The 288,358-nt window shown below is 41.4% G+C and overlaps 6 protein-coding genes across 23 annotated transcripts; 3 read left to right on the top strand and 3 right to left on the bottom strand.

Moving 5' to 3' along the window:
• Positions 1-37,368: 37,368 nt before the first annotated feature.
• Positions 37,369-45,105, top strand: LOC116988343 (CCN family member 2-like). Its single transcript, XM_033044962.1, has 5 exons — positions 37,369-37,527; positions 38,773-38,995; positions 41,294-41,545; positions 42,496-42,707; positions 43,504-45,105. Exons 1-5 carry the CDS (start codon positions 37,465-37,467, stop codon positions 43,801-43,803), a joined length of 1,050 nt encoding a protein of 349 aa, XP_032900853.1. The 5' UTR covers positions 37,369-37,464; the 3' UTR covers positions 43,804-45,105.
• Positions 45,106-79,003: 33,898 nt separating this feature from the next.
• LOC116988342 (protein 4.1-like) lies at positions 79,004-181,539 on the top strand. 15 transcript variants are annotated; one of them, XM_033044947.1, is made up of 24 exons: positions 79,004-79,114; positions 83,986-84,067; positions 123,645-124,137; positions 125,378-125,590; positions 127,094-127,198; positions 130,706-130,748; positions 131,459-131,534; positions 133,499-133,717; positions 135,088-135,175; positions 136,899-137,051; positions 140,404-140,498; positions 141,197-141,372; positions 144,950-145,164; positions 147,347-147,406; positions 147,522-147,560; positions 147,850-147,912; positions 151,799-151,978; positions 170,179-170,340; positions 171,518-171,931; positions 173,399-173,524; positions 175,126-175,227; positions 175,506-175,586; positions 178,779-178,887; positions 179,880-181,539. In XM_033044947.1, the coding sequence occupies exons 3-23, from the start codon at positions 123,652-123,654 to the stop codon at positions 178,878-178,880; spliced, it is 3,198 nt and encodes a 1,065-aa protein (XP_032900838.1). In that variant the 5' UTR covers positions 79,004-79,114; positions 83,986-84,067; positions 123,645-123,651; the 3' UTR covers positions 178,881-178,887; positions 179,880-181,539. The 15 variants fall into 15 exon arrangements, with proteins under 15 accessions (XP_032900838.1, XP_032900851.1, XP_032900839.1 ...); XM_033044948.1 differs by lacking the exons at positions 79,004-79,114; positions 83,986-84,067 and adding an exon at positions 96,882-97,160; XM_033044949.1 differs by lacking the exons at positions 79,004-79,114; positions 83,986-84,067 and adding an exon at positions 97,211-97,358 and having other exon boundaries at positions 141,200-141,372.
• A 13,788-nt stretch (positions 181,540-195,327) lies between these two features.
• Positions 195,328-213,631, bottom strand: LOC116988341 (transmembrane protein 200A-like). The gene is made up of 2 exons (XM_033044944.1): positions 211,996-213,631; positions 195,328-196,947 (listed from the first exon to the last, which is right to left on the bottom strand). Exon 2 carries the CDS (start codon positions 196,927-196,929, stop codon positions 195,631-195,633), a length of 1,299 nt encoding a protein of 432 aa, XP_032900835.1. The 5' UTR covers positions 196,930-196,947; positions 211,996-213,631; the 3' UTR covers positions 195,328-195,630.
• Positions 213,632-236,473: 22,842 nt separating this feature from the next.
• Positions 236,474-253,079, bottom strand: srsf4 (serine and arginine rich splicing factor 4). 4 transcript variants are annotated; one of them, XM_033044939.1, is made up of 6 exons: positions 252,891-253,079; positions 245,163-245,305; positions 244,120-244,232; positions 240,562-240,776; positions 238,925-238,999; positions 236,474-237,796 (listed from the first exon to the last, which is right to left on the bottom strand). In XM_033044939.1, exons 1-6 carry the CDS (start codon positions 252,995-252,997, stop codon positions 236,959-236,961), a joined length of 1,491 nt encoding a protein of 496 aa, XP_032900830.1. In that variant the 5' UTR covers positions 252,998-253,079; the 3' UTR covers positions 236,474-236,958. The 4 variants fall into 4 exon arrangements, with proteins under 4 accessions (XP_032900830.1, XP_032900831.1, XP_032900829.1 ...); XM_033044940.1 differs by having other exon boundaries at positions 238,925-238,996; XM_033044938.1 differs by having other exon boundaries at positions 238,925-239,014; positions 252,891-253,078.
• A 6,702-nt stretch (positions 253,080-259,781) lies between these two features.
• Positions 259,782-268,910, top strand: tmem244 (transmembrane protein 244). The gene is made up of 6 exons (XM_033044943.1): positions 259,782-259,960; positions 261,031-261,116; positions 262,676-262,749; positions 264,900-265,025; positions 266,449-266,493; positions 268,060-268,910. Exons 1-6 carry the CDS (start codon positions 259,928-259,930, stop codon positions 268,146-268,148), a joined length of 453 nt encoding a protein of 150 aa, XP_032900834.1. The 5' UTR covers positions 259,782-259,927; the 3' UTR covers positions 268,149-268,910.
• Positions 268,911-269,617: 707 nt separating this feature from the next.
• On the bottom strand, positions 269,618-284,861 carry mecr (mitochondrial trans-2-enoyl-CoA reductase). The gene is made up of 10 exons (XM_033044942.1): positions 284,671-284,861; positions 282,963-283,060; positions 282,017-282,148; positions 277,316-277,459; positions 276,800-276,902; positions 275,985-276,087; positions 274,141-274,214; positions 273,688-273,748; positions 272,915-272,987; positions 269,618-270,239 (listed from the first exon to the last, which is right to left on the bottom strand). Exons 1-10 carry the CDS (start codon positions 284,838-284,840, stop codon positions 270,082-270,084), a joined length of 1,116 nt encoding a protein of 371 aa, XP_032900833.1. The 5' UTR covers positions 284,841-284,861; the 3' UTR covers positions 269,618-270,081.
• Positions 284,862-288,358: the final 3,497 nt, after the last annotated feature.

Below are 288,358 nucleotides of genomic sequence, written 5' to 3'. Positions count from 1 at the left end.
CACTATCCTACGCACACCAGGGGAATTTTTTACATTTACACCAAGCCAATTAATGTACAAGCCTGTACGTCATAGGAGTGTGGGAGGAAACCGAGGATCTCGGAGAAAACGCACGTGGGCCATGGGGAGAACGTACAAACCAAAGTTCCTATAGCGGAGCAAGATAGACCACTCCTGCTAAATGCAATGGGCTGATGTGTAGTACGCAACGGAGCGGAACGGAACGTGGGCCTTTTTTTCATCCATTTCAGTAACCCGACCCGACTCGCAGTGTAATCAACGTTGCGGGGGAACAGTTTGTGTTAATAAATTATAATTCTGAAAATGAGGAGAAGATTTGTACCTAAGAACTTTTATTTTTACGAGGATGTTTCCGTAACCGACTTCCGTCTCCGCACTAGTATCTTTGCTCCGCTATGGAAGCCGGTTACGGAAATGGGGCCGAAAATTACCCATGAATCTGCCCATGACCGTACTACGTCTTTTTCGTCGAGTGATCTATCTTGCTCGCTATAGGATCTTTGGTACAAACTCCATACAGACAAGCGCCCGTAGTCAGGATCCAACCTGGGTCTCTGGCGCTGTAATGCAGAATATAGTGTTGCAGCAACAGGGAAAGTGCAGATAAAAAATAACAAGGAAGTGCCGCAACGAGGTAGATTGGAAGACCAATAATTTGTCTGTTCAAGATTCTGATGACAGAGAGAAAGAATTAATTCTTGAATCTAATGGTACCTGCTTTGTACTTTCTTCCCGACAAAAGAGGGGAGAATGGAGAATGGATGGGGTGTGAAAAATTGCAGAAATAAGGAAGTGCAGATGCTGGTTTATATCAAAGATGGACACAAAACGCTGGAGTATCTCAGCGGGTCAGGCAGCATCTCTGGAGATCGGGTTGGGTAGAGTCACGTATCCATGTTCTCCATAGATGCCGCTAAGTTACTCCAGCACTTTGTGTCTTTTCTTTAAGCTCTCTATGAAACATAAGCATGCATTGTCAGTCACTTGGAGGCGGTTCCTCTCCTAATGTGGCAGCATCTCTGGATAGAAGAAACGGGCGACGTTTCAGGCCGAGACCCTTCCGCAGACTGAAGAAGGGTCTCAACCAGAAGCACCACCCGCTCCTTCTATCCAGAGATGCTGCCTGTCCCGCTGAGTTACTCGAGCATTTTGTATCTATATTTAGTTTAAACCAGCATCAGCAGTTCCTCCCGACAGCATGTGGCAGCTTTGTATACAAAGGTTGGCCTCATGCAGAGAACGGTTCAGTTCCACGTGAAGCCTTGCAAAACAAACGCCAACCATCTGCTCTGCGGAAAGCCCTGTTTTTAGCAACTGTTTGTTTATTTGGACTGTCTGGTTGCTTGCCAGGAGATTGTAAATTAGGCTCTAGCAGAAAGGAATTTGCATCCTCACCTATTGCTTTCTCCACGGTCAGCAAGTATTGCGGTAACTCTGACTTCCTGTGCAGCTGCAAGCACGAGGATTCAGAACTTACGCTGCTCACACGACAACTCAAGTTTTGATAGGCACCTTCAGGCTTAAGCATTAAAACAGACCAAGGGGGGACTTGATAGAGGTCTTTAAAATGATGAGAGGGATAGACAGAGTTGACGTGGATAAGCTTTTCCCATTGAGAGTAGGGAAGATTCAAACAAGAGGACATGACTTCAGAATTAAGGGACAGAAGTTTAGGGGTAACATGAGGGGGAACTTCTTTACTCAGAGAGTGGTAGCTGTGTGGAATGAGCTTCCAGTGGAAGTGGTGGAGGCAGGTTCGATTTTATCATTTACAAATAAATTGGATAGGTATATGGACGGGAAAGGAACGGAGGGTTAGGGTCTGAGTGCGGGTAGATGGGACTAGGGGAAAATAAGTGTTCGTCACGGACTTGAAGGGCCGAGATGGCCTGTTTTCCGTGCTGTAATTGTTATATATTATATGGTTATATGGTCTCATTTGGGGTGGCACGGTGGCGCAGTGGTAGAGTTGCTGCCTCTCAGCCCCAGAGACCTCAGATTCAATCCTGACCTCGGGGGCTGATTGTGTGGAGTTTGTACGTTCTCCCTGTGACCGCGTGGGTTTTGTCCGGGCGCTCTGGCTTTCCGCCCACATTCCAATACGTGCAGGTATGTAGGTTAATTGGCTTCCGTCACTCTATGTCATGTTGTCACTTGCGGTCGGAGCACCGAGACAAATTCCTTGTATGTGAATACTTGGCCAATAAACTTATTAATTATTCATTCATTCATTCATTCATTCATTCTGCAAATTGTTCCCAGTGTGGTTAGGATAGTTTTTGTGTAGGAGTGATGGCTGGTCGGCGTGGACTCGGTGTGCTGAAGGTGTTTAAGAAGGAACTGCAGATGCTGGATAAATCGAAGGTAGACAAAAGTGCTGGAGAAACTCAGCGGTTGCAGCAGCATCTATGGAGCGAAGGAAATAGGCAACGTTTCCTTAATAGGCAACGTTTCGGCCCGAAACCCTTAAGGGTTTCGGCCCGAAACGTTGCCTATCACCCATACGCTGATCAGCTGCTCCTGGAGGTACCGAGGTCTAAGCGGAAGCTCAGAGGGGATAGAGCCTTCTCTGTTGCTGCTCCGGCACTCTGGAACACTCTGCCGTTGCACATCAGACAGGCCCCCTCACTGTCCATCTTCAAAACCAGTATTAAAACACATTTATATTCCTTGGCTTTTGACACTGCTTGAGACTTTGCTCCTGTTTTTAGTGCTTTTAATGTTTTTAATTTTATTGATTTTACTCTTTCGTTTAATGTTTTTATTGTTATGTAATAATTTCTTGTCCATGATTAGTCATGTACAGCACTTTGTTGCAACTGTGGTTGTTTTTAAAGTGCTCTATAAATAAAGTTATTATAAAGTTATTAAGGGTTTCGGCCCGAAACGTTGTCTATTTCCTTCGCTCCATAGATGCTGCTGCACCCGCTGAGTTTCTCCAGCACTTTTGTCTACCAGTGTGCTGAAGGGCCTGTTTCCATGCCGTATCTCCACAGTCTAAAGCCTTTTACTCTATTACCATCAAATGACGGGATTAGTATAACGTCAGGGCAACATTACCACTTTCAAGAGATTAATAGAAAAGTAAGCTTGAAGTCTGATTAGCGACGGAGAGCTTCCAAGGCCTAAAAATGCAGCAGAGTTGGGACACGTATATTAAATTGTCAGTAATAGTTTCCTGACCTACAATATGTGCCTCTGGCAACACACCATGCTATGGTATAATCCTGGTCATTGCATGCCAACAGTTTTTTTTTTGTGATGTTCACTAAACAACATGCCGTGCCAATATTTTTAAATATATATTCCAAAAATATAAAACTATATATTTTGTAGGTTACTTGATCTTTTCCCGGCATGAAATATTTGTTTTTAATAACGAACGATTCCTAAGTCAGACAAAGTGGAATTTTGAGAACAGGAAGTTTGGCTGAAGGAAGCCTGACTCATTTTGGATGAAAGAATGAGATGTCTTTTCAGACAATTAGACCGCAGCACAGTGAGTTGTTCAAGGCACGTAACACATGTCTAAATTGCCAGGAACATGCTCTTCCTAGGCAGAAGTAGAGTAGTAAATTGTTACGAAGGAGACGCAAGGATCTGCGGATGCTGGAATCACGAGCAAAAAACAAAATGCCGGTGGAACTCGGCAGGTCAGGCAGCCACAGCCAGACATAAAAACATCTTTTTTTCCACGAGTAGTAGCTCTACTCAATAACCAAAAATATGTGGCCTCCTTTTGCTGTGGTATTTAATTTAATTCACATGTTTAATCAATAATGTTTTATTATTGATGTTTAATGTTGTATGTGTATCATTCCTAACTGTCACTGTATGTCATGTTGTCACTTGCCGGGGGATCTTATAGAAACATATAAAATTATAAAAGGACTGGACAAGCTAGTTGCAGGAAAAATGGTCCCAATGTTGGGCGAGTCCAGAACCAGGGGCCACAGTCTTAGAATAAAGGGGAGGTCATTTAAGACTGAGGTGAGAAAAAACTTTTTCGCTCAGAGAGTTGTGAATTTGTGGAATTCCCTGCCACAGAGGGCAGTGGAGGCCAAGTCACTGGATGGATTTAAGAGAGAGTTAGATAGAACTCTAGGGGCTAGTGTAGTCTAGGGATATGGGGAGAAGGCAGGCACGGGTTATTGATAGGGAACGATCAGCCATGATCACAATGAATGGCGGTGCTGGCTCGAAGGGCCGAATGGCCTCCTCCTGCACCTATTTTCTATGTTTCTATGAGCACCAAGGCAAATTCCTTGTATGTGAATACTTGGCCAATAAACATTCATTCATTCATCTGCCAAGGGAAATGGATAAAATACACTTTGGGTTGGGAACCTACTTCACATTGTGTTGTTCATTCTGAAGAAGGGCCCCAACCTGAAACATCGTCTGCCTATTTCCCTCCACAGATGTTGCCTGACATGCTGAATTCCTCCAGCATTTCAAAGGTTCAAAGGTTCAAAGGTTGTATTTATTGTCACATACACCTAGGTGTAGTGAAATTCTTTTTGCCAATGCAGCACATAAAAAAGAATACAAACATAGCAATAATAAATAGCTTCAACATAAAAACATAAAAACATCCCCCCACAATGGTTCCCATTATGGGGGAAGGCACAAAGTCCAGTCCCATCCCCAATGTTCACCCATAGTCGGGCCTATTGAGGCCTCCACAGTTGCCTTCACGGAGGCCCGATGTTCCAGGCCGTCCTCGCCGGGTGATGATGTTCCGGCGTCGGGAGAGTCCTCTCAGCGGCTTGGGAACCCTGGAACGGCCGCCTCCCTACTCGAGACCGTGGCTTCCGGAGCCGACAAGGCCGCGCCGAATGGAGCTCAACTGGCGATCTCGTCGCGAGATCCCAGGCTCCCGATGTAAGTTCAGCGCCGCCGCCCGCAGCTCCGCGATGTTTTTAACGCCGGTCCCAGCTCACCGGAGTTCCAGCGCGGCGACTCAGGCAAGGCACCGCCCGCCCTGCAATGGCGCTCCAGCGCTGCACCGCCGTCCTCACACCCGCAGCTCCGCCGCCGCCGATGCTGGTGCCACCGAGGCTCAGGGCGGTCCCCTCGCTCCTCGGACCCGCTGCTCCGCAGCCGCCGCCGATGCTGCTGATGCCCCTGGGCGATCCCCTCAGGAAACGCCGCTCCAGGCCCGCTGGTAGGCCGCGAGGACGGGTCGAAAGTGCAGCCCGGAGAAAAGCTGCATCTCCGACCAGGTAGGGACCCTGAAAATTAGTTTCCCCCTTTTTTATGGTTGTGAATTGCAGTACCAATAAGTTGTCAAAGTTCAGGATAGTCTATGTTTTCCCCATTGTAACCCCCTGCCACTCAGTCGTATTAAGTTCAGTCAAATATTAATCCATATGTTTACCTGCAGCTGCACCAACTTGTTTTTCACAAAACACGGATATGAAATTATTTATCTAATTCTGGAGACAACAGAAGGGGAAATTCTTACCCCATTTCGTCCAGTCGAGCTTCTAGCCCAAATTTCTTCTAATTGGCACCGAAATAGAATTTTATTTGGCGCAGGTCTAAGCAAAACAATCAGAATTACATTCAGTTGATCCCGGTTAAGAAAGCAGTGATTTAGGATGATCTTGCTGTTTATTCTGGTGCATCCAAGAAAAAGAAGTCATAAGTCAAGGATTTTTTTGGCACGGGTGCAAAGCTTTCTGTCAATTCTATATATATGAGTAAAGAAAGAAATTCATGGAAATGCAGGAAAGGCCAAATCAGGTAGTCTTTTTGTCATTAGACAATAGACAATAGGTGCAGGAGTAGGCCATTCGGCCCTTCGAGCCAGCACCGCCATTCAATATGATCATGGCTGATCATCCCCAATCAGTACCCCGTTGCTGCCTTCTCCCCATATCCCCTTCTCCCCATATCTAACTCTCTCTTGAAAGCATCCAGAGAACCTTCCTCCACCACCCTCTGAGGCAGAGAATTCCACAGACTCACCACTTTCTGTGAGAAAAAGTCTTTCCTCGTCTCCGTTCTAAATGGCTTACTCCTTATTCTTAAACTGTGGCCCCTGGTTCTGGACTCCCCCGACATCGGGAACATGATTCCTGCCTCTAGCGTTTCCAAGCCCTTAACAATCTTATATGTTTCAATGAGATATCCTCTCATCCTTCTAAACTCCAGAGTGTACAAGCCCAGCTGCTCCATTCTCTCAGCATATGACAGTCCCGTCATCCCGGGAATTAACCTTGTAAACCTACGCTGCACTCCCTCAATAGCAAGAATGTCCTTCCTCCAAATAGGGGACCAAATTGCACACAATACTCCAGGTGTGGTCTCACTAGGGCTCTGTACAACTGCAGAAGGACCTCTTTGCTCCTATATTCGATTCCTCTTGTTATAAAGGCCAACATACAAGGAATTTGCTTTCTTCACTGCCTGCTGTACCTGCATGCTTACTTTCATAGACTGATGAACAAGGACCCCCAGATCCCGTTGTACTTCCCCTTTTCCCAACCTGACGCCATTTAGATAGCAACCTGCCTTCCTGTTTTTGCTACCAAAGTGGACAACCTCACATTTATCCGCATTAAACTTCATCTGCCATGCATCTGCCCACTCCCCCAACCTGTCCAAATCACCCTGCATTCTCATAGCATCCTCCTCACAGTTCACACTGCCACCCAGCTTTGTGTCATCTGCAGATTTGCTCATGTTACTTTGAAACTGTATTCCACCAAAGTTACCATTGGATTGTTAAATGATCTATCCGTCACTTCACCCGTCACTTAAATTCCATAAATGAATCATCTTTTCTAGGCAGCATGATGTTCATGGATTCAAGATGGTGCTTAACCCAGGATCTGCAATCACACCTTACAATTGCTCCATTCTTTTAAATCTCTACTCCGACAGCAATATTCATCTGTGGATGGCTCGATTGTTGTCATGTATTGTCTTTCCTCTGACTGGTTAGCGCGCAACACAAGAGCTTTTCACTGTACCTCGGTACACGCAGAGGCGGAATACCCAGGGGGGCCAGAGGGGACACGTCCCCCCCATGTTTTGGGAGGTGGGGGACATCCCCCCAAGTTTTTGTCATCCCGATTTTAAAATCGCCGTTTTTAGCACTGGATTGAGCCTCCGAAGCCTCGCGCGCGTGTGTGAGTGTGCGCAAGCGCGCGTGGCCGCCAAAAAATTGTGTCCCCCGTCCTCTCCATGTTTTGATAGTGAGTTCCGTTCTTGGGTACACGTCGCAATAAACTAAACTCAAACTCAGACTCCTGCATCCTACATAAAGGTTTAAGAAGGAACTGCAGGTGCTGGAAAATCGAAGGTAGACAACAGTGTCGGAGAAACTCAGCGGGTGCAGCATCATCTATGGAGCGAAGGAAATAGGCAACGTTTCGGGCCGAAACCCTTAAGGGTTTCGGCCCGAAACGTTGCCTATTTCCTTAAGGGTTTCGGGCCGAAATGTTGCCTATTTCCTTCGCTCCATAGATGCTGCTGCACCCGCTGAGTTTCTCCAGCACTTTTCTCTTCCTACGCAAAGGTGTTCTTATAGTTTGCACCTTTATCCTGTTGCCCGACCCTTGCATTTTGTTAAGAAGTGCTTCTCCAGATATCCACCTGGTTTAGTCCAGGCCACCAAGTCCACTCTGACCAACGATCAGCCGCACATTAGTTCCCCCCCACACACAAGGCTACTAAGAATATTGATGATGGCAATGGGGTAGTCATGGTAAACATAGACTTCAGCAGGGCTATTGCAAGTAGACTGGTCCAGAAAGTTGGGACAAATTGGATCCAAGATTGACTTGACGATAAATGTCAGAGGGTTGTAGTGGTTGTGGGTTGTTTCTCCGACTGGAAGTGTTAACCTAGTTTAATTTATTATCATTGCCATGTGCACTGAGGTACAATTAAAGGCTTTTTTAATGCCTGCTATTCAGGAAGACTATACAGGATTACAATCAAGCCATCCACAGTGTACAGACACAGGATAAAGGGAATCATTCCATTGGATTGAAATTGGTAAAAACTTAGAAAGGAAAATGAAGATTTAAACCCCTGTCCCACGGTACGAGTTCATTCCAAGAGTTCTCCCGAGTTTGCCCTGATTCGAACTCGGTGATTTACGGTAATGGCCACTTGTCGGTACTCGGGGCTCTCGTGGACATTTTTCAACGTGTTGAAAAATCTTCACGACTCTTCCCCTGCTTACCTGCCGTCAGCGAGTCTTCCCGAGTACCTGCCGTTAGCGCTAAGAGACGTCCCCGAGCTCCGACGTACCCGCTACGTTCATTCTCCGTGATTACCCCGAGTTTGATTTTTTTTTAAACTCGGGAGAGCTCTGGAATGAACTCGTACCGTGGGACAGGGCTATTAGAATGAGGTTCTTTGTACTTAATGAACCAGAAAAACGTCCACAACAGTGTCCTGAGAAGTTTGGTTGTTAATTCTGCATCAGCAATACAGTTTGTTGGGTATTTCCAAGGATCTGGTACACAGATGTTATTCGTTGTACAAGGGTTGGAAATACCACAGAGGGAGGTTTTTTTTTTAAACGGAAAAACACCAATGTGTAGCTTTCTTGATCTTTCTGAGTTATTTTGTGTCCTTAAGGTTAGAAAACAAGTATGCATTCCAAACCTTAACGTTTCCCGTCCAGCCTCGAAACCAAACTCCATCTTCTGGAAGTTACTTGACTAACTTTCCAGCAGGAATGTTTTGAAGGTGTATTTTTTTGATGTTACAAAGGAACTCCGTTGCTGAAACCACACTAATATTCCAAAGGAAAATGTATCCTTTAGCATGCGGAATTGGGGGGGGGATTAATGGACGACTGGACGGATCTGGTGCCAAGGAGTGGGATGATGAAATGTTGGGACCAACAGGCTGCCGTGGTTGAATCATCGGCCGTGAAGCTAGCCAGCAGACAATTAAAGTTTCAAATAAAACTCTGGGATTTATTTTTCAGTGGCTGGGGTCATTATAGACCATGTTTTTTTTTTGTGATACAATGTAGCTATTGTCCACCAATTTAGGCTACGGTCATTCCTATGAGATGTGCCTTAGGAATCTCGTGGCACATCTCCGAGGAATGATCACATCCGAAGAACCAGAAATCCTTGGCCCGATGTCCTCATAAATAATATCAATTCAATCAAAGAGGGAAAAAGCAGAGACACTGAAAAATCTGTAGTGAAGAGAGAAAATGGTGAATGCCATCAGCAGCTCAGGCAGCTTCTGGGGCAGAGTGAATCGTGCTGGCGACATTTAGCAGCTCCGTCTGAGAGAAGAAAATAGTCAAAAGGAGGGTCCCAACCCAAAATGTCACCTACCCATGATCTCCAGAGATGCTGCCTGACCCGCTGACTTACTCCAGCACTTTGTGCCTTTTTTTTAGTAAACCAGCATCTGCAGTTACTTGCGTCCACATAAAACTCCATTGAGTTTCGGTTTATTATTGTCATATGTACCAAGGCACAGCGAAAAACTTTATTTTACATGCTATCCAAACAGTTCAGATAATACTATGAATACTATACATAGGGGGCGGCACAGTAGTGCAGTGATAAAGTTGCTGCCTTACAGCGCCAGAGACATGGGTTCGATCCTGACGTGGGTTTTCTCCGGGTGCTCCGGTTTCCTCCCACTTTCCAAAGACGTGCAGCTTTGTAGTTTAATTGGCTTCTGTAAATTGTCCCTACTGTCTAGGATAGAACTGGTGTACAATGATTACTGGTCGGTGAGAATTCGGTAAGCCAAAGGGCCTATTTCCATGCTGTGTCTCTAAAACTAAAGGGCCTGTCCCACTGCGGAGACCTAATTTGCAAGTTTAGAAGAGTTTAGGAGAGTTTAAAAAGGTGTCATGGTCTTGTTGTATCACCGAAGTAGAACACCTCCTATGGCCTCCTTCGACTATGTAGAGAACCTCCTACGAATATGTAGAAGACCTCCTTCAACTATGTTGAAGACTAGCTTCGACTATACTAACACTATCTACGACTACCTTTGACCACCTTCGACTACCTTTGATTACCTTCGATTGCCCTCGATTACCTACGAATAACATGCCGACCTACTACGACAAAACCTACGAGTAAAAAAATATCGATTTTTTTCATTGCCGACCAATTTTTACTCGCCGACAATTTTCAGCTTGCTAAAATATATTCCTTGACCAAACTGAAGCCTCGAGTATGCGGGACCTTCTCTCGAGCATGAAGGAGATTTACAGTGACCTCCTAGGACCACGTGTCGACCATGCTATGAGTTTGAGTCGAGAGCAAACTCTTCTAAACTCGCAAATTAGGTCCCTGCAGCGGGACAGGCCCTTTAAACTAAATACAATCAAGTCGAACTCGAGTACAATAGATGGAGCAAAGGGGAAGTTGCTATGTAAAAGCAAGTTTCTTCAAAAACAATGTTGTCACCAACCTCTTCCCAAAGCCCATCCCCACACATTCACACAATCTCTCCCTTCCACTGCACCTCGAGGGCATGAGTTTTGTGGCAGTTCCCCAGCTCAATGTGTGCATTGTCTGTTGATCTTCTCAAGGGTATCCCATCCAAGGGTCTCACTCATCTGGCACTAGCTGTGGTCCGGTTTAGAGATACAGTGCGGAAGCAGGCCCATTCGGCCCACCGAGTCCTTACTGACCAGCGATCACCCATACGCTGGCACTATCCCACACAGTAGGGACAATTTGCAAATTTACCAAAGCCAATTAACCCACAAGCCTGTACGTCGTTGGAGTGTGGGAAGAAACCGAAGCTCCTGGAGAAAACCCACGCAGGTCACGGGGAGAACGTACAAACTCCGTACCGACCTTTGGATGTTTGCAAGGACTGGAGAAAAGATCTTAAGATCCAAGACAGGAATGTTTCCAAAAGGGAAAATAAAAGGGTGGCACGGTTGCTGCCTTACAGCACATGAGACCCGGATTCCATCCCGACTACAGGTGCTGTCTGTACAGAGTTTGCACGTTCTCCCAGTGACCTGTGTGGGTTTTCGCTGAGATCTTCGGTTTCCTCCCACACTCCGAAGATGTGCAGGTTTGTGGATTAATTGGCTTGGTATAAATGTAAATTGTCCTGAGTGTTGTAGGATCGTGTCAGTGTGCGGGGATCGCTGGTCGGCGTGGACTCGGTGGGCCACAGGGCCTGTTTCCGCGCTGTATCTATAAACTAAACTAAAGGAAACTAAAACAAATAGAGTTATATTTAGGAACGCACATGTGGGATTCTGTGAATGGGAAGCAACTTCACTGCATCCCCTTTCTTTGCGCCTCTCATTTCACTCTCATTACAGCTTGTCACTGACACGTTACTGACAAGGGTCAAAGGTATGCAACCAACATGGGTATTTTTAGCAGCAGCTCAGACGGTGATGGCTCAGGTCAGACTAACATTCCCAAATGGAACGGTCATTTTCACCAGGGAATACGAGCTGCTGGAACACAGAGCCATTCTTGGTCCCATGTCTTTCCAAGGGAGATGACAGCAGGTGTGTCATGGACCACCACCGGTGATCACATCTGCTCCGCAAGCGCTGTCCCAGAGGGAAATAAACACAATCTTCACTCAGCCCGAGAAAGCATCTGTGCTGGTGTGAGTTTTTACAGATATTGTTTAACCAAAAAAAAAAGAAAAATAAGTTAACAAAGTGAGTCTTTATTTAAGGAAGACTGCAAGAACGTTTGCAGCAGATGAGAAAAGATTTACCAGATTGATGCCTGGAAGGAGTGGGTTTTCTAAAGAGGAAAGATCAGTCAGGCTGGGATATAACCCCTGGGGTTTAGGAGACCGAGAAGGAGCTATATTTAAAATAGTCCAATTCTGAAGAGTCCGAACTGGGTGGATGTGGAAAGAATGTTTCATAGAACAAGGAACATAGAACAGTACAGCACTGGAACAGATCCATCCCCCCACAATATCTATGCCGAACATGATGCAAAGATAAACCAAATCTTACATGATCCATATCCCTCCATTCCCTGCATATCCATGTGTGTGTCTTAAACGCCACTATTGTATGCCTCTGATAACTGGCTTGTATGATTTGTCCCGAGTGTGTCGGATAGAGATAGTGTACAGTGACCGTTGGTCGGCACGGACTCTGTGGGTCGAATGGCCTGTTTCCAAGCTGAATCTCGAAACTAAACTAAGATCTGTAAATGTATCTTTCTAATCAGTAATTCTGCCCCAAAGACCTACAAAGGAAGGAGTGACTGGCAACAAATTTTGGAGTCATTTCACTTCCAACCTCGTGATTCAAAAGAAGTTCCACTCTAAACTATACTGCAAAATGAAGTCAACTTGATTTGCAATAATATAAAGAAATATTAACAGACTAATCTGGAAGGAAATTTGGTTGATCTATAGATGAACCTTTCACGAAGGGTCTCGACCCGAAACGTCACCTATTCCTTCGCTCCATAGATGCTGTCTCACCCGCTGAGTTTCTCCAGCATTTTTATCTATCATCAATAATGTATGATTGGTAAAGCAAAGGTAAAGCCCGTTAACTTCAGCAGAGATCTAACAATTAAATGGTACAAAACATACCTTTTTATAACTAGAATGTCCGGCCAACTTCCCTACTGAGTAATACAAGAAATATTTTTGGAGTACTTATTAAATGACTCATTTTGAACCATCAATGCTATCTTCTCAATGTCGGTTCCAGCCGAGACACTTGGACTCAATGCCAATTCTTTGAGCAGAGTTAAGCCAGCGTGAAACCACAATGGGCTGAACAGCCAGGACTTCAGTCTTTGCCTGATTGACTGGGCTATGTCTCAATACGTGATTCAAGTATTCATACATTAAACACCTGGCCACAATGTGATATTTCATCCTGCTAGGTATCCAGGGCCAATTCACTATGGTGAAATATGGAGATAAAAACAATCTCACTTAGAAAATAGAACAGTGCAGCGCAGGGGACAGGCCCTTTGGCCCACAATGTCTGTGACAACTAATCTTCTCCGCCTGCATGTAACTCATGTCCCACCAGACCCCTGCATATCTATGTAATCTACAAGCCTCTTAAATGCCAGTGTCGTATCCGTTTTCATCACCACTACTCACAATGTCTTCCAGTTCCCCGCCATCCCTCACACCTTAAAGCTGTGTCCTCTAGTATAGAAACATAGAAACATAGAAATTAGGTGCAGGAGTAGGCCATTCGGCCCTTCGAGCCTGCACCGCCATTCAATATGATCATGGCTGATCATCCAACTCAGTATCCCGTACCTGCCTTCTCTCCATACCCTCTGATCCCCTTAGCCACAAGGGCCACTTGTATAGTATATTTCCACCATGGGAGAAAGATTCTGATTGTCTACCATTTCTTATACTTCTATCAGGTCTCCTCTCAGCCTCCGACGCTCCAGAGAAAACAACCCAAGCTTGTCCGATCTCTCTTTACAGTTAATACCCTCTAATACCCTCTAAGTGAAAGCCCTGGATAAAGTGAATGTGGAGAGGATGTTTCCACTAGTGGGAGAGTCGAGGACCAGAGGGCACACCCTCAAAATAATAGGATATCCCTTTAGAAAGGAGATGAGGAGGAATTTCTTTATTCAGAGGGCAGTGAATCTGTGGAATTCATTGCCACAGGCTCTAGATTAGTACGGGTGTCAGGGGTTATGGGGCGAAGGCAGTAGAATGGGGTTGAGAGGGAAAGATAGATCAGCCATGATTGAATGGCAGAGTAGACTTGATGGGCCGAATGGCCTAATTCTGCTCCTAGGACTTATGAACATAATCAAGACAACATTCTGGTAGATCTCTTCACTTGCCCCAATTAAACTCTATCTTTCATTTCTCTGCCCATATACTGTCATCAGGCCATACACGCAGCACGGAAACTGGCCCTTCGGCCCAACCTGTCCATACCATCCCAGATGTCCCATCTTAACTAGTCCTATTTGCCCATGTTAGCCCGGCTCCACGGACTGCTGTAACTACACTCTCAATACACAGTGGAAGTCTTGGGGAGTTGCCGAAAAGGTTAATCAGAATGATGGTACACAAAAAAGCTGGAGAAACTCAGCGGGTGCAGCAGCATCTATGGAGCGAAGGAAATAGGCAACGTTTCGGGTCGAAACCCTGAAGAAGGTTTTCGGCCCGAAACGTTGCCTATTTCCTTCGCTCCATAGATGCTGCTGCACCCGCTGAGTTTCTCCAGCTTTTTTGTCTACCTTCGATTTTCCAGCGTCTGCAGTTCCTTCTTAGTCAGAATGATGCCTGGATTAGCATTATTGGCTCCAGGGAGACATTGGACAAACTTGGATTGTTTTCTCTGGAGCGTCGGAGGTTGAGGAGAGACCCGATAGAAGTATATAAAATTATGAGAGGCACAGATAGGGTAGAACCTTATCCCCAGGGTGGAAATGTCAAAGACTAGAGGGCATAGCTTCAAGGTCAGAGAAGGAAAGTTTACAGGAGATGTGCGCGGCAGTGTCTTTACACAGAGGGTGGTGGTACACAGAGAATGTGCTGCCAGGGGTGGTGGTGGGAGCAGGCATAGTGGCATTTCAGAGGCTTGTAGATAGGTACATGGATAGGCAGGGAATGGAGGAATATGGATTAGAGGCTGGCAGAGGAGACTTGTTTAACTTGGCATCATGTTCAATACAATGTGGGGCCCTAGGGTGTATTTCTGTGCTGTTCTGTGTTCCTTGTTTATGCTGACTCTATGCAAGACCGATCATTGAGGTCTCATACCTCCACCCTCTCTGAACAGCTCTGCAGTTTTATTTTCCTTTCGAACAAACTGATTGAATCTGCCTTCACCAGCCTGCAGGGAGGACATTCCAGGCCTATACCACTTGCTGCCTTCCCTCCAGTCTCTCTTGGATGTTATGCCAACTACCGTCACTCCATGGCCACTAAATCATGGCCTTTTGCCCATTGGAACAATTGCATTCAATGCCTAGACCGTTCAGAGCTCTAAACACCTCCACTGGATTCCCCCCCCCCCCCCCCCCCCCCCCCCCCCCCGACTACCTTGTGCCAAGGAGAACAATCCCATCTTCTCCTGTCTGCCCGTTTGACAAAATTCTCTCATCGCTGAGATCATTCAAGTAAAACCTATCACCAGGGTCCATTAGGTCCAATTTTCACATGCACGTCACTCATTGACAAGATTGTTAAGGCCTCGGACACGTGAATGGCATGTTGGCCTTCATAACAAGAGGATCATCCCCAATCAGTACCCCGAGCAAAGAGGTCCTTCTGCAGTTGTTCAGAGCCCTAGTGAGACCACACCTGGGGTATTGTGTGCAGTTTGGTCCCCTAATTGGAGGAAGGACATTCTTGCTATTGAGGGAGTGCAGCGTAGGTTTACAAGGTTGATTCCCGGGATGGCGGGACTGTCATATGCTGAAGAGAATGGAGCAGCTGGGCTTGTACACTCTGGAGTTTAGAAGGATGAGAGGACATCTCATTGAAACATATAAGATTGTTAAGGGCTTGGACACGCTAGAGGCAGGAAACATGTTCCCGACGTTGAGGGAGTCCAGAACCAGGGGCCACAGTTTAAGAATAAGGAGTAAGCCATTTAGAACGGAGACGAGGAAACACTTTTTCTCACAGAGAGTGGCGAGTCTGTGGAATTCTCTGCCTCAGAGGGCGGTGGAGGCAGGTTCTCTGGATGCTTTCAAGAGAGAGCTGGATAGGGCTCTTAAAAATAGCAGATTTTTAAGAGCCCTATCTAGCTCTCTCTTGAAATATGGGGAGAAGGGGATATGGGGAGAAGGCAGTAACGAGGTACTGATTTGGGGATGATCAGCCATGATCACATTGAATGGCGGTGCTGGCTCGAAGGGCCGAATGGCCTACAGCTACACCTATTGTCTATTGTCTATTGACATGGGTTTGATTAAGTCATGCTGACCGTCATTTCTGGCGAATCCTACTCATTGGGGAATTAACCTGAGCCCTGATGTTCACATATCACACGTCACCAATGTTTCCACAATGTTACAGAGAGGGTGGAGGTATGAGACCCAGTGGTCAGGCTTGTACAGAGTCAGCATGAACATAGGTGCAATGCACTCTCTGCCTTGCTGACATAACTAGCAATTCTTGGGTGCAGCCTACAAAAACCTTTGTTGAAAAGATTTCCCGGGTGAATATAGCACTGAAATCCCCAATTGAGATTCCAGTTCAAGACTTGAGACTTTAGAGAGATACAATGCAGAAACAGGCTACCGAGTTCGAGTCAACCAGTGATTACCTTGTACACTACACATTAGGGACAATTTACAATTTTTACTGAAGCCAATGAATCTACAAACCAGTACCTCTTTGGAGTGTGGGAGGAAACTGGAGCACCCGGAGAAAACCCAAGTGGTCACAGGGAGAACATACACATACAAACCCCGTACTGACAGCACCTGTGGTCAGGATCGAACCCGGGTTTCTGGCAGTGCAAGACAACAACTCTACCGCTGCGCCACTGTGCTGCCCATTGCGCCACTGTACTGCGTGAAGGGCCTCCATTTTGGCTCCACTCTTGCGCCCAGCAAAAGCCAGCCTCCATTTCTAATGGGGAGGATATCTGAAGCCTCGTCACTGCTTATACTCTCACTTTTTGGATTTAGCACATCAAACCTTTGCTGTTGTCAGGCCACTGAATGGTTCTCCCGAAAGTTAGGATGTAATCAGATCTTCCAGCCTACCTTATTGCAGACCTTGAACTTTTTTTTACCTGCACTTTCTTTGCATTGCTATAATCCTGTACCACTATATTCTGCACTTTGGTTCTTGACACTACCTGTTATACTTGCGTACAGATTGGTTGCAATCATGCATGGTATGATTTGACTGGATAGTGCGTAATCAATGGTCTTCACTCCATCTTGGTACAAGGGACAATAGTATCCCCATAGCGAGTGTTTTCTCCACTCCCCACCCCCAACTCGCAGCATTGTGGACCCATTCACAGCACATGGTTCAATCATCGTGGGGGGTGAGCTAGGCAAAGGGAAGTTTGCGGTGATTGCCAAGCCTGTTTAATCCTCAATACCCAAGGCAGCCTTTTACACAGTTGCTCTCACAGTGCTGTGGGACAGAGCTATAATATTGGACGCTTCTCATGCAGCTATTTTTGCATCTGACATAAATAAGTATCCCATTTAGATTATTTCTCCCCCTTTCCTGGGTCCATCAGATGAATATATCATTATATATATCATTGGGACGACAGATGGCACAATAATAATAATAATAATAAATTTTATTTAATGGGCGCCTTTCATACATCTCAAGGACACCTTACATAGTAATCGGAATAAAAACATATAATCGGAGTAAAACAAGTAATTAAAGACATCACAATGACACAAATTAAAAACAGAATTCAATCCAAAAACAGAAAATCAAAAACACAGTGTGAAGAGAGAGCAGCGGCAACCAACAATGGGCTAAGTGTTCGGCTGGCAACCGGAAGGTAGCCGGTTCGAATCCCGCTTGGAGTGCATACTGTCGTTGTGTGCTTGAGCAAGACACTTCACCCACCTTTGCCTGTGTGTGAATGTGTGTGAGTGATTGGTGGTGGTCGGAGGGGCCGTAGGCGCAGATTGGCAGCCACGCTTCCGTCAGTCTGCCCCAGGGCAGCTGTGGCTACAGAAGTAGCTTACCACCACCGAGTGTGACTGAGGAGTGAATGAATAATGCGATGTAAAGCGTCTTGAGTATTAGAAAGGCGCTATATAAATCCCATCCATTATTATACATAGGGAAGGATGGACATTGCTAGCGGTAGACAGTCAGAACTTTGACCCTGGGTGGAAATGTCAAAGATGATCGGGTATGGCTTTAAGGTCAAAGGGGGAAAGCTTAAAGGAGATGTGCAGAGCAACTTTTTCCATCAATACCCATGGCAGCCTTTTATAGAGCTGCTTTATTAGTGCCATTGGAAGAGTTTCTTGAATAAATGATGTCCTTCCCAGTAATCAGTAAATGAGCGGAAGAAAGACATCTCTGAGTCCAAGAGATCACCAAAGAAGATTAAGAATATTTTAAAAAATCAATGCAAATAATTTATGCACCTGAAGACCAAGCTTAATTTTAATCTGCTTATTTAATTACATGGGGATATATATACAGTGCAGTATAATATGTACAAATATACAAATGCATTTGTGTGCATGGATAATCTTGCAGGACATCTGATACGGAACATTCGTACCCAATGAGATAGATACTCATACTTTCCAGCATTACTTCTACCTATCTGTACATGGCCAACCAGAGCAGCACGGTGGAGCTGCAGTAGAGTTGCTGCCTTACAGCGCCAGAGACCCTTGTTCAATCCTGACTACGGGTGCTGCCTGTATGGAGTTTGCACGTTCTCCCTGCGACAGTGTGGGTTTTCTCTGGGTGCTCCGCGTTCCCCCCACACTCCAAAGACGTGCAAGTCTATAGGTTGACTGGCTTCAGTAACTTGTCCCTCTCGTGTGTGACCTAAAACTAGTGTACGGGTGGTCCTTGTTCAGCACGGACTCGGTGGGCCGAAGGGCCTATTTCCACGCTGTATCTCTAAACTAAACTAAAAAGTGCAGTCATGAACTCTCTGGTGGATGACACCAGAATATTTAACGAGGAATTATCCTCCCTGGTGTGAGTTTGTGCCCAGTTAGCATGTGTTAAATCTGATCCAGGTTGGCACTTGAGTGCAAGCCAGCATTACTGGAGATGGTACCCTTCAAATGATACTCCAGAACAAAGTCTATCCCCTGCCTCTCCCCTCCACACACCACAAACAAATTCCTGCACTTGCAATGCACTGATCCTTGCCAAATTCCAGTGACTACCCCATATTTCTATCTCTGGGTTATTAATCTCCCTGCAGCCTCAACACCACAGCTCCAGCCCACAAAATTAATCTCTGACCCTGTCGGCCAATTTTAGTCAGTGGATATTACAGACAAACCACAGGTATTTTTCCTAGCTGAGCCACGCTTGAAACACACGCTCTCATCTGTTGGAAACCACCTAGCAAACAGTCAATACCATGGAGAAACATTGTGGAAACAGGGAGCTGCAGATGCTCATTTATATCAAGGATAGACACAAAATGCTGGAGTAACTCAGCAGGTCAGGCAGCATCTCTGGAGAAAAAGGATGGGTGACGTTTCAGGTCGAGACCCTTCTTCAGTCTGAACCAAAACATCACCCATTCCTTCTCTCCGGAGATGCTGCCTGTCCCGCTGAGTTACTGCAGCATTTTGTGTCTAACCCGGTCTAACTTTTCTGTTTTTTTTAAACTTTGTATCCCTTTTCAGACGTGTCTTTAAAACTATGTCTATTTCCACAACAATCAATAAAGGGAGTGAGAAACTCAGAACTTTCAAAATCTACTCGGACATTCTTGTCATTTTATGAAAAGAATAATTTTGCTAAAACATTAACTTTCATATAAATATTCTGCAAATTTTGTGTTCAGACGCCCAACACGAACACCTATTATTTATTGTTTAAGAAGGAACTGCAGATGCTGGAAAATCGAAGGTACACAAAAATGCTGGAGAAACTCAGCGGGTGCAGCAGCATCTATGGAGCGAAGGAAATAGGCAACGTTTCGGGCCGAAACCCTTCCGGGTTTCGGCCCGAAACGTTACCTATTTCCTTCCTGAAGGGTTTCGGCCCGAAACGTTGCCTATTTCCTTCGCTCCATAGATGCTGCTCTACCCGCTGAGTTTCTCCAGCATTTTTGTGTACCTATTATTTATTGACTAGTTTAGTTTAGAGATATAGCATGGAAACAGGCCCTTTGGCCCATTGAGTCCATACCAGTGATCATCCGTTCACACTACAGTAGTTGTATGTTACCGCACTGCAAACACATTAAAGGGAATTTTTTTTGCAGAGACCCAAGTAACCGACAAACCCGTACATTTTTGGGATGTGGGAGAAAACTGGAGCACCCCATACGGTCACAGGGAGAACGTGCAAACTCCACACTGACAGCACCCGAGGTCAGGATCGTATCTGGGTCTCTGTGGCTGTGATTATCTGTGAATCTGAATCAGATGTGCCAGCTGTAAGTCAAGTGCAGATAATTATGTTTCAGATTCACAGATAACAATTGCAGAATATTTATATGAAAGTTAATCTTTTAGCAAAATTGTTCTTTTCATGAAATGATAAGAATGTACAAGTGGATTTTGATCATTCTGAGTTTCCCACTGCCTTTATTGATGTTGTGCAAATAGACGTACTTTTAAAGACACATCTGAAAAAGGAACAAATGGTGGACAAATAGTCCGAACATCATTGGACAAGTGGGCTCTGGGTGGGTTAGACGTTCGAATCTGAGCCTACTTGTCCATTGATGGTGAATCTTTCTGCCTCCATTACTGACCATTACTGTCCATTCTTCCAGCCATGGTATAGATGGTTTCAGAATCCCTTTCCTAAATTGCCTTAACTTGGCTGCTTCGAAGACGGATTCAACAATTTTTTTTCTTCAACTGCACTCTTGACCCTAGACCCAAACTTTTCTAGATCTCTTTCTCCTGCTCTGCCAGTTTCCAGCAATGTTTCTGCATTGCCTTCCTGGTGGAACACGAGCACCCATTCATGTCGGAGAAATGAATGTGACCTCGCTTATATCCATCAATCACTCTTCTTGTAATGACAAACCCTGCCGGATGTGATACTTGCCAGCTGATAAGCCTGTTCCCTGACAATATCATCGGACATAAAGTAGCCCTTTTATGAATGGTGACTATTTTCTCCACAGAATGAAAATGTCAAGGGCGAGGCTTGAACTTGGAGCAAATATCATATACGGACCAACGCGACACTATGGAAATTTTAACATTTGCTTCATTGACCAACACTGAATCACAGGACGTTGGAGGATTAAATGAATGGAATCTATTTGTTACTGTGGGCTCTGCTAGTCAGCCCAGTTATTAATGCCCTTTGATGACCCATTGTGACTCAGAGTTAAATATGCTCTTCATCTTTTATTAACATTTCACCCCATAATTTTCTGTAAAATTTCCACTTACAAATCCCCAACCTATACACTTTAACAACCTGTAAAGTATTTACAGTTTATAAGACTGCAATTCGGATAAATAAATGAGGGGTAAGCCATTTAGAACGGAGACGAGGAAACACATTTTCTCACAGAGAGTTGTGAGTCTGTGGAATTCTCTGACTCAGAGGGCAGTGGAGGCCGGTTCTCTGGATACTTTCAAGAGAGAGCTAGATAGGGCTCTTAAAGATAGTGGGGTCAGGGGATATGGGGAGAAGGCAGGAACGGGGTACTGATTGGGGATGATCAGCCATGATCACATTGAATGGCAGTGCTGGCTCGAAGGGCTGAATGGCCTCTACTCCTGCACATTGTCTATTGACTATAAATCACTTCACATGAGGGATTATTTATGACTATTTGACATTAGACCTGTATGACTATTTTCTATGTTCAAGATTAATAGGAAGAGGGGTGGGCCATTCAGCCTTCATCACTGATGCTGTTCCATTCAAACTGCGCATCAGCTTTGACATCCTGTATCTGATCCTTGTCCCTTAATGTACCTACACCACAGAAAAACAACGATCTTAGTCCCAAAAGACCCATTCAATCCAACTTCTGCAGGTTTTGTACAAGACGTTGGTGGGGCCGAATTTGGAATATTGTTCAGTTTTGGTTACCCTGCCATGAGGAAGGATGTTGTTAAGCTGGACAGAGTTTGAGAAGATTTACAAGGTTGCCAGGACTTGAGTGCCTGAGCTGCAGGGAATAGTTGGGCAAGTTAGGACTATTCCTTGGAGCACAGAAGGATGAGGGATGATCTTATGGTTGTGTATAAAATCATTAGGGGAATAGATAGGGTAAATACACAGAGTCTTTTTTTCTCCCTTTCATTCTTTGAGACCTGTTCTCTGGCCAACTTTATGGCTCAATAGCTGAGAATTATTCCTGAATAACCCTTTGTAGTGTTAAAAATAGACAAAAATACTGGAGAAACTCAGCAGGTGAGGCAGCATCCATGGAGCAAAGGAATAGGTGACGTTTCAGGTCGAGACCCTTCTTCAGACTGAAGTGTTAAAGTTGTTGTGTGAATGCAAGCTCCTATAGATGTGTGTGATATGGCTCATAAGGTTAATAATAGCCAGTTTGATACTGAAGGGTTAATAATGAGACTGATAATTACATATATTTATCAAGTAAAATTATCCGGCTGTGAATCACAGTGTGCAAACAGGCCCTTCGCCTAATGTGCCCAGACCGACCATCTACACGATCCCACCTGCCTGCAGTTGGCCCATATCATTCTAAACCTAATTTAGTTTAGTTTTTTTTTAGTTTAGAGATACAGCACGGAAACAGGCCCTTCGGCCCACCGGGTCCGCGCCGTCCAGTGATCCCCGCACATAGATAGATAGATAGATAAATACTTTATTAATCCCCTTATTCAGGGGAAATTCTGATGTCCATGCAGCACACTAATAAAAAATACAACACAGTATTCATAAAAGAATTCAACACCAAAACATCCCCCCACAGTGATTCCCACTGTGGGGGAAGGCACAAAGTCCAGTCCCCATCCTCTTGTCCACCTTGGGCCTATTGAGGCCTCCACAGTCGCCGCCACGGCGCCCGATGTTCTCGCCGGGTGATGGTACGCCGGCATCGGGAGAACCCCCAGCAGCTTGGGGTGCCAGGAACGACCGCCTTCCCACCGGAGCCTGCGGCTTCCAAGCCAACAGACCACGCCAGACGGAGCTCCGCACACTGGTGATCTCGGCGAGATGTAAGTTCAAAAAAGTTCAAACGTCGCAGCCGGCCGCTCCGCAGCTGGCGGCTCCACGATGTTTTTTTCCTCGGTGGTCCCAGCATACTGGAGTCCCAGCGCGGCGACCCAGGAAAGGCATCGCCCGCTCCGCAATAGCGCTCCAGCGCTGCACTGCCGCCAAAGCCGATGTTCTGCGCCGCCAACGCCGATGTTCTGCGCCGCCGCCAAAGCCGATGTTCTGGCCAGGTCCCCTCAGGGAAACGTCGCTCCAGGACCCGCTGGTAGGCCGTGAGGACAGGTCGAAGACGCTGCTCGGAGGAAGGCAACCCCTCCGACCAGGTAGGGACTTAGAAAAGCAGTTTCCCCCTTCCCCCCCACCACCCCCCACACATAAAAGATTTAGACCCCCTGACTGTACATTTAACGTACTAAAAATAATAAAAAATAAGGGGAAAATACGGACAGCTGCAGGACAGGCAGCCGTTCAGGACAGCGCCTCCTCCGGAACACTAACACTATCCTACACCCGCAAGGGGCAATTTTTACATTTACAAAGCCAATTAACCTACAAACTTGTACGTCTTTGGAGTGTGGGGGGGAAACCGAAAATCTCAGAGAAAACCCACGCAGATCACGGGGAGAACGTACAAACTGCGTACAGACAGCACCCGTAGTCGGGATCGAACCCGGGTCTCCGGCGCTGCATTCGCTGTAAGGCAGCAGCAACTCTACCGTTGCGCCACCATATACCTGTCCAAATGTTTTTTAAACAGTGCGAAAATACCTGCCTCAACAACCTCCTCTGGCAGCTCGTTCCATATACCAACCACCCTTTGTGTAAAAATGGCTTCAAAGTTCTAGCAGTTTACAGGCTGAGATAAACTTTGAAGTTGGTTTTCAATCAATGAAAATATTTTTTTTAGAAATTACTTTTCAACTTTACTAATTGTTGGTGGAACTCACGAGAAACCTTATTGAGATTCAGCAGATTTAAAGTTCTGGCAGCTTTCTGGCACACATGCAAAAACAAGAGGAAGATCAAAGGATCCATAAGATTGTACTTAACCTGTGGCCCCTTAATTCTGTACCTATCACCTCTGACCTTATGAAACCCAAGCGGTCACAGGGAGAACGTGCAAACTCCAATCAGACAGCACCCAGGGGTTAGGATCGAACACGGGTCTCTGTGCCGGTGATGAATGAGTCCTAGAGCCCTTAAAAAAGGACCCCCTATAAATATCTCATCTAAATGCAAGCTCTGCGAATATCATGCACTTTAAAAAGAGGAAAAGTCAAGCCCATTGAAAGAATGTTTCTTTTATTTCCTGGAATGCCTCCTGACATGTGGAAAACCATAGAAGTGGTTTCTATGTTCTAACAGTCGATGAAATATTTTGTTCGTGGTTCATTTCCTTTTTGGGCTGGGAGGGCCACGGAGTCACTTTGAACGCTGCTCGTGAATGTCAAACGGGAAACACAGGATTTGGTTGTTCAAACTAAACTTAAGCAATGCAACTGTTTAGATGGTGGCTGATGAAAGGAAGAAATGTGCATGTGTGCTGGGCAGGTTTCCTGGACTTCTGCAGGTGTGCATACAAGAGGTCCACTAGATGAATGGATGAAATCTTTCACAAGCCACTTATTGCCAGAAAGGGTGTTAAGACATTGGCAAAAATTCTTCAGCTATAAGATTAAAGGTTTCACACTCAAGTGGTGGAGTAAGACAGGATTGAGTTTGAGTTTGAGTTTTGAGTTTAGTTTATGGTCACATGTTTAGTTTAGTTTGGAGATACATCGCGGAGACAAGTCCTTCGGCCCACCGAGTCCGTGCCGACCATCCATCCCCACACACTCTGACTAGCCTACACACACACTAGGGACAATTTACAATTTTACCAGTAAACGTGTAAGCCAACTAACCTGTAAACCTAAACGTCTTTGGAGTGTGGGAGGATGTGCTGAGAGAATGGAGTAGCTGGGCTTGTATACTGTGGAGTTTAGAAGGATGAGAGAGAATCTTATTGAAACATATAAGATTATTAAGGGTTTGGACACGCTGGAGGCAGGAAACATGTTCCCAATGTTGGGGGAGTCCAGAACCAGGAGCCACAGTTTAAGAATAAGGAGTAAGCCATTTAGAACGGAGACGAGGTAACACTTTTTCTCACAGAGTGTGGTGAGTCTGTGGAATTCTCTGCCTCAGAGAGCGGTGGAGGCAGGTTCTCTGGATGCTTTCAAGAGAGAGCTAGATAGGGCTCTTATAAATAGCAGAGTCAGGGGATAAGGGGAGAAGGCAGGAACGGGGTACTGATTGGGGATGATCAGCCATGATCACATTGAATGGCGGTGCTGGCTCGAAGGGCTTAATGGCCTACTCCTGCATCTGTTGTTTATTATTATTATTATTATTATTGAAACCGCAGCACCCGGAGAAAACCCACGCAGTCACAGGGAGAACGTACAAACTCCGCACAGACAGCACCCGCAGTCAAGATCCAACCCGGGTCACTGGCGCTGTGAGGCAGAAGCTCAGAGTGTGGCTGAAGACAACAATCAAATACACCAGGTGCTGGTTCACCAAGTAAAGGCACAAAAGGCTGGAGTAACTCAGCGGGTCAGGCAGCATCCATGGAGAACATGGATAGGTGACATTTTGTGTTGGGATCCTTCTTCAGACTCAAAGCCTTAAGGTGAGAAGGTCAAAATTGAATAGGAACCTGAGGAGCAACATTTTCACACAGAATGTAGTGGGTATATGGAATGAGCCGCCAGAGGAGGTAGTTGGGACAGGTACTATAATAACACGGTGGCACACAACTAAGGGTGGTCATGGTGGCGCAGCGGTAGAGTTGCTGCCTGACAGCGAATACAGCGCCGGAGACCTGGGTTCGATCCCGACTACGGGTGCTGTCTGTACGGAGTTTGTATAATTCTCCCCGTGACCTGCGTGGGTTTTCTCTGAGATCGTCGGTTTCCTCCCACATTCCAAAGACCCTATGGTTTGTAGGTTAAGTGGCTTGGTAAATGTAAAAATTGTCCCTAGTGGGGTGTAGGGTGGTGTTAATGTGCGGGGATCGCTGGTCGGCGCGGACCCGGTGGGCCAAAGGGCCTGTTCCCGCGGTGTATCACTAAACTAAACATTTCAGACATTGGGACGTAGAAACATAGAAAACAGGTGCAGGAGTAGGCCATTCGGCCCTTCGAGCCTGCACCGCCATTCAATATGATCATGGCTGATCATCCAACTCAGTATCCTGTACCTGCTTTCTCTCCATACCCCCTGACCAGGGCCACATCTAACTCCCTCTTAAATATAGCCAATGAACTGGCCTCATCTACCTTCTGTGGCAGAGAATTCCAGAGATTCACCACTCTCATGGGTTAGAGGGATATGGGCCAAATATTGACACATAATAGCTTACATGGATAATCTTGGTCAGCATGGACGAGATGGACCGAAAGGCCTGTTTCTGTACCATATGAGCCTATGTCTTGACTGGATCCTTAATTCACTGGATCCTTAACGAAATGTTCATTAAAATGCCCCACAATAAAGCATGTTATTTCGTTTTCCACCACTGCCCCCAGCTCTCTGCCCCCAAACTCTCTCCACATTCCATCCCTTTGTTAGGTTCCACCCATGACTATTAGTAGATCTGTGTAGATCAGTCTCCAACGGACGGCAAACGGAACAATATTACCATTCAGGAACTGGGTCAAAATAACAAATGGAGTCGCAACAAAGATATGGAACAAAAGGTCCCAAACAAATCTAATTTCTTTTCAGTGTAAAGGAGAGCAGTGTTATTTTCAGCAGGCGAAGGTTGTTCTTGTAAAGCATCTCATGATTCCCATCAGCAGAGGGAATCATCACAATGAACAAAGTCTGTGAAGAGGAATGCGTGTCACACAATAGGTGCAGCTGGTTCAGGCTTCCTGAGTGTGAAAGTGGGTACTAACTCTTTCATACGGTTGAGTTGCGGACATTCCATGGCAGAAATCGCTTCATTTGACAAGTCTCACATGGATCAAGGAGGCTTTTGTGAGGTTGGCAGAATGTGGGAAACAAAGATAAATCAGTAGCTTTGTTCCCGGAGCTTAGAAAGGAAAAGAAAGGAAATGTTAAAAAAAAAAAAATTTAAAATTGGCAGTGTAGATTCTTTTTCAAGCAGTTGCGGGAATCATCGGTGTAAGGGGGTAAGGGTGGGAAGGCCGACGTTCTTCATCCACAATCGTTACTTAATGCCCACAGTGACAATTGCTTGCTTTCCATGTCAGCGTAAATCATCGTTAAAAGAGCTCTTCCAAGAGATCCTGCAGAAGAGTTCTTGTACTCGGCTTGTACTCGCTAGAATTTAGAAGATTGAGGGGGGATCTTATAGAAACTTACAAAATTCTTAAGGGGTTGGACAGGCTAGATGCAGGAAGATTGTTCCCGATGTTGGGGAAGTCCAGAACAAGGGGTTACAGTTTAAGGATAAGGAGGAAATCTTTTGGGACCGAGATGAGAAAAACATTTTTCACACAGAGAGTAGTGAATCTCTGGAATTCTCTGCCACAGAAGGTAGTTCCCGATGCTGATGCTGTGGCGGGCCGTCTCGGAGCGGAGACGGTGTTCCGGCTTTCGGCAGTGGCGGCATCACCACGGAGGTCCGCTGGACTGGAGGGCGGCATCTTCGGCCTGGATCGATCGCCTCAGCGCAGAGGGAGAACAAGGAGGGAAGAGACGGAGACTAAGACTTTGCCTCCATCACAGTGAGGATGTGCTTGGTGAACTCACTGTGGTGGATGTTTAATTTGTGTTTATTGTATGTTTTGTTTTTATTGGTTCTGTGTATGACTGCAGGCAACATAATTTCGTTCAGACCGAAAGGTCTGAATGACAATAAAGGAATCTAATCTAATCTAATCTAATCTAGTTGATGCCAGTTCATTGGCTATATTTAAGAGGGAGTTAGATGTGGCCCTTGTGGTTAAAGGGATCAGGGGGTATGGAGAGAAGGCAGGTACAGGATACTGAGTTGGATGATCAGCCATGATCATATTGAATGGCGGTGCAGGCTCGAAGGGCTGAATGGCCTACTCCTGCTCCTATTTTCTATGTTTCTATGTCAAAAGGATTTTTTCCAGGGAGTTCTCTCTCAAGTTCTATCCACCCCCACAGTTCAGAAAATCTGTACAGTATGAAGGAAGTGCAGATGCTGGTTTTGCACTTAAGGTCGACACAAAATGGTGGAGTAATTCAGCGGGTCAAGCAGGTCTCTGGAGAAAAAGGATGGGTGGCGTTTTGAGTCGGAACCCATTCCTCAGACTTCTACAGAGATACAGTGCAGAAACAGGCCCTTCACACAAACTCAGTACAGGCAGCACACCCTTAGTCAGGATTGAACCCGGGACTCTGGCACTGTAATAGCCCTGTGCCACGGTGCGAGTTCATTCCAAGAGCTCTCCCGAGTTTAAAAAAAATCAAACTCGTGGCAAGCACGGAGAATGAACGTAGCGGGTACGTTGGAACTCGGGGACGTCTCTTAGCGCTAACGGCAGGTACTCGGGACGCCTCGCTAACGACAGGTAAGCTCGGGAAGACTTGTGAAGATTTTTCAACATGATGAAAAATGTCCACGAGAGCCCCGAGTACCGACATTACTGTAAATCTCCGAGTTCGAATCAGGGCAAACTCAGGAGAACTCTTGGAATTAACTCGTACCGTGGGACAGGGGTTTAACTCTACAGCTGCGCCACTCTGCGGCCCTGAAATGTTGGGAGAGAAGGAGGGGAAATGTTGAAAGACAGAAGGAATTGCAGATGCTGGTTTACAAAAAAAAGACACAAAGTGCTGGAGTAACTCCACGGGTCGGGCAGCAACTCTGCAGAACGCAAATAGATAACATTCCTAGTCCAACTGGTTTGGATAGAAAATAGTGAAGAATCATTTCTCAACACTGCGCTGTAAAATGTGCCCTCTTTTGCCTAAATTAGAACTCCATCTCGTATCTTGGTGGATGTACATGATTTAACAGTGCCATTACCAAAGCATTGTAGGGAGTTTTCCCAGTCTCCTAAACACCCTTTTACCCTGTGTTTAAGAAGGAACTGCAGATGCTGGAAAATCGAAGGTACACAAAAATGCTGGAGAAACTCAGCGGGTGCAGCAGCATCTATGGAGCGAAGGAAATAGGCAACGTTTCGGGCCGAAACCCTTCAGGAAGGAAATAGGTAACGTTTCGGGCCGAAACCCAGAAGGGTTTCGGCCCGAAACGTTGCCTATTTCCTTCGCTCCATAGATGCTGCTGCACCCGCTGAGTTTCTCCAGCATTTTTGTGTACCTAACATTTTACCCTGGTTAGCTGCACTAAAAAATAACTCTCTGGCATTCTATTTTTATCACGGAGGGAGTTTACTGAGTTGAAATTACCCCACTTGACACAGCAGATAAACTTGGGAAAGTATTTAATTAGCGTGCGATACTTTGGTCCATTCTGGGGTCATAAGAGGCACTACATTTAGAGATTATGGAGAAATCAAATACTAGAGGGCGCAGCTTTAAGGTAATAGGGGAAAGATTTAAAGGGGATGTGCAGCACATCATTTTTACACAGAGGATTAGTGAGTTCCAGCTACAGGGGTGGTGTTGAGGCAGATACATTAGTGGTATCTAAGAGGCTTTTAGGGCCTGTCTCACTGTACGAGGTAATTCAAGAGTTCTCCCTAGTTTCCCCTGATTCGAACCCGGAGAATTACGGTAATAGCCGTTCGTAGGTACCTGGGGCTCTCGTGGACATTTTTCACAGTGCTGAAAAAACTTCACGAGTTTACTGCGTTTCCCGAGTACCTGCCGTTAGCATTACGAGCCGCTAAGGGACGTCCCCGAGCTCCGACGTACCAGCTACGTACATTCTACGTACTTACCACGAGTTTGATTTTTTTTTAAATTCGGGAGAGCTCTTGAATGAACTCGTATAGTGGGACAGGCCCTTTAGGATTGGTACATGCATACAGGTTTTTGGGGGAATATGGGTTATGTGCAGGTAGATAAAGATGGTCTTGGCATCATGGACGGCATGGACATTGTGGGCCAAAGGGCCTGTGATGCTGTACTGTTCTATACTAAATGTTTTGTTTAGTTTAGTTTGTTTTAGTTTCATTTCATCAAGGAAACAGGCCCTTCAGCCCAGCAGGTCGACACCGACCATCGATCACCTATTCACACCAGTCCAAGTTATCCCACTTTCTTATCCACTTCCTACACATTAGGGGCAATTTTACAGAGGGCCAATTAACCTACAACCTCACGTCTTTGGGATGTGGGAGGAAACCAGAGCACCTGGAGGAAGCCCACGCTGTCACAGGGAGAACGTGAAAACACCACACAAACAGCACCCAAGATCAGGATCGAACCGGGGTCTCTGGCGACGTTAGGCGGCAGCCCTACCAGCTGCACCACAGTGCAACCCGATATGAATGTAAGTCAAAAATCACAAACATCATTTATTCATATATTTAGACAGAATCTTATGAATGATGTTTGACCCAAATTACCAGGGGAAGTTTATAGACAGAAGATAGACACAAAAAGCTGGAGTTACTCAGTGGGACAGGCAGCATCTCTGGAGAGAAGGAACGGGTGATGTTTTGGGTTGAGACCCTTCTTCAGACATATCTGCTGCCAGCATTATTTGCATGAACAACAGCATTGTGAATTCCAGGAATTAAACTTCCAGGTTCAATAACTCAGGACTATGCTAACTGTCTCAGAAGTAAGGGCAGCACAGTGACGCAGTGGTTGAGTTGCTACCTGGGTTTCGATCCTAACCACGGGTGCTGTCTGTGTGGAGTTTGTACGTTCTCCCCGTGACCTGCGTGCGTTTTCTCAGGGATCTCCAGTTTCCTCCCACACTCCAAAGACGTAGACGTTTGTAGGTTAATTAGCTTGGTAAAATTGTAAATTGTCCCTAGTGTGTGTGAGATAGTGTTAGTGTGCAGGGATCGCTGGTTGGAGCAGACTCGGTGGGCCGAAAGAACCTGTTTCCGCATTGCATCTCTAAACAAAAGTAAACTTATATTTAAATTAAACTAATTAAAAATAGTTTTTTTTATTTTAATGAATCACGTTTAATCTAAAGTTATCCTTATATCATTATTTTGAGAGTACGCGCGTGTTTTTCACGCTGCTGAAATGTATCACTTTAGTCAGACCTGTTCTTGAAGTGGAGTTTGGAATTTCACTGTAGCTGTTTGTCTTGTTAAAAAAAACCTATGTTTCATTTAAATAAACATCAGCCCATTCAGTAAAGGATTTGTTCCACCTAGCTACCTAACAGTGCATGATGCCAAATTGTGACATTTTCTAAAGGGTATGTGTGGTTGCCTTGTCAACAAGTCAACCCAGCACATATTCAGTTACTGAGAAAGTGGCTTTACTTTCTGAAGTGAAGTGTCGCTGTCTAAGTGATCGCTATGACCTTGTGCTTTAAGGAGAAACTAGATGAGATGACAATTTTTTTTTTGTGTCAACCGTTCCTTTATGGACTGGATTCTTCGAGAGGGTCACAGTGCAGAAACGTACCCAGTTATCACCGAGAAAATAGCCCAGTTCACTGATGGACTCACTGTATATCAATCAGTTGTTGTCATTATCCGTGAACAGAGACACATCTCACAAACCACTCAAAGAGATGGATGGGTCAAGCTGTACCATTCAATATTTTATATTTTATTCATTCACGGCCTTCAAGCATCAATAAAAGAAAAAGCTTATCCTCCTTGTAACCAATTCATCGTATCATGGAACTAATCTTTCAAATCCTTTCATAATTTTGGCTGCATTCATTAAATCTCCTCTGAGCTCCCTTTACTCCAGTAATCTCAGCTCATCTTTTATATTTCCGAGTATTATGAATTCCCTTTCCCCCGGTATTATCAACATATTTGTGCCGTGAACATTCTTCATTTAGTATAGTATAGAGATTAGAGATGCAGCATTGAAACAGGCCCTTGCGACCCGTTCACACCAGTTTTATGTCATCCCACATTCGCATCTACTATCTGCACACTCGGGGCAATTTACCTACGGAGGCCAATTAACCTACAAACCTGCATGTCTTTAGGATTGGCAAGAAACCGGAGCACCAAGAGGAAACCCACATGGTCACAGGGAGAACGTACTAACTCCACACAGACAGCACCCTTTGTTTCAGAAGTGGAGGGAGGCAGAAAGCAAGAAAATATGGGCAGGTTAACGAAACTTAATAGCTGCCATGGAGAAAATGTTAGACCGAGAGTCTGAAGAAGGGTGTCGAACCGAAATGTCACCTATCCATGTTTTCCAGAGATGCTGCCTGACCAGCTGAGTTACTCCAGCACTTTGTGTCCCTTTGCGTATCAACCAGCAACTGGAGTTGTTTGTTTCTACTATTTATACAATGATAATATCTTACTCGGTAATAGCGAACAATCGGTAATAACGACACCCCCCCCACCCCCCCCCTCCCCACTCCTCATGGACCTCTGACACCCTTACTAATCAAGATTCTATCAATCACCTCCATAGTCATCTGTGGCAACGAATTCACCACCCTCTGATTAAAGAAATTCCTCCTCCTTTCTGAAGGTACATCCTTTTATTCTGAGGCTATGCCCTCTAGCCCTGGTCTCTCCCACGCTTGGAAACATCCCCTCTACCCAGTTCGGTGCTGTGGAAGAGTGTTCCCACACTAACCAAGTCTAGGGCAACATATGGTGAGAAGGGAGGCTCTAACTGTGGTTGGGGGGGGGGGGGGGGTTGCTCCCTGTTTTGAAGCTGATGGCCATCTGATGATGTTATTTTAGGCACGGGCTCTGCATCTCGTCTCCCCCACACAGGATAGTGTGGGCCAGGGTTTACTCCAAGCTCATCCGAGGTTGGCGCGGTGAGACTGGCGATACTCCAACCGGTACTTGGGTTTTATTTCATTTGCATCGCAGACGAAAAGGGGCCGATGCGAGTTGTTTGGTCTTGGTGAGCACACAGAGAGTGCTCACCAATGAATTCTTGTGGGCTGCAAGCGAGAGCGGGAACACAGTCAGGAGCTTTAGGCAAGAGGCGCAGAAGTGTGGAAACGCACACCTCCAGACTCAGGGAGTTTCTTCCCAGCTTTTATCAGGCAACTGAACTATTCCTCCACCAACTACAGAGCAGTCCAGACCTCCCACCCACCACGTTGGAGACCCTCGGACTATCTTTAATCAGACTTTACTGGGCTTTATCTTCCACAAAATGTTATTCCCTGTAACCTGTATCTGTACACTGTGGACGGCGTGATTGTAACCATGTCTTACTGATGACTGAATAGCTCACAACTAAAAATGTTCTCACCGTACCTCAGTACGCGTGACAATAAACTAAATTAAGCCAAACTTAGCTAAACTATCATCAGAACCTTTCCCATTCAACACACAGACTTGTCTAACACTCTCGCTTCCCACTTCTCTGACTTCCAGAGATGCTGCCCATCCTGCTGAGTTACTCCAGCATTTTTTTTTTTGTCTATCCCCAGCATCAAGGACTGGTTGGGGATAAGGTATGTCAACTCTCACCCATGATTTGTCTGGATCTACACTTGATTTTTGGGGGGGGAAAATCAATAAAAATAGGTTGTTTGGTCTTAAGTAGCAATTTCATCTGTTTAACGTGAGCTGTTGCTCAGAGAATTGAGTGCGCCCTCTATGGGTGACTCGTAAATTCACACATTGAAAGGAAAAAAACAGTCTTCATGTTTTTCACAATGTAAAATATACACTCTCTAGTAAATATTATTGAGCATTTACAGAAAATGGCCGATTTGTAAATATTAGGATTTCCCGTTTAATGTGTACACTACTGTGTCCAGGGAATCGCGATCTGCCTTATGTTTGTTAGGAAGCAACTCCTGGCAAATATTCAAAACCACAGCGCTGTGTGGAATGTTCAGAATGTGGTTAGAAAGCTGAAACCCAGCACAACTCCGTAGGCACTGCCCCTGGCTTATCCCTGATTAAAAAGAAGCACATCCATAGAATTGGAGCCTCGTCAATTAGAAGATGCTCAACAATAAATACAATGGAGTTCCTCCAAACCCACACAAGTGGTGAATTCATCCCGAATATTGTCTCTCTCCGTCTTACCTGCGTTTTCCAGAATAACGAGAAGCTTAAATATAGAGTCAACAGCAACATAGAGAATAGAAACAGACCCTTTGGCCCAACTTGTCCATGCCAACCAATATGGCATTCTGGGCTAGTCCCATTTGACTACATTTGGCCCATATTCTACTAAATATATCTTTTCCACATATCTATGTCCAAATGTCTTTAGGTTAAGGTTTAAGTTTATTATTGTCATGTCTACCGAGGTACAGTGAAAGGCTCAGAATCTTTAGGAAGATGAGGAAGAATTTCTTTAGTCAGAGGTTGGTGAATCTGTGGAATTCATTGCCACAGACGGCTGTGAAGGCCAAGTCAATGGGTATCTTTAAAGCTGAGATTGACAGATTCTTGATTAGTAAGGTCGTCAAGGTTTAAGGGAAGAAGGTAGGAGAATGGGATTGAGAGGGAAAGATAGACCAGCCATGACTGAATAGTGGAGTAGACTTGTGTAGGAAGGAACTGCAGATGCTAGTTTCTACTGAAAAGGCAGATACAAAATGCTGGAGTAACTCAGCGGGACAGGCAGTATCTCTGATTAGAAGGAATTGGTGACGTCATCCATTTTGTGTCTATTGGCGGAGTAGACTTGATGAGCTGAATGGCCCAATTCTGCTCCTGAGATTTTTGAACATGGAAGGTGTTATTTTGCGTGCGATCCAGTCATATTAGATAATATCATACATGAATACAATGAAACCAACTCAAGAACAAAGGAAAGAATGAAGGAAAGCTCCAGGGTGCAGAAAATAGTTAGAACAACTAGAAATGTTGCAAGATTTACAGACAATAAGAGATTTAAACGAGTAATAGTGCTTGAATCAGATGATTGGAGATCCTCCTCTGGGACCAGTTCATCGCCAAGCTCCAGTGTCATCTGTAGTGAAGACTGAAGACTAACTGGCACTGGTTTACCAGCATCTCTTGCGTTCTGTCAAACATTCTATTGTTTTTGAAGCCAATGTTCTACTTTAGAACAAATATGGTCACTTCCTTTCCTTTCATTAAACAAGACCTCGTTTTATTTGTGGTCTAGTGTGCGTCGATGAGCTAACCCAAACCCAACCCTGCGTTCCTCCAATTATTTTCTCTCTTGCTTTTCAGGAAGAAAAAAAAGTGAAAAATAGATAGAGTCACAGAGTTATAGTCATACAGCAGGGAAACAGGCCCTCCAGCCCAACTTGCCCACACTCACCAACATGTGCCATCTACTCTAGTCCCATCTGCCTGCGTTTGGCTCATATCCCTCCAAACCTGTCCTAACCATGCACCTGTCCAACTTTCTTAAACGTTGCGAATGTCCCAGCCTCAACTACCTCCTCTGGCAGCTCGTTACATACACCCACCACCCTTTTTGTGAAAAGGTTACCTCTTGGATTCCTATTAAATCTTTCCCCTTTCACCTTAAACAAGATCAGCAAAGGTTCAGGGTGAGGTCGCTGACATCCGAGTAGAGCCCGTCCTCTCCTTGTGATGTTGTTACCAGATGTTGTTGGTACGCATTCCCCCTCTGAAACCTGAGAGACAAGAAGAACCGCAGATGCTGGAATCCTGAGGAAAAGACAAAGTGCTGGAGGGACGCAGGGGGCCAGGCAGCATCTGTGGAGGGAATGGACAAGTGATGTTTCAGGTTGAGAAACGTCTTCAGACCCGCTGCCTCTCAACCTTGCTAGACAATTCCATACAGTCCATACGATAAATGTGGAAATCCTCAGGTTGTCCAGCAGGGTCAGATAAGAGGGGGTGAGCCCTGTTTCAGTGAATTAAAGAACCCATTTGAATTTTGGAGGTGGCTGGGCCCAAAGTGACTGCTTGGTTCCTACATAAAACCTGGCAACACTACACAATGCACTCCACTGACTGTAATGCAGAGTGATATTCAGAGGTTATGAAAGGATGATGAGGATTAGAAGGATGAGAGGGTATCTTATAGAAATATATAAATGTCTTAAGGAATTGGACAGGTTTGATGCAGGATAAATGTTCCCCATGTCCAGAACCAGGGCTCACAGTTTAAGTTTACGGGGTTGGCCATTTAGGACTGAGATGGGGGAAAAATTTTCCCCCCAGAGAGTTGTGAATCTGTGGAATTCTCTGCCACAGAAGGCAGTGGAGGTCAATGTTTTCAAGAGAGAGTTAGATATAGCTCTATGGGCTAACAGAATTCAGGGATATAGGTAGAAAGCAGGAACAGGGTACTGATTTTGGATGATCACCTATAAACATATTGAATGGCGGTGCTGGCTCGAAGGGCTGAATGGCCTACTCCTGCACCTATTTTCTATGTTTCTATGAAAGACACCAAATAAATACAAGTCCTTCAAATTAATGTTAGTTATCCCCCCCCCCCCCCCCCCCAGCCCTACAGTGTATAGTGTTATACAGCATAGAAACAGGTTCCAAAGATAGACACAAGATGCTGGGGCAACTGAGTGGGTCAGGCATAATGCAACATATTATTGGAATACAGTATGTAGGAAGGAACTGCAGAAGCTGGTTCAAACTGAAGAAAGACACAAAAGGATGTAATAACTCAGCGGGTCAGGCAGCATCTCTGGAGAGAAGGAATGGGTGACTTTTGGGTCGAGACCCTTCTTCTGAATTCTTATTGGAATGATTGTTTCTTCAGACTCCATTCTGAAGAAGGAAGCCATTCGGCCCATCATGGCAGTGTGTCCCATTTGTGTCCATCTTTGGTACAAACCAGCATCTGCAGTTCTTTGTTTCTGGAACCTTCGGCTCAACTGGCCCTCCTGTCTGAAGAAGGGTCTTGGCCTGAAACGTCGCCAGTCCATTCCTATCCACTGATACTGCTTGGCCCTCTGAGTTCCTCCAGCACTTTTGTGCTTTTTCCCCCCCTCTGAAACATCTTGCCTCTTCAGCCCACACTTCATCACCGGCCTTTTAGAACCGAGACGAGGAAACATTTTTTCTCACAGAGAGTGGTGAGTCTGTGGAATTCTCTGCGCAGGTTCTCTGGATACTTTTCAAGAGAGAGTTGGATAGGGTTCTTAAAAATAGTGGAGTCAGGGGATATGGGGAGAAGGCAGGAACGGGGTACTGATTGGGGATGATCAGCCATGATCACATTGAATGGCGGTGCTGGCTCGAAGGGCCGAATGGCCTACTCCTGCACCTATTGTCTATTGTCTATTGATCCAGCATCCCATTTGGCTTTGAAGGCTAATTTGATGTTTTTGTTATATATATATATATATATATATGAAGTTCCTGGTCTTTTAAGTGGGATCATTTTTTTTATTGAATAAAAATAACACCATTTCGAGTAATCATTCGTGGTTCTGCTCTGAAACCGCTTTGGGATTCAGGAATTGAAAGCATGCGGGAGGAATCTTGGCTACATCTGACCGCTGAGGAATGCCATTCTGCGGTGTGACCCGCCCTCTCTCTGGCTTATTTAAACAGCCGCCGAACGCCGGAGATCTCAGCAGAATTCGGCTCTGGAAGAGTTTCGGACACGTTTTTGTTTTGGTCTTTGAGATTTTAAGAGGCAGAGAACTTCAGAATTAAAATGCCCGGTGGATTGGAATCGCGGCTCGCCTGGTGCCTTGCACTGACCCTCGCCTTGAGTTGGGTAGGTTTTTGTACAGTGAAGGCTCTCCCACTAGGTGCTGGGTGCAAGAGGCATCCTCTGTGTGGAGCAGCACCCACCTCCCGCTAAACTCTGACAACAGATTGCTAATTGAACCAAGTTTTGCAAATGTATTGCTAGATATTATATTCATATTTTTAGACGTGCATACGTTATGTAGAAGCGGGGCGGGTTTACTTGTGTTTTAAGAAGGAACTGCAGATGCTGGAAAATCGAAGGTAGACAAAAGTGCTGGAAGAAACTCAGCGGGTGCAGCAGCATCTATGGAGCGAAGGAAATAGGCAACGTTTCGTCCCGAAACGTTGCCTATTTCCTTCGCTCCATAGATGCTGCTGCACCCGCTGAGTTTCTCCAGCACCTTTGTGTCTACCTACGGGTTTATACTTGCACAAGTTTTGTTTTTTAAACCTAGCCTTGCTACCCACTGACCGACTCTGGGATACCTCTCCAATTGGTGGAGTTGCTTCCTTACCGCCAGAGTCCTGGGTTCGGGTGCTGTCTGTGTGGAGTTTGCACGTTTTCCCCGTGACCGTGTGGGTTTCCTCCGAGTGCTCCGGTTTCCATCCCCCACATCCTAAAGACGAGCATGTTTTTCGGTTAACTGGCCCCTCTGTATTTTGCCCCCCTAGTTGTGTGTATGGGGAGTGGATGCGAAAATGGAAATGACATAGAACTAGTGTGAACGAGTGAAGGGTGGTTAGCACGGACTGGGTGGGCCGAAGGGCCTGTTCCCATGCTGTGTCTGAAGGAGGGTTTCGGCCCGAAACGTCACCCATTCCTTCGCTCCATAGATGCTGCTGCACCCGCTGAGTTTCTACAGCATTTTTGTCTATCTTCGATTTTCCAGCATCTGCAGTTTCCTTCTTAAAACCCCATGCCGTGTCTATCTCTAAACTCCAACCTGTTCACGCGTGGTATGAACCCGGTGTAACTCTAGGAAGGAACTGCAGATGAGATGCTGCTTTACACCGAAGATAGACACAAAATGCTGGAGTAACTCAGCGGGACAGGACAGGACAGGACAGGACAGGCAGCATCTCTGGAGAGAAGGGATGGGTGATGTTTCCAGTCCTTCTAAAGACTGAACCGAAACGTCACCCATTCCTTCTCTCCAGAGATGCTGCCAGCCAGCCCGTCCCGCTGAGTTACTCCAGCATTTTGTGTCTAACCCGATCTAACTGTTCTTGTTTTTTTCTTTTTTTTTTTAACGTTGTGATTCTTTTCCAGGCCGGAGCCGGTGCCGAGGAGTGTGTGTACCCTTGTCGCTGTGACCCGAGACCCCTGCACTGCCCGGCCGGGGTGAGTGTTCTGACTGACGGCTGCGGTTGCTGCAAGGTCTGCGCTCGGCAACTGGGGGACGATTGCAGCTCCCTGCTCCCCTGTGACCGGCATCGGGGCTTGTACTGCGAGCTGCCCACACGCAACACCCGGCAGGGCGGCATCTGTCTGGGTAAGTAAGGCAAGCCCCCCTCCTCAAACAACACCGCCTTTGTTCATTGCTAAATAAACTCAATTTGTTAGTAAAACAAATATATATATATATACACACACAAAACTGAAACCGTGCAAAAAAAACAAACTTCTCCGAACCACAGCCGGTCGAGTTGATGCCTCACAGAGCCAGAGATCCCGGTTCGATCCCGACCTCAAGTGCTGCCTGTGTGAAGTTTGCACGTTCTTCCCGTGACCGAGTGGGTTTCCTCCGGCTGCTCCGGTTTCCTACCACGTCCCAAAGACGTGCGGGTTTGCAGGCTAATTGGCCTGCTGTTATCCCCCCCCCCCCCCCATCCCCTAGTGTGTAGGGAGTGGATGTGAAAATGAGATAGCATAGAATTAGTGTGAATGGTCAGTGCTGACTCAATGGGCTGAAGGGCCTGTTTCTATACTGTATCTCTAAACTAAACATTTTAGTGTCTATACATTCAATAGTGTCACACTCCAATATACAAGAAACTGCAGATGCTGGGAGTGAAATACAAAGTACTGGTGGAACTCAGTGGGTCAGGCAGTATCTGTGGAGGGAAAGGATATGTAATGTTTCAGGTTGGGAGAGTCCCATCCTGAAATGTTGCATGTCCATTTCCTCCACAGATGCTGCCAGGCCCCTGTTGAGTTCCTCCAGCACTTTATGTCAGTGTCAAACTCATACAAACATAGAAACATAGAAAATAGTTGCAGGAGTAGGCCATTCGGCCCTTCGAGCCTGCACCGCCATTCAATATGATCATGGCTGATCATCCAACTCAGTATCCTGTACCTGCCTTCTCTCCATACCCCTTGATCCCTTTAGCCACAAGGGCCACATCTAACTCCCTCTTAAATATAGCCAATGAACTGGCCTTAACTACCTTCTGTAGCAGAGAATTCCAGATTCACCACTCTCTGTGTGAATTTTTTTTTTATCATCTCGGTCCTAAAAGACTCCCCCTTATCCTTAAACTGTGACCCCTTGTTCTGGACTTCTCCAACATCGGGAACAATCTTCTTGCACCTAGCCTGTCCAACCCCTTAAGAATTTTGTACGTTTCTATAAGATCCCCCCTCAAGTCAAGACTCAAGTCACGTTAACAACTGTATGTATACAAAGCACTCTTGCAGCTCCCACTCCTCCTTCAGCCTGGGAGTTGTCAGTGTAGCAGCAACTGTACACGTGATGATAATAATAAACCCATACCCCTAATGCAGGAACAAGAGTAGCCGATCTGACCTCTGCAGTCCCTCCAAACAGCAATGCAACAAGGACGATTTACTCTTTTAATGAGTGGAAGCAAAGTTATACCAAAGATAGGCACAAAGTGCTGCAGTAACTCAACAGTAATGGAGTTCTCCAGTTAATCTCCCTTTTAAGGGACCGGGACATTAACCATGTCATATCACTCAGTACTCCAGCATCAAGTTTCAAATTATGGGCTTGTGTCAATAGTATGGAATTTGAATGCACAATCCTCGGGCGGTGAGGTCAAGCTGTTTGCCCTAAGCCATTATCACAACCACTTAAGAACAGAAGAGAACAGGCTTTGACAGGTTCTCTGGGGAGAGGGAGAAGATGGGTTAACACTTCACCTCTGGCACTACTTGAGCTTTGGCCAAACGTTGCAGGAAGATTATTGAACTGTGAGTGAGTTGAACCTAATATTTTCTGCATTCTATGCTTTGTATCAAAGGCAATATTAGACAGAGAAAGTCACCTTTCACCTTCCATCACAGTGAGGAATGTGGAGGGGTCACTGTGGTGGATGTTTATGTTAAAATGTATTTTGTGTGTTCCGTTGCTTTTTATTTGTATGACTGACTTGGCAAATGAAATTCCTCGTATGTTGCGAAACATACTTGGCTAATAAAGTATTATTGTGATTGTAGTTATACAGCACGGTAACAGGCCCTTCGGCCGTCTTGCCCATGCCGACCAAGATGCCCCATCTAAGCTAGTCCCATTACAGTCCCATTGGCCCATATCCCTCTAAGTCTTGCCTATCCATGTACCCTGCATAAATGTCTTTTGAAGTTTTACTTGAAAGTGACTTGAATATCATTGGCCCCTGTCCCTCAGAACCTTTCCTACACACGTACGTCCAAATGTTGCAATGTAGACAATGCCACATAATTTTTGCAAGCCACGATGTCTCTCAAACAAGAATGGGATCGCCACTTAATGTGCTTTTTGGTGATGAACGCTCGCGTGGATGAGCGGTCACCAGATGTATGTTTGAGATTCTGTTTCTAATTCCTGCCTGTGATTGTCTCTCAGCCAGGGAGGGTGCAACGTGTGACATGGGAGGAATGGTCTACAGGAGCGGGGAGACCTTCCAACCAAGCTGCAAGTATCAGTGTACTTGCATGGATGGAGCTATCGGCTGTGTTCCTTTCTGTTCCGACGATGTGCGTCTGCCCAGCCCGGATTGTCCCTCTCCCAGACGGATTAAGATCCCTGGAAAGTGTTGCGAGGAGTGGGTTTGTGACACGCGGCGTGATCGACCTGTCTTCAATGCTGCCATGGCAGGTTAGGACTAACCCTTTATTGTTCATGAACTGGGCCTCTTCACTAAACTGTAGCTGCTAAACATCTTCACAAAAATGTAGCTGTTAAACAGTGTCCCTGTGCATAAATATTCAGATATGATAGAAACATAGAAAATAGGTGCAGGAGTAGGCCATTCGGCCCTTCGAGCCTGCACCGCCATTCAATATGATCATGGCTGATCATCCTGATATTCAGATATTGAGTATGTTCAGCAGATTTAGACAGCAGCATTGGAGTAAAATGTAACATCAGTAACCAGGCATCTACCTAATTACTGTTGAGGTACAAGGAACTGCAGATGCTGGTTTACAAACAAAGACACAAAGTGCTGGAGTAACTGAAGAAGGGTCCCAACGCAAAATGTAATCTATCCACATGCTCCAGAGATGCTGACTGACCTGCTGAATTGCTCCAGCACTCTGTGTCTTTTTTTCATCCAATTATGGTAATGTAATGGAAGAGACAAGAGTGTTTTAATTGTCATAAGTACCGATAATGGGACAATGAAATTCTTACCTGAAGCAGCATATCAGTCCTGTCGATAATATACAGTTTAAGAACCAAAAACGTAACACCTTATTAACCCCGATACTAATGTCCTCAATGCCACCACATTCAGGAAATTTAGCACATATCAAGCCTTGAGCTATTTCTAGATTAGTACGTGTGTCGGAGGTTATGGGGAGATTGCAGGAGAATGGGGTTAGGAGAGAGAGATAGATCAGCCATGATTGAATGGCAGAGTAGACTTGATGGGCCAAATGGCCTAATTCTACTCCTATCACTTATCATCTTATGATTTAGTTTTCTCCAATGTAAGTAAAAATCTTTGCACTTTCAGCAGTCATTGTATTCCCAGTACTCAATGTAATGATTTGCAGAGGGAATTTTATTGCCTATTTAACGTGTTTTTTTTTTCAATGTTTCAGTTTATAGACAAGAAGCTATTTATGGACCTGATTCAAGCCAAGTGCGTGACAACTGTATTGTCCAGACCACTGACTGGAGTGCGTGCTCAAGGACGTGCGGAATGGACATTTCCACCAGAGTGACCAACGACAACAAGAAATGCCGCCTGGAGAAGCAGAGCCGGCTGTGTATGGTCCGTCCCTGCAACACCCAGCTCGAGCGCAGCATCAAGGTATTGGATGATGTAGACATTAACCCCAGTCAAACACTCGCTTCCATGAGAGAAGGGGGGGGGGGGGGCTCTGCCCTCAGGACTGTTGTCCAGTGATCATGGAAACTCATCCATTTATATTGTATTAAAGTTTTACAAATTACTGCTCCTACACAAGAAATACCTATGGAATAGATTGTGTGTGGATGTATGTGTGTGTGTGTATAATATAGAAACACACACAGATATAAATATATCATAGGTACACAAAAAAGCTGGAGAAACTCAGCGGGTGCAGCAGCATCTATGGAGCGAAGGAAATGGGCAACGTTTCGGGCTGAAACCCTTCTTCAGACGGGTTATATATCATATTAGATGACATATAGAAACATAGAAATTAGGTGCAGGAGTAGGCCATTCGGCCCTTCGAGTCTGCACCGCCATTCAATATGATCATGGCTGATCATCCAACTCAGTATCCCGTACCTGCCTTCTCTCCATACCCTCTGATCCCCTTAGCCACAAGGGCCACATCTAACTCCCTCTTAAATATAGCCAATGAACTGGCCTCGACTACCCTCTGTGGCAGATATATGTGTAATATTACGACATTATTAGAAGATATATATATAAATATTTGGATATATAAAATATTAGATATATCTAATATTTTATATATCGTGTGTGTGTGTATATATATAATATCCAAAGAGTAATTCAGCTTTGAATTTTCCTCTATTGAATGGCTCTTAAGTAGGTGATGTAGAATTTCCCAGTAAATCACTAACGGACTATCTTCTTCTCCTTCCCTTCGCAGAAAGGCAAGAAGTGTGTCCGTACCCCGAGGTTGTCCAAGTCGATGAAGTTTGAATTTTCCGGCTGCACCAGCACGAGGTCCTACCGGCCCAAGTTCTGCGGAGTGTGCACGGACGGCAGGTGCTGCACCCCTCACTCCACCACCACCCTGCACGTGGAGTTTAAATGTCCTGACGGAGAACTGATGAAGAAGAAGATGATGTTCATCAAGACTTGCTCCTGCCACCGCGACTGCCCGTCCGCCAACGACATCTTTCTGTCCATCTATTACAGGAGAATGATTGGTGACTATGCTGCATAAAGGGCATTGGCATCTCATCATTGACTGGCTCGAGCAGCCCCTGTGAACATCACCCCAAGACAAATAAATGCTTGCGGATATTAGAGTGCGTTTCCTCAGATTACAGGGATAGTTGATTATGTACAAACTCTTGTTTTCATCATATGTGGTGATCATTGTCCTTGTGTGAAGTGCTGTAAAATGCAGTCAAATATTTCAACGTCACTAATGGAGATGTGAAATTTGAAACTCAAGCATGTTTAAATGAGTCCAATCGCCCGTACTTTAATTTCTCACCGCGCAGTCTAGGCTTGTGTCCTAATAAGTGAACAGCTCTGCTTTCAACCAGCGTTGAAAGATCAGAGGACAGTGGCGGTGAGCTACTGTGGAACAAAGTGGGGAAATTGTATCTGTTGCTCTTTAATGATTGTAGGGCTTGTGTGGCCTGTGAACAAGGTGGCCACCAACCCACCCTCCCTACCCCTTTGTGTTCATATACACACTGGAAGTATCCCTTTCCCATTCCCACACTGACCTTTCTGTCCTGGGTCTCCTCCATTGTCAGAGTGGGGCTAAACGCAAACTGGAGGAACAGCATCTCAATTTTCGCTTGGGGCAGCTTATAACCCAGCGATATGAATATGATTTCCCTAACTTCAAGTAACCCTTGCATCTCCTCTCTCTCCATCCCTCCCCCGCCCAAGTCACGCCAACTTTTCGTTCCCACCTAGCTACTGTTAATAATGAGCTTTCCTTTATCAATGTTACACTTTTGCTTATCATCCATTCAATTGTTCCATATCTCTCTCTACACTATCGTCCACGTCTCTTCTTTCCCTTTCCCGTGACTTTCGGTCTGAAGAAGGGTCTCGACCCGAAACGTCACCCATTCCTTCTCTCCAGAGATGCTGCCTGTCCCGCCAAGTTACTCCAACATTTTGTCTCTACGGTGGTATCAAGGATCACTGATATCGGGTCCCTGACGTGAACACCATGAATGGGTTTCGGAGCGGTGTTATTGAGCATACTGCAGCATTGCTGATGACACTTGGTTAAATCTCCTTCAGTTTTTGATCCTTTTGACTTGTGACCAGGTTGTGTCCCATGCAATCAGTTATTTCTTGAATGAAACCCAAACGTATATCACAAGAGACCATTGTTTTAAGATTGACTTGTGATTAGTGTAAATATGTGTACAGTTTTATACTCTAATATATATTATCACAGTGTGTTTTGAATCGTAGGCTGGTTGTTATAGACAATGTTTGGAAAAGAAGTAAATATTTGCTGTGTTTTTAGAATAAAATTCTATTTTTCTACAAATGCTTTATACTTTTTTTTTCTTAACATAAAGCTGACTTAATGTTTTATGAATGGACCTTGAAGGTGTGGGGATTCCATAGCACATATCATCACATTGTCATGGAGAGAGCCTTCTGCTAAACACTGAATATAAACCTGGATAATGTGGAGTTGTAAGTGTGTACATGAGAATATTAATTATCAATGGAATTCAGGAAATAAGTTCATTCTTATCTTTGTAAGAGCAGCTTCACCGAAGGCTGTGGAGGCCAAGTCAATTGATATTTTTAAGGTAGAGCTAGATAGATTCTTGATTAGTACGGGCATCAGGGGTTTTGGGGAGAAGGCTGAAGAATGGGGTTAGGAAGGAGAGATAGATCACCATGATTGAATGGTGGAGTAGACTTGATGGGCCGAATGGCCTAATTCTGCTCCTATCGCTTATGAATTCTGGCTTCATCTGTATTGTTAATGGAGTACCATTATAATGGGGTTTTGCTCAAAATGTATAAAGAATAACTTTGTATTTAACTCGAACTTAATGGAGGGAAAGTAGCAGTTCCCGAGTCTGGTGATGTGTGCTTTCAAACTTCTGTATCTTCTGGGAGCAGGGGGAAAAAGAATGACTGGGGTGGGACAAGTCTTATGATTATGTTGCAGAAAGAAACAACTGCAGATGTTAGTTTATACCAAAGATAGACACAAATTGCTGTAGTAACTCAGCGGGTGAAGCAGCATCTCTGGAGAGAGGGAAGGGGTGACGTTTCGGGTCGAGACCCCTCTACCTTTGATTACGTTGGCTGCTTTTCCATGGCAGCATGAAGTGTAGATGGAGTCCGTGGTGGGAAGTCTGGTCAGTGTGATATGTTTGTGCATCTGCTATAGTAACACACGGAAATACGATAGCTAACCTGAAGTCAACAGGGTTCCGTAAGCAGCCTAAAGGTAGATTACTCGAGACCGTTACCAGCTTTGGGTATCTAATGGCTGCAAGCCAAGCACAGATCCTTGTCCCCTGGCAGGGCAATAGTCTGTGCCTTGAACATGGGTAGGACGCGGAACACCTCCGATAGCTCGTCGGGCGTGGAATGGATTCGCTGGTGACATCGGGGGCAGAGAGCAAGGGCTGGAAGGGGGCATGAACTGGGGTAATGCCTCTAATGCCTTTAGGTGGGCTGCAGGAGGTTGCCCCCGGGACACAAGATGGCCGGCGAGGAGATGGGAGGAACAATGGGCTATGCCGGTCGTGGACGACTGAGGGGATTGGGCGCCGCTCCCTTAGAACGAACGGCTTTAAACTCAATGAAATAGTGGCACACATTATTACATGCAAAATAAATGTTACTGCCTAATAGTTCATTGCATTTGTGATAATAAATATCCATTGAACCATTTTAGAATGCATTTTTCCATTCTCCGAGGCAGTAATTAAGCAAAAATAAAATGCTGCAGATGTTGGAAACCTAAAACAAAAGCAAAGTGTTGGGAAATCTCAATTGACAGGCAGCCTGTGGAGAAAGAGATATCATGATTGATGTCAACAAGCTTGCTTCATTCAGTTTAATTGAGCTGCCTCTGCTGTATTAAGGAGGTCCCATTGCCTGCTGTTAGTTTAATTTCCTCTTGAGATGCTGAATATGCTCCATGCTCCATGCCCCATGCCCCATGCCCCATGCACCGTGTCCCATGCACCAGGCCCCATGCACCAGGCCCCATGCACCAGGCCCCATGCACCAGGCCCCATGCACCAGGCCCCATGCACCAGGCCCCATGCCCCATGCCCCATGCCCCAGGCCCCATGCACCAGGCCCCATGCACCAGGCCCCAGGCCCCATGCCCCAGGCCCCATGCACCAGGCCCCATGCACCAGGCCCCATGCACCAGGCCCCATGCCCCAGGCCCCATGCACCAGGCCCCAGGCCCCATGCACCAGGCCCCATGCACCAGGCCCCATGCCCCATGCCCCATGCCCCAGGCCCCATGCACCAGGCCCCATGCACCAGGCCCCAGGCCCCATGCACCAGGCCCCATGCACCAGGCCCCAGGCCCCATGCACCAGGCCCCATGCACCAGGCCCCATGCCCCATGCACCAGGCCCCATGCCCCATGCCCCAGGCCCCATGCCCTGCGCCCGGAGCAGAGCTGTGAATTCCCTGGTGACTGGAGTCTGACACACAGCAGTTGGGTACTGCACTGAGTCATTCATGTCCTCAAGAGGTCCTCCAGCCAGCCAGACCCACCAGCAACAGAACCATTCTGATCAGCAGAATTAGTGGTAATTATGCCTTTGATTTAAAGATAATTAAGATAAATTGGGAATTTATGGGCTGAGTAGCTGGATTAGCACCAGAAAGCGGGGGCATTCATTGAAGGACATGGATTCAAATCCCAGCACAGCCTCTGGGCAAAGTGAATTCAGACTATTAGATAATCACAATTTTTTTGAAAAGTTTTTATTCCATGGTACTTCATGGAGTTCATGGATTTTTGTTTCTTTAAAAAATTCTAGTTCTCTAGTATCCTTTTTAGGAAGACAATCTGCCTGCAAATCTACTTGCATGCGTGGGAAAGAACTGCATATGTTGGTTTAAACCAAAGATAGACACTAAATGCTGGAGTAACTCAGCGGGACGGGCAGCATCTTTGGAGAGAAGGAATGGGTGACGTTTCGGGTCAAGACTCGTCTTCAGACAAAGGGTCTTGCCCCAGGAACAGCTGGAGAAGGGGTGTTCAGACAGATATGTCTGAGAGTGGGCTCAACTGGGGAGATCTCAAAAGAACTGCCAACAACCGAGTGAGGTGGAGGACATTTGTCAATGGCCTGTCCTTCTTCGAGGAGCAAAGGGCTTAAGAAGAAGAAGAAGAATATACTGGGTTAAAAGGTTAAATTATATGGATAAATGGATTATGGCCTTCCCTTGAGTACAAAAGATTGGTGAGTAAACTAATTGAGATGTCCAAGACAAATAAAGGACTTAACAAGGTAGTGAAGGAGAAACTGTTTTATTATGTATATGTACACTCACTGTGAGGGGCTTGATTGTAATCTAGTCTTTCCGCTGACTGGTTAGCATGCAAAAACCCTCGGTACACGTGACTGTCAATTAAACTAAATAAAACTATCACTCACTCTGCACTGTGAACAAATTTGACATTACTTCTGTCTACTGATTTTTGATGTAAGGTTGACTTGATCAGATTTAATTCTCGCTCGTGCTGTGTTAATCTACTTATTTTAACGATTGCATTGTTGTGCCGTAAGCAGGATAATGCGACCTTGTAACCTATGTGTAGTCAAGTCAAGAGAGTTTATTGTCATGTGTCCCAGATAGGACAATGAAATTCTTGCTTGCTGCAGCCCAACAGAATATTGTAAACATAAATACAGAACAGTTGGATTCAGGATGGATGGATTTCACTGGATGGATTTAAGAGAGAGTTAGATAGAGCTCAAGGGGCTGGTGAAGTCAAGGGATATGGGGAGAAGGCAGGCACGGGTTATTGATAGGGGACGATCAGCCATGATCACAATGAATGGTGGTGCTGGCTCGTAGGGCCGAATGGCATCCTCCTGCACCTGCACCTTTTCTATGTTTCTAGTTCAGTGTGTCTATATAGCATTGACCATATATATACACATAAATAAACAGACAAAGTGCAATAGGCTGTTATGGTTCAGAGTTCGTTTGATGGTGAGTTTAATAGCCTGATGGCTGTGGGGAAGCAGCTGTTCCTGAACCTGGATGTACCAGATCATAAAGATGTCCAATTAATCGAGGTCTGTCCTTGCTGTAACCACTTTATTACCTCCACCACATGAGGGCGCTCTTGCCAATGGTTTCATCCAGCTTTGTGGCTATAATTCATCTGGATGTAGCACTGAGGCATATACCATAACCAATGAAGCCTGGTGCATACACCCTAGACCCAAGGCAGGCAGTACAAGAACTGGCACAGCTTGGAAAAAAAGCCCTTTAGCCCACCGAGTCAGCGCCGACCATCGGTCACTCGTTCACAGTAGTTCTATGCTATCCCACTTCCTCATCCACTCTCCACACACCAGGGACAATTAGACAATAGGTGCAGGAGTAGGTCATTTGGCCCTTCGAGCCAGCACTGCCATTCAATGTGATCGTGGCTGATCATCCCCAATCAGTACCCCGTTCCCAAACTCCCCAACTCTCAGTTTTAGAAAAACAAAAACTTGTCTATTCAACTTTCCCCTCTCACCTTATATCTGTTCCCTCTACTGTTGGGCATTTCCACCCTGATGAAAAAGGTTCTGACTGTCTTCCCTATCTATGCCTCATCATTTTTTATACTGCTATGAAGTCTCAGAGAAAACAATCTAAGTGTATCCAACCTCCTCCTGTAGCTGAAATCCTGTAATCCAGGCATCGTTCGGGTAAACATCCTCTCTGGTGCCTTCACATCTGTCTTGTAATGGAGTGACCAGAACTATTTCCAAGGGCTCCAGACAATAAATGCCTGCCTTGTCAGTGATGCCTGTATCATGTAAAATGGACAAATAAATAAAAATGTTGCCGCTCTAGGCCTGGCACATGAAGAATGTGGAGGCAGATTCATTGGGTATTATTAAAGTGGAGATTAACAGGTTTAGTTTAGAGATACAGTGCGGAAACAGGCCCTTCGGCCCATTGGGACCGTGCCGACCAACGATCCCCACACACTAACACCATCCTACACCCACTAGGGACAATTTTTACATTTACCAAGCCAATTAACCTACAAACCTGTACGTCTTTGGAGTGTGGGAATGAACCGAAGATGTTGGAGAAAACCCACGCACATCATGGGGAGAACATACAAACTCCGTACAGACGGAGCCCCTAGTCAGGATCGAACCCGGGTCTCCGGCGCTGCATTTGCTGTAAGGCAGCACCTCTACTGCTGCGCCACTGTGTTCTTGATTGGTACGGGTGTCAGGGGTTATGGGGAGAAGACAGGAGAATGGAGTTGAGAGGGAAAGGTAGATGGCCCATGATTGAATGGCGGAGTAGACTCAATGGGCCAAATGGTCTAATTCTGCTCGGTGCCACGTTCTGTGGGGCGGCACAGTGGCGCAGCAGTAGTAGTTGCTGCCTTACAGTGCCAGAGACCCGGGTTCGATACCGACTACAGGTGCTGTCTGTACAGAGTTTGTAGTTATTGAGTGGGGATCGCTGGTTGGTGTGGATTCAGTGGGCCGAAGGGCCTGTTTTCGCTCTGTATCTCTAAACTAAACGAAATGGGCCAAATGACTTCATTCTGCTCTTCTTCTTCTTGCGTATGGCGTGCACAGCCTAAAGCTGTAGGACAACTTGTTCTATTTGATATTATTTGATTGTGCACGCCGGGTTGATTGCATTCGTCGAAACAGGGCGGACCACGTGAAGGTTGCAATCTCCCACCCCATTCTGCTCTTAAGACGTGAACTTGCCGATCGATGGAAACGAGGTGTTGCTGAAGTGGCTGAGGCTCCAAGCCAAGTGTTCTTTGGGAATTCAATTGGGCGTTGCCCTCTCCACTGTCATTGCTTAGCGGAGGGGCGATACACTGGAAGAGGGAGCAAGATAATCGGAGGCAATGGGAGAATATAAAATGCAGGGAAGGGTGTGATGCCAAATTTACAGAAGGGTCCAGTGCCAAACAACTAAGCACGTCATAAGAAAGATAATATTTGTTGTCAACAAACCTATGTTGGAAATGGATGCACTTTTTTTAATAGGCAAATATTTTTATGTTTAATTATTTTAATGTTACATTGATAGCCACTTAATTTACCACTATTAAGTTAAAATTATCAGCAAGATGTGTCTCTTGAGATTTTTTATATTAACAGAGAACAGTAATGTGTGAGTCACACCCTCTTGATCATTGCTTGTGTTAGCCTTTTATCAGCCTTTGCGCATTTTTTTTTTTACCCCGATGCATGATCCTGATTAAAACCACTGCTTGTTTATCAACTCTACCATGCTGCACATCGCAAGCCGCCAGAACGTGCAACTTACTAGATCGGCATTCTCTTGCAAGTTCAGGGAAAGACGTGCACAAATCGAGGAAAGCACGCAACATTTAAAATTCCTCTCTCTTGTTCGGATCTCGCCACCCTATCAGTCTGGGGCACTCCCGCACCTCTTCGCTGTTAATTCTTCCAACAGCTGCTGTTTGCTTCTCTGTTTCCAAGCTGTGCTAATTTGCCCGTGTGCTCTGCACATCAGCCATCTGCTCCAGTTTCTCTGGTCCCCTTGGTGATGAATATTCTCATTTCTCGATTCTTGATTAATGATGAAACCTCGACTTCATAACTTTATCAACAGAAAACTCAAGACGATTACATCTGTGGCTATTTACACTGATTCCATTGTTCTGATGTAACAATCATACTGAAGCCAACACATATCCTAACTCCTGTGTTATTTGGTTTGGTTACAACATTTTCATTAGTTTAGGCCTGTTCTCTTTATTCCATCCTCCTCGCCTTCTTAGACAGTCCCTTGGGATTAAGGATGACTCCATTTATCTGCGTCAGCGATGACTGATGAGGCCAATTTGGGAATCGCAGACATCCACAGATGGGGCAAGGGGTTTGTGTGCGTGTCTTCTCCGTGCAGTGTTTATGTTGGCCTTTGTCTCCCCATAACTCATGAACTCGAGATTCTCCATACGAACCAGAATGCTCCTTCTCCATGGTCCAGTTATAAGGCCCAGAATTTCCAGGGGTCGGCTTCTAATGACCTGACCCCTGGTAAGGAGGTTCAGAGAACGCCCTAAAACAATGCTGTCTGCCTGGTCATGTATTTTCATGATGGGTTAAATGGTTCAATTGGACTTAATTGTCACGTGTACCGAGGTACAGTGAAAGTCCTTTTCTTGCATACAATTCAGTAAAAGTACTACCATACACAATCTTAGTTAAGTACTTCTTCTTGCGTATGGCGTGCACAGCCTAAAGTTGTCGGACAACTTGTTCTATTTGATCTTATTTGATTGTGCACGCCGTGCCAGGTTGATTGCATTCGTTGAACAGGGCGGACCACGTGAAGGTTTCAATCTCCCACCCCAGTTAAGGACAAATGTATAGGACTAGTACATTGAGACAGTATGCAAGAGTCACCAAGTTTTGGTGCTGTTTTTCCTAATTCAAGTCTAAGTTGTTACAAATGTAGAGTTCTTAACTTGGCAATAAAGGCCCGTTGTCCTGGCAACTTTGCAGGGTCGGCCTGGCCAAGCTAAGTTGCTGGTGTCCTCCGCCTCTCCGTGCCACCGCAGGTCGTGTCTGATCCACGCGCTGGGCCGCTTGGAGCGGCGCCCGGTCCAATCCTGAAGTATCGAGTCGGTTTCAGATCGGTTCCTGCTCCATTGACAGGCTTTCAACCCAATATATCGACCGTATGTTTCCACCCTCAGATGCTGCTCAACCCATCGAGTACCTGCAAAAAGATTTCTTGTTTCTCCAGATTCCAGCATCTGCAGTCTCTTGAGTGTCCATGTGACCAGTGTGGTCTGACTAACACAGCAATCTCCGAGTGATTAGGGCCCCATTGGTGGGGACGTACCCCCTAGAAGAGGAAAATGACAAGTCTGTTTACTCTGTTTGGAAACACTTTTTCACACAGAGAGTTGTGAGTCTGTGGAATTCTCTGCCTCAGAGGGCGGTGGAGGCAGGTTCTTTGGATATTTTCAAGAGAGAGCTAGATAGGGCTCTTAAAGATAGCCGAGACTTTTTTCGAATGAAAGGAACTGTAAATGTTATATTTGTGCTAACCATGTGTGCATTTAAAATGGTAAAATGTATTGTTAGTGAGTTTGGAGCATGTTTCAGCATCAGTGCCATCTCCCCAGGGACCTGAGGTGTTGGCTATAGCCAGGCCAAGTTTCAAAAGCATTTGGGAGATACAGATCATGGCTGGCCGGTGTGGATCATGAGTTGTACGATACTAACCTCTGACACTGGAAGGTTCCTGGTGTGACCCTGCAAACGCGGACAGCTTCCCAAGGCAAGAAAACAAACTACTGGAGGAATAGCAGGCCAGGCAGCACCTGTGGAGATAAATGAACAGTCAACGTTTTGGGTCAAGACCCTGTATGTGGATTGACGAAGGGGTCTCGACTTGAAACAACGACTCTCCATTTACCTCCCACAGATGCTGCCTGACCCGCTGAGTTCCTCCAATAATTTGCAGGGCGGCACAGAGGCGGAGACCTGGGTTTGATCCTGACTACATAGAAACAGAAAATAGGTGCAGGAGTAGGCCATTCGGCCCTTCGAGCCTGCACCGCCATTCAATATGATCATGGCTGATCATCCAACTCAGTATCCTGTACCTGCCTTCTCTCCATACCCCCTGATCCCTTTAGCCACAAGGGCCACATCTAACTCCCTCTTAAATATAGCCAATGAACTGGCCTCAACTACCTTCTGTGGCAGAGAATTCCAGAGATTCACCACTCTCTGTGTGAAAAATGTTTTTCTCATCTCGGTCCTAAATGATTTCCCCCTTATCCTTAAAATCCTTAAAGACTACGAGTGCTGTCTGTACAGGGTTTACATGTTCTCCCCATGACCACATAGGTTTTCTCCAGTTTCCTCCCACACCCTAAATACGTGCAGGTTAGTAGGTTAATTGGCTTCTGTAAATTGCCCCTAGCATGTAGGATGCGCTAGTGTACGGAGAGATCGCTGGTCAGGGTGGGACACGCTGGGGCAAATGGCCTGTTTCCATGTCTAGAGTCTTCCACATTTCAACATCTGCAGTTCCTAGCAACAACTGCCCACGATTTGGGAGCCACTGCTCGGAGCTCGGTAGAAATGCACGATGAATTTCACCACCACCTTCAATGGTCCAGCTCAGCCAACAGCCAGCTGAGTGCTTGTATTGCCTTTTACACCAGACTTTCCATTTTACTATATCCTCTTTGTTTTATTGAACTAAATAATTGATTCACTCTGCTGGCACCAAAAACAACTCTGCTCTCTCACTGTTCTTTAGTTTATAAAACAACGCCCTGCAGATGCTTCCTTCTAAAACCTCGCCTTAATTCCATTTAGTTGGATGGTAGCCTTATGGGCCTGTCCCACTTACGCAATTTCTTTCGGCGACTTTCCGGCACCCCTCATAGTCGCAGCAGGTCTCCAAAAATTTTCAACACGTTGAAAATCCAGCGGCGACCAGAAAAAGGTACAATTCTATGGGCGACTACTCACGACCATACAGGTGTCACGTGTCGACATGTCGTTGCCTATTTCCTTCGCTCCATAGATGCTGCTGCACCCGCTGAGTTTCTCCAGCATTTTTGTGTACCTTCGATTTTCCAGCATCTGCAGTTCCTTCTTAAACAAAATTCATTGTGATGACCTCCTGTTTTAAATATCCTTACAAGACTATCCATATACCTAATCAGATGGTCAGTTGGGTGAGGTGGGCTGTCATTGTTCATGACCAATATGTTTCTCCTGCAAGTAAAGGAAGTACAAGAAACTGGTAGAATCTTTCTGGAAGGCAAGAGAGAAAAAAAATGCTTATTGCAGTTTTACAATCCATGTGGTCAATTAAATAAGTTTCCATCGTCCCCTATAACGGGGTGGGAGATTGCAACCTTCACGTGGTCCACCCTGTTTCAACGAATACAATCAACCTGTCGTGCACAATCATATAGGATCAAATAGAACAAGTTGTCCTACAACTTTAGGCTGTGCACGCCATACACAAGAAGAAGAAGAAGGAGATCCCCTATAACCAAAGCAAAAGACTTCTCTGTGAGACCCCTGCAACAAGGACTTGTATTTGGCAATAAATTAGATAAGTGTATTTTATGATAATTCCCTTTGACTGCATATAAGTTAATAAGTGATAGGAGCAGAATTAGGTTATTCTGCCCATCAAGTCTACTCTGCCATTCAATCACGTCTGATCTATCTCTCACTCCTAACCCCATTCTCCTGCCTTCTCCCCATAACCCCTGACATCCTGAACCCCTGCCAAGCATATTCAATGTGCTTTTCACTGTGCTACCAAGGAGAAGCAGCAGCTTTCTAATAGCTTTCTACTTCCAAATTGCGACTGAAAGCCTTCAAAAAGAAAACTTTCTGTCAGTAAGTGGATAAAGCCTGCCAGACAGACCGATAAAAACAGCAGGTGAAAGTAGCTATCCATCTTGGTGAATGTTCTTCACACTCTGGCCAACTGCCTGCAAGAGGGAAAGAGAGATGATCTCAGCCTGCATGTCCCTCTGGCCCTTCCAAGAGCCTGCAGTGAAAGAAAAAACATGTTTATCCTGAAATCTTACCAAATCACTAAATGTAAAACTGTTACACCAATGATTGTATCGGACCCACTAAATAACATTCCATCCCTGGCCCTATAAACAAGGCGACATCAATCACAAAATGCATGTGTGTTAATACAAAATTTGCAGTGTAATATTCATGGTTCACTTAAAAGCAGACTGAAAACTCTAATCTTACGTGATTATTTGGATTTAACTCAAATGAACCTCCAGAATAATGAATTATTTAAATAAAGCAGCCAATTTGTCATCCAATGAAAGAACAGTTCTAATTTAAAACTCGAGATTCCATTTTAAATGAGTGCTATTTATACCAGCCTTAATTTTGTGGTTTTAAAATAAGCTTTCCTAATTTCAAGATTTTTAAAAGTTCAAGAGTTTTACCTTCAATTAACATAGAAACATAGAAAATAGGTGCAGGTGTAGGCCATTTGGCCCTTCGAGCCTGCACCGCCATTCAATATGATCATGGCTGATCATCCAACTCAGTATCCTGTACCTGCCTTCTCTCCATACCCCCTGATCCCTTTAGCCACAAGGGCCACATCTAACTCCCTCTTAAATATAGCCAATGAACTGGCCTCAACTACCTTCTGTGGCAGAGAATTCCAGAGATTCACCACTCTCTGTGTGAAAATGTTTTTCTCATCTCGGTCCTAAAAGATTTCCCCCTTATCCTTAAACTGTGACCCCTTGTTCTGGACTTCCCCAACATCGGGAACAATCTTCCTGCATCTAGCCTGTCCAACCCCTTAAGAATTTTGTAAGTTTCTATAAGATCCCCCCCGCCTCAATCTTCTAAATTCTAGCGAGTACAAACCGAGTCTATCCAGTCTTTCTTCATATGAAAGTCCTGACATCCCAGGAATCAGTCTGGTGAACCTTCTCTGTACTCCCTCTATGGCAAGAATGTCAAGAATTAATGTGCTAAAGCTGGCAGTGTAGCTCAGCTATGGACATGCCTTCTGGAAGATAAACACAAGGTGCTGGAGTAACTCGGCAGGTCGGGCAGCATCTCTGGGGAAAAAAAGAACGGGATTGGGACTCTTCTTCAGACCTTCTGGAATGCCTTAGAGAATTTAGACATTAGACAATAAACAATAGGTGCAGGAGTAGGCCATTCGACCCTTCGAGCCAGCACCGCCATTCAATGTGCTCATGCCTGATTATCCCCAATCAGTACCCCGTTCCTGCCTTCTCCCCATATCCCCTGACTCTGCTATCTTTGATTTCAACTGGTGGTTTAAATAACCACCCGATGCATTAAAATGTTTGATGCATTTTTCCAGACAAAAAGCCGCTAAACTTATTTGAGAGCAGAAATCGGTGGCTGTGGCCAATTTCTGGTTGTAACATGATTACAAGGAACACAAGCCCAAACTGTACAGAAACTAGGTTGTTATGTTCTAAATGCATGGGTGCATTTATAGACATCCCAGTAATTGTCTGAAAATTGAACTTTGTCCCTGGCATATTTACAAATTATAGATCTCTTGATGAAATCGTTTAGTTTTTGTAATACAGACACTGGACGCCAGTGACATCATGAAGATTAGAAAGTCCCAGAAATGAAGGCATGAAGATTAGAAGGAAGATAGGCACAAAATGCTGGAGTCCACGTCTTCTTCTTGCGTATGGCGTGCACAGCATAAACTTGTTGGTCAACTTGTTCTATTTGATCTTGTTTGTGCCCGTCGGGTTGATTGCATTAGTCGAAACACGACTATGTGGACCACGTGAAGGTTGCAATCTCCCACCCCAATGCTGTAGTAACTCAGCAGGACAGGCAGCATCTTTGGTAGAAGGAATGGGTGACGTTTCAGGTCGAGACCCTTCTTCAGACTAAGAGTCAGGGAACAGAAGGTCCAGGTATGAAGATTAGAAAGTGCTAGTCTGTGCTGAGGTTAACTAAACTCAGTTAACAATTGTGATCCATAGTGACTCTATACTGGTAACTCCAATGTGTCTGATGAGATCCTAGCCAGATAATAATACAGATACATCTTTTTTTTTCACAACACAGTGCACGTTTGCTTGTGAAGTTTCATGGATTGCATGTGTATGGACCAATGTACTACCATCTAAAGTGCCTTGGAAAATGATCAACCAAATTGCATATACTTCCATGTTTGCACCTAAAACAGCGGGCACATTGTATACAGCAGGTGTATAAATGTAACTTATAATATCCAAATAATAATTGGTTCAAAGTTTATTTTAACCAGCCTCCTGGCCATTTGGCTTCCGTAATGAAAGTGGGAAAAGCAGCTGTACAGCTATTGAATACATTTGGAATATTTATGATTTCTTTAATGTAATTTATGTCCGTAATCCATTTTTGATCTTTCTCCTCCTTTGCTTCAGGTCTTTCTGCCCCAATCTTGCCTTCACACCTGTCTACACTCCTGATTGATGGGAAGAATGAAGGAAAGTAAATGACTGGAGCATTGCATTCAGATCAAGGTCACCGCATTCTTGGGTGGATGTAACATTTGGAGAAAAGGTGCAGGCAGGTTTCACTAAAGTGATTCCAGGGCCGAGGGATTTCAGCTGTAAGGTCAGTGCAAAGAAGACTGAGAACAAACTTGATTTAAAAACACTCATGATTGATTTTAGATGGGATAAATTGAGAGAAATTGTTCCAGGACCAGATGGTTAGAAACATAGAAAAATGGGTGCAGGAGTATGCCATTCGGCCCTTCGAGCTCAAACACAAAGTAAAGTAGATTAGAAGTGACGAGAATAAGATGAGAGGAACGTGGCGAGATGTGTGGGAAGTATGAGATGATCATAGAGTCAGAGAGAGTCATAGAGTGATACAGTGTGGAAACAGGCTCTTCGGCCCAGCTTGCCCACACTGGCCAACACTTCTCAGCTACACTAGTCCCACCTGCCAGCATTTGCTCCATATTCCTCCAAACCTGTCCTATCAATGATCATCTTAAATGGCCAGGTAGACAAAATTGCTGGAGAAACTCAGCGGGTGAGGCAGCATCTATGGAGCGAAGGAAATAGGCAATGTTTCGGGCCGAAACCCTTCTTCAGACTGATGCACGGTCATCTTAAATGGCCACATGGGGTTGAAGGTAATTTGCTTCTGTGTTCTGAGAGGATTGGTGAGACAACATGGGTGGGGTTGGAGATGCTGATGAGACGGGTGGTGTGTTGTCTGGGAAATGCTCTGCTCTTTCAGCTGCATCCAAGGATGGTGGAAACGGGGTTTTGCGAGACTTTTATATTATATTAGATTAGATTAGATTAAACTTTATTAATCTCCTTATTCAGGGGAAATTCTGATGTCCTTGCAGCACACTAATAAAAATACAACATAGCATTCAAAAAGAAGTTCAACACAAAAACATCCCCCCACAGTGATTCCCACTGTGGGGGAAGGCACAAAGTCCAGTCCCCATCCTCTTGTCCACCCAAAGTCGGGCCTATTGAGGCCTCCACAGTCGCCGCCACGGCGCCCGATGTTCTCGCCGGGTGATGGTGCTCCGGCGTCGGGAGAACCCCCAGCGGCTTGGGGTGCCAGGAACGGCCGCCTTCCTACCGGAGACCGCGGCTTCCAAGCCAACAGACCGCGCCGGACGGAGCTCCGCACACATATGAAGATTGGATATGCATCTGAGGAAAATATATTTTTCTGGGTCATGGGGAAATGGGATAAAATAGCTTGGTCCACCAGGTGCCAACATGCATCCCATGGGCAGAATCACACCTCCAGCATCATTGTGATTCCATGATCCTAAACAAAATTGTGATCAAGATGGCGCCCGACCCTTGAACCGAGACGAGGAAACACTTTTTCTCACAGAGTGGTGAGTCTGTGGAATTCTCTGCCTCAGAGGGCAGTGGAGGCAGGTTCTCTGGATGCTTTCAAGAGAGAGCTAGATAAGGCTCTTAAAAATAGCGGAGTCGGGGGATATGGGGAGAAGGCAGGAACGTGGTACTGATTGTGGATGATCTACCATGATCACATTGAATGGCGGTGCTGGCTCGAAGGGCCAAATGGCCTACTCCTGCACCTATTGCCTATTGTCTATTGACCCAGATGATTCTTTGTGTGCTAGTCACAGAAGTGGGTCTGCAATCACACATTACAATCGCTCCACTCTTTTAAACCTTTATTCATGTTAATCAGGTATCTGTACACTGTGAATGCCTCAAATGTAGTCATGTATGTTTTTTTGCTGACTGTATGCACGCAACAAAAGCTTTTCACTGTACCTCGGTACACGTGACAAATAACATGGTGGGTTTCCTCAAACTGGGCAATGTGAGGATGTCTGGTTTATGGGGAGCCATACACATTTACTTTATAGAATATAAATGCTTAACAATGTCATATTTTAATGTATTTAAGAAGGAACTGCAGATGCTGGAAAATCGAAGGTAGACAAAAGTGCTGGAGAAACTCAGCGGGTGCAGCAGCATCTATAGAGCGAAGGAAATAGGCAACGTTTCGTCCCGAAACGTTGCCTATTTCCTTCGCTCCATAGATGCTGCTGCACCCGCTGAGTTTCTCCAGCACTTTTGTCCACCTTCATATTTTAATGTAGATTGATATAAGGGAGGCAATACAATTACATCTTCAAATCATAACTTTTATATTTATTACTTTTTGTTCCATGTCATGTTGCCTCCACTTTGTGCATATATTAAATATATTTGATATATTCTTCCATGCATGTGAAAATTATAGTTTTTCTTATTTATAATGGCCACATTTAGTGCTCTTGGCATTCGGACTGCCACTGTTTCCCAGTAATAAATTGGCTGCAGAGAAAGAATAGCGGGGGGGAAAAAAATGATGTAAAACATGAGATGATCTTCCCAAGTGGACACTTAGGGTTGAAGATGACTTGCTTCTGGGTTCTGAGATGGCAGGCAGGACAATGCACATGGGTGGGGTGGGAGATGCCTGTGGGACTGGTGGTGAGTTGTTTGGGAAATAGCCCTTTGACAATTGAGATGCAATGATTGAGGACCCTCCAATGACACCAGGGTTATGTCGAGCAGGTGGCATTGAAAGGTTATGAGACTAAATGAGGTTCTTGCCTTGGAGAGAAATGCCCCGAGTGTGTAGTATCCCAATGAGTAATTGGGATAACATAGAAACATAGACAATAGGTGCAGGAGTAGGCCATTCGGCCCTTCGAGCCTGCACCGCCATTCAATATGATCATGGCTGATCATCCAACTCAGTATCCTGTACCTGCCTTCTCTCCATACCCCCTGATACCTTTAGCCACAAGGGCCGCATCTAACTACCTCTTAAATATAGCCAATGAACTGGCCTCAACTACCTTCTGTGGCAGAGAATTCCACAGATTCACCACTCTCTGTGTGAAAAATGTTTTTCTCATCTTTGTCCTAAAAGATTTCCCCCTTATCCTTAAACTGTGACCCCTTGTTCTAGACTTCCCCAACATCGGGAACAATCTTCCTGCATCTAGCCTGTCCAACCCCTTAAGAATTTTGTACGTTTCTATAAGATCCGCCCTCAATCTTCTAAATTCTAGCTAGTACAAGCCGAGTCTATCCAGTCTTTCTTCATATGAAAGTCCTGACATCCCAGGAATCAGTCTGGTGAACCTTCTCTGTACTCCCTCTTTGGCAAGAATGTCTTTCCTCAGATTCCTCAGAACTTGTGTGAACGGGTGATCGATGGTTCAGTGTGGACTCGGTGGGCCGAAGGGTTTGCTTCCTTAAAAAAAAAAGGGTGGGGTAAAAAGGGTGGCACAGTGGCGCAGTGGTAGAGTTGCTGCCTTACAGCGCCAGAGATCCGGGTTCGATCCCAACCTCAGAAGCTGTCCGTGTGTGGAGTTTGTACGTTCTCCCCGTGGCCTGCGTGGGTTTGCTCTGGGCGCTCCGGTTTCCTCCCACACTTCAAAGACATGCAGGTTTGTAGGTTAATTGGCTTCAGTAAAATTGTCCCTAGTGTGTAGGATAGAACTAGTGTACAGGTGACCGCTGGCCGCAGTGGTCTCAGTGGGCCGATGGGGCAGTTTCCATGCTGTAAGTCTAAATTCAAAGAATACATTGCCGAATAGCTAACAATGGCATCCATAATATTATCAGCTACATTGAACTCCCCAAGGCACTTTGCAACAGTATAAGGACAGATACAGAGAGTGAGGTAGGAAGCTGCCCTTCCATCTGAAGAAAGGTCTCGACCCAAAACGTCACCCATTCCTTTTCTCCAGTGATGCTGTCTGACCTGCTGAGTTACCCCAGCTTTTTGTGTCTATCTTCCTATTGCAAGTATATGTCCTTGAAATGTATTTAAGGACACAAGAAGCCTTGAAGAACTACCCCATGCCTGGTTTTATTCTTTATAGAGATGGTGTAAATTTTTCAACACCTTTGCCGTTTATTCTCAAATGGGAATCGTGCTTTTCAGTCGCATTTCTGCATTTGTTGGGTTTGTCAACTTGTTTTATGTCAGAGGTGAAACGGTGCTGTTGGACAACAAATTGATGCTTGGGTGGGTTTGACACACGTTGGTACTTCTGCTGCAAAACAGCAGGAATCTGAGTAGCCGTGCAGTTGTGACTCTGTTTACAATCAGAGTGATGTGTGGGACTGATTTCCGTCTCTCTGTTTCCCTTCTACTGAAAGTGGCTCTGGCTGGGGTGCTTGGGCAATGCAGATAAATATGTCGTAGATGAATGGAAAATGCTGAACCATACTGTGCGCTTGCGGGCCTCGAGAACATTGTTGTTTCATTAACACGAGCAGCTGTGCTAATTACTATTCAGCACATTATGATAAAACGTTCACACACTCCCTCCCTCGCGCTCTCTCGCTCTTTTCAATTGTAGTGACTCTAAAATAGACCATCCATCCAACCAGCAAAATCCATCCCAAAAAACAAAGATAACCTCATAATCCCTAAACAAAGCATCCTGTCATGACAAAATTGATGATTGCTGATAAGTCTATAATGTTGAATCATAGCTGACTGACAGGGTTTGTTATTGAAGGCAGAAGCATTTACTTCCAAATTAAATTTGAATGATCTAGATGGTGTAGTGCAGTGCTGGAACATAAACAGCAGATTTTGTAAAAAATATAAAATGTATTAATTAATTTGTAGGCTCTCAATAGAGTTGAGAGATAGAGAGAGGGGAATAATGATGCTGCATCAAGCTTGTTTGGATTCAGTCTTGGCTTAGCGGTAAACTATTTGATGCTACTAAATGAATTTTTGAACATCTTATTCATCTTAATGGTGAATATGGATCCTGTTTTGGTCCAAGAACCAATTCAACACTTCAGGGCTCACTAGACTCAATGACTCCTTCAAAGACCATGGCCAACTACTTACTCCCTGATCAGAAAGAGTCCTCCCTACAAATCTGTAAATTCATAAAGCCTGCTCTGACAATCTTCAAACTTATCAATAAGCCTAACCAAACCTTGTGAAACTGCACACCTCCAGATCCAGGGACAGTTATCAGGCAACAGAACTTTATCCTGCACAAAACATAATTCCCTTTATCCTGTATCTGTATTCTGTGGACGGCTCGATTGTAATTGTGTATTGTCTTTCTGCCGACTGATTCGCATTCAACAAAAGATTTTCGCTGTACCTCGGTACACATGACAATAAACCAAACTAATTATCTAATGCCCCTGTCCCACTTAGGAAACCTGAACGGAAACCTCTGGAGACTTTGCGCCCCACCCAAGGTTTCCGTGCGGTTCCCGGAGGTTGCAGGTGGTTGCCGGAGGTTGCAGGTAGTGGAAGCAGGTAGGGAGACTGACAAAAACCTCCGGGAACCGCACGGAAACCTTGGGTGGGGCGCAAAGTCTCCAGAGGGTTCTGTTCAGGTTTCCTAAGTGGGACAGGGGCATAACTAACCAACTTTCCCAGTGTTGCCACCAACCCATTTGTTCTGTGGTGCTTTGGTACCTCAGCAGCAAAGCATGTTTGGTTATTCTGTTTCACAGATTCCAAAGTACTTCCTGCCATACAAGCCCAAAGCAAATTCCTTACACAAATAAATGAGTACGCAAGAGCCTTTCCCATGAGTTTCTGTAAATAAATATCTTGGCATATGAATGGCTTTTGTTGAAATCTGATCTAACGAACCTAACCTTTGCCCATTAAGGAAATGATCTTAAATATAGCTTTGCTGAACATCTGGAAAGGTATTTATTTTAAATATAACTGACAGGGTCAATTGGAAACTGAAGAAACAATTATTACGATTAGATCCTTGGCAAACAGAAATTTCCTGCAAATTTTTATTTCCCAAAGTAATATATTAAAGTTGCGGTTCAGGATGTGATGGAGTGATTTGACAGCCCTGCTATTCTTGAAATACAGGAATTATTGGAAAGACCTAAATCATTTGGCTTACAATCTACCATGCCGTTAAGGTGTAGGAAGGAACTGCAGATGCTGGTTTATGCCGAAGATAAACACAAAGTGCTGGAGTAACTCGGCAGGGCAGGCAGCATCACTGGACACAAAGTGCTGGAGTAACCCAGTGTCGGACCTGTTGAATTCCTCCAGCATTTTGTGTTTCATTTTGTGAACCAGCATCTGTAGTTCCTCCCTACACATTAACAGCATGGTAGGTTGTGAATCAAACGATGTTGGTCTTTCAAATAGTTCCTGTATCGCTAGAATAACAGAGCCTCGTGTCTTATGCTGTTGGTTGTATTTTCTGATTCATTGAAACAATCAATATTGATCAGATGGAGAAATGGCTCGAGGAGAACTCCAGTGTTGGAGAAATTTTGGAAGCACCGTTTTTTAAATTGATTTACAGATGTACCCCCCCCCCCCCCCCCCCCCCCCCCCCAATAAGTCTGAAGAAGGGTCCCAACCTGAACATGAATATGTCCCAACATATTCATGTTCTCTGGAGAGGCTGCCTGACTGGTTGAGTTGCTCCAGCACTTTGTGTCCTTTTAACGGAGTTACCTGAGCCCATATTATTTTGGCAAATGGTCCTCCAATCTGTTGTCTCTCTCTCACACATGGGTCTGATAAGTTCATAGATATGACATGATATGATACGATAGAACTTTAATTATCCCAGGAGAGAAATTGGTCTGCCAACAGTCATCAAAAACACAACAGTGGACATGAAATATGAAATTAAAGTGACATGGAAAATCCAGGAATGGGGATGTGCAAAGATTGGGGAGGGGGAGAGGGGTGGGGGAGGTGGAAAGGGAAAGGGAAAGAGAAAGGGATAGAGAAATAGAAAGGGAGCCAGGCCCTTCAGCCCAACTTGCCCATGCTGACCAACATGGCCCATCTGCACTAGTCCCACCTGCCTACATTTGGCCCATATCCCTCTAAACCTGTCGTATCCATGGAGCGGTTTAAATTATTTTTAAATGTTGCGATAGTTCCTGCCTCAAATAGCTCCTCTGGCAGCTTGTTACATCAACCCATCACTATTTTGTGTGGGGAAAATAATTACCCCTTGGGTTCCTATTAAATCTTCCCTCCCTCCTCCCCCTCACCTTAAACCTATGTTCTCGATTCCCCTACTTTGGGCAAACGACTGTGCGTTTATCCTAACTATTCCTCTCATAATTTTATGCGCCACTATAAGATCACCCCTCATCCTCTGCACTGCAAAGAATAAAGCCCCAGCCTGCTCAACCTCTCCCTATGACTCAGGCCCTCGAGTTCTGGCAACATCCTTGTACATCTTCTCTGTACCCTTTCCAGCTTGACAACATTTTTTTTTATAACATGGTGACCAAAACTGAACACAATAAATGTGGATTCACCATGTTACTAACTGCAATATGACCTCACAACCTATACTCAATGCTCTGACTGATGAAAGCTAAAGAGCCAAAAGCCTTTTTGACCTCCCTATGTACCTGTGATGCTAGGGATTCAGGTTGGGAGGATTAGGGCTTGCATCAAAAATCAGATGGAGCGTTTACAAGAGGAAAAACAGGAATTGGGATTATGGCAGCGACACTCCCTCTTGACCGTGGGAAAGAACATAACCATCAGATGGGAGTGTTCTCAGCATTGCCTCTGTGTTTCAGTGCATGTGGCCTTTACCCTAGTGTCGTCTCTGAACAGTCACCACATAACAGTCTGTCTATGGTTTATCTGGACATTGAAAATGCACCGTATCCATAGAAGGACAAGGAGAAAAGTTGGTGAGGGTTTGTTGAGTGAAGACATCACTCGAATGGCTACCTTTGTACATGGCTACATCAAGTGAAGTGTAGACCGAGGTATGCAAGCACCAAGTATCACTTCATGCTGAGGTTCTGTCTGCAATGACGGGTGTGGCAGGAACAATGTTCAACAATGCAGTACTGTATGTCCATGTTAGGACAGTTATGCAGAAGAACATCTATGACCAGAATGCCATTCAGACCAAGTTCTGCACAGAATGTCTTCAAAACCCTGGAGGAGAATACATGGTGGATAGTGCCAGATGGTTCCACAAGCAGACTCAATGTGTCTTCTTTCGTGTCCGTCGTCCATGTTTCAAATGTTGACCTCGCTGTCATTGTCCGTCCTGAAAAGGACACAAGCTTCCGGTGACAATCAGTGGGAGCCATCACGTTACAATAGAGGATGGTTGTAGCAGAATTAGCTCGGGATACCTCCAGTTCCCAGCCCCGCGACGTGGACGCTTCTGCTATGGGGCCGACTAAATGTGTAGGAAGTAACTGCAGATGCTGCCTGAAGAAGGGTTCCAACCCGAAACATCACCTACTCTTTTTCTCCAGAGATGCTACCTGACCCATTACTGAGTGGAGTTACTCCAGCACTGTGTGTCTATCCCCAAGTGGACTGCTAGGGCCTTTGGGCAGAATACATCGGGAACCTCACACCCAACAACCTTGGGTAGCTGATCAGGAGGGGAGGCCCTCAGCATCAGATCCTTCATGCATGTCAGGAGGCACAAAGGCTCCGTACAGATAGGTCACAGTTTAAGGTCCCTCTTATCATTGCAACCTTAGGCACTGGATTCTGTTCAAGTTCAAGTTCAAGTGAGTTTATTGTCATGTGTCCCTGTATAGGACAATGAAATTCTTGCTTTGCTTAAGCACACAGAAAATAGTAGGCATTTACTACAAAACAGATAAATGTGTCCATATACCATGATATAAATATATACACACATGAATAAATAAACTGGTAAAGTGCAAATAACAGAAAGTGGTTGCTAATAATCAGAGTTTTGTCCGAGCCAGGTTTAATAGCCTGATGGCTGTGGGGAAGTAGCTATTCCTGAACCTGGTTGTTGCAGTCTTCAGGCTCCTGTACCTTCTACCTGAAGGTAGCAGGGAGATGAGTGTGTGGCCAGGATGGTGTGGGTCTTTGATGATATTGCCAGCCTTTTTGAGGCAGCGACTGCGATAAATCTCCTCGATGGAAGGAAGGTCAGAGCCGATGATGGACTGGGCAGTGTTTACTACTTTTTGTAGTCTTTTCCTCTCCAGGGCGCTCAAATTGCCGAACCAAGCCACGATGCAACCGGTCAGTATGCTCTGACAGTATGCACAAAACCCTAGGACTCGAGGAATATATACAACGATAAACTGATCTTGGAATAATACAGCTTGTACTACCAATGACAACGTATGACGTATTGAATTGTAAGTATTTGTATATTTTATGCATAAAGTATATTTTGAGGAAATAAGATCCATTGACAACATTTGAAGGGCATCAATTTCTGCCAATATCCGAGCCAACATTATTCCCACAAACATCAGTCAGCAAAAATATAATAATAACTATAAAACTAATGCAAAAAAAAAAGTGTAAAGAGGGCAGTTACACTAAGAGGTAGTGGTATTGGTAGTGGTAGTGCAATTAGAAGAACGAGGCAACAGGTTAGGGGAACAGATGACTTTATTATAGAATCAAGAAATAATTTGGGGAACATTCTTGTGGCATTTGGCGATGCCTGAGCAAAGGCAGTCCCTAAATTGTTAAATACAAATACAAATTTAGACAGAATGGTAGGGGGACAGATGAATATAGAGCAGTACAGCACAGGAACAGGCCCTTCGGCCCACAATTGTGACCGTGCTGTACACAAACCAACGTAGACTCCTCTGCCTGCATATGATTCATATCCCTCCATTCCCTGCATATCTAAGAGTGTTTTATAGTCATGTTCACTGACAACACCACAATGAAATTCTTAATTGCATCAGCAGCAGCAACATATGTCTGTAAACACAGTGCCCAATAGATGACATAAAGGAATGAAAAAAAGGTCAATAATTTTTTTTTTTTAAACAATATAGTGCAAAAAACACAACAAGCCCGAAGTCCCTAGTGCAATCCAGGCAGTTCGGAGTTTAGTTGGAGTTCACCGTGTTCAATAGCCTGTGTAAGAAGGAACATCCGATGCTAGTTTAAACCGAAGATAGACCCAAAAAGCTGGTCTGAAGAAGGGTCTCAACCTTTCACCCATTCCATCTCTCCAGAGATGCTGCCTGTCCCCCAGCTTTTTGTGCCTATCATTGTGTTCAATAGTTTGATAGTTGTTGGGAAGAAGCTGCTCCTGAACCTGGATGTTACAGCTTTCAGACTCCTGTACTTTCTTCCTGATGGCAGGAGTGATATGAAGGTGTTGCCTGGGGGAGGTGTGGGTCTCTGATTATCCACGTCCCTACCTAAAAACCTCAGGTGGCTTTATAACAGAATCCAGAAATAATTGGGACCATTCTTGTGACATTTGGCAGTGTCTGATCAATGATGGTCCTTAAATCGTTATACTTGAATTTATCTCCAAAGAGGTAAAAGTAACAATGCTAAGATATGTGTAGTGCCAGTTAGGTGTAATTTCCTTTTAGCTGCATCAATACTATTTCCCTCTGATCCAAGGATATAATTACTAACAGAATGCAAGCATAATAAGACAAAATATTATGAATAGACTAACCCACACACAATGTGTGTGCATAATCATAGCCTCGTTCAGTGTGTGTGTGCGTGTCAGCTGGATGAATGATGCATAATTACCATGTGGTGACTATGAAGTATTTTATTTACATCATTTGCATCTCACACTCTATCCTCAGGTTCTTTGCTGGATTTTCTCCTGCTGTCTGTGTGTGGGTGGTCACAATGGTATAATGGCAACTATATTTTTATCTGTTCATTTAGAAACATCGAAACATGGAAAAAAGGTGCAGGAGTAGGCCATTTGGTCCTTCGAGCCAGCACTGCCATTCAATATGATCATGGCTGATCATCCAGAATCAGTACCCTGTTCCAGCTTTCTCCCCATACCCCTTGATTCCATTAGCCCTAAGAGCTATTTCTAACTCTCTCTTGCATACATCCAGTGAATTGGCCTCCACTGCCTTCTGTGGCAGAGAATTCCACAGATTCACAACTCTATGGCTGAAAAAGTTTTTCCTCATCTCAGTCCTAAATGGCCTACCCCTTATTCTTAAACTGTGTACCCTGGTTCTGGACTCCCCCAACATGGGGAACATTTTTCCTGCATCGAGCCTGTCCAATCCCTTAAGAATTTTATACGTTTCTATAAGATCGCCTCTCATCCTAAATTCCAGTGAATATAAGCCTAGCCGATCCATTCTTTCATCCTATATCAGTCCCGCCGTCCAAAGAATTAACCTGGTGAACCCACGCTGCACTTCCTCAAGAGCAAGAATTTATCTGTTTGTTTTCATGGAACATGTTGTGTTTTACCAAATATTAAAAGTGTCCTTGCTAGCTTGTACCTCCTTATATGTAAATAAATGACAAAGCCTTGAGGTGAAAAGGAGACAAAAGGGTGTTGAATAATGAGAGTAGAGTATGAAATGTTTATAGTCACAAGGAATTGCAGATGCTGGTATACATATATATAAAATACATCTCCCGTTGCGGTCTGTCCTATGCTCCCAACTCCCCCTTCCTATAACATCTGTGGGTGCAGGCCCAATTGCGTCCCTCTCGCTCAAGATATGGAGTCAATTCAGGAAAAACTTCGGTTTGCAAGGCCCTTCCATCTTGACCCCACTGCTTAAAAACCACATCTTTAAACCTTCAAGTACAGACCACGCATTCAAAACCTGGCATAGCAACGGTATCAGTAGTATCAAAAACCTATACAAGGATGGCATCTTTTCGTCTTTTGCGGAGCTCTCGTCCAACTATAGCCTCCCAAACTCCCACCATTTTCGTTTTTTCCAGATTTGGGATTTTGTGAAGAAGACATTCCCCCATTTCCCAAATCGCCCCCCTGAAACCCTGACCGATACCATCTTAGCTCTAGATCCCAACCGGAAGAAATGCATCTCTGTTTTGTATAACTTGTTAGGGTCGGTTATATTGAAACCTCATACCTCAATAAAAGCTGCGTGGGAGGGTGAGCTGAATACGAAACTAACAGACCAGCAATGGGACTCTGCCTTGGACTTGACCCATTCTTCCTCCATATGTGCCCGTCATGGCCTAATCCAATGCAAAGTCCTTCACAAAGTCCACTACACAAATGCAAGATTATCTAGAATTTACCCCGCTGTTAGGGACACCTGCAACAGATGTAATCAATCTCCTGCCAACCATAGCCATATGTTTTGGTCTTGCCCTAAGTCGGAGTGCTTTCGACTTGATAAGCAGAGCCTACGGCCAGACTATTCCTCCAAACCCACTGTCAGCCATTTTCGGTACCCCTCCCAACACCAACCTCTCTGTTGCGGTGAAACGGGTTCTAGCTTTTACAACCTTGTTAGCCCGGAGACTGATCTTGCTTAACTGGAGGCTCACCTGTCCCCCGCCACACGCCCGCTGGATTAAGGAGGTGCTTTACAATTTAAAGCTTGAAAAACTTAGGTTCTCTCTCAAAGGCTCTACCAAGACATTCCTAGATACATGGAACCCTTTCTTGGAACTTGTTAACTCTCTCAACTTGTCCCCGGACTCGGAAGAGGACTGAATGCTCTCCACCATTGTTCTGCTCTACTGCAGCTGCTCTCCCCTTAACACCCCCCCCCCCCCCTCCCCACACTTATTTATTTAATTACTTACTTATTTACTGTTATTAGTGACCTCCTTATTTTTATTTATTTATTTTTTTTTTTTTTTTAGTACTTTTTGTTTCGTTTATCTTACCATATTTGTGTGGATGTGTATGTATGTGAGTGTTGTTTGTCCCCGTTTGGTTCCGACCTGATTCGGGTGGGTTGAAGGTGGGTAAGGGTAAGGGCTTTGAGGGTCGCTTACATACTGTTGCACAATTATGCCTTGACTGTCACTGTCTGTTATCATTGTATGTATGCAAATTGCTGTGAAATTCAAATAAAAAGATTTAAATCAAAAATACATAAATAAATAATACACACACGCTCACACACATGTGTGTATGTATATATATATATATGTGTGTGTACGTGTATATATATATTATATATATATGTGTGTGTGTGTGTGTGTGTGTTATTTATTTATATAGATATATATTATACTATATATATATATACATATATATATATATATTATATATATATATATATATACATATATACATATATATATATATATATGATATATTATATATACACATATATAGATATATATATATATATATATAGTATATACATATATATATATATATATATATATATATACATATATATATGTATATATATATATATATATACACATATATATACATATATATATATATATATATATATATATACACATATATATACATATATATATACATATATATATCTTGTCCATATTCTCCAGTGATGCTCCCTGACCAGCTGAGTTACTCCAGCATTTTATGGGGGGTTTTTGTCAACCACCATCTGCAGTTCCTTGTGTCTATAAACATTTCACACTCTACTCCACTATATATATGTGTGTGTGTGTATGTATGACTCTTGACTCTTGAGTATTAATAAGGGTCCTGATCCAAAACATCACCTATAAATGCTCTCCTGAGAAGCTGCAGGCAACATCTCCGGAGGAAATGGACAGACGACAATTAGAGTTGGGACCCTTCTTCACCCTACTCAGACTGAATAAAGTTCCCGACCCAAAACACTGTCTGTCCATTGTCTCCATTGATGCTGCCTGATCCGTTGAATTCCTCCAGCAATTTGCTTTTTGTTGAGAAATAAAAATAGAATTGCATTTCAGATCAGTGATCTTTCATCCAAAGTCTAATGCTGTTCAGATATAATTCCTAACGCCACCAATGCTGCACTCGGCATGATTTTTTAATGAACTCTGAAAAGCTTTACTGTCCATGATCTTGCATTTTATGGCCACTGGTCAATTGTTACTCAGCAAAAAAGCAAACATTTCAATTCGACCAAAACAAAGAGGAAAATGTAAGCAATAAACTCCAAGAATAATAGTGACATTAGCACAAGTATGATATAAAATATAGCATGTAAATATGAATCATGAATCTTGGGCTTTCTCTATGATTATAAGCCAAATCACGTGCAAAAGTAGAAGCATGAACTTTGAAACATGGTGTGTGTGGTTCTTCATTCAATGATTCCCGTTTCTTGTGACATATTTGCCCTTTATGCCAGGAGAATCATTTGGGCACTTTGCATTGCCAAAGGCTGATTGGAAATCATACTATTGAGGAAGAACCCAGGATGAGGGAGTGTCATCATTGTCATAGGGGCCTACAAAAGGTAAGGTCATCAAATCCATCCACCAACATTCTGGGTCTCGACCAGAAACGTCACCTATCCATGTTCTCCAGCTGACTGGCTGAGTTACTCAAGCACTTTGTGTTCTTTTGAGCAGTCTGTGCCTTTGCTTCACTGTCATGCTATTGACACCATCTCTTCAACTAAAGCCATATACACATATATACATATATATATATATACACATATATACATATATGTATATATATAGCTTGTCCATATTCTCCAGTGATGCTCCCTGACCAGCTGAGTTACTCCAGCATTTTATGGGGGGTTTTTGTCAACCACCATCTGACTTAACAAGCAGTAAATCCAAGAAATTCGTCCAGTAAAATCAAGCAAAGTGGATAGAATGTCCAAAAACTGCTGTGGAATTTTAATCCGGGCACTGTGAAAGATCCAGCCTTTAGGAATTTCTCTAATTCTCTAATGTTTAGGTGCCACCATCAGGAAGCCCCAATTAAAGAACAAAAGGAAATGTTTACAATACATAACATATTTTTCAATATTCCAAAGCGCATGAAAGGAAACAAAAATCTTTGTAGCCACCACTTTCTCGGTAGCAAGTTTCACAAATAAATGTTTTCCTATCAAGTGTGATGGGAAGATTGAAGAATTAAATATTGGATGGTGAATTGTCCCAGCACTTCTGCTGATTGCATATCATCCTTGCATAGAGGGAGCAGATGGCTGATCTAAAAGACAGCACTCCAATCTATTAGTAAATTAAATCACAATATTTCATTCTCCTCCTGGTTTACATTCAAAAGCTTCTGGGTGGGGAAAAAAAAAACAGGTGTAAGATCTCTCCTGTTGGTCTAGAGTCCTTGGAAAGATATAAAATGCTGGAGTAACTCAGTGGGACAGGCAGCATCTCTGGAGAGAAGGAATGGGTGACGTTTTGGGTCGAGACCCTTCTTCAGACAGAGTTCTTTACTCCTTTGAGGCAATGATATCACAAAAAGAAAGTCTAGTAATAGAGGCAGAAAATGTTGGGGAAATTCAGCAGGCTATGCAGCTTCTGTGGAAAGAGAAACAAAGTGAATATTTTAGGACATAAAAAGGCACAAAGAGCATCTCTGGAGAAAATGGATAGGGAACATTTCAGGTCAGGACCCTTCTTCAGCCTCTGTAACGCCTGAACAAATATCTCTGAATAATTTAAGACAAATAATCAGTGCTCAAGGTAGGAATTTAGAATTATTTTACTTTATTATCACATGTGACATGAAACAGTGAAATTCATTGTTTTGCATTCCATACACAAACAAGATGGATTGAAAGGCCTTCTTCATCTGATCCGCAGCATGCAATCTGCAGTGGGGTGGAAAATTATATTGATCTGGAGAATAGTTTGGATTTTAAATCTTTCAAATTGTATGAGCAGAAAATAGGAAAAATAAACCTGGGAGATTACCAGTTTTTAACCTTTCTGAAACTTTCTGTGTAGAAGAAATGGCAGCCAATCTAGATTTTTATACACAGTGATGGGTTAGTCAGTGTATATTGACCCTAAGGACTTTGAGGGGAAAGTCCTACATATACGACCATATCTCAAAACCAATGCAGTGGGCATTGTCGTTAAATGACTAAAAATTCCTACTGCAAATGAGATATGAGCCACAAAAACTAGCAGCCGCAGGAACACTTAGTTCTGAGCAGTTTAGTGTGGGATATTTTATATCTATTGCTATTTGTTCTTTGTTATTTTATTACTTATATTTGAGTTCGACCATTGCCTATACTGAATAAAGAAATTAAATATATCTTGAGGGCAACTATTTGTTTTAGTCATTCATGATTTAGTCATTCAGTAGCAGATGGTTCCGCTTTAAGCTGTTTCATGTGTTGATTTCAAGATTATGAGGGTTTCCTATAAAGGAGTCAGAAAGTCCCTTGAGCTCGCTACGTATTTACGACTGCAGTGTGCAGATAAGGCAAGATGCAAAAAAACATTTCCTCCCAGTTTTTTCTCTCCAAAGTCTGCTATTGTTTCAAGCCCAGAAGTTGTATGCATGTACTGTATGGCTTTGGAGACAGTATAGTAGCAATGGTCATTATTGAAATATTTTTAAAAAATATTCAAATAATATCCTTAAGATGCCAATAACAGTTAATATTTCAAGGTAAACAATATATTGGCAATAGATAGATGCAAAGTGCTGGAGTAACTCAGCAGGTCAGGTAGCATCTTTGGAGAAAAGGGATGGGACAAGTTTCAGGTTGGAACACTTCTTCAGACTTCTCCATACTGAAGGGTTCCAACCTGAGATCATTTTTCCCCCAGAGATTCTGCCTGACCCACTGAGTTACTCCAGCAGTTTGTGTCTATCTTCGGTATAATCCGCCATCTGCAGTTCCTTGCTGCACAATATATTGGCATTACCTGGATGAATTCTGAATACATATTGATGGGCCAATTGTTATTCTTTTTTTTTAATGCTTTGTATCTCATTGATCTTTTATTAACGCGTTTCTCAATGCAGTGGAATATATCTTATGTTTCTTCGTTGTGCTGTTTGCTGAGCATAATGTCTTTCTGGGCAGTGAGTCACCAGTAAAAGTACGAGTCCCAACCCAATGACTCAGCTACTTTAAATATTCTGTGTGCAGTGCAGATTAATCCATTTATTTAGTAGAAGCGAGGCCACCATTGGTTTATGGCTGGCAATCCTAAATTTAATTTAAGTATTTATTTCAATAAAATAGTTTGGCCACCAAATTAAGTTGCCCCATGCTTTATTTTGATGATACAATGCCTATTTCTTCAGAATTTCATTACTGGATCCAAAACACACAATTGGAATTCGTTTAGAGATAGTTTAGTAAAACTGAGTAAGTCAAAAAGTGCAGATCCTGTTTTGTGTGGCAGTGTGTGAAGTCAGTCTTCATGCAATGCAAATTTAATGCCTCTCCTGTCAAACTGAGTCATGCTCTTCCACTCGTTTCTATCTCACCACTTTGCCTCTCTGTACCAGCTAATCTCCCTCTCCACTCTCAGTCCTGACGCAGGGTTTCGACCCAAAACGTTGGCTCACAGACCAACTGATTTCCTGCAGCATCTGCAGTCCCTTGGGTCTACTTGTGTACAATGTCAGAAGGGATTATGAAGTAAGGAACTGGGAAGCAAGAAGGCAGACGTGAAATGTGTGAATGTCTCTCCCTGGGGCCACTGACAATATCTTTTGCAATGTGTTGTTGATGACAGTTGTGTACCATCTTGTGCTGCCAGAGAGAGAGCATAATCTGCCACTTGCATATATCATGGTTGAATGGTGATCAGTGCCTGAGGATTTAGTGAACATTAGATAGAGGGATAAGTAGAGATCGAGATAAGTCACAGAGATCATGGAGTAATATAGGGCATGACCAATCCCATGACTACTCATCCATGTCGATCAAGATACCTCTCTGAAGCTAGTAGTCCCTTTAAAAGTTATTATAAACTGAGAGGATGTATTGCTAATTCATTGCTTACTAAAATTACATTATTTCAATGTTGAAAACTTTATAATTGCGAAATATTTCCAAATATCTGACATCCACCACCATTGACTGTGTTTCAGTATGTCTACATCGTGAACTATGCCATTAAAAAGATGTTAGGGTGTTTCAAGCATAAAGCAAAACCACAAATCACTGGGTGGATGTCATATTCTCGATCTGCAGAGCTATTTTGGCCACAATTATATTAACTTTTGCAAGTGCAGCTTCCCACTGTTGCGTATTGAGACAGTCATTAGTGGAGTCCAGTGTAGGAAGGAACTGAAGATGCTGGTTTACACTGAGGGTAGGCACAAAATGCAGGAGTAACTCAGGGGGACAGGCAGCATCTCTAAAAAGAAGGAATGGGTGACGTTTCGGGTTGGGACCTTTCTTCAGATTGAAAGCCGGGGGAGAGAGAAACTGGAGATATGGAACGGTCCCTGACTCTTTCTGAAGAAGGGTCTCGGCCCGAAACATCACTAATTCCTTTTCTCCAGAGATGCTGCCTGTCCCACTGAGTTACTCCACCATTTTGTGTCTATAAGTAAAGTCTTTCCTTCTTAGACATTCTCTTGAGCTCAGTGATTATTTGTTTCCCTTTCCCGAGTGGCAGTAAAGTACTGTCTGTGATCAGTGGACTCTGTCACAGGTACAACAAATGGTACTTCATGGGGTAGGTCGATGGGTTTTTAGGAAACAGTGCGCTCCTTTTGCTCTTTGCACATTGACTAATATCATAGTGGTTCTGGCTCTTAATAAAGTTGCAGTGACAATATGTGTGGAAGTTTTTATATATAAATAAAAATGCAGGTTAGAGTCTTTCGATGAAAAGTTCATTGAATAACAAAATCTTGATATTTTCAGTTGTGAATAATTATTATATCCCTTTACTTTGATACCAAATTTGATATTGTCCCATAATATATTCATGGCTAGGAAAAAAGGACATTGAAAATAGAACAATACAGCCCATTACAGGAACAGGCAATTGTCCATTATGTCTATGTGACCAGGATACCAATCTAAACTAATCCCATCTGCCCAAACATGGTCTGTATCTCCCTAGTCTCAGTCTGTTTGCGTGTCTGTCTAAATGCCTCTTAAACTCTGCTTTTATATCTGCTTCTATCTCCTCCCCCAACAGAACATTTCAGGCACCTATCATTCTCAGTGTGAAAAGAATTGCCTTGCAAATCTCCAAATTTCCATCTTGAGAAAAAAGATTCTGATTGTCTCCCCTATCTTTGGCTCTTATGTTTTGTTATGGTTTCCCTCAGCCTCCGACACTCCAAAGCCTCGTCCCCAAGTAATGCCGTATCATCACCTCAACATTTCTCTCAATCTGTTTTGCAACAACATTGCACCACCAGCATTTTAGAACTAATGGAGAGATGGTCAAACTGCAGTGATTACACCAGAAACACAAAAACATTCATTATGAAGATGCATCACAGCTCTGCCCAAGACCACAAGAAATCACAGAGAGTAAAGACCATCACACAGATCAGACTTCCCCCTAATTCTCTCCCCCCCCCCCCCCCCCCCCGCCCCCGCCCCCACACCCACTCCATCTATACTTCATGCTGTCTCAGGAAAGCAGCTAACATTATCAAACACCATTTTCACCCCATTCAATCCCTCTTCTCCGCTCACCTGTCGGGAAAAGAATACAAAAGTTTGAAAGCATGTACCATCAGATTCAGGAACAGTTTCTTCTCTGTTGTAATCAGCCTACTAAACGGTCCTCCCAACGGTCCTCCCATTAGCTAGCGTGTAGTTCCGATCTTCCAGCCTACCTCATTGTCCTTTTTTTAAATTAATTTGCACTTTCTATGTAGCTCTAATGCTGTTACATTATATTTTGCAATCTGGCATTCCTCTCTTTGCACGACCTGTTATACTTGCGTAATGGATTGATTGTACTCGTGTATTCTATGATTTGACTGGATAGCATGCAAACAAGGGTTTTCAGTGTACAGGTATTGTGGCATACATGACAATAATAAACCAATAGCATTTGCAGACAACAATGTTCAGAAGCCAACCTCTGCCCATTGATAAAGTTTCACTGAAATTTATGAGAGGATAGGTGTTACTCTCAACGTTGGCAAAATAGTAGTCCCCTACTAACCTGCCCCTGTTGCATGCACACTGACCTCCGATAATAAAGGTTTACAGCTGGAGCCTGGAAACTGCAGTCCACTTCCCATATTTTGGAATCCAGCTCTCAGAAAGGCAGATATTGATAATGAAAGTCACCAGTACATTCATTGTGGCTGGTAAAAGCATAAAGTGCTGGAATAACTCAGTGGGCCAGACAGCATCTCTGGAGAACATAGATAGGCGACATTTCAGGTCGGGACCCTTCTTCAGATTGAAGAAAGATCCCGACTCGAAATGTTACCTATACATATTATCCAGAGATGTTGCCTAGCCTGCTGAGTTCCTCCAGTACTTTGTACCATTTTTTGTAAACCAGCATCTGCAGAACATTCAATATGCTGGCACTACCTTTGGTCAAGTAAAGAGAAAGGCATTATTGAATACAACAAATCAGGCATATAGAATGAGAATAATGTAACCACCAACTGAATATCAAAAATGCAGATGCTAGAATAGAAACAGAAAACGCAGGAAATATTCAGTAGCTCATGTTGGAAAGGCCTCGTCCTCAAAACTTAAACTTTTATATTTCCAGTGATGCTGAGTGTTTCCAGCCCTTTTCTGTTTTGATTAATATGTTAAACACTTTAAAGTAGTGCATCTCCTCATGTATAGGGCTAAAAAATTGTTTGTGATTCAAATAGTAAAACAATTAAAACATAAATACACTTTTTGCTTAATCTTTCACTTTTTATGTCTATTTTTAAGTCACCTAGCTTTTCGTTTTAATGCGTTTTTATTCATACTTTGTTACTTTAACTTCCTGAAATCGCAAAACAGTGGATTGTTAATGAATTACAGAGTGGTTATATATTTTACTAATATTCAGAGGCTATTGGGATTTAAAACGTGTGAACGCAATATAGCTGGAAGAAGCTGGGATGAGGTCATGGAGCACAAGACGGAGTCTGTACGGTTTGTCAATGTCATCTCAACCCTCAGGTACTTTATTGCCTTAGAGCACAGAACAACCTGTGCCACTGTCCACAGAGTAGTCCTGCGTGGCTTTGTTATTGTTGGAGAGGTGCAGGTGTCATGTTGCAAAAGCACCCTCACTGCTCAGATGTCTGACCTGAAGCTGCATTGCACCGTGTTTTTTTTTAAAGAAATGCACAGATGAGGTTTTTTTTTTCCTCTCTCCCGGCTCCCCTTCCTCTCTCCAAAAGAAACGATTGCACCCAAGACAAGATTCCCACTGTCTGTCACTCAACGCAACTTCGGACCTTGGATTTGAGTGACGTTCGGGGCGGCCAATGGGATGCGGGGAGTTCCGCGTCAAGCGTCTGCGGCCGCCAATCAGCCGCGGATGGGGGCGGGACTTGCGCAGCCAGCAGGGTAGGTTGCGCGGAGGGTTTGTCAGACCGGGAGAGCACTAACGGTTGAAGGGGAAAGAGAGCGGCAATAAATGAGCATAAACTGCCAGCGACTTCAGGTAAGGTTTCCCCTCGCACACGAACTATCCCCGAGGGGTGTTTGGCGGTGTTGTCACGGTGATTCTACCTGGCAATACCGGGTTTAGAAGTGCGTAACCAAGGGGGAGAGGGGGTGTCGGCGCTGGTTGTCAAGGCTTCTTTTTCAACGCTCACCTGCGGCCCAGGTAAAGGGGAGGGGGGCTGCCAGGGCAGCGCTGCGCAGTTGCCGCGGGTCGCGGTGAGATTTCCGCCGCCGACTTTTAATGGACCCTTTAGATGGTGTGCGTGATGGATGGGGAGGCGAGGAAGACACCGACAGCAGCACTGCGGAATTTGCACCTCGGTCACTCCCCCAGGCACAGGCTGTGGCAGTGGGTGCGGGCAACAACAGGCACGCTTCCAGCCCACGCCAGCGTCCTGCTCTGACATTCCACCTTTGCATTTGTCTTTTTTGCCCACTATTTTTAAATTTTTTTTAATAAGAGAAACTTTTAAACCAGGAAACCGCTGCATCTTTCCTGCTCATCTTTCAAATAATAACTGGGTGGGATGGACTGTCAGGATTGGAGAGAATTATCTTTATTGAATATTTCCCTTTCTCTGTATCAGTATAAATGAAATATCGCTTGGATTTTTAAAAAAGCTGCACTGCTGCCACAGTTTTAAATAGTAATTAAATAGTAATGCTTAAGTTCCAAGAATAAACTTATAGACCTTTTTTTTTTCCAAGTTGCCTGCTTCTTATTGCAGAAACTGAATTCTGACTATTTGTTCAAATGTTCAGGAATGTTTCGAGCTTTTTTTCCCCGAAAGCATCTATTAAACTGCTATTGAAACTTTCTATTAACTTTTAAAATGCACGACTTTTTGTTGTTGTGTTGGCATTTATTCAATGTTTGTACGGCGTTTACAGAAACCTGGTACATTAATGTCTGTCATTCATAGATAACTGACATTACTGATTGCTGTTGCATATTGATTCTGCTAATATGTTTGGTATTTATTTGAGGGATGAGATATTGTATTCAGCTTTGAAAATACAAAAGTTAATGCACCAATAACTAAAGGGTTTGGGTTTAAATGATCAGATAAAATTATATTCAGACCTTTGCATTAAAAAAAGAATTTTGAGAAGTTTTCAATTCTTTTCTCAACCAAATGATGCAACAACCAAGCTACGATCACAACATTCATGTGTGACACGCTGTAAAGTTTATTGATTCTCCTTCCCCATGCACTGTAGAAGCAGAAGTGACTAGCCACACTTTCTAATAAATCAACCTTCACAGAATCAATTCAAGATAACTATTCAAACAGTGACTTTTTACTTTTTACATTCAACCTTAGTTTATCAAAGATAGACACAAAGTGCTGGAGTAACTCAATTTGTCAGGCAGCATCTCTGGAGAAAAAGGATAGGCGATGTTCAGGGTAGGGACCTGTACTTCAGAGTTTTCCAATATTGGCATACTTGCCATTTCAAGATTGTGTGAATTTGATGGGATATCATGTAAAATGCTGTAAAATACGTTTCTTGTTTTGGAAAATGCATAAAAGTCAAATTAAGTTCTAAATGCTCTGCAGTTTAATTAAAAATAACTAAAAAACACCCGATTAATCTCTTCTGAACATGTTTATGCCTCCAACATATGCCATTGATATAACAGAGAAAATAAAGATTTATTGAACAATAACAGAATAACCCAAACCAAATTGTAAATGTTAAAATCATAAAGTGCATTCAAAATAGAACTATACAGGGGATTCACATTCATGTGTAGTTTAATTTATTTGAAGTCTCAATTGATGGGGTTTCCAGTCTTCTAAATTATTCTTTGAATTCCAATAACATTTAAATATCTATCAAATTGGTAATACATTTCCAATACATTCCTCTCTCCTAGATACAGGATGTATTTTAATTTAAAGCAGTAATGGAATTAAACACTTTCATTGCAGCTGTTGGCAGAGCATAGATTGGCTATTATCATATTTCCTTTTTTTTTTAAAGTCAGATTTACCATGTAAAAGCATTTCAGGTTACAATGGTTAACTATAATATTACAAATATGCAAATTAAACACATCAAAACATATTAATATGCTAAAATTGTGTTATAAACCAATTCTGGTGAAAAGTCAATGACTTGAAATGTTAACTTTTCTTCACAAATGTTGCCTGACCTACTAAGTCTTTGTAGAGTTAAGGTTCACTGATTCTTACTTGGGATAACTTAAAACCTTTGAAAAGCAACAGGTCATTTGGCACTAAGTCACTACTTGAGTTTGTTCTCAATTATCATTTTGCATTAGCACAGTTGCCACAATTGTTTGTATGTACATGAGTATCATGCACAATCCCATGACTGCATTGTTAGCGCATGAATAATGTTTTCCAGAACGTTCTGAGGTAAATTAGAAAAATGTACAGCCGAACAGGATACTGGAGATCAATTGATCTGGCAAGTGTTGATTTTCACCCGTAACTGTCAACAGAATGAGGAATGTGGTGAAGTTCAAAACTGGTCTTATACAGTGACACATGAACAACTTCAGTCTACTGGCAGATATACACTGACACTCCATCTTCATAGTAGTTCTGTTGAGCACAGAACAATGTTATTTTCATTGTTTCCAATAGGTTTGAGAACTGAACCAATTTGTTTTCTGAGGCCAATCAGATAGATTGCAATCATCTTTTACCCCGACTGAATCCGTTTTTAAAACTATTTTAGTTTTGGTAATTTTAGCTATTGTTCTATTCTTTTATTAGATTTTAAGGCCATAATTTCAAGTGCAAAATATAATGAGACATTAATTGACTATACCTCTGACATTTTCGCCACCTCCAACGGAATCCCACCACTGGCCACATCTTCCCATCTCCTCCCCTTTCTGCAGAGACCATTCCCTCCGTAACTCCCTGGTTAATTCGTCCCTTCCCACCCAAACTACCCCCTCCCCTGGTACTTTCCCTTGCAACCCCAGGAAATACTGCACTTGTTGCTTTACCTCCCCCCTCAACTCCATCCAAGAACCCAAGCAGCCTTTCCAGGTGAGGCAGAGGTTCACCTGAACCTTCTCCAACCTCATCTATTGCATCCACTATTCCGGGTGTCAACTGCTCTACATCTGTCAGACCAAGCACAGGCTTGGCGATCGCTTTGCCCAACACCTCCGCTCAGTCCGCAATAACTAACCTGATCTCCCGGTGGCTCAGGTTAGTTATTCTCCCTCTCCCATTTCGAATCCGACCTTTCTGTCCTGAGCCTCCTCCATGGCCAGAGTGAGTCCCACTGCAAATTGGAGGAACAGCACCTCATATTTTGCTTGGGTAGTTTACACCCCAGTGGTATGAACATTGACCTCCAATTTCAGGTAGTCCTTGCTTTCTCCTTCCTTCCCCTCCCCTTCCCAGCTCTCCCACAGCCTACTGTCTCTGCCTCTTCCTTTCTTTTTCCTGCCCTCCCCCCCTGACATCAATCTGAAGAAGGGTCTCGACCCGAAACGTTGCCTATTCCTTCGCTCCATAGATGCTGCCTCACCTGCTGAGTTTCTCCAGTTTTTTTTGTCTACATTCCTAATATATGTCGGCACCAGCAACTGATCAAGATAATTTGCTCTGTTCATTGAATCTGAATAAAGATCCGGTTTTATTTCTGCATGTGTAGCCTGGTTCTAGGCATGAGCAATGGTCTTATGTTCAATACACACATTGTGGGCCTAAGGGCCTTCTGTGTTGTACTATAGCCAAATAATTGATCTGGGTGTGCGTTTTTTATACTTGCATATTCTGGCAGTGATGATGGCTATTCAGCCCATCAGCTCTGTGTTGCCTCTTAGTAGAGCAACTATGTCAGTCATTAGCTTCCCTTTTGTTACTCGGTTAACCTACTAACTCATGTTTGGGATGTGGGAGGAAACTAGAGCAACCAGTGGAAACCCATGCAGAGAACATGCAAACTCCACACAGGAAGCATCTAATGATTGAATCTTTGTCCCTGGGGCACTGAGCCAGCAACACTAACTTCTTCGCCACTGTGCACTTTGATTGTCTTTTTAAACAGTTTGTAGAAATAACTCATTTTGCTTTCCCAGGATGTCACAAGACTTGTACAAACTATGGGACAGGTTAAATTATTAGAAACATAGAAAATGGTGCAGGGTTAGGCCATTTGGCACTTTGAGCCAGCACCGCCAATCAATATGATCATTCTGTAGACTTACAACACCAAATCCTTGCCTGGGTACCACAAGAAAAGTTGGTATTAATAATACTTCACTGTATTATTGGTATATTAAAACAAGGTGATAAAATTAATAATGTGAAGGTCATTGCGGACACATTTGCTACTAATGCCGTTATTGGCAAAGTTGTTTTTTTTAAAATATTGTTAACCAGATCATTGAAAAAATATTTTATTAAAATTTTTAGAACATTTTTTGGTTGTGGAATGATTCCCATGTACAAATTTAACCCAGCATCAGATTGGCATTTATCAATGGCAACTGCTAATTGTGGATATAAGATCTGGAGCTGTTCTACAAAGCAAACTGATTGTGATTATCACTGCCAGTGTCATTGTTCAATTATTAATGTACCTGTATTACTATAACTCGTTAGTTTTATCAGAAAAACTAACATGTACAGTTTGAATGATCAGGAGCATGTTGTTTGATTATTGATCTGAACTACAATAGCATGTAAAATAGTTTTTTCTATATACAACTGTTTCACCAATATTACTATGCAACTGGATAGCTATGAGATTCAATCTAGGGTCAATGCATTTGCTAAAAACAAATGTTGATTGTATGACAAAGTAATCTCTTTCTATGCACATACAATCTTCATTTGATAGTCATTATTTTAAACCACTTTTATTTTGAAGGTGAAACCTGCAAAAGATTAGGCGGCCAATGAATTACTCTGGAACATTGGCAGACCTTAAATATTGTTCAACATTGTGACGTGTAAGTAATGTATTCATTTCCACTATCTAATGCTGGAAATATTTTGATCTACTAAGTTTTCTCCAATTTGTTTTCTGATTTTTTTATTTTTATTTTTTTGTATGGCTTGGTACAATTATTTGATATTTTAGAAACATAGAAAATAGGTGCAGGAGTAGGCCATTCGGCCCTTCGAGCCTGCACCGCCATTCAATATGATCATGGCTGATCATCCAACTCAGTATCCTGTACCTGCCTTCTCTCCATACCCCCTGATCCCTTTAGCAACAAGGGCCAGATCTAACTCCCTCTTAAATATAGCCAACGAACTGGCCTCAACTACCTTCTGTGGCAGAGAATTCCAGAGATTCACCACTCTCTGTGTGAAAAATGTTTTCCTCATCTCGGTCCTAAAAGATTTCCCCCTTATCCTTAAACTGTGACCCCTTGTTCTGGACTTCCCCAACATCGGAAACAATCTTCCTGCATCTAGCCTGTCCAACCCCTTAAGAATTTTGTACGTTTCTATAAGATCCCCCCTCAATCTTCTAAATTCTAGCGAGTACAAACCGGTCTTTCTTCATATGAAAGTCCTGACATCCCAGGAATCAGTCTGGTGAACCTTCTCTGTACTCCCTCTATGGCAAGAATGTCTTTCCTCAGATTAGGAGACCAAAACTGTACGCAATACTCCAGGTGTGGTCTCACCAAGACCCTGTACATCTGCAGTAGAACCTCCCTGCTCCTATACTCAAATCCTTTAGCTATGAATGCTAACATACCATTCGCCTTCTTCACTGCCTGCTGCACCTGCATGCCTACTTTTAATGACTGGTGTACCATGACACCCAGGTCTCGTTGCATCTCCCCCTTTCCTAATCGGCCACCATTCAGATAATAGTCTACTTTCCTGTTTTTGCCACCAAAGTGGATAACCTCACATTTATCCACATTATACTGCATCTGCCATGCATTTGCCCACTCACCCAGCCTATCCAAGTCACCTTGCAGCCTCCTAGCATCCTCCTCACAGCTAACACTGCCCCCCAGCTTCGTGTCATCCGCAAACTTGGAGATGTTGCATTCAATTAATATTCAAATCAAACTATATTATGTCAGAATCATAAAGCTCAGAAAAATGTTACGGTCAAATTTGGAACATATTCCATTTGCAACAAATAAGTGATAATAGAAACAAATCATTTTCTTTATCGTATCAATTATTCATTACGTTTTTCTCACTGGGAGTGGTGCAGTGCCATAAAAATATGGAAATTGCTTACTTGTATTCCAATTATTTCTATTTAAAGGAACATTGACCGGGAATTGTACCTTTTCTGAGTAGAATATAAAGGAGGTTGATTATTTGATATCCATTCCAATATGTCGATGCTATTTAAATGTGTATAATTTCTGGAACGGGACAATTGAAGACTCGATGATCAAATAGCACACTTGCAGTCCATTGTGAATTTGTTGATTTCCACATATCTGAAGTGAGGATTCATGACTATTAAATGTAAATTTTGATACTGGTTGATTGTTGGATTGCGCAGCTGAAATATTTTTTCCCCTTCATTTTCCATGCAACATTTTGGATGAAAATGGCTGTTCCACAAATGGTGTGATTCAATGCTCGTCATTTGGTGAGTACGGAGTCTCTTATTTTAAGAAAGATATGGTTTTTTTAATTACTAAAGTTATAGCCAAATTCTTTTTTTAATATGTTCCAGAGTCAAACTGATGCAGTTCAGACTGATTGTAAAATGTGAATCATTTAACCATGATAGTATATTGGATAGTATGTAGAATGTTGGTCTTAGTGGTGTATTCTATTAAATTCCAATATTCTTTACCCAGTGTTTAACAATCCTTCATTTCTAAACAGACTCCTTCCTGTTCATTGATTCTCAACTTTTTGGGGCTTTTGATTACTCCAATTAAATTTATTTTACCTCACTGTGACTTTAATTTCAATATTGTGATCTCAGTTCAACCACAATCCTAAAAATGTTTGATTCTAGGGCTAAGTCACGTAAGTTTCTTTGAGCTGCTGTTACCTATTATCTGTAGGGGAAACTATGTACTTTTGGATTTATAATACCTGTTACTTAGCTTACACAATTGTCATATTTTACATTTCAATGAGTTCTTGTCAATTCAAATGGACTAAAACTGGTGTCTAAAATTGTAGCATAAAAATCTACTTTAATATTTTCTTTGCAGCAGTCCAATGAGTAAAGGTCTGGTAAAAGTCTGCTAACTACATTAAAACTTGATTTAAATCTTGCTGGAGACGTTAATAAGTGACCATCATTAGTCTATATGTTGATTTAATTCCCTTCAAACCAGCCTTGTAATCAAGCTATAGATAAGCAGTCATGAGTTTGTAATTAGTCTCCTAGAGTTTAACAATGCATACAATGAGAACAGTTACTTTGTTTTCTTCAAACCTGAGCTGTTCTTGATGTTCTGTTGGAAAATCCCCGTTTTTAATAGTGACGATGAAAAAAAAAATGTCTGCGTGACAGTCAATCATGAAGATGTTGGTATTTTGATCATCTCATTGCTTTTGTCCTTCTTTGTTTAGAGGGCACAATGCTGTAAAAATAACATTATTGAGTTTATGTCACACCACATATAGATGGTATGGACAGTAATTGTATAGGTTAAAAATATATTGAATTCACTGTTTAGGGCACTTTTGGTTTGGTTGATTGCAGCACTTTGAATTGTTAGGCTTTATAATTATTCATGCCGTTACACCCAGCCGGGCAAATCATTGATGTTGAACTGCTGTGTTGGTGTGGAACCTTGTAAATAGATAGCGATCAGGTATTCAGGATCAATGGTTTGAGCCAAGTATTCCAAAGAACCCAGAATATACCATGCTTTTATAACAAGCGTAGATGTAGTAAAGCTTCTCATCTATAAGAACCCTTAAGGTGGGGATTAATTGGAGATGGTATTGGTTGGATAGGTGTGAGGTGGTTGCCACTGAAAGAGAGAAGGGATATTTAAAGGTTTTTAAAGTTATGACAAGTACAGTAGAAGGAAGAGCTGTGCTCTCTACTTTAATCTCATTTACCTGATCTTTATGATTTTTGTTCCTTCAAATTGCCACTTCCTTATTGGTCTTGGCAACAGTAACCAGTTGCAATGAAATCATTCAAATTTGTTACCACAGGTTAAAATTATTTTACTCTGATGATTTTAGTGTAAAGGTTATTTGGTTAATTCCACATTTCATGCTGCGTTGAAGCTGGTTCCCATAAACTTGTGTTCTTCTGGGTCTCCTTCATGCCGTACTATGCTAAATCCTGCCTAAAATGTCCTTTCTTGCTCTTGTCTCACCTGGGCTTTTGGATAGATTTTGAAAAGGAATGAGTTAATTGGCTGGAAAGCCTTTTCTCACTCCAGTCAACGGGAACTTGATCCAGTGAACCTCAGTAGATCTGGTATGTCTCGTGAAATTAATTTTACTGTGCCTAACTATTCTATATTAATTCTGAATAATTTGTCATCCTCTAGGAGAAAAGAGAAAACAATGCATTGTATTCATTGGAAACCTTAACTGACAACCACCTGTTTGTCTAAGTTCTAAGATGCTGACTTGATTTCCTTTGTATAAAACTACCAACTTGTCCCCCTTGACCATTTTCTTCCTAATTTGTCAGTGCTATTTCTAAGCAACAATTAGATGTTAGTACCATTGTTCAAGTTATGATGCACAAGTTCTCCATTTACTAATCCCGTGAACACAGTAGTTTCAGAAGAATTTGACAAGAAAAGTTAACTGCAGATTGGAATTTGAATTTGATTTGTATGATATTTAGCAGTATCAGAACCAGGTGGTTCAACAACACGTTTTAACACTTTGCATGTTACACTTGTGCTCTTTGTCATTCGGCTGACATCAATAGGGGAGTTTGAAGTAGAAGCAATGTTTATTTAAAACATAACAGAATCAAGTGGCCCTTTATTTTTCTCAAGGAAGATGAAAAATGTTTCAGAATTAATGATAAAATTAATTTTATGTGACATGCCAGATCTACGGAGTTTCATTGGATCAAGTCAAGTAGGCAACAGAAAAGTGTCTACTGCTGCATTGCAATTGAATTTATAGTATATATTCTGTTGTACAGTAATTATTTACTGCATGCCAATGCTACTAAGCAACTTTATTCTTTTTAGCTTCCCGAACCATGAAGTGGAATCATATTTATGATTCCCTTATTGAGGTACCATTGATGTAACTTGCTTCAGTGTAGTATTTAGTCCTGGTTTAAATTTTTGTTTGGTATTTGGGATTTCCATTAAATATGTAGTGAATAAATTGCATAGGCAATTATACCTCATTTTGCTAACAACTTTCCATTACATAACTGAATTTGGCATATGGGAGAAGGGATTTAGAATTTGCGATAAGATTCTCTTATGATGGAGTGGTTTTGCTGCTGAATTATCTGTAACTTGCAACTTTTACACCATCATATTATTTTCAAGCTCTGCATTCATTATCTTTTTATTATTGTAAGAGATTTCAAATATTCAGATATTCCGATGCATTTAGAATAATATACTCTCTTGAGATTTGCAATTATTTGGTATACCTCCGTTACTGAAGACCCCATGACCTTGCCTTCAGTGAGCTTCTGTTCCCAAGCAAGCAACAAACTGAGCAATTGTCATCAGCCAGTGGAAAACCTCATCATTATCCATCCATGCGAAATGCTGCTTGCTACCAAAGAGTATTTTATTGTTGTGGTACAATCTATGAATCTGACAGTGATCTGCACAATGACATTCTTGATCTTGTACTATTTCCACCCCCTCGCCCAAGTTGATTACTTTGCCATAACTCCTGAGTCAAGGAACTGTTGTTAAATTACTTCCATGGAAATAGTATTATTAAAATAGTGCAAAATGGGGTGGAGTTAACTTTATAATCCAGTTAATTAGGTGTTAAAATATAATTATTGTATTGCCATCTCCAAAAGTAGTAACCATAATGAATATTGTGATTGCAATCATTCTTTAACTACACCCATTTTCTTTCCAATGGGGAGGAATAGTTGCTGAATGAGGTAACTTGTGTTAATTTTATGCACGATCCACAGCCAATTTGAGCGTGGAACCAGATGCTTGAGTGTATTCATGCTTGGAAAGTTGTACAAAGGAACTGTTTTGACTATTTGCACCAAACCTCCTGTTTTAAGCTGTGATACTTTGAAACAATCTGTGTAGAAATAGAGGGCCATGGGTGGTATTTAATAGTGGTAGAAATTGTATGTCGGGGTGAGGAGGAATGGTGGGATTGGAGCAGTTATCTCTTCCATCAGATTTTTGAGGGGATGGAGAGGTATCATTATTTTCTTACTTTGGGGTTTTAAATTTTTTCCCCCTCATTCTTCCTTCTCCCTTATACAACATATGGAGACACATACATTTAATCCTGTGGAATTTCTGTTTTTAAATGGACAGTTGTGTGCAATACCTGTAAATTTTGGGCAGTCTGGTCTTGGACAGAGTGTGTTATACATGTTAACTTTGACTTAATTTATTAAGGTCTAGAACCTACTTGGAAGGACAACCCCTGCAAATTAACTCAAACTCCTAACACACCTTGCATGAGCTTCTACTTTTAAAAACCTAACCCCTCTAAAGCAAATTATTAATTTTTAAATGGACTGATTTAATATGATTGCAAACTGGAGTTATACAGTTTTCAGTCTGAAGAAGGATCCCAACCCGAAATGTCATCTATTCATATTTACCACGGATGTCGCCCGACCTGCTATGTTATTCCAGCACTTTGTCTTTTCTTATAAACCAGCATCTGCAATTCCTTGTTTCTATATGGAGTCATACAAAACTTGATCCTTTGAAATCCACAAAACGTAAGTCCACACCAACCACAAGTCACCCATTTACACGAATCCCATTTGATTCTATATTTCCTAACAACTGCCCCTCCTACCCCCCCCCCCCCCCCCCCCCCCGCCACCCCAGATTCTATCACTTGCCGACACCCTTGGGGTAATTTGCACTTTCCAATTAATTCATCAATGAACACATCTTTGAGTGCATGCAGACCTGGAGATCCCAAGGGATACCCACATGATCACATAGAGAATGAGCAAACTCCAAAAACGCAGCACTGGAGCTGTGAGGCCCGAACATTAAATTTAAAATTTTGGAGTTTGAGAATCCCAATGTAGCCCAAAAGATGAACAAATCCAATAAATGCTGGAAGTTTGAGCTCTTTAAAAAAAAAAAAATTGTTTTTTACTGCCTCCAGTCATTGCAGCTGTGGAATTTGTATCCCTGGAGCAGTGTTATATCGGTAGGATATCATTGTCATTCATGCCAGTGAATTGAGAATGTCAAAAATACAGGACTGTAAGATTATAACAATGGGATAATTTTTATATATTATCACAACTACGCATATCCTGTCAATTTCAAAAATACTTCTGATATGCAGAACTTTTTACAACATCCCAACTCTTGACAACTACGAGTATTTTTTGTTGTTCTGTATTGACGATGGTTTACAATTGTGGAGAAGGACTTTCCACTGATATATTTGGAAAGAGGTCCAGTTTCTTGCAAGCCTGTTGCTTTTTGAATTGTTTCCAAGATTCATCCTTAAAGAAAAAGTATTTACATACTTTCCCATATCGCAAAGGCTTGCTTGTTGGTTGGTTCATTGGTACTGTAAATTACCATGAGATTAGATGGGTGACTGGAAAATTAGTGGTATTAAAGGATTGTGTGAAAGAATAGATTGCCAGGGAAGTAGGTGGGGGAATTGGGATTACTGAGAGCTGGGAATTGGCTCACTGGACCAAAAGACTGATGCTTATGTTCCGAGGAAATAAGAGGCGAATTTGGTTGAAGCATATAAAATTGTGAGGAGTCTTAATTTAGATGGGATGTTTCTTCCTGGGAGAACCTGGAACTTGAGGGCCACAGTTTAATAATAAGAATCACACATTTACGATGGAGATACGGTAAAAATGTCTCTGCCTGTCTTTCACTCTTCCAAAAAAGGTTGTGGAAATATGAGATGGCCTTATTAGAGGCGGCTATTCGTTTTAAAGTAATTGTGGAAAATATATGGGACTGGTATACAAGTTTAAGTGAGGCTGATGTTGATGACATTGGACAGAAATGTGCATAAGGGGCTGTTTGCAGGTAAAGGAACATCTGGGAGGTTTTTCTTTTTAAAGTGAGATGGGAGAATTGGGGGCTGGCATGTTCCTGTTAGAGTGAATGGCAAAGCTCGTTGTATTAGGTTACCCTGGTTCACGAAGGAGGACATTGAAGGTTTAGTCAGGGAAATGGTGGGTTTAGGTCGCTGGGATCAAGCTAATTCCTTGAGGACTATAGGAATGTAGGAGTACATGTAAGAGGGAGACAAGGAGGGCAAAAAGAGGATTTGAGATTGCTTTGGCAGATCAGATAAAGGATCATTAAGAGTACAGGTATATTAGGAGCAAAAGGGTAACTCGTGGGGAAAAAATAGGTCCTCTGAAAGATCAAGTGGTCATCTCTGTTGGAGCTACAGGAGATGGGTGAGGTCTTAAATGAACATTTCTGATCTGTGTTTACCAAGCAGAAGGTTGTGAGAGCTAGGGAATTCAGAGAAGAGTCTTGTCTGGAAACATCCACATTACAAAAGAGGTGGATCTGGTGGTCTTAAAACATACAAGGGTGGATAAAAATCCAGGACCTGACCAAGTGTATCCCAGGACCTTGTTGGAAACTATGGAATAAATTGCTGGGACCTGACAGAGGCGTTTTCATTGTTACATAGAAACATAGAAACATAGAAATTAGGTGCAGGAGTAGGCCATTCGGCCCTTCGAGCCTGCACCGCCATTCAATATGATCATGGCTGATCATCCAACTCAGTATCCCGTACCTGCCTTCTCTCCATACCCTCTGATCCCCTTAGCCACAAGGGCCACATCTAACTCCCTCTTAAATATAGCCAATGAACTGGCCTCGACTACCCTCTGTGGCAGGGAGTTCCAGAGATTCACCACTCTCTGTGTGAAAAAAGTTCTTCTCATCTCGGTTTTAAAGGATTTCCCCCTTATCCTTAAGCTGTGACCCCTTGTCCTGGACTTCCCCAACATCGGGAGCAATCTTCCTGCATCTAGCCTGTCCAACCCCTTAAGAATTTTGTAAGTTTCTATAAGATCCCCTCTCAATGTCCTAAATTCTAGAGAGTATAAACCAAGTCTATCCAGTCTTTCTTCATAAGACAGTCCTGACATCCCAGGAATCAGTCTGGTGAACCTTCTCTGCACTCCCTCTATGGCAATAATGTCCTTCCTCAGATTTGGAGACCAAAACTGTGCGCAATACTCCAGGTGTGGTCTCACCAAGACCATGTACAACTGCAGTAGAACCTCCCTGCTCCTATACTCAAATCCTTTTGCTATGAAAGCTAACATACCATTCGCTTTCTTCACTGCCTGCTGCACCTGCATGCCCACTTTCAATGACTGGTGTACCATGACACCCAGGTCTCGCTGCATCTCCCCTTTTCCTAGCCGGCCACCATTTAGATAATAGTCTGCTTTCCTGTTTTTGCCACCAAAATGGATAACCTCACATTTATCCACATTATACTGCATCTGCCAAACATTTGCCCACTCACCCAGCCTATCCAAGTCACCTTGCAGTCTCCTAGCATCCTCCTCACAGCTAACACTGCCCCCCAGCTTAGTGTCATCCGCAAACTTGGAGATATTGCCTTCAATTCCCTCATCCAGATCATTAATATATATTGTAAATAGCTGGGGTCCCAGCACTGAGCCTTGCGGTACCCCACTAGTCACTGCCTGCCATTGTGAAAAGGACCCGTTTACTCCTACTCTTTGCTTCCTGTTTGCCAGCCAGTTCTCTATCCACATCAATACTGAACCCCCAATGCCGTGTGCTTTAAGTTTGTAAACTAATCTCTTATGTGGGACCTTGTCGAAAGCCTTCTGGAAGTCCAGATACACCACATCCACTGGTTCTCCCCTATCCACGCTACTAGTTACATCCTCGAAGAATTCTATAAGATTCGTCAGACATGATTTACCTTTTGTAAATCCATGCTGACTTTGTCCAATGATTTCACCACTTTCCAAATGTGCTGCTATCCCATCTTTAATAACTGACTCTAGCAGTTTCCCCACTACCGATGTTAGACTAACTGGTCTGTAATTCCCCATTTTCTCTCTCCCTCCCTCCTTAAAAAGTGGGGTTACGTTTGCTACCCGCCAATCCTCAGGAACTACTCCAGAATCTAAAGAGTTTTGAAAGATTATTACTAATGCATCCACTATTTCTGGAGCTACTTCCTTAAGTACTCTGGGATGCAGCCTATCTGGCCCTGGGGATTTATCGGCCTTTAATCCATTTAATTTACCCAACACCACTTCCCGGCTAACCTGGATTTCACTCAATTCCTCCAACTCCTTTGACCCGCGGTCCCCTGCTATTTCCGGCAGATTATTTATGTCTTCCTTAGTGAAGACGGAACCAAAGTAGTTATTCAATTGGTCCGCCATATCCTTGTTCCCCATGATCAACTCACCTGTTTCTGACTGCAAGGGACCTACATTTGTTTTAACTAATCTCTTTCTTTTCACATATCTATAAAAACTTTTGCAGTCAGTTTTTATGTTCCCTGCCAGTTTTCTTTCATAATCTATTTTTCCTTTCCTAATTAAACCCTTTGTCCTCCTCTGCTGGTCTCTGAATTTCTCCCAGTCCTCCGGTATGCTGCTTTTTCTGGCTAATTTGTATGCATCATCCTTCGCTTTGATACTATCCCTGATTTCCCTTGTTATCCACGGATGCACTACCTTCCCTGATTTATTCTTTTGCCAAACTGGGATGAACAATTTTTGTAGTTCATCCATGCAGTCTTTAAATGTCTTCCATTGCATATCCACCGTCAACCCTTTTAGAATTAATTGCCAGTCAATCTTGGCCAATTCACGTCTCATACCCTCAAAGTTACCTTTCTTTAAGTTCAGAACCATTGTTTCTGAATTAACAATGTCACTCTCCATCCTAATGAAGAACTCAACCATATTATGGTCACTCTTGCCCAAGGGGGCACGTACAACAAGACTGCTAACTAACCCTTCCTCATTACTCAATACCCAGTCTAAAATAGCCGGCTCTCTCGTTGGTTCCTCTACATGTTGATTTAGATAACTATCCCGCATACATTCCAAAAAATCCTCTTCCTCAGCACCCCTGCCAATTTGATTCACCCAATCTATATGTAGATTGAAGTCGCCCATTATAACGGTTTTGCCTTTGTCGCACGCATTTCTAATTTCCTGTTTGATACCATCTCCAACTTCACTACTACTGTTAGGTGGCCTGTACACAACACCCACCAGCGTTTTCTGCCCCTTAGTGTTTCGCAGCTCTACCCATACCGATTCCACATCCTGCAAACGAATGTCCTTCCTTTCCATTGCGTTAATCTCCTCTCTAATCAGCAACGCTACCCCAGCTCCTTATCCTTTCTCTCTATCCCTCCTGAATATTGAATATCCCTGGATGTTCAGCTCCCAGCCTTGGTCACCCTGGAGCCATGTCTCTGTGATCCCAACTATAGGTGAGGTTCTGGAGGGTGGCTAATATTGTACTTTTATTTAAGAAGGGCTGGAAGGACAAGCTAGACAATATCAGTGAGCCTGTAGCTCAATTGTGAAAAAGTCACTGGAAGGAATACCAAGAGACAGGATGTGTCTACATTTAGAAAGATAAAGACCAATTTAAGGATGTCAACACGGCACTGTGTGTGGGAAATCATGTTTCACAAATTTACTTGAGTTTTGAAGAAGTGACCAAGAGGATTGACATTGTCTACACGGACTTCTCTACCGCATTTGACAAAGATTTAGATGGGAGTAGGCCCATCTGGAAAGTTAGATCACATGGGAACCAGAGCAAGCAAGCCAATTGGATACAAAATTGGATTGGTAGTAGGAGTCAGCAGGTGGCAGTGGAAGATTTTAATTGAAGCCCTGTGACCAGTGGTATGCCATGTTGTCCGACATCAATATTAACAATTTGGATGAAAATGTAGTTTGCATGATTAAGATGACACTAAAATTGCAATATAGTGAAGAAGACTATTTAAGATTATAACAGAATCTAAAACAATTGGGGAAAGTGGGCCAAGAAATTCAAATTTCATTAACCATCTGGATTTTAAAAAAATATGAATTGGCAGTATTTTTAATTGCACTGCTACTGGAAAATGCTGAACAAATTCAAATAGTTCTCAGCTCTTTGCTTCCTCTCCTGAATACAATAACTCGTGTGGAACATCTCCAAAGATATAGTAACTCTCTGACTGGTAGTTTTGCTATCATCGATAGTTGCATTCCTAAGAAACGTTACGTTAAAGAAAATCTGTTATAAAATCAATTATGTTAATTGGGGAAATGGGGTTAGGGGCAGGAGAGGATCAGACTGACAATAACAAAGTTTCCCCACTCCAGCGGGATTTTCAAAAACAAGGGTCTTTTCAAAGCTTTAAGTTTATTTTTGTTGCAAGCTACAATACGAGAGGCTGTATGTTACATTGTTAATGGAGCAGCAGTGCACAAGTATCAATAGAAGAGATCGCTTGTTAATTTCAATGGCCTCGCACAATGAAAGTAACCTCTGTGTCCCTAGTATCTGATTACTGGCGGAGGCTACAATGTAAACATTTTCCCCCAAGACAGTTTTTTCTGTTTGCCAATTTCCAAAATAACTTAAGTGGTTCTCTAGTCCTCGACGGAAATCGCTGTATAACCAATTAGACCTACGTAATGTAAATAGTATTCCCCTATTCATTGATCGCGTTATATGCAATTCCTGTTGTTGAAACACGCGTGATAGCCGAAGTACTTGCATGCATTTTGTAGCGTTTGAATATTTGACTGAGAGGGAAAAATACGTTTCGACTTATCCAACCCCAAGTTCAAGGCTTTTAAAGCAATCGTGATATCCCCATTTAATATCCTTTCCCCCCCCCCCCCCCCCCCCCCGTCAGATATCAGTTGACTGCATGAAATAGGAGCAAAATACTATTATGTAACCGTATAGTCTTTCCAGAGTCAAATAGATGGTAATTAAAGAGTATTAACACTACTTCTGTGCTTATTATTAATGTGTTACTACGAGTACAATCTTTACATCATTTGTAAGGATTAAACAGATCGCCATCTTTGCACTGTTCCGATCCTTATTGCTATGGTAACTACTGGGTTTTCTGAAAGCAGATGCTAGGTTAGCGTTTTCTCTCTCTAGGCCTTTCTGCATTACAATACAGCTGTTCATTTTATGCTTTATTGTCCTGCCGTTTCTTGCCCCTCCCCATCTGTGAGCTTCATTGGTCAACAACACACACTCAATAGCTGTACAATGTTCCTTGGCTCAGAACCACCGTACCTGAATGTGCTCCTTTAACGTCACAATTTTTCATTAGCTTCAATGCAGTAGCATTATGTGAAACCAGCGATTCATTAAAAACTGATATTCTAATTCCAGTAATATGCATGTTTGCCTTCACCACGATGCCTATTCACGCCACAAGATTCAAGTCGCAATTAATTGTTCATAGCTACCTCGGTGAATTTGAATTGAAAACCTGTTTGAGGATATCAATGGACACTCCCGTGGTTCTTCCAATGTTCACGCCCCAAGCATAGAGAACAGGCATTTTTGTGAGGTATCAAAAGCTTTAGTTGAAATCAGTTGCTGCCTTAAGGACCCGGAAAGCGAGGACGAATACAGAACGGCACTCGAGGAAAACATAGTAAATAGTATTGCAGTAACCTCAAATGCCTCAATAGACATGTCAGATGTATTAAGGCATGTACTCCCTACACACAGTGATTAAAATATCTAAGGTAACTGGAAAGAGGAGTGGACCCGAACAGTGACACCTGGCGTGAGAGGTGCTGGAATATTTCCTTGCTACGTTTCCGAGTTGTTGACATGCCTTGATTCAGGGTGTTCACTGTTGCGCTGTTTGCTATTGCTTTGGCACGCTCCATGCCATTCTGTCTTTTACTCGGCGATTGGATACAAGGTGAGTTAGGTTATTGTGATTGGTGCGTTTGAGTCGATAGTTGCTTTTTTTTTGCATGCACTGATCCACCCACAACAGAACTGATACTTGCCATGAGTTTGGGGCTTTCGTACAATATATAGTATTGTGTGAGTGAGGCTTCCTTTAGATCCTTGGGTGTTTTTCTTCTTTTGATGGGGTTGCTTTCTGCAAATCAAGGTGAGCAGCTCCGAGTTTAGCTCTGTATTGTGGGCATTTTCCTTATTCATTTTGATACTTTGTTGTGATGTTTTTTAAACAGACGCCATTTTGCACCGATGTATTAATTGTATAGCGTTATCCTTCAGTGAAGCATCTTTCGTACAAGTTTTCCAGCGCATGCGATTTAACGAAATGAAATAATTTTAGTTTTCGTTCAAAATACATTTTATTTCTGTTTTGGGGACGTGCTTCCTTATAGAAATATCCCTCTACCTTGTTCTGGCGGTTAACCTTTTTCTATTAACTTCCACGTAGTTTCTGTAAATGTAAGATTTTAAACTATCATGCCTTATCACGCATGCAGAAAGACAGCACAGTGAGCTTCTTGCTGTTCCATTACATCTGTTACCCTTTGCTCTGACTGTGAGACCGCTTGTTTGTTTAGAACAATTGCAGTATCCTTCCAGAAACAATGAACTTTAGCTGTCGTTACCGGTCAGGGCAAGTCACTCCTCCTTTATAAGTGAACATAATTAAAAAATATATATCTGTGCATTGTTTTCGAGTGTGTTGTTTTGGAGCTATTTGTAAATAGACTGGTCAGTGGGGTGGGTGGGGGGGTCTCCTTTGTTTCGTCTTTTGTGTTGCCAGCCTCCTGCTGTCTGGAAAGGAGGATGGGGGTGGGGTGGCTTCATTCTAACGTGTTTGTTGTCATTGGACTACCGATTTAACTACAAGTTCCTTGTGGATTTGAACGTGTTTCCAAAATGCAGTGTGCAAAATGATGTGAAAAAAATCCCCACGTTATAAAAGGCCAATTTTGAAACCCACTGTATGGTAGCGTAAGCGAATACATATTCTAAATTAGAACATACAGTTCAGAAATCTTGGTGATTTTAGAATAAGACAAGGCTATGAATCAGTTTCCAACTAGTCTTTAGACATACAGGAGTAGTATTGTAAGATTCAAATTGCGCTCCCCCCCCCCCCATTCAACAGAATGCTGTTTCAAAATAATTAAAAAAAAATAATCGCGGGATTTAGTTTCCGTCCATAGTATCAGTGGAGTTTGAGTAAAATGCACCTGTATAAATGACTGAGGAACTGAGAACGTGAGTTGCACCAAAACCACACGTTTTCGACAACATTCTGTACTACCGGTTCATGATTCAATATACCTATTTAGGCCTCGCCCACAATGCTGTACACGCCCCAATGTTGGACCGACTGAATGATCAATTTCTATGGCTCTGAACACGTTGCCTTTTACAGACCACATGCCAATTTCTAGAGCTATTTTGTCAATCATTAAGTTAGGTAACTTAATGATGGGCAAAATATAAGAACATAAGGATAGTTTACTTAGATAACTATCTTTATGTTCTTATATTTTATATTGAATTTTTAAATTTACATTAAATAATTGAATATTTGTTTAACTAGTTTACTTTAATTAGAAGCAAAGTAAAATGGATGATCTCGTGATCTGAAATTTAAAACCAGATAAATAAAACTCTTCACAGACGTGGAAAAGCTTTTCCCACTGAGAGTAGGGAAGATTCAAACAAGGGGACATGACTTGAGAATTAAGGGACTGAAGTTTAGGGGTAACATGAGGGGGAACTTCTTTACTCAGAGAGTGGTAGCTGTGTGGAATGAGCTTCCAGTGAAGGTGGTGGAGGCAGGTTCGTTTTTATCATTTAAAAATAAATTGGATAGTTATATGGATGGGAAAGGAATGGAGGGTTATGGTCTGAGCGCAGGTATATGGGACTAGGGGAGATTATGTGTTCGGCACGGACTAGAAGGGTCGAGATGGCCTGTTTCCGTGCTGTAATTGTTATATGGTTATATGGTTATTATATGGTTATGCTGCCAAGTCAAGTTTTTTCAGCATGTTCTAGTCTTATATGTATTCATCCAGGTTTGTCTCTGATGATATTCTGGAAAATCATTAAAAAATCTTGCTTTTGTAGACTTGAACCCATTTCAACCCACAATAATAAAATTGTATAATTGCTGCCCTTACAATCACTAAGGGATATTTTTAATGGTTTTTAAATTGTTTTCTATTTCACGAAAGTTTTTTGTGAAAATGAAGATGACTTTTTGTGAAAACAAACTGTCTTCTTAACCGTGCAATTTCTTGATTTGCACCTGTTGAAAGGTCCAGTTTCTCTAATATTTTGCATTAGGCTGCTTTATATCCCATTGGCAACCTGTAAAGCACCACGTTTTAAGGTGTGATTCATAATGAGCAATGTTTGAATAAGTAGGATGCACTCAAGTATTTGGGTTGCACTCCATACACCATTTGTACATGAACGCTAAAATGTACATTTGTTGTGAGTTTGCTTAAAAAATCACAAATGTTTCAATATTTGTACTTTTACATTCCTTGTCATTCCATCAGTTTGTCACATTAAATTGCTCTAAAAATAAAGAATTGAGGGGAACCATATTTTCATCCGGGCATTGTGGAAGTCTGCACTCATTGCCAGAAAGGCGAGTGGAAAGACAAACCTTCACCATTTTATTTTTAAATTTTTTTTTAAATTGTGACATGTAGGGTTCTGGGTCTAATGCTTGAATGTGGGATGACATTGGTTAGCTCAGACAGCCTCTGAATAATCAGCTCCTTGTAAATTTTTATAAAATTCTGTGGTTCAATGTAATATAGATGAAGCTTTTATGTTTCAAACATCACTTTGAACATTTCTGAAATCTAATGTTCCATTTTTATTTACATAAATTTAATGCTCCATGTGAACATGCGAGTTAAACAGTCAAAATTATTTTTTTATCCATTGTTTAGAGTCCATGGATGTAAAATATTTAAAGAGGTACACCGGTGGGACAAGACTCTCATTCAGTTGTGGGATTATTTACCGTTTTGGACATTCTATTATAGGACAGTTTCTAACAACAGTGGAATCATTATATTGACAAAATTCCAATATTTTATGGGGATGAGAAGGTGTATTTGCAATGAAAGAAGTTATGGGAATTGAAGGTAGTTTTGATGGAGGTTTTCTTAACGAGAGATTATCAAGGACAGAAATTTTAACTTGTTTGCAAAAAGTATAACTCGACGAGATCAATAAGAAAAAGTGTATATTGTGTATAATCTGGCAGAACTTGGTTGGAACTTTCTATATTAGTTCTCGCTGAAGCAGACATTTTTGTGTTAACAAGGAATTTATTTGCTTTGACGGGAAAAATTATTGATATATTCAAGAAGCAAGTATTCAAATTGGCTTAGTCTATGACCTACAAGGGAAAATTTGACCCTTTAAAGGTGATGGATTAAATGGCCTGTCTTGGTTATAGTGAGGTATAGTAGAGAAACAGCCCTTCAGCACATCGAGTATGTGCTAATCATCAAATGCCCATTTACGCAAATCTTATGTTAATCCCATTTTTTGTTCTCCCCACATTTTCACCAACCTTCTCTGAATTCTACCACTTGGCTACACACTAGTGAACATTTACAGTGGTCAATTAATTTGCTAATGCACATGTCTTTGGAATGTGGGAGGAAACTAGATCACCCAAAAGAAACCCAAACAGTCATAGGCAGAACATGCAACTCCCACTGAGACAGCACATGAGATCAGATTGAACTTGCCTCTGGCACTGTCAGGCAGCAGTTCTGCTGGCTGTGCCATTGTGTAGCACTAGATGAGTTGCACTGTTGTGTGATGCATGGTAAATCGATATTGTAATTTTGTTTACCTTGTTTGTTCGTTACATTAAAATTAAATTGTAATTATGTAGAATAACAAAGTGATGCAACTAAACTAAGATACCATTACATTGCAACATAATTTCCGGTGTAAACGTCTGGTGTGAGGTTGCTCAATAGAACTCCCCAACACTTAAGGTTTGCAATAGTAAGTGCAGAAACATAGTATCCCTGGCTTGATGGGGAATTGTTCAAGAATATTGCAAATGATTGTGGGTGAAATCAATGGACAAATTCTTCAGACTAACCTATTTTCTTAAATGGGAATCTTTTAATTTGGGTCATAGTACGAAATGGGCCCTTCGGTCCAATTTGCCCATGCCGACCAAGATGCCCCATCTACACTGGTGCCAGCCACCTGCTCACGTTTGGCTCATATCCTTCTTGAATTTTTTTTTCAGTTTTAGCATTTTCATTTACAACCATGGATGTATTGCCAAAATGTAATTCTTATTCATCTAATAAATCGCTGAATGACTACATTATGTACTTACTCGCGGGAACTGACAGGTATCCTTTACGATCTAGATTTCATATATTGATCTCTTCATAAAACAAATTTAAACACTTGCTGTGGGCCTGTAGGCATCTTCTGCCGTTTTGGAACTTGGTTTGTAGCTGCATTTCTGACTTGCAAATTGTTTGGGTTATAAACAGTTCATAGGGATGGAACTTTGCTGTAACCTGAAGATGACCTGTAATGATAATATTTCTATTGAGATGCATGGTAGACTATCATGGATTAATTTCTCTGCTTGGAATTTCATCTTTCTGTCATTGTTTTAACTGTCAGCCTTCGGCATTCATATCCTGCCCTCATATCCTGCGAATGTTATCAACAACCTTAAGAGTATCAGTGCTGTCTATATTATGATTATTTTAAAATGAAAATGAATAATTTCATCATTGAATTTAACATGAAAAGGTCAATTTTGTTGGCTAAAATCAGTTTAATCTTGCAATAACATTTATGGCCTGGTTCTGGAATTTGTAATAATATGAAAATTGTAGGAATCATTTTTGTTTCTATACCTGCAGGTAACAAAGGAGATGATATTACAGCATGTCTCTTCCACTGCATGAATGCCTGGAAAGATGATGCTGGTGGCTGTGATTAATTGTAAATTTCCAAAGCAATTGTAAACTGCAGATTGCTAATTTTCAAGTTATTTTTAAGTACCCTTTATTAGTAAATTTGTTTCATGAAGATATCAATAAATAAAATCAGATGTTAATGGATATCTGTCAGTTCATGTTATTAAGTACATAATGTATGCTATAAATAGTCATTCAACAATTTATTAGATTCTGTGTCTTGATATGAATGTCATTTATCTGGCTATTGATCAATTGAAATGTACTTGATGATCACAACCATCCATTGACAATTAATATTTGAAGGACAATTTGACAGGCAACCTTAGAGGTTTAAAAATAAAACTTGAGATGCTTGAATAGCATGGTTTGTCAGAATCCTTTTCCCAGGGAACTAGAGAGAACAGGTTTAAAGCGAGGAGAGAAATTTAAAGGAGATCTGAAGGGCAAGGGTGGTGAACATCTAGACCGCGCTGTCAGGGGGAGGTGATGGAGACGGATACAATTACAATGTTTAAAAGTAATTTGGACAGATGCACAGTGAGGAAAAAAGTAGATGCGTTCGGGCCTAATGCAGACAATGGTATTAGTGTAGAAAGGCATCACGATTGGCATATGTGAGGTGGGCCTGTTTTTGTGCTGTACACTTACATAATTCTATATTTAGTGAGCACCTGTGTTTACTGCTTTCTGTTGTGCTGTTTAGAAAATATCCTAAACTACAACATCTGTAAATAACTATAAGTGTTTTTACTGCTGATTTGGTGAAATCGAGATTTTTAAAATTTGATGCTTCCTTTGATGCTCATGCAAAAGAGTTCATTTCACTTTCTCAGTCTGGGCCTCTGAACTAATTTACACTAAGTTTAACGTAAGTGAGAAGTTGCTTTCACATTACACCAATACTGTACTGAAGTATGAGTCTGAATGCATAGTAATACACAAGAGTGAGAGAAAATGTGTGAATGTGAAAATAAATCTAAGCCACAAGTCCTTGTAATTTTGAAAATATATTTTATCACCTACCACTGGGTACAGTTATTGTGTTCAAATGTCTCTATCTGTGCTTGTTGACTGGAGACCGTTGCTTTTTTGGTATGTAATTCAATAGGGGAAAGGGTTGCATTTCTATGTGCATCAGAAGAATTCCTTTGTGCTCGCAGGTTAATATTGCTCATATCCCCTATCTTTCTGTTATATTTGATAAAGACGTAGAAAATGGAACGGTACAGTGCAGGAACAACCCACAATGTCTGTGTCGAACATGATGGCAAGATCAACCCTTATCTGCCTGCACATAATCCATATCCCCCATTCCGTGCATATCCATGTGCTAATCCAAAAGATTAACTACTGGCTGGCACTTGCACTTAATTTATTTAGAAAATGCAATGCTTTACACCTAAATGAAAGTATAACATGGTAAATAATTTCACAAATTTGCTACACAATAGCTAAGCATGCATTTGCCTCCATCGCCACCCTGACAGCATGTCTCGGGTTGTTCAGAGCACGTTCCAAATATTTGTGCTTTAGATGTCACTGAGGGGAGAGCAGGTTGAGAAGGAAAAGCTTTTGTTTTGGTTCCACTCCAACCTTGACTGAATTCTAATAGGTTAGACATTTAGACAAGACATCACTGTATTCCTTCCATTGCTCTTAATTTTGCCAGTGTGCTTTCTGTGCTGCCTGAATTCTGACCCTCAGAAATTCGTCATCAAACTGAATCCCATGTTCAAATCATAGCCATGCTCTCCAGTCTCAAGAATGACTAAGAGAAAAATAAAGTGTATGTTTAAAACACATATTTTTCACCTCTCAAGCATTCCTGTAAATAAAACCCAAAACCACAGGATATCCTGAAATAGACTTAATTTTATCTTTTTATGAAAAGCATTTGTCTGCGCTAGTAAAGGCTACTAATTCAGTTTACATTATTTGGCGTAGCAATCCTGGCAACAAAATAGCTCATTTTTTTGAAAATTTGTGGAGATATACAAACCTTGTTCAGGCGATGTTTATGCTATCTTTTTTTACATTTTACCTACTAGCCTTTTAAAAAAAAATCTTTTGCAATTAATCTCCAGTATCATGAAGGTTAAGCAGATGTGCTGAAGTCTATCTGCCATCAGCAGATTATTTCTGCAGCTTCTTGTTTTTGATCCACAACAGTTCAGTAAGATCCTCATGCCACAGGCTCTGTTCCTCTTTGACAGCTATTATTTGGTTCATGCAGAGGAAAAAATATAACTGAGCCATCAGCCATTTATTAAAATAACTACTGGCTGACACTTGCACTTAGCTTTTTGAAAAAGTGGCATGTTTTACACCTAAGTGAAAGTTCTTAGGACCCCTTCGGTCGTGGCTGACCATGGGTGTCTCCAGGGTGCTATTCCCTATATGGACGAAGCCTGTGCGTGACTTTGTTTAACGTGGGGTGACTGGTGCACAGGCAGATCTGGGTCAGGAACCAGTGGCATGGAGTCCAAAATGACCAGAGACCCTTTTATGCTGCAGCCTTCATCCGCCTTCCCAGCTGTTGTGGCGCTCCACTGAGTTCAGCCATCATCCTCCGCCTGTTCCACTGTTGAGGTCTTGTTTGGATTCCTCCCCCTCGACCTTACCGCCATGGGTGGCCTCAACAGAAGCATATCTCCAGACGCCATCACTCTCAGGATCTTGGGTTCACCCAAGTTTCTCCACCACGACAAGGTGACAATTCACGGAATCGTATAATGTGCTAAATAATTTCACAAGATTTGATGCACAAGGTTTGATGCACAATAGCTAAGCATGTTTTTGATGTCACAGATCTTTTCATCTTTATCGATAGTTGGAGGCCATGCCACATGTTTTCACAATTTTTGATGTGAATAACGTTATGCAGTTCTTTACAATAATGATTGTACAAATCTCCAAAACATTTAAAATTGGGTCTCAGTATCACATTTGTAAACAAAATAATAGTATGGTGTAATAAAAAGAGATACTTGGAGCAGTTTGGGCAGCATCAGCAGAGAGAGAAAAAGGAGTTAACTTTTCAAATCAGTGATCACGAGGTCTTCAAAAGTGAGAGAACAACTTTTACAGAGCATATAGATTTGTGGAGAAAACAGTGGATAAGGTTGGAGACTGAGATAATTTGGAAAACGGCTGTTTGTGCGGTCTAAAGGTTGTTGATATATGTTAATCATGGTTGCTGCTCCTCTTCCTCCTCCCTATCCCCCTCCCTCTTCCCCTTCCCCTTCCCCTTTGAATTAAAATAAGCCAGTTTTCCCACTTTTCCAGTTGATGCCATGATCTGAAATGTTATCTTGCAGCATTAATGATGCCAGATGACCACCTCTTAAATAGTTCCTGTTTCTAACATAAGTAGTCTCTGATACTTTGAGCATTGCACTTGTTTTTGCTATCTAACTGTGCCTTCACGGTTTGAGAGGCACTTGTGCATTTGCCTTTATGTTGGTCCCACTGGGGCATCTAATGATTTTACTGAAAATAAGCAAAGGGGGAAATTATCATAACTGTCTTTGATGTTTTGGGTACATTGATCTTTGATGGAAAAATGCCGATATCTCAAACTCTGAAATTAATGAGGGTAAATAATAGTTGGTGTGTATTTTTATTAGGTTTTACAATTTATTTGCAGATGTGTTTTTCTTTAAATATAAAGATCTGAATATAGGTGCATATCATCAAGCAGGTGTTCATTTCCCTTCCCTGCATTGACATCAGGAATAGGATACTATCAATAGAAATATTCTATTTTATAACACAATATTTGACACTTCCCATTGACGAGTGTGCATTTTTTCTTAACATTTTAAGTATCAGCACAGACTTTCTACCCTAAATTCTAAAATTTATTGACAACTCTTCAAAAGAAAAACTGTAGCATTGATAGTTTAAAAAAATTGCTACAGAACAGTAAGCATAATATGTTAGTATGTCCATAAGTATAGAGAACCCGTGCCTGTTGACAGACAGAAATATGAAAGGGCAATGCAAAGGTCATAATATTGTAAATAATTCTGGTTACTAAGGTGAAAGGGAGGCATTGAAATGCTGACAGAGTGCTGTGCAGACCCAAGAGTTTGATCTCCACAATTGGAGGTAAAAAGACTGAACAACTTGAGCATATTAACTTGGAGAGGCACAAAATGTGGAGTATTTCAGGGTCAGGCAGCATCTCTGGAGAAAAGGAATAGGTAATGTATTGGGTCAGGACCCTTCTTCAGACTGAAAGGCAGAAGACCAGAACAAAACAGGGCTGGCAACAGATAACCTCAGGAAGCGTGGAGTCCATAATGGCCCATTGTTGGCTAGGGAAGATCTGCTAATGACACGGATACAAGGATGCGAACAGTGGAACTAGTAGTTCAGTTTAGTTTATTGTCAGTGAAAAGCCTTTGTTGTGTGCTGTCCAGTTAGCAGAAAGACAATACATGATTACAATCGAGCCATTTACAGTGCAGTTCAGCAGTGCTCTCTGGTTGTGGTATGATGATTCAGGAAGGGGAAGGAAAGCAGGAGTTACTTGAAATTTGTGAAAAAATTCATACCGCTTGATTGCTGGTGGAACTTGGAAAGGAATTATTTAAATAGTGACCTTCATGTACAAAGTAATTGATTGTATGCACACTTGACTGTCCATATAAAGTGCAAGTGAGCAGGCAGTAGGCAAGTGAAAGAACAGGTTGAAACCACCAAATGGCAATTTTAGGGCAAGCATGAGAAGATTATTCTTAACACAAAGGGAGATCACATGACAAAAGTTCCCAGAATAAAATAATGCTGGCAAAATTTCAGGAATCAGTTTCATACAGCACTAAAGATGGACTGAGTTTGGAAGAGAGGGAAGTAGTGGGAGCAAGTTGCATTCATGTCTTTGGTTGATGCATGACAACATAATTGACAGATACAAAATGCTGGAGTAACTCGGCAGGTAGGCAGTATCTCTGGAGAAAAGGAATTAGCGCCATTTTGTGTTGGAACCCTTCTTTGGACTGAAAGATAGTGGTTGGCGGGGGTGAGGGGGGGGGGGGTGACTGGAGACGAGAAAAGTCCAGACTGAACATGGGCAGGTGATGTTTCAGGTTGGGACCCTTCCTTAGACTCTGAATATTCCACTCAATCCAATTTGGTCTGAAGAATGGTCCTGGCCCAAAACATCTCCTATGCATGTTCACCAGGTATGCTGCCTGATCTGCCAAGTTACTCCAGCAACTTGGGTCTTTTTTGTAAAGCAGTATCTGCAGTTCCTTGTGCCTCCATTAATCTTCATAACCTCTCTCTCCTTCACTCTCATTTGTCATATAAATTGGCCTTAATGATTTTGTTTCCAGAAGAAACATGCTTAAGCTTTGGAAGAAAATGCTTAAGCTTAATAGATTTGTGCTGGATGAGATGGGATGGGCATGTGTTGGTACTATCATCTTGAAATCAGTATTTCTGTTTCATTTTCCATTTTCTAGGAATTTTGGATTTTCTCAGAATCTAGGGTGGTTCTTTTAATGTAACTAGATTCTGATTTGGTCAAGAAACACGCCACAGATGTCTTCTAGTATTTGTAAGTTGGACCAGTTTCAGGTGGTCAACTATTAGTTGGCTTTGTTGATTATAAGGGAGCCTGATGTGTTTATAAATATTTTATTTTCAACCTTAGGCTTTTCAGTTGACATTCATTGTCTTTCTTGGAGCTTGTTGGAGGTTGGTTCAGTGCTCTGCTTGCAAAGGAACGTATTTTATATCGGTGTGATTGGCAAGTGGAGGAAAAGGCATCAATTAAAAGGTCACTCGGGAAACTAGTAAATTTGGGGAATATACAGAATTTTAAGAGCATATATCAGGGGCAGCCATTGAATAAGACTGAATTTGAATAGCAAGAGTAGTAACTGAAAGTCTGGAGAACTGCTGAAGCTTCTATTGGTGTGGACTTTTCAGCTTGAGTCTCTTTTTTACTTTTCTATTTGAAGCAGTGAGGAACAAGAAGAAAAACCATAAGGTAAAAGATTTGTAATAGGCAAACTAAAAACTAAAAATAGCAACGGTCTTTTTAGTAGGCGTTATCTTATTTGGATCCCCTGTTTATCCATTACTTTGTGTCAGAAGGAGAAGAACCCTTGCATTGATGAAGGAATGTTATTTCAAGAGATGAAGTGTGAAGACGGAAACACTTAAGGAGTAACCTTGAAATCAGTTGAAGTTTCACTTGTGAACCATACTAGTTCGACTTTGCTATAGTTAACTGTGAACAATGCTTGTACGCAATACAACTCTTATTAGTCACGCCAGCTACCATTGCCTGCTCACTTATTGAGAAGCGCTTCAGTTGTGCATCTCATTAATTGTGATATCTGGTTCTTGTAATCCCAGTGTGGGTTTTGATGAATTAGTATTCAACTCTTGTATTTCTAGTGTCATTTATAACGAGGTTTTTCTTGTATTCTTGAATCCTATAGTTTTATGTATTCAAATTAATTACTTTTGATACTGAACAATTGTGGGCAATATAATTAATGAAAGGCTGGAAACTGAAGTCTTTTTCTTCAAAGTTAGGTTTGAAGAATAAAATCTCTACATCTATTTGTTCATTTGATCAGTCTGAAGAAGATTCTGACTGAAACATCATCTGCCCATTTCCCCCCCCCCCCCCCCCCCATCGATGTTATCTGGTCCACTAAGTTACTCCAGCAATTTGTTTTTTATTAGGTGAGTCACGGGATGTGCAGGAAACTTGATCTGAAAGATTAAAGTAGAATTAACTCCTTTTATTATGTATCATTGAGTTGCTGAAGCATATTGTTATATTGTAGAAACCGGGAAGTGCAGATGCTGGTTTACAGAAAAAAAAGACAACACAAAGTGCTGGACTAACTCAGCGGGTCAGCAGTGGGTCTCTGTAGATGCTGCCTGACCTGTTGAGTTAATCTAGCACTTTGTGTCATATTGTTGCTCCAGTTTGGGACAGATAACTCGACAAGAATCTGAAGGGCCTGTCCCACTTAGGCGATTTTTTTCGGTGACTGTCACAGTCATAGCAGATCGCCGAAAAAGCGGCGACTGGACCCCCCCTCCCCCCCCTCCCCCCCCTAGTGTCAACCTGCGTCATCCTGGCGACAACCTACGACAGCACCCACGACAGGAGAAGACAAGCTACGTCAAGCCCACAGTCGCCAAAAAGTTTTCAACATTTTAAAATCCACGGGGGCCAAAAAACGTTACGACTCTTTAGGCGACTTGAGGAGACTACTCACGACCATATAGGCGACCACGTGAAAACAGCCTAGTTGCCTGTAGTCACCGGAAAAATCGCCTGTGGGACAGGGGCATGCGACTTGTATTGTGATTTTGTTGTGTTGCAATAGAAAATTATGCTTCAACACCTTTGGTTTTGGTTAGGTGATGAATTTTACAACTGTTCATTTTTTTTAAAGTTCTGCCTGAAACGGCCTGAAATGCTCAGACCAGTTCTGCCCCCTATACAAGGTAAACAAAAGTGCTGGAGAAACTCAGCGGGTGCAGAAGCATCTTTGGAGTGAAGGAAATAGGCAACGTTTTGGGCCGAAACCCTTCTTCAGACTGCCCCCTATACAGATGGATCGCAATTTGTGTTTGCATGTAGGCAGTCACAGAATCAAGATATTGCTGAGCTATCAGAAATAAACACACTTCCAAGGGTTTGTAGCTGTAGATATGAATTTATACAAAGAAAAATAATATTGAGGTTACTGTATTTTAGCTATGTGCTCTTTTGCCAAATATATGGGTGGGTTCATTCTTGCTTTATGGTATATCCATAAAGTAATAACACTAATAGAGGTAAAATTTGTAAGAAAAGTGAGCAAAGTAAAATTGAGACATCGTAGTTGGAAAGTACTGTCTATGCAGTTTAATTGATATCTAATTTTTATTAAGGTTGCAGGACTGTTTAGTGGGCAATGTCCTGCTCCTACTCCATGCTTCTCTTTACTCTTCCTACGTCAAAAAAATAATTTTGCATGTCAATATTTTCATATTTCGTGAAGCAATTGATTAGTTTAGCTGATAAACCGAGATAAAATTCTTGCCACATGCAGTTATCAAATTGGGCCAGATCCAGCCTCGATCCAATGATCGTAACTGTAGTAGCTACAGAGATGACGAGGTGCAGTAGAAAAGGTTATTGCATAAGATAAGAGCACACAGGGTTGGGGTAATATACTGAATTGGCATGGATGAGGGTATTGGCTAATGAACTGAAATGGGTTTTAGTAATGAGTGGGTTAATGCTGCAACAGTAGAATTGTTCTGTAAATTGAGTAATGGGGAAATAGGTCGAAAAGGCGATACGGTTAAGATTTCCTAACAAATTAACTTGTGACTAATGTGGCATTACTGTGTCACCTTAGGAAAGGCATATTGAGATTACCAATGTTTTCAGTTAAACTGTGGAGAGATTTTAGTTCTCTTAATTGACGTTTGTGAGTTTTTGCTTCCTTTTTACCTTGGGGGAGGGGGGAGGAAGGAATCTTCCCAATATGCCAATTTGAAACACAATTTTAAAAAAATTAAAAATCCATCGTCTCGATAGAGAAACTTCAGTAAATATGGACGAAATTTAATATTGAGTCAACATTTGGAAGCTTATGTAAATGACTTACAAAATATCAATGACTTGTGTAAATGACTTACAAATGACTTACAAAATATCGCAAAGGATTTATTTATATTTTGTACTGGAAATCATAATATTTTTTGCAGAAGTGTAAAATGATCCTGCTCTACAGGCAGTTCCCAGGTTACATTACATTTCTGAGACCTCTCCATAATTTCCCTGCATGTAAAATGTCCACTTTCTTTAGTAACCCATATTGCATCACTCTGCATACACTTGCTTTAATCCAGTTGTTTATCATTTTATTATTGTTTAGGTTAAAATGCTTTAAAAACATATCGGAGAACTTGTGTAAAGTCAAATTTCCGTAATTAGCGTCATTTGTAACCAGGGGAGCATCTGATGATGTGCACTGGTCAAGTAAAATAATTGTTAATCAAATGGCTAATGCATATGAGAGAAATCTCAGTTCCATTCCTTTATGTGCTGTTGCTCTTCCTCGGGTTCTTGCATTTCCCTAATGTCTTACTGCACTTCCTTGTGATCTGTGTCTGGAAATGCATGGCAGCCAGTAGAAGCTCCCTTGAATAAATTGCATATGACTGCCTGTTTGGTGTTTTTTTCCTATTCTGAATAGCAAGGTTGTATTTCAAGTGCAGATTTGAAGACTGTATAGAATGCAGAAGCAGCACTAGTCAAAGTCGTTTTATTCTCTTCGAAGATCACATTCAGATTTTTTTTTTAAATCATTTCCTTTCATCTTCCATGGATTTGGTACATTTACTATAATTTCAAACACTTAAAATGTGTATAACCTCAACTATATCTATGTCAATTCATACATTTATGCGCAATTGTAAGTTAAAGATTCCTGCTGTGGTTGTTTATTCTGGTTGAAATCTTTGAAAATATTCATATTCATCATCAAAAGATCCTTCAACAAACATCCCTATGGGTCACAATTTTCTTAAATCTTTATAAGATCTTGCTTCTGAGTCCTGGGCACCAACAATATATATTGTCTTTAACGCTGCAAAGTGACTGGAAATTTCAAAAAGTGCCATCATGCTTTAAAAACAGCATGTTTTGAATTATACTAAGAGTCCATGGGATGTATCAGATATATTCGATGACAGAAGATGATAAATATATGCACCAGAATGAAACTCCAAGTGGTATGGATGTATGTAAGAGCAGGTACAAATATTATCTGAAACGAAATTATCTTGTCCATCTTTGCATTGCCTCAACTTCTGTATTCCACTGGCAAATGCTTCACTCCTTTGGAACTTCAGGTGGTTAGTATTTTGTTATCACTGAAAGTTTCCCTGAGTTTCTATCAGCTCTTGATAGACATGTTGTTCAATTCTTCAGCATCAGGAAGCGTAGGAGGTGAACACCACCAGTGTAGCTTTGTTTTATCCACCTTAAATACGCGATTTGAAAATTAAATGTATTCAGTCACTAATTTTTTGAAGAGTCCTTAATATTTCTCTGCTGGTTCATGATCAGTTAAGTTCTTCTTGTCCAATACTCGCTGTCATCTTATTCCACGGCGTTCCATGTGGCACGAAAATCAATTGGAAATGCATGTTTAGACCATTTGCTGATTTAAAACAAAATTTTGGGCCTTTTCAGTGAGCCTTTGTCCAAAGATTGGGGTTTCTTCAACATGTTTGAATGCAAACCTTTCATTCTTGCCTCTCCTATTTGTTAAGACAAAATATGCTTTATGCCTACTGAATTACCCATATCTGAGCCTGTATTAAATTGAAATTTTTTTTTTCCTATGACTTGATATCACAGATGATAAGCCCATTTTGTTTTCTTTCAGCAGTTCTTATTTTCTCTCATTTTGTATATGTTATTTGTCTTAGTGTTTGACAACACCACTCTCTTGTATTTTGTAGATTGTTTATTCACCTCTATCATGCGTAGATATAGTTGCTAACCATTTAACTCCCCTTCCGATTCCCACACTGACCTTTCTGTACTGGTCTGCCTCCATGCCAGCGTCAGTCCATGCACAAACTGGAGGAATAACACCTTGTATTTCGCTTACAATCTAACGGTATGAACGTTGAATTCTCCAATTTTAATAACATCTAACTAATGCTCACCCCCGTGCCCAACCTGAACTCCCTCCCATTTCTCTCTTACCACCCCCCCCCCCCCCTCCCCCCCCCAAAAACCTCCTGCTACTTTCCTCCTCCTGACTTCGCAGTCTGGAACTCTTCAAACCTGTCTCGCATCTATTCTCATCTCTGGCCTTTGTTCCAAGCATCTGCCTGACAAAATACCCCCCTTGCCTATGCCAATCTATCACCCGCCGACCCGAACCTTTGTCCTGCCTCTCCCCCATTTCCAGCTTTCTACTCCTCCCACCCCCCCTTCCCTCTACAATTGTTCTGAAGAACAGTCTCGACCTGAAATGTCACCTATCCATATTCGTCACCTCTGCATGTTCTCCAGAGATGTTGCTTGACCTGCTGAGTTACTCCAGGACTTTGTCCTTTTCAGATTCTGATACACAGGATATAAGATGCACTTAACCTCCCTCAGGTCACGCTTATGGATCTTATTGTTGTAAATAAACTTCTGGTTGTCTTTCTTATATGCAGGAAGAAAGATTTTGTATGTATCTTAAAGCCCACCAGTTTATTTAAAGGTTCTTCAGCTCCTGTGTTGTATGAATTGCAATATGTATTGTCTCTTCGAGGAACAATTGAGCAGTTTTCAAATCCAGCATTGAAGTTCACAAATCATGTCATTTCTTTAACTTGAAACGCTGTTTATCTCGCAATTTCAATTTTTATTATTGCATTATTAGTCCCAACTCATTTGTACCTGGCATTCAAGAAGGCACTGGAAACATATGAAAAACAGAAGACAGCAAACTTATTCTCTCGCATTCAGCCACACAACTTAGAATTTGATTCTGGTTATACTTTACTGTTGGCATTTCTGACACATTTTTCTCATTATAAAATCCCACATCAGCTATTAAGATGTTCTTTGTAAACTATGAAAGGTTACATGTGACAGATGTAAAAGGGCGGAGATGCTGGTTAGCAGTCCAAAACTACAACACTTATTCTTTACTGATAAATCCCAAGGAACAATTCAGAGTATGCTTAGATGTTGAAAATATCAAATTTGCTTCCACATTGAGTGGTTTAAGAGGACTAGCATTTATGCATGGAAGGGGAATCTGGATAAGTGTCATTATGGACAAAGAAATTCATATAAAAGCATAGAACTGCTCCAGTGTGGCTGGAGGTTCTTCTGGACATCATGTCCGTGCTAGATCTTGGCTGTGTAACTCAGTCTGTGCTATTCACTTGCAATTGTTTCATAACCCTGCAATTTTTCATATACTCTCAAATATTTATTCATACTTTCAGGCAAGTGCATTCCAGGACATAATTAGTTGTGGCCTAGACTGGGAATTTTATGTTGTATGTTTTATCTAAACCTGCTCAGACTTTGCATACCTATCAGAACTCCTTTTGATTGTTTCTGCTGCAAGGATGCAAAACTACGACTCGCAACTCTTTTTCTGTCATGTGTTACCTCGTCCCTGGAACTATTCTGGTTGATCGTTCTTGCTCGCTGTCCCTCTGGGACTAATTCCTGCAGTGTGGTGACCATAACTAGATGCAACCGTCTAGTTGTGGCCAAACCACTTTTTATCAAAATTCCAACATAACGTGTAGGAATTGACCGCAGATGCTGGTTTAAACCGAAGATAGACAAAAAATGCTGGAGTAACTCAATGGAGCCCGCAGCATCTTTGGAGAGAAGGAATGGGTGAAGTTTCGGGTCAAGACCCTCCTTCAGACTGGAGTTTTCCTTGTCACCGGATGTCTATCTCCAACATAACATATTTGTTCTTGTATTCTATATCCATATATGGCCCAGAGACCCATATGCTTTATTAACTGTTCTCTGTTCTCAACGCCTCCAAAGATGTGTTGAGATGAGGCCCAGCGCAAATTGGCGGAACAGCACCTCATATTTCACTTGGGGAGCTTACCCCCCAGCGGTATGAATGTTGACTTCTCTAACTTCAAGTAGCCCTTGCTTTCCCTCTCTCCATCCCCTCCCCCTTCCCAGTTCCCCCACCAGATTTACTGTCTCCGACTACATTCTATCTCAATCTGGCCCACTCCCTTGACATCAGTCCGAACAAGGGTCTTGACCCAAAACGTCACCCATTCCTTTTTTAGTTTAGTTTTGAGATACAGCGTGGAAAAGAGCCCTTTGGCCCAACGAGTCTGCACCAAACAGCGATCCCCACACATTAACACAATCCTACACACACTAGGGACAATTTACAATTAAACCAATCCAATTAAGCTACATACCTGTATGTCTTTGGAATGTGGGAGGAAATCAAAGATCTCGGAGAAAACCCACTCGGCCACGGGGAGAATGTACAAACTTCATACAGACAGCACCCATAGTCGGGATCGAACGCGAGTCTCTGGTGCTGTGCCACCGTGCTGCCCCTTTTCTCTGGAGATGCTGCCTGTCCTGCTGAGTTACTCCAGCATTTTGTGTCTACCTTGAGATGTTCAGCCAACTTCAAAGACCTTTGCATATATGCATTCAGCTCTGTCAGTTCCTTGATTTCTAGTATAGTGGTACAATTTATGGTTTATCATTTTGCTGTAAAATTTGTCAAAAATAGTTTGCACGTTTGCCTTGACTAAATTTCTGCACATTATTGTAGAAAAACTAGTTACATAACTGTTACGGGAGTGCTTTAGGGGATTGGCCTCAAATTTGGCCAGATTGTAGAGCAATCTAGAGAGATTATCAGATTTGTTTAATCCTCTGAGAACTGCAGAGATTTTGTTTGTTTTTACAGTTTTTTCCTCCCGTCTCGAACAGAATCTCTGTTAGGATGATTTCCACAGGAAACAATTCTTCCTATTTATCCCTTTTATAAAAATGTAAGAACGCAAAATAAAATCGGTAGATGGCCACTGGACCCCCTCAGTTCTGCCTCACCATCTCATGAAATCATTGCTAATCTCTCCCAGATCTCCCCTTCTGCACTAGTTCCCAATCGCCCTCAATTCTCTGATCTTTATTTTAAAAATGTATTTTTCGCTACTCTCAATAATCCAGCCTCCACGGGCGTATGGGAGAAAGAATTCTAGAGACTCAACACCCTATGTAATGTCATTTTTAAATGACTGCCTCCTTATCTTGTGGTCATATTCCCACATTCGGGATTCTCCCACTAGTGGAAACATCTTAATGTGTAGCTATTTTATGTTTCAGTAAAACAATAGAACTTCCACATTTATTCTAATTTATTTAGCTGCTCATAATTTCATCCCAAGAATTAGCCTAGGGTGTTCTTGTGCAAACCAAGGCACCGAGTGTTATAATGCAGGTTAAAGACTGAATTCACTTCTCAGGTGCCGTCTGGAGTCTGATGGTCTGCTAATGATCACTTTTCTGGCTTCTGATGATTCTGACATTAATGATTATGTTCCAACAAGGAGTCAATATCTTTCCTAGATGTTGAAGGAAGCATTTATTGGATTATTATGTTTTTAGTGTTATGTTCAATTAAATATATATATATAAAGCAGGTAGTTTGCCCAATATGTACTTTCCTCTTTAAAGATTAGTTGCAGAGTTGTGCATGGGATTCATTTGGCAGAAAATATTGAACATTTTAACTTTTATAATGCATGCATTTATAACCAATGCACAAGAGTTTGCAGAATGTTTGCTGCTTGTTGTCTCGTGTGTATCCGTTGATAACAGTTCCGAAGCAATTACAGTATTTGTAGTTGACCATTTTGAATATGCAAAACCCATAATCCATTTTCTACATCAGTAAAAGATTATCAGTAGTAACCCAAGTGCCAAGAATGTTTTCTGTAAATTAATTCTGGAATATGAATGAATGTCTTTGCATAGTGAATATTTGTTGTGTCATTTTCATCCTAAATGAGCAATAAAATATCTACTATTTATAGAAAAGTGTATCGTGGAAAATAATTGTAACTTGAGTTCATTTCTTTTCACCTCTATTGCTTCTGAAAAGTGTATAATGTGCTGGAAAGAGATACACATAACTTGTGGTCAGGTCCTCGTGGTTTAGGAGATATCTCTTCAAAATAATTCTTGGAATATGGGTGTTTCTGGAAAGGACAAAGTTTAGTTAAGATGGAAGAACCTCAAAATTGTGAACACTGCCCAGTCCATCATCGCCTCTGACCTCCACACCATCGAAGGGATTTATCGGAGTTGATGCCTCAAAGGCAGACAGCATCATCAGAGACCCACAGCACCCTAGCCACAAACTCATTTCACCCCTGCCATCGGGAAGAAGGTACATGAAAACTCTAACGTCCAGGTTCAGGAACAGCTTCTTCCCTACAGCCATCAGGCTATTAAACACTACAGTAGGCGGTAGGGGGGGGGGGTGGTTTGGTTACCTAAAATTGAAGAATTAATTGTTCATATCGTTGAGTTGTAAGCCACATAGGTGAAATGTGAGGTGCTGTTCCTCCAGTTTGCGTGTGGCCTCACTCTGTCAATGGCATATTAATGTATCTGTGAAGAAACACACTTCTGACTTTGTATTGGAGGTTGTTGCTCATTTAGCTGAAGGTAAACTAGTGTGGTTTTGTTGTCTCCAGGAGCCGTCCTGATAGGTTTCCAACCAACATGATTCTCTGGATACTTTCAAGAGACAGCTAGATAGGGCTCTTAAAGATAGTGGAGTCAGGGGATATGGGGAGAAGGCAGGAACGGAGTACAGATTGGGGATGATCAGCCATGATCACATTGAATGGGGGTGCTGGCTCGAATGGCCTACTCCTGTGCCTATTGTCTTCCAGGTGTGTCCTCCACCAATATGATGATTTTTTTTCTGATCCAGTTTGGTAGGCTCATGGTGTTACTTGATCTGGGTCTTCTTCTTATCGAATCCACATACAAGATTAGAAGTTGTTCAGCCAGAGCTGAATACACTTCGCGGCACCTACATACAACAGTGTCTGTCTTGCACCTCTTGTGCTCTTATACGTGGTGGTGGAAACAGGGCCGCGGCGTGAACGCTCTTGACCCCATTTGATCTGGGTGCATTAACAGGCGTACTGACATGACAGGTTGTTCACTCATTGGGGTACACATTAGAGTAAGTTCAGCTGCATGCACTGAAGGGAATTTAATTTGAAATCCTCGGTTAGTTTAGTTTATTGTCACCGAGGAACAGTGAAAAGCTTTTGTTGTGTGCTAACCAGTCAGCGTAAAGACTACAAATGATTACAATCGAGCCATTCACAGCGTACAGATACATGATAAAAGGAATAATGTGAATAACATTTAGTGCAAGATAAAGGCAAGTAACAGGTGGATGGATACAGGTGAGGGCGGGGGGGGGGGTTGATGGACAGGTGATTGGATAAAGGCCAGAGATGAAAAGCCAGAAGATGTGAGAGAAAAGGATTGAATACTGCATATTGTGAAACTGGAGGAAGAAATGTAGGTAGAAGAGGAGAAATAGATGTGTGCCCAGGTGGGGCATGGGGGGGGGTTGGTAGTTACCTAAATTTGGAGAATTCAGTGTTCATACTTTGTTGAAATATTGTGAATATTTGTGAAATATGAGGTGCTATTCCTCCAGTTTGTGCATGGGTTCCCTGGTAGTCCAGGCCAGAGAGGTCAGCATGGAATTAGGAAGAAGAGATAAAATGGTTAGAAACAGGGAGATCTGGTCGACCTTGATGGATCGAACGCAGGTGTTTGGCGAAATAGTCGCCAAACCTACGTTTAGTCTCACCGATGTACAGGAAGCCAAACCGGGAACAATAGATACGGTTGAGAGGTTAGATCAGGTGCACATCAACGTCTATCATGCCTGGAAGATTACTGGGGATAATGTGATGTGCTGGAAGTTGAAGTATAATCAGGATCTTAGTGATGGGAATGTTGGCCTGGGAGAGATGTGGATCTTCTTTGTGGATTTGGATCTTTGTTGCAGGCAATATTGTTTCCTTCCTGTATTTTGAGATGACTACCTGAATTGTCATTGTCTCAGAAGGTGCAGAAAAGATGCACAAGGATGTTGTCTGGACAGGAGGGCTAGTGTTGAATAGACCGTTTTCCCTGGAGCCGATAGGGCTAATGGATATCTGTGTAGAGGTTGTCAAAATTATGAGGGGCATAGATAGGGTAGATGGTTACGTCTGTTTGCCCAGAGGAGGGCGGTCTAAACCTAGACGATATAGTTTTCAGGTAAGAAGGGAGAGATTTAAGGGAGAACAGAACGACAGGCTTTTTAACCAGAATGGTGGATATATGGAATGAGTTCCCAGGAGAAGTTAGTGCCAGGTTTTGCATGTACATAAAAATAGGACTCTAACATCGCCAGGTTATGGAGTTCTCAGAATATACTGCCAATGAAAAACATACCACCGCACTTTCCTGATCCAAATTTGTAAAGGCATTTGGGGAAACACACAATACTATGAAACCATTACTAAATTGTAGTGCTTTGAAAAGATGACAATCTTATTCTGTTTTATTTTCCTAATAAAAATTAAATTCTATGAAAAATTTTTTATATGCAAACAAAATGATTAAAAATAATAGCATTTCAATGTTCCTTGTGTTATTGCATTGTGATGATGCAGTTGAAACAAAAATAGTTTGTTTAAGGCATTCGATGAGATCATGGTTAATCTTTGACCCAACTCACAAACCTACCAATGCTTGGCATATGTTTTGGTTAAAGGAATTTGTCAATTGTAGATTTAAAATTAACAAATGTTTCAACATAGATTTCAATTTGCAGAAGAGTTTCAAATTTCTGGCAGCCTTTATCTATAGAAGTACTTATTAAGATTGAAGTTGGATGTAGTGGTTCATTATGCATCCGACAACAGTAAAGTTCAGCGAGCAGCTTAACATTATTGTATAAATTGATTCAGAGTTTTGACAGTTAACCTTGATTGGTTTGCGAAATTTATGATAACTGTCGACTTTGAAACAAACTATTGATTGCTCATAATTTTCTTGTGGACCCAGACGTATTTACTCGTGTAGATTAACAGTTGCAAACATTCTGAATACTCAAGCGTACAAGAGGGTTGTTGAACCTTTACCAACCAAAAGTGTGTGTTGTCAGATCAGAATAATAAACCTCCCCTTTGTATTTCTAGCAGGAGAGTCCTATGCTATAAAATGTTGACTTTGAATTGCTTGGAGCTAATGTTGAAGGAATACAGCCCCCCAATAGCATTCTAACTTTGCACATTCCATTACTAAAAAAATACATCCCTGCACTTTCCTGATCCCACTTTGTAAAGGTGCTGGGGAAGCACATAAAACCACGAAACAGGTTTGCTGATCAATCAACCACACACATTTATAAATCATTCATTATGAGAATTATTAAGAAAATGCTACTGGTAAAATCACAAACTTACCAATTTGACAAAGTTAAATTTGGTTCTTGGAATACCAACTTTAAAAGTAGTGACTTTTCTTAAAGTTGATTTACTCTGGGACAGTTGCCACAAAATATTATTTCAACTTCTTTTTGGCAGAATCCAAATTAGATTAAATTAAAGGCATATAGCCATGTTTTCTTCTCTCAGGCAAAATGCGAAATGCTAGCGGAACTCAGCGGATCAGGCAGCATCTGGGGTGGGAATGTACGGAAATTTAAGTAATTACTTGTTAACCATTTTAACTTCTCTTCCCATTCCCATACCAATCTTTCAGTGCTTGGCCGCACGTAAACTGGAGGAATAGTCTTTCATATCCCTGCTGAACTCTCCAAAACTTTGCCTGTCCATTTTCTCCCCAGATGCTGCCTGACACGCCAAGTTCCTCCTGTACTTTGTTTTCAAGATTCCAACATCTGTAATCTCTTGTGCCTCATTCTCTCCTCTTGGGCTTAGATTTTGGGCAGTTGCATTTGCCACAGTATATTGATTTAGTCAAGTACTATTCAACCTCTTCAACCTTGAAAGAAAATTATTTTAGATGTTCAATCGTATTTCTGCATTATGTAAATACATTTTTATGTGAATATTACTGTTTTGTTTCTCAATCCATTTCATTCATCTAATTTCTCTTTTTGTACCTGATTTGATTGGTTTCTGTTGTTACGACTTAATTCTCAACTTGCATTGGTTAGTCCATAGTCATATTACTCTGTATAATCTCAGATGCACTGTTGTGCTTGCATTCCCTTCTCAACTTGTACTTTTTTATGACACCGAATCTTGTAATTGGAGAAAATGCAGGAAAGCTGATGGGGTGTGCCATGTGATACTTCAGCGAAATTTGGCTCAAATATATCAATCATCTAAATGAACATTGGTGCCCCAAGTGGCGTATATTGTGGCTTTAATAAGGCAGTCAAAATTAGTTTCCAGCAGTGCACAGTGACTGTTCCAGATGTACTGACATGAGTGTTACATAAAATATTTTGGTATTTATTGGAGTGCAGTGTCCAAGTATGTGTCGGATACAATTATGTTTGATAATTTGGGGAGTTCTCTTAAGGGTGTTAAATTGATGTGCAAGGAGGTAATGAATGACCAAGTGATGGGTCTCCTTGGACATACTGTGGACTTGTTTTGTTACTGGTTTCCATAGAACTGGGGTGTAACTGCATTTCTGCAAATGTGCGTATTTTGAAATGTTTTTTTCTCTTGATAACACCACCCTCTTTGCTGCAAAAACAGCTTTGTTATATAATTATTAAAGCATTCCTTTAGGTTTAGTTTTATGTGCTATACAATTTCACACACTCACAGATGCAAGAGGCTATCGCGTGCTTGCTGGGTCCATGCAAGAGCAATCTACTGCTCTCTTCCTGCTCTCTCTCTCTCCATACCCCTGCAAATGTTCTCTTTTAAAATACTTTTGCAGTTCCCTTTTGAATGCCATGGTTGAACTTGCCTCCCTTGCTCAACACCAGCAGACTCCAGATTTTCACCATAACCTTTTAAAGAAAAGCTATTGATCCTTGCATCAATTTGGGTTCTTTTAAAAGATCACCTTCATACTGTGACTTCTAGCTCTTGATTCTTCTACTGGTCAGAGCGGCTTCTCTCCATCTACGCTACATTTAATAAACAGATAGTTCTGCTTTAATGTGATAGTTGTGTTCTTAAGAAACCTTGTTATAGAAAATTGCTTAATAAAGACCATTGTGTCTATGGGAGAGGGGGGGGGGGGTCCTGCAGTTATTTTTCCTACAGGATTATCAAAAGTAAAGGGCTTTTTAATACCTAAATTTATATTTATTACTGCAAGCTAAAAATACTTAAGGCTGCATGTTACATTGATTAATGTAACATTGTTCATTGCACAAGTGTCAATAGAAGCGATTAGCATGTCACTTTCAATAACATGCCGTGGTTACATTAGTAGCTGTCTTAAGAGACAATGGTGCCTTGATTACTGCAGGAAGGTTACATGAAAACAAGTTTTGGGTCAGGTTATTTTCTTTCCGCCTGTTAATTCACAAAATAGCTTTTAAGTGGTTCTCTAGTTCTCAATCAAAATTGCGGTATAACCAACTCTGCTTGCATAATGCATATAGTGTTTCCTAAATCATCACTCACTTTGTATCCAGTTAATGTTACTGAAAATAGACACAAAAAGCTGGAGTAACTCAGCGGGACAGGCCGCATCTCTGGAGAGAAAGAATGGGTGACGTTTCCAGTCAAGACCCTTTTTCACACCCTTCAATATTCTGGAAATGTGCATTATAGCAGAATTTATTTTACTTCTATCAGGGTTCCATCTCATTCTTTCCCATTGGAAGTAGAACAGCTCAAGCTTCTCTTGTCCCTACCTGTAATTAGAGTCTCTATCATCCTAGCATAATTTTAATAAATTTCTCTTACAACCTCTCAAAGGCCATTGCATCTTTCTTACGGTAGTGTCTAAACTAATGTTTTACAAATATTCATCATAACTTTCTTTTGCATTATGTGCCTTTGGTGTTAGATGCCTAAGGTCCAAACTTTTTTAAACTGTTCTCTCAGCTTATACTATTTGCTTTCCAACTACATTGCACATAAGGAAAACATTAGTCTGACATTGGGAAATCAGATGATCCTGAAATATTGCGGTTTGTTTCGTTCATTTAAAAATAGTGCTTAAAAGTTGTTCCTGGGAGCTATTGTGTTTTCATATTTCTTTGTGATATTTGGCCCATCGGTCTCTTCGGGCTCAGTGGGAAATCCCTTTTTCCAGTTAATTGCAGGGAGAATCTGTTACATAGAAACATAGAAACATAGAAATTAGGTGCAGGAGTAGGCCATTTGGCCCTTCGAGCCTGCACCGCCATTCAATATGATCATGGCTGATCATCCAACTCAGTATCCCGTACCTGCCTTCTCTCCATACCCTCTGATCCCCTTAGCCACAAAGGTCACATCTAACTCCCTCTTAAATATAGCCAATGAACTGGCCTCGACTACCCTCTGTGGCAGGGAGTTCCAGAGATTCACCACTCTCTGTGTGAAAAAAGTTCTTCTCATCTCATTAATTCTATGCAGACGGCACTGGAGATCAGGATCTTTCATTTCACTGCACATCTCATATGTGTACGTGACAAATAAACATGACTTGACTTGACTTGGATTCTGAACCTGAGTCACCGGAGGAAGACAGCACTCATTCTAGTTACACCATTGTACAGTCTGATTTGAATGTCTCGTTTATTGAACACCATTTCTTCTTCAATTCACAAATTTATTTTCACATAATTCTATTGGAACTGCTGTACTGACGCTGAAAAATATAATGTGTTGCAGTGCAACTTTTGGAAAAGATATGTATCTAAGTGTTTATTTTGTTTCATTTTAAGGCTCATCATGACAACAGAAATTAGCTTGAGTGCTGCCACAGGAAATCCACAGCAGCCAAGTTCTGAACAAGAGCCTCCCAAGTTTGACAAACCGGAAAGTCAGCCAAAGGAGAATCAGCAGTTGGAAGAGGTGGTGGACAAGCAAGCGGGTGGAGACCAGAACACGCCAACAACACCAGTCAATGGTATTCCAACCAACAAAGAGGAGGCAGCGAAGGAGCAGTCATCCGGTAGTAAAGGCTTGTCTCGTTTCTTGCCTGGCTGGTTTAAAAGACCCAAGTCTCAGATTTCAGAAGAGGAAAGTGGAAAGGAGGTTGGTGTCGCTTCTGAACCCAGCAACGCAATACCAGAGCAACCACTAGATTCGATAAAGCAAACAGAAGAAGGCGAATTAGTTGAGCAAGGAGCACCTATCGCAGATCAGGAGCTGGATGATAACATTGACGAAGAAGCAACATTAGATTTGCATTCTGTTAGCAGTGCTGAAACTCAGGTAATTGGTACTTTTATTAGAATACATTTGTGCTTAATAGCCACATGATGTAAAAATGTATTTGATTGTTTTAAGTCTGGTCGTGCATGCAGTGGGAACTTTTTGTTGCCACAAAGCAATGCTCCATCCACAATTGCACTAACTACTCTGCAATAGCAATATCGTGCAAAAGAAATCTAAATCGGTGGAATGTTCCTCCGTGTGGAGCAATTGCTTTCTTTGAATTGAATGAAACTTTGGCTCAAGCTCTATAATGTTGAAATAAATACCATATGCATTGTAGCCAAGCTACTGGGGGAATAGCTTTCATTACATATCAAAAATTTAACTCGTTATCAATGTTAGTTAAAATTATAATTTAAAAGTATTCTTGAATTTTCTCACCTGCTGCCATTTTTGTTTACCATTTTACCCTTGAATAGATGTAATGTATGTTAACATTGCAAGTCACTTTTAGACAGTTGCTTCTGTTTTGCAAGTTTGCAAGACTAATATTTGTCCTCTATGCAATCAGAAGTTTGATTGAAAAGAAACCTCATAAAATGGTGCAAAATCAATAAGACTTGAGAGAAGAATGAACCTTTTCGTACATCTTTTAAAAATTGCTACTCATTTTAAATAACTACACCCATAGGTGGGCTATAGGTCCTTGATAAATGATGATTAAACCAAGATCATCCGCATAGCTACAGGGCTTAATGATTGGGATAAGGAGGGTTTTTTTCCATTTCAAGAATGGTTTTGGATGGATACTAGTTTCTCCATCCATTTATCAGAATAATTGTGTTTATTTTAGTGCACAGCTTGTAAAGTTTTACCTGTGGATGAGAGCTTTACTGATGATTTACTGATAAATGTGGAAAATAAATATTTAAAAATAGAATACCTTTTTATTTTGTCATTATTGAACTAGAGTTCACCTGATCAAAACAATGCAGTGAAAATTATAGCCTATGGACAATGGCAACGCTTGCTAATGATGGTTAGCTCAAAAATCTACCTGTGAATCTCAAGAAATAGATTCCTTTTTGTCTTGGATCATATTTGTTTTTTCCCCATCAGAGTTGCGATTGATTTTAGTGGTGTTGTCTTATTTAAATCTGAAGGTCATTTGTCAATTATCGCTCTTTAAAGTATATTAATTTAACTGTAAAAAGAAATGTGATCCTCAGGGCTGAAGACTCCTGAAATTCACGTGATAATTTGTAACAGTTGCTTAACAATTTTGTTTATGTTACAGCCAGCCCAAGAGGAAAAAGAAGATATTGGCCCAGAAAAGGATTCTGAAGTTAAGGATGAAGTAAAGCTAGATGTTACTGAGGAAAAAACTGAAAGTACAGAGTTAAAAACCAGTAAGGATTTAAAACCACCACTCAAGGTTGCCAAAAAATCAAAAACCATGCATTGTAAGGTGACTCTTTTGGATGAAACTGAATTTCAGTGTGATGTTGAGGTAAGAATAATGCACTCTTTCTTGCATTTAATATTTTCTCTGTGGCTTTCAACTGATGACTAAGATTTTAGGTGTCAACTTGGCCAGGGAGGTTCATAGATACTTCTAAAACCTTGTAACCAAAAGGGGGTCTGCCCAGTAATAGTCTGCATTGAAGATAAACTTCAAAGCAATATGTGTGAAACAAATTTTCATTTGTTTTCCCGCCTACTCTTTGGTCGTACTGCACTGTTCTCCAACTGAGAGGATGGGAGGATAACCTGCCTCCAGGTATTTGCACCATTTAACTAGCCACTAGGTGTGCAAGAATGCTCTGGGGTGTTCCACTCTTTTTCTAATCCTCTCTTCACAAAATCTTCTGCACCTTTGGTTTGCAATTTCTCTGTTGTAAACTTAAATGCTTAATCACTATTTGATGAGTTATATGAGAGAGGTTCTGCAGTGTGGTGGGACACCAGCTCACTATCATGAGTCTAGCCACCTTATTTTAGCAGAGAACCACAAATGAACTGCCAAGACCTACACTGTAATAAACTGGCGGGTTTGAAAAAGGTTTGAGAGCAGAATAGCTTAACCTGCCATGGATGAACTAACTATAAGGCTGGGATTGAAAGCAGGAGAAAAATACTGATTTTGTTTATGGCAATTTTGTCTTATCTTTATGTTTCTGGGAAAGAATCTGTAGGCTTTCAGTGGTAAAGTCACTTGTCTCAAAAAATAATTTTGCAGTGTTGTTACACACAAGTTGGTTATTTTGCATCAAATGCAGGTAAGCAATTTTCAAAAATAGCAAGAATGAATTTCTATCCAATATAGATAGTTTGGTTTTTCTAGAGCATGTTAGTTTTTCGTGAACTAGACGTCTGAGCCTAACCTTCCTTTGATTGTCAGTGGATGCAAAACCCCAGAGCTGAACTGCCCACACAGTGCATTATAGCTGCTTGAAGTGCTCTTAGCATGGCCGAACAGTGGGTCCTATCTAATCGTAATATCCAGGGAGATGCATTAATGTTGCCAGTTGACGGGAGTCTGTTTAAATACAAAAGCTAAATGTCATTCTAAAAAATAAAAAATCTGACTTGACAAAGGGATGATAGTAATCATTGACAAAGTCACCCCAATCATTGTTGTCACCAGGCTTAATTGTATATTGGCAAGTTGCAGATTACTTAAGTGCTGTATTCTCAGATGCTACAACAAACAATGCTTTATTTCAGTATTGTATTACTCAAGGTACTGTTGCTGGAACAAAATCTTTACTTGCACCGCCAATTGTTGTTCACAGTTTAAATGGGCGCTGTAATAGAAATTGCACTATAAATTATGCTTCTCCAAAACCTAGTGACAACATGTGTAATTACACAGCAATAATGCATGTGCAATACTTGATGATGTTGTATGAATTGGCTTTAATATTGAGCATTAAAAGTATTCCGCCTCTTAAATCGTGGTACCGCAAACTGATACATATTAAAATACTGTAATATATCCTTGTTGATACAGAGACATTCCAAGGGGCATGAGCTGTTCACTAAAGTGTGTCAACATCTTAATCTTCTGGAGAAGGACTATTTTGGACTGGCCTTTTGGGATTCAACAAATCAGAGAGTAAGAAACTTTATTTTATTTTCAAAATCAGGCAATGTTCATGTCAAAATCTAGCTATCCTTTTTCTTTCTTATTGAGGCATTCAAAATTTGATTTGATAATTCAGCTTAATAACCTGTCAGATGTAAGCAAGCAATGTTCATCTTTGAATTATAAATGCAGGAAGTTCTGCTATGATGTGTATTTTCATACCACAAATTGAATATTGATAAATCAGGCAGCACTATTTGTATTATGCAGGCCAAATTGGCTATGAAGCAATTTCTATTGCGACCAAGGGAAACGCTTAAGTTATTTCAAAAATTGAAAAGTAGAAAGAAAAACTGAATTGGAGGAGAAAAAACCCTTAGGGGGGGAAAAAACTGTTTCCATGTAATCTCCCTGTAATTGGACATTGTCCCTTAAAAACAGTCTGTCAGTTTCACTACAGGTGGCCCTTGTAACTGACAACTAATCACTTATTTTGACATGGGTGCAATGATACTCTATGAAACAATGTAATGTACACCCATTAATATTTTTAACCTGCAGTAACAAAAAAAGTTATAGCTATTAAAAGGATATTTATTTTTGAAACCCTATGAGAGAAATAACTTCTGTTACTGCTAATCTCCTTTCCCCACTAACACAATAGTTTTTACAGTGGGATTTTTCTATAACATAACATTTCTTATGAATGCAACTATCGTATTATAGTAGAACTTCTTGAATATAAAGAAAACCATGACATAATGGAATAATGGATTATTTGTATCACTTTTCTGGATGTGAATGGTATAGTAGGAAAGTGCCAGAATGTATATATTCTTGCAAGCTGTTCCTTTCCTACATTTCACGGAATCAAACCACACATAAGGAAGCCAAGTCTTGTGAAGACCCAACCAATTAGTATTCACTAACTCTTCTCCCCATAGTCTAGCATTTTTTTCCTTCAAGAATGTATCCAATTTCCTTTTGAAAATAATTATTAAATCTGTTCTCACTGCACTTACATTACAGTTAACTCATTACAGATCAGAGTAACTCACTACATAAAAACAAAAGTTATCTTATCTCTGGTCCTTCTACCAGTCATCTTCCAAAATTGTACCTATGACCCTTGTGACGCTTACATCTATCTGTTTACCTCATCAAAACACTCTCTTATTCTGAACATCTGTCTCTATTAAATCTCCCTGTAATCTTTTATGTGCCAGCAAAGGACAACATTGTTTTTAAGATGTTCTGTGTAAAGAAAGTCCTTTGCCTCTTGTATTAAACAAATCTGCTCTGAAAATTTGTGTTGGTATTAAATGATGAAGATGTTAAGAAAGATGAGCAAATATTTAATAAGTTTTGGCAGGAAAGGTGTATCTGGAAAATGTTCCTGAAGGTGAATAAATGGATAGATTGGTAGTTTAAATTATTTATCAACTAACATTAATGGCGCAAGTATTCTGTTACTTTAGTGCTTTTATATTCAGGATTTATATTGGCTTTCAACTAAATGAGGCACAGTTTACCATTTAAAGTACTGTTGCCGGTTTTATAGAATGGGGCTCAGTATATTCCCATGATGAAGGAAATTGCATGGCAATATCAAGTTGGTAGATACCTGTGAGATGCTATCAGACTTGTAAAAGCAGAACAGAGCATTGTGAAAGATAAAGTGCTGGCGAACTAGTATTTAGACTATTTTTCATATTTGCTCCTCCAGTAGTCGGTGATGTATGTGACTGAGCCTGCTGTGTATTTCAAAGAAGTCGTGATTGGTCTGCATTTGGATTATACACATAACATAAATACTGAGCACTTTATGCATGTTGTGTCATTTGAAACATCGCATTAATTTTGCTTCCTATTGAGATGTGATTGCTGTGCAATTTGAGAAATTATACTTTTTATCCAAAGTATTTTGTTCACTGGTTAAATGGTCTGCACGGTGATTTTGATTATATAAGGAGTTCAGTTATCACTTTCCATCACAGTTGGGAAAGAATAATGGATGAATGAACCCTCAGAGATAATTTAATTTCTATTTAGAACCATTTGAATGGCTTTGGTTTATTTGATGAGTAAGGTTAAATAGTGCTATCAAACACTTGTCATTATCCCTGGCTTTTGAGAGCTGAATGTGATCTGAATAACTGAACATGGAGTCAATTGTGAGCCAGAGTTGTAGTGCACATTATTTGTCATTAATGAGAATCTCATAGCATCAGAACACCAGGTATACCTGATCTTTATTTATTAGTTACATATATTGAACATGTTTATGGAAAATAAACCATATTGATTTTGGGCACCAAAACTGAATATCTTGTGCATTTGAAATTAATTTTATAATCCATTTGATAATCTGGCATTTTTAGCACTCTGAACTCCATGTGGGCAATTCACCTCATAATATTTCATGATGGTAAATTGGGGACTCTGGGTTTACAAATAAAGTTTTATGTCAGAGTTGCCCTAAAGAGGTATTGGTTTAAAGGTTGATTGATATGTAAAATTATCAGGAGGTTATAAAAATATTGTATGAAAAGTTGTGAACTGCAGATTATCAGTAACTTGGTCCTATGGATTCTGAACTGGCCTATTGATAGAATACAGAGGGTTGTGGTGGAAGGACAATATTCAGGCTGTATATCTGTGACCAGTGAGGCTCCGCAAGGATCCATGCTAGGACCTCTGATCTTTGTGATACATATAAATGACCTGGACACAAGTGTAGACGGCTTGATTAGTAAATTTGCAGATTACGCCAAAATGCTGGGATTGTGGATAGTAAGGAAGGCTATCGAAGTATACAGCAGGATATAGATCAGCTACAGAAATGGGCAGAGAAATGGCAGATGGAGTTTAATCCGACCAAATGTGAGGTGTTGAACTTTGGATGGTCAAATGTAAGTGGAAAATATACAATTAATGGAATGACCCTTAACAGCATTGATGTACAAAGGGATTTTGGGTCCCAAGTCCATAACTCCTTGAAAGTGGCAACGCTAGTAGATAGTGGTAAAGAAAGCAAATGGTACGCTTGTGTATATAGGTTGGGGCATTGAGTATAAGAGTCAGGAAGTCATGATGCAGCTTTATAGGACTTTGGTTAGGCTGCATTTGGAGTATTTGGGGGTATGGAGAGAAGGCAGGTACAGGATACTGAGTTGGATGATCAGCCATGATCATATTGAATGGCGGTGCAGGCTCGAAGGGCCGAATGGCCTACTCCTGCACCTATTTTCTATGTTTCTATGTATTGCGTGTAGATCAGGTCGCCCCGATACAGGAATGATGTGGAGGCTTTGGAAAGCCTGCAGAGGATGTTTACCAGAATGATGCCTGGATTAGGACGTATCGGCTACAGGTTTTTTTTTTCCTTTCTTTTGAATATGCTAAAGGAGCTTTCTTTTATGATTATAGTTGTGGCGACTACACTAATATGTTGAACCTATTGTTCAGGATTTGGTCCACAATGTGATTTATATTTGTCAAACAAGCAGTTCATGTAACATTTTTTTATGATTTCAGAGTTGGCTGGATCTTACCAAAGAGATTAAGAAGCAAATGCAGGGTAAGATATTTTCTCATCCAATCCATCTAAAATCACTTATCTGGTTTACGCAATAGCAGGATTCTATTGTCTGATGTATTCCAAAGCTTCTAAGAGTTTGTCTGTGCAACATAGATCTTAAATGATCCTTGAAGGATTCCCCACAGCTACTTGTTTATAAATTCCTCACCAAATAAATCTGAACATGTTGGTAATGTAACATTGGCATAAGCAGCACTTTTATTTTGTACACATTAGGGATTTCATGATGGCTTGGATTTTTTTGAAATTCTGTTTTGCACTTGGACGCATTCTCTCAATGGTCTCTCTGACTTTAATGCCTTGAATATTTGCAAAATAAATTATCATTGAAGGCCAGGTCTAGATCCTGAACTTGCGACTGATGGGGGATGATGGGGATCACAGCCAGAGTTGGAAGTAAGCAATGACTCGGAGAAGGGAATCTAGGTAATGCAGGGCCAAAGCTGCAGTAGAGCAATTGGGAACTTGGTGATCAGAGCTAAAATATGGAGCAGGGAGGGTGGAGTCAATGGGAAGTGTAGTGGTGCTGTGATCCATGGGCCAGGGTCACAATTGTGTGTGGGGGGGGGGGGGGGGGGGGGGGGGGGGGGGGCTGGAGGTTGTGGACTTAAGTTAGAAAGTGAGTTGAGGTTTGGTGGATCGTAGACGGTCAGGGTTTAATGACAACACATTGTTTCTTTCTGCTTCAGGTGGTCCATGGGATTTTACTTTCAATGTGAAGTTTTACCCTCCAGACCCTGCACAGCTGACTGAAGATATAACAAGGTGTACAGCTGTGTTCTCTTAATTTTTTTTAATCGATCATATATTTGATCATAATGTTTTTGAAAATGTTAAGTGCTTTGCTTGGGTATGCATGGGTACTAAATATAATTACCATGTAATTACAAATGTGTGTAAAATAATAATGTAAATTTTGAAATCTTGTGCAAGTACACTCATTTCACGGCAGTAGAAAATAGAATAATTTTAAGATGGTTAAATATAAAAAACGTGCTGGGCTGGATTATAATTTGGTTAGGATTTTAACAGCTATTTATAGGTATTCAAAATATTATTTAGAAGACTATTGTTTACAATATTCCATAGCATACTGAAAGCGGATTATTTAAAACTAATGAAACGGGCATTTGTAGTTGATTCGACTATTTCCAGAACTGTTTCATGAAAGATCTGGATTTTGTGGTAATAACACCAGCAAAACTGTTGGTATTCACAGTCATTACAGAGTGAAATTGACTGCAGTTACCAGGATACATATTTAGATAGTTGAGAAAATCCCAGAAATATTTTGGTGGTTCATTGTTCCTGACAGAGAGCACTGTTTTGCAACTCACCCCCATGATATTCTCCAACAATCAGTTGATGCAGACCTCATGTATTTATCAAATATTGGTGCTCCAAAGTACCCTGAAAATATTAGACTTTACTCCTGTAATGTAAGGGTTAAACACTGCATATATTTCATTACAGCTGCATGAGGCTAAGCGTTTAAGCATCATAGAATCCTAGAAAGACACAACACAATAAGCGAAACATCTTCAGCACACCAAGTGAGGACTGAAAATTACCCATGCATTTTCACACCCATCCTAACCTAACCTATGTTATTCTCCCCCCCCCCCCATACAAAAAACAAAAGTACTGTAAGAATTCAGAGGGTCAGGCAGCATCTGTAGAGGGGATGAACAACAAGGAGTCTGAAAATAGGTGGATGGGAAATATGTTTTGTTGATGAAGGGTAAACAATAGGAGTCCTTTATCCATGCTGAAGGAAGTGATAGGCATGGGAAAATTAGAACACATAAAAGACACAGAAAGGTGTATATATAGGAAAATGTGGAGGGAAGTGGTCCAGGCACAGGCTAGTCAGACTAGCTTGATTTGGCAACTTGGTCAGCATGGATGAGTTGGGCCAAAGGGCTTGTTTCCATGTTGTACAACTTTGTGATTAATTCTTCCAAGGACACAGCTGCAACTTTATTATAATTTGTGATATTTTGTCAGACTTTTTTACATTTGTTTATTGATTATTCTGTACTGTTTTGTATTTATATGTCATTTTCCTTTTCTATTCCCTACAATTATTGCAAACGATGTTCTACCCTCATTGGATAACTGCTTTTCTTTCATCTGTTACCAGTCACCCTGTGCATGCACTGTACTGGCAGCATGCTTTTGTTATAATGCCACTCACTTGCTGCTTTGAACACGATCAAGCTCTGTACCTTAACCTGTGAATTTCCAAACACCTGTTACTTCCTTATTTTTCATTGTTCTTTTTCATTCATTTATGTTATGTAGAGAAGCCCACATATATTGTCCTTGAGAAAGTACTAATGAGCTACTTGACTGCTGCGGTTCTCCCACAGTATGTGACTGATCAAGTAGCGCACATCTACTCACGGTAGTTAGACCCAGTGAGGATGATAGAATAGTTATGTATTTCTAAATTGGGATTTATTGTGGCTTGGAGTGCAACATGCAGTTAGTGGTATTCCACTGGAAGTGGGATGTATTCTTTATAATACATTATCAAACCATTGCCAATACTATTGGCTACACAGTTAAGCTGCAACACATGTCATTACCCAAGTTATCTATTATATGTTTATTTAACCTTTATTCAAAATTATTTAGGGTTGTTTATGTGGAATTTACTTGTGCTTTAAATTTACTCTTTCCAATAGCTTATTAAAATACAATTGATTACAAATGTGTTCTTTCAGATATTACTTATGTCTTCAGCTGCGTCAGGACATAATTACTGGATGTTTGCCTTGTTCATTTGTTACTCTTGCCCTTTTGGGATCGTATACAGTTCAGTCAGAGCTGGGCGAATATGATCCAGAGCTACATGGAACAGATTATCTCACAGAGTTAAGGTTGGCTCCAAATCAAACAAAAGAACTGGAAGAAAAAATAAAGGAGCTTCATAAAACCCACAGGTATTCATTCTTAAATTAAAAACCTTTTAACTTGGAAGTTTGCTGGTTGAAATGCTCATGTGATCATAATTCTATTTTCCTCGATAAATATCTCTGGTGCCATCTTGGAAATTGGTCCGTCGTTTTTTAAATATGGTTATACCTATTGTTCATGGTGCACTTTGGAAATTAACAGTATCTTAGTTACACTATAGATATTAGCATACTAATGGTTAAGGGGAAGCTTTTCAAAGTGGTAAACAAAAAGCAAACAAAAACAGGCACATGGACAAGGTTGAGTTGATAAAAGATTTGTAAAAACATATATTTAAAGACAAATTGTGTTTCGTTAACCTGATTTGAATTCTTCTGCTGAAATACTAGAGAATGTTGATAAACTGAGCATGGAAGATGTTGACCTCATGGATTTTCAGAGGCATTCAATAAAGCCCTACACCAAATGTTTGTTTACAAAATTGATACCTCAAGATTTGAAGGGTCTGTCATTGAATATACAGGAACTTGAAAGCAGACTGGAGGATGAAAGACAATGGCTTTCTGTGTGGGTAGACAGTAGGAAACTGCTCTGTATTTAATTATTGATCAATTCATCTAAGTTTAGTTTTAGTTTACAGAGGCAGGGACTAATCAAAGATAATTAGCATGGCCTTGTTAGGAGGAAATGCTGTCTGACCAACACAAATGATTTTTCGAAGAGATAACAATATTTGTTGACAAGGCCAGTGCAATTGATGTTGCCTTTGTGGCCTTCAGTGAGGCCTTTGACCAGGTCCCAATAACAAGCTGGGTCAAAGGTTGGAGCCAGTGAGCTCCACAGCAGGTCTTACTGAATGGTGAGGTCTATGTAACCCACTAGACCCTTCACCTCTGAAAAGTGAAATAATGAAAGTGGCCATATTATGCAGAAACTTTTCCTTCCAATTTCCAAAATTTGCTTGTTCTCATTGCTGTATATATTCTGTGGATTGGCGACATCTGTAATTTTTGATGACGAGGTAAAGCCAGACTGCATTGATGTGTATCTGTGTTGAAGGACATTGAAAATTGTGATTAGTTTGCTCGTATCTAATCCAAGCATCAATTGAAGCATTTGAAATGAGCTAACAGCATAGACCATGGGTATAATCGTATTTTCTTTGTCAGGAGAACTGATCATACAGACATAATACCATTAAGATAGCTACTGGATATTTGTCAGTGGTGACTGTTATGGACTGGGTCTCCATTACACTGGTTGGGTAACTTGTCACATTGTTTATATTTAAAAAAGCAGACGCTCTCCTTCAAAGACAAAGGAAATATTAATCTTTTAAGATATTGAGACATTTGATTATCAAAGTGCTTAAGTATTTTAAACTATTTCTTCCTAGGGCCATGACACCTGCACAAGCAGATCTGCAATTCTTGGAGAATGCTAAGAAGCTTTCAATGTATGGTGTAGATTTTCATCCTGCAAAGGTACACTATCTGTTCATTAATTCTTCTACAAAACACTAAATATTCAGTTTTCCTCATCAAAAACATTGCAGGACAAATTGAAAACATTTGCTTCTCTCTTTTATCTGTAGGAACTGATGCAAGAAACTAGTGCAGAATGTCTAATTTCATAATGTCTGTCTATCTATCTATGCCTTTTGTGTATGCTTAACGTAAATATTTGGAGCTAGCAGTATAATTCAATCTTGTTAATGACTGTGGTTTAAATGTTCCAATTTCTAAACCATTGTTAGCAAAGCAGTGATTTAGCTATTAGGAGAAATGCACAATTAAACATTGGTGGATGTCACAGGAGTGTAAACATACTAAGATCCAGAAACCAGTATTGCAATGGTTGAGGGCGATGTAGCCCAACCTTGCTTATGAAAAGTGAAATACAGAAACCAATAGTGCATGTGTGCAAAAGATAGTCCAATGATTGAAATGTAATTTTATATGCAGCTTATAACACTTCCCAATGTTTAAACTTCTGTGGGATATGATTCATAATGTTAGGCACCGTTGAATAGTTTGAAGACCAGTGTGTATTAATGTATCATTTGGTTTTTCAATTAGAATAGATAGTTGAATGCAATAGTTAAAAATGCAAATATTTTAACCATTTTGGTTACGGGTAACATTTGCAAATAGTAGGAATGCAGAATCTCAATATTATTGTCTGGCTACAAAGAAATGAGATGGGGGGGGGGGGAAGTGATGGGATTACTCTTCCAGGAGCTTGCCCAAATGGTGGCCTCCTGTGCTGTAATAATTATCTCAAAATTAGTAGAGCTGAATGACTGCTTGTATCAATGCTAATTGGAACAATTAAAATAGCATCCCAGTTCAACATGTCTAATTCTGCAGAAAGCATTTCAGTGCTATAGTTGTTGCATTTTTAGTCGCATTATCTTTTTTTTTGTCTGTTTACCACAGTTGAACTCTTATTTATAATTGTTCAATTCTGGTAATGTCACTCGTGGATCTTTGTCTATTTCTGCATTTTCAAATATTACCAAAATAAGGAAAAATACAAGTTTTGATTTTTTTTGCTTGCATTGCAGCATGTTGTTTCAAGTGATTTATTAATCCTTCTTACACACAAAAAGCTTTTATCCTTTGACCCCCATGACATTAATTTATAAATGCACTATATACTGTACGTAACTTGTATAATTTTATTAACCACTTAAATTAATTGAAACCAGATAAATACGGTGAAGGCATGGTGGAAGACCATTTATGTTATGAATTACCAAGCTTTGGTGAAATTTATAGGTTACCCTGGCAATGTCAGAAACTGTCAATTTGTGTAGAGATGAAGCAGTTTGTCCCCTTTACGAACTACCCATTTTTCATCCCATAGCAGATGAAATGCCTTCGACACATAAAATATGCAAGACCTATTCAGAGTGCCTTGGGTCTAGAGTTTTGTAATTGGGGAGATGTATAATTTAAAAATGATAGTTATAAGCAAAGTTTGAATGAAGAAATGACTCTCATTCTTGCATCTGTTGAACAGATTTTACCAATCATTGTTAAGTGCACAATGAGATGAGACCTCGAAGATTTAAAACTTTTTTTGACCTTTTTAATCCCACAAATACATAATCTTTTAGCATAAGAGGATAAACAAAAAAAGATATTTCCTTGGTGCAAACTCCAGCTCTTTGTATTCACTACCCTTAATTACTTTGGCTTTTAGGACTTGGAAGGAGTGGACATCATGCTTGGGGTATCTTCTGGTGGCCTCCTTGTGTACAAAGACCGACTCCGAATAAATCGCTTTGCCTGGCCTAAGGTTCTGAAAATTTCATATAAACGCAGCAGTTTCTTTGTTAAAATTCGTCCGGGAGAGGTATGTCTCCAGTTTAATACAAGTTTACAATGTGAAATTATTCATATTTTGGTTTAAAATATTAATTAACTCTTGCATCTACATACTTTAAGCAAGTGCTTTCCATCATGATGTTATGATCTGCCAGGTGTATTAAGAGTTTTCTGAAAATATTTTTTTTCTAAGCATATTTTGTTGTGCTTAAATATCCATTTGTGAGTTTTGCTAATGCTCACATTTGGGTACTTAAGCACAACAAAAGCATTAATTGCCCGAGCCTTGCTGTCCTGAGGAGGTGTGGGTGAATCTTTGTATTTGAACTGCTGTTCTATAGTTTCATACAGCTGAAATTGGTAGACCATTTGAAAAGGCATTTACGCATGAACAACATAGCCTCTTAGAGTTGCACGTAAACCAGATCAGATGGAAGACGAATGCTTGGACATGGCAGTGAATCAGTTCTACAAGCAAACACTGTCTTGATCCATTTCTATAGGTGGCTTCATATCCCTTGATTTATTTTACAGAGAATTGAAGTTCTAATGCTACAGTGTTGAACGTGGAATTCACATACGCTAGTTCAGTAGCATAATCATGACACTGCCATAGCTATATTCAAAATGTATCACACTCCTGCACTGTTTATGAATTCTATATTCTGTGATGTTAGCTGTATATCACACATTCATTTATTGAATTCCTAGAAAATAACTACCCATTAGCTAGTTTGAAATAGGAAAACAAGGATTATAGATATTCTTTATTTGACAATGTTAAACATTAGTTTAACATAGAAAATAGAATCAGGGTTAGGTCATTTGCACCCTTGTGCCTGGTCTGCATTTAAAGAAGATTGTAGCTAATTGTTTGTCATTATGGCTGCCAGTTTCCTGCTTGTTTCCTATGATATCCAAAATTTTAACAATCCCTATCTTGAATATATTCAGTCACCAAGTCTCCATCGCTCTTATAAAGAGATACATACTTGTTGTTAGTTGTATTTGTTTAAATGTTAGTCATTCTGTTCTTTTTAATCTGCGTAAGATCACTCCTACTCACCTGTGTAGTAATGGCAAGGGAAAGTTGGACATTGGAAAAGAGAGAAATTGCCATTGCACAATATTTTGATTTGTTTTAATGGGAAGAGACTGGAAAACAGAGTAGAATTGGGAAAACATTTCAGAGAAATGCCAAAACTGTTATTCATTGTAATTGTGTTTCTTATCCAAGCAAACTAATTATATTTAATTTGGTGTTTGAAATAATGAAGTTTCAATTCGTATCATGTTTTATTTTTATAACATCTGGGCTTTCTGATGTTACCGACAGTCAATTGAATGCTTTTGAGATATCATTGTTCTGATGCAAGTAAAATCAACAAGAATTCTACAGCTAGCAAAGTGGAAATAATAATTGTGATAAATAGCCAAAAAAGCTGTTTTACCTCATGGTCTTCATGTACAACGTTGTGTTTGATGCACAAGGTTTTCTTGTGTCTTTCTCAATTCCTCAGGACATAATGGGTGTTTGGAAGTATTGTTGTTTATAGAACTTATATGGACAATTTATTGTTGTCCATATAAGTGCCCATTGTTGTGTAGTTGTGTGATGTGAAACTAAATGGCCTGATCCACTACACGAGTTTACCCAAGAGCTCTCCCGAGTTTAAAAAAAATCAAACTCGTGGTAAGTCCGTAGCGGGTACGTCGGAGCTCGGGACGTCTCTTAGTGGCTCGTAACGCAAACGGTAGGTACCCGGGGAAACGCGGTAAGCTTGTGAAGTTTTTTCATGTCGAAAAATGTCCACGAGAGCCCCGAGTACCTACGAGTGGCTATTACCGTAATTCTCCGAGTTCGTATCAGGGGAAACCCGGAAAAACTCTTGAATTACCTCGTACAGTCGGACAGGGCCCTGAGAGAATAATCCCAGTAAACATGAACCAGACTATAAGCTTTTGAGTTTAAAAAAATAGATGTAGCGCCATCTGTGGGCAGAATAAATTGTTGTTAGATCTCATGAAGATTTTTTTCTTTTCTGATCTGCCCTATACTATGTTCTCGTGAAAGCAGTAATATCTCTGGTATTGTGTTTAACCCAGTGCCACCTACTTTTTAATCCTTCCTGTTTTAGGATATTATTCTTGGGTAAAATAAAAGTAAAAAATGCAGGTCAGACCTCCTTGGTGGAAAGACTTAATGTTTCAGATTGAAGACTTGTTTAGAAATAGAAAAATAAGAAAACTAGTTGGTTAGTTAGAATAAAACAAATATCTCCTGTAGAGGATGGCACAGTGGTGCAGATGGTAAAGCAGATGTCTCAGTGTCCGAGACCTGGGTTCGGTCCTGACCTCCGATGTTTGTTTGGAGGTGGACTGTTCTTCCCAAGAACGCGTGGATTTCCTCTGGGTGCTCCGGCTTCCTCCCACATCCCAAAGTAGTGCAGGTTTGTAGGTTAGAATTGGCCCTGGTGTATATTTCCCTTATTGTGTGGGATAAAATAGAACTAGTGTGAACAGGTGATCACTGGTCAGAGCAGACTCATTGGGCCAAAGGGCCTGTTTCCATACTGTATCTTTTAATCAATCAATTATGGGCGAGGCCAAATTTGGAGTATGGCTTCTGTAGAAAGGAGATAGATTTTTTTAATTGCACAAAAGTATGAAGCAGAACTGCAAGCCACAATGCTGCTGAGCATGAGGTTTGAGGATTTATGGAGATATATTCCCAAATCCGAATAGTTTGTAACTTAAAGGGTATTCGTCAGGTGTCATTGACAAGTAGGGTATCTTTGTCATTGACTATGGAATGTGATCCATTATATTTCTGTAGTACTAATTAAGCACATGCTTACACAGCAAATGTCAAAATACAAAAGATGGGTCATATTCTCAGTGCTTTAGCAACCGTGTGACGTCAATTTCCAGTATTTCAAGCTGTGGCGATTCTTGTAACGCTTTAAAAAAAATAGCTGCAAGTTTGTGTTGAAACCAGGAACTGCAGATGCTTGTTTACAAAAAAAGGCAGTGCTGGAGTCTGGAGTAATCAGCGTGTTGGGCAGCATCCCTAGTGAACTCATTCTGGATGATCAGCCATTATCATGTTGATTGGTGGTGCTGGCTCGAAGGACCGAATAGCCTACTCCTACACCTATATTCTATGTTTCTAACGTAGCTAGGCGATGCTTCGGTTCAGAACTCTTTTTCAGACCACGTTTGGTGTCGGGAACCTTCCTCAGACCTGAAGTAGGGTCCCAACCCGAAATGTCTCCTATCCATGTTCTCCAGGGATGCTGCCTGACCTGCTGAGTTACTCCAACTCTTTGTGCAAGTTAGTGTTGATGGAATTATTTATCTGTTCTGCATTCATTTATCAGGATCAGTGTGAAAGTACTATTGGGTTTAAGCTGGCCAATTACCGTGCTGCCAAAAAATTGTGGAAAGTATGCGTGGAAAATCATGCATTTTTCAGGTATGTATCTACAACACACAGCTGGAGGAGTAAAGAATAATTTGCAGAGAATGTAAATGTTTATTGATTCAAATATTTAACATTAATATTATGATCTTCCCATTTGCAATCGCCTATAAGTTCAGCCTGTCGGTAATTCAAGTTGAAAAACCTAAAAGCTATCCCATAAAAGACTTTAATTGAATAATTAATATAGTTTAGTTTAGAGATACAGCGTGGAATCAGGCCCTTTGGCCCACCAAGTCCGCATCGGCCGGCGATCCCCGCACAGTAACACCACCCAACACACTAGGTACAATTAACACATACACCAAGCCAATTAACCTACATACTTGTATGTCTTTGGAGTGTGGGAGGAAACTGAAGATCTCAGAGAAAACCCACGCGGTCACGGGGAGAACGTACAAACTCCGTACAGACAGCACCCATAGTCGGGATCGAACCCGGGTCTCCAGCGCTGCAAGTGCTGTAAGACAGCAACTCAAACGCCGTACTACCATGAACGAAAGTTCTTTAGTTGTGCGCATGAATTCTTTGCATGGCCAGGAAAACAAAAACAAACTTTAAGCCTAAAGTACCCATAAAGATTTATTTGACAACATTTCGATTTTTTTTTGCCTTCGCAGTAAAGAGAAAAATATTAGAATATTCTTGTATGCTTTGCCTCCCTACGCTATTTAACTTGATTTTTTCCCCAGTAGGCTAACAACTCCAGAATCCTCGGCAAAAAGCAAGTTCTTGTCCCTGGGTTCCAAATTTCGTTACAGCGGTCGAACACAAGCGCAGACCAGGGAAGCAAGTGCCCTAATTGACAGACCAGCTCCCCGTTTTGAACGTACTGCAAGCAAGCGGGCATCCAGAAGCCTTGATGGAGGTAACTTTATCTGGGATTATAAATAAAACATCCTTACTTGCACAGTATCATTGAAACTATAGGGTAACAACACCTATTACCAATGTAATGTTCAGTGGTTTTTTTAATTCAAACTACCGAAGATAGCCAGAGCAAGTTGATGGCTATTTTGTTTTATCAAATTATATTGCTTTCAATAGAGATCGAACATTCAAATCATTTCTGCAGTTACTAAGTTTCCCAGAAAGCTACAGTATCTATTAGATAAGGATAGCAATTGACTTTTTAACATATGTAATAAGTACTATGTGTGAAAATGTAGTTGTTCAACAACTTCTTGAAACCTAGGACGTGGCTGGTGCTAAAATCCTGTTTTATTTGCTGGTTATTACATTCTTTTTTTTCTTTAATTGGGAAAATTCCACTCATGATGTTCTTACCAGCCTTTTTGCATTCTAAAAGGAAACTACCTCTTTGGGATATTAAATACATATAGTTGATTTGATTCAGTTTCCGTTGACATTAAAAATTGCAAGTGGTTCTGGCAGTTAGAGCTATTCGGCACCAAAACAGGCTCTTTGGCACAACTTGTTCGTGCCGAGCAAGATGTCGATCTAAGGTAGTCCCACTTGTCTGCATCTGCCCCACATGCTCCCAAACCTGTTCTGTCCATGTACCTGTTAGTGACTTTTAAATGTCATCATTATGACTGCGGGTACCACTTCCTCTGGCAGATTGTATGGAAAAAGTTGCCCCACGGATCCCTTTTTAAATCTTTTCCTTCTCACCTTAAACCTATGCTTTGAAGTATTAGTCTCTTTCTATCCTGCAGAAGTGACAATGAATATTCACCTGATCAACATCCTTCAAGATTTTGTATCTCTATAGGGTTACCCTTATAGCAAGTGACTAAGATAGTAAATGTTATGGTAGCCATTATCACACAATGGTTTAATTATGGAAGTTATTACAATTGTCTTGGGCCTTCATGAACCCACTCTTGAAGTATAGCCTTGAGGTCACCCAAGGGAGATTTTACTTGTCATTAAAGAGGCACAGCACCAACCTACCTGTTTGCAGGGTTGGCAGGTTTGCTGTATGATTGAGTAGATTGGAATTCATTCTATCGAATGCAGCGGAATTGGAGGAAATTGGAGTAAATGCTTAAAGGCTTTGACTGGCTTAATGGAGGAAGAATGTTTCTCGTGCTGAGGAGTGGAAGTTCAGGGGGTGCCGTATCAGAATAAGAATTGGCAGTTTAAGACAGATGAGAAGACATTTCTACTTCCAGAATGGTGAATCTTTGGAATTCTCTGACTGGAACAGCGGTGGAGCTCACTAATAGTGTTCATTGAAAACAGATCACTGGGCATGAAGGGAATAAGGGGCTATGGACAAAAGCACTGGAAAATGGTGCCGAGGTAGAAGATCAAACATGATCTTGATGAATGGCAGAGCAAGCTCAAGCTGTGTGATAGTTTGCTGCATCCTTTCATATTCACCTGAAACGTATCGCATTCCCTCGCCCTCAGATGCTGCCTGATCTGCTGAGAAGTTTCTGTTTTTTAGCATTTGCAATATATTTTGTGTTTTTGGACATTTGCAATTGCAATCCGAAAGCAGCATTTCCTTTCCAGAAATTAATGATTTCTCTTGGAACTTTTCAAATCCACGATATGCTAATAAAGTTTAAATTATTTTAAAACTTTTTCTTCTCATTGAAACATATAAGATTGTTAAGGGTTTGGACATGCTAGAGGCAGGAAACATGTTCCCGATTTTGGGAGAGTCCAGAACCAGGGGCCACAGTTTAAGAATAAGCAGTAAGCCATTTAGAATGGAGACGAGAAAACACTTTTTCTCACAGAGAGTGGTGAGCCTGGAATTCTCTGCCTCAGAGGGCAGTGGAGGTGGATTCTCTGGATGCTTTCAAGAGAGAGCTAGATAGGGCTCTTAAAAATAGCGGAGTCTGGGGATATGGGGAGAAGGCAGGAACGCGGTACTGATTGGGGATGATCAGCCATAATCACTTTGAATGGAAGTGCTGGCTCGAAGGGCCGAATGGCCTACTCCTGCACCTATTGTCTATTGTCTTCATTAAGACAAAACATGATTTTCGAATGAAAGGAACTGTAAATGTTATATTTGTGCTAACCATGTGTGCATGTAAAATGTACACATTCTCTCCAGCTAAACGTAAGCTTCCAAAAACTTGCATTGAATTACCAGTGGACGAGGATCCTGAGCACAGATGCATTGAAGCACCCAAAGAGCAGCCAGGTACTGGTTTGTTGGCTTGAAGCTCTGTGGTGCTCCTGTTTCTTCATCCTATCCTTCTCAACAAGAAATTGGTTGCACTCGCCATCTGAAGTTCTTCTGTTGATGTAGTGATTTTTTGATTTTTCTAAACATGATGATTAGAACTTAAACTGGAGATAAATTATTATTTTTAACCACTCGCTTTTGGTGCTGTGAACGTTTTTGCAATCAAGTAAACACAAAGTGTGGATTAAATAGTCATCCAAATCAAATGCTCTTATAAGAATGATTTATCAATAAGCAGCTGTTTTCTTCAATACAAGGTAATGAGTACTTTTGTGGTTGTTTTGAATGATTAACAAAGCCTTTGACATAATAAATGTGCATGCTTAAATTTGTGCTGGTTTTTAAAATGCAGAGTAATTACTTTTGTAGTTTTGAATGAGTGGCAAAGCTTTTTTTTTTTTAATTTTTTTTAAATTAGAAGTACAATAAGTTACAGTAGTACAAGCCACATATATCTTATTACATTTGTTGTACCCCTTCATTTTTTGAGCTTTAAGAAAGATAGAAATAAAGGAAGTAAAGAAAGTGAGAAAGTCGTGATAGTGCAAGAAAGTGTTGAAAGAAAAAAGCCCATTAGAGAAAGAGTTAGAGAAGAAAGTGAAGAAATAGACCCTAGGAAAGAAAGAAAGAAAGAAAGAAAGAAAGAAAGAGAAACAATTGCTCTATTATTTAAAAAAACACGCAAAAAGGGATATACCAACTTCATATTTTTCATCCCCCATTACCAGATCCTGGCACCATTTATTTTTTAAATTACTGTTGCACCTTATACTTGTAGTAAATCAATAAATGCAGACCACGTCTTTTGGAAGTGGTCTGCTTTGCCTGCAAGGAGGAGTCTCGTATCTTTTGGCAAAGCTCTTGACATGAAGATAAATGTACACAGCCACAGTTTCAGCATATCTGTATGAGAGTCCACTCAGGGGTTTAGTCACTACATGTTTAGTGCAAGATGCTGCCACATATCATTGCCCTCCTTAAGGAATTGTAGAGTCTGGCCCATCGTTTCCAAAGAAGGCATTGATCAGTTAGCTGCGGTGGAACCTCACTATGTTTACTCAGATGTTGTCTCTATATTTTTAAATATTCAAATATTTTAAAAATGTACACGAGTCAAGTCACCAAAACGGGAAGTGCTGGAAGCATTCAGCAGGTCAGGCAGCATCAGTGGAGCAGGAAACAAAGCAATTAGCGAATGGAAATAAGTACCAAATACTTTATTAAAATAATGTTTCATATTACCAGTGAGTGACTTTGATGCATTTCATTACAGCTGCAGTAGTTGTGACTCCGGACAGAAGTCCAAGACCAGTTACCACTTCTGTGCCAACAATATCTCAGAGTCATTCGGTGGAAGTCAGTAGCCCCCCCACAATTGATACAACAAGAGTGACTGAATCGAATGCAGTTGAACAGGAAGCAAAGGGTAAAATAAAACAAGAAGAACGTCTGGTCGACAGAAGATCTGAACCAGCCCAAGAAGTCAAGGTATGCCCTGAACTGATTTTATGTTTTTAGTCTAGTTTAGTTTAGATACAGCGTGGAAACAGGCCCACTGAATCCACACCATCCAGCGATCCCCACACATTGAAACTATCCTACACACACAAACATTAGGGACAAAATTTGCACTTGTACCAAGCCAATTAGCCTACAAATCTATACGTCAAACCTTTTTAGTAATTAAATCACCCAGAATCTAGTCCGAGCACAGGTTTTATTATCTGGTACGGTTTAGCAGCCTTCTGTGGTATTTTAAGCAATTTGCATTCTAGATGTGTGTTTTTACTTAAGAAAGAATAATTCATGTTTTCTTTGCCAAATGAAAGGACTAAAAATGTGAGCTGAATGATTACTGTTAACAGATCAACTTTATTATTCACTTTGCGATATAAACCTGTCAAGGAAGAATTGAAAGTGCATCCTAAAAATAAACCTAGCAATCTGTTTGAAAATTCCAGGGTTGATTGGGTTAACATTTGAGGAGCATTTGATAACTCTGGGCCTGAACTCACTGCAGTTTGGTAGGATGGGGGGGGATTTTGTTGAGACCTATGGAATAATGAAAGGCCTAGGTAGAATGGGTGTGGAGCGGATGTTTCCTGTAGTGGGAGGGTCTGAGACCAGAGGGCATGGCCTCAGAACACCCAAAGAAAACCCACGAGGTCATAGGGAGAATGTGCAAACTCTGTACAGGCAGCACCCGCAGTCAGGATCGAACCCGGTTCTCCGCTGTTGTATGGCCGCAGCTCTATCGCTGCGCCAATGCGCCACCCAGAATGATGAGGAGGAATTTCTTTAGCCAGAGGGTGGTGAATCTGTGGAATTCATTGCCACAGACTACTGTGGAGGCCGTCATTGGGTATTTTTAAAGTGAAGCCCAATTAATTGTTCTCAATTAGCAAGAGTATAAAAGGTTACGAGGAGAATGGGTTTGAGAGGGAAAAATAAATCCGCCATGATCAAATGGCGGGGCAGACTCAATGGGCCAAATAGCCTAATTCTGTTCCTTTCTTTTATGATCAAAATGGTACACAAGCCTCCACCAGATTTTTAATGGTTATGTGCAAATATTTTTTCTAATTATTTATTCATTATTGGTAGTTGAGTGTCAAACTGATAACGTGCTTTACCTGTTTGAACATGTACTGCCTTTGAAATGGAGCAGCAACTGATGTGCGGGAAGAGCCACATTTGCTCAATGTATTGCTTAATTTTTTTGCCTTTATTAAAGAAACAGCAGATGCTACCTTTTTACTGCAGTGTATTCACAGTAATACATGAGGGTTTTTGTTTTGATTTGTTGAAGTTTATTGATATCGGATGCAGTTGTGTACATCAAGGTTTACCGATATTTATGAAGGATAAACAGAAGGAACCAATCTGCTGGAGGAACTCGGTTTGGAGTGGAGGCGTTGAGTAGCATCCGTGGAAGGAAATGAACAGTCGACATTTCAGGTTGGAAACCTTCATCTGGATTGTCCAGATAAAGGGTCCCAATCTGAAAAGTTAACCATCCACTTCTCTCCATGAATCCTGCTCTACATGCTGAGTTTTTCCAGTAGATGGTTTGTAAAGGGCCTGTCCCACTATACGAGTTTACCCAAGAGCTCTCCCAAGTTTAAAAAAAAATCTAACTCGTGGTAAGTATGTAGAATGTACATAGCGGGTACGTCGGAGCTCGGGACATCTCTTAGCGGCTCGTAACGCTAACGGCAGGTACTCGGGAAACGCGGTAAGCTCGTGAAGTTTTTTCAACATGTTGAAAAATGTCCACGAGAGCCCCGAGTACCTAGGAGCAGCTATTACCATAATTCTCCGAGTTCGAATCAGGGGAAACTCGGGAGATCTCTTGAATTACCTTGTACAGTGGGACAGGCCCTTTAACTCTGATTCCCGCAGTCTCTTGTATGTGCAGAAGTTAATTCCTTTCTATTGAAAACTGTCAGTTTAATTTGAAAAGTTAGTTAGAACATATCTATTGTCAACAGATCAAATTAGATCAATTGAAAATGGAACACTTAACCTGCTAATGAATGAAAGTTACAATGAAAGTTTCAAAATGTAAAATTTTACTCAACCCAGATTTGAAACATTTTAATATGTAAAATTAGATTCCTGAAAATAAAATTAATTTTGAGTAATTCCTTTTTTATTTCTGATGACCTAGGCCCCTGCGCAGCAAACTGAAACCACTCCAATTCCTACCACAGCAAATGATAAATTACAGGTTTGTTTCAGAATTGGAATGAAAACCAGTTCAAGTATTAGATCATTTTAAAGTTTTTGGAAGTCATGAGGACATGGCTCACTAAATTTCATCTCTTTCCACAACATTTATACAGCAAAAGCCTGAAGGAGAAGAAGTCGTTAAAATGCGCAAGGTTAGCATTATTGGCGTTTTTGTAGCTCGGTCTTTGTCCTTGTTTCCACAATTGTTTCCTTTGGTCTATAGCATTATGTTTGTTCATCAATAATGAATTGCCACATTCTGCTTTTTTTTCTTTTTTGATCAAATCTGAGAGTGTTCTTGTGGTTCCATGATCATCCCGTATAGATTCTGCTGCGCTAATGGAAGTTTTTTTGGACACTTTTTATTTGCTACTTTGCAATGCCACAAGAACAACATTTTAATTTTTGTGCTTTTCTTTTTTCCCTTCTTTCATTTCGCAGAAGAGATCAAAGAAAATTGAGGGTGAAAACATTTATGTCAGGCATAGCAATTTAATGTTGGAGGTTTGTATGAACTGAAAGCTTGTTATCATCAAGTTGTCTTTAGCCTACAGTTCTGCATTCATTCTTTGGCTCATTAACACAATTTTGCATGTGCTGCATGTGAAACAAGACACATACATTATTATGTTTTTGTTAATAAAAGCCCTGCTTCTTTCTTTATAAGCAAGCATGGGCATGTTTGTGCTTTTTTTTTTCTTTAAGCTGCTTGAAATTATGGATGGGAAGGAAAGTGGTCTATTAAGATGATCCATTTTGTAAGTGTGTAGTTAGATCAATTGAACAAAATGAGAACTATTTTGGAACCTGTGCAACGCTGTTCTGGTGATGTTGCACGCAATGTATTTCCGTGAATATAGAAATTAAAGTAAGATTGACTGCTCACATTTTGGTGATTCTTGAAACCACAATGATGCATTTTGGCTTAAAGAGACAGTGTTCCATTTGGGTAATTTACATCCGTTACTGAATGAGCTGTCATAGTTCTGGACTCCTGATCAAGTGACACAAATTTGAATCCTACCATTGCAGCTGAGAAATTTATATTCAGGAAATTAATCTAGAATTATTTTTAAAGAAATGAATCTACTGGAATATCATAATGTCCTTCAGGAAAGGAAACCTGGCATCATTACCCTATTTGGCCTCTATGTGACTCCCAGATCCAGCGGTGCAGTTGACTCAACTACTTCCTCCATACAGGAGCAATTAAGGAAGGATAATAATTGCCAGCATTGTCAGTGGTGTATTTGTACCCTGAACAAATAAATGAGGAGAAAACATCAGAAACATAATATTACCTTGTCTCCTTTTGAGTTAAAACTATTTTTTTGCTAACTACATAAAATGTATGGTATCTACAGAAGACTATCACTTATGTTTGACCTGTGCATTTTATTCCATGGTTGTTGTTCTCCTCTCTTGCCATGTAGAGAACATATAACAGTACAGTTGAACATGAGGCCAAGTTAAATTAATCTTCTCCGCCTGCATGTGATCTATATCTTTTAATTCCCTATATATCCATGTACCTATCCAAAAGCCTCTTAAATGCCACTATGGTATCTGCCTCCATCGCCACCCCCGACAGCTCATTCCAGACACCCATCACTCTCTGTGTATAAAAACTAGCCCCCACGCATCTTTAAACTTTGTCCCTTCTTTAAACTTTATCCATCTCATCTTAAAGCTATGCCATCTAGCCTTTCACATCTCCACCTTGGGAAAAGGCTTCTGAAGATGAGAATGAAGATATCTTGAATTTATATTTAAAGAAGATGAATTTGAAATTCAACATCTCTCAAGTTATTTCCTAGAAATAGTAAATGCTAATGAGACTTTGAGCTTCATATTTCACATCTCATTATATCACAGAAGATGCCATTTGGCTCATAGAGTCTACTTTATCCCTCAGAGAAACCAATCAATTCCTCCACATGCAAGTATTTTCACATGGGGCCATTGACACCCCCTCAATTTTCCACTAGCCACATACACCAGACAATTAACCCCCAATCAGCACATCTTTGTGATATGGGAGGAAACCAAAGTACTGGAGGAAACGCATGTGGTCACAGACAGAGCCACGCAAACTCCACACAGACCACATCAGAGCTCAGATTCAGTCTTGGGTTACTGGAGCTGTGAGGAAGCTGTAAGACAGCTGTATCGTGTAGGTAGACTGATTATTTTAGAAAATAGATGAATAGACGTTACCTGTTCTGAAGTTTCACAGAAAAGTACTTTAGTGAGGCAACTAAGATACAGAAAAAATGTGTAATCATTGTACAATGGCAATGTAGTGTGAGAAAGCTGAAAGAAAATATGCTCTTTTGTGCACCAAGGTAAATTCATCAATTATGTGTATTCTTAACTGGTGTATTTTTCCATCAACAGTATAACAAGGTTTTTATAAATACCTTTTATATACCTCCTTATAAACATTAATTCTCCTGATTACATTCACTTACATTCAGTAACAATAACAATATTTTTCATTATATCTCGACACGTGACAATAATACCCTGATAATCATTTCCTTGAGCCATTCTCCCGCAGATTGTGCTTTTTAAATGTGTGGGGTTAGCTACTCTATATTCCACATCAGGGCAGCTATACCTAGATCTTTTTATTTAGTGTTCAGATGGGCTCTTTGCAGGAGGTATTATGAAAAGTGATTAAAATATTGGAGACCTTTTGATTTTTTTTTTTAAACTGCAAATTGTGCTGAATTCTGTCAATTCACTACAAACTGGGAATAGGAACTGGAATCGTGGTGTTTTATTACCTCATCATTTTTTCCCTGTATATTTCAGACTTAATCATGAAAGCTGGACTTTCTAAATCTAATCACCTGATTTGCATCTAAGTTCCCATAAGACAGGACTTCTTGATGCAGTCTGATAAAGATCAGTCGATTCATCATGGATCATTACATTGAAAAATGACACAATAAATAATCTACTCTCACGTCAGTTTCAGCATCAACCATAGAATCAACCATAGATCAGCCATGATCACATTGAATGGCAGTGCTGGCTCGAAGGGCCGAATGGCCTACTCCTGCACCTATTGTCTAATTGGAATTGATTCTGGATCTTGGTATTTAGCAATGTTCCCATTACCTTTGTTTTACTTTTAAATGTTAAAATATTAAATAATATTTTAAATGTTAAAATATTACTTTCAGATCGGGCTTCCTTTTAAACATTCAGCAGCTTATTTTGGGTTCTCCTCTACATAAAGGGAATCGAGTGATGAAAAGTGCAGAAAAGTCACCGTGAGATGAAAAAATTTGGCCATGATCGACTTAAAAGTTGTAGTAGGCCTGAAAGGTTCAACGGTCTCCTCCCACTTTTGTTTCTTGTGTTCTCGCACAAATAGCAGCAAAAATTACATATGGACCAGCAGAATGCTGCTTATTGCACAAAAACAGGAGAGTGAAGTGCAAAGAATCAATGATTTATAATTTTTGGACATATCAAACACAAATGTAATGCTCCTTCTTCACTGTCTCTTTATGCTGCAATGTACTATTTTGCCAACTTCCTATCCATAAGCTTATAAAGAAAACAGAACGTTTTTTTGTTGCTTCTGGCATTGTGTGTGTTCCATTTCATCTGTGCCTGTGTTCAAACATTGTGGTAAGTTAGTAGGGCAGCTGAAAGAGAAGTAGGATTTGTGGTACAGCTGCTTAATGACCCCACCATACATCTTGGAAGATTTGTTGCTTTCTCCTTTCCATATTGATTCATTGATTTTCAGAGTGTTCACTAGTGAGCAGTATACTTGAAGACTTTGACGTTGTGCAGAGGTATACACTAAAATGGTCAGTCAAATTTTTATTTGCTTTTTTTGGCAGTGGTGGAGGGAGGGAGGAGGGAGGAAAGAATTTAAATTCCTTAATACCTCCCTGAGCCAGGAAAATATTCAACCCATGACCCTGACTAGAAAGTGGGTGGATTGGCTGAGAATAGATTTGGGATCAGTTTAGAATACCTGAGCAAAGTCTTGTCAACAGCCATTTTTCAACTTCATGCATGAAGATTGACCAGTTGGGTAAGATACTAGAGGGTCACCACAAGGCTCAACCTCATTAAGGGGACTATCCTCCTTGGGAAGAAGGAAAAAAGTGGTTAAAAATAGAATGCATCTACCATGCTCCAATAAAATTCTGCACTAAATTTGAATAACAAAGCTAATGATACAGAAATGTATCTTTAAGTTTATTTGTAAAATATCTAGTATTAGCTTGCTTTCTCTAAAACATGGCAATTAACAAATTAATTTTATGATGGTCCTTTTAGAATGGTGCAGGCCTTTCAACTTTTAATAAAAATTAGTGAAATTTAAAATACCTTTCTCCTTTGCTTAATTGTTTTGTAATAGGATCTCGACAAAACCCAGGATGAAATAATGAAACATCATGCTAGTATCAGTGAACTAAAGCGGAACTTTATGGAGTCTGTACCTGAACCTCGCCCCAGTGAATGGGATAAACGCCTCTCGGCACACTCGCCTTTTAGGACCATGAATGTCAACGGACCAATTCAAGCCGGCACAGAAGAAGTAAGTTTGTAATTGTAATTATTAGCCAAGTATGTATGATATTTTGTTCCTTCATTAAAATATAGTTTTCTTGCAATAATACATCACAGAACCAGATGCAGAAAACAACTCTTTTGACTTTCTTTCAATTCCAAATGCCTTGGAAATGTATGACTCTTTCTGCCAAAAGATCTGGGTGCAGGGTCAATTAAGACGGACTATTGAAGTATACAGGTAGTTCTGCTATATCATAGTTGTATTACGAATAAATCTTGTGTTGTAGAAAATTGCATTAGCGTACCAGTTGTATCAATGGGGGAAAGTGGGGTTAGGGGGCTAGAGAGTTTCAGATTCACTAACAACATTTTTTCCTGCAGCATTTTCAAAAGCAGGGGGTTTTTTTAAGTAGTTAAGTTTATTTTTGTTGCTATAAAATAAAAATACTAAAGGCTGTGTATTTTACTGTAAAAATACTAAAGGCTGTGTATTACATTGTTAAATGGAGTATCATTGCATAAGTATCAATAGAAGTGATCGTTGTCAATTTAAATGGCTTCCCCATGGTGAATCTAGTAGCTGTGTTTTTATGAAATGGTGGCGTCTGAATGCTGTGGTGAGATTATATGTAAAGGTCTTGCTTGCAACTCTTTTTTCTCATTATGTCCAAAGTAACTTTTAAGTGGTTGTCTAGTTCCCAATCAAAATTGCATTATAATCATTTCAGCCCTTGTAATACAAACAGTATTCCCTAATTCATCAATTGCTTTATGTAAACTCACATTATAGCAGAACTGGATAGTTGAGAATTGACTAGAGGCAGGAATATGTTGAAACACCAACCAGTCATGATCTCAGTAAATGGTACAGTAGGCCAGTGGCTGTAGAGTTCCTGATCATACAACAAACTTTTTGCAGAGATTTGGAAAACAAATGGCCTGCGTTCTCATAGTTCAGGAGCAAAACAAGAGACAGGCTGAACTTGAGGTGAAAACTGCCGGAGTTAGAAATTGAAATAATTTCCACAGCTGGCTCTAGAAGCTCTTATCTAAAGTGCCTGCCACCATAGCTATATTACATTTAATCCGGCCAAAAAATGTATCCACCTTTCTTACTTGACCAGTTTTAATGTATTTATAATGAAAACACATACAGGCAACACCAGCGTTACAGCTGTTGATCTAATGGAAGTTTGCTTCCCTCAATTCATAAATCACTATCCAAATATTCGCTCTCTTTGAATTTATGTGGGGGGGAAAAACGTAGGTAAATGTAAATTTTTTTTTTTCAATTCTGGTTTCTTGATGCATGTGCAGATAACAAGAATTTGATTTTATAGAGAATCACGATATTGATTGTTTTCTAGGAGTGCAACCCTCTCCCCTCTCCCAATATAACGCAGTGGCCACCTGTATTCTCGCAGGTCCTTTAATGGCATGTATATTTTTATATAAATTCTTAAGATAAACAAAAAATGCTGGTGTGATACAAATTCCTGTTTGATGTATTTCCAAGTTATTTTAAATCGAACTTTGAATTCCAAGAAATGTTCAAATCTCAGTGCTTGTAAGTCAGCTTACATTGCATATCTTGTTTTTTAACCTCTCGAGTGAGGGGCCTGCAGTAACAAATGATCTTGTTAAATTGATTCAGATGGGATTAAGATATTACATCAGTGATTAATTAGAACTGAGTGGTGCTTGAAAGAATGGATGGTAATAAAAATCGAGGTCCTTATACAATCTTGTTGAACGTTTAACCTTTTAAGATATTCTTTTGTGTAGCTTGTTCCACATTTACACCCGTAATATTTACAATGTTTGAAATCTTATCCTTTACGAGTTTGAAATATACTTTTAATTCGTATGCATCTGCTCAGATATTGGATTGGTTATTGTTTTATTTTGGCACAGTGCGATCCAAAGCAAGAGTAAATCATATTAATGATCGTTTTCAGGTTAAAATTCTGTCAATTGCTAAATCGATGTGGGCACTTCCAGTAGCACAATCAATGTTTTCCATTATCAGACGTGCACCAATGATGTGCAGCATATGTTTTAACTGCTTGGAAGTCCCAGGTCCAGAAAACAACCTTCATTGAATTATCACTGGGGAAAAAAAAATGCAGAGCACAATGTGTTGCGTTCTTCATTTATTTGCCATTTAAAGAGTCACTCTGCTGACATCAGGACAATTTGCAAGGCAACTCCAATATTTGCTGGAGGCATTCCAACATTCTCCTCTGTGTTCGCATAAAGAGATTGTTGGAAAAGGTAACTCGTGAGAAAATTTACGTCTATGATCATGCTATTTGCAGACAACATAGGATCAGACTAGCTGTGGCAGGCAATGCAGGAACCCAGCTGACTCTCAGTGAGGGGGTATGAAAATGCACAATGGTTAAGACGTGTCTTCTGTGCAGCCTCCCTCTTTCCCCTCGGTATCTTGTATGCCAGTCATGCTTGGTTGTCTGGGGATAGTGCCTTTACTGCTGCTGATATTTTCTGAGAGTTTGCAAGGCAAAGTGTTAACTAACGTTACTCCTTTTTGGACCCACTAGTCACAATTGAATGTATTCCGAATCAGAAACCAGGCCCACACAGTTACATGCTTGTTCTTAACACATTTTCCATTCTCTTTGTGGGAGGACCTAATTTGGAACTAGAACTTCATGCAGTGATCTTTCACCAAGAGTGCATTTGTAAAATTGTTTTCCGTTAATCATTTGGAAGCCTAATCCGATAAAATGTTTTGAAAAGGCTTGCCTGCTTAGAAACCAACCCAAAAAAGATCCTGTAACTTTTGCTGCCTTCATCATTATTCAGGAAATCCCATAGTAACTAATCTCTTATTTCCTGAGTATGGCTTCTTTCACTTTGGCTGCAGTTGAAAATTAACTAGATTTGTTCATCTCAGGAATTGCTTTTTGAGTGAAAATTGCCGCAAGATAAAAAGGAGCAATAACAGAGCATTATTAATTAGGTTGAATTTATTTTGTAATTTATTCAATTAATACGTTGTTTAAAATATCTACAACCATTGTAAGCTGTGAGGTAGACATTTCGTAACTATCTAAATTCCAAAATTCATGCCAAAATAACAATTGGTGTGATGTAATTATTTTCTGATTTAAGATCATTGACCACATAATACATAGACATAGAAACATAGAAAATAGGTGCAGGAGTAGGCCATTCGGCCCTTCGAGCCTGCACCGCCATTCAATATGATCATGGCTGATCATCCAACTCAGTATCCTGTACCTGCCTTCTCTCCATATCCCCTGATTCCTTTAGCCACAAGGGCCACATCTAACTCCCTCTTAAATATAACCAATGAACTGGCCTCAACTACATTCTGTGGCAGAGAATTCCAGAGATTCACCACTCTCTGTGTGAAAAATGTTTTTCTCATCTCAGTCCTAAAAGATTTCCCCTTTATCCTTAAACTGTGACCCCCTTGTTCTGGACTTCCCCAACATCGGGAACAATCTTCCTGCATCTAGCCTGTCCAACCCCTTAAGAATTTTGTAAGAATTTAAGAACATGCGAAACAGTGGTGCAGGTAATAGAGTTGCTACTTCGCAGCCCCACCTCTGGTGCCTCTACCATTTGCATTTTCCCTCCTTGATTTCCTTAGTGTGTTATACTTTCTTAGCGCATTCCAAAGACGTGCAGGTTGTTCGGTCACTATAAATTGTACTTTAGTAAATTAATCTGGGGTGGGTGAGGGCAGTTAATGGGAACGTGGATGTTTCCATGCTGTATAACTGACATTTGATGTAGATAAGGACATAAATATTAGGAGCTTTCAGCCATTTGATCCTGCTCTACAGTTCATTAAGATCATGGCTGCATTGTGCCCATGTCCTTTGATTACTTAATATCCATAAATAACACTTTTAAATGAAAGTAATGGCTGAATCTCTGCAACCATCCCAAATGGACAATTCAAAAAAATTCACCATCCTCTGGATGAGGGAATTGAAGGCAATATCTCCAAGTTTGCGGATGACACTAAGCTGGGGGGCAGTGTTAGCTGTGAGGAGGATGCTAGGAGACTGCAAGGTGACTTGGATAGGCTGGGTGAGTGGGCAAATGTTTGGCAGATGCAGTATAATGTGGATAAATGTGATGTTATCCATTTTGGTGGCAAAAACAGGAAAGCAGACTATTATCTAAATGGTGGCCGACTAGGAAAAGGGGAGATGCAGCGAGACCTGGGTGTCATGGTACACCAGTCATTGAAAGTAGGCATGCAGGTGCAGCAGGCAGTGAAGAAAGCGAATGGTATGTTAGCTTTCATAGCAAAAGGATTTGAGTATAGCAGCAGGGAGGTTCTACTGCAGTTGTACAGGGTCTTGGTGAGACCACACCTGGAGTATTGCGTACAGTTTTGGTCTCCAAATCTGAGGAAGGACATTATTGCCATAGAGGGAGTGCAGAGAAGGTTCACCAGACTGATTCCTGGGATGTCAGGACTGTCTTATGAAGAAAGACTGGGTAGACTTAGTTTATACTCTCTAGAATTTAGGAGATTGAGAGGGAATCTTATAGAAATTTACAAAATTCTTAAGGGGTTGGACAGGCTAGATGCAGGAAGATTGCTCCCGATGTTGGGGAAGTCCAGGACAAGGGGTCACAGCTTAAGGATAAGGGGGAAATCCTTTAAAACCGAGATGAGAAGAACTTTTTTCACACAGAGTGTGGTGAATCTCTGGAACTCTCTGCCACAGAGGGTAGTCGAGGCCAGTTCATTGGCTATATTTAAGAGGGAGTTAGATGTGGCCCTTGTGGCTAAGGGGATCAGAGGGTATGGAGAGAAGGCAGGTACGGGATACTGAGTTGGATGATCAGCCATGATCATATTGAATGGCGGTGCAGGCTCGAAGGGCCGAATGGCCTACTCCTGCACCTAATTTCTATGTTTCTATGAATAAATTCCTTCTCATCTCAGTCCTGGTTAGCCCACCCATAATTGTGAGATTGTGACCCTTGGTTCTAGATTCCACTACCATGGGGAAAGATCTAGCCTGTTGTGCCCTATAAGAATTCCAATTTTAAAAGGTCACATCTTAATAGACTGGGCATCATGGGCCAACTCATCATTGCTAGAACTGGAGTAGTGTACCTAATAATCCAGGTTTAGTTTTACTCGTTTTCTATATGTTTGCAGTGATACCACTGTAATCCTATACTCAAAGCCATTTAGTAAAAAAGGGTCATATGCCATTTGCTTTCCTAATTGTATGCCTCATCTACATGTTGGCTTTTCGTGACTTGTTCTCAACTCTTTTCTGAACATCAACATCTGTCATTCAGTCACCATTTTTGGTTTTGTATAGTAACGTGAATGACCTAAAAATAAATTCTACGTTGTTTTTAATCAGCTATGCTCTCATTCAACCCATCTATAATCCTGCACCTATATTTGTACCATCATCTAGTTTGGAATGATGATGTTTGGTTCCCTGCAGAAAGCCACTGATCACACCCTGCCAACCTGTTAAAGGCCAATTGATTCCCATTCTTTGCTTCCTGTGCGTTAACCAATTTCATTCATTAATGTTACATTACTCCCAATTCCATCTGCTTGCAGTCCAACTTTCTGTGGGACCATCTTAAAAGCCAACCGAAAATCTTAAGTATATCATTCCCATATTATTCGACATCATCCCCCTTAGATTAACCAGTAGATTAGCCACAAATGATTTTCCTATCATAAATCAATTTTGACTCTTCTCAATCTTGCTCTTCTTTCTCAGTGTCCTATTATTACTGGCTTCATTTTGATTCCAGTTTTCCAACAACTGACATTTAGGCTAACTGGTCATTAGTTGCCAGTTTTTCTCTCCTTCCTCAACTAGTGTAGTCGCATTTGCTGCTCTCCAATCCATGGGGGCCCTTCCAGAGCCTGTAGAATTTTGAATGATGATAGCCAATGCATCGGAAAACTCTATAGTTATGGTTTTCAAAACCATGGAATATAGATCATCCTTGTGGCTTCTCGGCTTTCATTTACCACCAACTTCTCTAGTACTTTTGTTTTAACTAATGGCAATTTTAATCAGTCCCTTGATTCTTTCTAACAGTTATGTTTGCATATGCTGTGAAGGCAGAAACTGTTTGTTTCACATTATAAGTTCTCTCTGTTAGGTACACACATTTTTACTTTCTAGCCTTTTCAGTTTTACATAGCTACTGAAGTTCTTGCTGTCAGTTTAGATGCTTCTCAGTAGTTTACACTATCTACCTTATCAGTTTACTGGCCAACCTTTGAGTTCTAAAATGCTTCCAATCTCTAGGCCTACTGCTATTCCTGGCAAATGTACAAGCCCTTTCCTGTGACAATACTATCTTTAATTTCTCCTGTTGGCCACAGACATTTCCTGTTGGAGTTTTGTGCATTGAAAGAATATCTGGATTTGACAAAAAAAAATTAAATGCTCTCAATTATCTGTCTCCTGCTTTTTTTTAAAGGAACTTTCCAAACAACCACAGTCACAATGCTGCTTATAACTTGGTAGTTATCTCTGTTAGATTTAAGAAACTAATCTTGGATTTGTCTTTTAATTAGGTGTATGATAAGTAACCCATCTCTTTGTTGTTGCTAAAGCAAAAGTACATGTGGTAATTGTATCTTATAGTATCTAAAACTAATAACTTTATCCACGTACAGGCCATGGTAATTTCAGGATTGCATCCTGAAAAGAAGCTTGGTGGGCCAGAGGTAAAGTGGTTACAATTGTCCTGTGAATGCTGATATTTTATTTGCTCAAGCAGATCCCATCAGCGCTGAGTTCTATTTTAGTTGCTAGACAAGAGACATCAGTTTTTCTATTCTTGCAGTTCCAAAAACTAACTCTGAAGATTTCCCAATGCTACAGCTTTATGAATGCCTATTAAACAGTGCATGGCTGGTTAAAGGTTGCATGAAGTAATGACCATACTTTTTCCAAAATAAAAGCTACCAAAATGCAAGTGAATGCAAGTGTTTATAATATTTTACATTTTATTCTTGTTTTTCCTTTCCTCCTTTTTTTTTCTAAAATGTCACTGTGGCTATCATTTTTTTTTTCAATTTTGAAGATCAAATTTAAATATCCACCTAGGAAAATCCCCGAAACCCAAGTCCTCACCACATTCTTTTGATATTTTTCCCTCATTTGCCACCTTTGTTCTATTTTCTCTTTGCACACCTTTTCTTTAAATTTCATACTTACTTTCCCATCTTGCATTTGTTCAATTATTTTCTTCTCTTGGTCTTCTGTCATAAAAGCAGACAAAGAAAATGCCTCTGTTAGTACAGGAAGAAGATGAGGTAAAAGAAAAGCAGGAAACCACAGGGACTGCGCTTGCACAAGAAAGCAATGAAGACAATTCTCAAAAGGTTTCCATTCAGATGCCTGATGACAAAAGTAAAACAAAACCTTGTCACCCCTATTCGATTGCACTTCACCGCCCTCGTGTTTCCTTCATAATGTCACTACTAATAGTATTTGTGATGGCAGTTTGGTGGCTTATCTTTATATGACCAAGAAATGGTGCTGTAGCTGAAACCTTTCAAAGCTTGTTCTTTTTTGAGCTGTACTTTTTTAAAATTCTACATTGTTCTGAAATTCCTCTCTTTTTAACAAAATCCTTGTCCAAATTGTTTTTCTTGTTTGTCATTTACTAAACTGTACTGACATGTTTATTTCTGTTACGCTGAATTGAATGAAATCATCAATGTTCTCCTCTCTTTCCTGTGAAGATATCTATTTGTGTTTGTGCTATGGTATGCCATGTCATTTGTAACCAGTTTCATTACAACATTAATGAAGATTTTGCCATTTACATTTCACACTTTAAATCCCTTTCAAAGGTGGATTTAACCAAACTCTTGTTACTGAAGTAAAATAATTTGAAAGGTGGCACTCACATTTTCTGTAAAAATTGATGGTCTTTAAGAAATACAGCCAATTTTGAATGTATTTCTTTGATCTGGTTTTAAAATTGACACTTATTTACTGGTGCTATGCTGTGAACCAATGATTGTATATTAAAAATGTTAATAGCAAAGTATAATATTTAGCATTAATGGCAGAAAGATACTACTTTCAGCTTCAGTTAATTAAGGACAGGTGAACTGCAAAAATATTCTAACATCTCTATCTAGAATGTTGTATTTAAGGACAGAATAGTTGATAAATTACTATATTAGTATTTGCAGCACATCAATATTTCAAAAATACTACAGTTTCCATTAGGAATAAAGATAGTATTAAGACATATTCAAATTAAAAAAAAAATTTAATTGCAAGAGTTTACATTTAATTGTGAGTGGATAGCCAAGTGCACTAAGACAGATACAGTAAGAGTATTATTCAGTCGGGTGTAAATTTTCTTTATACTTTTAAGTAAAGGAGTTCACGATAAGCAGTTTAATTTTGTTATGAAGTTTGCTGTGCATTTTGTGGTAAACCCAAGAAAATGTAATGAGACCTCAGTTGCCATTTTAGATTGATGAATCGCCAGGGCCTATTTTTTTTTCTTTTTCTGGCATACCTCAAGTTTGTACTCTAGTCAGAAGAATTCAGTCTAAAACTCTTTGTGTATGTCATGTGTGGCAAGTTTGTTTCAGGTATATAATATGTACACAGAGACCAGTAGTCGCGTGCAATGATTAAACAGCGTGCAAGACCCATGGTGTATATCTAATATAGCCATTGCCTTGATCTTCATATGATCATTATTATTAGGCATAAGTATTATTGTGAGAGGAGCTTTGTGTGTATGGACGAGACTACCTGCATACGGCCTGTGTAAGTTGCCTCTTGAGATGCAGAAAATTTCTAAGCTAGGATGTTGTTTCTGCCTGCAAGTATAAAGCTATGATACATGCACCATGATATCAGCAATTTGATGCTTTTGTGAATTAGCATAACATGGGTAATGGCATGCCTGAGGAATTCAAGGCTTTATTTATGTTCATTTATCCAAATGATTTAGCCTTGGTATGAAAGAAGTGAGATCAGTGTTTGCTACTATCAAGGTCAAGTGCATAATAAGTCCTGAATAAAATGAAAAGGAGACTGATCTTTTACCACAGTTATCAGAGTTTTTTGGACAAAATTTGAATGAATATGTAGGCTTATATAATGTTGGAATTATTACAAATGAAAGAATAGAACTATCGGGAATCTAGATAGATTTTAAAAAGCAAGAAGGGCCAGAAAAAATGGTGAATAGAATTTTGTTTAATATATGGGCAATTAAGTTTCTATTAATAGAAAAAATGTGCCTCAGTTGCATTCATCAGCACTTCTAGGAATTTCAAAATATATTAGAACCATGTTCTGTAAGAGTTCAGGAAAACGATGCCAGAAATGAGAAATCATAGTTTTGAGGGAAAAGGTTAAATTGATTTGTTTTTTCATCTGAAAAAATTAAGTTAAAATTAAATCTTAAGTTATACAAAGTTATTATTTCTATTTTGTTGGAAAATTGGTAAGGGGTGAATATAGAATCAAGATTAATGTTGGGAGGTTGTTAAAAGAATATATGTCCAACTGGAATCTTGTTTCAGCAAAAGATTTTTCCTTTGTAAAATGTAGAAGGATTTTGTGCAAAGTAGGCAATGGATTAAAGGTATGTAATTGAGGAACTTGGAGCTGTACAACTTAGAAAAATACCTGCTGAATCTCCTAAACTCAGTTCAGTTTCATTTATTGTCACATGTACCGAGGTACAGTGAAAAGCTTTTGTGTGTGAACTAGTCAGCGGAAAGACAATGCATGATTACAATCGAGCCATTCACAGTGTGCAGATACATGATAAGGCATAACGTTTTGTGCAAGATAAAGTCAGCAAAGTCCAATCAAAGATAGTCCGAGCGGCAGATAGTAGTTTAGGATTGTTCTCTAGTTTTGGTAGGATGGTTCAGTTTCCTGATAACAGCTGGAAAGAAACTGTCCCTGAACCTGGAGGTGTGCATTTTCACACTTCTATATATTTTTCCCCATGGGAGAAGAGGGAGTGACCAGGGTGCGACTCATCTTTGCCAAGGCAGCATGAGGTGTAAATGGAGTCAAATGGAAGGGAGGTTAGTTTGTGTGAAGGTCTGGGCAGCATCCACAATTTGCTGATATTTCTTGTGGTCTTGGATGGAGTTGTTCCCAAACCAAGCTGCGATGTTCCCCGATAAATTGTAAATTCTACCAGTCAATCAATAGCTTGCATTTTCCTCCTCTAAGTAATACAAAGTGAAATTCCAGGAAAAGGGCTGCAAATTTGTAATAGGATTATTCCAAAAGTATTTAGTGATAATGTAAATGCCTAATGGTTCATATGAAATCTGTTTGGCTCTTATAGAATGTCAAGTGTATTGTCGTCTTGTTTATTCACTTTTTAGGGTCTGTGCACGTTAACCACATTTGATTTTTTTTTTTTTCTATTGCAAATCTCAAATTGTGGAGTTCAGAGGCAAATAAATAAACGATGGGTCTTTGTCCCAAACATTATGGAGGGCACTGTCCCTCATCATATTTTCTCCTTAACTTTGTCTGCATCAGTCAAAAAGATATATACAGTTAAATAAGTGTTGCAGAACACAACCAGATCACAAATTGAACATAATAATCAAACTAAAAGATAAGACGTAACAAATTAAACAAAAGACCTGTCAGTTAAAAATCCAACATGCTCGAGTTCCTTTATTCCTTTGCAATGATAAACTGTCCATATTATTTCAGCAGCATCACAGAATTCTTAGAAATGGAGAGAAAACAACACACCCTCCCCTTCCAATACACAGTTCAATTACATCCTGCCATGATAATTTTTCACTTGGATCCATGCTTAAACTTTTTCTTGGATGAGATGGGAGAGAAACCTAAACAGAGGGGTTAATTATTTATAAAACCCACAACCGTCAACAAAACATACGAGTGCAGTAAGTCAGTATAACATTTCTTCTAATAAGTAAAATGAAGCTAAGAAAGGAAATAATCTATAATTGTGGCAATATTCCTACAGCAATATTGTAGTGAAGTAGCACTAGTTTATGTACTTCAGCCTTTTAATTGAAGTCACAGAAGTTGCTCTTCCTGCTAAGCACCTACAAGTCGATCAAAAGTGAAGATACCATTTTACTCCGTAGCAGCAGTAACTGCAAATATTATGGTACTTGATTTTGGAAATATCTTGTGCAAGATGATGGATTAGAATTTGTTACTTGAAACTAAAAGGTTGATATTAATATAGCTTACATAAATAGCATCTGTAAGAAGAGGCACAAATTTGGGATAGCTTTGTCTTCAAATGGCGAACTGATGTGCCAAAGGTAAATGTATGTAGCATCTAAACAAATAGCATGTAAATAATATGTAAGACTGAGTAAGTTATCTTAAAATAACCCAGCTGATAAATTCACATCAGCAGTCATTGAAGTTTGGTCAGATTATTGGAAGTCCTAAATCAGTAGAATTACGTGTGCAATGTTCAGGATGGAAACTGGAAGCTCTCTGATGATACTCGTCTGCAGAAAAGTTATTCAAATAAAGGTGTTCCTTTGGACTTTCACATTGATGAGCAGGTGCTTCACAGTTGCATCTCAGGTGGCTGTGAAATACAGATTGCAAATAGAATTGTTGTGAGTGTGGTGGTGTAAAACAGGCAGCTGTGTATAAATATTTTTAGCTGTTGTAACGTACAGGGCAAGGTTTTTGCACTGGGGTGGGGGAGAGCAATTGGTTTGTGGGGGAAATTATATTAGGAGGCAATCGTGAACTGTAAAAGCAACTTTTGGAAACAAATTGTAACCTTAAACCAGATATTTCAATTGTCAATCTGAAAGAAAATCAAAAGTTCAATCTAAAGTTTAGTTTAATAATTTATTTTTATACACATAGTTTGAACTTTAACTGAGTAGCGTCAGATAGTGTAGATAGCATGTGTTCCTTTAATGAGTTGTAGTGCTTCCTCAAAGTTTGAGCGAGGTCTGAGTCTAGCTGACAGCATTGTAAAATGATAGGACATTACAAATTTCCAATTTTTTTTAATGAAGTTATCTTCATTGTAAATTAGTTTGATTTAAAAATTCCATTTTGTATAACTTGTTGTTTTTGCTTACCTGATGAAATCAAATGATAAATACAGAGTAACTGTAAATTGTACTGAGGCGATGATCTAGATGTGAATAATTGAGGTTACCACAGTGGAATTCTTCCCTCAAGTAGTTCCTGTAAACAACTTTCCAGAATCTATCAAATTGATTTAAATCATTGGCAGTACATATTATCTCTCAGAACAAGAACTAAATATAATTAACCCTTGCAGTAGAACTTTGTATATTCCTGAATCTCTCTTGTACATGTGTAAGGAAAATAAACACTTTGTTAAAACTAGATCTGCCGACTTATTGTTTTATTTTAAACTGTGCTAATAGATCAGCACTTTGCTTTCTAATTGGCTTTGTTGCATGTTAACCATAAGCATTACAGAAATTTATTAAAATTGGCAAACCAATATATTGAGAGAATAATGTAAATACTTTAACGAATTGTGTGATTCAAATTACCTCAACCGTCAGAAAATCTACAGATTTCCTAGGATTATGTGTTGTGTAACCACTATAATTTAGAAGGACATGATGAGATTAGAGGGTATTTTATTTTGAAAATGGAAGTTTAGTCAATTTAATGCTTTTATTTTAAGACTAATCCAAAAATTGGTTGCAAGGAAATTGAATATAAAGTATAGTGTAATATTAGATGTGTTAATGATATTGGACTTTGATTATTAAAAATTCAACAAGGGATTTAATATAAACTACCAGTGAATTGTGAAGTTTGAATACGTCAAATATTTTCTAATTTTAATGAATATTCTATTTATTGTGTTCATTTGCCTTATTATGTTCGGGTGTTTTGTGGTTAGTTGAGGATTGTACAGTCGGCAAGCATCTGCACATTAGTTAAGATGATTGCAATTTGATATTGAGTTACTCAAACCTTGTTCTTTAAACTGAAGGGTGCGATGATATGGATGCTTTAATGAAAAGAGATGCAGAGTATGTGTATATAGCCCTGTATCCGAAGATGGCCTACACTTAAAATAAATAATTATGTTGGATTAAAGAAATTTGAGGTGCACAGAAAATATGGTAGTAAGCCTTCCTGATTACAATTTTATTAATTTTAACTTGTACACAACCAGATTGACAAAGCAACGAAAAGTTGGTAATAGCTGCAGTGTAGGCAATGGAGGGCAGTACATGCAACGGAGGACACAGAAGGCTGCAGTTCACATTTTGAATGTGAAAGAGCTTTGTCTTTGTGTTGTTGGCCAATGAATTATTATTTTAAAGACACTGTAAACTGCAGATGCCGGAATCTTGAGCAAACAAAAAAAATGTGCTGGAGGAACACAGTGGGTCAGGCAGCATATGTGGAGGGAAATGGACAGACATTTTGTGTCGGTACCCTCCTTCAGTCTGAAACATCGTCTGTCTATTGTCGTCCATAGATGCTGCCTGTGCAGCATCTGTGTTCGTTAAGCACTTTTTTTTCAAACCATTACTTTGTTTAGCAGTTCCTATTGTAAAATGAATGCTTATTCATGATATAAAAATCAACAAAGTGACTTTGGAGATTGAAAGCTAGGTTTTAGAAAAAGGGGATTAGTGTAGTGAAAGTCTGAAGAAGGGTCTCGACCCGAAAAGTCACCCATTCTTTCTCTCCAGAGATGCTGCCTGGCCTGCTGAGTTACTCCAGCATTTTGTGTCTATCTTTAATATAGTGAAAGACCTATATTAAATGAGATTTAATCATTTAATTAAAAATGGCACACTAAACAAATTGTGTTTTTGTTTACATGTGTATGCTTGTTCATTCCTGATTACGATTTTGCGTTTTACTGTACTTGTTCCCCTGGAATGGTGCGCATACAGTAGTTAACTTGAATCTTTAAGCTCCGAATAATGTGATCACATTCTCTAATGAAGAATTTGTTAATGCCAATTATCAAAGCCAAATTAGTTTTGAGAATATTTATTTTGAATATTCTTTGTGTTGCTAATAATGTCAAGCCAACTTTTGCAATAGCCAGTTTAGTTCCATAGAAATTGGTTGCCATGGATATGAACCTTAGATCTGCCAAAGTCCGCTGCAGCATTAAAATCTAAACTATGGATTGTTGCTTTGATTATTTTAACTTTTAATTTTGGTCAAGTTTGCCAACATTAAATGCATTAAATATTGATGTTGCTCTTATAATAATACTTTGGAAGACTTTACATTAAACTTTGGCCCATTTACAACGAGACATACTGTCAAGTTTCAGAGCATTTGTGTATAATGTAAAACAAGTTCTATAATGTGTGTGCATGATTAAAAGCTTTTCTCATACAATCCTTATTTACTTTGCATTAGGATGCATTGAATACAACTTTTTTGCACTCAGCTGCAACGTGTTAAATTATTTACTATCTTTCTTGCAATAAAATGTTGCTGATATTTTGATCCTTGTTGTGCTAAAAAGGCTCTGCTGCCAAACATCATTCTGGTTCAAAACTAATGCAAAATCTGCTATCTTATGTTAGCCATATTTGCTTGTACTTCAAATTCGCTTGTTACTGTAAAGGATAAGCTCAAAATAGTTTATCTTAAAAATTGTTCATGAAGTAGGATTTATCCCTGCTCCTAATTAAAACCTTATTTAAACTTAGGAACATTTCATGAATAAAATTAACAGTTTCATTCTGAAATTTCCCTAGTGTCTAAAAGTATTTTACAATATAACAGTACCTGGACCATCTACAATGATCTTTTTGGAAGTGAAATTGAATTTGGTTCCCTGGACCCCTGATTTCACATGATCAATGTTGACCATTTCAGATGATCTCTCCTCTCCTGGAATTATACCCACTATTACGAAAAATACCCTCTGTGTGTTATATAAAATGATTGACATAGTCGCAAAGTGATTTGTTTATGTATGGGGTTGGAGACTGCTTTAGTCTACAAATCAGGTCTGTAATTCATATTGCGTATTGTTCAGTATATAACATTTATTACTAACATTTATTAAAATCACATGATTATGGAATTGACGAGGTAGAAATCTGCTGTCTCCCCTTGCTCCTGTGATATAGTAATGTGTGCATTGTTCTGCACATTAGAAATTGATGGTCAGTGAGTTTTGGAACCCCAGTGCATGAGAGCTTCTGTAGCTTCTGCAAATGGCGCTCATATTTTGTGGCACTAATGGTGATCAGACTGAAGAGGTGCAACATTCTTGCCGTGACTTTTAATAATTAAAACATTGAAGAGAAAGAAGGAGGTTGTTTGTGTTGTATAAGGAATGTCCAGATTGCATTGCTAATGTGAATGGCGTCTTGTTGATTAAGTTAATTGTCTTTGTGGTTGGTCTTCCTTTTTTGGACAAAAGGTGAGTTTCATCACCATTCTACTTAATGATATCTAATTAAGCACTTCAGTCATTCCTACTCTGTACATTCACTGTGTTGCACAACCAACAGGTGAAACTACAATAGTTACTGGTGAGTGAATCGTAATACTATGCGCAACGCAGTTTACTTTTTATTTTGATGGCATTCCCTGACACATTGCTTATTTGTATCTGTTATAGCCAATGATTTGTGTTTGCTTGGAATGGAGTTGATGAACAATATCCTTGTCTTGACCTACTTAGGCAGCTCTTCTACATTGTTTAAATTTTACTTATTCATTAACTTGTGGAAAACTATATGGCAAAGTTTTCGTTGGCAGCGTGAACTTCTATGCAAATGCATTTTACTGAATTTTTAATGGTAGATTAGATTGCGGTTCACTATCATTTTAAATTTAGTTTGGGATTTGGCAATATTATGTTAGCAGTACAATTTAAAGTAACTGTGGTCTGGAGCAGTTACTCTAGGGCATCAGATAACCTCTGTTTCCTTTCACCATCAGATTTTAGTGGGGCAAGAAATGGCACTTGTAGTTACTTTAGCAAAACTGCAGTCTACGTAGGTCAAGGAAGAGCCTCTAATTTGCTTTGGTACAATTTATTTTCCTTTCCCACTGAATTTAAACAAAATGACAAAGTAATGTCATGCGGCATCACCTTTTGCTTGTTTTCTGCTGACCAAATAGCTGGTGCACATGCTAATCTTATTTTGAGGCCTTTACTTTGGTTGAAGCATTTATAATTATTTACAAGATCGACGAAGAACTTATTCCAAGAGGGGTTAAAATACTTGTGAAAAATGGAGGGTGTCCATCTGAATGATGAATTCATGGAACATTGTGGCTCTTTGGTAATACTTTGGAAGACTTTTACATTAAACTTTGGCCCAAAACCCACTGTCCAGGTTCTGAGCATCTGTGTATAATGTAAAACAAGTTTATTTTCCAGGCCAAAATAATGTCACCGTCATAATCACTTTTCTTGACCTGTTGGATGAGAGATTTTGTACAGCTGGTCTGAGCAGATGCAATCCTTTTAAATTATATCTAAGACACTGCACTATATTGGGAACAAGAAAGGCCTAGGTGAACGTGAGGCAAAAAAATAATTGCTGTAAGCTGTTATACACACATTTTTAAAAGTAGGAAATTAATCATTTTTAAAATTCACAAACTATCTTTTACCCTCTGTTAATAGTATAATATTGTGAAATCTACAATTTAAGGTATTTTATTCATCAAATATTAGCTTTACAGTTATTTATATTTTAAAAAAACTAACTCAAACAAGTTAAAGGTTTCTGTGAGATGTGAGAAGCTTTTACTCTGGAACAGTGAATTTGAAACAGATGGAAATGCCCATCTGCTACTTGTTTTATTTAATTGGTCATTTTCCATATTACTGTCGACTTAAACACATGAATCTATTATAACAGTATTGGAGAACCAATTAATCTCAGGTCATTGCAGGATAATATTTTTGATAAACCATTAAGGCTAATAATGCATTTTTGTCTTTTGGATGCCAAATATTCCACTTTTATTCATGGATGGTTCATAACTTTGTAATTGGTTCCTATCTTTTCATTTGAGATTAATTTGATGTCAAAACACACTCTGTTTTCTTAAAGAAAACTTCACTTAACATTGATTACAATCAGGGTCCGATATCCTGAAATGAATAATCATGATACCTAAAATTCATCTTATTTTATAGGTTAAGAACATCTATTATCTCTCGACTTTGTTTTTGTTCTCGTCCCTCATGATCATTCAAGATCTCATTTGAATAAGCCGCACACAATCTACCTCATAATATTTGAAACTAACAGTAGCTATGTTAGGTTGCTACTTGTTATTTTGCAATTGCTTTCTTTATTGCCGTAAAGACGTACAGACCTACCTCATGGGTTTGAAAATTGACGATGAATATATGTGTTTGATATTTTGTTGCCTACAGTGTGATCAATGGAGTCATGACATATTCATCTTCCTGGTCTTTCAAAAATAGATTTGATGGGCACCCAAGTATTTTAAACCCTGTTAAGGTGTCTCTTTGCCCAGTTGATTACTTAATTATGCAGTTTATTTTATTTTCTGCAACAGGTTTGTAATTGGTTCATATTTCAGAGCATGCTGCTTGTCACATGGATGTACATAACAAGGCTGCAATATCCCTCTATCAGTAAATATCACTTCTGTATCTCTGATGTTTAAGATCGACAAAATTGTAACCACTTCAGACAAACTGATTTAAGAATAGGACCTTGGTAAATGGGTTAGTTCAGCAAATTAAATACTTAACATTCACATACCTTGTTAAGTCTGGAAATCTTGGGGGGGAAAAAGGGATAATGAAGCTTTAAATATTTTGACAGGTTTATCCATCTGTTTTTGAATCTTATTTTTATAGAATAGAGCTTTGGAGAAGGGTTGGATTAAAGGACTTCTAGGTAGCATGTTCTTAAATATCTATTAATTTGTTTAACGTTTCACAATTTGCGACTATAAATCAAGTATTGGTTTAAGCTAAAGAAAATGCTCTGTTATATTAACAAAGTAGCATTCTGATTCCATTATCTGTTTTAAAACATTCCCTTATTGCATGAAGCAACTATGTCTTGCAAATGAAGGAAAGCAATTCGAACGCACGCCTTGTTTATGTTTTACTATCATTTTAATCCTTAAATTCAATCTTTTTCTGATGTCTAACTTACCTTATTACTCTTTCTTCTCTTTCTTTCCTTTTCTCTATTCTTTCCTATTAACTGTCTAGAAATTAATAGAAGGCCTATATGGACATTTGCGTGCCAATGAAAAGCCAGCAGTATTCCAGGCAACCTGCTTCTTTTATGCAACACCAGAAAAGACTGCCAGGGAAGGACAAGTGCAGACTCCAAATAAAACTGCTTTGCCTTCCTCTATTTTACATGCTCAGGTGCTATATATATATGTTTTATTCTCAACTTACTTGTTCTACTTGTATTCATAAACACAATTTATTTTATAAGGGCATATGCTTTCACACTTTTTTTAAAAGCTGGTCAATCTTTAAGCTAAAAAATGTAAATGAGATCTTCTCCCCTCTGCAAAATGTTCAAATCTAGGCTAGACTCCACTTTCCGCACCAACACAATGTGAAATAATATACAAGATTTATTTTCCTAAAGACCAAAATTAGTTCATGTTTATCAAATACAACTACCATTTAACCCAGAGATATGTTTTTAGCACGTGGACATCAAATTGCAGCATTCATGTTCTTGTTGCTTGCATTGGATTTTTGCCAGCAATGTAGCTGAGGGTATGTTTCCTCTTTGGCCATGTGCCCACTAAGTTCTACCCACATAGCATAAATTTTCAAAAATGCAGTGACTTTTACAGTGCAAAACTGAGCAACTTTTTACTCCAGCAATCCTTTATAAAATAGAGACATTTTAATGTGTTAATTCTTTTGATATTAACTTCGAGGTCTTGCCCTTAATGCTACTTTCAATTTACTTTTATTAGATTGAATTTTCACTCATGATTAGCACCAGAATCTGGACACAACGTGAAGATAAAATTGGGATGGAGGACGGGTCTATCCAAACACTTTGATTGATAGCTTGATTTTTATGCCAATTGATATTAATTAGGTTTTATAAGTTGATGAAAGAAAATGTGCTATTATTTGTTGGATGTATTTTTCCAATGAATGTTTCATCTGTGAAGGGTACTATTGATATTGGAACAAATTATGCCAAGACTGAAACCTCGTATAAGATATCACTGAGCCTTGCTATAATATTACTTACCCATAAAAATGCTATTATAGAACGGCATGGAGTGTATTTTCCCCTTTATAAATTAGATAAAATTGCTAATGTTTTTACGTTAATTATTCCTTAAATTTCATTAAATTAAAGGTTTTAGTGTTGCCTCATTATTGCAAAAGCACGGGCAATATTTGAATCCAAATTGTAATCAGTCCTTCATTTACACAACATGAGTCTCCTCAGTGTAGCCAGAACATTTTTTTAAATGCAATGTTGCCAACTTGATATTTAATTTCAACTACAACTCTGCTTAATAATAATTTTCTTTAGGCCTTACATTTGCCCGTTTTCTTATAGAATATGGATGACGACCTGAAATCAGAATTTGAAGAGCTGTCAGAGTGTGTAAAGATTGATCACAAGGCAGAAATAGAGGGACTGAAGCTTGAGAATGGCTTCAGCATGAGACAAGTGACTGGCCCGTTGGAGTCTCCACTGAGACATGACTCTGACCCTTCCTTTCTGAGTAACAGCAAGGAGGAGGAAGAATTCTGCCTCCTTCAGAACAAGGAGCTGAAGTGGCAGAGCAGGGCAGATATAGGCCTGGACATGCAGCCTGAGGTTTCAGAGGAGATTGAAGCAAAGGCCCTCATGAGCTCTGCTTCTCCTCAACTAAACCACCATCTGAAGGAAGGTGAACAGAAAGAACGACCTTTAAAGATAAATGCCTTTCATTACAATGAACCTCCTCGGCTAATCCGCTGCTTTCAGGTAAAACTGAAATCAGGAAACCACTGGGTCTTTTCAACTTCCATCAAACGGATTTGCTTTCCACCATGAAAGCAAGACACTGCAGCATGTTGATTTAACATTAACCTCCAAGTGAATCTGACTAATTTTAGCTACCTTCAAAATGCGATTTGCGTTCTATATCTATTTTACGGAAAGCAAAGGGTTTCTTGGTGTCTACTTGCTTCAGTGTTGATGGTTTCTGGACATGGGAAATGTCGGTAAAGTACTTGTCAATCCAATTTGGAAACTGCAACAAATATTGCCTTTTGCCTGATCGCTATCCTCTCTAAACTCTGACCAGTTCTGATACTAATGTTGGCTTTTGCACGGTGATTTATTAATGGTGGTTATAAATGGTGGCAGTTATGATGATTAACACTTCATTTATCCAAGTAAAAGAGCTATCAAAGATTGATCCTCATCTCATGATTGTCAGTGGGCAGCAGTATCTGACACAACTGATTTGTAGGCCATGCATTTTTTTTTAAATTTGTTCAAGTTTAACTGTACAGTATCATTGGCTTTGGCCAGAGTTGAACTATAAGAAGATTGTTCCCACAGGTTGTGCAATGTGGTGATTACACTGCATTGCCAGCAGTTAATGAATGAAAAACAAATTTGTGTTTTCATGTTTACCTTCAGTTTTATTTCCTCACGAACCTTGCTTGGACAACTTAATACAACAGCTACTATTAAATTCCTCCTAAAAAAACCCCCCATAAATATTGAATGTCAAAAATATGCAGATGCTGGAAATCTGAAATGAAAACGAAGTGCTGGAAACACTCACCAATTCGGCCAGCATACTGTGGAAACAGGCGGGGTTATTGGCCTGAGATGCTGGCTCTGTTTCTCTCTCCACAGAATGCTGCCTCACCTGCTGAGTGATCCCAGCAATTCCTGGTTTTATTAATATTGAACAATATAATTGATGCACCCTTTGGAATCTTGTCACTTGGGTTTGTTAAATGTACTTATTCATGAAATGTCCCTATGATAATAGCACATATCACTAGCATCTGATTTTTTTTTAAATTTACATTTGGAGAGATAAGCGCTGACAGTTATTGATACCAATGGTGAAATTAAAGGCCTGTGTCAGAAATGCTCCTTTGACATGAATATTGCAGTTTGTGTTGGGGGATTGCTGTGTAAAGCCTGAACTGACTTCAATGGCAAAATAAAATGCAGGCTGCATTAATGTCAATTTGGATTCAATCACAGCATTAATTACTGCTGTTTTGTGTTACTGCTGGACAATCCCTAAGTTATTTTAGGTATGCAGTGAAAGAAGATTTGGAAGAGCTCTCACTGTTGTGCTCTACAATACTGATGCAGCACTGATATTTGTTATGTCATTGGTAAAAGTTGCTTACTGTGGCCAGTTATATAATCTCCTTTGGGGAAAACTCAGCAAATCTGACTTTCTTTTTCCATTTGGAACAGCCGCCACTTGTGAAGACTCAAACTGTGACCATCCCTGACGTGCCACCCTCTGAAAATGAAATTGCAACCAATGAAGTTCCTGTTGTTCACACAGAAACAAAGACCATCACCTATGAAGCAGCACAGGTTTGTAATTATTCTGAGATAAATTTGTTTCATCGCAGCTTGAGCATTCGATTAGAATTTTGTGGCACCTCTTCGGGAAGGCGTCAGCACACAAAGCTTATTCAGTGAACGGGTTGAGCCTTACAACTTGGGGAAGCTCTCAGGTCTGATCTTGCCGTGTTTGCTATTTATTAATGTCAAGCAGCTGGTTTTAATGCCTCTGGGTTAAAGTGTTAAAATTTAGTCACAGTTATGTTTGTATTCACCAGTAAATTATCTGTATTGGATTGTGATTCTGTGGTCTTAAATTGAGGACTTTGTATTTTGGGGACATTGTGACAAATCAAATACCTGCTACCAAGATGCAGGACAGAATGCCACAGGAGATCCTTCTTCCCTGTGGCTATCAAACTGTGCAACTCCTCCCCCTTCTGTCGTGGGATAGACTGAGACTTCCTTCCCTCCCCTTCCTTCCTTCCCTCCCCCCCCCTTCCTTCCCTCCCCTTCCTCCTCCTCCCCTCCCTCCCCCCCCCCCAATCTTTACACATCCCCAATCCTTTCTACTCCACATTTTAATTTCCTGTCTCATGTATGTTGTGTTTTCACGACTGTTGGCAGATCAATTTCCCTCCTGGGATAAATAAAGTTCTATCGTATCGTACCTGCTTGCATTACTCTTACCGATATGGCATATAATAAGGGTGTGGGTAACTAGCAAATACCACGGATTGCAGGAGAGCAAGGGACATTTATTTTAATTTACCTCTGAATGTGCCTTTCTGTAGGATTCAACTCCATGAAAGCCCCACATAGAATATTAAGGACTGTGACATGTTGCATCATGTACACCAACTTTTCAGTTCAACAGCCCGACATTTTATTGTGTGTTAATGGGCCTGTAAAGCTGCAGCAAGAAATAATTTCATTGTTCCGTTGCTTGTACATATGACAATTAAACTGTCTTGACTTGATTCCCTTGACATTTTGAGGAGTAAAAGCTTTCCTCCCACAAAACTAATTAATTTGACATAGTATTGGAGACTTGTCACTGTTTAACTTTTAGTTATGTCACCTGTTCAATTTCTGTAATCTTAAATTGTTTTTTTGAGTGTTTTAGATGGGGTCTGTTGGCTCTAGAATAACATTGTCTGCAAAGTCAGCTAATATAATGCACAATTGGCCAGCCTCCCATCTTTCACAATCCATAAACTTGAGTTTGTTCTTAATTCTGTTGCCAGTATCCTAACAAATGCCAAATCCTGTTTATTCTTCACTGCTATGCTTTTTGGCCTTCATATCCACCAGCCCCTCAGTATTACAATCCCCATCCTGGTTTTCAGATCCTTTTTATAGACAGCCCTCCCTCCACAGCTCTGCAATCCTTTCCAGTATTAAAACTTTGAGAACTTGGGGTTCTTCCAGTTGTGGCCTATTTGCCCGCTGTCTCCTATCGAGCAGAGGCAGCTAGGCGTTAAACATCTGGGCCCAAAGCTCTGAAATGTATTTCTTAAATCCCACTGCCTGCCTTCTTCTTGTGCTGGTTATTACTACTGAACACCCATTAAACTACTGAACACCCATTTTAATAAATCTCCATTCTGGCTTGTTGTAATTTGGTGCAGACAGGTGATTGTAATAGTGATGGTGAGCCTGGGGTATTGATGACTGCTCAAACTATCACAGCTGAGACTGTGTCCACCACCACAACCACACAGATCACAAAGGTAAGGATAACGTATTCAAATTCCGAAAGATTTCCATTGAATATTTTGCTGATTCAAAAATGGTGCATGTAACTTTTCTAATATAATACATTTATAAGATGAATGAATTTACAATGTGTAAAAAGATGCGCAATGGTATTTGTCAATGCTGTTTCCCAGTCAGTTATAGGAAGTATTCGGTAATGACACCAGTGAGTGTACACATCCCAGTTAGTTTTACATCACTATAATCAATGCAGTAAAATTTATAATGTGCTTTCATTTTTTTTTTGTTCCAGATTATTAAAGGAGGAATTTCAGAAACCAGAATTGAGAAACGAATTGTAATCACAGGAGATGCAAATGTTGACCATGATCAGGTGAAAGCCCTTTTTTTTTTTTTTTTCTGTGCCGTGAGTTGATAGATTATATTTATAAAACTATGTTTTGGATAAAGATATCAATCCTCATATGAATGCAAATAGTATTTATCTCTCAAGTAATAGTGCTAGTATTTCTCAATACACCTGGTACTGTCCGTGAGTGACTAGTTTCATAAATAACAAGGTACTTGGATAAACACCGAAGATAGACACAAAATGCTGGAGTAACTCAGAGGGACAGGCAGCATCTCTGGAGAGAAGGAATGGTTGGCGTTTCGGGTCGAGACCCTTTTTCAGACTGACTTAGATAATGTTATTAATTAGTTCCAGAGAATTTTATCACACTGAAATAATAAATTATTATCATATTTCTGGACAACATATGCTTTAGCCTGGTCTCTAGTTTTCCGATCGCAAGATTCTTATTGCAACCAGGTGTATGAAATTGTTTTTCCCCCCAGCTTTAAGGAGGTCATCCAAGTAAACACTCAGCTTCCTAGGTCCCAGAATTAGTCTCAATCACGAGATTTCCTAGTATAGAATCATGATCCTTGTATCCTGTGGTGCAGGAGGCTGGAGCACAGTATGGGCGCTGCACTGGCAGCAGCCTCTACCTACAGCCTGTCTGTTATTTCTATCTTTTTTTTAATTTTTAGTTAGTCTAAAGTCTTGTGTTGGGGGAAACTTTAACGTTTCTATGTGGGGGAGGGGGGCAGGGTAAGGGGGAAACCGTTTCCCAGTCTCTTCCTGGCGGGGACGCGACTATTTCTCCGAGTCGCGTCCTCGCCCCCCCACCTCGCGGCCGACCAGCTGGATCGAAGCGGCCTTTCCTGCCGGGGACCGGGAACCGGACCGGGGCTGCTACAGCGGCGGCGCAGCGCTGGAGTCACCGCGGAGCGGGCGATGCCTACCTGGGTCGCCATTTGGAGCTCCGAAGCGTTGAGCCGCTGCTCCAACATCATGGAGCTCTGGTGCGGAGAGCTTCCAACGCGGGCGGCGCTGACCGTCATCGTGGAGTCCTGGGGCGCCTTGCAGAGGGTCTCCAGCAGCAGTCTCCACCCGGCGCGGCCTACGGACTTTGGAAGCCGCCGACTCCGGTAGGAGGGGGCCGACTCTGGTGTCCACGCCGCTGAGGACGTCCCGCAGCCCCGACGTCGGACTTACAACACCCCGGCGAGCGGTCCTGAACATCGGGCCACCCGTAGCGGCAACTGCGGAGGGCACGGGGAACAATGGAGGAAGAGACTGACTTTGGTGCCTTCCCACACAGTGGGAAACTTTGATTCTGCTGTGTGGGGATGTTTTATGTCAAACCCTATAGTAGCAATGTTACAAAATTTTGAGATTTTTAAAATCAAGTCTGTAATTTATCCCATCAGATAAAGCATAAAAATAAGTTTAATTTGACACCTAATTCACTTTCATATCTCAAGTATTTAATAAGTTATGGCCATTTTCATACTGGGAAATGAGCATCTTGTTCCCTATTGATTTTCTATGGACATAACAAAAAAGCTGTGATCTTGAACAGTCAAAAGCCCATAACTTTCTTAAAAATTAAGAGAACTGAATGAAATTTTCAGTTATCATAGATTGAAGCATTCTGAAACAAATATAAAATAATCTTACTTGGATTACCTGAAATTAAAGCATATAATTAGTTAGTTACCTAATTGTAGCTAATTTCAGACTTCAATTACTAGATCTAAACATCTATCCATTTCTTAATAAATGATTAACATTTTTAAATAGCCTAAATGTCCAAATAATATTCACAAATAATTCACAATAAAACATGATTTTTAAATCTCATTTACATTAATTTATAGGCCAAATGGAAGGAATTTAGTGTTCAATTGCTGTAAATAAATGCCCATTTAAATCAGCTTTCTAGTGGGTCCCTGTGGAACGCGCTGGTTTAGAACGTTCACATTGCGGTAGATTTGTGCCCCAAATGCCCAGAAAAATACTGCGCGATATAATGGGCCCAAATTGAGCTACTCGCAATATTAAACTTTGTATAAAGGGATCTTTAGAAGCCCTTTTTAATGTAAATATATACAGCCTAACTTCAGCTGTTTGCTTTATGAGACTCTGCGGTTGCTGGCGGTCACGGGTTTAGAGATTGATTTTTAAACTACTATAACTATTTTACGAGGCCTTTAAAACTAATAATAGCTTTTGCGACGGGGTCTTCCAGCGATTTTTCGTTAATAATTAACTAGGCTGAACATCTTCGATTTGAACAGCCTAGAGAAAATCGCGTTTTAAACCCGCCCCCTCTAAACGGCGCCAAAATCGCGCACACCCTCAGCGGCAGATTTTCAAAGACGCTTCAGGTAGGCTTTGCAACATACCTACCTATAGTGTGTTGTGTCCCTTTGTTTATTGTTTGGCTGTATGGGAATTTCATTTCACTGTGCCAACTGCCACATGTGGTGAATAAATCTATCTTGTATCTTGTATCTTGCTGCACCTGCGACAACCATCCTACCACTGAAGCCTGATTAGGATGCAATATATTGTCAGTGTATACCAAGATTGCTCCTTAGTACTTCATTTTTGTTATTCGACAAATATTTTGGTGGGTTAGCAATCTGCTCTTTTTAGGGAAATATTCCGTTGACACTCTGAAGAAATAGAAAATGACTGGACCAGAAAAAACTGATAGACTCGACTTGTACACGCTAGAATTTAGAAGATTGAGGGGGGATCTTATAGAAACTCACAAAATTCTTAAGGGGTTGGACAGGCTAGATGCAGGAAGATTGTACCCAATGTTGGGGAAGTCGAGAACAAGGGGTCACAGTTTAAGGATAAGGGGGAAGTCTTTTAGGACGGAGATGAGAAAAACATTTTTTACACAGAGTGGTGAATCTCTGGAATTCTCTGCCACAGAAGGTAGTTGAGGCCAGTTCATTGGCTATATTTAAGAGGGAGTTAGATGTGGCCCTTGTGGCTAAGGGGATCAGGGGGTATGGAGAGAAGGCAGGTATGGGATACTGAGTTGGATGATCAGCCAAGTTGGATGAGTGGTGGTGCAGGCTCGAAGGGCCGAATGGTCTACTCCACCTATTTTCTATGTTTCTAAAATATAAACCACGTGTAATTAACATACTGAAGTATTCCAAGGAACATGTTTGATTAAATATTTGGAGATGTTTTTTTCACATTTGTGTACTTTGGCAGGCTTTGGCACAAGCCATCAAAGAAGCCAAAGAGCAACATCCGGATATGTCTGTGACCAAGGTGGTGGTGCATCAGGAAACAGAGATAGCTGAGAAGGAATAAAACCCAGGTAAAGCATTTAATCAGAGATTCCACTGCCTTTGGCATTGGGATTGTGAAAAAATGGCAACTGTATTTGCAAACATTATTAAATTAATGGATTTGCTGGCAAGATTACACGTTATGTGATGAATTGAAATCAATATCCCTCTAATTTTATGTGGGTGTAGTTTTGAGCTGATAATACAGTGTACTGCACTGTAGCAAAGATTATAAACTGCAGGTAGGTTTTGTTACAGATCAATCAATAATATTGAATAGCAAGCAGAAAATTGCCAGTCCGGATCCAATCAATTACACAATACTGCCTCATTGCAGCGTCAAAAATTGTCCAATGGCACATCCTCATGTTAAGATAATTGTGTGCTCCGGTTTCCTCCCTTGCAACATTCCAAAGACGTATAGGTTTGTAGATTAATTGGCTTCAGTAAAATTGTAAATTGTCCCTAGTGCGTAGGATAGTGTTGTGGATCGCTGGTTGGCACGCACTCGGTAGAGCTGAGGAGCCTGTTTCCGCGCTGTATCTCTAAACTGAACTAAACCTATAGATAATTAACACAGTGCAATAATGCCTTGGATGTCTAGAATGGGAAGGTGCCATTTTGGATGTTGGCTATTATAATGCCACCTTTTCTGGCAGCTCGTTCCATACTCCCACCACGCTCCGAGTGGAAAAAGTTGCTGTTCAGGTTCCTATTAAATCTTTCCCCTCTCAGCTTAAACCTATATTCTCTATTTCTTGATTCCCCTCCTTTGGGTAAAAGATTCTGTGTGTTCACCCTGTTTCCCTCATGATCTTGTACACCTCTGGAAGATCACCCCACATTTAACTGTCTGTCACTTTTTGTGGGGAGGGGGGGAATTAAACTAAGATGATTTGGAGACAAACTGAATTGTAGTCATGGCATATTGAAATCTTAGATTGCATTGGCAATAAAATGCCTATATTTAGTGTTCCCTTTGGCATCAGGGTGATAATAACTTCCCCTTTTTGTTTTACAGCGGTAAAGAAAATACTGCGGGGAGCATCTTTCCAAGTACTGCTACTTGGCCATTCATTAGAAGATTTTTATACCTCTTTTTAGGATCTGCTCACTGCCATTTGTGTTTGCTTTGCAGCCCTTCAATAATTACCAACTAGACAAAGAACCTATGACTAGAAGGGATATCTAAGCCAAGGAATAATCCTGGACTTTTTTTGTTTTTTATTATTACATGGAAACATCCTATTTGATACAGTTTTAGATCCATAGATTTTTACATATTTCAGAACCTAAAAACACAGATTGGGGGGGGGGGGGGTGCTTTGTATTTGGGGGGGTTGTGGGATCCCACAGCCTGTTTTAGTGCAGAAGATATCAGAATGAATTTTCAATACATAGAAAGGGAAATGAAGTAATTTGGATAGGGTGGAGAAATAAAATCCCAGCACAGTTTTAATCATGAACCATTTTATACTGTGAAATAAAGGAGCTGTGAATAGTTGTGAACTTGGCATTTAATTTTTCAAACGTTTTAGCAAAGGGAGTCTTAATTGTTACTTATCAGGAGCCTTCCACATTTTCCTTCTGAAAGCAGTGGTATCCTTTTTCAAATGGTCTGTTGAACTCTCACAACCAGCTGGCATTTCTTAAAATTTGGTCGATTCTGGTGGGGTTTTTGATTATAAGCGGCGATTGAATCGCTGAAGTTAAAATGAAACTCCAATGTTTAAGGCTAATGTTCAGGAAATCTTTTAATTTTTCATTCTACTTTTAAAGAAAATCTTTTTAACAACTTTGGAAAAGGGATATAACAGCTTTGATATTATCCGGAAGTTGTATCGGGCTTAAATGAACAGCCAAAAAAAAGGTATGGCCTTTGTAGGATTGTGATCATCAAGTTCTAAATTAAGTAATATGGAGTAAATTATTGAGAATTGCTATCTTATTTATGTTCCAGATTTTGTTTACTATATGGGGAAAATTCTCAATATGCATTGCATGGTCTTGGCTGGATAATATAATCTTTAATACCTTCTCGCACTGTTGATCATCTGTGTTTTAATGTGTCATGTAAAGTGAAGTATATCCAGCCTGGACTTTTGCTGGTAAATTTCATGTGCCTCGCCAAAACTGTGCTTGTAGATTTAGATATCGAAACAATATTGAGGCACTGGAATACCTTTTAGTAGTTTTATAATCCGAAGGGGAAGAAAACCTTAATTTATCATGCACATAGATTTGTATTGTCAAATGTTGATCTGTGAGCCACATGAAGTATTGTGGGGAAAAGAAGTCATTTAAATTTATGATCCCAATCCTACTATGAAAATCAGCTCAGTACTTTAAATTCCATTTTTTAGATGTGGGCTCTACTGATTTGAAGGATTTTTGTACAGTTCTTTATATTGTATAGAATTAGCAACTCAAACTTTTACTCCATTAGGTTTTACTTTTAGAACATGTAATCATGAAAATGAATTGAGGAGTCTTTGTAGATATGAATTAGTGGGAATAATCACACTACTGTGGGACTTCAGTTAAACCATGATCATATTGATGATGTGATAGGAAACTTCAGTTGTAGCATTTGGTAGCTGAAAGTGTTGAAATGAAATCATCCTTCTATGGCTTTTGAATACAAATTTTAAAGAAATAAAACTTTTTGATCATAAATTGAACTGCCGAACTTTTGTATTATTTGTGACTGTTTGCCTTAATTGCTTCCCTTTCAAAGGAAGAATTGTGTTAATATGGCACCTTTAATGATCCCAAAGGAATTCAGAGAAATGTTCAATACCTTTTCCATGTAATCATTGTTAATTTGCAGAAACTTTGTTGCAATTTATAATTCATTGCATGTACAGTGCCCTCCATAATGTTTGGGACAAAGACCCATCATTTATTTATTTCCCTCTGTACTCCATAATTTGAGATTTGTAATAGAAAAAAATCACATGTGGTTAAAGTGCACATTGTCAGATTTCATTAAAGGGCATTTTTATGCATTTTGGCTTCATCATGTAGAAATTACAGTTGTGTTTATACATAGTCCCCTCATTTCAGGGCACCATAATGTTTGGGACACATGGCCTCACAGGCGCTTGTAATTGCTCAGGTGTGTTTAATTGCCTCCTTAATGCAGGTATAAGAGTGCTCTCAGCACCTAGTCTTTCCTCCAGTCTTTCCATCACCTTTGGAAACTTTTATTGCTGTTTATCAACATGAGGACCAAAGTTGTGCCAATGAAAGTCAAAAAATCCATTATGAGACTGAGAAACAAAAGTAAGACTGTTAGAGACATCAGCCAAACATTAAGCTTACCAAAATCAACTGTTTGGAACATCATTAAGAAGATAGCACTGGTGAGCTTACTAATCGCAAAGGGACTGGCAGGCCAAGGAAGACCACCGTAGCTGATGACAGAAGAATTCTCTCTATAATAAAGAAAAATCCCCAAACACCTGTCCGACAGATCAGAAACACTCTTCAGGAGTCAGTTGTGGATTTGTCAATGACCACTGTCATTTTGACAATTTGACAATGACCAATGATTTGTACGATGATAGTTTCTTATAGTTTAGTTTAGAGCCACAGCATGGAAACAGGCCCTTCGGCCCATTGTGTCCAGGCCGACCATCAATCACCCATTCACACCAGTTGTCTTTGTACATCTAAAGGAAATATCTAGCAGGGCAGGCAGCAAATGCAGAGAGCAAAATTGAGTTACATTACACGTTGCAGATTTGTCATCAAATACTAGCCAGTTATGATGCACATTGAATTTTTTTTTTTTAATGGAAATGCTAGAAATCTGAAATAAAAAGTAAAAATACTGGAGACATTGCAGGTCAGGCAGCATCTGTTGAAAGACAACGTGTTATGCTTCATCCTCTCCTTGTGCACCTATTTTGTGGAAATTTCTTGGAGCTCCATAAAGTGTGCAGGTAAATTTCTGTAGTGATGTGAAAGGATTTAGTAGTCATCAACATCTTTCATTCCAGTGAAGAGCAGTCTTCAGTTGCATAATGGTGGGTGAAAAATGAATTACCAAACGACCGTGTCGCGGCTGTTATCAAAATAACTACTTACCAGCTAATAATGAGCAGCTACACACACATTGATATAACACAAGTCAAGTAACACTCAACCGCATTGTGGCTGGATGGAGTGTATGACAAGACCGTCAGTTTGTGCCAGAGATCGTACTGTAGTCAGTGATTCATTGAGGAATGCCTTGCAAAATCTTAGAAGCTGCATTAATATATCTTGCACCGAAATTCTAACTTGGGTGAATAGAGAAACAAATATAGATATCCGTTAAGTAAATGTGCGAAATGTTGACGTATTGTGTGCAAGGTATTTATAGATTTTGAGTGTGTTTGAAATTACTAAGCAGCAATTTCAATTAGACAACGGGCATATACAAATATTATATAAATCATTGCCAGAGGTTAACTTTGAACATTTTCATTGCTTATTCTGCACCGTCTGTACCAAGTGGTTAAGACAATTTCCAGGTGAGTCGTACAGGTTTGTAGGTTAATTGGCTTCGGTGAAATTGTAAATTGTCCCTAGTGTGCAGGGTAGTGCTAGAGTATGGGGTGATCGTTGGTTGGCGCAGACTCAGTGGTCCGAAGAGCTGTTTCCACGCTGATCCTTTAAAGTCTAAAGTGAGTCATCTCCTGTGCATCATCTGCTATGACTCTCTGAAAACTGCAATTCCCACAGTGGATCTATTTAGAACAGTAAATCTAATTATTACAGTAAATAGATTCCCTTACTCACATACTGTACACTTTATTTTCGTTTTTCTGCACTAGCTTTAGTCTATATTATAGCTGTCAAATGTACATTTATTCTTGCAGAACAGGTGGACAACACGGTGAGTACTCAAACCCCCTCACAATAACAGACTGACGACGTGTACAAGTGCAATGGGGTTCCTATAACCATCAATATTTCCCAATCTGTCAACATTAAGAAGAAATTCTGATTTTGCTCTTATGTGCCACAACAGATGACCTCTCACTTACTCTTCATCTGCCATGATGTAGTTGCCACTCATTCAGTTTATCTAGAATCCGTTCAAGCACCTCTGCATCCTTCTCAATTACTCAAATTATAAAATATTATACATTTCCCCTCTCTCCTAAAGCATAATATCCTGTTGTTTTTGAATAACCTACCCCAGGGGGGGAAATACTGTGACTGTTCACCTTATATTGCCCTCATGATTTTGTACACCTCCTATAAGGTCCATGATTAGAATGGGTGTCAAGGGTTGTGGGGAGAAGGAAAGAAAATGGGATTAGGAGGCAGAGATCAGCCATGATTGAATAGCGGAGAAGACTCGTTATGGCCGAACAGCCTAATTATAGACAATAGGTGCAGGAGAAGGCCATTCGGCCCTTCGAGCCAGCACCGCCATTCAATGTGATCATGGCTGACCATCCCCAATCAGTGCCCCGTTCCTGCCTTCTCCCCATATCCCCTGACTCCGCTATTTTTAAGAGCCCTCTAATTCCACTGCTATAATCTGTGAACCCCTTAACCACTTTTTTTTCATAGAAAAAAAAGACCCAACCTATCCTTATAACTCATACCGTCCAAACCTAGTAACATCCTCGTGAATCGTTTTTGGACCCTTTCTGGAAATGAAGGAGAATTAAGAACAGAAAATCGGTCTTTAAAGGTTAAGGGAAAAACGAGTGTGGAAAGAAATTTCTGCAGAGTGCAGACTACGGGACCAAAAGGTCTGTTTAGATGTATTCTCTTCGTTCTTTGCCAGTCAGTGACTGATTTGTACAAGAGACAACATGGTGTGTACAGAGCATTGTACATCTTGCCAATATCTGCATGGTGCAAGGAGGGAAGTAGTTACTGTTACATTTGAGAAAATGTAACTCTCCAATACAAGTATATATGCTTTATTTCCTCGTGGAACCCCTCTCGTAAAGTCCCAGCTCTGGAACTCTTTATCCAGAACTGCCGCCGCGACGTCAACCGCCTCAACTTCTCCACTCCCCTGTCTCACTCCAATCTCTCCCCCCCTGAACGCACTGCCATTGGATCACTCCGCAAAAACCCAGATTGGGTTATCAAACCAGCCGACAAGGGAGGTGCCGTGGTAGTCTGGCGCGTCAATCTCTACAAAGCTGTGGCCACGCGCCAACTCTCGGACACCTCCTCCTACTTACCCTTGGACCATGACCCCACTGACGAGCACCAGGCCACCATATCTAGCACCATCACCGACTTCATCAATTCCCACGCCCTGCCCGACCAAGCTTCCAACCTCATCGTTCCCCAGCCCCGCACGGCCCATTTTTACCTTCTCCCCAAAATCCACAAACCCGGCTCTCCCGGCAGACCCATTGTCTCTGCTTGTTCGTGCCCCACCGAACTCATCTCCACATACCTTGACTCCATATTATCCCCCTTGGTCAAATCCCTTCCCATCTATGTTCTAGACACCTCAGACAGTCTCCGCCGCCTCCGCGCATTCCACTCTCTAGGCCCTCACCCCCTCATCTTCATCATGGATGTCCAGTCACTCTACACCTCCATCCCCCACCAGGATGGCCTCAAAGCCCTCCGGTTCTTCCTCGACCAGAGGAGCAACCTATACCCAGCCACTGACACTCTCCTCCGCCTAGCGGAGTTGGTCCTCACCCTCAACAACTTTACGTTTGACTCCTCCCATTTCCTCCAAACACAAGGCGTAGCTATGGGCACACGCATGGGCCCCAGCTACGCCTGCCTTTTTGTCAGGTACGTTGAACAATCCTTGTTCAATACGTACCAGGGCCCCATCCCCGACCTCTACCTCCGTTACATTGACGACTGCTTTGGGGCCACCTCCTGCACCCACACACAACTGACTGACTTCATCCACTTCACCACCAACTTCCATCCAGCACTCCAATACACCTGGACCATTTCCGACACTTCCCTACCATTCCTTGACCTCACCATCTCCATCGCAGGGGACAGACTTCTGACCGACATACACTACAAACCAACTGACTCACATGGCTATCTGGACTACACGTCTTCCCACCCTGCCCCCTGTAAAGACTCCATCCCCTACTCCCAATTTCTCCGCATACGCTGCATCTGCTCCCAGGATGAGGCGTTCCACACCAGGGCAGCGGAAATGTCCTCGTTCTTCAGGGAACGGGGATTCCCCTCTGCCACCACAGATGAGGCTCGCACCAGGGTCTCATCCATACCCCGCAACACTGCTCTCTCTCCCCATCCCCGCACTCGCAACAAGGGCAGAGTCCCCCTAGTCCTCACCTTTCACCCCACCAGCCGGCAAATACAACAAATAATCCTCCGCCATTTCCGCCACCTCCAACGTGACCCCACCACTCGCCACATCTTCCCATCTCCCCCTATGTCTGCCTTCCGCAAAGACCGCTCCCTCCGCAACTCCCTTGTCAATTCTTCCCTTCCCTCCCGTACCACCCCCTCCCCGGGCACTTTCCGTTGCAACCGCAAGAAATGCAACACCTGTCCCTTCACCTCCCCCCTCGACTCCATTCAAGGACCCAAGCAGTCGTTCCAGGTGCGACAAAGGTTCACCTGTATCTCCTCCAACCTCATCTACTGCATCCGCTGCTCTAGATGTCAGCTGATTTACATCGGGGAGATTAAGCGGAGGTTGGGCGATCGTTTCGCCGAACACCTCCGCTCAGTCCGCAGTAACCTACCTGAACTCCCGGTGGCTCAGCACTTCAACTCCCCCTCCCATTCCCAATCCGACCTCTCTGTCTTGGGTCTCCTCCATTGCCAGAGTGAGCAACACCGGAAATTGGAGGAACAGCACCTCATATTCTGCCTGGGTTGCTTGCGTCCGGATGGCATGAACGTTGAATTCTCCCAGTTTTGCTAGCCCTTGCTGTCTCCTCCCCTTCCTTAACCCTCGAGCTGTCTCCTCCCATCCCCCCGCCCTCGGGCTCCTCCTCCTCCCTTTTTCCTTCCTTCTCCCCCCCACCCCCCATCAGTCTGAAGAAGGGTTTCGGCCCGAAACGTCGCCTATTTCCTTCGCTCCATAGATGCTGCTGCACCCGCTGAGTTTCTCCAGCATTTTTGTGTACCTTATATGCTTTATTCATTTGGTCTCGTCTATGGGTGACAAGTAGTGTCTATCACCTCTGCCAAGGAGATCTATGGATATTAATCGATTAACATGTGGGTCAGGGTCAGCTGGAAGATTCCCTCCCCCGATGGACATTAATGAAGCAGTTTTTCTTTAGAGTAAACACTCCTCTTTCATGCATCTGGAAACATCATCCTATTGCACCAGCCTGCTATGGAGAGTATTGTATTTCACATCCATGACACGGCAGTAAACTCCTGACTTTTGTTTCTTTAACTTCCACTGTTTTTAATTTGCGATTTAAACTAATTGCCACAGCGAGGCCAAAGAGTTGATATAAAGCAACATGCAGTCTAGCTCAGCAATATGCAGTCTAGCTCAGCAACATGCAGTCTAGCTCAGCAACATGCAGTCTAGCTCAGCAACATGCAGTCTAGCTCAGCAACATGCAGTCTAGCTCAGCAACATGCAGTCTAGCTCAGCAACATGCAGTCTAGCTCAGCAACATGCAGTCTAGCTCAGCAACATGCAGTCTAGCTCAGCAACATGCAGTCTAGCTCAGCAACATGCAGTCTAGCTCAGCAACATGCAGTCTAGCTCAGCAACATGCAGTCTAGCTCAGCAACATGCAGTCTAGCTCAGCAACATGCAGTCTAGCTCAGCAACATGCAGTCTAGCTCAGCAACATGCAGTCTAGCTCAGCAACATGCAGCCTAGCTCAGCAACATGCAGTCTAGCTCAGCAACATGCAGTCTAGCTCAGCAACATGCAGTCTAGCTCAGCAACATGCAGTCTAGCTCAGCAACATGCAGTCTAACTCAGCAACATGCAGTCTAGCTCAGCAACATGCAGCCTAGCTCAGCAACATGCAGTCTAGCTCAGCAACATGCAGTCTAGCTCAGCAACATGCAGCCTAGCTCAGCAACATGCAGTCTAGCTCAGCAACATGCAGCCTAGCTCAGCAACATGCAGTCTAGCTCAGCAACATGCAGCCTAGCTCAGCAACATGCAGTCTAGCTCAGCAACATGCAGTCTAGCTCAGCAACATGCAGTCTAGCTCAGCAACATGCAGCCTAGCTCAGCAACATGCAGCCTAGCTCAGCAACATGCAGTCTAGCTCAGCAACATGCAGTCTAGCTCAGCAACATGCAGTCTAGCTCAGCAACATGCAGCCTAGCTCTGCCGCACAGCCCCTGATATGATTAAAAGGGACAGTCGAGACAGGGTTCTCACTGCTCCAGCTGAGGTGCATAATTACTTGTTGGGAATTTTATGGTCTAATGCGCCCTCCTTAAAAACGCAATAATGGCCGATTACTAATGAACACGGTGATGGCTCCTTTGGATGGGAGCGGTTCCATTCCTGATCTAACCTGCTTCAGGTGCCTTGCTGTGGATTTCTCCCAATTGTAACAAGCCATCTGATTCACTTCAACACCATGTACCTCCCTTGCCCGGGCTGCAAACGAAGACTGGTGTAAGTCTGCTGTTCAAGGAATAAAATTGTTGGCAGAGGTTTTCAGTCCTTGGATAGTTTGTGGATCTCCTGCGACAGTTCAGGGGATATAGTTATGGTACAAACAATGGATGTCATCTATATCTGTTGTGTATTTGCTCTATACTTGTAATTCAAGGCTGTAACCAAATTGTCATGTGTAGGAAGGAACTGCAGATGCTGGTTTAAATCAAAGATAGACACAAAATGCTGGAGTAACTCAGCGGGACAGGAGAGAAGTCATGTTCTGTACACCTAATAAGATGTAATAATCCTTCACCTGTATCCACCTATCACTTACCGGGTTTTTTCCCCTACCCCTAATTCTCTTTTCCAACTTTCTCTACACCTCCCTGCTCCATCTCAATCCACCCCAACCCCAATCTGTCCAGTTCCCTCCACATTTGTTGCCTGGCCCACTGAGTCCCTCCAGTAGTTTATTTGCTTTAGATTCCAGCATCTGCAGTTTCTCGTGTCTTTCTCACGCTTCAAGAATGAACTCTTGCATGAGAACAGGGCACACAAAGTGCTGGAGTTATTCAGTGGGTCAAGCAACACATCTGGAGAACGTGGATAGGTGACGTGTTGCGCCGGGACCCTTCAAATTTAAGAATTGTCTCAATTCAAAACATCAGCAATCTATATTGTCCAGTGATGCTGCCTCACCCACTGAGATCCTCCAGCAGTTTGTGTCCTTTTGTGTAAACCCACATCTGCAGTTTCTTATTTCGACATGTGTTTACAAAACAGCTGACTGCTGTGCGTCATCTTGTATATGGGGTAGATAAACATGTTTTGGCCGTGAGTAACTATATTCTGATTTAAGACGCGTTTTATTTTCTGGTGGGAAAACTCAGAATTCAAGTTCCCAAATGAATTTTTTAAATTAAAAGTTCTCTCCTCTCTTGAACCGATTCCCAGATGTAACCGTCTGTGCGATGCCAACTCTGCCATTCCTTTGCCCCAGTGGATGTTTATTTACAGAAAGCAATTGTCCCAGACTATTTGTCTGACACTGGGTGGGGATGAGATCGGGCCCAGCCGCACTGTGCAACCCACTCACTCACTCGCACTGTAGGGTCTTTCTCTTAAGTCACAAATTATTCCAAAACAATTTGTAAAACCCCAGGTGTGGCCGTGACCAAGCAAGTAATTCAAGAGTTAGGAACGTTATGTTCACCTACATTTCCAACTGAGTAGCAAAGAAACATCCAGGAAAAATTCTAATGCAAACCCCACATGAATGAGCAGGTCATGTTGGTATTGATTCAGTCTTATTGTTGAAACCAGTTGTAAGAGCAACAGTGGTTTGCTTTGGAACACACTTTTGTTTTCTGAGCGGCAGCACACTGGTGCAGTGGTAGAGCCACTGCCTTACAGTGCCAGAGACCCGGGTTCGATCCTGACTACAGGTGCTTCCTTGTATGGAGTTTGTACCTTCTCCCCATGGCCTGCGAGGATTTTCTCAGAGATCTTCGGCTTCCTCCCACACTCCAAAGATGTACCAGTTGGTAGGTTAATTGGCTTGGTATAAATGTAAATTGTCGCTAGTGTGTGTAGGATAGTGTCAGTGTGCGGGGATCGCCAGTCGGTGCAGCCTCGGTTGCCCGAAGAGCCTGTTTCCGCGCTGTATCTCTAAACTAAACTTTGGAAAACATTCTTGAAAAATTAGATAATTATTTAAAAAGGGAGTGGAAAACTCACACCCATGGAGAGAGGAGAGGATTAATCCCAATTGCAAAGCAGTTTCAAAAAGCAACCAAAGGCAAACAGAAGCAAATGGGCCTCCTCCAGTACAGTGTTACTTCAAGTTCGAAGTGGATCTGGTCATTTTTAATTGCAGCCAGCTTGCCTCTCTGAAATCTTTTGAAGTTCTATGCAAAATAACATTACTGTTGTTATACTGCTTCTAAACATAATCAAAGACCTCCAGCTGATTTCTTCAAAAGTGCCCTCAGCCCATCTCTTTCATTAAAAGCCCGTGGAATGTAAATGTAAAGATATTTTGTTCAACCTTTAATGTAAATTGAATCTTCACCACATGAGGCACTGAACAAGAATCGAATGGAACTGTGGAGTTGAGGGAGAGTGTAATGGCATTTGTTGTTGCAATTCTATTGTATTCCCAAGGAAAGGAGAAATACAAAGTGCAATGGTACAAATTTGAAATGATAAAATAAAATGCTCAGCAGGCCTGCCTGCATCTGTATAGGCAGAAGGTAGGTAAACCCTTGTGAAAATTTAAAAAGGGAAATCTTGTTTGTTCTACTTGTTAGTTGGCAACGAACCGACTGAGTGCCTATTTAGGCACTGTTCTGAGAAAATAGCCAAAGCCATTTTGGCATCAAATTTAAGTTACGGTATTTTTATCTTTTTTTAGAATAGTGCATGTTATCCTTGGAATGGTTCATAGGACAGGAATTTGAGGAAACCTGAACAAACAGTTCTGCTATAATATGGTGATATAACATACCACGAGTTGGTTATAAACTCGATGGATGAATAGACGGGGGACACCATTTTTTAATCTAGTCTTAATTGGATATGTTGTGATTTACTGCAGACACTAGAGAGCCAATTAAAGGATACTTTGATAATTGACTAGCAGAAGAAAGCTATCTTGCAAGAAAATAGTCCGTGTGGTGGTGGGGTTGAATGTAACCTCCCTACAGTAATCAGACACCATCGTCGCTAGAGAACAGTTTTTATCAGTTTCACTGACGATGGGATTATAATTGACAAGCAATTGCTTCTCTTGACACTTGTCAAGTGATTATGAAACAATGTAATGCACAGCCATTAGTAGCTTTAGCTTGCAGTAACAAAAATTAATTTAGAGCTATGAAAATTACTCATGAAATCCTGCAGATGGAAAAAAATCTTTGCTATTACAAGTATGAAGCTCTGTATGAAGTATGAAGCCCCTAACAACCTTTATTCCTCATTGACAAGATTAGTTTTCCAATGTGATTTTATGACAAGATTTCTTAGGAACATAACTTTTATTATAGCAGACTGATATTTGCAAATGATTGAAATCTTGTGAACAATGTGGTGCCAATCGAAACAATATAACACTGTGAATTGATCAATTCTTCAAGAAAGAGAATTACTTACTTTCTTCCAGCATATTTTTACAAAGAAAACTCCCACATTTCCGACATGAATGTAAATGATCCGTAAGCAGGGGGTTAGAGACTCTTGCAGCCTGCGTAGATGAAAGAGGGGACTGTATGGTGGATCATCATAATGTCTACAGTGCTGTGATATTAGAGGTCATTCATTCGGGAGAGGAACGTGGTGAAGATACTGAGTTGTCCCATCACAGAGATAGATGCAGCTGTCTGCAATTGCAAATACATCCCAAACGCCGTAGAATCTTAATACTGCAGCCAGCTAGGTAGTCTCTTAAGATCTTGTGTGGAAACAAAAGATCCAATTGTCAAGTGGGGTACCAACAAAAGAGGGTACCAACAAAATTGATAGAAAGCTAGAAACTAAATGAAAAGTACTGCAGATAGCTAACCATCTCTGAATTGTCACCTCCTGCATGTGTAAAGGGGGATGGGTACAGGTCAATAACATCAGGGAATTGAACGAATAGCTCAAGGATTGACAAGGGAGGTAGACAAAAGTGCTAGAGAAACTCAGCGGGTGCAGCAGCATCTATGGAGCGAAGGAAATAGGCAACGTTTTGGTCCGAAACCCTTCTTCAGACAAGGGAGCATTGGGTTTCAATGAGACTCTCTCTTTGGGATTGGTTCTGGGATTGCTCTCTGGGATAATTAATGGTGAATCAAATTATTAGGGCTATGGATAGGGCCTAAATAAGAGAAGTGGGAAGAGAACAAAATTTACATAACTAATTATTTTGGAAAGAATAATTGACACGCGTGAAATAAATTTATGAAATTTGTACAGAATGTGAAATTTGATTTGAACTAATTTTTTTAAAAGGTTCACATTTATTCACTGAATCAGACAAATTGTAGAAACAAAGCTATTTGTCGACAGTTAAACAAATTGTTGAAAACACTGGACGCAAGCCTTTGGAGGGAAGCTCTTCCCATTCACAGATGGTTTGAGGACCAGGCTGCACATTTAAACTATAAAAATACAAGGAAAATATATTGACTTGTCTTGATTTGTAATTCATTAACTGTAGGGATGGTGGAAACAGCATTAATCAGTACTTTTGAAAGGCAGCTAATTAGAGGCAATAATATATGGGAGAAAGAAGAGGAATGGAACTGATTCACTCAGCCTTCCAGGAGCCACGATGGAATTGATGGGCCAAATGGCATCATGTCAGAACAATTATTTGATTCAATTATGAGAAATTAAACATTTCTTACATTTATTAGTGATAATTCTTATTTTATTACTTGCGGTCTTTGCTTATACTCCGACTACCCCACTATTTTCCAGCCAGAAATATGATGAAGTATCTTGCTTTTGGGCATCCCGCACTTCTAGTTTAGTGCAGCTTGCAGCTGCCTGGTTTAATACAACACTTGAGGAGGTTGCTCACCGAGATAGTTGGCTCATGAGAATCTGGTTGGATAGACCATGTCAAGTTTCCTGTTGCTTAAGTTAGCATTAGCATTGCTACTTTGACACTGCTGAGCCCATCTCCAATCAATCTACTAAAATCAACGAGGAAAATAGAGGTGTGACTGTTTTCACCAGCATAAAATGAAAATGAGCCCCATGTCTAAAGCTACAAGGGACCTTCCTTTTAACCTTAGGTGGTGCAGCGGTAGAGTTTCTGCCTGACAATGCCAGAGACCCATGTTCAATCCTGATTACAGGTGCTATCTGTACGTTGTACCTGTGAACGTGTGGATTTTTTTCTGGTGCTCCAATTTCCTTCCACATTTCAAAGACTTACAAGAAAAAGGTACGACTCTTTGGGCGACTACTCACCACCAAAGTGTCACCCCGCGAGCCGCAACATGTCGACACATGACGCCTGTTTGGTCGTGAGTAGTCGCCCAAAGAGTCGAACCTTTTTCTGGTCACCGCTGGATTTTCAACATGTTGGAAATTATCGGAGACCTGCTGCGACTATGACGTGGGCCAGGCCCTTAAACAGTGTTGTCTGGCAATAATTTGAAGCAGATAGGATTGCTTCAAATTTTAACAAATGTCGAAAACAGTGAGGTTCTTTCACTGAAGTGATTTTTTTTAAATACCAAGAGAGTGAGTGGAGGTGGTTCATAGGATTTGATATATAATCGATTTAATTTCCCCCTGTATTCTAGATGAATTTGGTATTACTCCGAATGGTTGACTTTGGTGGGCTGAACTAAATGACTGAATATGTCATCATGTAAATAGCTATGTATAATAATAATAATAATAATAATAATAATATGTTATCTGATAGAAAATGAAAGGCATAGAAAAAGACAATTTAATGAGGATTCACAAGTCTTTAACATGGTCTCAAATAACAACACCAGACTTGGCATTCAACCAGTTGCCAGTTCAGCCAATGGGTCGATAAATGTAACCATATGCATACACCCAAAGTTACAGTTAAAGTGTTTTTCTGGAAAAAAATACATTGTAAGTTGATGTTGGAATGTGTATTCTACAGCCAGACTTCCTCAGCCAAGTTATGGACATTGCTGTCACATTATTCAATGGAGCCTTTATGTCAAACATTCCAGAGGCGCCTGCCATATCTTTATATCAAACTTTAGAAGAAACACAAAACCATTGTCTCAAAATTCTGAGAAGCTTCAATTAGCATTGATGCTTAAGACAGTGAAAGATGCTTAAGACAGTGAAATCCGATCATCTCTTGTTGATGCATCCATTTATACCAAATAACATTCAACAATGAAAAACACTAATGCATGTGTCTGAAGAAGATCTCGATCCAAAACAACCCTATTCCTTTTTCTTCAGGGATGCTGCCTGACCCGCTGAGTTACTCCAGCATTTTGTGTCTATCTTCTTGCATTTGTTCATTAATCTTGTAGCAATAACAAGACATTCTTGTTCCTACATTAACCACAAGCATTTATCCAGTACCCTCAACATAGTTGTACGTGGGTTTTGAGGAGGCTTTTGAATGTGGGCAAATTGGCAAGGGAGGACTATCTAATTAAGTGGTTTCCAGGATGAGGTGCCAAGACAAAGGAAAGAGCTGACTGAAGAAATGGAACGAAAGAAGGTTGCTGCTGAAGAAGTGAGTGTTAGAAGAACAGAGGATGCATGTTGCAACGCAGCACTGCTGGGGATTACGGAGGCTGGGAGGGGAGAGACCACATGATCAGGTAAATGAAGACGAGTCTATGCGTTGGAAATGAGTCGTCGATGAATTCTGACTTGCATTGACGCCATGTTAACAAGAGGTAGCATAGAGATAAAAAGAGGAGCCAACCATGTGGGATGTGAAGAATTCACTGCAAGAGAACCGGGGACTAGTTAGGGACAAATTGAGTATTTGAAAACTTTTATAGAACACTAGACCAAGGGGGACCCGTTGGGTCCCATCCCCTCAACGCGCGGTTGCGGGGGGGGGGGGGGGAGAATACAGGCTCTTCAGCCCACAAGGTCAATGCAGAACATGATGGCAAAAATCAACTCATATCAGCCTACACATAATCTATTTCCCTGCGTATCCTTGTACCTATCCAAAAGTCTCTTAAACGCTACGATCGTATCTGCTTCCACCACCATCCCCAGCAGTGCGTCCCAGTCAAACCACCCTATGTATGTAAATAAAACTTGCCCCGCACATCTCCTTGAAACGTTGCCCCTCACCTTAAGGCTAAGCCTTCTAGTATGTGATATGTCCATCCTGGGGAAAAGGTCTGAGTGTCTAGCCTATCTATGCCTCCCATCATTTTTATACACTTCTGTTGGGTTTCCCCTCAATTTCCAACATTCCAGTGAAAACGATCCAATTCTGTCCTCCCCAGCTGATTGTCCACCATATTAGGAGAGTTAGACTTGGGTGGAAAGACTAACACTGTTTGGCACAGTTCAGTCAAAAAGGAGCGAATTATTACAACAACCACAGAATGAGGAGCAATGTTTTTGCGAGTCGCTTCCAATCCGCAACCCATATTTTCAGTTGACCACATCGGAAGGTTTTTCTTTTCAGAAATTGCGGCCTGGATAAATATTTTAACCCATCTGCAAATGCGTTTAATGTTCAGAGTCTTTCATTCCTTAGCTCCTTAACATTCTGCTCCTCGCCTGCATACTCGCGTTCAGCCTGTTCTAGTAACTTGTCCACGCTGTCCTCTCGGTTTTCCAGCTTCAGATACTTCTTTATGTAGCTGCAATCCAAACGTGGCCAACTCCTGTGCTGCTGCCTTTCCGTCTGTTGCTGCTGTTGGCTGAGCTCGCTGGCGTTAATCCCGAGGTCACGGGCCCCGGAGTGGCCGCACGAAGTGTGGAGTTGCAGGTCGGAGCAGTACGTCTTCCTGGTGGCCCCTGAGAAGAACAACCTCCCAATAAACCTGTTGGGGAAGGACTGGCGAGGCGAGGGCTGGTCGGTGTCCACGATGCGAGGAGCATCATCGGCGCTACGGATGCTGCCGGAGCGGATGTATCCATGGTTCTGTAACCTGCTCAGTTCCTCGGTGGACAATAACATGGTCACAGACTGTCCAAGCTCAGTATCTTCCACCACATCAGCGACCACTGGAGTATCAATCACACAGTTGTTGAGTTTAATGACCGGCAGCACCACCGCGGTGGAGACCGACTCACTGCCGTAGTTCAAAGGGACGTTGAGGTTCCCTTCGCTGGAGTTGCCAGACTCGGAGGCCACGCTACAAAGGGAGACGGACGGGGAGGGTCTTTTGTGATGCAGCAACTGGGCCGTCATTTTATGATTTGCAGAGTTGGCACAGGAGCGTTCGTGGTCGTAGATGGCGCTGCTGGTCTCTTCAATGGCGCTGGTCTCAGTGGAAGACGGAATGGGATCCTGCAGAGACCTCTCCGCTTCACTGTCATCCCCATTGACAGCCTGGCCCGCGATGGAATAAATCTTTCCCTGGGCCAGGAGTTTGGTTTCCCTGTCCCGATTTTCATACAAGACCGTGTTCGCGCAGATGAACACGAATAACCCGATGCCCATGATCAGTGGGCCAATTAGTTTCAGCTTCTCGTTCCTTTGCCCCGGTCGAGGGTGAAGCCTTGATTTGGCAAGTTGAATGTTGACGGCCAATTCACTGTTATTTGTTCCCCGCTGAATCACTGGCGCCTGAACATTGTGTTTATAAGGCCAGTAGCCAGCAACTGCTATAGCGATCCCCACCATGACAATCAACAGGCCCAATATAATGAAGAGCCCAGCGGGCGAGCGCATATTAATTTTTGCTTTGACACTCTTATCATCTCTGGAAATATAATTTGATCTTGATGCTTTACCACGGGAGTGAAGAGCGGGTTGGCCAATGCTTTTCTGGGTCTTTGTGGCTGGTTTATTTTCTGTGCTCATCATTCTGGAGCCTATAGTTCACTTAAAATAAAAGGGGATAAAGTTACTTTAAAGAGAAAAATGTCACATATTTACAAACATTCCCATTTGAATTCTTTCCCATTTCTGCTATTAAGTTCTGCACTTCAATAAAGTGCCATCTATTAAGTATTAAGTATGTATTAAGGCATAAGGTGGGGGGGGGGGGGAGAGGGTAACATTAATCTTTATATTACCCATTGCAATCTAAAAATGGAGAAGCATCATCCATACAGTAACAATCTGAGGAAAGTTACTATCAAATATACAATTTAGTACAAGATTAAAATGGGGAAGGGAGGGGAAAGTCACAGTTTAAGGATAAGGGGGAAATCTTTTAGGACCGAGATGAGGAAAACATTTTTCACACAGAGAGTGGTGAATCTCTGGAATTCTCAGCCACAGAAGGTAGTTGAGGCCAGTTCATTGGCTATATTTAAGAGGGAGTAAGATGTGGCCCTTGTGGCTAAAGGGATCAGGGGGTATGGAGAGAAGGCAGGTACAGGATACTGAGTTGGATGATCAGCCATGATCATATTGAATGGCGGTGCAGGTTCGAAGGGCCGAATGGCCTACTCCTGCACCTATTTTCTATGTTTCTATGAAAGATACAAGATACAAGATACATTCACCACAGCTTCACCACGTGTGCCAGATGGCCCAGTGAAATGAAATTCCCATACAGCCAAACAATAAAAATAAAGGACACAACACACAAAAGGAGGTCAGAACAGTGAAAATTCCACTGAATATAAATATCAAGTGAAAATTCCACTGAATATAAATATCAAGTGAAAATGATCTGACGGAACAGACTCAGAAATGTACCTGTGACGTCTTAGTGAATATTGAAAACTCAGAAACATTTCATTTAAAACTTCAATTTGTTTGGCAGCTTACGTTCCCAAATGCTTCACTAAAACGTTACCATACAAAATTTGCCATGAAACCGCAAAAGATATCCAGTCTGAAGCAGGGTCTCGACCCGAAACATCACCCATTCCTTCTCTCCAGAGATGCTGCCTGTCCCGCTGAGTTAAGGGTCTGTCCCACTTGGGCGTCATTTACGCGACATAATTTACGCGTCACTAAGCACGCCCCGCGCATCGTGACGCGCACGTGATGCGAGCATGGCATGCATTACACGTGCATAGTGCGTGGTGACGTTGGCAGTGACGCGCGGCGCCCCAGGATTTTGAGATTCACAAAATCTTCGCGCACCACCTGCATGACACCCAAGTGCGACAGCCCCTTTACTCCAGCTTTTTGTGTCTATAATAATAATAATAATGGATGGGATTTATATAGCGCCTTTCTAGAATACTCAAGGCGCTTTACATCGCGAATTACATCTTCGATTTAAACCAGCATCTGCAGTTCCATCCTACACAAAGATATCTCAATCCTAGGCGGTGTAGTGGTACATGTAGTGGAACTGCTGCTGTACAGCTGCAGTGATCCTAGTTCAATCCCGACCTCGAATGTTGTTTCTGTGGAGTTTGCATGTACTTCCTGTGCCATGTTGGTTTGCCTCAGAAGCCCCCGATTCCTCCCAAGTGACAAAGATGTGCAGGCCAGTCGGTTAATGCCACTGTAAATGTGTCTTAACGAGCGGTGGAATCTGATAGGAGTCATCCATGGGAACATGGGGGAGAATTTAAAAAAACACTGATGTAGGTGGCTTGATGGTTGGCACAGACCTGATGGGCTGAATGGCCTGTTTCATTGCTGGAAAGTTTAAACAAACATTTTAAAATGCAAGAGGCAAAGAGAACAGATGGGAGAGTTTAGGACCAGGTTGTTAATGTCTCAGCCACAAAGAGTCAGTGATACAGTGTGGAAACAGGCCTTTCAGCCTAACTTGCCCACATTGATCAACATGTCCCAGCTACACTTGTCCCACCTACCTGCTTTTGGTCCATATCCCTCCAAACCTGTCCTATCCATGTACCTGTCTAACTGTTTCTTAAACGTTGGGATAATCCCTGCCTCCACTATCTCCTCTGGCAGCTTGTTCCATACACCCACCACCCTTTGTGTGAAAAAGTTACCCCTCTGATTCCTATTACATTTTTCCCCCCATCATCTTAAACCTATGTCCTCTGGTCCTCGATTCACCTACTCTGGGCAAGAGACTCAATGCACAATAATCAAGTGATGAAAATCGTGGCTTATCTTTACGGCAATGAGAATGTGAATCTCCCATCTACAGGGAGTGGTTCATCATCATCATCCTTTATTGTCATCTTGCAAAGCAACAGTTGTACAGTGCAAAATGAGAAGAGAGGTTTCCCAGGGTATACCGGAGCATCGCACATGAAACTTAAACATTTCACGCATAAAATAATAACAATTATAAAAACAATCCAGTTCCTGATAAAACAGTACAAATAGTTTTTAAAAAGTGCAGGTATAAACAGCACCATTAAAATACAATATATGGTGTGTTCAGATATAGCTTCCCCATACAAATGACAAAAGTTCAAGTTCAAGTGAGTTTATTGTCATGTGTCCCTGTATAGGACAATGAAATTCTTGCTTTGCTTCAGCACACAGAACATAGTAGGCATTTACTACAAAACAGATAAGTGTGTCCATGTACCATGATATAAATATATACACACATGAATAAATAAACTGATAGAGTGCAAATAACAGATAATGGGTTATTAAGAATCAGAGTTTTGTCCGAGCCAGGTTTAATAGCCTGATGGCTGTGGGGAAGTAGCTATTCCTGAACCTGGTTGTTGCAGTCTTCAGGCTCCTGTACCTTCTACCTGAAGGTAGTAAAATCTAGGTATAGCTGTGGAGCAGCTAAACGAGAGATGATGGGTGAACACATGACGGTACAAGTTATGGATGAGGACACCAGAGTTTTGGATGAGCTCAGGTTTAGAGATGATACGACTTGTGGAACAGGCCAACAGAGCAACTCATGTGACTTTGCACTCGTTCACCTGGCGAATCTCCTTCACATTGTCACCAATGTTCCTATTTATTTTAAAAACACAAAAGAGGGCTAGAACAACTCAGCTGGTTAGGCAGCATCGTCTGAAGAAGGGCCTCGACCTGAAACATCATCCATTCCTTTTCTCCAGAGATGCTGCCTGTCCTGCTGAGTTATTCCAGCATTTTGTGTCGACCTTCAGCATCCCTGGAAGAGATGGAGAGGCAACATTCCGGGTCAGGGCCCTTCTTTAGACTGTTTGAAGTGGTGGGGATTGGAAAGAGAAAGATGGAAAAGTAGTGGGAGCAGAACAAAGCCTGGTGAGTGATAGGTGGATACAGTTGAGGTGAGATTTGGTTGGTAGACAGGTTGACAATGGCCAGAGATGAGAAGACTAAAGGCTGTCAGATAAGGAGTGTAGTGAAATGTGAAGCCAGAGGAAGGGATATAGGCAGGTGATGGGGGAAGGAGAAGGGGGGGGGGTGAAAAGAGGGGTAGGATTTTGGATGAAATGTATACACACCAGGTGGGGCACAGGTAAGAGAAGGGAATTAAAGGGGGGAGTGGGGGTGTTATCCAAAATTGGAGAAGTCAATTAGGTTGTAAGCTACCCAGGCTGAATACGAGATGCTGTTCCTCCAGTTTGTGGTATCACTCTAGAAATGGAGGAGGCCCAGGCCAGAAAGATTGGCTTGGGAATGGGAAGGGGAGTTCAAGTGGTTTAGCAACTGGGAGATCCAGCAGGCCGATACCACTACACATTTTATTAGGTAACAGGACCAAAACCGTAGGCAGTGTTCCAAGCGAGGCCTCACCAACATCATTGTTCATGTTGCCCAGTTGGAAGCGAGGAAATCATTGTACACAGATCACAAGTCAGGGGACAGGCTTCATAACAAAAGCACAGCCAAAAGTAATCATTAATAATGACTCCAATTAGACTGCGAAAGGAAAAGTGACTGCAGATGTATTTGAGAGCCCAATGGTACAACTCTGCCCAAGGAAACGCGTTTTGGAATGAAATCCTGTTCCTTAGCGAAAATTGAAACAGTAATATTAGGAGGGCCAGATGTTAGCTGGGCCAGGACCCTGCTTCTACTCAGTCAGTCCAGGGAAGGAAAGCCTTTCCGATACCATCCATCCCCTTCCAGCAACTCATCAATTACTGTACACTGGCGCGGCAGGTAGAGCTGCTGCCTCACAGCGGCAGAGACCCGGTTTCGATCCTGACCTCGGGTGCTGTCTGTGCGAAGTGACCTTGTGGGCTTCTCTAGGTGCTGCGGTTTTTATCCACGAGTAGTTGCTCTACTCAACAGCCAAAAATCTGTAGCCTCCCTTTGATCTGGTATTTTGTTGGTTCACATGCTTGATCAATGGCGTTTTATCATTAATGTTTTATTATTATTAATGTTTAGTGTTTTCTGAGTCATCCGTAACTGTCACTGTATGTCATGTTGTTACTTGTGGGTGGAGCACCAAGGCAAATTCCTTGTATGTGAATACTTGGCCAATAAACTTACTAACACACCCGGGTTTGTAGGTTAATTGGCGCTCTGTAAATTGCCCCGAGTGTGTAGAGAGCGGATGTGAAAGTGGGAATAATATAGAACTGGTGCAAATGCATGATCAATGGGGGACATGGACTCAGTGGGTCGAAGGACCCGTTTCCATGCTGTAATTTTCAATCAATTCAATCAATTAGCCCTGCTGGGTTAGAGGTTCTGAGGACAACAGGCGATGCATTCTAGGTGAGGACATCGTGAAGAACAGCTCGGTAAATAACCGTGACCGAGACTGCAACAGGCGGTGATGGATCCAACACTAGGAGAGAGCCAACATGAGGAATCGTAGAAATGTACACTGTGGAAACGGAACCACGCTGGGCAGCTGAGAATGATATTGTTAACGATGTATCATAGCATCGAATAGCCAGAGGTTTAAAGAAACAATTATAATTAATGTAGTGATTAAGTGTAGGTATTAAATATGTTTTTAATCATGTTGTAAGACTATAATGGAGCTTGAAGGATGTGATTGCACTTGAGAGTATGCCTGGAACATAATGCTTCCTTTATGAGAGATCAGATTAGATGGGTTTGTTTGCCTTGGAGCAGAGGAGACTGCGGGCAACATGAAACAGGAATACGACGTCAGCAGAGGCATAGATGGAATAGATTGTGAGAATTTTTTCACCCTTGCACTTTTCCCGAATGCTGCCTGGATTAGAGGGTTTCAGCTCAAAGGGGTTGGATAGACTTGGGATTGTTTTCTCTGGAACGTCGGAGGTTGAGAGGAGACAATAGAAGTCTATGAAACGATGAGAGGCATAGACAGGGTAAACAGTCAGAACCTTTCCCCCAGGGTGGAAGTGTCCAACACTAGAGGGCACAGCTATAAGGTGAGAGGGGGAAAGTTGAATGGATATGGGCAGGCGTTTTGTTAATGCAGAGTAGTTGGGGCCTGGAACGTATTGCCAGGGGTGGTGGTTATGGCGGATAATCTATTGGAGGCAGATACGATAGTGGCGTCAAAGAGGCTTTTAGATAGACACGTGGAAGTGCGCGGAATGGATAGATATGGATCATGTACAGGCAGATGAGATCAGTTTAATTTGACATCACGTACAGTACAAACATTGTGGGCCGAATGGCCTGTTTCCTGTGCTGTACTGTTCTATACTCTATGTTTTATGTTTGCAGATGTGTCTAAGACACGAGGGCAATGGTTTTAGGCGAGGAGCGAGAGGTTTAGAGGGAATCTGGTGGAACTACCTCCTCCGGCAGCTCATTCCACGCACCTTTGTGTATGAAAATTACCCCTCAGGTTCCTATCAAATCGTTCCCCCCTCACCTTAAACCTGTGTCCTCTGGTTCTCAATTCCCCTACTCTGGGCAAAAGATTTTACCGATCTATTCCTGTCATGATTTTGTACACCTCTATAAGATCACCCCTCATCTGCCTGCGCTCCAGGGAATAAAGTCCAATCCTTTCACCTAAATTTCTTTTGGATACCCAAATGAAAAGCAGATTATCATCAGATTATACAGATCCTGTTTCTTCACAAAATCACACTCCTTTTCATTCTCTTCCATATCACTCTGCAACCTCAACTCTACATTCACCACCCTCATCAATCTCCATACGAACAGTGTCAATAGACAATAGACAATAGGTGCAGGAGTACGCCATTTGGCCCTTCGAGCCAGCACCGTCATTCAATGTGATCATGGCTGATCATCCACAATCAGTACCCCGCTCCTACCTTCTCCCCATATCCCCTGACTCCGCTATTGTTGAGAGCCCTGTCTAGCTCTCTCTTGAAAGCATCCAGAGAACCTGCCTCCACCTGAGGCAGAGAATTCCACAGACTCATAACTCTCTGTGAGAAAAAGTGTTTCCTCGTCTCTGTGCTAAATGGCTTACTCCTTTATCTTAAACTGTGGCCGCTAGTTCTGGACTCCCCCAAAATCGGGAACATGTTTCCTGCCTCTAGTGTGTCCAAGCCCTTAACAATCTTATATGTTTCAATGAGATACCCTCTCATCCTTCTAAACTCCAGAGTGTACAAGTCCTCATCTGATGCCAGTGACACGCTTGTCACCTCAGTCTACCATTGTTACTGGTACCTTTAGCTGACCGCTATGTTCACTCTTGAATTTCCTCCATTTCCTCGTGCACCCTGCCTTCAAACTGTTTTGAAAACCTTTTGAAAACTTCTTCATGTTTGGTGTTTAGTGGTCAGAGATACAGCATGGAAAGGGGCCCTTCGGCCCATCTAGTCTACACCGACCATCGGTTACCCATTCACACTACTAGTTCTATGTCACATCCATACACACTACACACTAGGGGCAATTTCACAGAGGCCAGTTAATCTACAAACCCACATGTCTTTGTGATGTGGGATGACACCAGACCACCAAGATGGAGACCCAAGGAAGAACGTGCAAACTCCACACAGGCAGTGCACAAGGTCAGAATCAAACCCGGGTCTCTAGCGCGGGCGGTGAGGCAGCAGCTCTACCAGCTGCACCACCCAAGTGACTTTCTTCCTACATCTTTGATCTTTCTTTCCCTGGTTATTTCCCATAAAACTCCGTGCAAGGCTGGGATGGATTAATTATGTAAAAACTGTAATTGTTGCTGCTGGCAAGAATCTTGATTTAAATCTTTTTATTTGAATTTCACAGCAATTTGCATACATACAATGATAACAGACATAGAAACATAGAAACATAGAAATTAGGTGCAGGAGTAGGCCATTCGGCCCTTCGAGCCTGCACCGCCATTCAATATGATCATGGCTGATCATCCAACTCAGTATCCCGTACCTGCCTTCTCTCCATACCCTCTGATCCCCTTAGCCACAAGGGCTACATCTAACTCCCTCTTAAATATAGCCAATGAACTGGCCTCGACTACCCTCTGTGGCAGAGAGTTCCAGAGATTCACCACTCTCTGTGTGAAAAAAGTTCTTCTCATCTCGGTTTTAAAGGATTTCCCCCTTATCCTTAAGCTGTGACCCCTTGTCCTGGACTTCCCTGCATGCCCACTTTCAATGACTGGTGTACCATGACACCCAGGTCTCGCTGCATCTCCCCTTTTCCTAGTCGGCCACCATTTAGATAATAGTCTGCTTTCCTGTTTTTGCCACCAAAATGGATAACCTCACATTTATCCACATTATACTGCATCTGCCAACCATTTGCCCACTCACCCAGCCTATCCAAGTCACCTTGCAGTCTCCTAGCATCCTCCTCACAGCTAACACTGCCCCCCAGCTTAGTGTCATCCGCAAACTTGGAGATATTGCCTTCAATTCCCTCATCCAGATCATTAATATATATTGTAAATAGCTGGGGTCCCAGCACTGAGCCTTGCGGTACCCCACTAGTCACTGCCTGCCATTGTGAAAAGGACCCGTTTACTCCTACTCTTTGCTTCCTGTTTGCCAGCCAGTTCTCTATCCACATCAATACTGAACCCCCAATGCCATGTGCTTTAAGTTTGTATACTAATCTCTTATGTGGGACCTTGTCGAAAGCCTTCTGGAAGTCCAGATACACCACATCCACTGGTCTCCCCTATCCACGCTACTAGTTACATCCTCGAAAAATTCTATAAGATTCGTCAGACATGATTTACCTTTTGTAAATCCATGCTGACTTTGTCCAATGATTTCACCACTTTCCAAATGTGCTGCTATCCCATCTTTAATAACTGACTCTAGCAGTTTCCCCACTACCGATGTTAGACTAATTGGTACAATGATAACAAACAGTGATAGTCAAGGCATAATTGTGCAACAGTATGTAAGCGACCCTCAAAGCCCTTACCCTTACCCACCTTCAACCCACCCGAATCAGGTCGGAACCAAACGGGGACAAACAACACTCACATACATACACATCCACACAAATATGGTAAGATAAACGAAACAAAAAGTACTAAAAATAAAAAATAAATTAAAAAAATTAAGATAAAAAGGGGGTCATTAATAACAGTAAATAAGTAAGTAATTAAATAAATAAGTGTGGGGAGGGGGGGGGGGGTTAAGGGGAGAGCAGCTGCAGTAGAGCAGAACAATGGTGGAGAGCACTCAGCCCTCTTCCGAGTCCGGGGACAAGTTGAGACAGTTAACAAGTTCCAAGAAAGGGTTCCATGTATCTAGGAATGTCTTGGTAGAGCCTTTGAGAGAGAACCTAAGTTTTTCAAGCTTAAAATTGTAAAGCACCTCCTTAATCCAGCGGGCGTGTGTCGGGGGACAGGTGAGCCTCCAGTTAAGCAAGATCAGTCTCCGGGCTAACAAGGTTGTAAAAGTTAGAACCCGTTTCACCGCAACAGAGAGGTTGGTGTTGGAAGGGGTACTGAAAATGGCTGACAGTGGGTTTGGAGGAATAGTCTGGCCGTAGGCTCTGCTTATCAAGTCGAAAGCACTCCTCCAAAAGGCTGCTAGCTTAGGGCAAGACCACAACATATGGCTATGGTTGGCAGGAGATTGATTACATCTGTTGCAGGTGTCCCTAACAGCGGGGTAAATTCTAGATAATCTTGCATTTGTGTAGTGGACTTTGTGAAGGACTTTGCATTGGATTAGGCCATGACGGGCACATATGGAGGAAGAATGGATCAAATCCAAGGCAGAGTCCCATTGCTGGTCTGTTAGTTTCGTATTCAGCTCACCCTCCCACGCAGCTTTTAATGAGGTATTGTTGGCAAGAATCTTACGAGAACTCTCGGAAACTATAAAGTTCGCCCAATCTGCTCAAACTGTGGCAGCGCCGACATGGTCAGTGGAAAATCAGACTTTCACTTTAAAACTTGTCAAATACTTGTTCCCATTTCCAATAATATACCTGTAATCAGTAGCATGTCACCCTGTGCGTGATGGCTGAAGATATGCCAAATAGGGAAAATCAAGTCTAATCCATTCCCTTTGTCCTGCTTTCACACCTTACACTTGCTTATCTATCTACCGCCCACCCCCCTGACACCAGTCTGAAGAAGGGTCTCGACCTGAAACTTCACCCATTCCTTCTCTCCAGAGATGCTGCCTGTCCCGCTGAGTTACTCCAGCGTTTTGTGTCTACGATTTAAACCAGCATTTGCAGTTCCTTCCTACACATTCTATTGTTCTTTCTGGCACATTCTATTGCTGTATAAATGTTTATTGCACTAACATTTTTCTACATAGCAAACCGTTGTGATTTACGTCATTTCTGGGAGCGAACTCCACAGATTCTGTGAAAACTATCTAGCTGTGATTATGAATTTGATGTAATTCAAAATGTGTCTATACTTCAACTTCCTCTCTAATAAGTTCCCAAGTCGACATTAATAATAGATCCTGCATATGAACTTAGCATATGTAATTAAGCTCCTCTTTCAGAGATCGGTGATCTTAATTAATCAGCCAGAAAATTTAGAAAGAAAGTGCTTTTTTTAAAGCCTTTGTTGATTTCCAGATTTGCTGATGCTGCAACATTAGGCAAGTAAAGCAATTTGTGAGTCATAGATTTCACACAGTGCGGAACTAGGTCCTTCGGCCATACTTGCCCACACCAGCGAACATATCCCGGTTACACTAGTCCCACTGGCCTGTATTTGGCCATGATGGCACAAACTCTGCAAAAGAATACCGGTGGGTAAAGTGAGGGGGAAGACATGTGACAAATTAAATATAATGTAATGAAATGTGAGGTTATCCACTGTGGTGGGAAGAATAGAAAGCAGTAGGTTGTTGAAATGAAGGATGTCTACAGAAACCAAGAGCTGGAGGTCTTAGAAACATAGAAATTAGGTGCAGGAGTAGGCCATTCGGCCCTTCGAGCCTGCACCGCCATTCAATATGATCATGGCTGATCATCCAAATCAGTATCCCGTACCTGCCTTCTCTCCATACCCTCTGATCCCCTTAGCCACAAGGGCCACATCTAACTCCCTCTTAAATATAGCCAATGAACTGGCCTCGACTACCCTCTGTGGCAGAGAGTTCCAGAGATTCACCACTCTCTGTGTGAAAAAAGTTCTTCTCATCTCGGTTTTAAAAGATTTCCCCCTTATCCTTAAGCTGTGACCCCGTGTCCTGGACTTCCCCAACATCGGGAGCAATCTTCCTGCATCTAGCCTGTCCAACCCCTTAAGAATTTTATAAGTTTCAATAAGATCCCCTCTCAATCTCCTAAATTCTAGAGAGTATAAACCAAGTCTATCCAGTCTTTCTTCATAAGACAGTCCTGACATCCCAGGAATCAGTCTGGTGAACCTTCTCTGCACTCCCTCTATGGGTCTTATACATGAACCATAAGAAGTTAATGCTCAGCAATAGGAAATAATTTGAGAATTGTAGTATATAGCTATTGACCATACCAGGAGAACAACCTACAGGTTTGGTATCCTTATTTTAAAGAAGAATATTCTTCAATGATTACAATCCAGAGAAGATGCCCAAGGTTGGTTCTTCATAAGTAGCAGAAGTTCAAGGAGTAGAATTAGGCCATTCAGCCCATCAAGTCTAATGCGCCATTCAATCAAGCCTTTCCTTCTCAACCTCATTCTCCTGCCTTCCCCCCAGCAGGGGAATTTGGAAAAACAAAAGGTAACATAAGAATCTGATGGGGCTTGTCAAAGATCTGCTGAGACATTGTTTCCCCTCAAGGGCAACTATGGCACGGTCTGAAATTGACACTATGTTATTTAGGTTTAATATTATTGTAACATGTACTAGGGGAAGTGAAAAGCTCAGTTTTGCATGCAATCCAAATAGATCATATGGACTATATACACACAATCAAGTCCAAGTCTCGTACAATAGATAGAGCAAGGGGGAAGACACAGAGTGCAGAATATAGTTCTCATCAGTTCCATAGACAAAGACTAATTTCCTCAATAGGGTAGAGGTGGATTGTACAGTATTTAAGAAGGAACTGCAGATGCTGGAAAATCGAAGGTACACAAAAATGCTGGAGAAACTCAGCGGGTGCAGCAGCATCTATGGAGCGAAGGAAATAGGCAACGTTTCGGGACGAAACCCTTCCGGGTTTCGGCCCGAAACGTTACCTATTTCCTTCCTGAAGGGTTTCGGCCCGAAACGTTGCCTATTTCCTTCGCTCCATAGATGCTGCTGCACCCGCTGAGTTTCTCCAGCATTTTTGTGTACCTTGGATTGTGCAGTACCCCAGCTTATGGAAGAATCATTCAGAAGCCTGATAAAACAGAGGGGAAGAAGCGGCTCCTGAATCTGGTGGTGCGAGCTTTCAATCTTCTCTACCTTCCGCTGGATGGCAGTGGGGTGAAGGAGAAATGATCGGGGTGGGACAAGTCTTCGATTATGTTGGCTGCATTTCCGAGGTAACATGAAGTGTAGATGGAGTCAATGGTGGGTTGGAGACAGAGACAGAGACAGAGTAAGAGGCAGCGATGAGCAGTGGCACTGGTCCCTTATCACTGAACTCATGTAAAGTTCAGAAAGCAAATTCCTGCACTTGCTCGTGACCGGAGATTGCAGAAATACCTTTGAGTGGGTGTAGCCTGCCCAGTAAGCTGACGGCATGTGAAATGTTGCTTATATAAAGCGTGTTGTGCCACTGATTTGTTTCTGCGCAAGTAACAGGAGACCGAACCATTTCTGCTTTGTTCCCTGCAGAGCCAGGCATATGCTACCCATCCTCCCGCAAGGTGTTATCATTTCAATTGCTGTAGCTACAAGGTGTGCATATTAAATGATTACCCATCAAAAATAACCCCATCTTCCTGCACTCATATTAAAAATCTCACCACTTCCCTGGCCCAGTTCCACTCGCAACCGGAGAACAGGATGAGAATTAAAGGGAGGCGTCCTCAAAGACTCAAAGTTCAGTCAATTCCTAAAGGTGGGATGATCTGGGATTCATTCTGTGCGATGTCATCCAACATTAATACAGAACTACTGAAGCAAGTCAAGTCAAGTCACTTTTATTTCTATAGCACATTTAAAATACAACTCTCGTTGGCCAAAGTGCTTTACATTGGTGGAGGTACTAACGTTGTACAACAGTGGTTCATGGATTAAGTACATATATAAATACATACATATAGCCCTCACTAAGAGGACGTCAAGAAAGGCTTGGGAGTAAAGATGAGTTTTAAGTCTCGACTTAAAGTAGTCGATGGAGGGGGCAGTTCTGATGGGAAGAGGGATGCTGTTCCACAGTCTAGGAGCAGCAACCGCAAAGGCGCGGTCGCCCCTGAGCTTATGCCTAGACCGCGGGATGTTCAGTAACCCCAAGTCGGCCGATCTGAGGGACCTGGAGGTGGTGTGGTGGGTAAGCAGACTTTTGATGTAGGTGGGGGCAAGCCCATTAAGGGCTTTGTAGACATCAAGGAGGATCTTGAAATTTAATTTGGGTCCCGACCCAAAATGTCACCCATTCTTGTTCTCCCGAGATGCTGCCTGACCCACTGAGTTGTTCCAGCATTCTGCATCGATCATTAATACAGGACAGTCAACCCAACATTGTCCAAATTTTTTTTTTTTAAAACAGTTACTTCACAACGCGAATTGTAGAGGAGATGGAGCAGAGCAGAATTATACGCGATGTGAGGTCCCAGAATGAGAGTGTGGTTTCAAAGAGGAGATATTGAGGAGATTGGGTATACAGTACATTATAAAGAGGAAGGTGTTCCACGTTTAAGAAAGAACTGCAGATGCTGATAAAATCGAAGGTAGACACAAAATGCTGGAGAAACTCAGCGAGTGAGGCAGCATCTATGGAGAGAAGGAATTGGCAACGTTTTGGGTCGAGACTGGGTCTCGATGCTGCCTCACCCGCTGAGTTTCTCAAGGTTATTGAAACAAAGGTTGTTGGCACACAACAAGGAATTTGCTGAAAGGTCGTTTTCACTTGAGTGCGGGGTTTGGAACTAGGAGCCATCCAAACCTCAGTTATGGGCTCAGCTATCCGTGACTGAAATGAGGAGACATTCCCTCATTTGGGTGGTTAAAATATTCCACCCCAGCGTGCCTTAAAAATGCTTCCTCTTTGGGAATATTTAAGAAAGAGATGAACAGACCTTTGGACACCGAGAGCATCTTTGTGAGTAATGTTAGCTGTTTCTCATCTCTGGTGATATATCATGATCTCTGCATTTCCTGCTCATATAAAGAATCTATCCCAGCCCTCACCCCAAACATCCTCACCCCAAAGGTATATGGATTCCCAGTTTCACCTTTCTTCTCTTCCCATATAACAGTGGTCATTTTTTTTAAATCCAGAAGTCCAATTCTCGACTAATACATTGCAAGATTTGTATTTATTTTAATATCATCACATCCGGTGGATTTATCTATCATTAAATCTTAATATCTCCATTATCCTTTTTACATTTCTATTCAATCTTTGTTTAGTGTATTATTGTCACGTGTACCGTGGTACAGTGGAAATATTTTTTGTTGCGTGCTATTTAGTCAGTGCGAAGATTAAATGAGTACAATCAAGCCGTCTGCACTGTACGGAGACAGGATAAAGGGAATAACGTTTAGGGCAAAATAAAGTTCAGTAAAGTCCGATTAAAGATAGTCCGAGGGTCTCCAATGAGGTCGATGGTAGGTCAGGACGGCTCTCTATTTGCTGATAGGGTGGTCCAGATGTCTAATATCATAGCCGGGAAGAAATTGTACAGCTGTAGAAGAAATCTACAAGTTCTACTTGTCCCTACTTCTGAAGAAGGGTCTCGACTATAAATCACCTATTCCTTCTCCCCATAGATGCTGCCTGACCCGCTGAGTCACTCCAGTATTTCGGTGTAAACCAGCATCTGCAGTTCCTTACTACATTGCTTATTTTCAAGTTCTGTTTGCACAATTTTCTCGGCTCAGTTTACAGTTGTGTACAAGGACATTTGTTTAAAAGGACAGTATCAACGCTGATCAGAGTTAAGAAAAGTTGCCAAGAGTGATAAAGTGATTCCAAATTGTGTTGCCAGAGGAAAGACTTTGCAATTCCACAAAGTCACTTTGCACACAGAGTGGGTTTGAGGGAGAAGTGAACGAACGCTTTGGAAACTACATCTGGGAACTATTTCTTTTTTTAAAAGTGGAAATTCAGATCCAGTTGTTCACAATCAAACTGATAAAATTAAAACAAGATGATGATAAAGAGAGGGGAGGCTTGGGACGACTACAGGCCAGAGATTAACTTTTCATGAGGCAATGCCAGAAAAATGCCTGCATTAGTTAGCAGTCTGAGGCAACCAGAGATTTGGATTCAAGGGACGACAATTGCCATTTTTTCATTCATTTCACAATGTAAATCAGTGGCGACCAACAACAGTCGCTAAAAGAGGCGAAAACTGGAATTGAAACAATTCAAGTCCCAAATGTTACAGTTGTTACAAGTTGTTACAAACTCCAGTTGTTACATTGTTACAGTTTAAGACTACTGTTTCCCCACTCGAAAGTTGTTACTCTAATGCAAACACAAACGTAAAGTTTCTTCCAACCTCTGAAGAGCAACAAAAAGCTCGGCCATTCTATTCCACGGAGGTCAAGGACTGGATATCGTCCGCAGACTTGTCGGTTTAACCCCCAAACTATAATTTAATCCACACAGGGGCCACACGCTTACCTTCTCTGGAAGAAATTGCCCGTTCATTTCTCCTGCGATTTATGCAGCTTTTTAAAAAAACTTGGAATATCCTCGCCGTGTCGCGGGTGGGTGCCACTTATAAATCACCCATCTCTGCGTATTTCAAATGGCTTGATGTTCCTAAGCAGAAGGGAGGGAAGGGGACTAAGCAGAGGATCAAAGCGGCCGCTACAACGAGGCGAGGATGAAGAAGGGTCTCGACCCTAAACGCCACTCCTCTCCAGAGATGCTGCCTGTCTGACCCGCTGAGTTACTCCAGCATTGTTGTGCCTATCTTCGAGGACAATGAAGGGTAGCGGGGGGATAGCGGATACACGATCTGACCCACTCTGCCTTCTGCTCCACACATGCACGTTTTAGCTGGGCGTCAACCCAAACCAAGTTGCCAGCGGTCGTGAGCCTCAATTGTACCGTAGCTTTTCACTCCCCCATCTCCGCGGTCATTTCTCGCAGCATTGGAGCCTTCGATCATTTAAGCCTTCGATCATTTCCCACTTTGTTAGGTCGCATTCTCCAACCGCTGGCTACATTGGCGCCGTCTGCAATTTGATTTTTTTTCTCTCTCTCTCCGCTGCATTTGTCATCTTAATCTTCGCTGCGATTCATTTCATGCTTCTGTCCTTTCTGGAATAAACTTACGCGTCTAACTGTCTATCTGTCTCTTTAGCTGCTTCACTCACTGGCATCACACAAGGACCCTAGGAGGAGGAACAGTTTATTCGTAAATCCTTCGGGTCAATTTCAGTTCAGCCGCTTCAAACTCCAGGTTTAAACCAATTCGATCCCTCGTTAAAAAAAAAGGTTTTGATTCGAATTTTATATCTGAATGAACTTTACCTCGAGAATATAAGCTGCCGCTCGCTGTTTTGTTGAAATTTCGTTGAAATTTAAAGGCTTCAATTTCGAATAACAATTTTTAAAAAATGCAAATGATCCCGCTTGCTGGAAAATGTGAAATGATAAAGAGGAAATAGTGGATATATATTCAGACCAGGCAGCTTGGGCAGATAGAAGCAAGAGCTACTGTCTTGGAGTCTATCATCCTTCATCAGAATTGGCAATGGTCAGATATAAACAGAATAGTCAGCAGGAAATTATAGAGAACAATGGAAGAGTCTGAAGAAAGGTCTCGACCAGAAATTCACCCATTCCTTCTCTCCAGAGACGCTGCCTGTCCCGCTGAGTTACTCCAGCGTTTTGTGTCTATCTTCGGTGTAAACCAGCATCTGCAGTTCCTTCTTACAGAGAACAAAAGAAACGGTCTGTGGAAGGGTGGGGAGTGGGAGCGATTAAAGCGGGGATGGAGACTAGAGTACCTCAGTGTGAAATAGCCGACTTAACTTGGTGAGGGGGGTGTGGAGGCTACTCGGGAAATATGAAAACACCGAATATCTCAAAATTGTTGAACTCGACTTTAGCCCCTGGAGGCGAAATGTTTCTAATGTAATGAAGATGATTCGCGGTTCCTGCGGCTTCCGTTAAGTTTCGCTGGGACAATGATGAAAGGACTGAGGACAACGAGGTCGGTGCGAGGGTGAGATGCAGCGGCAATGGCGGACAATCAATGGGCATCTCGGCTTTTGGACATCTAACATTGTAGATGTTGGGAATCTGAAATAAGATAAGAAACATAGAAAATAGGTGCAGGAGTAGGCCATTCGGCCCTTCGAGCCTGCACCGCCATTCAATATGATCATGGCTGATCATCCAACTCAGTATCCTGTACCTGCCTTCTCTCCATACCCCCTGATCCCTTTAGCCACAAGGGCCACATCTAACTCCCTCTTAAATATAGCCAATGAACTGGCCTCAACTACCTTCTGTGGCAGAGAATTCCAGAGATTCACCACTTTCTGTGTGAAAAAGGTTTTCCTCATCTTGGTCCTAAAAGATTTCCCCCTTATCCTTAAACTGTGACCCCTTGTTCTGGACTTCCCCAACATCGGGAACAATCTTCCTGCATCTAGCCTGTCCAACCCCTTAAGAATTTTGTAAGTTTCTATAAGATCCCCCCTCAATCTTCTAAATTCTAGCGAGTACAAACCGAGTCTATCCAGTCTTTCTTCATATGAAAGTCCTGACATCCCAGGAATCAGTCTGGTGAACCTTCTCTGTACTCCCTCTATGGCAAGAATGTCTTTCCTCAGATTAGGAGACCAAAACTGTACGCAATACTCCAGGTGTGGTCTCACCAAGACCCTGTACAACTGCAGTAGAACCTCCCTGCTCCTATACTCAAATCCTTTTGCTATGAATGCTAACATACCATTCGCCTTCTTCACTGCCTGCTGCACCTGCATGCCTACTTTTAATGACTGGTGTACCATGACACCCAGGTCTCGTTGCATCTCCCCCTTTCCTAATCGGCCACCATTCAGATAATAGGTGTTGGAAACCACACAGATTCTGTCTGCTCTGCTTAGACAAAGTTAACGTTCTGACTTCTGACCTACCCTCTAATGTAGAATGTGTGTAGCAGGGAAAAACTGCAGATGCTGGTTTAACACTGAAGATAGACACAAAATGCTGGAGTAACTAAGTGAGACAGGCAGCATCTCTGGGGGGAAAATGTTAGGTGACGTTTCCCATTCCTTCTCTCCAGAGATGCTGCCTGGCCCATTGAGTTACTCCAGCATTTTGTGTCTATCTCTAATGAAGGATCTTCGACCCAAACCATTATCTTTCTTTCCATTTGAAACATTGGGCGTTTTTCCCTCCGCTCTGCCTATAACCATATAACAATTACAGCGCGGAAACAGGCCATCTCGGCCCTTCTAGTCCGTGCCGAACACTTACTCTCACCTAGTCCCATCTACCTGCACTCAGACCATAACCCTCCATTCCTTTCCCGTCCATATACCTATCCAATTTATTTTTAAATGATAAAATCGAACCTGTCTCCACCACTTCCACTGGAAGCTCATTCCACACAGCTACCACTCTCTGAGTAAAGAGGTTCCCCCTCATGTTACCCCTAAACTTTTGTCCCTTAATTCTCAAATCATGTCCTCTTGTTTGAATCTTCCCTACTCTCAATGGAAAAAGCTTATCCATGTCAACTCTGTCTATCCATCTGTCTATTCCAACGTGACCCCACCACTCGCCACATCTTCCCATCTCCCCCCATGTCTGCCTTCCGCAAAGACCGCTCCCTCCGCAACTCCCTCGTCAATTCTTCCCTTCCCTCCCGCACCACCCCCTCCCCGGGCACTTTCCGTTGCAACCGCAAGAAATGCAACACCTGTCCCTTCACCTCCCCCCTCGACTCCATCCAAGGTCCCAAGCAGTCGTTCCAGGTGCGACAAAGGTTCACCTGTATCTCCTCCAACCTCATCTACTGCATCCGCTGCTCTAGATGTCAGCTGATTTACATCGGTGAGACCAAGCGTAGGTTGGGCGATCGTTTCGCCGAACACCTCCGCTCAGTCCGCAATAACCTACCTGACCTCCCGGTGGCTCAGCACTTCAACTCCCCCTCCCATTCCCAATCCGACCTCTCTGTCCTGGGTCTCCTCCATTGCCAGAGTGAGCAACAGCGGAAATTGGAGGAACAGCACCTCATATTCCGTCTGGGGACCTTGCGTCCTTATGGCATTAACATAGAATTCTCCCAATTTGGCTAGCCCTTGCTGTCTCCTCCCCTTCCTTAACCCTCCAGCTGTCTCCTCCCACCCTCCCATCCGCCCGCCCTCGGGCTCCTCCTCCTCCTCCCCTTTTCCTTCTTTCTTTCCCCCACCCCCCATCAGTCTGAAGAAGGGTTTCGGCCCGAAACGTCGCCTATTTCCTTCGCTCCATAGATGCTGCTGCACCCGCTGAGTTTCCCCAGCAATTTTGTGTACCCTGTCTATCCATCTCATCATTTTAAAGACCTCTATCAAGTCCCCCCTTAACCTTCTGCGCTCCAAAGAATAAAGACCTAACTTGTATGGTACTTGAGTTTGGCTCGATTGTATTTATGATGTATAATATTATCTGATCTGGCTGGATAATATGCAAAACTAAGCCTTTCACTGTTGATAATAGTAAATGTAAATCTAAACCGGCAGTGTGTTTTACTTCATTTTCATTTTCTGTGTTAATTAAAAATGCATGTGTTCCACAAAGTATCTGCACAATGGCTTATCATGGAAAATTCGATGAGAAAATAAATTATGGGGTTTCTATGTTTTAAAAAAGATATTCCAATTTGCTTCTATGCTTTAAAACAACTTGCAGATAATAGAAAATATTCGGTATTTACATCATTTAGTTTTTGGTTATCGAGATACAGCATGGAAACAGGCCCTTCGGCCCACCAAGTCCACACCGACCATCGATCACCCGATCGCACTAGTTGTGTGTTATCCCACTATCTCATCCAATCTCTACACAATGGGGGCAATTTACAGGGGCCAATTAACCTACAAACTCGCACGTCTTTGGGATGTGGGAGGAAACCGGAGCGCCCGGATAAAAAGCCACGCGGTCACAGGGAGAACGTGCAAACTCCACACAAGCAGCACCCGAGGTTGGGATCTCTGGCGCTGTGAGGCAGCAGCTCTAACAGCTGTACCACTGTGATTATTTGCACAGATCAGATCACAAAAAAATTGTTTGGTAAAGCAAATTTGCAAAATTGTAACGATTCTGACTGATTGCATTTATGCAGTAGCTTTAGTGCGGCATTTAGTTAGTTTATTGTCATGTGTCCCTGATAGGACAATGAAATTCTTGCTTTGCTTCAGCACACAGAACATAGTAGGCATTTACTACTAGTGAGTTCCAAACTATTTACTAGCCAATTACATATTTATGTTGTATCTCCGCCCTCCAATGGAGGAAATCTAATGATCTAATCTCCCTCAAGCAGCAAAATTATAACAACATTCTCCCTTTCTAAATGTTAATTGAGGAGTAAATGTTGCCCAGGGCAATGGAGTTAACATGCCTGGCAAACAGCCGTTGTTTAAAGTCTCAACTAAAACACAGCACTTCTAACTGTATCACATTCTCTCAGTACTCTACTAACTTGTCAGTCTGTTTAAGAAGGAACTGCAGATGCTGGAATATTGAAGGTAGACAAAAGTGCTGGAGAAACTCAGCGGGTGCAGCAGCATCTATGGAGCGAAGGAAATAGGCAACGTTTCGGGCAGAAACCCTTCTTCAACTTGTCAGTCTAGCAGGGCAGCACAGTGGCGCAGCAGTAGAGTTGCTGCCTCACAGCGCCAGGGACCCAGATTCAATCCTGACCTCGGATGCTGTCGGTGTGGAGTTTGCACATCCTCCCTGTGACTGCGTGGGTTTTCTCAGGGTGCTGGGGTTTCGTCCCACATTCCAAAGATGTGCAGGTTTGTATGTTAATTGCTTCCGTAAATTGCCTCTAGTGTGTAGGTTGCAAAACTGGGATAACATCACAGGTTGGTATGGACTTGGTGGGCTGAAGGGCCTGATTCCTTGCTGTATCTGTAAACAAACCTACCGTAAATATTGTGCACAAGGCTCTGTGATTAAAACCCAGACCCAATTTAGCCATCTTGTCCTAGATGGCTGTGAATCATTTTGGATTACCTGTGGATCTGGACAGTGTTAAATAAATGCAAGATTATATTTACACAAAACTTGGCATTTGGCCTATGAGAGACCAGTGATAAATGGAAAAAATAAATGTTATAGATCAGCTAATGAAATATACAACATTATTTTTCAATAACAGTGATTGTAATTAATTTAAAATTACTAGCACAGAAAATAAAGATGAAAAGTTCACCTTGTCTAATCAATTTAAAATTGATTCTAGAAATACTGAATGTATGAATGGTAAATATTTGGACAAGTTATGAATTAGGCTCAACATTTGGATTAAACCCATTGAACCTTTTTAAAATTGTATAACAAGTGAGAATATTTCATCCTAAAATCAAAAATGACACGAAGTTGGTAAACAGATCAACTTGTAAAAGGGTGCAGGATCAATAGTTGAAAAAGTTTTTAATGCATGTTCAATCACAGGACTTTAGCCACAGGATATTATGTACAAAGTTAAGGTCACACAATCATTCTTCAATTAATTCAGCCCAGTGGAAAACCAAACAAAAAGCAGGTGCTAAAAATCAAAGATATATAGAAAAGGCACAAAGACAAGGGGACACATCAAGAGGGACATGAGAGGCTGATGATTTTCCATAAAAATTAAGGCATAGAGTCATACAGCACAGAATAGGTCCTTCGGCCCATCTAATCCATGCCAACCAAGATCAATCAATCAACCTTTATTGTCATCTTGCAAAGCAACAGTTGTACAGTACAAAATGAGAAGACGTTTCCCAGGGAATACCGGAGCATCGCACATGAAACTTAAACATTTCACACATAATAACAGTAAAAACAATCCAGTCCCTGATCAAACAGTATAAATAGTTAAAAGCAGGTAAAACAGCAACATTAAAAACAGTCATTAAAATGTCCAGGGCAGCTGATTTGAGTGGCCAGTACCAGAGTTATTAAATTGTCAGTGCAAAGCAGCAGAATCAGGTGGAGTGACTGTTTAGCAGCCTCACAGCCTGTGGCAGGAAGCTGTTTAGCAGTCTGGTAGTCCGGGCTTTGATGCTACGTGATCTCTTGCCTGATGGCAGGAGATCCAGATGTGTGTGGAGGGGGTGCAGTTTGTCCTTAGCTATTCTCAGAGCTTTTTTCAGACAGCGGCTCTGGAACAGTTCATGGACCAAGGGTAGGGAGACGCCAATGGTCCTTTCTGCTCCCCTCACTACCCTCTACAGAGCCATCTATACTAGTTTGATTTGCCCACATTTGACCCATATCCCTTTAAACCTTTCCTATGCATGTACCTGTCCAAATGTTTTTTAAATGATGTTGTATTACCTGCTTCAACCACTTCCTTGTTCCATATATTGTTCCCTCTGTGTGAAAATGTAGCCCCCCCAGATTCCTATTAGATCTTCCCCCTCTTAACTTCAACCAATGCTCTCTAGTTTTTGAGTGCCCAAGGGAAAGGCTGTGTACATTCACCCCAACCTCACCTCTCATGAATTGATAGACGTCTATAAGATAATTCCACAATGTTCTACACTCTAAGGAATAAAGTCCCAGCCTGTCCAACCTCTCCCTATAGCTCAGTCCCTCAGGTCTCACCAGCATCCTTATCAATCATCTCTAGCTGAGTGGTATCATTCCTGCAGCAGGGTGAGCGGACATCCCCAAGTGCAGCCTCAATCATTTCTTGTGCACTGGCACTGCCAACATAAAGTGCCACCTTCTATACTCATTGCCTTTACAGATGAAGCCCAGTGTGCCAAAGCCCTTCTTTGCCACCCTGTCCACCTGTGACACCATTTCAGAAACGATGATCCTGTACTTCTGTGTCCCTGCCTGCTATAGCACAACCCAGGGCCCTACCTACCTTGTGCTGTGAAGTTAGTACTCCATCTAGGAGAAAGAAATCTCTTGCATTGAAACAGGCCCGTCGGCCTACCAATTCTGCACAGTCCAACCTTCACTCTGTACATTAGCACTATCTATACACTAGGGACAATTTACAATTTACAGAAGCCAATTAACCTACAAACCTGTCCATCTTTGGAGTGTGGCAGGAAACTGGAGCACCAGGAGAAAACCCACACGGTCACAGGGAGAATTCCAGCACCGTACAGACAGCGGCGTAGTCTGGATCGAACCCGGGTCTCTGGCGGTGTAAGGCAGCAAATCTACCGCTGCGCCACCGTGCCACCCACTGTGCCATTCACTATGAAAATCCTACACTTATTTGAAATCTCATACTGAATATCTCATACTTAACTCCATTTGCCATTCCTTGGTCCACTTACACAGCTGTTCAAGATCCCACTGCAATTCTCGATAAGCTTCCACTGTCCACGATACCACCCATTTCAGTGGCTTCTGCACACTTACTATGCCTGCCTTTGCAGATTCTCATCCCAATCATTGATGTAGATGACAAACAATGGGCCCAGCACCAACCACTGAAGCAGCCTACTGATCACAGGCCTCTAATCCAAAAACCATCCTTCTAACCGCACCCTCTGCCTGCCACCTTTAAACAAATTATGGATCCAATTAGCTCTCTGGATCTCAGGCGATCTAACCTTCAAAAGTAATCGACCAAGGTAGAACTTTATCAAAGACCAGAGATCTCCCGTAATAAGGATGATCTCCATCTTCTGAGTTATCATGTGATAGGAACGGAAATAGGCCATTCGGCCCATCAAGTCTACTCCGCCATTCAATCATGGCTGATCTACCTCTCGCTCCTAACCCCATTCTCCTGCCTTCCCCCCATAACCCCTGACACCCGCACTAATCAAGAATCTATCCTTCTCTGCCTTAGAGTTTTCCCAATAATTGACTTGATGCATTAACTCTGGAAAGAAAAACAGTTGCTGCCTGACTTACTAAGTTTTTTAGCGAGTTGTGTTTTTAATTGTGGCAACACACTGCATCAGTTAAATTGCTCCTCTGTTGGTTCTATCAACTGTGGAAATGTATCAAGTTGCGAGGTTTGAATGTCAGAGCAGACAAATAATGTAAAAGGTTTCTTTCTCTGCCAGCTATGGATCCTAGATGGAGTACAAACCTCACAGCACATAACCACTGCAATTTGGCACAAATTAAGCAATCGTCAGGAATAGTCAGATAGTTCCCCATTATATGTTTCCCAGGTACAATCTCAAAAGAAAGTGTGTCCAGGGTTTTATGATGAGCTTTGTTTTGTGGCCATACACAGACAGAATATTTCCAGCATTTTAAATATTTTATTTCAGATTTCTAACATCTGCAGGATTTTTTTTTAAACTTTTCATTTCACATGCCTCGTCCCCTGAAGAGCATGATTGAGGAAAATAGAATAGGCCACTGTAGATGAAATCCCACAACCTTAGCCACTTCCCTGGCACAGACTCTGATAGTGTCACTATCACACACAATCTTGCTTGATGATAATCTCAATGAAAGGTCTGTTTATATTCTGACTACATTTTTTACAAATTTTGATATTTTATATACCATTAATGTGTCAGCCTGACTTAGTTCAATTTATCAATTTTACTTTGATAAACTATGTTGTCACTTAGTGGATTAATTTTGATATTGATGCACTTTAACTTCTCAAACTAATTAAGTGTAATGAGCTAAACTCCAAAAGCATATTTAGCAGTAAACCTAATTACCTGGAGTACAGTGCTAACAGATTTGTGCTTTTGAGGGTCCCGAATCTAAAGTCAATCTTCTAAAAGTAATTTGAAGAAATGGGTTGACCAAATGCTGAATAGGCAATATTGATGCCTCTGTAATAACCAGTTGGGCTGCCAGCAATCACAAATCTTCATGACTATTATGGTGTTGGCTCCATTTAATTAGTGGCTAGGTCGGTGTACGAGGAAGTGAGGTAAATAAAGATGTTAAAAGATTAAAGAGGAGACATTTGTACAGAACAAAAACATCGGCCAAATAGTCAATAGGTGCAGGAGTAGGCCATTCGGCCCTTCGAGCCAGCACCGCCATTCATTGCGATCATGGCTCATCATCCCCAATCAGTACCCAGTTCCTGCCTTCTCCCCATATCCGCTATTTTTAAGAGCCCTATTTAGCTCTTTCTTGAAAGCATCCAGAGAACCTGCCTCCATCGCCCTCTGAGGCAGAGAATTCCACAGACTCACCACTCTCTGTGAGAAAAAAGTGTTTCCTCGTCTCCGTTCTAAATGGCTTACTCCTTATTCTTAAGCTGTGGCCCCTGGTTCTGGACTCCCCCAACATCGGGAACATGTTTCCTGCCTCTAGCGTGTCCAAGCCCTTAACAATCTTATATGTTTCAAATAGTGTTTTACTAAAACTGGATACTCTTGTGTGGCTGCACCAAGAAACAAAAAGAATTCACACTGCAAAGACAAACAAATATGACTGGATAGAAGATGACAACGTTGTTTGCTGGTATCTTAGACACAAGGAACAGAAGGATGCTGATTACAAAAAACATACAAAGTGCTGGAATAACTCAGTGGGTCAGGCAGTATCTCTGCAGAACATGGATAGACAACATTTTGGAGTCTGAAGAAGGATCCCGACCTGAATCATTGCCTAACCATATTCTCTAGAAATGCTGCCTGACCTACTGAGTTACTCCAGCGCTTTGTGTGTGTGTGTGTGTGTGTATCTTTAGATGTTGTCTTACTTGTCAACCATGATGTTGAAAGGCATATCATGATTATAAAATAAAGACAAATTGTACGGATTTGAAAGATGTGAATCTAACTGCTCACACTTTCACACGATGTGATGAAATTACTTCTCAAGCCTTATCCTAAATGTTTGTTATCAGTGTACTTGGATAAATATCTTTCAAATGTTGTCGTTGTTCCCACCACAACACCTTCCTCTGGCAGCTCATTCCACCCAACGTCCATTGTTTGAAAATCTTCCCTTTGAAATCGTTCTCTCAACTTCATTTTCAGATTCAAATTCAATCTTTATTGTCATTGTGCAGTGTACAGTACAGAGACAACGAAACGCTGTTAGCATCTCCCTAGAAGAGCGAACATGGAATAATAAGCAATAAATATATATATGTGTATACTGTAGTAGTAGTGCAATTTTTCTGGGGGGGGTGGGGGGGGGGGTGACTGGCAATCACCAAGGTGCAGAGTTAAATGTAACAGCCGCAGGGAAGAAGCTGTTCCTGAACCTGCTGGTCCGGCAACGGAGAGACCTGTAGCGCCTCCCGGATGGTAGGAGGGTAAACAGTCTGTGGTTGGGGTGAGAGCAGTCCTTGACGATGCTGCGCGCCCTTCGCAGACATCGCCTGCTCTGGACAGACTCAATGGAGGGGAGCGAGGAACCGGTGATGCGTTGGGCAATTTTCACCACCCTCTGCAGTGCTTTCCGGTCGGAGACAGAGCAGCTGCCATACCATACTGAGATACAGTTGGTAAGGATGCTCTCGATGGTGCAGCGGTAGAGGTTCACCAGAATCTGAGGAGACAGATGGACCTTCTTCAGTCTCCTCAGGAAGAAGAGACGCTGGTGAGCCTTCTTGACCAGTGTTGAGGTATTGTGGGATCAAGAGAGGTCATCGGGGATGTTGACTCCCAGGAACCTGAAGCTGGAAACACGTTCCACCTCCGTCCCGTTAAGCCTTTGCCCTCTAGTTTTAGACTCCTCTACCCTGGGGAAAAGACTGAGACCAGTCTCTATCCATGCTTCTATGATTTTATATAGGTCTATTTTTATTTTGTTTCATTTATTATTGTCACGTATACCAAGGCGCAGTGAAAAGCTTTTTTGTTACGTGGTTTACAGTTTATGCATCATTACAATCAAACTGTTCAAAGTGCACAGATACAGGTTAAAGGTAATAATGTTCAGTGCAAGATAATGGCCAATAAAGTCCAACTCAAAATCTCTGCAGGGAAAAAAGTCTTATCCTATGTGTTTAAGAAGTAACTGCAGATGCTGGAAAATCGAAGGTAGACAAAAGTGCTGGAGAAACTCAGCGGGTGCAGCAGCATATGTGGAGCGAAGGAAATAGGCAACATTTCGGGCCAAAACCCTTCAGGAAGGAAATAGGTAACGTTTCGGGCCGAAACCCTTCGGGTTTCGTCCCGAAACGTTGCCTATTTCCTTCGCTCCACATATGCTGCTGCACCCGCTGAGTTTCTCCAGCACTTTTGTCTACCTTAAAGTCTTATTCTATCCAGCCTCTCCTTATAACCCAAGCACTGCAGACTTCCATGCAATGAAATACAGAGAAAATGAAGTTACGTTAGTGCAAAAACAAAAAGGCAAAGGTTAAGCTGTTGGGACACATTATTGTGCCATCTCAGGCAATGCATAATTGCAAGATTAAAGTTCTAATTAATGTCGTGATTAAATGTTCTTATGCATCTTTAATTCAACATTCATGTTGAACCCAGCATATCTTTGGCTGAGCTTTCTGGAGCGCAGCCACATATACGAGAGATCAAAGTGGGAAAATTCCTTGGAGGAGCTCCAAGAGTGAAGACGAGGGAGCAGGTGGGTCCAAGTGTGAAAGTAAGACTGGGGCAAGCTGAGAAAGTGCATTCAGCTGGAGAGCATCCTGCTGGTACATAGATCCACAAGGCAAGCACCAGGGCTAATGCAACGGTGGCCACCCTCTCTCGTGGACTGGAACACAAATGCACAGAGCAAAAAACACAAAGTATCTGAGTTAAGAGTAATAAAAAGCCCCTGTCCCACTTAGGAAACCTGAACGGAAACCTCTGGAGACTTTGCGCCCCACCCAAGGTTTCCGTGCGGTTCCCGGAGTTTGCAGGTGGTTGCCGGAGGTTGCAGGTAGTGGAAGCAGGTAGGGAGACTGACAAAAACCTCCGGGAACCGCGGGTGGGGCGCAAAGTCTCCAGAGGTTTCCGTTCAGGTTTCCTAAGTGGGACAGGGGCATAATAACTCAGCAGGTCAGGCAGTATCTCTGGTGGATATGGAGAAGCGATGTTTCCAGTCGGGACCCTTCTTCAGAGTGTCATATCTATGTCTTCCAGCGATGCTGCCTGACCTACTGAGTTCCTCCAGTACATTGTGGTTTTTTTTGCTCAAGATTCCAGCATCTGTGGTTCCTTGGTTTTGCATTAGAAACAGAGAAAATAGATGCAGGAGGAGGCCATTCGGCCCTTCGAGCCAGCACCACCATTCATTGTGATCATGGATCACCTATCAATAACCCGTGCCTGCCTTCTCCCCATATCCCTTGACTCCACCAGCCCCTAGAGCTCTATCTAACTCTCTCTTAAATCCATCCAGTGACTTGGCCTCCACTGCCCTCTGTGGCAGGGAATTCCACAAATTCACAACTCTCTGGGTGAAAAAGTTTTTTCTCACCTCAGTCTTATACGACCTCCCCTTTATTCTAAGACTGCGGCCCCTGGTTCTGGACTCACCCAACATTGGGAACATTTTTCCTGCATCTAGCTTGTCCAGTCCTTTTATAATTTTATACGTTTCTATAAGATACCCCCTCATCCTTCTAAACTCCAGTGAATACAAGCCTATATTAGACTCTTGGACAAACCCATGTGGCATCTTATGTTCAGTTCTGGGCACCAACTTGCAGATGCTGTAGGACTGCAGCACAGATACACCAAAGAAAGATACTGGCTTTTAAGAGGAAAGTGAATAACAACTTTGATTTATCTCGTAATCTTAATGGAACAAGAGCATCAAAGTGCTTCAACAGAGTGATTTTTAAACAAAATCAACCAAGTCACAAGATCTGAGAACTCGGACCAAACGGTTGACAGGATTATTTATTTGTTAATACCATCATTCTACATGGAACTCTAAACAGTCCTTTTCTGAACAAGTCATTCGAAAAAGATAAATAGTTGATGTGGTGTAATATTTAGCATTCACAAATGGCTTTAAAAGGGCATCTACATGAGAACTATGAAATGTCACCTTTCATGTGCAATGTGTTTGTGTCCGGCTGGGCAGTTCTTTGATGCAATGTAATCAAAGTCACAAGTCAGCAGGGGGGGAGGGGGGGGGGGGTTTAGATCATGAGATAGGATCCAGGAAACATTAAACAATGGCATGCTTTCAGGTAATAATTTGAAGCTCAGTTCTTTTGAACGTTTGTTTGTTGACCCAGTATTATTCAGTGATACTTAGATTAGAATTTGTCTATCAGTGAAACATATAAGATTGTTAAGGGCTTGGACACGCTAGAGGCAGGAAACATGTTCCTGATGTTGGAGGAGTCCAGAACCAGGGGCCACAGTTTAAGAATAAGGAGTAAGCCATTTAGAACGGAGACGAGGAAACACTTTTTCTCACAGAGAGTGGTGAGTCTGTGGAATTCACTGCCTCAGAGGGCTGTGGAGGCAGGTTCTCTGGATGCTTTCAAAAGAGAGCTAGACAGGGTTCTTAAAAATAGCGGAGTCAGGGGATATGGGGAGAAGGCAGGAACGGGGCACTGATTGGGGATGATCAGCCATCAGCTGGCTCGGGGCCGAATGGCCTACTCCTGCACCCATTGTCTATTGTCTATACTATCGAAAATACCGATCAATTGCTCTGTCCAGTCCATCACTGCTATTGGTACATCATCGAAGGGATCTGTAGGCAACACTGCTTGTACAGGCCCAGCGCCTGCATAGAAAACATAAATATTCCACTCTTCTACTGATAGCAAGCAGAAGCAGGCAAATATCTTGTTTTTGCTTCCCGTCCAATTTAACATTGAACTATTTTGAGAATTTTAATGGAATAACGTGCTCCTAGCTGTTTCTGGGATCTCGTAGGTGGTAGTTATGTGACTCATGTGAAGGAAGGTTATGCGGGTCAGAGGCTACATATCCATGACATTCTTCTGTAATTGCGTCTTGACAAGCGTAAACAGTACCAGATGTGCTGGCTGCCCATTGAAGTAACATCACAGACACAGGGAGAAAGAATTAGATACATCGAGATAAACCAGGTCGGCTAAATCTAAATCTTGGCTGAAGCGGTGTCTTAGATCAGCCTTTTCGGAAATATTCAGCACCATATTTGGTGCTAGATCTCTGCGTAGCTTTAAATGGAAAGTCTAGATTGTTGCACAATCTGGTTGTATTTTTTCCCAGGAATACATTTTCTGAAAATCAATTACCATCCACAGCGCTCCCTTCTTCACGCTTCCTTGTAATAACCTCCTGACGGAGTCTCCATTAATAACAACATTTAAAAAAAAAAAATGTAATACTAAGGGGAATGACAGTGAAGAAATTACATTCCAGTTTTTGGCATTTCTCTTTCAAAGATCCCAAAGCAGATAACAAATACTTTATTTGATGTGTCGCAAGGAACTGCGGATGCTGGTTTATACCGAAGATAGAGACAAAGTGCTAGAGTCAATCAGCGGGTCAGGCAGCATCTCTGGAGGTACAGGATGGATGACGGAACCCTTCTTCAGAACAGTCTCCAGCACTTTGAGTCCATCTACTTTTTTTGATGTTTAAGAAGGAACTGCAGATGCTGGAAAAATCGAAGGTAGACAAAAAATGCTGGAGAAACTCAGCGGGTGCAGCGGCATCTATGGAGCGAAGGAAATAGGCAACGTTTCGGGCCGAAACCCTTCGGGGTTTCGGCCCGAAACTTTACCTATTTCCTTCCTGAAGGGTTTCGGCCCGAAACGTTGCCTATTTCCTTCCTGAAGGGTTTCGGCCTGAAACGTTGCCTATTTCCTTCGCTCCATGGATGCTGCTGCACCCGCTGAGTTTCTCCAGCACTTTTGTGTACTTGTTTTTGATGGTTTAACTCAGCTAAGAAGCAGATTGTGAACGCAAGATTGGCCCAAATGCTCTCCCATAAAAGAGCAGACGTTTAGAGGTGCAGCACGGAAGCCTGCGATCCCGCACACTTCCACACTAGGGACAATTTACAATTGTACAAAGCCAATTAACCTGCAAACCTGTACGTCTTTGGAGTGTGGGAGGAAACCGGAGATCCAGGAGAAAACTCACGGGGAAATTGTATAGTCAGCAGCCATAGTCATGGTCGAACCCGGGTCTCTGGTGTTGAAAAACAAGCAATATTTGACAAATAACATTCATACGGGCAGCACAGTGGCACATCTGGAATTGCCACTTTGGAATACAGGATTCTTTGCCCAACATAGCAGTGATAGCGTATATAATTCCTCAAGTTTAATCATTATTGCAGGCGACTATGCAATGAGGATGGCAATCTTGTATAGACAGCCAAAGAAATACCAATTCAATCATAAATAACTCAAAATGTGCATTCCGTATTATTAAACTTGGTTTAGATTAGAGATAGTTTAGAGATACAGACCCTTCAGCCCACTAAGTTCGCGCTGACCAGCGATCCCCGCATACTAACACTATCCTACACCCACTAGGGACAACTTACAATTTCACCAATTAATCTACAAACCTGTACGCCTTTGCAGTGTGGGGGAAAACCGGAGTTCCCAGAGAAAACCCACGCAGGTCACGCGGAGAACGTACAAACTCCGTAGAGACAGCACCCGTAGTCAGGATCTGACCCGGATCGCTGGCGCTGCAAGGCAGCAACACTACCGCTGTGCCACCGTGCTGCTTTGGTTCTTGTGGTGTCTCCACTATTTAAAATTGTTTTTAATCATATTAAATTGCAGATGCTCGGGTTTATTCAATGGTAATAATAACAAATTTAGACAAGGAGTGAGAGAGGAGAGAACAGAAGAAATCATCGACTTCAAAACTTCAGGCAGTGAGATTTAATTAGATTTTTTTCTTTTTGACTAAAGCCATTATATGAAATTGATCTGCTGTGATGGTGAATAATTTGTTTATATGTCCATATGAGAAATCAATTGTATAGATTACCTACAAATGTAGACACAAGATGCTGGAGTAACTCAGCGGGACAGGCAGCATCTCTGGAGAGAAGGAATGGGTGACGTTTCATGTCTAGGCCCTTCTTCAGACTGATGTCAGGGGAGTGGGTGGGACAGTGATAGAATGTTGTTGGAGACTGGTGGGAGAACTGGGAAGGGGAAGGTGATGGAGGGAGAGGGAAAGCGAAGGCTATTTGTAGTTAGAGAAGTCAATGTTCATACCGTTGGGGTGTAAACTACCCAAGTGAAATATGAGGTGCTGTTTCTCCAATTTGCGCTGGGCTTCACTCTGACAATGGAGGAGGCCCAGGACAGAAAGGTCAGATTGGGAATGGGAGGGGGAGTTAAAGTGCTGAGCAACCGGGAGATCAGGTAGGTTTAGGCGGACTGAGCGGAGGTGTTCAGGGAAACGATTGCCGAGCCTACGCTTGTTCTCACCGATGTACAGAAGTTGACATCTGGAACTGCGGATACAGTAGATGAGGTTGGAGGAGGTGCAAGTGAACCTCTGCCTTGCCTGAAAAGGCTGTTGGGGTCCTTGGATGGAGTTGAGGGGGGAGGTAAAGGGACAGGTGTTGCATCTCCTGCGGTTGCAGGGGAAAGTACCCGGGGAGGGGGTGGTTTGGGTGGGAAGGTCTTGCCCACCAAATGTTATGGATCTGGATACTGGCATCTGGAGTCCATTACTTTCTTAAATTCTGGTTATTATGGATACTTAACATTTTATTTTTTAAAGAAGGAATAACTTCACTGCAGTGTCCATTAGTACAAGGTCAAATGTACAACAAAAACACACTCCAAATCCAGTACGAACAGCCATCGGTAAGGTCAGGCAGCATCTCTGGAGATAAGGAAAAGGTGAAGTTTTGGGTCGAGACCCTTCTCACACACACAATAGGTGGATATAGGTGACTAGCCGATGTGACTAAGGCTAGAGGTGATAAGGAGATAAAAGGATGTCAGTTAAGGAGAGAAGAAGAGGAATGAAGTGTAAGGCCAGAGGGGGGGGACATGAGGATGGGAGAGGAGGAAGAGGGGGTATAAGGATACAAAGGAGGGGAAAGCAGCGGGTGACGGAGGGTGGGGTGGGGTTAGATGGTTGGAGAATGGGGTATGCACCACTGTAGGGGTGGGCAAGAGGTTACAGGACAGGGGGGATGGGAGGGGGATTATTACTTGAAATTGGAGTATTCAATGTTCCTAGTGTTGGTGTAACCTACCCAAGTGGAATATGAGGCGCTGTTCCTCCAGTTTGTGCAATGGAGGAGGACAAGGACAGAAAGCTCGGTCTGGGAGTGAGAAAGGTGTTAAAATTGTTAGCAGATCCAGCAGTCCTTGATGGACAGAGCCTCTCTTCCTCTTTCCTTATAGGACACCCTTTTGCCTGCTTTCCATCTCTTGTCTTTGTCACTTATTCCAGCCATCTGCCAAACAAATCCCCCTCATCTGTATCCACCTATCACTCGCCAGGCTTTATCTTCCCCTCACCTCTCTTTTCCAGCTTACTCGAGCATTCTGAAGAATGGTCCCCACCTGAAACATCACCTGTCCATTGTCTCCAAAGATGCAGCCTGACCCACTGAGTTCCTCCAGCACTTTGTTTTTGCTCAGGTTACAGCATCTGCAGTTTCTTACGTCTCAAGAATATACAGTATGATGAAATGCAACATGCACTATTCCACAACACAGTTCCACTACAGAGATAAATACCCGGCAGCTGAATAACTTGGAGACACGAGGAACTGCAGATGCCGGCTTACCAAAAAAACACACAAAGTGCTGGAGTAACATAGTGGGCCAGGCGGCATCTCTGTAGGACATCGATGGGTGACTGAGGTAAAATGCAGAAGGGATCAATATACAATAATTGTAAACAAAAAAACATAATTGTCTTGTATCATTAACTGATAGAGAAACAGATTTAACATTTCAGGTTGAGATGCTCAGAAACACTTGTTTATACAGGTATCTTTCCACAGATGCTGCCTGGTCTGCTGAGTGCTGAATATAGATTTTCTTAAACTATGTATAACATTCTCAGCGTGTAAGTACTAAAGATAAAGCATTCACAACCATGTTCAGCTAAGTGCCATTGAGATGATCCAAATTAGTTTCCTTTTAAGGTCCCTAACATCACAGCAGTCTGTTTTTAGCCATTTCATTTCACACTGCATGACACTAAGAAATGGCTGGGAGCACTGATTAGAGCAAAGAACCTGGGTCAAAACTAATATCCAGCAGTGGTATTAAAGATCTGTGTCCACAGGTACTGGCTTCAAAGTCGTCTTGTTGAGTCTCATTATCTGTAACTCATTTTCACCCAGCCCACAGCTAACAATGTTCTGTCTCTTTTATCATCGTTACTTTTTTGCATAACTTTCATTCATTTGTTCTACATCTCTCCATATCGCCATCTCTCTTGTTTCCCTTTCCCCTGACTCTCAGTCTGAAGAAGGGTCTCGACCCGAAACGTCACCCATTCCTTTTCTCCAGAGATACTGTCTGACCCACTGAGTTAAACCAGCATCTGCAGTTCCTTCCTACACATTGCTCTAACCTAACTTTGTATTGAAGTTCTTTAATGTGGGCTCTATTTTTTATTCACAATTATGGCTTATGTTCCATTTTTCCATTTCTTATCCTCACAAAAAAATATTTATTAATTGTCTTTCAATAATGTCTGCTGCAATCCATTTTGCTTTAATTACAATTATTTCCTAATTTAATAAGTCACCCTTTTTCATTAAATCAAAAGATGCATTTAAGGTTTTATCCAATTAATTTTCTTTGTTAATAAATTTCAAAGGTCATATTTTTCATAATTCACAACTGAAATATCATACTGCAGCATATGAAATGTACACACTCACAAATATTTCATCCTGAAATGAATGACATGTTACAGGCCATTCCCAGAGAAATGGATAAGACCAAAGCTTAAAATTTAAATCCTTCTTAAAAAAGTAATAACAGCTGCAATGAAAGATCCATGGTTTGAAAAGAACATCTTTGAATGTTTGTTCTTTTAGCCCTGTACCTGGGGATGCACAAGGAAATGCAGATGCTAGTTTACAAAAAATAAGACAAAGTGCTGGAGTAACTTAGGAGGTCAGATAGCATCTCTGGAGAACATGGATAGGCGACATTTTGGGTCGAGAAGTGTCCCAACACGAAACGTCGCCTATCCATGTATCTGGGGATTATATAGATTAGGTATACTTTCTACTCACTACCTACGCTGCACTCCCTCAAAAGCAAAAATGTCCCTCCTCAAATTAGGGGACCAAAACTGCACACAATACTCCAGGTGTGGTCTCACTAGGGCCCTATACAACTGCAGAACGACCTCTTTACTCCTATACTCAACTCCTCTTGTTATGAAGGCCTCTGGTTCTCGATTCCCCTACTCTTGGTAAAAGCCTCTACCCCCCTCATGATCTTATACACCTCTCTAAGATCTATAATTGCAGAATGGAATTGATGGGAATGCTCTGAGAGCTGGATAGATTCAAAGACCAAAAGACATGTTATGTTCAAGAGATTCAAGAGAGATTCAAGAGAGTTTTTGTCATGTGTCCCAGATAGGACAATGACATTCTTCCTTTGCTTCAGCACAACAGAATATGGTAGGCATAAATAAATACAGAACAGATCAGTGTTTCCATATACCATTGAATATATATATACACACATAAATAAGCATATAAAGTGCAATAGGCTATTAAAGTTCAGATTTTTAGTTGAGTTGAGTTTAATAGTTTGATGGCTGTGGAGAAGAAGCTGTTCCTGAACCTGAATGTTGCAGATCTCAGGCTCCTGTACCTTCTACCTTATGGGAAATACAAAGTATGAGAAATAAATTAGTTCTTACTGTACAATTGAATCCTGCTCCACTTATCGGATTGAGGAACTGAATTACGAGCAAATAACAATCTTAAGTGTATTGCAAGTCCGTGATTTTACAATGGTTAATTTTGCTATAGAGCTAATGACTCGGTGATCAAATTTATTCCCCTTTATCCATAATCTTTTGCTCATATTTTAGACTCATTAATTTCATTTTGGATGTAACTAATTTTCCCTGGCTCCGAAATAGTTCTATTCCTGGAATCCACAGACCTTGCTTAATCAATGACAAAATGGAGCCGTATTGAATTTCCATAATAATGACTCTGTACTTGCCAGTTACTGCTTTTGTTCCTCCCCTCCTTTTCTTGCTCACCCCAAGAATTAAGATTATAAATTGCCTTTCAATAATATCTGCTCTCATATTGTTATATCCATATATTATTCTGCCCTGCTACCATCAAATTAATATAATCTTCTTTGTTAAAACGACTTCAGGAAATCAGTTGAAATTACGTTTCAAACCCTGTAACTGAAAAGTTATTCTACAAAATACCTAAGTATAAAAAAGGGAAAAATAATGCATTCCATCTGGAAGGGAACTAACTACATTTTTTGCCATTGCTGCTTTAAAATACGATAGTAAAATATAAAACCATCCAGCATTGACTGGGTGCACCTGACATTTTCAAGAATGTTGACTTGCTGTGACGTGAAAAAAAAATTGTATTAGAATTAAAGCCCCTTTAGAAATGCACATGGTTTAATGTGATTCAGAATTGTCTTCACATGAATGGCTTTTTCCACTCGGATGCAACACGTAAAGATTAATGTATCACCCCGCAGAACAATGCCAAGACAGATTTGGCATCAATCAAAATTCTGTCCCATAATGAATTGTTTGGGAATCCTGATGATCACTCATTTACCTCACTCACGAGTCCAGAATGTGAGCTGGATTCAGAACACTAAAGGGGACAGGGGTAGGCTTGCACCCAGATTGCTTGGATATTTCCCACTGCTTTAAAGTCACAGGGCTCACCGGAAATGTTATTATACAACTGCATAAAATGTAAAACAAATAAGTGTTTGGATATAGTGGAGAAATGAATGTAGGGATAGAGGGCAACAGAGGGATTGTAGAATGGAAATATTGCAGCACATGGCTGTATCCCCTTATCAGGTACATTATACACTGTAAATGGCTCAATTGTAACTATGTATTGTCTTTCTGCTGACTGGATAGCACACAACAAAAGCTTTTCACTGTACCTCGATACACTTGATAATAAACTAAACTGCATTTCGGTCAGAAAGATGACAGTGGGGAGCGAGCATCGAATATGGCACGGTGGCACAGAAGTAGTTACCGCCTTACAGCCTAGAGACCCGGGTTCGATCCTGACTATGGGTGCTGTTTGTACAGTTTGTACATTCTCCCTGTGACCACATAGGTCTCCTCTGGTTGCTCAGGTTCCCTCCCACACTCCAAAGATGTACATGTTTGTAGGCTAATTGGCTTTGGTAACAATTGTAAATATTCCCAAGTTTGTGGATAGTGCTAGTGTATGGGAGTCGCTGGTCGGCACAGGGCCAAAGGGCCTTTTTTCCACGCTGCATCTCTAAACTTGGGATTTGGGACGACAGATGGCACAATGGGCTAAGTGTTCGGCTGGCGACCGGAAGGTAGCTGGTTCGAATCCCGCTTGGAGTGCATACTGTTGTTGTGTCCTTGGGCAAGGCACTTCACCCACCTCTGCCTGTGTGTGAATGTGTGTGAGTGATTGGTGGTGGTCGGAGGGGCCGTAGGCGCAGATTGGCAGCCACGCTTCCGTCAGTCTGCCCCAGGGCAGCTGTGGCTACAGAAGTAGCTTACCACCACCGAGTGTGATTGAGGAGTGAATGAATAATGCGATGTAAAGCGCCTTGAGTATTAGAAAGGCGCTATATAAATCCCATCCATTATTATTATTATTAAACTAAATACAGAAGCTAAGTCGACTGCTTCAGCTGTGGTAATAAGTTCATATGTTCTAGGAGCAAATTAGGCCATTCGGCCCATCAAGTCAACTCCGCCATTCAATCACGGCTGGTCTATCTCTCCCTCCCAACCCAATTCTCCTGCCTTCGCCCATAAACCCTGACACCTGTACTAATCAAATAATGTGGGTCATTGTGTCCAGCAATGTTTCATAATCAGTCCTACTCTACAGTATAAGACTACTACGAAACACAATTAGAAAAAAATATTCCACTTGCTTACAGTATGAAACGTGTAGGAAGGAACTGCAAATGCTGGTTTAAACCGAAGATAGACACAAAAAGCTGGTGTAACAGCGGGACAGGCAACATCTCTGGAGAGAAGGAATGGGTGACGTTTCGGGCCAAGACCCTCCTTTAGTCTGAAGGGTCTCAACCTCAAAACGTCATACTGAAGAAGGGTCTCGGCCTGAAACATCATCCACTCCTTCACTTCAGGGTGCTGCCTGTCCCGCTGAGTTACACCAGCTTTTTTGTGTCTATCTTCTGCTTACAGTAGTAACAATGAATTCTCCAATTTTAGGGAACAACTCCGCCCCTCCCCTTTTTCTGTGCCTCACCTGGATGCGCATCCATTTCTCCCTTCCCCTTATTGTCCTTCATATTTCACGCCTTTTTGATCCTTTATCTCACACTTTTGTCTTTTCATCTATGGCCATTGTCCAACCATTTGCCAATTAAACTCCTTCCCTTCACCTGTGTCCATCTGTCACTTATCTTCCAGCTTTCTCCCTCCACTACAATCAGTATAAAGGGTCCTGACTCAAAACCTATCCATATTCTCCAGAGATGCTGCCCGACCCACTGAATTGCTGCAGGACTGTATTTTTTTTTGTGGTAAATCTGCACTTGCTGTTCTTTATGTCTAGAAAAACATGTAAGAGGTCCATAGTATTCAGTTGTACGGTGGGATTGGAGCTGTGCGGTTTGGTTCAAAAACGTGCTGTTGTAGGACACCAGCTGTTCCAAAACGTGACGGCATTAGACTTCAGACATCTGTATATATACCTGATGGTGGTAGCAATAAGAGGGCATGGCCCAAATGGTGGAGATCCTTGATGATGGATGCTGTCTTCTTGAGGCAACGCCTCACGTAGATGTTTTCGATGGTGGGGACAGCTGCACCTGTGATAGACCGGGCTGAATCCACCACTCTGTGGCCTCTTACGTTCCTGCGCTTTCAAATTGCCATATGATCCAGCAAGTTGAAATACTTTCTTCAGCACGCTATACATTTGTTCTGTGACATACCAAACCTCTTTAAACTTCTGTGTTAATTGAAGAATTATGTTGTCTGTGTATTAAGTGGGAATTCCTGTCCATCTTTTACATATGGCACAGAATCGCACATTGAAATAAACCATGTTTGGTAAATGGATTGCAGATTGATAACTGCATTCGTTTTAAACAAATGCTTTAAATTCTGATGCATTGATTTTGTACACCAGCACAGAACCAGCCCATTACATTATTATCAGGCTACTATACCATCCTATTAACAACTATTAACACTCATTGGAAGCTCATTGGAAGCTCTCGGACTATCTTTGATCGGACGCAACTAGCTTTATCTTGCACTAAATGTTATTCATGATATTCATGTATCTGTACACTGTACACTGTGGATGGCTCGATTGTAATCATGGATTGTCTTTCTGCTGACTGGTTAGCACGCCACACAAAAGCTTTTCACTGTACCTCGGTATACGTGACAATAAACTAATGACATAATTCACAAGTAATTTAGATACATTTTGCATGTTGTCCACACCCCAAAAATAGACTGGCATGTTAATTGCCGACTGCAAATTACCACTGGTGTAGATGTTTTTTTAGGGAAAAAAGGTGATAATCACTATGCATAAGGAGAAAATAATGTGACAAAGATCAAGGGCCTCCACTCTGATTATCACCTCAAATAATTCTGGCAGATTTGCTAGAATATGAATTCCCTTTTATAAAATGAATGCTGACTTTAATAAATGCCTGCTTTAAATAAATTACATTAAATCCCAAAGAGCAACAAATAAAGGATGAACAATTCAGAATTCACAATATTTGTACCTATCCGGCATTTAGAATTCATCATCACATTGCCCTTCCAAGTGTTTCAATAATATATTCATTGTAATTTCAATAATATATTCAAATTGTAATCTCTTAATGAAGCAACCCTCAATAACAAATAAATCGTGCCAATAAAACCCTCCAGTCAGACATTTATTTGCACTTTATTGAACCAAACAAAAAAAAGCATATTATCCTGCTGGAAAAAAAAAACAGGCAAGAGCTATCCCTCACAACAGAGGGAGGGAGCAAATCTCTACATTTTGATTACACTGTATTGGCAAGACTTTACAATCTGCTATGTTTTGGCTAGGAAGTCCACAACATCAGAAATGTATTATTTAAATGATCAATACAAATGAATGTAACTTAAGACTTCATTGTACATATCCAACAACACCAGCAGTGGTGGGCATCTTTGCTCTGCACACAGTATACCTACCTAAGAATCCTTCTGACAGTACAGGCCCTCCATAAAATCTTAATTTAGCACTAAATACATTTTGTCTATTTTGAAAAATGTACAGCGTAATCAGTGCCTATGGTTTGTATTATTTGTGGTAGAGCAGACGACAGACCTGCCTGAAAAAAGATCCGTTAATGTTTTCATAGAAAATGAATAGAGTGGAAATTTAAGATTTTGAGCGTGACCGGGACCTAGAGCGTGACACTGATCTTGACGCAGAGCGAGCAGGCGAACAGGACTTTGAACGTGCTTCGGTTTTGGAAATCGATTTAGACCTGGAACGAGATTTAGATCTGCCCTTTGATCTGGACCTTGACCTTGACCTAGAACGAGATGCAAGTCTTGGCTTTGTCTGTTCATTAATGTCCAAATCCCCATCCACTTCTTCACCTTCACCCTTAGTTTCCTTTTCAACACTTGGTTTTCTGGTCTCTTCCTCCTTTTCCTTTGATTCTGATCTCGACCTAGATCTAGATTGTTCTTTGTCACCTTTTGTTTTCCTGCTCTTACTATTACGCTTGGTCTTGCTTTCACGTTTGCTACGTCTCTTGTTCTTCTCATTTTTACTCCGACTCCTGCTCCGGCTTCTACTCTCACTTCTGCTCCTTTTCCTTCCCTTTCTCTTCTCCCTGCTCTTGCTGCGACTTCTGCTCTTACTCTTGTCTTTACTCCTGCTCCTACTTTTACCCTTCTCTTTGCTTCTACTTCTGCTGCCAGTTTTTTCTCCATCTTTACTCTTACTCAGACTTCTACTCTTTTCTTTACTAACACTCCTCTCCTTCTCCCCATTTTCATTTCTGGTCTCAGTTTTCTCTGTTGCATCGTTGACTTTAACCTGTTCTGCACTCCGGCTCCTGCTCTTACTCTTCTCCTCACTTCCACTCCTACTACTTGCTCTGATTTTCTTCTCTTTACTTCTGCTCCTGCTCTTGGATTTGTTCTTGCTCACACTTCGCGACTTTTGCTTCTGCTTCGCTTTTGCTCCGAGAGTGACGTACCAAGAGCTGAAAAGATTAAACATTTGTTCTCAGTCAAAGACAAATTGACTAGTGTGAAAGTAGAGATCTAAACAGGACATATCTGCCGTTGCAGCATAACATCAGAATACATTTCAATTCTTTCCCATTCAATTCTTGGTTTACCACTCAGCCAGGCCCAACTCTCACCACCCCCGGAGGCCCAGCAAGCCCGACCGACGCCGCCACTAACCCACCAGAGGGCCCGGGCCAAGCCCGACCGCGCTCGCACAACCCACCAGAGGCCCGGCCCGAACGACCGCTCGCCCAACCCACCAGAGGCCCGCCCGACCGCCGCTCGCACAACCCACCAGAGGGCCCGGCCCACTTTCACCACCACCGGATGCCGGCAAGCCCGACCGACCATCGCAAACCCACGGAGGCACGCCCAACTCTCACCACCCACCGGCAGCCCGATGGCCCAACTGATCCTCCACAGCATCCATTGGCCTACCGACAAGCCCGACCGACAGACTGACTGATTGACGGACTGACTGACCGAGTGACTGACCCTAATCCTAACCCTAGCTCTACATTTGTTACTTATCATTTTTATTCAACAGTTGACATCATAACTTTATAAAGATAAATCAATTGAAAAACAAAATGATCAGCAAGGTTAGCATTACCTTTATTCCTTGGAAACCCTGTTATAGTTTTGATGTAATTAGGAGTAGCCATGATTTAAAACAAAGCACGGGATTGGTCAATTTGCGTCCGACCTCAATGTCAAACGTGCATTGATTGGGCGATTACTCCTCGGAAAATTTGAGGGTTTTCTCATATTTAAAAAAATTGTGCAGGTTTTGGTCTTGACGAGTTTCCGGTATGATTTATATAATATTTTTACACAATATGTAAAAAATTCAGGTAGTTCCGTGAGTTGGGTCACGAACTTGAACGGAAAAGCTCCTTGGCCCATAGCCTAATTTGACTTTCCACACAATAATTTTATTCAATATTAATAGCAATATTCATCCCTTTACCTGTGAAATAAATATTTAGACTAGGTCTTTCAACTTCAAGCAATGGATCATCAAAAAACAATACTGGAATCAACATGCTGTCACAATGCATAAGGACATTTTGAAAACTAAGTTGGTACTGTATACACACCGTGATCGGGATCTGCTACTTTTACTGCTTCCGCTGTGGCTTCGACTCTTGTTATGAGAGTGTGAACGATTTCTGCTTTGAGAACGAGACCTAGATAGTTTTAAAAGGCCATGAAAGAAAGAACCAGATACTACTAACATGAACTTTTCAATAACAAGAAATTACATGAATGAATGAATATTTCTGTACAGCACAATTATTTGATAAAAATTGACACCAGCCCGAGATTAAACAAAATGGGGTGGCTAAAATATTTGGAGGGCATATAAAGAAAAGTTCAGAAATTAGAATGAGTTAACAGGAGTGATAGACTTATCCAATGTATGGGCAGGGAGAAATCACAGGTGAACAAGCACTATAGAATAATGTTCACATTATTTATATAGTATCTTTAATGTCAGCATAAGGAACTACAGATGCTGGAATCTTAAGTTAAACACAAAGTGCTGGAGTAACTCAACAGGTCAGGCAGCATCAGTGGAAGGAAGGAATAGCCAACACTTTGGGTCAGGAGCCTGAGGAGCCTGAGGAAGGCTCCCGACCCAAAATGTTGCCTAACCATTCCTTCCGTAAATGCTACCTGAGCCGCCAAGTTGCTCCAGCAATTTGCGTTGTAACTTTAATGTCCCCGGATTATGAACACTCGGTTTGTGGACACCCCTACATACGGACAAGCACCAATGATATCATTACGTTGAAAAGTCCGATGTACAATCATTCCCACGAATGTCAGAAATTGCTACCTCTCTCCCTCTCCATTTTTAATAATTGTTTTTCATTATCAGTATTGTGCTTTTGATGACATTCGTTACAATACTGTGGCAGTATGGTTACCATGGAGTGATTGTTGTGTATTTTCTGACATGGACAAAAATCGACATGAATGTCTGTAAAAACAGAACTGATTCGTTACCCAGGTACGACCTGCAAGGCATTTCGCAAATGTGTAATCATCTAGAAATCAACATCAAACCACGCCAGGAACTGGTAGCATACGTGGCTTGATCAAAGAATGGTCCTTAAAACGACAAGGGATTTTGGAAAGGGATTCCAGGGCTTACAGGTATCTGTCATTGGTAAAGGGGATGCTCAAAGACCAAAATTGAAGTAATGCAGAATCCTTGAACAGTTGTAGGGCTGAATAAAGTCATGCAAGTGAGAGTAAATTTAAAATTTGAGGCACCAGTAGATGAACACCAAACATAGTTCAGCCTGTGAACAGAACAAATTAAAACAAAGCAAGCAAAGTTCTTTAGGAGCTTAAGAAGGAACTGCAGATGCTGGAAAATCGAAGGTAGACAAAAGTGCTGGAGAAACTCAGCGGGTGCAGCAGCATCTATGGAGCGAAGGAAATAGGCAACGTTTCGTGCCGAAACGTTGCCTATTTCCTTCGCTCCATAGATGCTGCTGCACCCGCTGAGTTTCTCCAGCACTTTTGTCTACCTAAGTTCTTTAGGAGCTCGGGTTTATGGGAATCTGAGGGGGAAGACCATTGGAGTAATTCAGGAAGCAATGTTCTTTCAGTATCAGTTAGGCTTAGGCAATGACAATGGCAAGTGATGAAATGGTGCTGAATTACGCAAAACAACATCCCAATCAAAACTGCACCCCAATTTTCGATGACTATTTTCAAATACCTTGAGCGGCTACGGCTCCTGGAGTAAGAGCGTCTTCGTCGTGACGATGGCCTATCTTCAACCAAGCTGATTCTCCTGCCATTAACCTCGGTCCCATCCAGTTTGTCAAGAGCTCTTTTCATATCAGAGTAAGACTTAAATTCAATGACACCTTCATTCTTTCTTCCTTTATGTGCATCTGCATATGTTACTTCACCTGCTTGACGCATATAATCCTACAAAAGTACAGTATAAATCTCATTACATTTTCTTCCTTTACCTTTTATTTCTATCTTTCATTGAGCAGTAAAGTAAGGAAACGTTGAATAAAACTGAACCCTTTAAGCAAATCGGCTGAACATACTGTATGCAATGATTATAAATTCTAGCTAGCCACAAAGATAATGCCAAATTATTCTTAAACTAGCCTTCTAAGCCCTTTCACATAATGTCTACATAACTAATTACTAATCTTTGCAAAAACGTTTTGTTCGAACGCAAAAACATTGAGAAATCACATGTGCACAGAACTAATCATTAGGCTTAATTCTTTGGATAACAAGCTTAAAGCAAATGCAACTTGCTATGTGAATGCTTGTTACACCAATTTCCGAACATGAGGTCGACTAAAAATTAAATGCCAGGGCACTGCCATTCCTCCAGATTTTCTTTAATGCTTGTGTTTTTAACACTTCATGTTGCTCACTGGAAGCAGGGTATTATATCACGAGTGGACCAAATCATACGCCCTCCCCCCACCCCCACCCCGGCAGATTTATCAGCACTAACAACTTGTATTGCGTCAGATAGTAGTCTTGCTGACTGCCTTTCTCCCTCCTGCAACTGCTATCACCCCAGGTAGAACAGTTGATCAATATATAAACAAAAATGACCCAAACAAATTTTATCTGCCACGTTCAATATTTTAAGTGGTTAATTTATTTGTGACCATCATCATTCCTGTTTCTAAACTTCAACCTTACATTCTATTCCATTGGTTCTTATGCAGACACTTTACCTTTGAAAAGGAAATCCACCTGATGTTCCACTGTCTACTTTTATGGCACCATCACCACAAGGATTGCAGTGGTTCAAGAAGGCAGTCAACCATCACCACCTCAAGGCAACTAGGAATGGGCAATAAGTGAGGTCCTGAAAGCGTCACCAACATCCCGAGAACAAATAAAAATATTTTTGGGTACTACAATTTCCATTTTTGCCACCCTTCAACCTCCTTAGATCTAGTGTAACTATCATGTTAGTGTCCATATTATTAATGTTTATTAAACCTTTCAAACATTACTCAGTATTTGTACAGTAATAACTATTAACCTAAATTCTACCCTCAAGTCCCAGAAACGTGTTTGAATCCAAAATTGTATTTAAATATCAGGAGAACAAACTACTATACAAATCATTAATTGGTGTATTGTAATCAATTACTGTGTAAATTATTTATAAAGAACAATTTATAGGGAATGTTTAAAAGCCACCTTTAATATCCATATTTATTTTTAAATCCAGTCACCTTGTCATCCTCTTCAAATAACATTAATATTTGCTGGGCAACATTCAAGAAATTGGTCACTCTCTAATATCCCACAATGGGCCATTCTTCATCTGAGCCTTGATGGTGAGAGGAGCTGTCACAGCCAAATTTGAGCCAGACTTCACCTGATTTTCACAAAGATGCACATTTTAAGGAGTGTAGTCAGGAGAAAGATCCACATAGTTGTTCCCTACCTATCACTAAGTGTTGACACCAATTGTAATACCTACTTGTGTCACCAATGTTTAAATCAGATAACGCGGAAACTGGGATTCGGACTTGGATATTTATGTTCAACAGGCCCCAATTACAGAAGATAAATTACTGCACACTATTTGTGTATAGGGTGATTTCACGAAAGGTCACTGGAGCGTAGATCCGCACCCACGTGACCGAAAATTTTAACTGGGGGACAAGCGTCACTTCCGGTACATGTTAGTGAATGGGAAAACACGCACTATCACACCCGTTAAAAACATCGAAAACGGCCAGTTTTTGAGCTGCAATTTACTGTACTAGTTGGGGTGACCGTGAGGCACAGCTACCTAAATTTACAGTCCAAAAAAAAGATAGAAACTAAGGTAAATTCAAGAGGGAGCTGAAGGTGTCAAAACAGCGGAAGTGCTAGCGGACATTTGTCGTGGAGATTTAAAGATCCAAAATATCGGGAATTATCGCGTTTGCTCGCTGCATTTCATCAAAAGTAAGGCATTATTGACTTTTTATCTTTATTCATTTGTTATATGAAAAGTATTAAAAGTTAAAAATCCGTCAGTAAAATTGCAAAATTGCCCATGGTTCTCAGGTGGGTTTTAACATGCAAAATGAAAACGCTTCTGAAGCTCCATTTACCATTTAAATAATCGTAAACTATCAATGCGTTTTGAAATAAATTTTACTGAGATGCAAGCTGTCAGCTGTTAGTTGGACAAAAGCAGGACATTTTATTATTTGCCAAAATATATTTCTCAATGTTTCTTGTTTAAAGCCTGCACAATCACCCAAACTACTTATTTATTTATTTATAATCTAATAACAGACAAGCCTGCAGCATGGAATGATGTCAACAATCCTGATTGGGCACCCACTGTGAGCAGGATAGACAATGTGCACAAGAACGCCATCAACTTGCAGAGCTATAGATGCTTGAGCTGCAACCAAATCTTCTTTAATACTCTTCTTGTTGCACGTGCATGGCGTTCTTGTGCACATTGTCTATCCTGCTCACAGTGGGTGCCCAATCATGTTAAAACCCACCTGAGAACCATGGGCGATTTTGAAAATTTTACTGACGGATTTTAAACTTTTAATACTTTTCATATAACAAATGAATAAAGATAAAAAGTCAATAATGCCTTACTTTTGATGAAATGCAGCGAGCAAACGCGATAATTCCCGATATTTTGGATCTTTAAATCTCCACGACAAATGTCCGCTAGCACTTCCGCTGTTTTGACACCTTCAGCTCCCTCTTGAATTTACCTTAGTTTCTATCTTTTTTTTGGACTGTAAATTTAGGTAGCTGTGCCTCACGGTCACCCCGACTAGTACAGTAAATTGCAGCTCAAAAACGGGCCGTTTTCGATGTTTTTAATGGGTGTGAAAGTGCGTGTTTTCCCATTCACTAACATGTACCGGAAGTGACGCTTGTCCCCCAGTTAAAAACTTCGGTCACGTGGGTGCGGATCTACGCTCCAGTGACCTTTCATGAAATCACCATATACAATCATGTCAGCATTCTACCTTTTATAATGAAGAAATTAACCACATAGACAGGTTCCATTTTTGAACTTTGAGCACTTAGGTCATAGCTTCTGAGACTATACAAACTTTAAAGTTAAGTGTCATGTAAAATAGGTATTCTAATCATGTACAACTAAATTCTTGCAGAATATTTCCTTTGTTTACTACTATGTATTCAAATCCATATTAAATAAGGAAGATTTGAGAGCAACCTTCCTCGAACAGGGTTCTTCACAAAATATACTTAGTGACAAATCTTTCACGGTCACACAAGATACATCACAAACCTTCAAGTCTTGCCAGCTGCAACGACTAGATAAATTTTCCACAATAAGTCTATATTCTGTACGAGTTGGAGGTCCATATCTGTCTCTTCCAGATCTTCTATAACCATAACCACCTTTAAAGGTGACAGGTAGACACAACAATAACATTTTAGTTAGTGCACTTACCTTTTCTTTGAATGCACCATTAAATATAGGTTACAATGATAACATTTAAAAACAGGACAACTACAATATTAATAACTCATCCCAGCAATTTAAACTGTAGCACCCCACACTAAAATTAACACTACATTTTATCCGTATAAATTATTTCAAAAATTAAAACTTTAGATAATTAAAGATTACAAAATCAATTTAACTTTTAGATATTTAATGTAATTTAATAAAGCAAAAAAATTACAAAAGCATGCACAATAAATTATATGAAAATGATAATGATTTGATAAAAATAACCAAACCACTAAACCAGTTACCAGCTATACTTACGGTGAAATATGGTTTTCAGAATATTTGACATGAAAAAGATTTCAGGCACCTATTTTCAGTTTTATCACATCTGCCTCTAACCCTTGGGGTCCTCACCACCCAGGTCTAATGGCAAGAGTAGCAGTCGTCACATGGCTTCCTTAAGGTCAGCCAAAGGTCAATGGTCTTAGGTCTTAGAGCCACTCATGGAAAGGAAACCCAAGGCCAGCATATGGAACAGGCAGTCATCTTAGCCTCAAAGGACTCTTTTAATTAAAACATTGAGGTCTTTGTTAAGACTATGGTATCAACAATCACAATGAAAACATTGAATCAATTATAATTTAAAAATGAGTTATTACAATAACAACAAAAATTTAGTCAAATAATGAACATTAGGGTATAGACGTTTTAAATATAAATTACAAAGAAACATTTTTTAAATGTGCAAATTCTTCATTACAAATGTAAATTGCGGCAAATTTATTCTATGTGATGAATTCATATTTAGTAAAATGATTTTTACAAGTTTTACATTAAATATTTTCAAGTCTTGACCAATAAAGTAACGTGCTTACTGCGTTGAGAGCTGTAACCACCATCCCTTCGAGGGCCTCTAGCATGTTCAACGATTACTCTTTCTCCACAAAGTTCTTTACCATTAAGTTCATAAACTGCATCATCTGCATCACGAGGATCATCAAACTCCACAAAGCCATACCTACAAAGGCAAAATACTTTTTTTACAAGCATGTATAATGGACCCAAGAAGCTCAGCAAATAAAGATTGTAAATCTTAAATCTATCAATTAAACAGCAGAAAGGAAAGGGTACGCACACATCTGCCGAGAACGTCCAAGGTAATTGTAACAAAAGCGTTGTCTAAGATTTAATCTGCGGTGGGCTCATTGGTTATTAAAAATCACTTAACTGTACTGCTTGAAATTCCTGTTTACTTTATTACACAAATGAGCCCATGTGAAATAGTTAGGCTAACTTCTAACTAAAATTAGAACTGTATTTCACAAAGGAAATAGATAATGCAAGGTGACATTAAATGTAATGGAAACAGGTGTAGTTACATGGTCGAGTGGCGCAGCAATAGAGTTGTTGCCTTCCAGCGCCGGAGACCCGGGTTCAATCCCGAATACGGATCCTGTCTGTACCGAGTTTGTACGTTATCCCCATGACAGCGTGGGGTTTCTCCGAGACCTTCAGTTTCCTCCCACTCTCCAAAGACATACAGGTGTGTAGGTTAATTGGCTTGGTATAAGTGTAAATTGTTCCTCATGTGTATAGGACTGTTATTGTGCCGGGGTTGCTGCTCAGGTCAGGCCAAGAAAGGCCAGAAATGTGAAAACAGTATTTCACGTTTTTCATTCTCCTCAGCTGTATTCAGACGGTCAACAAAATTTACCCAAAGATACTTATAAAGGACCTAATGGCCAGCACCCCAGGGTTATAAGGGAGGTCACTGCAGAGGACCGCGCCAAGGCACAGCTTGTAGAGCTGGGAGGCAGTTGAAGAGAATAAGGGGAGAATAAAATAAGACTAATGCAGGATTAATGTAAATGGACAATTGGTGATCAGTGTGGATTTGTTGGGCCAAAGAGCCCGTTTCCATACTGATGAGTGTAGAGTTTAGAGCCATTGGTTGAAGTTTTTCAAAACCCACTGGATTCCAGGGAAATACCAATGGATTGGAAAATTGCAAATGTAACTCACCTGCTCACAAAGAGAGGACGATAAAAAGCAGGAAACTATAAGCATGCTGTCTTAACTGCGGTTACCAAGATTGTGGAGTCCTCACTCAAAGCAATACACTTTCATTTTGTAAAACTTAAGATAATCAAATGGATTCATTGTAATTTTATGCATGGTAAATCATGATTAACAAATTTTCTCGTCAATAGCGTGGAAGCTGTAGATTCTTTGGAGTTTAAATGAGAGATGACACTATTGAAACGCAAGACCCTCTGAGGGCATTAAGCCAGTAACTGTTGCTAGTGGAAGAATCTTGAACAAGAGGATATAGTTACAACAAACAGGGATGGTAATTAAAAATGGAGGTGTGTAGAATTTCTTGCAAAGGTAGATAAACCTCTGGAATTCTATACTCCAGGTGGTTTTGAAGACTGCATACTTTGAAGTGTTTAAAGGGGAGATAGATAAATGTTTAAAAGATGGAGAATTCAAGGTTCTGGGGAACTGGTACATAAGAGCTGAGGCCTTGTATAAATCAACCATAATCATATTGAATGATAGAGCAGGATTGAAGAGCTAGGTACTCCTGCCCCTTTTATTCTCGTGTTCATCACAAGGATAAAGTTTAAAGGTGATTCCAATGTAAAAAGTACAGTGTTTTTATGAATCTTTGCTTTGCATGTTTTGTTATTAAGATAGGTAAAACTTATGGCAACACTGATATATTTTGCAATTCTGCTTTTACTGATCTAATAAATGAAATAACTGGTGAAAAAAGTTGTTGTGAATCCTTGTTTAAAAGCTTGTTTTCCAGCAAAGCAAAAGGATTGTTTCCTAATTAAAATAATTTTCTGGTCACCTTGAAGTATAAGTTAATTAAATTAGATTCACAAACAGAAAGGTAGTCAAATTCTCCAACTGCCATAAGCAGTAAACGACAACAATTATTTAGCTTATTTTGTGCACTAAAATTAGCCATTTTTTCCATAAGAGTTCCTGACAGTCAAACTAGGGAATATCAGGAGGACAAATAAAGTAGAGCATAGAAGTAGGAAAGAATAAGAGTAGGTAGTGAGGTTTAGGGAAGAAATTTCAGATCTTAGGGCCTTGGCAGTTCAAAGGCATGGCCGTTGAAAGTATGCATGTTTGAAATCAGGTATATTCATGAGAGCAAAACCAAAGTAATAGACATTTCAAAGGACTTCAGGCTGAATGAGATTAGACACTTGGACGGGTGAAGGCTCGCAGGAATTTGAAAACAAGGACTTAAACTTGGGCAATGCTTAACCAAGAGCCAATGCAGACTGAAATAATAGTGGCACATATTAGATCAGAGCAGCATGGTCTAGATGGCCTCAAGTACTTAAAGAAGAGAACGAGGGAGAATGGTCAAGAGTATTTTAGTATAGAGATGTCCGTTGGCTCACCAAGTCCAGACTGACCATCAATCAACCATTCACAATAGTCCAACTTTCTCATCCACTCCCAACACACTCAGGCTAATTTACAGAAGCCAAATAATCTACAAACCCACATGTTTCGGGATACGGAGCACCCAGAGGAAACCCATGCAGCCACAGGGAGAATGTGTGAACTCCACACAGACAGCAGCCGAGGTCAGGATTGAAACTGGGTCTGTGGTGCTGTGAGGCAGCAGGTCTACCAGCTACGCCACTTCGTAATTTCGTGAATTATTAATAGGTTACTCAGGTTAAGAGGGAACCAAGCCCGTGAATAAAGGGCATGAGCAGAAAACCTGGAGTGAGGATCTTTTAGACATGGAAATAGCTGGTTTTAGAGACAGCATAGTTAAAGTTCAAAGCTCAGCTCAGGTTAAAAAAGTTACCAACGTCACAATCTGCCTGTTTCAACGTCAGATGCTTACTGGGGAGAGGGATGAAGTTGGTGGATAGGGTATAGAATTAGTGGCAGGGACTGAAGATAATGTCTCAATCTTCCCAATACTTCATATTCATACATGGTCTTAAAAGTGCTAAATATCTTCACTCACAGATTCTCCCCTGTCTGACTACACATAATTTCGTCTTGATCCCTAAGAATGTATTTCAATATGTTTAAACAGATTTACAAAAAGTGACGGCTAGGAAGCCAAAATAATAGCTCATCATAAATAATTAGACAGAGAGGTGTCTATAATTAAATTAAGCATTTGGATTGCTGCCTCACAGGTGTAGCAACCTAGGTTCAATCCCAACCTCAGGTGCTGGGCCTGTAGTTTGCATATTCACTATGACTCTGCAGGTTTCCCCCTGGCTGGCTGGTTTCCTCGCAGATCCCAAAGACATACAAGTCTAAATGAACTATGTAAATTACCCAAAATGTAATTATATGGTAAAAAGAATCAAAGAAACATAGAAAATAGGTGCAGGAGTAGGCCATTCGGCCCTTCGAGCCTGCACTGCCATTCGATATGATCATGGCTGATCATCCAACTCAGTATCCCATCCCTGCCTTCTCTCTATACCCCCTGATCCCTTTAGCCACAAGGGCCACATCTAACTCCCTCTTAAATATAGCCAATGAACTGGCCTCAACTACCTTCTGTGGCAGAGAATTCCACAGATTCACCATTCTCTGTGTAAAAAATGATTTTCTCATCTCGGTCCTAAAAGACTTCCCTCTTATCCTTAAACTGTGACCCCTAGTTCTGGACTTCCCCAACATCGGGAATAATCTTCCTGCATCTAGCCTGTCCAACCCCTTAAGAATTTTGTAAGTTTCTATAAGATCCCCCCCTCAATCTTCTAAATTCTAGCGTGTACAAGCCGAGTCTATCCAGTCTTTCTTCATATGAAAGTCCTGTCATCCCAGGAATCAGTCTGGTGAACCTTCTCTGTACTCCCTCTATGCAGATGAGCATGAGGGGGAGATTCGATTAAAGGGAAACATGAGTGGAAATGCAATAGAGAAAATTATTGCGGGAGCAGACATAGATTCAATTAGCTAAATGTAATGCTTGTATAGCTTCAATATTGTAAGAAATATGATAAAAAAATAATACTAATAAAAAAGTACTCAATCCATACTACCGACATCTCCGTCTACGAATATAGCACAAAAATATTTGTAGCCATTATTCTAGTATTCAGCATAATCAACATCAGAATGAAGACTGTCATACCAGTAATTTAAAAAAAAATCAAGAGATGGGAAGGAAACAGTAAAAAAAGGAATCAGCAGAATTATGATGTACAGTTCCAAAGATGGATTTTAGGCTTTACATGAAGTGACATACTCTCTTCTAATGGACAAGTTTTAGTCTCACAGCTCCACTTCTTTTTAGTAACAAGTAACAAGTAAGTAACAAGTAGCCTTTATTGTCATTTTGTTGCCTTGCAGTCCTACATATAGTAAAAATGACAAAACACACAATAAACACAAATTAACATCCACCACAGTGAGTTCACCAGGCACCTCCTCACTGTGGTGGAAGGCAAAAGTCTTAAGTCTTTGTCTCTTCCCTTCTTATTCTCCCTCTGCGCCGAGGCCGCTGCCCCAGCCGCCGCTGTGGTGTTAATAATGAGATTCATCTCAGATTACAGATACTGATCAATTGATTAAATGGGCAAATAGAATTCAATCCAGCCAAAATGTAAGATGACTGGTAGCACGTGGGGAGTAAGTACTGTGGAAGAGGGACTCTGGTCTATCCTTAATTTGGTTTTCCAATGCCTGGGAGCGAATGTTGCCAACCGGCACATTCCAGGGGCACATGCTAAAGGATGCACTGAAGTATGGCAGAGAATGGAAAGGCATTGTGGGGAAAGACTGAGGTCCATTTGCCATTAGACATTCAGTCTTTAGATGAAAGGACTGAATCCATTGTAATAACCTCCCAAACACTTATTGGGTACATTGTTCAAAAAGACCACGAGTGGCACTGGTGCTTTGTACACAGAATGCATTAGACTGACAGCATTGAATCTAAGGAAAACCATGTACTGATTTGCGTTTCCTGCATCTTTTTTTTAATGAAAATCCAAGACTTTCTAAAAGTGCCGCATAAGTACCAGGGAAGGAAGCATTTGGAAAACTAGCTTTTGTTAGCCAGAAAATAGAAAAGTGGTTATGGTAAGTTTTATAAAATATCAGTAATGCCATAACTTGGATATTGTGAGCCATTCTGATCACTACACTATAGAAAGCACATGATTGCACGAGAAACATGCAGATGAGATGCATCAAGATGTGCAGGAACTGCAGATGCTGGTTTAAGTAAAAAATAGACACAAAATGCTTGAGTAACTCAGCGCAACAGGCAGCATCTCTGGAGAGAAGGAATGAGGGACGTTTCCTCAGATGGAGCTTTTTCAATTATGAGAATAGACGACATATACAAAATTATGTGGAGCACGGACAGGGAAGACAGTAGCACACTTCTTCCTATAGCAAAGGACATGGGTTTAAGGTAAGAGCTTCAGAGAGGATCTGGGAAGAATATTTTCACCCAGAGGATGGTTACAACCTGAAATGCACAGCCTGAATGGACAATGGAAGCTGATACTTTCACACCATATCACGTATCTAGATAAGCATTTGAATCACCAAGGCACAGAAGGTTATCAAATGTTTGTAAATGTGTAGATGAGTAAATTAGGGTCAGCATGGCAACACCACACCAAACTGGAATAATTTTTATAAAGTGCAGCTTGAATCACAATTGTTAATAAAATGTTAAAATAAATAATTACAATAATGCGGATACAGAAAGTACTTTCTTGAGGGAATCAGAGAATTGTGAGCATAACTTTAAGGTGAAAGGGGCAAATTTTAAGGAGATGCACAGGACAAGTTTTTTTTTTCCTTTACAGAAAGCGATGGGTACCTGGAACATGCTGCCTGGGGTGGTGGTGTAGGCAGATGTGATAGTGACAGGCAGCGTCTCTGGAGAGAAGGAAAGGGTGACATTTCAGGTCAAGACCCATCTTCAGACTGAGAGTCAGTGAAACTAGTCAGAGAACATGGGTGGGGGAGGGATAGAGAGAGAGGTAAAACTGGGTTACTTGAAGTTAGAAAAATCAATATTCATGCCTCTGGGTGGACTTAAAAAGCTGGAGTAATTCAGCGGATCAGACAGCAACTCTGAAGAAATAGGTGACTCCTCGGGTTGAGATCCTTCCTCAGACTGAGTCAGGGGAGAGGGAAACAAGAGATATAGACTGTGATGTAGAGATATAGACCAAATGAATGAAAGATATGCAAAAACTAACGATGATAAAGGAAACAGGCCCTTGCTAGCTGTTTGCTAGGTGAGAACAAGTTACAATGAGATTCAACAAGACGACTTTGAAGCTGGTGCGTCAGATGGGGGATGGATGGAGAGGGAATGTAGGGATTACTTGAAGTTGGAGAAATCAATATTCATACCGCTGTCACTCCAGCATTATTATTGTTTGTTTTTTATGTGTATGTATGTGTGTATATATGGCCTGTGTTGTTGTGGATTTTATATTGTTTTTAACTGTGTATATGTGGGGGGCGGGGGGTGGGAGAAACTTTTAATCTCTTCCCTGCAAGGGAGACCCGAACTTTTCCCTGTCGGGTCGCCGTTGTCGTTGGGACCTAGCACCGTGGAGCGGCCTCCAGCCGGAACGACCTGGAGGCTCCAGAGCCTGCGGACTTACCATCATGGGGCTGGCCGGCCTCGGAGCGTGGGGAGCTGTGGTGGCACGCGGCTGTGACCAGACTTCGGAGGCTCCAGCTGCAGGCCTGTGGATGGTGACATCGGAAGCTCGCGGGTCCCTGGTGGGAGACCGCTGTTCGGAGCTCCCGTGGCGGCAGCTTTTCCCGCCCGAGTTGCGGAGCTGAAAAAGACCTGGAGCGGGGCCTGACATCGCCCGGCGCGGCTTTAACGGCCACGGGACTTGCCATCGCCCGCCGAGGGCTTTAACATCGGGAGAGGATGGAGAGCAGGGGAGAGACAAGACTTTGCCTTCCATCACAGTGAGGAAGAGATTCACTGTGATGGATGTCTGTGTGAATTGAGTTGGTTGTGTGTCTTGTAAAATTGTTTCTTCTTGTTGTATGGCTGCAGAAACGCAAAGTTCCTAACGGAAAAATAAAGTTCATTGTATTGTATTGTATATATATGTATGTATTTGCATGTGTATATACACACACACACTTAACTTTTTTTTCTCTTTCGTTTATTATATTGTTTACAGTGTATTGTGTTTAGATATTGTTCTGTTGTGCTGCCGCTGCAAGTAAAAATTTCATTGTTCTCTCTGGCACAATGTATAAAACACTCTTGGTAGTCTGTGTCTGCGGGACCGCGCGTGCGCGCTGGCAGATCGCCGGCTCCGCACGCATGCGCGGTGGCGGTCCTCGGGGCTTGGCGCGCACGTCTCCTCCCCGCGCCGCTAACAAAGAGAGAGCCGGGGAGAGAACGGTAACTCGGCGCCGCAGTCCCCGCCCGCCTGTCCGGCCACAGATACAGTGAGCAGAGCCGGTTTGATGCCGGGTGGGGTGGGGGGTTTGTAGCAGAAGGGGTCCCAGAGGGAGGGAGAGAGGGGGTGAGTGAGGGGCGCCCGCCCGCCGTGTGGTCGCCATTTTCCCCGCCTCTCTGCGACCGGACTCACCCGTTCTTTATGTCCACCTCCAGGATCTTCCCGTAGCCCTTGAAGAAGCGCTCCACGTCGCGCTCCCGGGCCTGGTAGCTGAGCCTGCCGATGTACACCCGCGGCATCTCTCACTCGCTCACCGCCGCCGCTGTCCGCGGTTCCAAAGTCACCGTCGCTGCAGCCCGCCCGCTCGGCGTCGTGCGTCAGGCGTCGCCCCTCCCCGGCGTCGTGCGTCAGGCGTCGCCCCTCCCCGGCGTCGTGCGTCAGGCGTCGCCCCTCCCCGGCGTCGTGCGTCAGGCGTCGCCCCTCCCCGGCGTCGTGCGTCAGGCGTCGACCCTCCCCGGCGTCGTGCGTCAGGCGTCGACCCTCCCCGGCGTCGTGCGTCAGGCGTCGACCCTCCCCGGCGTCGTGCGTCAGGCGTCGACCCTCCCCGGCGTCAGCACGTCGCTCCAGGCACGTGACCAGACTAGCTTAAAGATCACAGACAATAGACAATAGGTGCAGGAGGAGGCCATTCGGCCCTTCGAGCTAGCACCACCATTCAATGTGATCATGGCTGATCGTCCCCAATCAATAACCCGTGCCTGCCTTCTTCCCATATCCCTTGATTCAAAGACAGATGTGTACAGCAATTCGTTCTTCCCCCGCACAATTAAAGCATGGAATAATCTCCACCCAACTATAGTTACCCAACCAGATGCAACTACATTTAAAGTAGCTCTTTCTTCCCAATAACCCTTTCTGGCTTAAGCCCTCCCTTCACCACCTCCAGTTTAAATTCCATTTGGAATATTTTGGAGGACCAAGAAACCAAGATTCCACTAGCCTCTAGAGTTCTATCTAACTCTCTCTTAAATCCATCCAGTAACTTGGCCTCCACTGCCCTCTGTGGCAGGGAATTCCACAAATTCACAACCCTCTGGGTGAAAAAGTTTTTTCTCACCTCTGTCTTAAATGGCTGCCCCTTTATTCTAAGATCTTTGCAAAGAACCAGACAAATAAACTTGGTGGAGTAGTCTGAAGAAGGGTTTCGGCCCGAAACGTCGCCTATTTCCTTCGCTCCATAGATGCTGCTGCACCCGCTGAGTTTCCCCAGCAATTTTGTGTACCTTAAATAAACTTGGTGTGTAGGAAGGAACTGCAGATGCTGGTTTGCACTGAAGATAGACGCAAAATGCTGGAGTAACTCAGCGGGACAGGCAGCATCTCTGGAGAGAAGGAATGGGTGACGTTTTGGGTCGAGACACTTCAGACTGAGATTCACGGGAGAGGGAGACACAGAGATAAGGAAGTGTATGGTGTGAAAACGAGACATCAAAGGAGATGCGGGTCAAGGAAAATGTAGAATTGATAATCACAGAGGGGGAGCAGTGGGAGAGGATACTGCAGAACTCCCATTGGAGAGAGGACGGGAACTTCTTCAAAGTAGGCATACGTTGAGGAGATTTAACTTGGACCTTCCACGTTGAGTATGAAACAACAACTTACTAAATAGAGAACCTCACCATGTCTTCATTTTCCTTTCGAACCTTTACCAACCCCAATCCAATGCAATTACAAAAGAAAGGTGGTATACGACCAAAGAAAAAATATATTGCTTAACTTTAACAGTTTGTCAATTTGCTGACCTTCAATCACATCATGATATTTTCTGAACACATGGGTAAACGGCACTGAGGTTCTGATGGTACCATGGTTTATCCATTTAATTGAAGATGTGCACAAAATGGTGGAGTAACTCAGCGTGTCATGCAGCATCTCTGGAGAGAATGAATGGCTGATGTTTTTGGTCGCGACTCTTGTTCAGAATGAAGTTTCTATTCTGCACTCTGTATCTTCCCCTTTGCAAAACAAAGTTTTACACTGTCCCTCAGTACACGTGACAATAAAGAAGACAAAATGTGCTGGAGTAACTCAGCAGGTCAGGCAGCATCTCTGGAGAACAGGTCTTGCACTGTCTGACCCACTGAATTACTACATCACTCTATCTTGTTTTGTAAACCAGCATCTGCATGTCTGAAGAAGGTTTCTGACCCAAAACATCACCTATTCCTTCTCTCCAGAGATGCTACCCAACACTTTGTAGCTGATGCCATGATGCTGAGGACCCTGAGAACTCAGACCAGAAAGCTCATGTTTTGATTTTCGTTTTCAATCAGCAAAACCATAAAGTATGTTTGCAGATTTGTTGCTGTGCATGGATGTGTGTGTGCAAGGATAGAAAAGAATAGGGCTTGATAATTCTCTCCAGTTTTGAATAGCCTTCAGATATTAATCTTGGCTCGGATGTGGTCAAGTTGAGTTTATAAGCACAAGTACGATGTGCTACAGGTACAATGGAAATCTTGCAGCAGCATCACAAGTACAAGAAACAAAACACTGACAACAAAAAATACTGCAAAAAACGACATTAGTACAAAACACAATGGTACACCAGAGGTTGTCAGAAATGTTCCTTTGTCAAAGATAGACACAAAATGCTGGAGTAACTCAGCGGGACAGGCAGCATCTCTAGAGAGAATGGGTGATGTTTTGGGTCGAGACCCTTCTTCATAATAGAGTCGGGCGAAAGGAAAACGAGAGATATGGACGGTGATGTAGAGAGATTATAGAACAAATGAAGCTGGTGCAACTTGGGTGGGGGAGGGAATAGAGAGTGAGGGAATGCAGGGGTTATTTGAAGTTAGGGAAATCAATATTCGTACCACTGGGTTGTAAGCTGCCCAAGCAAAATATGAGATGCTGTTCATCCATCTCACTCTGACAATGGAGGCGGCCTAGGACAGAAAGGTTAGTGTGGGAATGGGAGGGGGAATTAAAGTGTTTGCAACCGGGAGATCCAGGCAGACTGAGTGAAGGTGTTCAACGAAACGATTGCCCAGTCTACATTTGGTCTCCCTGATGTATAAGGGTCCACATCTTGAACAACGCCTATGTATAAGAGTCCACATTTTGAAAAACGCAGATGTATAAGGGTCCACATCTTCTTATGTCAAGGATTAGGCATGTGCAGGTCGGTTCAACACACAAAAACATAAACGATTACACGTAAATGTTACAAAACTGAAAAATACTGCAAAAAAAGAACAAGACAGTACAAAAACACACAATTGTACAAAAGAGGTGGACAGAAATGTTCCTTTGGCGAGGTAGGATTAGGGGTGTGAGCTGGCTCAAGAAACTGATAGCTGTAGGAAAGTAGCTGTTCACTTGGACAAAGTTAACAGAAGCTGCAGCTCTCTAGACTTGAAACCAGTAAAATGTCACAATTTTCAAATGAAATTATAATCCATTTAATCACTAAATAGCATTCTAACTGCCCATTGTACAGTATTATGACATCAGACTCACGCATTCTCATTCCCGATGCATTCTCATTACTGAGCCCATCATGAATTCTGAGGTACTGCTATTTGAACTCGGGCATCGACTGAGAAAATGAAAGTAAGCAAAATACTGTCACGGGTAAATTTCAAGCCCTGACGCAGCGGGAGATTTTAAAAGGGAGCTGATGGTTTGGCTGTGGGAGTCGATTTCAAGCTCTGTGTGGCAACAGATGGTTATAAAAGGGAAACGTTGGAGGTGCCGAGGCAGTTAGTTTGAAGCTCTGATGTAGCGGGCGATTTGAAAAGCGAGCTCTTGGATTGGCTCATTGAGAGGCCAAGGAAAGATGTAGTGGAGTGGTATTTAGGGGACGGCCATTTTGGAGCAAGGCTGTGTTGAGACGAAGTGCTTTGTTGAGGTTACGACGAAGAGGGCGATGTCAGGTTGGAGTACACGATCGTTTTGTGTGTGTGATTTTATGTTCCTCTTGGTCTTAGTACAGTAGAGAGGGCAGGTGGGAATGTGGAATGTAGATGTGACTACCAGGAAAGGGAGTAGGAAAGTTTTTGATACTGTTGGGGGGGGGGGGGGGGGGGGGGGGGGAATGACCCATCAAGGGGGAGCAGCAGTCAGGTTTGTGACATTGGACCTGGCCATGAGGTGCAGAGGAGAACTTTCCATCTGTATTCACCAAAGAGAAGGACATGGAATACGGTAAGATCAGTGTGGAAATAATAATGTGCAAGGGCAGTTTGAAATCAAGATGGTGGTGGTCTTGAAGAGCATTTTGGTGGTTAAATCCCAAGGGCCTGATGGGATCTGTTCCAGGTTATTGAGAGAGGCAAGAGAGGAGATAGCAGGAGCCTTGGTAAAGATCATTGCATCTTCTCTAGCCACAGGCAGGCTCCTGGAGAACTGGAGAGAAGCTAATGTTGTTTCTGTTTAAGAACAGAATTAGAGAAAATCCAGGGAATCATACGCCAGCGAGCTTCATGTCAGTGGAAGAGAAACTATTGGAGAGGACTCTTTGGGATAGATTTTACTCCCGTTTAGACGAGAATTGGGTCAATTAGGGAGAGTCAGCATGGCTTTGTATACGATAGGTCGTGTCTTACTAACGATCAAGTTGTTTGAAGAGGTGATGAAGATCGTCATTGATGAATGTTGTCTGCGTGGATGTTGTCTGCGTGGATGTGAGGAAGGCATCTGATAAAGACCCCATGAGATTAAGATGCTCGGGGTTCACAGTAATGTGATCGTATGATTTACAACTGGCTTACTAATAGAAGACAGAGAGAGGGTTGTGGTGGAAGGACAATGTGACCAGTGGACATTGACAACAAGCTTGACAACTACTTTCCTATAATATGGTGACCAAGACTGAACACAATACTCCAATGTGGCCTCACCAACATCTTATGTAACTGTAACATGACCTCCCAACTTACTGATGAAGGCCAATGTGCTGAAAGCCTTCTAGAGCAGTTTATCCACATGTGATGCCACTTTCAAGAAACTGTGCAGCTGAATTCCTATATCCCTCTGCTCTGCAACACTCCCCAGAGACCTACCATTATTCTTCTTCTTTTCGTGTCCATCTTGTTGCAAATGTTGACCTCGCTGTCATCATCCATCCTGAAAATGACGCAAGCTTCCGGCGACAATCAGTGGAAGCCATCACTTGTTGCAATAGATGATGGTGGTAGCAGAATTAGCTCAGGATACTTCCAGTTTCCTGCCCTGCGACGTGGATGCTTCTGCTGTGGGGCTATCGAGTAGGTCCTGCCTATGTTAGACTTCTTAAAATGCAACACCTCACATTTTTCTGTATGAAATTCCATCAACCATTCCTCTGCCCACCTGCCCAACCGATCAAAAGCCTGCTGTAATCCCTAACAATCGACTTCACTATCTTTAAGGGCCTGTCCCACTTAGGTGGGTTTTCAGCGGACTGCCGGCGACTGTTAAGCTCGTGGCACTCGCCTGAAAAACCGGGAGCTGGAATGGCGAGTGTCAAGAGTGGAACACACACACACACACACAAACACATCGCAAAGGCGGGGGCCAGGGAAAGCGGGGGAGCGCTGTCTGAAATTCACACAGTGCAAAGCCAAGGTGATAGACACACAACGCAATGAACATGATGGTTAAGACGGCTAGCACAGTGTATGGTAAGTCCTTTAAAAGAGCGGGGGGTGGGGGGGAGAGAAAGGGGGAGAAGGAGTGGAGACACTTTTAAGAAGGCAGGCAACTTTTAATAAGCCAGAGACACACAGCTGTGAAGTTCGGTGGGCATTTAACATTACCGGTCGGTTTTCCTTGGTTCTGAAAACTCGTGCTTACGTTTTTTCCCCCCCAATGAACCAATGAAAATGCCCGATCAGCAAAGGAGATTAACAAAAACTACCGACGACTAGCTCAACTACCCACAACTACATGGCGACCCCACTACAACTGCACCTACGACTGCAGGATTATCGATGTTCTCCATGGCGACCAATTTGTTGAAAAATTTGCGGCGACCAGACTAGGGCCGCAACTAGTTCCCAGAATGTGGGAACTCCTCGCGACCATGAAGGAGACTCACCAGAGACCAGCAGTAAACATGTGGCGAGCGCAGAGTCTCCTGCACTCGCCTAAAAAGTTGCCTAAGTGGGACAGGCCCTTTACCCACTTTAGTGTCACCTGCAAACTCGCCGTGTCATGTACATTTTCATCCAAATCACTGAAATGGATGACAAATAGTAATGTGCCCAGCACCGAACCCTGAGGCACACCACTAGTCACGGGCCTCCACTCTTTTTAAACCTCTTTTTGAAAATCTGTTAACGGTAAGTTTAATTTGATAAAAAAAAATTTTGATGGGGACAATGGTGAAAAAACCACACAAAGTGCTGGAGTAACTCTCAGTGGGTCAGGCAGCTTCTGTTCAGAACATGGATTGGCGTCATTTCGGGTCGGGAGACCGTTGTTCAGACATTCAACGTCATGGTCCTGGTTATAGGACGAATCGGCTCGCGATGTTAAAGACATTATCCACCGAACGGCGGCCTCCTGTGTTGCAAGCGCTTTCTTCTGAACCTTCTGAATGTTGTAGTCGGCAGGGCAGTACTCTGTATATCGCCACTTGGACAATTTTACATTTTTATCAAGCCAATTTAGAGGAAAATGAAGATCTCGGGAGAAAACCCACGGGGAGAACGTACAAACTCCATACAGATCGAACCCGGGTCTCTGGCGCTGCATTTTGCTGTAAGGCAGCAACTCTACCGCTGCGCCACCGTGACCGCCCATGCAATGTGACCGCATGCATTACTAGAAAATTAAACCCGCAGAGGTCGACGTTCTCAGTGTTGAACTTCTTCTTTCTTGCTTGCGACACCTTTACTTCCTGGGTCGTGTTGCCCAAAGATCCTATAGCGGAGCTCCGCTATAAGATCTTTGGTGTTGCCCTTATTTCAGATTTCTTTCAATCTTTTGTTTTTCGCAAAATTCTATAATTGCAACCAAGACAATTTGTGACGCGCGGTCGTGGGGGTTGGTGATGTCCAGCATTAAGTCCCCTGCTGCCAACTCTCTCTCTCTCTCTCTCTCTCTGTGGACGGGATTATCTCTCTCTTTGGATCAGGGCAGTGAAGGCAGATGGTTGTCTGAGAGCGAAACGGGGCAAGAATGCGTGAGAAGGAAGGAGCGATTCCCGGGCACAGTGTGGGCTCCTCTAACTTACTCATATGGCTTGTAAAGCGCGAGTCGCTGGAACTGAGGTACGCGGCTGCTAGATGGCCGGGGATGAGTGAAGGGGCCCCGGCTTCACTCGCTCATCCTGTGTTGGTGGCAAACGTTCGCACAAACAGCGGACACAGTCAACGTCCCCACAACAAATGGTGTATTTTTACTTCGGAAATCCGCATCTGCAGTTACTTGTTTCTGAATCAGCCATGATCATATTGAATGGCGGTGCAGGCTCGAAGGGCCGAATGGCCTACTCCTGCACCTATTTTCTATGTTTCTAATCATTACCTTTGTTCATCTCGATGAATGCTTCAACGAACTACACATATCTTTAAGTAATATTGCAATAAAGTGAAGACAGCAAACTATTATGCTACAATAAACTATTACCTATAATATATACATACATATACGTGTTTGTATGTATATATTATAATAGGTGTGTATATATATATATAAAATGGAATGTATATATATGTGTATGTGTGTACAATATGTGTATATATATATATAACACAATAGACTTGTTCTATCCATAAATATCAACTGTAGAATCAATAGTTCAGAGGTTTTGTTTCTTCTTGATTTTCCTTTGATTCAGTAAGAACTGTAGTGTCATGTTGGGTGAAGATATGTGAAGGAAAGGGTGACGTTTCGGATTGAGGCCCTTCTTCAGACTATCTGAAGAAGGGTCTCGATCCGAAACTTCACCCTTCGCTCCAGAGATGCTGCCTGTCCCGCTGAGTTACTCCAGCTTTTTGTGTCTATCCTCGCAAATCTTCTCTGCACTTTTTTTCAGCTTAATTACTGAAAAAAGGGTGATCAAAACACAACACAATACTTCAAATGTGGCCTCACCAATATCCTGTACAACCTTTTGGTTAAGTTCTTGTAAACTTCAATCGGGGTAATTGTAACCAATTTTACCAGGTAGAAAACCATCTTGAGAATGAATTTGCATTGACTTCATTGGGAAGCAGAACGCTAGACTATTGTTGCATCTATGGGTCAAATCTGGTGTAGGTTTGGTTAAGGTAACCTCACCCTCTTTGTTTAGCTGATTTAAATGAAATCTAATCCATGTTGGTTTGCACTTTCTTAGGCTGTCTTCTTTAATCTACTGCTATGTTTGATGGTATTCTACACCCTCTATTACATGATCGGAAGTGTCTGCTTTGGTGCATTCAGGTAAGATATACAGGGGGGAGTTTCACCCATTCACCAATTCTTTTGGAACATGTTGGAAAATAATGTTTATGGGAGGAGAGAGAATTTTGCACAACCCTTTTACCTGCAGACTTGAAAGAGAAAAACCCACATTAGCATGGTGGCCAACTCACCAGAATTGCCCTGGAGTCAAGACCTAAGGGGATCTCGATGTTAAAACCTTGGGGAAGTTTGAAATTATGGTCTTTTTTCTAGTAATTTTCTTCAAACACTTCTGATTATTTGTTGAAAAGACATTGGAGAGACTGTCGCTATTCAGCACTTAAACAAGTGCCTTGGAACATCTGTAGGAGATTGTGAAGGGGAAGGGTGAACAGTCAGGTCAGGTACCCATTGGTACCAGGGACTCGGTTAGAAGGGATGAAGTCCACACATGGGCATAGGGAGTTGGTGCTGCTTTCCCTTGAGCCGAGGAGGTTAAAAGGGATCATGGTCGAAGTATATAAAACCAACCACATTGAAGGTATGAATGTTTTAAATAGAATAGACTGCAGAAATAATTTCTGCTTATCAGAGGTGAATCGACCTAATGGACAAAGATTTAGAGTAAAGGGTACGAGATTTACAGGGCATTTTTAGGAGTACCTTTATTTCACCCAGAGTGTGGTGAGATACAGTGCAATACTAGGGAGAAAGTGGTGGAAGCTGAGTTGCTGGCAGTGTTGAAGGAGCGTCTGAATTAGCACTTGGGTCACTTAGGTCAACGTAATGTCTTTTCGTGGTGTGCACAAATGTCTTGTTCTTTTGCGCAGTCTTTTAGTTTTCACTGTCTTTTAAAATCCGTGTGTAATTTATATATCATTTATTGGTATTATTTTCGGTTTAATCTTGTCACGTGTACCAAGATGCAGTGAAAACAATTGTTTGCGTGCTATCCAGTCCAATCATACTATACATAGGTATAATCAAGCTATACACAAGTACAACAGGTAGTACAAAACAAAAAAATATCAGAGTGCAATGTTACAGTGTTATAATTTTACAGATACAGAGTAAGTGCAGATAAGAAAAAGTTCAAGGGTCTTAATGAGGTAGGTTGGGTGATCGGGTCTACACTCTAGCTTATACGATGACCATTCAGTAGACTTACACGCCAGGTTGTGAGATGACCATTTATGGCAATAATTAAATGTAGGCAGAATGTATTCTTTGGAACAGTAAGCTCCATAAAGACCTGTCACATTTCTCTTCCATTTGGCCTGAAGACACTTAAATGTGTTGGATGTGGAGTAGATGTTCCACTGGCTGGGGTGTCAGGAACCAGAGGCCACAGTCTCAAAATAAGGACTCATTTAGAGAAAAGGTGAGAATAAATGTCTTCACTGTGTAGGTCGTGAATTGTTGCAGAATCTATGGCTGGTTATTTTGGGAATTGGGATTTGTGCAGAAAAATGCTAATTTAAGTTTATTGATCGACCATGATCGTATTCAATGACGGGTCATGGATGAGGGGCAGAATGGCCAACTCCTGTTTCCATTTCCTATATCCTTATGTTCCTGAAATGGTTTCTGTGTTACAGGCTTGAGTTATTCGATGGGTTGTTTCCATTTGACTTTAAAACACAAGTTTCAATGTCTAGCCCGAAATACCTAGGTAAGAAAAAGAACACATTTGATGGAAGGGGTTTCAAAATTAGAGTACTTTAGTTACGGTACTTAACAAAGTACTGTGGAGTGGTATTATGTTCTATATTGGGCTATTGGGAGTTTCAGCAAGTTGTAATGGCTGAGTCTATTCTGGCCTGCCTCAAGTCATGTCATTTGTCTTTCAGATGAATGCCCCCGCAGCAAGAGCATTAATTGCCATTTGGAGACCAAAATTGCAGGGCTGTGCCTAACAATAGTTTTTTGCTGATTATATTCTGCATAAACTACTAAGCTTGCAAAACAAAAAATATAAAATGAAACCAGATCATCACATTTATAGGAAGAGAAACAGAGTGAACAATGCAGAAAACCTTTCGTTACAACTTCCTAAAATTGTGAATTTAAGTTAACAAGCTTTCTATTAAAAGTCAAGTTAAATTTATTGTCATGTGCAGTAATAATAATGGATGGGATTTATATAGCGCCTTTTGTAGAATACTCAAGGCGCTTTACATCGCAGTACTGGGCCTGTACTCGCTAGAGTTTAGAAAAATGAGGGGGACATAGAAACATAGAAATTAGGTGCAGGAGTAGGCCATTTGGCCCTTCGAGCCTGCACCACCATTCAATATGATCATGGCTGATCATCCAACTCAGTATCCCGTACCTGCCTTCTCTCCATACCCTCTGATCCCCTTAGCCACAAGGGCCACATCTAACTCCCTCTTAAATATAGCCAATGAACTGGCCTCGACTACCCTCTGTGGCAGGGAGTTCCAGAGATTCACCACTCTCTGTGTGAAAAAAGTTCTTCTCATCTCGGTTTTAAAGGATTTCCCCCTTATCCTTAAGCTGTGACCCCTTGTCCTGGACTTCCCCAACATCGGGAGCAATCTTCCTGCATCTAGCCTGTCCAACCCCTTAAGAATTTTGTAAGGGACCTCATTGAAACATACAGAATAGTGAAATACTTGGTTGTGCAGAGGATGTTTCCACTAGTGGGAGAGTGTAGAACTTGAGATCATAGCCTCAGAATTAAAGGACGTTATTTTAGGAAGACGAGGAGAAATTTATTTAGGTAGAGGGTGGTGAATCTGTGGAATTCTTTGCCACAGAAGGCTGTGGAGGCCAAGTCAGTGGATAATTTTAAGACAGAGATAGATTCTTGATTAGTATGGGTGTCAGAGGTTATGGGGATCTTTGGGCAGGAGAATGGGGTTAGGAGGGAGAGATAGATCAGCCATGATTGAATGACAGAGTATACTTGATGGGCTGAATGGCATAATTCTACTCCTACTCCTTATGACCTTATGAAACATCACCTATCCATTTTCTCCCGAGATGCTGCCTGTCCCGCTGAATTACTCCAGCATTTTGTGTCTATTTTTGGTATAAACCAGCATCTGCAGTTCCGTGTTAAAACATACATAGCAATCAGATTACCAGCATTTTTAAGAACCTGGTTAACACCTGATATGGATCTTATATTTGAATTATAATCTTTCTCTATTCTTATCAGACAGTGATAATATAATGTATATTGAAGTGTTCTTGTTTATGTGTGGCTCATGTGTCTTACCTTTTTCTAATGGACCTGCAGTGGGATTTGCAATACATATTGACAATAATCAGCAAAGGTTTGATTAGGCACCTTAGCTCATGGGAAAGGATGGTTAGCAATTTAGAATTCTCAGGCTTGAAACTGTCTAAATTAAACAGGGCGATGGCCATATGAAATGAGGTGCCCGAGGAAGTGATGGAGGCGGGGACAATTACAAGATTTAAAAGACATGTTTCAGGTCAGGATCTTTTTTTTGATTTTGTCTGATTGTGGCGGGCAGAGCCGAAAGTTGGAAGAGAGGAGGGGCAGGGCAAGCAAAGCGTGGCAGGTAATAGGTGAATAGAGGTGAGTGATAGGTAGATGGTTGGACAACAGCCAGAGTTGAAAAGACAAAAGGTGTGAAACAAAAAGATTGGAGTTGCAAAGCCCAGGAAATGTTGGAATATTAACGTCTGGAGGTACAAGAGTATAAATAAGTACGGTGTTATGATAATACTAAAAGAAAATAGGATTATCTGTCTGTTTTTTCTATCTGATTTTATATTAAGAGTTAAGATTTTGAGGCCAATTTGTACTGTTCATTTCAATGCTCCTAGTGATACTGCTGTCCATGGAACTCACCTATTTCATCAGTGGTCTGGTGTTTGCGGCTATAGTTAAGAAGTGGATTTGGGATTACTCAGTCACCGTTACACTCAGCCATGTCGTGCTGAGTTCTGCTCGTGAGTACTCTAAATAAGCCACCACAATAAAAAATATAATTGGAAATATGACAGTAATTTTAAAGTTGTTGTATGTTACTCTAATTGTTCTTTGCTTCCCTGCGTGGTGTGCCCTGGACCGTCGAGATGGCGACTGATAAACTCTTTCAGTCCTTCATGTGTATTTATCAAGCTTGCCTGCCAGGAGACAGGCAAGACCAGTGGAAGTAGAAACATGTGTCAGTGTACTGGCTCCACTTCTGGATCAGTAGTCTCAAGCAATCAGTCAGAAAACATGGATTCAAAGCCCACGAGGAAAATGTCAAAACTAAAGGCACTTTAACACTCACTGGAAGATGGGTCAATGGAAGATGGATCACGCAGATGGCAATAGCGGGTTTTTAAAAAATCAAGAATGCAATCCTATGTTTTCTGAATCTTCATTGTTCTCTCTTATATTTCTTCTATTTGGTTTGGCACCAACCTGAAGTCTGTTGCATGCATATTCAGATCAAAATCAAATTAAACAGGGTAAGGGAAAGAAAGAAACAACACATACATCCAGTAAAGACACAAAGTGCTGGAATAACTTAGCAGGTCAGGCAGCATCTGTGGAGAACGTGGAGAGGTGACACAAGAGGGGAAATCATTTAGAGGATTTTCATCAAGAACTGAGTGAATGGAACTGGGAGGACTGCTCTTCTGGGTGCTGGCTGAGAATTGGTGGGCAAATGGTTTCCCTCTATTCTGAAATGATTTGGTGATTTGACAGCAAAGGTGAGAATTCAAAGATCAAGTTTTGCTCACCCTTTACTGTTTTCAGTGATGTTGCACATTACTATTCCTCCAGGGCCTTAATTCGGAAATAAACAGTGAGGCAAATGAAAAACATAATTTCCTTCACTGATTTATGCTTACAATTTACAGTAATGCCCCAGTAATGTTGGAAACAAAATGTAAGCCTCAATATACAGTAATATTTCCAGTCAGGCCCAGGTTTTATAATTTTGCTGATTTAAAGCTCAATGGTACTTTATTGTCACCTATGTACATGTAATGACGAGTCATTGGAACCCTTGGACTATCGTTAATTGGACTTTACATTGCACTAAATGTTATCCCCTTTATCATGTATCATGATTGCAATGATGTATAGTCTGTCCGCTGACTGGTTAGCATGCAGCATAAAGCTTTTCACTGTACCTTGGCACACGTGACAATAAACTAAACTAAGTATAGTGATATTATTTTTTCGTAGCCAGTTCAGTGACAACCCTGCCATACCTTAGGCACAATCATACCAAGTATAAGAGTGTATGACAGTAGACCACCCTGAGTCTGTACATTAGATTCACCATGTTTTCTATGCCATCTTATTGCAATGTCAAGATCTAATGTCTGATCATTACAAAGTTGGTAAATTGAGGTTTCATTTCATTTACAGTGATGGGTGCATTCCCTGTAGCATGGCAATGGTGGGTTGCAATACGTGAGTAGGAGCAGCCTTTCTTTAAAAATTACAAAAAGTGTAATAGATTCTTTGATTTGTCAAAAGTTACTGGACAATAAACACTACATTTCTTTACTGCTTAACAGAGATAAAGTGAATTATTTACCATGCTGATCTGATATTAGCATTTGTTTAAATTAAATAAATCATAAACTCAGAAATATGATAATATTTGATGTCTTTAACACAATAAAATATTATAAGGTGCTTTACAGAACTGTTGTGAATAATATTTTTGTATGTTCTTGTGTCTAGTCTCTTAGCACAAGAACATAGAAGGCACAAGAAGGCTCTAGTCTTCACAAATGATTCTAGGTTAATGGTCCCTTTGGACTGTTTCCTGTCAGTTCCGAATAAATAATACGTAAAATTGAAGGATTGATGGCGTTAAACGGTGAAAATGCTAAAGGCTGACTTGCTAATAAACAAATAACTACTTTTGATTCTGTTGCAAATCACTTTTATTCTGTCGCCCAGATCTGAACCATTCTGCCATTGGGAAAAGTTTTCTTCCATGATTAGAGTCATATAGCACAGAAACAGGTCCTTCGGCTCAAGCTGCCATTTTCAACCAAGATGCCCCATCTACACTAGTCCCGCCTGCCCATGTTGGGCCCAAATACCTCTAAATCTTTCCAATCCATGTACCGGGGTAATATCTTTTCAATGTTGTTATACCTGCCTCACCTACCTTCTCAGGCAGATCGTTCCATATACCCACTGTATGGAAAAAGTTAACCCTCAGGTTCCTATTAAATCTTTTGCCTGCATTTTCAATACTTCCGTCAGATCACTTTGCAACTTCTGATTTCATGAAGAGCAACTCCAGCTTCTGCAGTCTATCCATGTGAAAAAAGATCCCTCATACCTGGAATCACTTTGGTAACCTCGTTCTGCTCGCTCTCCAAAGTCTTTATCCTAAAGTACAATAAGCATAACTGAAGACAATACTAGCCGTGGCTGAACCACAACTATGCCCTGCATCCCAGTGTTCTATTTCAAAGTATTTGCTTGGCATTTCTTCATTAAATAAATTGGTTTTGAATTTTCTCGCTATTGTTTAGTTTAAAGTTACACCGCTGTAACAGGCCCTTCAGCCCACCACTGCCGCCACGACCAGCGATCCACACATAACACTATCCTACACACACTAGGGACAAATTTTACATTTACCAAGCCAATTTACCTACATACCTGTGTGGGAGGAAACTGAAGATCACTGAAAACCCACGTAGGTCACGGGGAGAACGTACAAACTCCGTACAGATAGCACCCGTAGTCAGGATCGAATCCAGCGCTGCAAGCACTGTAAGGCAGCAACTCTACCACTACGCCATCGTGCCACCCTTTGTCTACAGCTTTAGTTTTATATTTTAATACATTGTAGAATTGTTAATTTTATGAGATGAGATCAGTGAAAAATATTGACCTTGATGTATATTACAAAGTATTGTAATACTATCTGCGCAGTTCAAAGTCATACTGTTTAAAGCTGAGAATGGTGATAATTATGAGCATAAATTATTATTTTTGTTTCTTGTTTAGTTGTCGGCATGACTATGATGATCTTTAATGGTCAGTTGGTGGCATACTTCGTTTGTCAAAAGAATCACAGTTACCTATCGGACATTTGAGAGAATACTGATGAAACGTGGCAGCTGAAATCAAAGACTCAAGGCCAGTTCTCTGCATGGACTGACAAAATATCTATTAATTTTAGTGGAAAACATATAAGCAATATCACGGATAAATGCTTGATAGGTAACTGCATTTTGAATATGATCAGATGGGTTAGTTTTACATGAATGTTATAAAAATCACAAACTATTTATACAAGAGACTATATTTTACAACTTTGTTCTTCTGTAAATGTCCCAAAATATCTGAACGTTTCATTGTTGCTGCTTTCCATGATTTTGTTAAAAAGTAAAATGGTGGTAATTTTAATTTCATACAAAGCTGGACCACACAGTTTGTCAGCTTGAGAAAAAATGTTGCTTTTGACATACCCGTTACTTGATGGGAATTGTTAAAATAAAATAAACTCGGGTAAATAACAACAGTGGAAACGTTCAGTAGTCAGGCCTGCTGTTGTTTCGTGTGACTGTGCAGTGTGGATGTAAAAACAAACTTGATAAGATTTAAAGCTATGAGCATTAAAGCATTTGTTAATTCAGATTTTCTTTTTATGTTGATTGCTATTTATTCATGGATGTAAATTAGAATTCAAATGCTCCCCAACATGTTAATTCACAGTATTCATATAAAAGATTAAAAATTATTTTGTCTCGATGGAGAAATATACCCAATATTTATTACCTAGAAAGTTTAACATTTACCATTGTAAAAAAGACATGCATTTTTGCAATTAAAGTAAACTTTGGATAAATAATGTGATTTAATGCCTGTAGCCTCTGATTTTACAATCTGTTGGTTGGATGGTGGGATTCCAGGAATACGTGATGGCCCCAAATATTCACAATCTGTACAAATGATTTGGATTAGGGGGAGCAAGAATAATCCACGTTTGCTGACGTTACAAAGCTGGGTGGCAGTGTGGGCTGTGAGGATGGTGTAGATAAACATCTGTGAGGTAAGGACAGATTAGATGAATGGGAGAGGTCATTACTGATAAATAAATGTGGTCAACCAGTTTTGCAGGAATAAATAGAGGAGTACTTTTCTAAGGTGGAGAGTTTGAAAGATGTACTTTTTCTGGTGAGACTTCATTTGGATGACAGTGTACATGTCTGTTTTCCCTACAGAGGGAAGTACATTCATACAATTGATGAGGCGCAGCAAAGGTTCACCAGGTTGTTTGACATATGAGCAGAGATTAAGCAGACTGGGCCTGCAATCTCACAATTTTAGGACAATTGTAAAATTATTTCAATGTAAAATTACTATGATGCTTGACATAGGGAAGTGTGTGCAAGATGATGTTTTCTATGGGTCGGAAGGAACTGCAGGTGCTGGTTTACATTGAAGATGGACACAAAATGATGGAGACCGAAGAAGGGTCTCGACCTGAAACATCACCTAGTCCTTTTCTCCAGAGATGCTGCCTGACCCGCTGAGCATTTGATTTTTCTATGTGTTTTTTTTACATCTCTACCTAGAAGAAACCTGCGGAGGCTCAGTCATGAAAAGAAAGATAATCTGAAAGGAATCAAGAGATAACAGAATTGTGCAAAAATGTGGCATGGAGATAAGGGATCATCTATTACTGAATCACAGAGCAGGCACAAAAAGTCAAATGGGTTACTCATATTTATTTTTCTCATGTTCACAATAAACTCAAAATTAATTCAGAACTTGAGATTGTATCTGTCAGAATCAACATGATTACAGGGCTACAGTCGAGATAAAACAGATGGAGCGAAAGAAAAAATGACAATTTATATGATACAAAGTGGTGTTATCATTGCATTGATCCAGTTAATTTACCGCTTCAATCGATGAATATTCATGAAACCTCAAGTTACAGTAGAAAGTCTTTATATTTCCGACTGTTCTTTCAGGCTTTGAATTTTGACATGGATTATTTACAGACTGAAAAGACCTGCATCACATGATTAGAATCTGCTTGCTGGATGTATATGGTGTGGTAGCAGCTTTGAGGGCAGTTTGATAGTCCTGGAATTGAACCTCAGTGCAAATTGGTGCCTCCAGTTTCCCCTCTTGAATGAAGCCACACAACTGGGAAATCATTTCCTGCAGCAAATCTGACAAAGTGGAAACAGAGTTTTTAAAAAAAGTGGATTTCTATCCTGTAACATGTAAAATACACGCCTAGGACATTAAATATAAATAAATTGGTGAAAGTAATAGGGGATTAGAATGTTGTACTAATTTCCTTCTTCACCCAGTGTCAGGCATGTGTATTTCCAGATTTCACAATTTTACCACAGTGATCAAGTAATGTTGCGGAGTAAGGTGCTGCTCACTCTCTAGATGTTTCAGCTCGATACCCTAAATGAGACATCTGTAAACTGGTGCTGGAATTCAGCCAAAATGTTTACCAGATTGGGATTGGAAATGGGCAGCAGCAAATTGACAGCATTAACAGCACTGATTGATACAGAAAGGCTTTTGCTGACCACAATAGCCGCTCCCTGCAAGTGTTTAGTATTCAGCACAGCAGGTGAGAAATGGCTCGATGATATTGGAGCATAGACATTATGTCGTTCCTAATCATGGTCAAATATTTAAGCTAAATGCACAGTGCAACCAAAAATTACAGGCTATTACCAACATTTAAAATGGTGTTGAACAAAGATGATGCTGCACATCACAATTTGATGAAAGGCAATCGATCCAAGCTATTTCCCCAAACCGCTGAATGCTTTCAGCAGGTTCTGTTTTATTACACAAATACGGACCATAGAATGCACTGGTTTCAATTAAAAATAAAATGCAAAGCATTCATCAAAAGATGCGATTCGCATGAATGTTGCTATGGTCGACAGTTTTAATCAAAGTGAAGGATTATTTACATATGGCACAGTGATTTTAGCTTTAATATTTCGTCAAATTTAGGAATCAAGTTATCATTGCTCTCCAAAGAGCAATTTATTCCTCCAACCAATGCACATGCAGAACATCCAATATGCGTCATCTCCGTAAAGAGTTCTGCCTGGGTGATTTTGTATTAGAAGGTCATTAACTCCTCTTTCAATTAAAGGCGGTTATTACGAGAGACTGGGGAGAGCAAATCTGTTGTCCCTGCACCAGAGAAGGCTAAGAGGGGTCATGATTGAGTTATATATAATTAAGAAGAGGGGTACAGATAGGTAGACTGTAGGAAACGTTTCCTCTTAGCAGAGGTGAATAAAACTAGAGGACATAGTTTCAGGATAAGGGGCAAGTGATATAGAGGGGATATAAGGGGGATCTTTTCCACCCAGAGAGTATCTGAAATACGCTGTTTGAGAGAGTGGTGAAAGCAGTTCGCTGATTGCATTCAAATGCCTAGACAAGCACTTGAAGTGTCCAGGCATAGATGGCCACAAGCCTCGTGCTGGAAGATGGATTTAATATGGACAGGGTGCCCACTGGTCTGTGTGATCATGGTTTGCCAAATGGCCCGTTTCATACTGTATGACTCTATGTCTAGACATATTGAAAACAAATGATAACAAAACAGGAACACATGATATAGTCAGTTAAGGGGTTCTGCCAACTTAAATATAGAAAAAGATAACCGTTCTTCTGGATAGAACTGATCAGGCACTGGTCAGTCACAAATCCTTGGTTTGAAAAGAAAATTAGATAGTGGATAGCATTTAAATGCTGTGTTTTATATTTTACAGAGGAGCCCAGAATAAGAGGCAACATTAACTGTAAATGTTATTCAACACTTACACTTGAAAATTGGAAAGTCATAGGATTTGTGAATTAACATTCAGCCTCTTTTCACGAAAGGCTTAAGAAGTTCTGTTAGGTAGACAAAAATGCTGGAGAAACTCAGCGGGTGCAGCAGCATCTATGGAGCGAGGTTCCCTCGCTCCATAGATGCTGCTGCACCCGCTGAGTTTCTCCAGCATTTTTGTCTACCTTCGATTTTCCAGCATCTGCAGTTCCTTCTTAAACAAGAAGTTCTGTTAAATGGTTGAAGTGTTTGTGGATGGTTATGTGGGGTCACATAACTCAGATAACAAACGGTTTTCATTGTTGCAACTCCTTACGATTTTATTATAAAGCTAGAAACTAGAGTGGTAAAAGTCAGTGTATCAGAGTGAAAGGTGCATGATTTGCTAACGGTAGAGAAAAGGGAAATAGAACTTGACTGAACATTCAAAATATAACAAGCAGACTTGAAAGTTCTAATTTCGATTCCCGATTTATACTGTTCAAGCTACAATATCATCAAAGACCCACACCATCCTGGCCACACACTCATCTCCCTGCTACCTTCAGGTAGAAGGTACAGGAGCCTGAAGACTGCAACAACCAGGTTCAGGAATAGCTACTTCCCCACAGCCATCAGGCTATTAAACCTGGCTCGGACAAAACTCTGATTATTAATAACCACTTTCTGTTATTTGCACTTTATCAGTTTATGTGTGTATATATTTATATCATGGTATATGGACACATTTATCTGTTTTGTAGTAAATGCCTACTATTTTCTGTGTGCTTAAGCAAAGCAAGAATTTCATTGTCCTATACAGGGACACATAACAATAAACTCACTTGAACTTGAACAAATGAACAAGGCAGTGTGATGTCCCTAAAACCAGCTTCAAACTAACAACTTAATGGAGAGAAATCACAATAGCCTGCTTGTGCCCTTCTTCATTCTGAATAGCACCAGCATGCCTTGAATATCTGTAACATGCCGCCAGAATTAAAGTTATTAAAACCCATGAGGCAAATGTCAGCGTCTAAGTCCTCTCACCTTGCCCATGTTCTCGCTTCCACTGGGTCACCCAGAACCCACGGATTTTAACATCTTTGAAGATAAGTGTGCTCTGGAAAAAAAAAAAGAATGAACTGCTAATATCACGTTTTTCATCCAGTCAAATGTTGCCTATTTCCTTCGCTCCATAGATGCTGTTGCATCGGCTGAGTTTCTCCAGCATTTTTGTGTACCTTCGATTTTCCAGCATCTGCAGTTCCTTCTTAAACAAAATGCATTGAATATTCACCTATCACTCGCCAGGCTTTCTCCACCCCCACCTCGCTTTCCCGCCCTACTACAACAGTCTGAAGAAGGGTCCTAATCCGAAATGTCACCAATCCATGTTCTCCAGAGATTCTGCCTGACCCGTTGAGTTACTCCAGCAGTTTGTGTCTTTTTTTTAAATTTCTCTCTTTTATCCTCATTAATTTCCCTTTAATTAAAGGATATGGTTTGATTGTGGTTGAAGCTCAAATTTGATCTGCATTACTGTCAAACAGTCTGGGTCATGCCGATTTTAAGCATTTTACTGCTACCTACTAATGTCACTGTTGGAGTAACAATAATGCATGCTTATTCTGTAAGAGCAATGATTTTCTGTAATGTTATACTATTATAAACAATTGGCCAGTCTGTCAAACTTTATCAAGAAAAAGAAACCAATGCATTCTGAAAGAATTGAATTTGCATTTATTGATTATGTAAAGCAGAAGAAATCATAAAATATAGCAAGATATTTGAGATATTACATGAAAAACAGACTTGCTTACCACTGGAACTGTAACAGGTTTTTTTGCCATTCCACCATATGTCACGATAGTCCCTCCTTTCCTGAATCAGAAAGATCCAAAATAAGACATATCCTGTGGTAACATAAGTTATATTGAAAACAATCAAAAACAACCTTGAGTTCACAGCACAGAGCATAGTATTAGAATTTATAATATACAAGGTTTTATTGCTACTATTTACCAAATCCCATATGTATTATGACCAATAGCTATTTTTCTGTTTTGTGTTCTCAATTCAGCTGAACATTATTTCCTACAGTTTGAGCCTATTATTCATGATGTTGCAAAAACAATTAGATAGATAGACAGACAGACAAATATATACTTTATTACCACATGTACCTAGGTACAGTGAAATGCTTTGCATACAACCTATGTCGACGGTGACATTCAGAAATTGTTTTTTCAGTTTGCTGTAATTTTGTTACTCACTCTAAATGCCGCAGCATCTCCGTGGCACTTTTGCCTCCTACACCATTTAGAGCTAGGCGAGGTCTTGGAACGACCTACTTGTGGAAACAGGATCAAAAGGGTTGCCTTTTTATTTGAAAAATAAGGACATACATTCCTGCACATCAATGAATAAAAGTCTGAACTTCACATGTTTTCATCATTAAACCACGAATGTTTCCACATGAATTTAAATGCCTCACACATTACATAAAACTGAAAATGATAAAGCCAGGCAAATAATTGGCATATATTTAGGAATTAGGTTAGATATATTGCAAAATCTTTAAAGAAAATATTTTATTATATACATTTTTTCTAATGAACCCATTAGAAATAATTTCATTAAACACAATAAATCATTTTTCAGTTGCTCAGGTCATGAAAAAATAGCCTCTAATCATATTACTGAAAATAACAGGGATTCTCTAGCTTATGGGAGAGCTGGTGTTAAAATGCAAATTTACACAATAATAATTAGACAAATGCACTAATCAAAAATTACTTTTGTTAGAACATGTCATCTACAAAGCCTTTGAATTATGTTTAATCTTTGTCCTCACAATGCAAATAATTCTACAGCATACAACCTTTGATCAAACAAGTCAATGCTAAAGTAGGTCAAGCCATTGATCTGCTTTGCTCCACTTACAGCTCTGTTCTATTATCCAGCTTAAATCCACTGTCTATCGCTACAACCATTCCATGTGATAACAAATTATTTATTCGTATTACTGATTTTTTTTGTTGCAAAAGTCCACATTGGATTTACTATAGATATATGTGGTCCTTAGTTTTAATCTCTTCCCATATCCCATATCCAGTGAAAACATATTTTCACTATCCAATATAGAAACTTTAATAGACCATCCTTTTTAAGTTTCTTAATGATTTCTATAACAACAATCACTTATGCAAATGCTTCTACCCCAAGATTTCTATTGAATTACACAGATTAAACATTTAAAAAAATCAATTACTAAGATACCATGTTGAGTGATTGAGAGGTAATTATGTGCACATTTAAATGCAAGGATTTATATACAGCAAACTCAGATTTCACGTAAAAGCAAAAGAATAAAGTGGACATTGTTTAATTCCTTCACATAGTTGTGGTTCAAAACAACGCCACAAGTTTTTTAAATTTATGTAAAAGAAAATCTAAACACAAACATTTTAAATGGACCCAGAAAATAATGGATAAACTTTGATGTTCTAGCAGTGTTTGTGAAAAGAGAAACAGCTAGCATTTCAGGTCAAAGTCCTTTCATCAGATTCGGGAAGATGAGAATGCAAGTTAGTTCTAGATTGTGGAAAGGGTGAGGGAAAGATAGATAGGACAAAGGGAATAGCTCTGAAAGGGTGCAGTCATGGTTTAGAGATACTTCAGTGAATAGATTAATGAAGTAGTTCAAGAGAGTATAAACTAACAAAGCTCAGAAGAAGCTGTGAAATGCAGGCCCGAGCCGTGGCTGAAACCTGAAACCCAAAGCAGAATGGCAGAAATATTCAGCCGATTGGGCAGTGTCAATTATGTCAAAATGAAAAAACTATTTCTTCCACATTTGTTTATCTTCCTAGTGGGCTCTGCAGAGCCTTCCCCACATGCAAATTCAAGTTTGTTTATCTTCTGCAACAACCAATATAATAGGAAACTAAATGTATGGCTGCCTACTCCTTGTACTTTTATGCACCAAAGCAGCTTTCGAATAATCAGCACACACCCTTAGAAGCATTTATATAAAAAAATTACATGGCCTCGATTGATTTTGTGCACTATTCAAATAATTAGCTCTTGTTCAGATGTTGAGAGAGCAAATGGCTACCTTAAATAAGTCTTTCATTTCTGGTTTTTTGAGTGTTTCCTCTGTGATCACATAGTCAGCTCCCATTGCCTTCAGTCTGTCTGACAACTCCTGTATGTCTGGTCTGAAAACATTAAGAGATGAAAAAACTGTTTCAGTTTTGTAATGATCAAAACTACAAGTATCCAACTGTAATTTTGGATCACAATTGTAAGTCCAAAACTACATGAGCTGACTTTGGGGGTTGAAGTGCTTGCAAAATGATTGAGCTAGAAATTACCAACACTATAAAAATCAGGATTCAACTCATCAATATATAAACATGTGTTTGTCTAACTCGGTGTGATTATAGATAGATAGATAGATATGCCTTTATTGTCATTCAGACCGAAGTCTGAATGAAATTGCAGCAGTCATACATATAATACAATAAAAACAACAATAAACACATATTAACATCCACCACAGTGAGTCCACCCAGCATCTTCTCACTGTGATGGAGGCAAAAGTCTTAGGTCTGCAGTCTCTTCCCTCCTCTTCTCCCTCTGTGCTGAGGCGATACCCCCCGGGCGATGTTATAAATCAGTCCCGCGGCTCAAACACCGCGGCCCGGGGTGGTCGAAGCTGCCGCCCACCAGTCCTGCAGACGCAGCCGCTGGCCCGCGGCCGAACCCCGGACTCAGGCCACCACCGCCAGAACACCGTCCCAGCCACCCTCACGTGAGTATCGTGCCGTCTTCAGCCTCGGTAGTGTTCTTGCTGATTATACTTTAACTGATTCAATTATTTAGTTATTTCATGAATACCACCGTAGACAATATTCACCAAATACGTACCTGTCTCTAATAACATTAATGGTCTTTAAACTCATAGCTTTGGCTATCTGAATTGTAGCTTGGCCCACTCCACTGTTGGCAGCATTCTGTATGACAGAATCACCTGTAAAACAACACTGAATTTCAGATCTTTATATCAGCTTCAGTAAACCTTCAAAGGGCAAACATCTGTTGATGTAAACCATTTCAGATTTTAATTGCTAACATACAATGGAATGCAATTCTATTTGCCAGAATCGGGCCAAACACAATTTTGCCCATTTATGCTTTTTAACTTATATATACAAAATCTATATTAAAGCAAATTCTGATGCGTGACAAAATATAGAAAAATAAATTTCTTGGCCCAGTGTGAAAGGTCCAAAGATTTGGCAGTACATAACTGATTTAGTCCTCCCCCCAATAAGATGTTTATTGCCACCATTATTTTACATGTGATTTTTAGAAAGCAAATAGTTTTAGTAATCAATAATCTGTAGATGCAATAAATGATTAAAACTGAACAAGTATGCATACCAGGCTTCAAAGATTCAAAGTCGTACAACATTCTATATGCGGTACATGGGTTGACACTCAAAGTGGCTGCACATAGGAGAGGGATGACTTTTGGAACCTTAATAAAAGTATTCATATTGCCGACTGCTTCTATCCTCCATGTTCCTGTTAAAATCACAAACGATAAAAGTTTCCAAAACTGGATGCAACTAATTTTAGTTATTAAAACAAGTACATTAAAAAAGCATACCTACATTTGATGCTTGATGCACCAAAATAAAATTTCCCATTAATATCTGTATTCATTTTACCAAAACATCATAATTTCTATACCTTAATCATAATCATACGCTAGTAGCCAAGTATGTTTTGTAACATACGAGGACTTTGATTTGCCATACAGTCATACCTATAAAATACAACAAGACACACAAAATACATTTTGACATAAACTTCCACCACATTGACTTCTCCACATTCCTCACTGTGATGGAAGGCGAAAAAAAAAAGTTAAATCTCTTCCCTTCTTTGTTCTCCCGCGGTCGAGGGCCTTGAGCCTTCCATTGACGGGACGATCTTGGCTACCCGCGCCGGGCGATCAACCCCGGGTCGGGGCTGGTCGAACCTTCTGCGACTTTGGAGCTTCACGACATCGGTCTCTACCCGAGACTGCAAGTTCCTCGATGTTGAAATCAACAGGCCGCGTTTGGAGCGTCCACCCCAGGCAAGAGATCAGCTCCGATGGTAAGTCCACGTCCCCGCGGTGGGGCTCATAGTCAGTCCCGAACAAGGCCGTCAGCTCCATGATGTTAGGCCGCAGAGTATCCGGAGATACGATCCAGAAAATAATCGCATCTCCGGCAAAGTAAGAGAATGAAAAAAGTTTCCCCGACCCCCTGACCCACCCCACCACACAAAACAAACAAGAGAACATTAGCATAAACTTTCAAAACACACTAAAAATTTAAAAAAGGATGAAAAAAAGACTGTTGGCGAGGCTGCCATCGCTGATGGCACCACCCGGTGGATACTTGATCAAATGATCCTTTGATATCAAGAGATATCAAGATATCATTGATATCAAGAGATATTTGATATCAAGATATCATAGTCGCCTTTCTTCTGGAATTCAGCACCTTTGTTCATGTTTGGATCAAGGCTCCAAAGATATTTGGAGTGACCGGTTCTTGCCAAATCCAAACTAAATATAGGTGAAATAGTGTTATCCTTATATATATATACATATAGGACTCCTAGTCCATAATTCTTTAAAGGTTGCCACACAGGTCAACTGCCATGCTTACCTTTATATTTTAATAATGCTGCAACTTTACAATACATTGTACGGGCGGCACGGTGGTGCAGGGGTAAACTTGTTGCCTTACAGCGCTTGCAGGTGACCCGGGTTCGATCCTGACTACGGGTGTTATCTGTACAGAGTTTGTACGTTCTCCCCGTGACATGCGTGGGTTTTCTCCGAGATCTTCAGTTAATTGGTTAATTGGCTCGGTACATGTAAATTTACCCTAGTGTGTGTAGGATAGTGTTAATGCGCGGGGATCACTGGTCAGTGCGGACTCATTGGGCCGAAGGGCCTGTTTCCGCACTGTATCTCTAAACTAAACTAAACTAAAATGTGTTAGGCCATACTTTTGAGGATTGGGATTAGTTCTGATTGCCTTACTATAGGACGGTATGGTTGTGATGGAGAAAATTACTAGTAGATTCTGGATGTTGCCCAGATTGGAGAACTTTACTTCGGGGGGGGGAAACATTGGACAAGCCTGACTTGTTTTCCTAGGAATAAGACTTGATGTTCTTTTATCTCTAAACTCAAGCAGACAAGGAACCCCCATCTGTTTTCACTGTGCTTCAATTGCAAAAGTACATTCACATTTAAGATGTATGACATCTTGATTTCTATTTTAATGCGTTAACTGATTGGCTTTTATCAAATATTACGTATAAGTGTTCTGACATTACCAGCTATACCAGTTCTTAAATGTGAGAGGAGCACGCATTCCTATGCCACCATGGCAGCTATAAGATTGGTGCCATTAGGCAAGTCAGGATATATCCTGGAGTCAGAGAGGTAATCAGATCATTTTGTATCTAATCTATTACTACACGGGTGCTTAAACTGTCATGCCAGGAGGGCCAATTTTAAGCCATGGTTGATGAAACTGTTGCCAGCACTATCTTGAGTGTGACATACAAGTGCACAGAGTCAACTGGGCATGTACAGTGATGGCAAACTGAGTATAGCAAAAGTCTGCTGTGCTACAAGGGCACCGAAGCTGTTTCTAACTAAAGGATTGAGGCCTGCTTCAAGGTTAGCTAAAGGGCTCCATCCTACCTGAGCTATTGGGTCCAGATTAATGTCTTCTTTATCTTTGTAGTTTGCACAGTAGAATATCGGAGGCTGTTCAGAAGGTCAGTCCAAGGATATCTGCTGTAACTTAGGCATCCCTGCATTAGTCAATAACCAATCACTCAACAAGTTTGTATGTATTCATACAACTTAAGTACTGAACTTAACTCTGACTATTCATATTCCTTCAACGTATTCCTACTCTAGCATCTTGAGCAAAATGTAATTTCTAAACTATATTTTTGCATAGGTATTCATGTTCTTGAAACAGGAGGAATTGATTTATTGGAAGAATCCAGGAGTTCAATAAAGAGACTTGGAAAATGCATAACATTTTATGAATGGAGATCAAAATATCCCCAATGTAACTTTCAGATCTGTGCTAAATTAAGCCGAGCTCAGCCAGTGCTACAACTATGTTGCTGTCCTTAATGCTCTGGGTAGTGGCCAGGAACCATGGTAAGCAGTGTAATTCAACCTTTTAATTCATAATTACTCAACTTAACTTCCCCTAATTCAACGTCAAGAACATCTGCTGTTCATTGTCTGTTGGATGAGATGTTCAACTGATACCCTGATTTCACAGCTGCTGACACATAGCTTTGCCCGATCATTAGCTCACTTGAAATCGAAATAGTCACACCATTTATTGGACACCAGATGACGAGAAGAGCAGTAATTTCCTCTGGCTAAATACTGGAGGCTTGGCTTTTGTCTCCAAGACAACCCCTACTTTTAAGCAATCAATCATATCCTCTTCCTGACAATTTTACATTTGGGTGAGATTTCTATTAACCCCACTGTCATGTTTGACTCTGAATTGACAATTACAAACATCATCTATTTCTGACACTTCTGCTCAATTCTACTCTTCAGCATATCTGCTCCTGAAACCCCCATTTATGCCTATTTTTATCTATTACTATTCCAAAGCATGAAAAGTATCTCTCCATAGCTTTATTCGTCATTATTCTTAGGCCAGCCTAAATCCTGCAGGCTTGTTACATCCCTTTTACCCCCATGCTTGCCCATCTACATTTGCTTCCAGTTGAGAAACACTTAGTCATTGAACAATGCAGTAAAGAATTAGGCCCTTTAGCCTACCATGTCAAAGCCGACCTAGTTGGCATTCAAGGCTAGTCCCATCTGTCTGCATTTGACCCAGAACCAACCATACCTTTCCTATCCATATATCTATCCAAATGTCCTTTTATTACGTTCTAGATCTTTAGTCTCAGATCTTTTCATATTCACACTGAATCCAATTTCCATAATCTCCATCCATGTCACTTTCCAAGACATAATATTCTAATACTCCTGGCCTCTTGTTTACCCTTAAATGTAATCACTCTATGCCTTCAATCCGAGAAGTTCCAGTCTAAACCACTGCTTCTTTGTCCTCTTTACTTCTATTTAAAACCCATCATAACATAAGCAAAACAAGCAGGAGTAAACCAATCAATCCTTGCCCCGCCGCTCAATGTAATCATGGCTGATCTGCTTGAGTTGCATTCCTCTTCTGTAACAGTTCTGCATAGTCCTCAATTTCCTCAACTTTAAAAAAATGTCAACACCAGGGCTGGGATTCTAGAGATTCATCGCCCTCTGCAAGTTCCCATTCCCCTCATATGCTCCCACATTTAATTCCATTTGTCACGTTTTCACCCACTCACACGACCTATGTTACATCTGTTGCAAAGTCCAAACATACCTCAGATGTATGTCACTGCCTCTTGAGTAGCTTGATCCGACCTGCGTCGACGCAAATAATTTTTGTTTGCTTTCTTCAAACTCCATCAGAATTTGAACTCTCCTCCAAGCCAAAAAAAGCATTGAAGGTGGAATTTAGATGCTGCCATGTTGCCACTCTTAGCAAAGAAGTTACAAATGAAGCACGGTGTTAATGGAAATATTTGATGTAGAAAGAAGTATTATGTTCATGCTTGCCAAAAAGAACTATCCAGCCTTATTTTGCAGTTCTTGCTTCTGCACTTTGCACGCTTCTATAAAGGTTCTGCCTCCACTTTCATACCAATTCCAGAACCTACCCCTTTCAAGTTAAAATAAATTCACAAATTCCTTTCAATTTATCCTGTCAAGAATTTTTTAATATATGTTTCCCTAGTTAGTGACTTAATTACGAAGGGAGATAAATCTCTCCTATCTTATAAATGCTTCACTCATTGTATTGGAATGCATTAAAGATATCCATCAAGTTACTATTACATATGGAAAACAGGAACTAATTTTATATATCTTCTTTACCATGAATACAAACTGCAGCAGAATACCGCATGAAGCTGTTCCTTGTTTCATCTTTGAACCAGACCCGATGAAATAAGGAAACTTACCCAGCCCTGTATCTGATGGTATCACCCAGTCTCCGGGCTTCATATTAGTCACCTTACTGCCAACCTCCAGAATCCGTCCTACACCCTCATTGCCTCCAATGGCTGGGAGATCGGGAAGAATAGGATAGGTACCTGAAAAACATTCATGTAATACAAGTTTGACTAAGCTACACAGCATCTTTGACATATTTTTGTTAATTCCGTTATAACATGTTTCCATAACGCTAATTGGATATAATGAGATTTATGAATTGGACAACATTATTTACTTACGCATTATTTGTATTACGCACAAAGAATTATTATAATCTAATTTCAATCGGGAACGACAGAATCACTTAAAAGTTACTTTTTAAATTAACAAGTAGAAAAAAAACTGACTTGGAGAAAAACGTCTAGAGAAAAATAAGCAATTTCCATGTGATCTCTCTGCAGTCCCTCTATCAGGTACCTTCTCAGCTTTTTCAGCTACAAACGTAGCTTATCCAGTCTCTCTTCATAAATGAAATACTCCATCCCAGTGAAATGAAACAAAAATGGCAGGACCAGGTGGATCAGAAAGGGAGAGAGAGAGATAGACACTGGCAAGGCGGGGTTTAGATAGGCAGATGAATGGAACAAAAGCCAGAGATTAAAGCAGAAGATGTGAGACACAAGAATTGAAGAGTTGCAAATTGTGATGCCAGAGGAAGGAATGTAAGAGGAAGGGGAGGGGAGAAATAGTTATCAGATCTGAAAAGTAGAATATCATCTTGAAATATTATGCCTTCTTTCATTATCAGACTCAGAATAAACTATTTTTCCAGCATATCTTAACTAAATTATTTTGATCTTAAGAGAGGAATAGAGTTAAAGTTATTTGAATGTAGAATTTACATACATTTAATAAATTACAATTAAATGAAGTGTTAAAACCAATCACGTATAGAAGTGTATATCATATTACCTTGCATCATGTTAATGTCTGATGGATTAATAGGTGCTGCTAACATTTGGATTCGGATATCAAAGTCACCAAGCTGTGAGAGTTTGACATTCTCAAGGCTGCAATGAAAGACTAAAATAATTAATTATAACAATATTAAATTATTGATGTCATAATTTGTCTGGACAAAATGCTGACAAGTCAGACAAAAAGAAATCCACATTTGTATACTCCAATTTCCATTAAATTGCGCAGCAACGTTGAATGGAATAAAGTGATTGTAATCAGTAATAAAAAAAGTATATAGTGGCGATATTCTCTTTATATCTGTGAACATACACAGTCAATAATTTTAGTTGATATAAATGAGATTTCTTTCTTACAAATTTTGTGAGATTACCATAATATATACATAAATATAATTTAACAAAACATAATCATATCTTTCAAGTCAAGTATAACTTTTGCAGATGACAACATCTGGGCTTTATTTGAATTGGAAGATATTTAACATCAATGATTGAAGACCAAAATGGAAAAAAAAAATCATAAGGAAAAGGGGAATCTTTTTCTTGCTCTTCAATGGTGTTGGAAGAGATGCCTTCTTAGAGGCACTCACATAGAAACTCTCATCATCAGAACCGATGCAATTGATACAAATAAAGTGGGAGAAAAGAGTGATGTTTTCAAATGAAGCAGGTGTAGTCAATTTAACTGTGGGAGTTTGTGAGTATCGACAGTCATTGGATGCAATCATAGCCCCCAAATTAGGGAAATAAGTCAACAATGGGAAGAGTCAGATGGAACATTTGTAAGAAAGATCATTGTGGAGATTGGTAGCAAATCTAAGAAATAAAAAGATTGTCCCTCTGTTCAGTAAGAATGAAATATGATACGATACGATATAAATTTATTTATCCCAGGAGGGAAATTGATCAAAATGGACATTAAGTCATCCTGGTGTGGGAAATTATAGAGGTGGGAAGATCTCATTTGTTTAGTTGTCATTAATTTATGGCACTGTCCACCGGGACGTTCTGCCTAATCAATCTCTGCCTCTCCAATACACAGAGAGATAGAGATAAAATGAGTGAGCATCTCTCTTTGCTTTATCTATTTCCCCGTTCTGATGAAGAGTTGTTGATGTTAATCTTTCTTTTTTCAGTTGTTGTTATATTTAGCAGTCTTACTTTTAACTGACTTCAAATAACTGCAGCACCAACAGCGCAGGGGTGCAGGGAGGAGTATAGAGGTCAATGTGTAGGAAGGAACTGCAGATGCTGCTGTAAACCAAAGATAGACACAAAAAGCTGGAGTACCTCAGCGGGTCAGGCAGCATCTCTGGGGGAAAAGGAATAGGTGACTTTTTGGGTTTAGACCCTTCTTTAGACTGATGGAATTGATGGAATTAGACTAGCTAGAGGATGCTAATGAAGGCGGCTCAGGCTGGATGTGTGAGGTAGTTTATTACTCTGGGCACAGCGAAGGCACAAACCGGCAGATGCCTGCGGAATTACTGTTGAATTTGACGGCGGCTACTATTAAGTTAAAGTGTGACTACTGTTCATTTTGATTGTGACTACTGGTAAATTAGATTTGAATATTGTTACATTAGATTGTGACTACTGTTGAGTTAGATTATGACTACTGTTGAGTTAGATTGAGATTACTGTTCCATTAGATTGTGACCAAATTCCATTAGATTGTGACTGCGAATGACCGGCCTTACTGGATAACGTCGAGCGGTTCGCCATGCTTGCGGTACACCAGGGCTTCGCACCGTCCCCGAGCCCCTGCCGAGGTGGCCAAAGCCCGGGTCCACTGCCCGCGCTGGCAGCCCCGAGCCTGAAGCCGCAGCAGCAGCCCTCGGCCTTGAGTCCAGGCTCCCCTCAGCGCCATGGCATCCGTTGTCCGGGCAAACGCAGGCGCCGGCTGATGACGACCACGGGTCGCGCTTCATAGACGTGTTTCTCCTTGTCTTGTCCTGGACAGCTCTGTGCAAAAGGCTCCGCTATAAGATCTTTGGCTCTGTGGTCTTTGGACCAAAGATCCTAATAGCGGATCTTTGGCTTTGGACATGTGCACATCAAAGATCTTATAGCGGAGCAAGATAGGCCACTCCTGCGAAATGCAATGGGTCTTTGGTGCACGTTATAACTCATCCACATTTTTAATTTATTGATCTTTTAAAAATTAACCATATTTATTTATTTAATTGAAAAGCAGCCAATATCTTTACATGTTGCAGACTAGTTTCGATCGGAATTGTACAACAAACAATATACAGCAGGTAGACAAAAATGCTGGAGAAACTCAGCGGGTGCAGCAGCATCTATGGAGCGAAGGAAATAGGCAACGTTTCGGCCCGAAACGTTGCCTATTTCCTTCGCTCCATAGATGCTGCTGCACCCGCAGAGTTTCTCCAGCATTTTTGTCTACCTTCGATTTTCCAGCATCTACAGTTCCTTCTTAAAAACAACATCCCGAAACGTTGCCTATTTCCTTCGCTCCATAGATGCTGCCGCACCCGCAGAGTTTCTCCAGCATTTTTGTCTACCTTCGATTTTCCAGCATCTACAGTTCCTTCTTAAAAACAACATCCCGAAACGTTGCCTATTTCCTTCGCTCCATAGATGCTGCCGCACCCGCTGAGTTTCTCCAGCATTTTTGTGTACCTTCGATTTTCCAGCATCTGCAGTTCCTTCTTAAAAACAATATGCAGCATCTGGCTTCCGACCCAAGATTTTGAACAAATACAGGCTGCAAATCCCTCCTTTAATGGAAACACATTTTCCGCTTCGACATATTTTAGTTTTTATTGTTAACATAGAAACATAGAAATTAGGTGCAGGAGTAGGCCATTCGGCCGTTCGAGCCTGCACCGCCATTCAATATGATCATGGCTGATCATCCAACTCAGTATCCCGTACCTGCCTTCTCTCCATACCCTCTGATCCCCTTAGCCACAAGGGCCACATCTAACTCCCTCTTAAATATAGCCAATGAACTGGCCTCGACTACCCTCTGTGGCAGGGAGTTCCAGAGATTCACCACTCTCTGTGTAAAAAAAGTTCTTCTCATCTCGGTTTTAAAGGATTTCCCCCCTTATCCTTAAGCTGTGACCCCTTGTCCTGGACTTCCCCAACATCGGGAGCAATCTTCCTGCATCTAGCCTGTCCAACCCCTTAAGAATTTTGTAAGTTTCTATAAGATCCCTCTCAATCTCCTAATTCTAGAGAGTATAAACCAAGTCTATCCAGTCTTTCTTCATAAGACAGTCCTGACATCCCAGGAATCAGTCTGGTGAACCTTCTCTGCACTCCCTCTATGGCAATAATGTCCTTCCTCAGATTTGGAGACCAAAACTGTACGCAATACTCCAGGTGTGGTCTCACCAAGACCCTGTACAACTGCAGTAGAACCTCCCTGCTCCTATACTCAAATCCATTTGCTATGAAAGCTAACATACCATTCGCTTTCTTCACTGCCTGCTGCACCTGCATGCCCACTTTCAATGACTGGTGTAACATGACACCCAGGTCTCGCTGCATCTCCTCTTTTCCTAGTCGGCCACCATTTAGATAATAGTCTGCTTTCCTGTTTTGCCACCAAAATGGATAACCTCACATTATCCACATTATACTGCATCTGCCAAACATTTGCCCACTCACCCAGCCTATCCAGATCAACTTGCAGTCTCCTAGCATCCTCCTCACAGCTAACACTGCCCCCCAGCTTAGTGTCATCCGCAAACTTGGAGATATTGCCTTCAATTCCCTCATCCAGATCATAATATATATTGTAAATAGCTGGGGTCCCAGCACTGAGCCTTGCGGTACCCCACTAGTACCGTGTACTTTAAGTTTGTAAACTAATCTCTTATGTGGGACCTTGTCGAAAGCCTTCTGGAAGTCCAGATACACCACATCCACTGGTTCTCCCCTATCCATGCTACTAGTTTACATCCTCGAAAAATTCTATAAGATTCGTCAGACATGATTTACCTTTTGTAAATCCATGCTGACTTTGTCCAATGATTTCACCACTTTCCAAATGTGCTGCTATCCCATCTTAATAACTGACTCTAGCAGTTTCCCACTACCGATGTTAGACTAACTGTCTGTAATTCCCCGTTTTCCCACTCCCTCCCTTCATAAAAAGTGGGGTTACGTTTGCTACCCGCCAATCCTCAGGAACTACTCCAGAATCTAAAGAGTTTTGAAAGATTATTACTAATGCATCCACTATTTCTGGAGCTACTTCCTTAAGTACTCTGGGATGTAGCCTATCTGGCCATGGGGATTTATCGGCCTTTAATCCATTCAATTTACCCAACACCACTTCCCGGCTAACCTGGATTTCACTCAATTCCTCCAACTCCTTTGACCCGCGGTCCCCTGCTATTTCCGGCAGATTATTTATGTCTTCCTTAGTGAAGACGGAACCAAAGTAGTTATTCAATTGGTCCGCCATATCCTTGTTCCCCATGATCAACTCACCTGTTTCTGACTGCAAGGGACCTACATTGTTTAAACTAATCTCTTTCTTTTCACATATCTATAAAAACTTTTGCAGTCAGTTTTTTATGTTCCCTGCCAGTTTTCTTTCATAATCTATTTTTCCTTTCCTAATTAAGCCCTTTGTCCTCCCTGCTGGTCTCTGAATTTCTCCCAGTCCTCCGGTATGCTGCTTTTTCTGGCTAATTTGTACGCATCATCCTTCGCTTTGATACTATCCCTGATTTCCCTTGTTATCCACGGATGCACTACCTTCCCTGATTTATTCTTTTGCCAACTGGGATGAACAATTTTTGTAGTTCATCCATGCAGTCTTTAAATGTCTTCCATTGCATATCCACCGTCAACCCTTTTAGAATTAATTGCCAGTCAATCTTGGCCAATTCACGTCTCATACCCTCAAAGTTACCTTCTTTAAGTTCAGAACCATTGTTTCTGAATTAACAATGTCACTCTCCATCCTAATGGAGAACTCAACCATATTATGGTCACTCTTGCCCAAGGGGGCACGTACAACAAGACTGCTAACTAACCCTTCCTCATTACTTAATACCCTGTCTAAAATAGCCTGCTCTCTCGTTGGTTCCTCTACATGTTGATTTAGATAACTATCCCGCATACATTCCAAAAAACCTCTTCCTCAGCACCCCTGCCAATTTGATTCACCCAATCTATATGTAGATTGAACTTACCCATTATAACGGTTTTGCCTTTGTCGCACGCATTTCTAATTTCCTGTTTGATACCATCTCCAACTTCACTACTACTGTTAGGTGGCCTGTACACAACACCCACCAGCGTTTTCTGCCCTTAGTGTTTCGCAGCTCTACCCATACCGATTCCACATCCTCCAAACTAATGTCTTTCCCTTCCATTGCGTTAATCTCCTCTCTAATCAGC

Source organism: Amblyraja radiata, chromosome 27, assembly GCF_010909765.2.
Source record: "Amblyraja radiata isolate CabotCenter1 chromosome 27, sAmbRad1.1.pri, whole genome shotgun sequence".
Taxonomy (NCBI): domain Eukaryota; kingdom Metazoa; phylum Chordata; class Chondrichthyes; order Rajiformes; family Rajidae; genus Amblyraja; species Amblyraja radiata.
This window is presented reverse-complemented; position numbering and strand designations above follow the sequence as displayed.

Coding starts and splice junctions, on each gene's coding strand:
- LOC116988343 (XM_033044962.1), top strand. CDS start 37,465: ATGCCCGGTGGATTGGAATCGCGGCTCGCCTGGTGCCTTGCACTGACC. Junction 38,996..41,293: donor GCAGGGCGGCATCTGTCTGG/GTAAGTAAGGCA, acceptor ATTGTCTCTCAG/CCAGGGAGGGTGCAACGTGT. Junction 42,708..43,503: donor AGCTCGAGCGCAGCATCAAG/GTATTGGATGAT, acceptor TTCCCTTCGCAG/AAAGGCAAGAAGTGTGTCCG.
- LOC116988342 (XM_033044947.1), top strand. CDS start 123,652: ATGACAACAGAAATTAGCTTGAGTGCTGCCACAGGAAATCCACAGCAG. Junction 133,718..135,087: donor GAGCTTCATAAAACCCACAG/GTATTCATTCTT, acceptor ATTTCTTCCTAG/GGCCATGACACCTGCACAAG. Junction 147,913..151,798: donor ATAGCAATTTAATGTTGGAG/GTTTGTATGAAC, acceptor GTTTTGTAATAG/GATCTCGACAAAACCCAGGA.
- LOC116988341 (XM_033044944.1), bottom strand. CDS start 196,929: ATGATGAGCACAGAAAATAAACCAGCCACAAAGACCCAGAAAAGCATT.
- srsf4 (XM_033044938.1), bottom strand. CDS start 252,997: ATGCCGCGGGTGTACATCGGCAGGCTCAGCTACCAGGCCCGGGAGCGC. Junction 239,015..240,561: donor AGGAGCCGTAGCCGCTCAAG/GTATTTGAAAAT, acceptor AAAACTATCTAG/GTCTCGTTCTCAAAGCAGAA. Junction 237,797..238,924: donor AGTAGCAGATCCCGATCACG/GTGTGTATACAG, acceptor TAATCTTTTCAG/CTCTTGGTACGTCACTCTCG.
- tmem244 (XM_033044943.1), top strand. CDS start 259,928: ATGGCTTGTAAAGCGCGAGTCGCTGGAACTGAG. Junction 259,961..261,030: donor CGCGAGTCGCTGGAACTGAG/GTACGCGGCTGC, acceptor GCACTTTCTTAG/GCTGTCTTCTTTAATCTACT. Junction 265,026..266,448: donor TGTCGTGCTGAGTTCTGCTC/GTGAGTACTCTA, acceptor TTTCATTTACAG/TGATGGGTGCATTCCCTGTA.
- mecr (XM_033044942.1), bottom strand. CDS start 284,840: ATGGCGCTGAGGGGAGCCTGGACTCAAGGCCGAGGGCTGCTGCTGCGG. Junction 277,460..282,016: donor ACCATCAGATACAGGGCTGG/GTAAGTTTCCTT, acceptor TGATTTTAACAG/GAACATGGAGGATAGAAGCA. Junction 276,088..276,799: donor ATTAATGTTATTAGAGACAG/GTACGTATTTGG, acceptor TAATGTTTTCAG/ACCAGACATACAGGAGTTGT.